The 288,358-nt window shown below is 44.9% G+C and overlaps 1 protein-coding gene across 1 annotated transcript; it reads right to left on the minus strand.

Moving 5' to 3' along the window:
• Positions 1 to 80,914: 80,914 nt before the first annotated feature.
• Positions 80,915 to 234,481, minus strand: HSPB8 (heat shock protein family B (small) member 8). Its single transcript, XM_069619177.1, has 3 exons — positions 233,466 to 234,481; positions 163,093 to 163,156; positions 80,915 to 81,588 (listed from the first exon to the last, which is right to left on the minus strand). Exons 1-3 carry the CDS (start codon positions 233,854 to 233,856, stop codon positions 81,429 to 81,431), a joined length of 615 nt encoding a protein of 204 aa, XP_069475278.1. The 5' UTR covers positions 233,857 to 234,481; the 3' UTR covers positions 80,915 to 81,428.
• Between the last annotated feature and the right edge of the window lie 53,877 nt (positions 234,482 to 288,358).

Consider the following 288,358-nt stretch of genomic DNA (forward strand, 5'->3'; position numbering starts at 1 on the left):
GTTTGCACAGTATTAGCACTAGGGCAAAGGTTGCCCTATTTTTGAAAAACACTGGAACACATTAAAAAACCATTGCACCTCGGCAAGTGCAGTTTGGCATATTAAAAGCACCAGGGCAAAAATTGCTCTGTGAAAAAAAGATACGTGTTCACCACATTTGTGCACCAGGGCAAAGTTTGCACTACTGCTAATACGGAATGATATTAGCACTAGGGCAAACTTTGCCCTGATGCAAAAATGCATCAAACATGTATCTTTTTAGCACTAGGGCAATTTTTGCCCTGGTGCTTTTGATATGCCAAACTGCACTTGTCGAGGTGCAATGGTTTTTTAATGTGTTCCAGTGTTTTAAAAAAAATAGGGCAAACCTTGCTCTAGTACTAATACTGTGCAAACTTTGCACATGCACCGTGCAAAGTTTCTGTAATCTGGCCCCAGGTGTGGTGATCGCACAAAGGGAAACATGGCCACCCACGCACTGCCTCACCAGGCATCATAGAGAGAACAGCAGGCAGCCTGATGGCATGCATTGATTGCAGGAGCAGCAGGTAGCCCATCAGCCTGCCCATCGGTATGCAGTGAGGGTGGACACTGCCAGGGTACACTGGCTCAGAATGCCACCCCTAGATTTAAAGGACCAGCCGCTACTGGATATGCTTACAGTTTATTCAATCTAGGAGCCCAGCCCACCCAACTGTTAAGAACAGCAATGCCCCACTGCAGAAGCTGGTCGCTACATTGCCTTGTTGTGCAATTGGCCCTTTCCTGGACACTGTCCACTCGTTCAGGGCATCACACCTTCATATCATCATGCCAATTGATCCAGCTTCCCCACATACGATGAATGCTAAGTTATTTGGCGTTGCTGGATTCCCCATCCTGCTGTGTGGAAAACGACATCACTTAAAGGGATAGCAGTGAGGACCATCATTGGTGCAGGAAATCATTTGAGGAAAATCAGTATTCAAATGTTACATTGTATGCACAATCTCCATTACTGCCAGCCCTTCCACCCCCTTTGTGATGAGGACCTAAGCACTGTGGCTGATGACACTGGTAGCATAAGATTTGACGCCACGGCACTGCCACTACAACCAGTCACACACCACTGCCAGCAACATGACTGAGCAGGATTTTGGAGCCCTCAAATACAGCTTCCGGCTTCTGCTCAAGACTGCGGTGGGGAATGCTTTAGAGTACATGCCCAGTCAGCCTTATCAGATTGCAGCACGTTGCTGCATGCTGCAAAAGATAGTCCTCAGGTGCAATGTCTCCATTTATGAGCAAGAGGATGAGGAGGCCGAGTCTGATGAAGGGGCAGGCGCACAGGTTTCATCTGAACAGCAATGTGTGGTGAGGTATGGCAGACCTTTAACAGCGACCGGGAGGCTGAGAATGCAGAGACAACTGGGCTGCATACAGGCCGCCTGCGGCTTCCACGTACAGGGCAGACCACTTCCAATTAAGGGAAGGGCGTTTCAGGAAAGGGATGCCTCACTGGAAATATACCAGACAGGTAAATTCACCATTGTGACTGATGATTATTTCATTTCTGGCCTGCCAACCAGTGCCTTTTTTTCTTAAAAAGACAATACCAGAATGGAGTGGAGAGGCCATGGAGTAGAAAAACACCTATTCCCTCCACGGGATGGACTGGAAGAGGGATTTATCTCTATATAAGGCAACTCCACTTCCAGGGAAATAGTCTTTTGCCAGAGTTGGTGGAGGAAGGAGCAAGCTGCATGCAGAGAGACAATGGAACTGAGCTATAAACCCAGAAAATCATAGCTGAGAACCCTTAAGCACCTACCACCAGAGAGGCACTGAGGACCTAAATCACTTGAAAGAAGAGAGCTGGTAAGAAACATAAAGCACCTGCAACCAGATAGGCACCGAGAACTTTAAAAGTCATGGAACCTGAGAGTTGCTTAGAACCCTAAAGTGTCTAGGAGCGGGGAGGTGCTCATAGTTCTGAAGCACTATAACTGAGAGGTGTCTAGGACCGTAGATCAGCTGGAAGAAAAGAGGAGTTGAAAGCACCTAGAACAAGAGAGATTTCGAGATATGACCTGAAATCTGGTTAGAATCATAATGTATTTAGAACCACAGACGTGTTTAGAACCCTAAAGTACCTATATCCAGACATTTGCAGAGAACAGGGAGGTGTTTGTAACCCGAGAAGTGCTCAAAACCCCAAAGCACATAGAACCAGAGAGGCGCTGATAACCCTCCATCACCTAGAGCCAGAGAGGTTTTGGGAACTACAATGCACAGACGACCAGAGATGTGTTGAGAACCTTGAAGTGGCCAGGGGTGCTGAGAATTCAGAAGCACATAGAATTAAGGAGGTGCAGAGGTCTACGAAGCACCAAAGAATTAAAGGCATTGATAGCCCTGAAATATGACCCTGGTGGAGCACTAATTAAGTTAATGTAAACAGCAGTTAAATTATGCCAATTCTTTAGGTTCCTTTTAGAATTGGGAACGTTCTAATCCTATTATATCTGCTCTCTAGTTCTTTTCACATTTAGGGGTGCCAGACTTTTAACATGTGCTGGAATTTGTCAGTCCGACCATGGCACCACTCCATTCACCTTCCTACACAGTCTCTTGATTGCTAGGCCACAAATAACTCTCTGGGGTTGGCGGTCCCAGAATCGGAAAATACTTCGAACCCCAAAGTAACTATTTCCAGAGAGCAGCAGAGAACCGCAATGAGCTCAGTTCCTCTCTCGTTGTAGATGTTTGGGGGACTTAGCACCTCTCGAATTTTACGTGATTGAGCGTTTCCAGCATCTCTCTGGGTGCAGTTTTTTAGGGCTCTCAACACCTCAATGGTTCTAGACTTTCAGGGTTCCCAGCACGTTCTAGATGCTTCAGGGTTCTCAGCACCTTCTGATTCCTGGCCTATTAGGGCTCCCAGCACTTGTATAGGCCCAGGCCCTGCAGGATTCTCAGCTCATCTCTAGTTCTAGGTTCTTTGGGGTTCTGAACGCATCTCTCCAGTCGGTTCGGGTGGATGGCACCCAAGAGAAGAGTGATGGAGCCTTCAATCACAGGGCACTTCATGCCAGGACTCTCAGTTTGTTCTCCTCTCTAGCAAATCCAGAATGACAGAGGATCAGACACCACCACTCAGGGGCATCACTGCGGATCATTCATTTTCTCACAGGCAACAACTCCAGCAATGGTTCTGCCGTACAAGATCAAATGGGAAAGGGGCACAGCAAATGCAGGGAACTCGGGCTTTCAGGCAGCCATCGATGGCTGCACTCTACAGTCTGCCTCTATAAGACTTCTTAGATTTCTTTCTGAGATGTGTGATGAATGCAAAGTAGCCAAGAACCCTCAGTGGTGCTCTTTGTCCCCTTCCCCTTTCACATAGATGTGTTTCAAAAGTGCAATAGCAGTGTACCAGACTGTTGATGGAGTTGATTTGAATTTTGAATTTAAAATGTGCCAATCCTTGAGGAACCAGGCAGAAACTGCCTCTAGGCTCAGGTGTTAATTAAGGCACAACATTAGGAATCAATAGGTGGATAAAAAAAAAAAAAAAAAAAAAAAATAGGTGGATATTCAGAAGGGAATTCATTGAAATAGATAGATTTTCATCTTTTTCCAAAATAATGGCAGAGAATCTATTTTCCGGCTGATCGAAAGGCAAAAAATTACAAGCACAGGGCCACTGATGGAAAAACCTCTATCTCCACAGTTCACAAAGCAGTAAAAGGGAGTAGTGAAATTTGGACCTCTAGAAGGAAGAGAGCGAGTTGAACAATGAAGAGTTATGTTAGATGCAAGGTAACTCGGGGCGGTGCCATGAATGCATTTAAAGATCAGACAGAAGATTTTGAAAATGACCTCTGCTTAACTGGCAACCAATGAAGGTCAGACTGGTGAACCTGAAGCAGATCTGGGGAGGCTATGAAGAAGTCTACGTGCAGCATTCTGAGCAATTTGAGGGCATTGAATCTGAGCTGCTGGAATACCCAGTAGAAGGGCATAACAATAATCCAGTGTGGAAATAACCAGGGTGCTGACAACCATGGGACGGCCTGGGTCTGCTATAAGGGGTAAGATTGGGTTCAACAATTTAAGTTGATAATAAATCGATTTAACAACTTCACTGAGATGTGAGATGCAACTTAAATGCACCTGCCAAATGCAGCCTACATTGTTTATGTTGGTGGAAAAGGGGATTTGAGCATGATGAAGGGGAGGGCAAAGGACCCTGAATTAGCATCAGACAATCAGATCTTTGGGACAAATATAAAAACTTCCGTTTTAGCGGGATTAAGTTAGACCTTATTTTCAGGCATCCAGTTCTTTATTTTTTTAGCACCTACATGTATCTGATTAATAGCTTCCGGTGGATTCTTGAGTCTAACATAGATGTGCGTAACATCGGCCTAAGAATGATAATTCAGATCCACTTCAGAAAACAAGTTTAGCAAGGGCCAAATGTAAATGTTAAACAGTAACAGGGAAAGAGACGTACCCTGTGTTATGCCTCTGCTACTGTTCAGTTTGGGATGATAACCGTGTGTAAGAAAATAATGTATATGGGTGTTCTATGGATTGATAATGTGTTTTGCTCAGTAAGACGTGTAACTTTTTCATTATGACGAGAATATGCAATGGAAATGCCCATCAGAAATAAACATTGTAACATTTAAAAAGAGACAGTTTACGATGTTAGTACAATTAAATAATAACTTTTTCTGTATTTTTGTAGCTGATTTTACATAAAATGATAGACCCGCCGACCACATCCAGCATATCTGTGTTATTTTCTCTGATGGCATTGCTGTCAGCTGTCAACAATGGCTGGAGGGGCTTTTGCAAACACAGAGCTGGCAATGTAACTCTCCCCCACCTAGAAAGATACAGAGCTATAGAGTGAGACTGAGAGAGAGACAGAGAGGGATAGAGATAGAAAGAACTCTAGACTGGCATATGATGCATAGTGTAAGCTAGTACTCTGAAGTTGCTGTTAACATCAGTCATACTAATTAGGAGTTGGGCATTTTCAGCATATGGGCTTTCGTCAAGGGCTGCTGAAAAGTACTTAATGAACTCACCTTCCATTTTCATTTGGCTGTAATATCAGTCATCACAAAATAGCGGAGTGCTTGGTACTCAGCTCTAACCCACCAGGATTCATAATAGTTTCAAAAGATCAAAAAAGTTTAGGGCTGAACAGTTTCTTCATGTGCCTTCGTGCATTTAATCCAAGACACTTATTTAGGCATAAATACCAGAGGAGGGCGGCCATTACGGGGCAGGTAAGGCCCCATTAGCCATAGTTAGAGCCCTAAGTGAAGCGAGGGCTTTAACAGAACCTCGGGGGCATTACCCGACCAGTAATAGCCCCCCTCTGAGGGTCATATTTCCATTAGTACCCCGGCATGTTGTACCGGGGTACTAATCGCCATATTTCTCTGGTTGCGAAACGGCGGTGCAAACGTTTCTGGACTCGAGAAAAAGAAATTGATTGCCAGGGTTCAGGGAGAAGGGCATTCTTGTAGTCCCTTCTCCCTTTCCCTAGCAGTCTTTGAAATGAATGGACCATTTCCTTCTCCCTTTCCATGGAAACAATGGTCGGGACCGGCACGAGATGCACGCTGCAATGTCAGAGGCAGTACCTTCTGGTAAGGCTTGGATTCGCACCAATCAGTGCGTAGATGTTTGTCTCATTGCGGCACTCCGGGTACTAATCTTCATTAACATCTCTTTCAACACGCATTTATCAACCCATCCTCGGGTTTTTACAAAGGTATTTTTATTTCATTATTTAAAATCAGCATTCTCCATATATAATATCCTTAGTAAATACCTTGTAAAGTGGGGTTAATATGTGCAAATCAACAATATTCTTTTACAGATACAAAAACAGAAGAGCATGGACATAATTGTAAACTGAGTGGCAACATTACACGAGTTGATTTATATTGATTCTCATAACTGGTCTCCCCTATTCCGTGAGAACCATGATTATAATGTGAACCCCAGTGAATACATCATGCTAAAGTTTAATTTTGTGACCACATCTGTTAAAATGACCATGTTGACACAATGCACTTTGGCATTCACGTAGTGCCGCTGACGATTCTGCCCCAAAGAACATTTCAATAATGGCCTTCATCAGGACGAAATCACTTCTGATCTGATACAATAAATGACATCCCACTGGAATGCCCCATAAACTGAACCTGCGATTGAAAGAGATTAAAAAACAAAGCTCAGGGTATCTTCACATTTGTGCCTGATAGCAAATAACAGCATTTGACAGGATGTCGATGTCCTGTATCTGGCCCTGCTTCGAAACCTCCCATGTGCATATTACATATTTCTATTATTCATGTGTATATTCAGTGAAATCGATCGCGGTTCTCGCATCACCTGCATATGGTCTAAATTTAGGCAGTCGTTTACGAAATCCCCATCTGAAAAAGGCTCTGCTGATCTGACGATACATTGTGCAACCATATATCTTGCTAGGGGGTCACATTCAGATTTGTTTTTCTGTTCAAGCACACCTTGCTGCTTAATTAGTTGTGTTTGCAGCTCCTCTGCTTTGTTTGATATTTATTTATTTGTATGGCGCTCCCGACCCGGGGGTATCTGTGCGCCTTTGCACAGTGAATTACAAGAAGGCTTTTGGATTATTTACAGTAAAAGTTAGTTACAGGAGCTTTTTCTGCTCCTCCTTCTTCCTGCAAGTCTCTGTGCTGAAAATGTTTGGTTTCACATTTATATTCGTAGGTACTTCAATACGATCAAGACAAACAAGACAAGGGTACACCTTTGTGTCTGACGCAATGTAAACAAGGTTTGTGTCCACTGAGCCTAAAGCTGATGGTCGCCTTTTCAATTATTTTTTTTAACAACCCTTTGCCTTGCCAGGGACACGATATTGTAGCAAAAAAGGATGCAATGCAACGCACACGGTTGACTGTGCACAGAGATACCAAGTCCAAGTGCCAGCAGTAAGTGGGCAGTAGATTCAATGAGAAACTCAACTCCGGTCATATGCTCGTGCAATGACTATGGTGATCTAAGTCTATGGTAGAGAAAAATCTATATTTTTTTTCACACATGCCTACAAGTGACAAAATAACAAGATCAGGTCAAGAACAGACTCTCTCTGGACTATCCTTTGACCTACATATAAGTGAATTTGTGTTATAAGAATTGTGGCTTGCATTTCATATCAAACTGCTAACAATATTGCTATAAGAATGGCAATGCAGGGATTGACTAATCCTGCCACAGCTGATGTTTGTAATGGCCACAAAGTCACATAAATGACGAGGTGCACCATACAAATCACACAACACAAACCAGCATTGACCGAGGCTACTTAGAATGCATCATTTTAAGGTGCAGTTTTCTCAATACTCCCTTTTGGTTTTGGTGAATTGACAGCTACCATATGACGAAAGTAACCTAGAAAATGCACATTGAATACATGCCCTCTCACTATCTCCCACCCCTTCTTCTATCTCCCATCCCTTCCCTCTGATGATAATTGGTGGCACAGTAGTGGTGACATAGCACAAAATCACTAGCGGCCCCATTCATATTAATGCTACAAAACAATACTGTACCTTGGCAGCAGGGTTCTGAATGCCACTTAAAGGTCGCAGGCTGGAGATTCTCAGGAGTGCATCTCGATGGTGATAATATGGAGTACTACCACACATCCATGCAACCTCCCATTCTGGTCAATCAGAATTAGCTGCAAGAGTTTTTCCACCAGAGGTGCAATGTTGCATGTATCATGCTGATACACTCACAATGTATGTCAATATGTGCCAGCATTGCCAATATACAACACTTTCATGATCCTGCACCCACAATATAAGTCAGCAGGGTCCTCTAGTATGTCCCTTGAGCCTCCCCTACTGCCAAGCACTTGCATGATGATGGTCTACAATATTTACGAGCAGGCCACTGCAAAGCCCTCCCTCATTTTGTCTTGTGCCCATAATATATGCCAGCATGGCCCTGTAAACTCCAGCCCTACCATAAAACACTTGTATGATGATAGCTGCATATATTGTAGAGGAGCAGTTACATGCCTCTGCAAGAAATCCTTCCCCCCTACTTTCTATATGTTGGAAGCCTGAGATTGTGCAATGTTTAACACCAGCTGTTGAGACCATACCACAGCAAGTATTCGAAAGAAGGTACCCATTGAGACAGACCTATGGAAAGTATTCCCGAAGAGACGATAATCTCAGGGAGGAACTCCCTGAAGGAATATGAAAAGGAGCATAAAGAGGAGCTGGTGATGTCACGAAAGATGAGCGTGACGCCGTAAGGATACTGGCTGAAGAGAATGCATGGATCTTATAGAAACTGATGACAAAGTTAAGAATCTAGTAAACCTTCATATGCGAAAAGAAGATTGCACGTGTACGAAGCACTGCAGAAAATGCACGCAGTTCAATAACTGTACAGATGCTGTAATGCACGTAGATTGAGCAATCTTAGAAGTTGGCTATATGTAGTGAATAGACTGCAGGCAAAGCCACCATTGCATAGAAACTGGACATCGGTGTCATAAATTTAGTAAGCCAGGGCCCCTGGAGATAAAAGGCAAGAACTGTGTCACAGCAAAAATAAGCTTAGATCGTGGAAACGAATGGTGAGGCTGTCTGGCCTGGTAACAAAGCTGAAGCAACCAAGGTCGGTTATCTATTCTTGAAGGCAGTGAACGTGCAAGGCTGAATCATCCTTTGTTAAGGTCCAAAGAAAGAACACCAAGTGTGTCAAGTTTTATTCATTTAAGACATGTAAATGCTGCAAAATGGACCAAATCGTGGTCTCCTGTCACGTGAGCCAAGAATGGAAAAAGAGTTGAGCGTGGAATCCAAGAACTACGATAGTGAAGGCCTGTGCTCCCATATATTCCAAAAGACATGTGTAGAGGAGGAGCCAAGTACCCCCACTCCATCTGCCCCGCCTACATTACCTGAAACATATGAACCAAAATATGCAACGTATACTGAACAGGTGAACCAGCAAAGAGAAGAGCGCAGGCTCTGTGCAGTATTCATAAGAATACCTATACCTAAGAGAATATGGGTGGTAAGGTACCCATTGAGGAAACCATACTTGCATCCAAGACAATATGATGGCCATTTGAACGAGATTCCTGAAGAAGCAAAGAAACTGAATGATCAGGATGAATGGTGACGTCATACAAAGTTGAATCGACACACATATAGAAAGATAACCAGACTAGAGAGGCAGACGATTATAAAGAACAAAGAAGTACCAAGAATAAGTGACATCTTGGCATCAAGATGAAGAAACGTATGCCACAGACATGATGAAGATACTTAGTTTAAACGTGTACAGATGCAATGAAACACAAGCAGAAAAGCAATCATGAAGCTAGCCACATGCTTTTAAATAGATTAGATAGCGGCAAGCGACAAACATATATATATACCTCAATCGATACATATGGACAAGTAAAGGATGAATGTTTCCACTACGTATAAAGCAGTACTGAACAAACCAAAGAAGGACTCATTCTAGTGTGGCAGTTAAGAAAAGCAATTGAATTAAACAGAATAAAAGTTCAGCAAAAGAGTTCACTGAGCCAAGAAAGCCAAGGTCTTATCAAACTGGAGTTGGCTGGCATTGGATACAATTAACGTGAAAGAACAGAAGCTCCTGTTGAGAAAGGTCAAGCAAAAACTAAAGACGTCAGAGGACTTTTGAAAATAAAATCAAATACACAAAAAGACTCAATTTCATGGTGTCCAGTCACATGATGGAAGAAAGTTGAACGAATTAGAAGATAACACCTACGCATGGAAGCCGAGTAGTACCCATACTCCTTAAAAATTCTCAGAGAACAGTACAAACTCAAGGCCAACTTCAAAGCACTAATTGACACTGGACCATTGATGTGAATATGGATGATATTTTAATTGGTGGGAAGCTGGTGCTAAGACGAGCTCACCCGCACCTGGTTGTTCAGTCTGCATGCTGCTAGACGTAGGTGGAAAGTGCTGACGGGGGTTAGAAGCCAACCAATTGTAGGGCACAACATAGTTGGGGGCTGTATAGTTTGTGTAACCAATGGGACATCGTACATTTAGTGACGTTCATAGTGGCCATTTTGAAGGGAGGACTTAGTTGCCCCACCTGATATTAACTATCCTATTACCTCTCTCCGTTACTCCATACAGATATAGAACCTATGCTTATTTATTCACATAGAACCAATCCCACTTCCCGATAGGTTTTTGTAGTTTGCCACGTAGGATGACATTGGTAATGACGCAGGTCGGCACGTCAATTATAACCAGTCATGGGTATAAGAACCCAACCTTTTAGTAGTTAGAGTCAGAGTATCGAGCGATTGCTGATGTTCTTTCTACTCCCTGTTTTAGATACTTAACATTAAAATGGATGAATTTTTGCCAAACTATTTGTGTCGTCTTGATTATTGATGTATGAATAAAATCTGCATCCCCATCTATCTCACGGGCATTGCTACTCATCTTAAAGGGCTGGAATCCTCCAGTTCACTTTGTAGCGGAGATTAGATGGTTAGATAAGATAAGCCATCAGCTGTCGACATAAGTAACTTTAGAATCCCGGCAATATCGCACAACCTTTGCCATTCGGCTGATACGACGTGAAGCTCCCCGTAGAATTGGTTAGAATAGGTAACTCCTTGCAAGGGAAGGTTTGATGGGACCCCTATTTTAAGATAGAAACCCCTCCCATATCTACACGAAGTGGATCGGAAAGTGGCTCGAAGTGGCAGTAACGAAAGCGGTGATCCCGATGGTCCGAAGAGGAAAAACATGCGAACGGTGAGTGATTAGACCAAAGAGTGTGCAAAGGAATGCATGCATAGTAAATAACGGAGAGTAACGGAGGGAAGTGGGACAGAATATAACACAAGAGCAGGAGTGTAATATATATGTACATGGGAAAGAAGATATTGACTTGAGTGTGGCCAAGCAATATATGAGGAAAAATAGTCGTGAGTGTAGCCACGCTATAAGCATATGCCCTGTTCCTAGACTTTAAAGAGTGCTAGCAGAAGCTTTGATTCAGAGCCCCTTACGCGGGACATATAGAAGACGAAACTGGTTAAAGATAGTCTTAAAGAAATTAGCTTATGTTTCAAATTGGAGCAGATGTAGAGGGTAAAGTGAGTCTTAAGAAAAGATCACAAGTAGTACATGTGGCCGGTCAAGTTTGTCTGTTTGTTTAATGTGATTGAAAGAGGTGTGATGACGTCAGAGTTGAAAGAAGAAAATGTTATGTAAAGGAGAAATGTGAAGTTGAGACGTGAAAACAGATTGTTTTATAAGTGAACTTTGATGGTTGTTTTTAGCAAGATTAAAGTAAACAATTGTGTTGTGACAGGATTCGAGCTTGCGACGATTGGTGCTCGCTCATAAGTGTATTTTGATTAAGACGTAACAAAGAGAAAAGTGAAGGTTAGAAATGGAAGAAGTTACGCCATTAGTGCATCTCTGCAAACAGCTACCGAAACACGTGCTTGAACTTAAACAATACAGTGCAGAGTGGGTCAAGGGGACTACAGACAAAATGTTTATGCCATGGCCACAAGGCGGGTCATTATCGAGAGCAGTTCTGCAGCATATTATGACATATTTGCATGCTGCGTACACAGGAAAAAAGTTAGAAAAGCGCTTAGCGAGTCTAGTGCTTTGGAAAATGTATGAACACGAGAAGGAGGAGGAGCCTCCTTTAGATTGGATACTCAATATATGCAAAGAGGTGGGTGAAGAGCCTTCTGGTCCGCCCGCCCCATCTGAATTGAAAGACAAAACTAAAAATAATGAAAGGTTATACCCATTAAGGGAACTTAAAGCAGCGACAGGATATAGGAATCCGTCATATGAGTCACCTACGCAAAATAGTGACGAGGGCCCAGAGAACGATACGGAGAAAGATATAACCTCCAAAGTCCCGAGGGACAAGGAGAGACGTGACAAGGAGAGAAATGATCAAGCAAGTATATCTCTAGATACAAGGAGAGAAATAAAGAGATGGAAAGGAGATGAGGATAAAACTGATGAGATAGCGCTCTTAAAGAACGAATGGTTGGGAGGTCAGATTTTACTTAAACTCGATGGCAAAAGTATTGAAGATGTAAGAAAAAGGGGAGATCACGACGAACAAGATAGAAAAGAAAAAGAGAGGGAGGAACGATTGAAAGATAGAGGAGCAAAAGGAAAAGATAGACAAAGACGAGAACAGTCATATCAAGATGAGCAGGCTAAAAAACAAGAGAGAGCAGAAGAGCAAAGAAAACGTGACAATAGAAAGAGAATAGCCGATGAACAGGAAAGGTTAGAAAGAAAAAGAATAGAAGTGGATGAACAGGAGAGAATAAGAGAGAAAAGAATACAAAGACGAATGGATGAGGCGATTCGAAGGGCATATGAACGAAGGGATATGACAAAGAAAGGGTAAGACAGAGCAAAAGAAGAAGCGAGAAAGCGGTGAGAAGTCGACAATGACATGGAACGTAAAAGAAGACAGAGAGCACGCAATCTTGATTATCTGGAAAGGGAAGTAAGAAATCCCAATCCACGGGTAGCATGGGAAGACATAGAGGATTTTTTTCCGGAGTCTGAGTCATTATCAGGCAGAGTAAATCTCGGAGACGAGTTTGACTCGCAGAGTATTGGGGAAACAAATGATAAAGTTTACCACGAAATGCAAGCCCAGAAAGAATCACAAGGGAAGGGAAAAAATTATCATCTCAGAATCACTCAGTTTTATGACACGGAGGAAGCATCTTGTAGTGCGAGACATAAGGAGATGTCTTTAGACAGACTAACATTAAATAGAGATGATGACAAGAGAAGTTGCATGAGTTGGGTACAAGAAGTATCAGACAAAGAAAGGGAAACCTTCCAGAGAGAAGACAGAACTGTTATATGTGATCCAGAGGAATATTCGCCTTTGGATAAAGAAGTAAGATGGTCAGATTTAAAAATACCTATGTCTAAGGCATCAGAGCCGCTGACACAGTCAGACCAACATAAGGGGCAACTCCATGGTCAGAGGAGGGAGTCCCCGCCCTGTGTAAGCAGGCTAAGATCATTGTCAGGTAGACGGCGATGTGGGAATATTACTCCGGCTGTAGATAGACAAATGATGAGAGATGGGAATGAGCTTGGAGCGTCACAGTTCCCCTTGTTAGAAAAGAGAGTGGCCAGGCCGCAATATATACCATGGCCCCAGATGGACAGAGAAAATTTAAAATGTAATCTCCCGAATTTAACTTCTGGTGCTGGAAAATGGATACATGAGTTAGAAAAAATGACGGGAGGGAATACATTAGCTAAAGGGGATATTAAAGGTCTTCTAATCACCATACTTGGTGAGAGAGCTGATGATGTATGGACACGGGCAGGTTACCCTGGTATGACTACAGTCAACACCGTGCACAATGGGGCGCTGCTTAACAATTGTAGGCCAGCGATTTGAAAAGCGCTTCGAGTCTTATATCCGGACACGTTTGATATGGAAACTATAATGACAAGAAAGATGAAAGAAGGAGAGGATCCGTTGATTTATATTAAAAGTTTTCAAGACGCTTGGATGCTTGAAACTTGTGAGGTTTGGGGAAGTCTACACCTGTATATTATCATATATTATGCAATGGGCTGCCAGAGCAAGTACAGAAGCAGCTCAAGAAATGAGTGGTGAAGCCAAACCGTGGATGGAAATCCAGTTATCCATTGCACATTATTGCAGACTCCTACAGGAAAAGAATCGCAAAAAGGACGATACGCAAAAAGGTGAGGAAGCAAAATTAGTTCCGAAAAAACTGTCCAAGTATGCCATTGAAGGGGCAATGTTAACTAGTGTAGGTGGACCAACTTCACAGCAGGCAGTGAACATGCCACAAATAAATAACCAAAGACAGTTTGATCAGACAAATAATGGATATGCTCCACGAGGAAGGGGATATCGAGGAAGAGATTGGAAAGGTAATCAAGGGAATTGGCAGAATAATCAGGGAGGTTTTTAGAATATGCAAAACGGTAATCAGAAATGCACTATGGGCAGATGGGGAGACCATTGCTTGTATGTTGGATATGTGGATTGGCAGGACAAATAGCTTGTATGTGTAGAAGCCAAGGGATGGTACAGAATGATCAGTTTTCAAGACAGGGAATGCCAAATCCACCTGCATATTCACAGCAGGGCAGAAATGGATTAGCGCAAGATCAAACAGTGCAGCAGCAAGCGCTGAGAGTGCAGCAAGGCTTGCAATCACAGCAAGTGACAGGTAATCAACCGCAAGGACAATCTCAGCAATTTCCCACGCAACTTCAGCAGAACACGAACATAGAACCGCCTATGACACGTAGAATAGGAGGTGTCACTGTGATGGAGGAAATCCATTCACAAGTGATGGAGTGAGACTGTACTCGAAACAGGACACTGGGACTGAGCTCACTGGGAGACCTGATGTGTTCAGTTCTATCTGCAACGCCATATAGATGGAAATATAGTCAGCAAAGCTTTTTCCTTCTTAGTGGACACAGGTGCAACACGATTGTGTATACATGAGGGCAAATTTTCAATGTCTGGCAATGTGATGAAAACTCAGGGCTTTACAGGAGCAAAGAGTCGAGTTCCTTTCACAGAAGAATTACCAGTCTCCATAGGAAAATATGATATGAAGCTGCCACTGCTCTAGTCAAGGCAAACAGCTGTCAACATATTAGGACGAGATTTAATGACAAAAATTAATATGACCATTTAGTTTACAGATGAAGCCATAATATGCTCAACACCGCGAATGCATTATTTAAACGTATGCGAAATGATCATGGCATTCGCAGGGCTTGTACCGCCTAAAGCGATACTGCTTGAACCCGAGGTGTTCCATTATGGGAAAAGTATTCTGTTAACATGGCTACCAGGTCTAGTAGGCAGAACCATGAGGACACCAGATGAGTTTCTATTTAGGCCTCAGATACCCATGGACGAAGAGGAGGGGAGAATTTTTCACTTAGACATAGAAGCAGCTATAGTCCAAGGAAATATTGCTTTGCTTGATGCAACTGATGATAAAGGTAGACGATGGAGCACAATAATTTCCATTGAGGAAGGCTGCAGAGTGACTGACGTCACTGATGAGGAATTGTTTGGAGATGACATATCTGATGATTTTGTGATATTTGAAATGTCCATTACGTATTGGGTAAAAGCGATCAAGACAGAAGTTCCGCAGGGAATGATGCTAGCAAAAAAACATCCTGATTATTTTCATGAGGATATGGCTAAAGTGCTAATTTCATTATCGACCACTGGCCCCAATGACGTAGGCTTACTGAAAGGGGTTGGGGAAGTGAAGATTAAATTGAAACTAGGAGCAATTTTACTTTGAGCACGGCAATATCCCATGTCTCGAGAGGCAGATGAAGTCATTTTCAAGACGATTTCCGCCATGATGGAGCAAGGTATCTTAGTGACGTCAGACTCACCATGTAATACGTCAGTTTATCCAGTGAAAAAAAGTAAGGGGGTGTCATGGCGTTTAATCCAGGACCTTCGCCCAATAGACCAAATTGTAGAGGCTGAGTTCCTTTTAGTCCCAAACCGATTCTCAATCCCATTGCACAAAGACTCCCAAGATTTTACATCTTTCACCTTTAGACAAGTGCGATTAAAAAGCACAGGGCTGCCCCAGGGGTACTGTAGTCCCCATCAATTTTCAACAGAGTCCTCCAGATGGACTTGAGCAATATTGCTTTAGAAAGCGTTGAGCTGCAATACGTGGATGACATTTTAGTTTGCAGCACCACAGAAGAAGAGTGCAGACGTGATTCTATTCAGTTGATGATTGTACTTGCTGACAAAGGATATAAGGTTGACAAGGAAAAGTTGCAATATTGTCAGCACGAAGTATTGTACATAGGCCAATTGATGTCACATGAGGGAAAGAAAGTTACCCCTGAAAAACAGCTAAGCAACAAACGATAAAACAAATGCAGAGTTTTCTAGGATTATGCAATTATGTCAGAGCATGGGTCTTTGACTACAGCTCATATACACACCTCTCCTACAGGCCTTAAAGAAAGCACAGGCAACGAAAGAAAACACTGTGTGGACTGAGGAAATGAAAGAAGGGTTTGATGAATTGAAAAAAGTTATATGCACAGCCCCAGTTCTAGGTATCCCCAATTATGCAGAAAAATTATTTTTATTCTTGCATACAGCTGGTACTTTTATGACAGCAGTACTCACACAGAGAACCACTTTGGGGTACAAGCTCCTTGCATATTACAGTGGAATTTTTGACCCAGTAATGAGAGGCCACTTTCATGCAAACAAAGTTTGGCAGCCGCTGTGTTCGCCATAGAGAAGGATGCAAATATAGTGATGTTTGCTGTTTTGGAAAAATCGAAAGGCACTTTGACTTCATAAAGGGCCTCTGCCTATGAGGTAGTCATATCAAGTCCAGCAATTAAAATAGTTTGATGTAAAATAGTGAACCCAGCTATGTTTATAGCTGAGCCAATCATAGAAGGAGAGGCTATACACGATTGCGCGAACTATGAAGAGTTCTGTGATGAGCTCCCTAGAGCAGTGCTCTTCAAACTTTTTTGGCCGGGGACCCCGGAGCAAAATCTGGGCATGCTGGGTTCCCCCAAAAATGCGAAATGGACAGTATGTATGATATGATAGGTTATTTATAACACGCTTAATAGCCAGAGGTTTCTAAGCGCGGACCCGGCAATCAAACCTGTGTTGCTTTGTGTTGTCTTGCTTCCAAGGCAAGCACGCTGCAGCTGAGCTATCCTCCCGGGCTCTCACCACTATTGCGTACTGTCACCACACCCTACTCTGAGTATGGTCCCTGGGCTCCCCCACCTGCTCCCATCACAGTCACTGGGCTCCCTTATCCCACTCCTACCCATTCCCTGGGCTATCCCCACCCCATCACACACCATGGGCTTTCCCCACCCTGCTCCCACCACTATCCCATGGTTCCCGACATTTTGTACTGGACATCTATTATAGATGTCCAGTAGAAATATCCCATGCCAGTCCCCTGGGCCCCACTGGGCCTAACACAATCAACATGATTATGTGTGTGTGCAAGGCATTGGGGTGCCAAGGGGGAAAACATGTTATTTTTGACTGGACATCTATGATAGAAAGCCAGTATAAAAATACCATCCCTGTTCCCTGGGCTCCACAGCGCCTCAGAAGGAGAGGTGATTTTGGCAGGTGTGTAGGGGGATTGTGCAACAAAGGCATTTAGGTATTTTTAAAATGCCTTTGTTATACAAACCTCCTTCCCCCTCTATCCACCACTTGCCAAAATCAGCTCAACGGACCAAAACAAACTAACACACACACACATTCATACAGCAATCACTCTATCATTCACACAAGCATCCATTGCCCTACACACATTCATAACACAAGCAAACATGCATCCATACACATGTTTAAATTAAAAAAAAATAACATAAATGTCTCTTCTGCAGGGGCCTGCATGTGGGTGCCGAAACGCCCCGCTCCAGGCTGCTCTGTCTGTATATGCGAGGAGGCGCAGGAGCTCCCCCTCGCACAAACAGCCATGCAGTGCCCCAGCCAGCATTTCCAATGAGCTATGCAATGCTGCCGAAGCAAAACGGCCCAGCCTTGCATGGCTCAGTGAGCATGTGCGGTTTGGCCACTAAACAGAACTGTCAAAGGGAAATCGTGTTTCCATTTGACAGTTCAGCCAGGCCAGTAGCACTCCCTCAGCTGAAAAATGCAGATGTGGGAGTGCTCATTGTTTCACTGGGCTGGCTCCTTAGCTCCTCCATATTGTGTGAGGGGGCCACTTTGTGGGTGCCCCCTCGCCATTATGGACGAGCCGCCAGGCTCGGACTGGCCTATAGGGCAATATGGCAATGCATGTATCCAAAAATGCAAAATGCAAGTGTGGGCCATTTAAAATGGGCCACCTTTTTGGACAATGTGGGCCAGTTTGATAAGTTACTTCACTATGCAGTTAGATTTTGACCATTGAACAGTTAGTAATTTTGACCATTATTGCTGAATAAATATTCTTTAAATATCATAATTTACTTACATTTTAACACAAAGCACCCCCTTGGATACTATTGAAACAGGCTGGAACTAAAGGAATGAATATCCATTTACAACTGTGGGCCACTTTTTCATTGGTGTCTGAGACAGATTCATGCTTCTGCTCGACCATGTGAGCCGCGCCTGCCATTTCTTCCAATCTATAAAAAAAATATGTATATTTTTTTTAGATTCATGCTGGCCTCTCACGGCCCCTCCAGGGATGGGGCCGTGCCCAAAAGATTGAATACAGCTGCCCTAGAGTAAAGGAGAATGCGCTCGCAGGGGGAGAGATTGTCTTCATTGACGGGTCCTCAAAAACCGATCAAACTGATAGGCAAAGATATACAGGCGCCGTGGTAGTGAAACATCTGACAAATGGAGAATTTCGAGTGCTCGTGAGTACTTGATTGCGGTCTCATTATTCAGCACAAGCTGCAGAATCATTGGCATTGATACTTGCAATCGTGAATCACGCAGACCATGAAGTAACAGTGTACAGAGACTCCGTCTATGTGACGTCAAAGGTGCACATAACATTGGCGCGCTGGAAAAGGAGGGGCTACCCCCGAGTGGACGGCGCGCCAGTACAGCACGCAGCCTTATTGGACAGGCTCATTAAGGCACTACAACTCCCAGTGGGCATAGCAGTCATTAAATGGGAAGCTCACACAAAATGGACAGATTTGATCTCACGCGGAAATCAAGCAGCAAACGTTGAAGCCAAGCGCATAGCAAATACAGATACAGGCATAATAAATATTGAAACCATTGATTTGAATGAAAGGATGAATGTGATGATGATTGAGGGTGAGGGATATAATTATGAGGGATAGGATTATCGCTGGTAAGATAGCTCAGCGGGTTGAGTGCTCGCTGCTGCGATCTGAGCATGATCTACAGGTCGCAGGTTTGAATCCCAGCAAGGACAATTCAGCCTTTCATCCTTCCAAGGTCGATAAATGAGTACCAATTTCAGTTGGGTGCTATTGTATGTAAATGTGTGCTCTGTAAAGCGCTTTGGATTAAGGCACTATGTAAATAACACATCTTTATCATATCATTATAATCATATGCCTAAAACACAGATAGTGGAGCTCCAAGTGGAGGCACCATAAGAGGAAAAGAATTTGTGGAAGCGTAGAGGGTGTTCTTTAAACCCCTGAAGCATTATGGCAACAAGACAGCACTGGTAAACCAGTGATGCCTATAGCCTTATTGAGAGTGGGCTAGAACAATTACATTACCCAGCACATACAACTAGGGAGAATCTTGCTGTAACCATTGCTGAGGATTAGTTTGTACCAAACCTAATGGAGCAGGTTGCATTTTTATGTTAAATTGTATTGTTTGCCAACAATTCACGGCTGGACATACACTACGCATAGTGAGGGGAGTCATTCCAAGACCTAATGGCCCCTGTAAGCACTTGCCCATCGACTATGTCGATATGATACAAGTATGAAATGGATATAGGTACCTACTTGTTGTAGTGTGTCCTTTTTCAAGATGGATAGAGGTGGGTCCATGCACACAGACACTACCTGTGAGGCTATGTTCTTGGTGCGGGAAGTATTTCCTAGATGGGGATTCTGCGAGGTAATGAGATCGGATAATGGACCTCATGTTGTTAATACAGTTTTCGAGCAGATCACCTCGTTGCTTGTTATAAAACATACGTTTTATTTGACTTATCTTCCGCAAGGAAACGGGATCTGTGAAAAGCTCAATAGCCTGTTAAAAGAAAGAATAGCCAAGTTGAAGCTTACTTTAAATAAAGGGTGGTTGCACTGCCTACCACTGACATTTTATGCATTGAGGAGCCAACCAGGTTCTGACCACCATCTTACGTCACACAAAATCATGACAGGAAAGTGAATGAGAACACCCTTAATGCCTCCATCCCGAGTTAGAAGTGATGCTCAGCCAACGTCAGAAATTTTAGGACTTGAAATGCAAAACTATTTGAACTGTATGTCTTCCAGTTTTTCTGTAATTTCAGGACAGTTGCAGAGATGAGGGTGTAACGCACTACAGAACAGGAGATGCTTCAACAACCCAAACTCCCGAATTTCAACTTCCGAGAATTTACCCAGGAGATCTTAGTTCATAACCACACAAGGAAAAGGTGGGACCAGCCCAGATTCAACGGTCTTTTGTCGTTGAGGACGTAACGCCATCTGCTGTCAAATTGCAGGGAGGGCGCGCTTGGATCTTCCTGGGTGACATCAAAATCTACTCTGGAGAAACCCCTCTGCCTACACCCCTATACGAAGAAGCTACAATCATCGGGGAAGAACCGCAGCAGGTGCAGACGAGATCTATGACGAGGAAGAAGGATGCATAACCTGACAAGTGAAAAGCGTGAAGAACCTATTAGTGGACTGTGGCTTGATTTTGGACACTCACTTTTGAGCTATAAATAAAAGGGTAAAAGGACACATTCGAACACTCTGTGCATCTTAGTATCTTAGTTGCAGGGTTAAGGGAAGATATGTATTCTTAAAGCCACAGTAGCCCATTGACTTTGAACTAAGGCATGTTTAAGCCTTGATAAGAATAAGGATATGCCAGATTCTGATCGAGGACACAGCAATTGGAAGAGGGTACAGTACCCCGATTCCTTCTACACAGAGTTCTTGTTTGGTTCTACTCATGGTGTTGCCCAGTGATGACCTTTCTAGGCTCATACTTACTTATTTCAAGTTGGTGTTACGCTCTTCTCCTATATTGGTGGGAGAACTTGCCGCATTCCAGCCTATATTAAAAACCTTGACAATGAAAACCTCATAAGAAGATTGCTCATTATCATCACTGAAGAATATTTGAAATTGCCTGAGTACAGTGAAGAAAACACAAATGCCCTTATCAACTGACACAGCACATAAACTGGTCAGTGTGGTGTTCTTATATCTAATTGAAGAAGATCCACATCTCATTGGAAGACACACGGATGTGGAAACTTTTCTGAGAGATCCAAGAAACACTACAAACTTGAATGTGATCCTGGTAGGAATTATAATCCAGGTGGCAATCTATTTCTGAAAGAAATCAGAGAGCTGTGTAGAAACTTTCCTCCGAGGAACAGATCGAGGAAGTGAATGAAGGTCAAAACTCTTTGTTCATGCTGACAGGGAAGCAACATGTCATCTGGACTGAAGCAGATTTGAGGATCAATTGGGAACTAATAAATGAAGCAGATTTTTATAGAGGCTAGCAGAGGACATTTTTCTTCACAATAAAGTTATTTCTTAAAGCATCCAGAAAGCAGATAGTTGATCGAGGACAAATGCTCAATGGAGGTAACAGCTTCCAGAAACAATCTAAAAATGCAGAGCTATTAAAGTTTGTTTTTCCTTACTTAGCAGCAAATGATCGAGATGGGGAACCTAAATAGTAACATTGTGTTGCTCCATGAGGACAAAAGTAAAAATTGTCCCAGAAGTAGATGCTGCAAGCTCACTTATCACTGTATCATTTACACATGCATTATATTCATACTCATAATGCTTTCACTCAGAGTAAGAACTGCATCTTATATAGGGCACATGATGCTAAGACTCCTGTATATGTTTCTGAGCAGAAGGAAAACGTGAGCATGTCAACTACAAGGTAGCCTAGACCCTACATAGTTATTCCTGTCCCAAGAAAAGGAGCTTGAAATGGATTTTGTTAGTGATCAATCACACACAGCACTTGTTTTAGAAACTGCTTTTAAACGCCGGAGACAGGGTCGGCGGATCAGGGAAAATAAGGGGTTGATTAAGGTTGAGACGACACAGATAATGCATGCAGACACACCTGGTCCAGTAACAAATGGCTCAAGTCCAAGTCCCAAGGAAAGCTTACACGTAGAGATTATAGCAGAATCTTTATGCCGTTTTTAGCTGTTGCCAGAAAAAGACAGATGGATAAAGAAAGACTTGCTGAACTTTCATCTACACAAGGAACCCGAATGGACGTTCCTGCAAACCGACCAACCAGAAGAAGCTATATTGATGCATTTAGAGACGTAGTCATAGGGAACTACATGAAGAGTTTGATAACCAAAAGAAGCACCCAAGAGGATAATTGGGAACCAAATGATTATCTGGACAGCACAGAACATTTGGGAAACATCATATGGTACCAACACATGAAAGAAGTTGGAAGAAGGACGTCAGATGAAGAATGCTTCGTATGTGCACTCCTGCCATACAGCATGGGGAAGTCGAAAATATTCTTAGCAATTGATGCCCAAACAGCACATTGTCTTTCACACATAGCACTTTTCAAAACAAGAGGTCAATTTATGGGAAGTGATCCTTCTCTCAAATAGGCAACTGAAAAAACTGATCCAGATGAAGATGACTATGTTCAAGATATAAAGACAAGTAACAATGCCAAAACAAAGATTCAGGTGACCACAAAACTGGAGACCACAGGAAAAACTGTAGAAGAAGCTTGTAGATGGAAGAACAGAGGTCAAATGCAGATCTGGGGAACAGTGTTATCACCAGACAGATGGGAAAAAGGAGTAATGATCTGCAGAGCATGGGTGATCATTGGATTCTACAAGGAAACTGTTGAAATAGTGCAGAATGGCTGCAAGCCATTATGACCAAAGCTTGCTAAAATACTGGCATGGGTCGAAGCCAGAGGAGGACCCTTACAGATAGTACCATTGGAGAGTTCTGAACTATGCTTCAGAAACAATGGTACAAGAAAAATGGGAGGGAATCAGAACTGTGGTCGAATCTTCGATGTGCCAGGAATGGAGCATGGTATTGCAGTAAATTTGGATCATTATTGGGCCTGTGGATCCAAGGCCTACATCAGACTGCCTAAAGATTGGGAGGAATCTGTACATTGGTGAATGTCCATGTTTATGCATTGATGATTACTAAAGGTGACCTGAACATTGATAGTTTCCTGAATGCAGATGCTCATCTAAAGAAGAAGAGATCTGTGGAGCTGATAAATAGAATGAAGAGAGAGAACTACTTTTCAGCCAAATCAAGAGAAGTCTTTGACTCTATTCCGTATTCCATAGACTGTTCAGCCAGACTTCTTCAGTGTTAATGTTGATCATTATGCCAAGGATCCAGGTTGGAGCAAATACCAAGTGGCTTCAAATCACCAGATGGGAATTGCTAAAAACGATTAATACTACCATAAAGAGATTCAATGCAATCAGAGAAGAACTGAGAGTTGTAAGATTGATGACCCTCCAGAACAGATACGTTTTGGACATGATCACAGCTATGGATGGAGGTGTTTGTGCCAAAATTGGAGAATCATGTTGCAAATATATATACCTTCTCATGATGACAAGAATGGAACCTTGACAGAGGCCATAAACATGCTGACGAAACTCCATGGCCAGATGATAGAAGTCAAAGACTTTGCTGATGACAGCTGGTTTGGATCACTCTTCTCGTGTGTTCCACAATGGATGGCAAAGATGTTCAAGTTTCTAAGATCTTTGTTATTATTAGTGATGCTTGGATTCTGTGTGATCAAGATAATAATTTCAGAGTGCAAGAAGACAGAAAATAAAGCCATAGGGATGAAGATCATGATTGATGTTGAACCAGGATGGAAGCCTAAAGACCTGATTGATGAAGAAATCGGAGACCTTGTGAAGGCCAGTATTCATGCACCTGAGGGAACAAAGTTCTTGTATCCAAAGGACCATAAGAAGTATGTGGGAAGATGGATCTATTGCAGTCCAAGTGGACAGTGCATGCTCATGACATGGAACAAGGATGAGCATGTAACAACCGCTGGATGCTTGAAGGGAGTCATACATCTGGATCTGTAAGAAGCATTTCTGAAAAACAGAATGCCTAGATATTGAAGATGATGAGAGAGTGGTTGATAAATCGCCCAGAGGGGGGAGTGTAGAGGAGGAGCCAAATACTCCGCCTGCCCTGCCTACATTACCTGAAACATATGAACCAAAATATGTGACGCATACTAAACAGGTGAACCAGCAAAAGAGAAGAGCACGGGCTCTGTGCAGTACGCATAAGAATACCTATACCTAAGAGAATATGGGAGGTAAAGTACCCATTTAGGAAACCATACTTGCATCCAAGACAAAATGATGGCCATTTGAACGAGATTCCTGAAGAAGTAAAGAAACTGAATCACCAGGATGAATGGTAACGTCATACGAAGTTGAATCTACACACATATAGAAAGATAATCAGACCAGAGAGGCAGACGATTATAAAGAACAAAGAAGTACCAAGGATAAGTGACATCTTGGGATCAAGATGAAGAAACATATGCCACAGACCTGATGAAGATACTTAGTTAGTTTAAACGTGTACAGATGCAATGAAACAAAAGCAGCAAAGCAATCATGAAGCTAGCCACATGCTTTTAAATAGATTATGCCACGGCAAGCGCCAACATATACATATATACCTCAATAGATACATATGGAAACATGAAGGATGAATGTTTCCACTACGTATAAAGCAGTACTGAACAAACGAAAGAAGGTCTCAGTCCAATGTCGCAGTTAAGAAAAGCAATTGAATTAAACAGAATAAAAGTTCAGCAAAGGAGTTCACTAAGCCAAGAAAGCCAAAGTCTTATCAAACTGGAGTTGGCTGACATTGCATACAATTAATTTGAAAGAACAGAAGCTCCTGTTCAGAAAGGTCAAGCAAAAACAAAAGACGTCAGAGGACTATTGAAAATAAAATCAAATACACGAAAAGACTCAATTTCATGGTGTCCAGTCACATGATGGAAGAAAGTTGGTCAGATAAGAAGATCACACCTATGCACGGAAGCCGGCTAGTGCCCATACGCCTTAAAAATTCTCAGAGAACAGTACAAACTTAAGGCCAACTTCAAAGCATTAATTGACACTGGACCATTGAAGTGAAGATGGATGATATTTTAATTGGTGGGAAGCTGATGCTAAGACGAGTTCACCCGCACCTGGTTGTTCAGTCTGCGTGCTGCTAGAAGTAGGTGGAAAAGTACTGACGGGGTTTAGAAGCCAACCAATTGTAGGGGACCACGTGGTTTGGGATCCTATAGTTTGTATAGCCAATGTGACGTTGTACATTTAGTGACATTCATAGTGACCATTTTGAAGGGAGGGCTTAGTTGCCCCATCTGATATTAACTATCCTATTACCTCTCTCCGTTACTCCATAGAGATATAGAACCTATGCTTAGTTATTCACTTAGAACCAATCCCACTTCCTGAAAGGTTTTTGTAGTTTGCCACGTAGGATGACGTTGGTAATGACGCAGGTCGACACGTCAATTATGACGAGTTATGGGTATAAGAACCCAACATTTTATGAAGTAGTTAGAGTCAGAGTATCGAGCGAATGCTGATGTTGGTTTTACTCCCTGTTTTAGATACTTAACATTAAAACAGACGACCTTTGCCAAACTATTTGTGTTGTCTTGATTATTGATGTATGAATAAAATCTGCATCCCCATCTATCTCACGGGCATTGCTGCTCATCTTAAAGGGTTGGAAGCCTCCAGTTCACAAGGATACTTTGCAAGGCCAAGTTCAAAGACAATCTTCATGGCAGAAGGCATTCGTGATGAGAGATGTTGGGCTAATTGGGTGGGAATGTAAAGTCAAGTCCACCTCCTGGCACCTGGGTCTGAGCTTAGTGAACCGAATGTTCCAGACATGGCACGAGCGTCCCAACCAATTATAGAGGGCCATATAACTAAGGTCATTATAGTTTGAAGACCAATGATAAACTGTGTATCTTAATAGTGTAGAAGAGGGTGGACTCAGTCCCCCCCCAACTAAAATGAGAAACATCGAAAGTCTTCCTTGAATTTATGAACTAATGCCGACCTCGGCTATCAAATCGCAGTCGTCAGGTTTGCAGGTCAGACACTTCACCGCTGCACTATATAATCTGATGAAAAATAACAAACAACTAAAGGTGAAATGTCCCATTTCGGTACTGCATTTTCCAGGGAAAACATTTGTATTGGTTCTTGGAGTAACATGCACACCTTTTAACATTTTGAAAAACACTATTAGAAGAAAATATCCTCTCTTGATTTTGTGTGTTGATTTTTATGTAAGGCAAATGCCATTTGTCCTGTGCGATGGGGGTGGTTATGCAAAGCCAATTCAATTAAATGTTCAAATTTCACATTGATATGCTAATTCATGGTACGTCACATCCCATTGCATTTGTTGATGAGTCCCCACCACTTTTATTTTTAGGACTTGACCCCTGCATACACGGCTGTAGTAGTTGTAGTGGGTGTGGCAGAGTAGTTGTCGAACAAGACTCTGGAAGTGCTGTGAGCAAGGAAGAATGCAACCCATTTGGTGGCAGCAGTAGACAGGTCAAGGACAATGAGAAGGGAGAGGTTACCACTCTCTGGCGAAGAGTTTATCACATTTCTGGACTCATCGAGCTGATTCTTGAGGTCAAGTAGTGCAGTTTCCGTACCGTGTCTAGGGCAAAAGACAGATTGGCAAGGGCAAAGGATGTGGTTTTGTTTGAGGTGTTACTGGATTTGAATGTAGGCAGCTTGTTCAATGATTTTTAGCAGAAATGGAACTGTGTTGAAGGGGCAGTAGTTGGATGGGGCTTTTCAAGTACCCCAAGAAAGTTGAATTTCATTACAGAAGTCATCAGCCTTAAGAGGCCAAAGGCGATACTGTGGAGGGGCCGCATCATATGGCATGTGGGCCATATGTTGTGACCCTTTGGTCTGTGGTGAGGAATCACTTGAGTTGTGTAAGTAACCCATGGTGGCAACAGTAAGGATAGACACAAGTGATCATAGTTCATGGGTGTTTATTGAACTTCATAATGTGTAGGATAAACACCTAATCTAAACCTAAATCTAAGATGGGAGCAAGCTATGACCATCAAATAATAATGAGGCAGTCCTAGTGGCGTCTTGTCAAATAAAAAGGGCCTATGCTAAAGAAACACTATTGCCAATCCTTACTACTAGTTGCAAAAAGAGTGTGGGATAATGTTCACCAGAAAAGAAAGAAGTGTTCCTGTAATAATACGATACTGCACATATGTCCAAAAGGCGTGGACCAATAGCACCAGTGACCACACCTGACACCAGAGGAGAGGTCCCAATACATACTATACACACACTCAGCGCAGTGTCGCCACAAATCAGAAATCCCCATCCCCTTTTCAAACAGGGGAAGTCTCATACTATACCGCACATCCCTCACCCGGAAATCTTTAAAGTACTCTACAATACCGACACAATGACATTTTAACTTTTGACATCGCCCTAAAAGTCCCCAACTGAAAACATCTTTTGTCCTGGAATTTGCTAAACAGGCCCTCGAACCAAACTTTTTACTCCAAATCCTTATTTTACAGAGGTTTACGTCATTTTTTAAAGGCAATCTAAAAGTCCATAGCTGAACACACCTCAAAACCTCAAAGCTCTCAGAAATGCGTTAGTCCCTGGCATTTTCTCATAACATCAAACATTTCCCTAAACCCCCTTCCTTTCATTCGGGTTACCACATTTGACACTGTAGGACTTAATCCTAAAAGTCCAGGTTGCAGCCACCAACATAAAAGTTGAGGATCCTCACAAATTGGACTGTAACCCAAACATATTATCACATATTGCTGAGAGACTAACTTCCACACCCAACTGCATCATTCCCGCAAGCTGTGCCAACCAATAACAGACATAAAACTTCTGGGCTCACCTAAAAGTCTGTAGCTGGTAAGGCATCTCTACACCTATAAATCACGTAACAAAGTATATAACGACTCTGTGCTGCGTTTTATCTTCTCCATAACGACTAAAACGCAGTTAAACAACACTTTGTCCAGAATACTGGTAGCATAGGTGAGCTTGTCCTCCAAATGTTCCGGACAGATTCAGTTATACTCATTTTGCAAAGTATATTGGTAGCATGTTATGAGCTTGTCCTCCAAATGTCACAGCTTGTCCTCCTTCTGTAACCCAACAGCATTAACTTGCTAAGATATCACTCACAAACGAAACACAAAGCAGTTCCAAACTGCTGCTCCAAAATGCCATATTTCAAGCAGACGTTCTGAAACCCCCACAGTTACCTCCAATAAACGTTCAGTGTCTGTGGACTGCACCCAACACCTTTAATGTCCAAAATCAGCCCTGAACCTGCGCGCCGCTGTTCGTTCGGATACAGCATCACTGGGGATCCCATATGGATGATCTTCATCATCAGGCAGCTTGATGCACCCGCTGCCTTTAAGTCCTTTATTCGAAAGCACTGATCAATGGAACGCTGCGTTGGTCACGTTCCTTGCCCCGTTACCATAGTGCTCCACTCTCAAATAGGGAAACTACACAACTCCTAGTGTATTTCCTGCTCTGGTGCATTCATCTTAGTGTCCTGTTATCTCTGGGATTATTAGTCAGCGTTATTCCATGTTACACAAAGTCCCTTTAAGATGACAAGTAATGAACCACTGGGTCCCATCATCCAGGCTGGGGCTCTCCAACTGATGTACAGTGGAACCTTCACTACAGGCATTCCTACACTCACAGCTAAACATTCTCTCAGGCACACCAACATTCTCTCATGCATTCCCAAGCACCTGCATTCACACCAAGCACATTACAAAAGTTCCCAAAATGATAAGTCAGGATGGTATGGCTGGGTCTCCCTTCCCCACCGTCGAAGCACGGGACAAGGCGGGTTTCTCAAGTACAGCACACTCATGGGCCTCGACAGCACGAGGTTCACAATTCAGTTCAACAATATCAAAACCCCTTCAGAGGCTAAGTCTCTTTCCTGCAAACAACTCTTGACTGTGAAGGTTTGCTGATTAGAAGTAACAAACAAACAAACATTCTCTCATTGTTCTTGCACCTTGGGTGATTGTTCTTTGCCTCGATTTCACAATGACAAACAAAAGTTCTCTTTGTGATTTTGCATCTTGGGCAATTGCTCTTCGCTCCTAGGATCTCCCTCTGCCGGGCTATCTTTCAGAGGCTTAATGTCCGTTTAGAAAAACAACAAGGTGACACTTTCGTTGATACACTGTTCTCGGTTGTATTATTCTTCATCTCTTTTCGTAAAAATGGCAAACAAGCAAACAAAAGTTCTTTGGGCGATTGCTCTTTGCCCCTGAGATCTCCTTCTGCCAGGATTGGGTGCTTCTTGTAAAAACGGGCCTCCCTCCGTCGGTTTCACAACGACCTTTCTTCAACACAGTTCATGTATTCCTCATCCCGTTCATGTATTGGTCAGTTTTATCAGAAAGTGGGGTTTCTTTCTCTTTAGCTTTCTTTCGGAATCTTTGTTTCGGGTACATATTTGCCAATTATCACAGTTTACAGTAGTGGAAAGCAGGGTTCCCTTTTGCTAGCTTTCCTCTGGCAATGGGTCAGATACTTTCAATTGTACAAGGGATTTGACGTGACCATTGTAGGACCACTCTGACACCCCATGCCACCCTTTCCCAGGGCCTTCTGGTTGTTGTAGTTTAAAAAAAAAACAGGTTCCAGTCAGAGCCTTTCAAATGAGCGCCCATGTGGCCCCGGACCCTCCTTCTTTAAAGTTCAAACATACACACAAGTCCTTTCTTCTTGCGTTCAAAATGTTGGTACTCGCAACTTTCGGCTTAACACAGTTTGGTTTGATATCAGCTTCCTCCGACTCACCGACTGTGCTGAATCCATTAATTTGTTTGTTCTCTGGAGTCAGGATAGTACCACGGTAGCCCGGTTGCCTCTCTTCTTGCCTTATTAATGCATGAGGCCCCCGTGTACCTTTAACATCTGTTGCTCTGCATGCCTGCTGTAACTCCCGGTTTTACGATTTCCCTTCTGGAGGCTTTGCAGGTCTGAGTTGAAAAGGATAAGGGCAATTCCCCCTTCATCGTCTTTCCAGGTCACACTGCTTTTCTTCTCCCTTTGTACTGCCGGTTTAGTGAAATTGTCTCTTTGTGCATTCAGCCTTGCTCGAAGTGTGCTCTCGTGCTCTGCCTTTTATCCTTATGGGGAATGTAAAGGGCCGTAAAGGTGTGCATGGTTATTGTCACTTGCCTGACGTTGCCTGATCCTTGTGTCAGGACATGTCAGGAAAACGGCTTTGGTTTTAGTCTTCTGTCTGTCACGGTGGGAGAAAGTGTTTGTTTCAAAAGAAGGAGGTGGTGAACTTTCCAGACATTCTACGGGATAGGGTTTATTGAACAAGCGGGCATGACCGGGATTAAATGCCTTGAAATGAACAACGGGGATTGTGGGAAAGATAATGTTTGGTTAAAGCAGACTTAGAGTCTGGGAAATAATAATCAGAGGGACGACGAGAAGAATGACTGGGTGTGCTCGAGTAGACAACAGGATGACAGGGATTCTGGGCGATGTAGTTTCCCACGGCTGCAGGGTTTGGATACCTAATAGGTTTACCAGATGTGGAGGGGTTGTTGGATTTAGGAAGGGGAGATTCATTGGGTGTAAGGGAGGTTGATCGGGAGTTACCTATAAACATCTCAGAGATTTGGTCCTCCTTGTCGTCTTCGACGGTGTCATAACGCCTCTCAACTGGGGTGTTTTCCCGAGCACAACCCCGGGTTACCCTACCCAGATGATCCCACTCCACGGTCCCAGGAACTGGATCCAACAGCAATGGCTGTGTTCTGGCCAACTTGATAAGGGATTCCTGGGTCCTTCTCAGAAGAGCACCCTCAGGTTTCTCACAGTTGTACTCTACAATATCTAGAGAACTGCAGCTTGCACACCTCTGCTTTAATCCTTCCTTAATAATTTCCAATTGCAGTGTATTTAGTTTCATCCCTTGCTCGATAACAATGCTTTCCCCAATTGCAAACAATTGGGTCAAAAGCCACTGGAAACATGTTTGAGAGCGTTACAAATACATTCACTCCTCTCGCTATTGAATGCATTTTGATCCTCAGCCTTCAGTCAAATAATCTCTTTCATCTGTTTGCCTCAAAGTTACTTATTTGGAAGTCAGGCGCGTCTCTAATATGTTGGTTTAATAATGAGCACAAACTGAGCCTGAAGCCAAGTTATGCTGCTCGACACTCGCTTCAGATGGAAAGCTTGGCTCGGGTCTGTGATCTATTTCGGGTGTCTGAACTTGAAAAGTAAACTTTCATGTCTTCGAGAGATTGTCCTTTCTAACCTCTGTAAAATCACTGGCATGGAGATCATTGGTGCAGACAGGAACAGAAGGATGTAATATGCATAAAGGGCTATTTTATGGCTACTCCCCTGCACCACTATCCCCTTTATGTCTGTTGATTCTCGCATTAAACGGGCCAGTAGGTTTCATTACTATGGCAAACAAATCAGAGGACAATGAGGAGTTTGAAACTGCTGGGCTCTTTTTGGCTCCTGCTTTTAGTTTTGAAGAACCTGGTAAGCTGAACAAAGAATATTAACTTGGAACTGCTTTTGTCTCTAAGAAAGCCAGAGCCATATAAATATATGGAGGCAACGCAACATCACACCTGCGATTGCCATTCTGGAATCACATAAATGTGCACTTTAATCACATTTCCCTTTTTTTAACTGTATGTAGTTAAGTAATATGATGATAACAAGTCACCTTGTGTGCTTTTTGTAATTTACAATAACTCAATGTCAGGGGTTGGTTCTACATCAGGTGTTCCTCGAGGGCCGGAAACATGTCAGATGGTTAGGATTCCCCTCATTAATATTCGTAAGACACATTTGCATACAATGGGCCTCATTACATTTTTGGCGGTGCAGGAAAAGTATTGGGAAAAGTGCCGGTAATTCTGTTAACAGCACTTTTCCTGCCCGCCAAACCACAAGTTTGCTGGTGGGGGCATGTCATGGAGGCTTCCACACATGCAGCCCGGATCACCCCGCATCACGATACCTGTGTCAGGCATTCCTCACGGCAGTACCCCTCCGGCAAGTCTTGCTACACCCGAAGCCCCGTGCTTTGATGGCGACGCACAGGAACTTGGCGGTTGTGGCCGCAATGGCGCTGGGGGGCACCTGGATTCGCCGGCACTTCCTCCTGGTTACGTGATGCCCGACACCGCTCACGTGACCCCATGAGGCCGCATCGCCCCACCGATCCCGTCATTACTTCCTGGTCCCATGACAGATCACGTGACGCACAATGCCGCTCACATGACTCAATGAGGATGCATTCACATGACCAAACGCCCAGCATAAAGGAACGCTAACTCCACACGACCACGCTTCTCAGCTGTTTATCAGTGCTACGAGTGGCGTTTGGATTGCTTGGACCCTGATTCCTCGGCTTTTTTACCTTGTTTTCGTGTTATTGGAACTGTCATTGCCCTTGCCTTGGATTTGGTGCTTTGGACTCTGCCTTCCTGGATTTTTGGACTTCTTGGTTACTGGATTTTGGGACTGCCCTTTGGACTCCTCTTTGGCTCAAGGTGACTTTGGACTCTAGCTGTGCTCACTGTGAATCTGTTGCTTCTCCTCCTGCATCAGGTGCTTCAACATCAAAGGGGACAAGGGTTCGACTACTCTCCTGGTTTTTCCATCATCATCCTGCCACCAGTGGATCTCTTTTGGTATAGAAACTCACCCTTTCTGCAACAAAAAAAAAAAACGTTCACCAAAATGGCACGTTTTATTCCATGCACTGGCATCCCTTCAGCCCAACAATATTGGTAGGTGCCTTCCAACCCCCCTATTTACGATTTCATTAGTAATACAGATCTTGTACTCACGTCTGCCTAACCTTTCCCTTGCAGCTACCTGGTACCCGTGTTCCTGCCCTTTGCACCTGTGGCCTCAATAACTGGTCAGGGAGTATACTTGTCCCTCCTTGACCGGTGCTTGGGAATGGAGGTATTCATAGCCATCGGGGAGCGTCATCGTGATAGGGCACTAATTTACCTCCAACTAAGAGCTGGAGGTAAATCAGTCTCCCACCGGCAAATGCTGGTATTACCAGCTCCTGCACTACTGGTGCAGGTAATACCGACAATCCCCTCCATGGATCTCTCTGGGTCTACATGGAATGGGGATTTACCACACTTTCAATCACCTGCGTCAGGTGGCAGAAACCATAGGTCTGTTTTCTGGTGTTTGCTGGAACTACTGGCGGTATAGCGGCAAACTTGTAATGACCGCCAATGATTACAAATGTACGCAATGTTTTTCCCATTAATATTAATGAGGGATATCCTTAAAACCTGTCAGGATTCAGGCCCTTGCGGACTAGAGTTCGACAACCCGGTTCTACATTGTTACACTGATAGTCTGCAATTTGGTTGTGCATATTTGGTCCACCTAAATTCAACCTTGGCCATGACAATCTATGGGAATTTCTCTGTCCCAGTCACTCATAGGAACAAACTTAAATGTAGCTCTGTTATTAAGGTGAAGGGTATTATCACATTCTCCCTCTATAAAACCCCCAAAGTGCATCAAGCTGTTCCCCACTAGAATGTCAATAAGGTACAATCTATCTTCAACATTTGTAGCTGTCACAGCTACGTTGTTATTGTTATTGTTATTTTGCATTTATATAGCGCCTTATATACCATTGGTATGGTCTGAAGGCGCTGGTAGGTTGAACGCCCTTGGGAACCGAGGTTCGGGTCAGTGGAGAGATTAGAGAGGGTCAAGGGTGCGTGTGCGCACCAGGTATGTGTGCAGCTGGTGCGGAATTTCTGTGGTAGCTGCTTCCTAGCGATAGGTGTGGGGGTTGAGGAATCAGGAGTATGTGTTCGGTCTGGCAGGATTATCCAGTCCAAGTGCGGCAGCGTTAGGCCTGACGAGAACGCTTAGCTGGGGGTGAGAAACCAGCAGTGTTTACTTAGAGTGATGGGGAGTGAGCGGCGGATGTTGATATGAGAACAGATATACCGAATGGTGTCATAGTATCTCTGTGTTCTACTTGAGTGGTGGTGTAAGGAGAGAGTAAGCGTGGGGTGTGAAATGAAGTATGCTCTTACAACGGTTCCTTGCGTTCCACATCAAAGTCTGCACATTACGCAGACCGGTCCGGTCGGTGCGATGTGTTTTGTTTCTCATCTGCTCTTATGCACTATTCATCGGGTCGGCAAATTCTTCCGTATAGCGTACTCCTCCATCTAGCATGGAGGAGTACGCTAATCATGCGCTCTGGTCCATTCATTCATTTGTTTCGTGCGTTCACCCGCTCCCCAGGCTCATCTGTTACGCACTCAATCGCATCAGATGCTCATACGCCACTTGTCAGTTCTGCATTCATCAGCTCCGTTCACTCTTCCGTACAATGTACTTAACTGTTTTGTGTACACTCGTTTTCTCGCTCTTATTTCTCGTTCGATCGACGCATACCCGTTCTCTCGCCATACTCAGCCGCTTACTACACTCGGTCGCCCGACATACTCAGCTGCTTGCGATACTCAGCCGCTCGCTACATTCCGTCGCTCATCAGATTCAGCCGATAGCTGTACTCAGCCGTTCCCTAAACTCCTCCGCGGTCCATGTTCTTCCCCTCATTACACTCAACCGTTTTCTACATTCATGTGCTCTCCATATTCATTCAGCCCCATTCTACACTCGTGTGTTCTCCACATTCATCTGTCCACCACATTTATTGGCTCTTCATATTCGTTCGCTCTGTACGCTCACCGCCCTTCACAGTCATCCGCCTTCCGCAGTCATCCGCCCTCCGCAGTCATGCGCCCTCCGCAGTCATCCGCCCTCCGCAGTCATCCGCTCTCCGCAGTCATCCGCCCTCAGCAGTCATCCACCCTCAGCAGTCATCCGCCCTCCGCAGTCATCCGCCCCTTCTAGCCTTCATCGCCGTCGTTCTCCGAGGAACAGAGGACCCACGCTCCCGCTCCGGCGTTCTTGGCGTTAGCCATGACGCCTCTTGGAGAAGCACAGCCTTGGGTGGCACCACCCCCCTGGCCATCCGTTCTCCATTTCTGCTGCGGTGTCAGCGCGGCAGACAATGACTATGTGTGTACACCCACGTATGCGCCCATCTCAGCACCCACACGGCATGTCAGCGCGCCTAGCCCGGAACTATAAGAAGACTTGCATTTCTGTACGCGAGTGCTTCTGATTGAAGTTGTTACGACTTCTTTGTTTCCTTGCTCACGTTCCTGGTTACACTTCCTGGTTACTGACTCCTGCAATCCCATGGACCTTCTTACTCCTGCTTCAACCACATCCCTGGTAATTGGATTTTGCATCTTGGATAACGAATTGGTGTTTCATGCATACCTGTTTTTTTGACATGTGTGCCTTGAACTTTGGACTCCTTGCTGTTTTACATAGCACTTCTGTTTCCTCTAGAGCACTTTCATTCCGTACGGGAAACAGGTCCCTTACCAGCCATATTAACTACCCTTCCTTTACTCTGCCTCATCCTAACCTCCTGATTCAGGTGCTACCACTCATATCCCGGAGTCCCACCAGAAAACGTTGTTTAAAATACCAGAATTAAGAGTTTTTGCCCCATCTTCGAAAACCTTCCATTCTAAGCAAACTCCCAGTCCATTCAGGTTAGTTGTAATTCTTTTAGAATTGTTATTTATACAGTCATCTCTATTCCGGTATTACATTTAAAATGTCCTTCCTTTGTTTACAGGCTGGTGAATACCTGGTGGTATTATGCTCTTCCAGCTGAATTTCTATCCAATCCGTATCTAGTTACCTGGACGGGGTGGTATTTCATAGGCAGGGGCGTTGCTAGGGGGGGGCTAAGGGGGATATAGCCCCTGGTCTTTTGGTTGTAGCCCCGGATAGAATCTCAGGAGCTACAGCCAAAAGGCTATCTAGCCCCCAGTCCCAACAGTTCCGACATCAGCTTAGCCCCGGGTCTTTTCCAGACCTAGCAACTCCCCTGTTGATAGGGAAGGTTACTCTCTTGGAGAAGGCTCTTACTGGGCTAATCAATTGCAGTTCAGCAGTGCATCCTCTGTTCCGCTGAGGTTTACTAGGCGCCCACTACCCACTGTAAGTATAACAGAACCAGAAGCCCTCTTACCATGGATGTGGCTGATACTTGGTTACCAGTCAAATGGTCGAAAACATTTGGTCGACAGACAATTTGGTCGACACCATTTGGTCGAATGCCAAATGGTCGAATTTTTTTTTTTTTTTTTTTTTACCCATTTTTTTTTTTTTTTTGGGGGGGTCCCCCCCCCAACCCCCTTTTTTTTCTTTTTTATTTTTTTTCCCCACACGAAAACCCACAAAACACATATATATATAAAAAAAAAAAAAATTCGACCATTTGGCATTCGACCAAATTGCGTCGACCAAATTGCAGTCGACCAAATTGCAGTCGACCAGTTGACTGGACACCGCTGATACCTTGTCCAGCCTGTTACAGTTAGTCACGGATTTGCACACCGACATGACCACTGGTCAGTCGGACATCCATCATAGAATGGATGCCATGCAAGAGCTGGCGCGTACCACTTCTAGTGAGTCGGACTACTCAGGTGCTGTGGCTTCAGCCCCGGTCTATCCCATACCGCAGCAAAATACAGTCCCTGTGTTAATGTCTACCCAGTTGCCATTAGCCCCTGCGGGAAGGTTTCAGGGTGACCAAAAAACATATTGCACTTTCATCAATCAGTGCAAACCTCATTTTCTCTGCTGCCCTGCTTCGTTCTCCACTACTAAAGCAGCCTTTGTGCTTTTCTATTTGGGTGGTGTGATGCTGGAAATGCATTGTAGGGACAGGGCCTCCCTGTCCTTGTCCTGTAGTCCTTTTTTTCATTTATGTTCTGTATTATTTGCTGCCCAGGAGTCCATGTGGGACTCCTGGCAGTGCAGCTCTTCCTGTTTTTGGTTTGGTGTACAGACCCATGGGATACCCTTATGGCACCCATGGGTGGGGGTGCAACCCTGTGCCCCTAATGTATGTTTTTGGGCACCTGTGGGTGGCCCACAGAGCAGGGTATGGGCTGGTGGTAGCTCCATGCTGAATTTGACAGGCGCTCTGGGTGTCCTCCATTTTGGGATACCCAGGAACTGCCATTGGAATCAGTTGATTCCTGATAGGAAACAAGATGGCCCCTGTGGCCTCTTGCTTTCTATTGCCTGTTACCTTGTTTTCTCAAAGTCCTAGGAAGTCCTGACTCTGTCCCTTCCCCCTGACTGGCTGTTGAGTGGAAGTGCCATATATGGTGTTGTTGTGAAGGCCCGGCCAGACTAGCTGGAGCCTTCCCAGTGACTGTATGTTGTGGGTACCTCCTGTGGGTGGGACCTGGGTGAATGGAGTGTGTGACCAATATGCACTTCTTGTTCTGGTTGTCTGGTTGCTGGTATGAGAGACAAAGACTGAGACAGCCCTGCCCGAAACTGGCCTGAATGCAGTGTGTAGTGTTGAATGGCTGGGTACTTGTCCCAATCTACATTCCTTGTTGTGAGTGTCTGAGAGGGAGGAGGATGGCCTGAATGCACTGTGTGCCTGATTGGCTGACTGACTGCATGAATGCCCTTCTGTATGATTGGCTGCTGAGTGTGACCCATCAGTGTGAATGAGAGAAAGAACAGTATATCTGGGGACCTCTCACCACTGGAAATTGTTCAGAAGCGTTCAGAAGCTGTGTCTACACTTTAAGAGTAACTGGAACTGCTGATCCTCGACGCCCAGCTGGAAGAAGAAGACTTGCTGTTGCATTTGCTTCGACCGATCTGAAAGCTGCCGAATCCGTCGAAGACTGATCCGAGAGAGGACCTGGTAAGGGGCCCTCTTCCCGTGCTCCGAGGGACCATCGAGCACCGCTAAACCTTTGCTGAAGCTCCCTGGACGCCAGACCCTCGAAAGGCTGCCGACCGTAGACGGGGACCGCTGAGGAGATCGAAGTGAAGCACCCGGACTTCGCCGCCGTCGAAGTTCATTGCCGTCGAACAGGGTTTGCAGGTTTGTGTAACCGCTGGAGGCCCGTCGAAGTTGTGTTGCCCAGACGCGGGGGCCGCTTGACGACGTGCCCCCAACGACCGGAGCCACCCGCTCCTTTGCCTAAGAACATTCGAATCGAAGGACTCCCTTGTCCGCGCCGTCGACCACTTTATCCCGCTGGAGAAAGTCAAGGACGACCAACGCACAGAGGAGAATCCGCCGGTGGGTTTCCCGCCACCTCACGACCACAAAGACTTCGATGACTCGACGCCCTTGCTGGGCCACAGTTCTTTACACTCTTTGCGGTCCAGAACTATTGTCACCGAGGTGCACCACGCGCCTCTTCCTTGCAGGACACCAACGCTCCGTCGTCAACGAGCACCGCTCGGATCGAAGCCTCCGCCTCATCAACGCCGTTCTACCCTGTTCACCATCGGACGTTCGACGACCCATGACTCCTGCTTTAAAGGGAGGGCACTCAAGAACGGTCGTCGATTCCCCGACGCCGAACGCAAAGTTCACCTTCCTCGACGCCTCTCGATGATCTGTGACTCCCGCTTTAAAGGGGGTCACTCAAGAAGGATCTGTCGACGCCTCTTTTGAAGAACTCTGCTCCACCAGGTACATTGGGGGGTAAAAACATTATAGGTGGGAATAAGACTATTGAACAATATATGGACTGGGCTTGTGCTATATATCTTATTTTACAGGTTGCCCAGGTGGGGGGATCTCCACACAGAACTGTGTCTAGGTAACGGGGCCAGTATTCTGCCAATTGTGTCAACCATCTTGCTTTCCCTCCTCTCTCTATTGGATGGTTTCCTCTTTATTGATCTGTGTGATATTTTTACATGATAGTTGATGCACTTTAATGAGATCTAATATTGGTGGTACCACCTTAGAATTGTAGATATTTACCATTGTTGATTTTCCTGAGCACAAAGTGAGTTATTGGGATAGTGTACATAACCTTTGAATATTGATTCTATAAAGACTGTGTTTTCAGTAATACAGTGTGTCGACATTCAATTGTGGGGGCTTGGGGACTACACTGTACTTAAGAACCAGCCTGCATCACCTCCCAAGAAGCTAGGCCTTGATTGCTCGTCCATTGCTACCATAATAGAAAATCTTGGCTGGGGTCTTCTGTGCCTCTCCTATACCATATAGAGAGCAGAAGTACAGACACGCCACTCCAATCTTTACAGGTGGTACTGCAGCTGCCTGGGCCAGCCCACTACTGGAATCCAATAATTACATGCTATATGAATGCTATGCCCTTATTAATGCCATGAACCGGGTGTTTCATACCCGTTATAAATCGCAAGCCACCGAGCTGGAATTTTCGGAACTCAAACAGGGAGGCACTCCGTTACTTACCTATTTGGCTTGATTTAATCAGTTGGCTGCAGAGACGGGATGACCGGAGGAGAAGAAGGTGGCAGTCTTTTTATAAAGGGCTTCATGGTGAATTGAAAGATATAATTGCTACAGTACTTGTGGTACCTGTGGATTACCCTGAACTCCTCGATTTGGTCCTCCAACTAGATGCTCGAAGGGCTGAATGCAAAGGTAAAAAGAAAACACCCTGTGTTCCTCCTCTTAGATCAGAGTCCTTTGCCACCTCGCCCTCGGATGGGCAACCCATTCAAATTGGAGTGGTACATGGTCCTTTGTTCTCAGCAGCGAGAGAGCATAAGCGGTCCTCAAACATGTGCATATACTGTGGCTCGGATGAACATTTCTTGCGAAACTGCCCAAAAAAGCCTGTATGAAAGTCGGCAAACTCCAAAGCCTGGCCGTAGTATGTCGGGTGCTGATGCTTTGGGCTCCTTGCCTTCAACGGCCTTGTTACCTGTTTGTCTGTTACCCTCGAGTTGCCTGATGGCCTAGATATCCGGGCTCCAGCAGCCCTGGATTCTGGGGCCACAGGCAATTATATCGATATTGCCTACGCTCAGCAAATCGGTATTGCTGCAGTCGAGAAGGCCCAACCTAAAATGGTCAACGCCGTTGATGGTACTGCCCTGATTTCTGGGCCAGTGGTTGAGCAAACTCTTGTTATTAGGTCGACCACTCCTGGACATTAGGAGCAACTTTAGTTTGATCTCATTGCTGCTTCTCAGTATAAGGTTATTCAAGAAAGTCCCCTGGTTACAGCGGCATAACCCTCACTTTGACTGGGTTACTCATGATATCTCCTTCTCGCCCATGCATTGTCAAGGTTTTTGTTTCAGTGCTGAGGATGTGTCTCCTGCTTCAGCTTGTGTGGCTTTTCTTGAGGCGGTTTCCTTTATTGGTGTTGTATCCAGGCATCCTGACACTGTTCCTGCCTCTTATAAGGAGTACCTTGACGGCTTGGCTAAACGCAAGGGAGAGCATTTGCCCCCTCACATGCCTTATGACTCTCCGATAGATCTGATTCCTGATTCGAAGATCATTTCGGGCTGTGTCTATTCTTTTACTCTAAAGGAGGATAGGATCCTTAAGGATTATCTCGACTCAGTCCTGGTTAATGGTTTTATTCATCCTTCTAGGTCCCCTGCTGCCTCTCCCTTGTTTTTTGTGCCTAAAAAGGAAGGAGACCTCAGGCCCTGTATCGATTACAGAGCCCCCAGCACCATAACTGTAAAAAAACCATATCTGCTCCCTCTTATCTCTGTCTTGTTAGATTAGCTGGGTTCTTCTGTCATCTTCACCAAGTTGTATCTGAGGGGTGCCTATATTATAGTATACATTAGACAAGGGGTTGAGTGGAAAACAGCGTTTAAAACATGCTATGGTCTTTTCGAATACATAGTGATGCCGTTTGGGCTATGCAATGCACCTGCCAGCTTCCAGTTATTCATGAATGAAATTTTTTGTGATATGGCAGAGCAGTTTCTGGATGCTATCTGGATGATATCCTTATCTTCTCGGATTCTCTTGAAAAACACGTCAACCATGTCTCTTCAGTCTTTCAACATCTAAGGGAATATCGCCTTTATTTCAAGGCAGAAAAATGTGTTTTTCATGCCACCAAAGTGGACTTCTTGGGCTACAATATCACAAACAAATGTAACAAGATGTGCCATTCTAAAGTCAAGGCAGTCTTAGACTGGTCAGTTCCTTCCTCACTAAAAGCTTTACAATCTTTTCTTGGGTTTGCTAACTTTTACAGAAGGTTTATTCACTCATTTTCCTCCATTGTAGCACACTTAACCAGTCTGACAATCCCTAAATCGCCTTTTAGGTGGAATCCGGACGCTCAAGAATCTTTTGCATGTCTTAAGTCAGCCTTTACCTCTGCTCCTGTATTACAGTATCCCGATCCTATGTTACCTTTCACAGTGGAAGCTGATGTTTCCAGTGTGGACATTGGAGCTGTCCTTTCTCAGACGTGTCCTGGTACTGGTGCTATCCATCATGTGGCCTTCTATTCACATAAGCTTACAGACTCGGAACCAAACTATATTTTCACTGAGGGTCAACTTTTGGCCATCAAGGATGCTTTCAAGGAATCAAGGGTTACAGTCTTCACAGACCACCGTAGCCTGCTGGCAGCGCTCTTCTAGACAAGCACAGTGACATTTTTTCTTTTCCCTTTTTGATTTTGTTATCTCTCATAGGCCTGCGGCTCTCCATACTAAGGCAGATTCCCTATCTCGCCTGGGGGTTGATGGTGTCTCACCGGAAGTGATGCAACCCCTCTTGTTGCCTCACCAGGTGGATTGCGGCTGTTCTCGACATGGGTCTCTCAGGGACACAATACATACCTGGGTGCTTTCTCCTCCTGACGAGGTGACTGATATCAACAGGTATGTCATCAGCGGTTTGCTGGTACAGCCAGGACAAGATAAATATCCCTGATTCTGAAACCCGACTCTGTGCCATGCGTTGGTGCCACAACTCTTTGATGGCAGTACACCCTGGGAAGACTAAGACCCTGGGATTGTTGCGTAGGAGATCGTGGTGGCCCACCATGTCTAGAGACCTTGTTGATTACATTGTGACGTGTTCCATTTGTGCCCAGTGCAAGACACAAAGACAAAAACTAGTTGGTCTCTTGCGCCCGCTTCCCACCCCTCAGAAACCCTGGTTTGTGGTGTCTATGGACTTCATAGTTGAACTTCTGCCCATTCTTGGTTACAATACCATTTGGGTGGTCATTGATTACTTCAATAAATTGGCTGTGTTTGTGCTCTGTAAAGGAATTCACACTGCTCCTGTTCTGGTGGATCTCTTTCGAAAACAGGTGTTCCATTTTTTTGGGCTGCCATCTGTGATTGTTTCCGACAACGGCTCTCAATTTACTTTGTGTTTTTGGTGTGCCCTGCTTCCTCTTTGGGTATTGAGGATCGGCATTCTAGCGCCTATCATCCCCAAACAGATGAGCAGACAGAGAGGCTGAATGCCATGCTAGAGCAGCACTTGCACTGTTTGTGTCTTCAATACCAGGAAACATGGTTGGTGGTTCTTTTCTCGGCTGAGTTTGCCTACAATTCTGTTCATTCTTCTACTGGTTCCTCTCCTTTGTATGTCCTTGTATGTCCTCTATGGGCAACATTCTTGTTCGATACCTCTTGATTCGCCTCTTCCTTCTGAGAACCCTGCTGCTGCCACCTCAGTTCGTGATTTGGTGGCGGTACAGGCGACTGTCAGGGACCAGCTTGTCAAGCAAAGAGCTGTGCCAAGAAATACGTGGATCTTCATCGCACCCCTGCTCCTGTCTATCGTCTGAGAATGAAGGTTTGGTTGTCTACCGTGAATCTGAAATTGCGCAGAACATGCAAGCTCTTGTGGCATTTTGTTGGTTCTTATGAGGTTCTCTAGGATATCAACCCTGTGACCTTGCGTTTGTGCCTGCCTAAGAGCTGGCAGGTTCACCCTGTGTTCCATTTTTCCCTACTGAAACCATGCCTGCATGCTACCCAGCTCTCTCCTCGCCCGCGGCCGGTATTGGTGGATGGTGATGAAGAATTTGAAGTTAATGCAATTCTGGACATGAAGACACGAGGTGCTGCATGCTTTTATCTGGTAGACTGGAAGGCTTACGGTCCGGGGGTGGGGGGTTGGAAACCCTCTGCTAATATCCATGCCCCTGTGCTATTGGCCCGCTTTCATTCTGCTAGAGGGGTGCGCTTTCCTTCAGGGGAGATTACTGTCCTGGCTCCGGCATCTAACCTTCCTCGCCGTCAATGTCCAATGCACCGAGGACCCTGCTCCTGCTCCAGCGTTCTTGGGGGGGGTGCAAAGGTGCCTCTTGGAGCAGCAAGCCTTGGGCGGCCCCTCCCCCATGGCTCTCCGCTCTCCGTTTCTGCTGCAGTGTCAGCACGACGCACACTGACTCCATGTGTAAGCTCATGTACACACCCATCTCTGCGCCAACACGCCACATTAGCGCGCCTAGCCCGGATCTATGAGAAGACTTGCATTTCCTTCAGGAAGAGCTTCAGGGAGAGCTTCTGATTGAAGTTGTTACAAATCTTTGTTTCCTTGCTCGCGTTCCTGGTTACCAACTCCTGAAATCCCACAGACTTTCTTCCTCCTGCTTCGTCCTCTGCCCTGGAAATTGGATTTTGCATCTTGGATTTTGCATCTGGGATTGGTGTTTCATGCTTACCTGGTTTTTGACATTTTTACTCATTAACAGATGTCATATGGATTACCCTTCATTTGAACTGTTTATGCTAAACCAGGGGGCTTTGAAGTGTGGACTCCTTGCTGTTTTACATAGCACTTCTGTTTCCACTAGAGCACCCTTGTTCCGTACGGGAAACAGGTCCCATACTAACCATATTAACTACCCTCCCCTTTTACCCTGCCTCATCCTAACCTCCTGATTCAGGTGCTACCACTCATATCCAGGAGTCCCATCAGAAAACATTGTTTAAATTACCAGAATTAAGAGTTTTTTCCACCATCTTCGAACACCTTCCATTCTAAGCAAACTCACAGACCATTCAGGTTAGTTCTAATTCTCTTAGAATTGTTACTGATACATTCATCTCTATTCCGGTACTAAATTGTCCTTCTCTTCTTTTCAGGCAGGTGAATACCTGGTGGTATTTTGCTCTTCAGTTCAACATCTATCCCATCCGGATCTAGTTACCTGGACGGGGTGGTATTTCATAGCGAAGGTCACCCTCTTGTGAGAAGGCTCAAGCTGGGCTAATCAATTGCGAATCAGCAACACATCCTCTGTTCCTCCAAGGTTTTCTAGGCGCCCACTACCCACTGTAAGTCTGACAGTAGCTCACACATCTAATCGCTGGAAGTTCCTCAACAGTGTAACAGGGAAAACAGTGTCTTTTGCAGCGCCTCCCACTGAAGGGATCAGAGCCTCTCAGGGAGTCATGTCACTGAAGAGGCCAGGGATTTTTATTCATGAGCAAAAAAGGCTGGTAAAGCACGGCTTCTGCCTGCCTCGGTTGGATGAGGGCTATAGAGCAAGGCACATAATAATTGAAACCTATTTTCTGGATTGCTGCGAGGAGTCCACATCTAGAGTCAAGGAAACACCCTTGTGATTGGAATCTTAATATGCACTCAGCTCCCGGTTATACTTAACTGTGGGCTTGGGCGGAGCCTACAATGATTCCGTATCGGAATTCAGGATGAACATACACTTAAGGGCTTCCTGGGAGTCTGCATCCTTGCCTTGTCGAAGTTGAACTGCAGAAGCGGAGAAGGACTTTCTTCCAGTCAGTTCCAGAACGGAGAGGAAACTAAACCAAAGAAGAGCATGGGACAGCTCTGCTGCTCTGCACCTTGCCAAGACCTGTCTGAAAGTAAAACCGTGCCAGTGCATGAGGACACCAGAGTTTTCAGAAACAAAGGAAAGGATGGCCCCCCCTACCCTGACTCCACAGTAAGCGCCAGGTTTCAAGCCTAAAGGATCTCCTGCATACAGAGAAAGCTGGGGTGCTTGTCCCCGTGTGTGCCAAATCTGACACTAGGAGCTCTGCATAGCATGAGCACCAATAACGGACAGCAATGAAGATCCCTCATTACAAAAAACAAGCAACACTAAGCAACAACCAAGAACCATGGAAGAATCATTATGTTCGAGCCTTATCTGAGCTGCAACAGCTGGACACCCTCTGCAACTCCCCGCTACAGGAACCGTACTGGCAGCGAACAGTACAGCTGCACCATATCCAGGCTTCAGCAGTTTTGCGTCCCTTGGGATCCATATCTTCTGTGGTGGGTCTTAAGTCATCCTGCTTGCCTTCAGAACCGCTTCATTTCCACCATCTCTGCGACACCATAGGCTGGAACCAAACACGTACTGACTGCGGCCACACATCCCTATGGAATTGCACCCTGGGTAACAAAGCATCACCTGTCCATCTGTCGCATTTGTTCGTATTGGATGTCTAACACCCGTTATGGGGAGATAGATCCCGAGGTGCCTTTGGGTATCAAAAGCAAAACTCTAACCCTGAAGTACCTCTTTGACTTTGGACATTGCTGCTGGCTCTAACTGAAAGGACCACAACTTTTAATTACTAAACAGGTTGTTTCTTAAATAGTGTGCTTACCTGTAACCTGCACAACATTTCATTTACTTTCTCAGAATATAAAATACTGTTTTTTCTTAATATCTTTGTGTGGCCATTTCCTTAATGAATGTTATATGTATTATATTATATCTTGAACTTACCTCCAAAGAGTTGTCGTGGCTGCTCAGCCATCGCTACCTTTAGGTGAGTCATGGACATCTCAAGGGAAACACTGTTGCCTCGCTGTGGGTCGGTGCCCCTGACCCTTGAACACATAGCTGAGAGAATATGTTAGAACTAGGATGTGGAAAACTTTGGGAAAGTTCTAGAAATTATGTTATGAGCTGAGAGTTTGCAGCACACGCTTTTTGCTCACTGTACCTTTCACAGATGGGAAATATCCATTTGCATATCAGTCTTTGTCCCGCCCACAATGGGCAGTCCAGCACCGAAATGCTATGTCAATTCCTCTCTGAACAAGAGTACCGACAGCCTGATGAGGCCCAACAAGGCTGAAACACGTGCATGGGGTTGCTTATCAAGTCACCCCTCGCGCCACCTGATGTGCAAGATGCCGCCCGCCCCTCTCTTCCCGCCACGCGGTACAGCTCTATCCCTCCTCTGTGCCCCTCTGTATCCTACCCCCCGTGTAGAGCTGTACTGTTGTATACCTCTATAAAGCGCTCTGTTGCGTCTTGAAGCTAGGTCCACGCTCAATAATAATAATAATAATAATAATAATAATAATAATAATAATAATGCTATGTTTCTTCTTGGGGTGTCAGCTTCCCCACAGGACCCCAGCTAACACAAATGTTACTCAGCTGGTATACTCGTGTATCGGGAGGATAGCTCAGGGGCAACGTGCCCACCTTGGAAGCAAGACGACACAGAGCAACACAGGTTGGATCCCTGGGTCCGCGCTTAGAAACCTCTGGGTATTAAGCATGTTAAAAATAACCTATCATATCATATATATTCATCCTCAGATTTGATTTTTGTGTCCAGCTCTGCCAGAGTACCCAATAAGTGACATCCATTTGCTGACTTTTCATGACACACTGTCCAAGTAGGGCCCAAGGCCTCATTATGGCCAAAACCTGTAGCCTGTGTTGACTTTAAAGCACATTGGCCAGAAACATTGTTCAAAAATGCCAATTGTGCGGGCATTAAATAAGCAAATGGGCTGGCATTGGACCACGAACAGATCAACACTGGTCTATCGGTTGTGTCCTAAGGGCCAGCCTGAGCCCGGCAAACAGATTCCTCCATCTAACGTCCCCATGGCACAGTTCCTTGCCCAATTCTGCGACGCCTGACTCACAACATTTTGTTCTGTTTCTATTAAAATATAAATACCAAATGTATTCCCATCTAAGCTCGGGCGCTCACTTATTTAACCGCACCTGTGCCTACTCGCCACTCGCCATCCACCACCATGGGACAAAGGGTCATGGCCCCCCACTTGGCCAGTTAGGCCCTTCATGGAATAAGATGTTCCTAGTGGTACTGCCTGACATCAGCTTCCGCTCCTTTTCTTTATCTTCCTGTTTATTTCCTCATTTGGGGGAACTATATTTTAGGGGGTGGGGGCAGGAGGCTGTTAAAACGCAGCGAAGCGGGACAGGCTGCGCTTTAAAACATCGCCCAGCTCCAGCTCTCCCCGGTAATTGCATTGCAGAAAGCGCATTGCTCGCCGCCCGTGGCGAGCTCCCCCTTCTTAATATTCTGTGCATAGACGGCTCTGTATTAACAGAGATATAAGGCCATAAAATGGAATATGTTATGACACCATAAAATGCAGTGTAATTGCCATAAAGCTGTAAAGCGTTAATGTAATTGACAATACCACTCATTATCTCTTTTTGCAAAGATTCAAACAGTCACATACTGTTATGTTAATGGTAGGGTTTTGGAACAAACAGCGCTTCTGTCGTCTGCCACCATAATGCAGCTTTGTGGAGTGTGTTCGGTGCAATGATTTTCATAGCCGGTGTTGGAATTACTAATCTCAGCCGGATGCCTTTGATTCCAAGCTATGTTTTATACTTTGGTTTTATATCCAGGGAACACCTGCCAGGACTGCAAATGTAAAGTGAGGCGCCCAGGGCATCTTCTGATCCCTGCTCATATCGGGAAGACGTTCTGGCAGATTTTGCGGGAGCCATGGCGCGACCACTTACCCCTGGAGTGAGGGCATGTGAGCACGGCTTCACCAGGGGAGGCTAACGTTGGCCTCCAGGCAGGGGAGTGTGGGGGTGGGCGGCAAGCAGTGTGTCCTCTGCAGTCAAAGAAGGCAGCAAGACCTAACTAGCCACCATCACGGGCTTCCATGACCCAAACCGACGAGTCCACTAGAGTTTAGTGTATTTGCATTAAAACGAGGGGTGTGAAGGTTTTCCCTAAATTGAACCAAGCATTCACACATAAGCTTAGCACAATAAGGGTTTGGCCAGTGTTTCCCATTCGAAATTTAATAAAATAATGGGTTGCAACAGAGCATTTCACAGCAAAACAATTGGAACTATTGAAAAACAATGTAGAATTCAGACTCATACTCAACACAGGAAACACAGTACACAGGAATATTTTGTGACAGGTGCTGATGTTGGCTGCCCCTAAAGAAAAACCAGGAGGCCAGCACTTCCCCACTTTCAAGGAGCTTCTGACCTAACCATATCATTATGTACGACCCCCTTTATTATTTCTGTGTCCAAAGAAAGTAATTTGGCGGTCTTGAATAAAATACATGCCGGCATTGCCTCTGTGAAACACATTCTCAGACTGCTGGTGCCAAAAAAAAAACATTCTCACCAATATATGCCCGCACAGCCCACCTATCATGCATACACACCCAAATGCATATATACATGCACACAAACACATTCACGCAAGCACACATGCAAACTCAAGTTTTCTTTTTTATGCGCATAAAAGCCAAAAAGGGTTAATTATTTCACAACTGGCATTGGAAAACTTGAGAACCCCTTAAGTCAGGGGTCTGCAAACTGTGGCTCTCCAGATATGTTGTTTATGACTCCCAGGAGTCCTCACCATTGTTTATGCTAGCAAGGACTGATGGTATTTGTAGTCCAAAACATCTGGAGAGCCAAAGCTTGCAGATCCCACCTTAAACTGTCCTACACATCTTAATAAGTCAGATGTATACACCCTGTGGCGAATCAGAACAAAGACGCGGACACTTTGAGGACATGTTTTCCAAGATTTTATTAAAGTAAAATTATAAGGCCTAACTTTCCCTATCACTATGGGCGGTTGCTGCCTATGTTATTAACTAAGATGCTTGTCAGACATTCGTGAATGTCCAAAGGAATAAGTCTGATGTCGAAAACAAACCTAACTGACCCTACCACTATGAAAACTAACTTAGGTCAGGAGAATGACTCCCTTCTCCTGAGAGTACTTCTGGCACCAGTATGTAGAATTATTTATTAATACATAATCATCAAATAGTATTTCGTGAATTCTTGGATCAGTCTATGTAACTCTTCAAAAGGACTATTAGTTTTTCCCTCCTCCTTTTGAACCCCTTTCAGGGATCTTTTATAAGATCTGTATTCTTTCTTGCTGGTTTCAGCATATCCTTGCAAAATACTATTTCTCTGGTAGGCTTTCCCTCTGGGGCAATTATAGTTTAGCTTGTTTAGGGCTACTTTATTTAGTACATTGTCCAACTGAATAGTTCCACTGAACTATGCCTCATAACATTCTCTCTCCTTTATGTTGTGTTCTTCTTGCACAGAAAATCAAGTTTCTTTCCCCTTTTCCAAGTATATGGTTATCCACTGTTCTTTTCTCTCAGTATTCAGATTTTCAGTAATTCTTTCTCTTATATCACAACACTTCAAGTTAATCAGTTTCAGATTTATCTTTGCCTCATAACTTCCACTGAAATGGTGAAATGATTCCCTCTGTGTCTCCCATTATTCCTGTTACTTTCGACTGTGAAGGAGAACGTCTTCGGGATCCTCGTTCCTTGGGGAGATTCTCTCTTGCTCCATGCCGCTGTTGGTTTATATTTGTCAGTGTTTTTGTCCTCGGGTATTCTCTTCTCCTCGTGGCATCTTTGTGTTCCGTTGAGTAGTTGTTCACCTTGCTGCTGTATGTTTGCAGTGGTATCAGCAATGGTTTGTGGACTGGCTGTCAACCAGGGACCCTGTGTGGTCTCGCAACCACCTTCCTCTGGGCTCCTGCTCTCTCGGCTTCTCACACTGGGGATTCGCCATGGCTCTGGCGTCTACATGCTCAGTACAGTTCGAGTTTGAAACTCGTGTGTTTCCTGGCTCATGACTACTCAACTTCTCCAGTTGTTACGCAACTCGGGGTCTTCACTGCGCATGCGTTCCTCTCTCTCTCTGTTGCTCGTCGAGTTCACATTATTCAACATAATCCTCCCAGTGGATTGGATACTTCGATTTGAAGGGACATGTTCTTTTTCTAAGTGATAGTGACATCTATTAAGTGTTTCCTCCTCCCAGTCTTGTTGTTTGAAAGTCTGTGGTATTTTAGAGCATCCCATCTAGGCCACAGTCTGCACATCTTTAGGGAGTTTCTCACAGCAATGGAAGTCCTGGTCTCCAAAGGGGGAGTCTCTGCCGGTGAGATCCCACTTGCCTCTAACCTTAGGGAGGGTTTTGGCAGTGTGATCTTTCCTCCCTAGCCTCACCGGGGTCTCCCCCTTGGGGAGAAGGGACAAATTCCCTCAATTCGTCAAAACCCCCAGAGGAATCTTTGTAAACCCATCTTCTTACAGTCATCATTTGACAAAGGTATGTATCATGTGCAAAACCTTTGCACACCAATTATTTGTAATACATCAGGAGAGCTCAGAATGTTTAGAGTAATGCTCTACCTGTGTATTGTTTGCCATCCCTGCTTCCAGGGGCATAACTATGCAAACATGTCTGGGGGCCGGAGGATACACTAATGCTTCAAATAGTGGCTTTGACAATTGCAAGTTCATGCTGCATGTCCATCTGCAGCTTACTGTAACCCCATGTAAAGCAAAGTAACATTGCTGTTGGAGTATCTTTGAGATGTCAATGGGCAGTCAGAAGGAAGGTCCTGGACAACTGAATAGAAACTATGGGCTCTGAATTTGTGCCATAGCACAGTGTCACCTAACGTAGCATCGCTTAGCCTGAAATCATATAAAATGGCAAAATGAGGCAAGCAAACTGGAGAAAGATTGTTTTGCAAGGATATAAACAAAAATGCAACAAACTGTGATGATTTCACAGTGAAAGAGGTTTCTCTAGAAATTGGATGGTTTGTTAGGCAAGATATGATAACAAGAACCATCTCAAAATCATCTTACCTCCTACCCCAACAAACAACACATCTCAACACAACTCCAGCACCAAAACACAACACAAATTGCACTTATCAGCTGCGAGAGTAGCACTGTAAAAGGAGAGGGAGCTCTTTCTGATATCTATGAAATAAAATCCTTAATACAACTAATCCTTAAATACAGGGGCACAGGTTAAGTATAATCAAACTTAGTGGTAGAACAAAACGCAGTAAATCTAATGGGGCATTTCAAAGCACTATGGTCAATGGGTTTGGAAATTAGAGCCCCCTGAATTAAGTAGAAGTCCTCATCGGGTTGGATAGATGAAAGAAACCATCAAAAGACCTTTAGAGTATTCTGGTTTTCAAGAGTACTTTTTGATTTTGGTGCCTGTGGTGACGCTTTAGTGCAATGTTGTGGCCAAAACAATGCTATGAAGAGAGGACACAAGAGAATGGATGTTGAGAAGTAGAATTTGTGATGGGATGGCAAATGCTATTGGCATGCGTTGGGTGCATCACATATTGTTATTTTTCTTTCCTTCCACTCACCACACTTTCATCTAATCATACCATAGCCCTGTTCCCTCATCATAGTCCATTGTCAGTCCTTTTCCTTTTTCCTGGTCTTCTCCTTCATCTAGGTCCTTATCATAGTCCTTTTCCTTCATCATAGTTCTTTATCAGTGTCCTGACTCCGAGTCCTTCTGGTAGTTCTTTGCCTTCATCATAGTTGTTTGTCATAGCCCATCTCCTTCAACATAGTCCATCATCATAGTCCTTCTTATTTGTCATAATCCTCTTCCTTTATTATAGTTCTTCATCATGGTCCTGTATTCTAGTCCTTCACCTTCACCAAAATACTTCACCAATGTTGCAGTTCTTCATCCTAGTACTCCCCTTCATCATAGTCCTTCATTGAGTCCTTCTCCCTAGTCATACTCTTTCATCATAGTCCTCCTTCATCAACGTCTTAACACCATATCCATCTTCTTTTTAGTACTTCCCCACCACCCTTCTCATTTATCATAGTCCGTCTCCTCCAGCATATTTTTTTGTTATAGTCCATCATCATAGTCATTCCCCTTTGTGCTGGTCATTCTCCTGTGTTATAGCCATTCATCAAAGTCCTTCTTCTTCACCCTAGAGCGTCTCCTTCATCACAGTCCTTCATCCTAGTCCTTCTCTTTCATCACAGTCCTGCATGATCGTCCTTCATCATAGTCCCTTATCCCAATCATTATCATTCATTATGGTCCTTCATAGTGCTTATCCTTCATCATGGTCCTTTCTTATAGTTCTTCTCCTTCATCAAAGTCTGAATAAGTTGTCCCGGTCCTCCTCCTTTGTCATAGTGCTTCGATAGTCCTTGATCCTATTCCTTCTTTTTTAACATAGTTCTTTGTCATGGTTCTTCTACTTCATCATAGCCTTTCATAGTCAATGTCTTTCTTGACAGGCCTTCTCCATTATCATGGTCCTTCATAATAGTCCTTTTCCTTTGTGCTGCTCCTTCTACTTTATACTTGTCTTACATCCTAGCCCTCCTACATCCTAGCCCTTCATACGTGCGTTACTCCTTCATGTTAATCTTCGGTAATACTCCTCCAATAGTGTCCTTCCTACTAATCATTCACCTTGTTATAGTCCCTCTCATCAGAACCCTTCCTACTCATCATTATCCTTAGTCAGTCATTTTTATTCATCATAATAATTTTGTTAACTCTTCTACTTTGTCCTTCTTTCTAGTCCTTTGTCATAGTCCTTCTCCTTCTTCGTAGCTCCTTCATCAAAGTTCTCTTCTTTGTCATAGTCATATATCATAGTCCCTCATCATAGCTGCTCATCATAGTCTTTCTCCTTCATTGTGGCCCTTCGTCAAAGTTCTTCTCCTACATTATAGGTCTTTGCAAGAATCCTTCTCCTTTGTCCTGGTCCTTTGCCATCATCATAGCTATTTTCCTTTATAATGGTCCTTCATCACAGCCCTTCATCATAGTCCTTTTCATTCAAAATATTCCTACTGCTTCACCATAGTCCTTCTCCTTTGTCATGGTACTTCAGGATATACATTCTCCTTCATCAAAGTCCTTAATCATAGCGCCTCTCATTTGTACAGATCCTTCTCCTTCATCCTTGCCTTTCATAATAGATCTTCTCCATCATATCCATCATCAAAGTCCTTTTTTCACATCATAGTCTTTTGTCATACTCCTTCTCCATCATGGTCCTTCATGCTAGTATTTCTCTTTTGTCATGGTGTTTCTAATCCTAGATCATCTTCTTCACCATTGTCCTTTCTTCATAGTCTTTTACCTGCATCATAACCCTTGATCAGCGTCCTTCTACTTAGTCTTTCCTACTAAAACCTCCCCTTCTTACAACCATAACACCCTAGTTTATCGGCTTCCTTTAAGGCCTTCTCCATCGCTCTTCACATTCATCATAGACTGTATCCTTCATCATACTCTTTTGTTATACTTGTTCATCATAGTCTTTCTCTTTTGTCCTGGTTCTCTTGCTGTGACATAGTCCTTCATCATATTCCTTCATTGTAACCCTTCTCCTTAATCCTAGAGCTTCTCCTTCATTACAGTCCTTCAACCGAGTACTTCTCCTTCATCATAGCATTCTCTTTCATCAGAGTTCCCTTATCCTACTCATTGTAGGTCATACTTGTCCTTCATCACACTCCTTCATCCTAGTCTTTCTCCTTCAGCATAGTCATTTTCCTTCATTGTCCATTGTCATAGCACTCCTTTATCATAGTCATTTTTCTCTTTTCCAGACCTCCTTCTTCTTCATAGTCCTTCATCCTAATCCTTCTCATTCTCAATAGTCATTCATCATAGTCTTTCATCCTAGCTTTTCATCTTCATCATCGTTTTTCAGCATTTTGCTTCTCCTTTACCCATAGCCTTCCATCCTAGTCATTCATAATTGTCCTACATCATAGTCACTCTCCTTTGTCATAGTCCTCTACCACAGTGCTTTGTAATAAGCACTTCTACTGCATCATATCCCGACATTCTAGTCCTTCTCTTGTCTCATAAGTTTTCATCCTGGTCCTTCATCCTAGACCTTCTTCTTATTTATAGTCCATCGTGGTCCTGCTCCTTCATCATTTTCATCATCAGAGTCCTTCATCATAACCCCTTTCCTTCATCGTTGTCCTGGTCCTTCTCCATCATCATAGTTATTCTGTCATATGCCTTCTCCATCATAGTCCTTCGTCTTAGTCTTCTACTTCATCATAGTCCTTATTAATAGTGATTCCCCTTTATCACAGTCCTTCATCTTAGTCCTTCTACTTTAACACACCCCTTCGACATAGCCCTTCTCATTCAACATAGTTCTTCTCCTTCGTAATGGTGCATCATTATAGCTCTTTGTCATAGTCCTAGATTTTCTCCTTCATCATAGTCCTTCATAATATTTCTTCTCCTTCATTATAGCCCTTTTCCTGCATCATGGTCCTCATCATAGCCCTTTGTTATAGTTCATTGTCCTTCTCATTCATCATAGTCATTTGTCTTAGTCTCTCCCATTTGTTATAGTCCTTCATCATAGTCCTTGGTCACAGCCCTTCTCCTTTATCAAAGTCCTTCTCCTTTGTCATAATACTCTATTATGGTCCTCCAACATAGTCCTTCTCAATTAACAAAGTCCTTCTCCTTCATCATAGCCCTTCATCATAGTTCTCAATCATTGGTCTTAATTTTAGCCCTTCTCCTTCACCATAGTTCTTTATCAAAGTCTGTATCCTTTGTCATAGTCCTCCATTATAGTACTTAATCACACTCATACGTTCTAGTCTTTCATCATAATCCTTCATTCTAGTCCTTCTCCTTCATGGAAATGTCTTTCATAGTTGTTCATCATATTCCATCAAGTTTTGTCCTTCTGCTTTGTCACAATCTATTTCCATAGGCCTTTATCACGATCATTTTAATTTGTAACAGTACTTCATCCTACTCTTCATCCCTGACTCTAGTTCTATCCCCTCATCCTAGTCCTGCATTTGCACCTGCTTACGGTATGTCTACATTTTGTAAGTAGGGGCTTTGCTTAGTTGCATGGTTTGAGGTATGAATGGAACATAAACTTGGTTATTAAGCGTAAAAGATGCACACAGGGACTAGGCGGAGCAGCTGCCTCGGTTGTCCGCAAGTCAACAGTAAGACAAATGTTTCTCAGACAATAATGGGAATTTGATCATCACTCTATCTGATCTTCCCTAAATCCTGTATAGTGAGTTATTTGACTATATATGCCCTCTTCGCATGAGAAGTATGTGATCTTCCTTACATCCATTACAGCAAACATTTCTTACATGACTATGTATGCCTTCTTTGCATGAGCACAGCTGGTAAACTGGTACTGGGTCTTTGAACAGTACAATATTCTCATTTTACTGTAAATGAGTTTATCAATCCATACATGGTCCCATGTGTCATGTATGTCTGTATTCTTTTTCAGAGTGGTGTAGTCCTAGTTTTTTAACCTCAGGGTTAAGCTGCACATTTACAGCCCATGGTAACTGGGTGTGGCATGATTGAACATTATTGATGATGCCATGCCCGGTACTGCTGAGAGCAAACACATTCTATGGGTTGTGGTGTACCAAAAGATGGACTCGGACTACATTGGGTCATAGTTAAAGAGGTTTATTTAAATAAAAAGTAAAATGTGTAACTTGCGCTATATCTTTGAGGGAAATTCCCCACCTAGCAAAACTAAACCTACGGGTGCACGTCAAGTCCAAAGTAAAAAGTCTTCTGACCGAATCCTAAACAACTTACCGGCCCTTCCACTTTAGCAAACACCTAACTAAAAGTAAAAGGGGAGGCTTGCACAAAAGCCTTGGTATGGGATTCTGCCTGGCCCGACTTTCAATGGATTTGTTCTCAGTCTTAAAGTTCCTTTAGAACACCATTATCTTCAGTATGAGTTTCACTCTTCCCCTTTTCAAAGACAAAACTGTTGCTTTCTTTTCTCCTGTTTTATTTCAAATGTCCATATCCCTCCAGGATTACTCGACAAAACACTTTGCGTTCTCCCACTTTCATGGCCCTGGGACACGCCCAAAGTCCTTTGGTTCTCTGGTATATATCTTGTGTCACAGTTATAGTATTTAACTTTGGCTGTGGGCTTGTTCGGGTATTGCAGGTTACTGTGGCCCTTTGCACTTGGCTAGCCTTGCTGCCGAACATGCACCTTCCTTTCACTTTGCTCCCCAGTAGCCTTGACAACTATTCCAGTCTTGATATTTAAGGTTCGTCTTTCTTTCACACTTTGTGAGCGGGTCCGTGAGCCTGCTAGCTTCTTTTAAGTTCTCATGCTTTTGGCGGCTATTCCAACCATAACTCTGTCACTCTGTTGTTCGTACCTGCGTGGGTATTGGTATCCTGTGAAACCAACCATTATGGGCCTTCTTGGCATCTACAAATCGATAGCATCTGTGTTCCCACCAGTACCTCCCTTGGTGTAAAAGGTGCTTGCTGGATGGAGCTTGGGGACCCAGGCTCCTCTTCTGTCTCTCTGTAATTGTTTGCTGGGCATCCGGCACACCACTGCTCTTCAGTGGTCGCACCACCAGAGAAAATGGTTGTCTTCCCATCGCGTTTCTTGCCCTCACCGGATCCTTGTTTGGTCAAGGCACCCACCTTCCGGATAGCTGGTCTCCCTTAGTTCACACCACCGCTGGTTCTGTGGTTTGACATGGCTCCTCCACTCCAGTACATTGTACAACCCTACCCGTCCGATAATCACTACCTGGTATCATATTTGAATAGAGTTGTGGGAATGTTAGCAGTTGCCACACTTGAACTAAGTTCTGGACATCAGCATGGACCGAGCCTGGATGTAGTTGTGATTGATGACAGGTGCTGCGCCTGGACGTGAATGCTAGCTCTGGCATGTGCCACGCTTCGAAGGGGCTGTGAGCGGTAGCCTGAATGAGCAGCTGGATAAGATGATGAATGCCGACCACTGATACATATGGATGGAGTAGCGTTGGCTGACTGATGCCGCGTACCGACTAGATTACGAATGATATCCAGGCCATATTTGGATGGACTCACAAACGACTGCTTGCCCCGCATACAGACAGGTAGGACGGAGATGGCCTGGGCCGAACTCGGACAAGGTTATGAATGTGAGTGGACGTCATGTGTGGAAGGGACTGTGGGTGTCGGCCGGTCCCAGATCTGGATGGAGATGTGGAGATGCACACGCTCCCCACCTGGAGAGAATATGAACGTTTGGTGCCTCGCTTCCAGACAGCAATGACAATTAACCAACCTACTAACTATTTCACCCCTCTGCATACACTTCTCAAACTCTAACCAAACACAACCACAAGCCTGTAACACCACAAGCCGCACAAACTTCACTAAACTGCAACAACTAAACAAACCACACATAGACAGGAAAAACACCCCAAGCCCAGCCAACAGAGTTAACCAGGTTGAGGCCGCAAACAACACATCACTGCTCTCTTGCACTTTTCCAGTTTATTCCCCACTAACATACCCCCCTTCCCTTTTTTCAGAGTCGCCAAAGCATCAGGAGACCACTCCGGTGGTGATAGTGTGATGGTTCGTGGAATACACGAACATTGGGACAACGGACGAGAGGTACGGCATCCATTTTACTCATCCAACATGGAGAATCCCATTGCGGCAAGTCACGGTATAGCCGATGGGCCACATGAGGAAGAGGCTGTAGCCACGCCCCCAGACTGGCGAGCAGTACTTCCGTATCCAGAACCTGCACATCGGCGCGTTGCTTCTCTCTTTCCAGAGTCAAGCCGCGCTTCGCAGACGTAAGTACGCACTCGTAGCTGCAGCCTTTCCACTTCTTTCCTCGTACAGCTAAGTGGTTATCCTGTGTCTGTTTTCCTGTTCCTACCTATTATTGAAACTCCCTTACCATTCGCTTTAGGCAATCATCTGATAGTGGCTTAGATCCTCCGCCTTCTTCTCTGCTTCATGTGGAATCCGAGGAGTCCCTGTCTTTACAAGACGATACTTGTTCCAAGGATTCTAGGACGCAGGTCGTGGTACGATCTTTGATATAGAAGTCAGATTTCCTTCAGTGGCATTTCCTTTGCTTTACCCAGGATTTTTCCATTCTTCACAATCTCCTTTCTTTAGGATTCCTTCATCTCTTTACACGGGCCATTATGCTGCCTACTTCTTCCCAGTACTAGCAGAGGGTCAGTCTCTCCTTCAGGAGGTAAGCTAAGTTACTTTCCTTCTCAGTTGACAAGATCAGGATTGGGAGGGGAAAGACTAAGTCTAATTTTCTTTACACTTTGTTAGGCTTTGCAACTATTCCCCCTGTTTTCTCCAAAACTGCCACCCAGGAACTTAACCCTCCGGTCTTCCAGGCCTGATTTAGGTGTTCCTAGGGTAAGCCTTTTATCCTCTCTTTAGGTCTGTAACATCTATCCTTCATGTCATTAATTCCTCTCTGTGTCTACTTGCGCCTAGCACTTATAGAGCTAGGAGGATATTGGGAAGTTCAACCGAAGGAGCGGATTATTCTCCACCAGAAACACCTGCAGGGAGCAGTCTTCAGGAAACTACGCTCTCTAGCAGCCCTTCACAGGGTTTTTTCCCCGTAAGGGGTTTTTCCCTGGAGGCTCCACGACTGTCAGACTCTCCGAAGTCGGATGGTGGAGGGGCTTCTAGGTATCTTCCCACTACTCCAGAAGGTTACCGAACTATCGATCGTAAAGAAGAGAGAGGTAGGAGTTTTGTTTACCTGTATTTGAGTCTGAGTACATGTAATGATTTTGAAATATCACAGATAGTGCACGGTACAAATATCCTTTAACATTAACATTAACATTGTTGCTACAGAGGCTTGCCTCTGCATAGCGGTTGCTCTCTTCCCTCTGTAGGAATCTCTCCTCCATTCACAGTGCGTTCTCTCCTTATACACGTCATTGGAATTAATGGAATTGTGTTTGTCTTCCATGAGCGTGGCATTCAGGCGATGTTCAGCATTACCTGAAGCCAATAGAGTCAAAGAAGGATCTTTGTTAATTATGCTTGAAACAGGAAATGCCGAAGTCTTTCCAACATCCATATATGCAGGAGGGCGGTTTGGACTGGGAGTTCCTAAATGCAATCGGAGTCCTTGTCCCCAAGAGGGGAGACCAACAGCTCCTTTAATACTAGTCATGCAATGACTGTCTATTCGGCTTCATGTTTTTTAAGCTAGGCCTGTTCTTATGGGGCCAACACAAACTCATGCCTATAGATCTAAAATACAATGAACACCTGCAAATGCCATATTTATATGGATTTTGCCAATTTTGATTATCTGAACTGCAGCTAAGGCCAATAAATAATTCCTAAAAGAATTGTATGACAGTTTCTAAAAGAGATAAACAAAAGAATATTATCATCGTAAGAAGGGCTGATGTTCTTCTGTAAGGCCCAATGGAAATATCTAAGCCACCGGATTTTGTATTGTTTACTGGCAGAGTATTACATGGCTTTGTGGATAATACTGAGGTTTTCTTCAGAAAAGTGTATGTGAGAATAATTTAAGTTTCATGTACTGCGCTTTCAGGCTCAATGGTGGAGTGGAGAGTGGACAACTGCGCCATCTTGCTGAGAGGGAGTCAATGACTTTGGGGAGGGAAGATTCATCATGAAACATAATTAGGATGAGATGACCTGAGAGTCAGACTGCTGAGGCCCGTCTGGAACAACAGAATAAAGGTTATGGGTGAACTTTCCCTGAATGTTTGAATTATTCTGTGATTTTTATTGATTGGAGGAAGATAGAAAATCTCTGCATTGGACCAACTATCAAGAAGACACCTCCCTGTTCATTCAAAAGCAACATTAAGGATGCTCAACCTTTTAACTAGTTGTGAAGAGATATTTTGGCCAAACCCTCTACTCAGCTCTTGAAAATGGCATAAGGGTCTAAGTATTTGGGAAAATGTTGTTCACCCTCTAGCTCTAAAGCTGTAAAGCAAATGAATGTGTGCTAAGACTGATATCTAGTGTTGAGGAGCAGCTGAATACCTGGGCAGGAAGTCCCGCCTCCCTACTGCCTGTATGTTGGAAGCCTGAACTGCACCATGCTTAACACCAGTGGTTGTGACCATACCGCGACAAGTATTCGAGAAAAGGTATCCACTAAGAAAACCCTATCCGATGTATCCCCATAGAGATGAAAATCTCTTGAAGAGGTCCCCAAAGGAATATGAAAAAAAGAAAGAGAAGCTGGTGATGTCACAAGAAGTGTTAGTGACGCACTAAGAAGATAAGAAGAATAAAATGTATGGACCTTATAGAAACTGATGACGAAATAAGGAATCGAGTGAACATCCTTATGCAGAAAAGAAGATTGCACCTGTGAAGAGCACTGCAGAAATAGTGCAAGCCATTTAATAACTGTCAAGATGCAGTAACGCAAGTAGACTAAGTAATCCTAGAAGCTAGCTATACGTAGTCAAAAGACAGCAGGCAAAGCCGCCATTGTAAAGTGTCTGGATATCGGTGTCACAATTTTAGTAAGTCAAACCCACAGAGAAAGAAGGATCGAGAGCTGTGTGTGTTGCAGCAACGAATTAGCTGGAGATCGCGTCCTTGAGAGGTGAAGCTGTTTGGCCTGGGATCAAAGCTGAAGCAGCCAAGAACTTGTTATCTATCCATGAAGAACAGAAACCGTGAGACTCTGAATCATCTTGTGTTAAGGTGCAAAGAAGGAACACCATGAGTGCCAAATATATTAATTGAAGACAATTAATTGCTGCAGAACAGGCCAACATGCGGTCTCCTGTCATGTGAGCCAAGGATGGAAATAGGAGTTGGGCATGCAGACCAGAACTGTGATAAGTGTGTGCCTGTACTCCGTTTTATTCCTAAGAGAAGAGAATCTACTGCAAGGCCAAGTTCAAAGACAGTCTTCATGGTAGAAGGCATGGCCGATGAGAGATGAGGAGGTAATTGGGTGGGAAGCAAAAGTCAGGTCCACTTCCCGGCACCTGAGTATGAGCTTAGGTGCTGTCAAGGAGTCAAATGTTCCAGACATGGCACAAGCATGCCAACCAATTATAGAAGGACATATAACGAAGAGCCTTGTAATTTGATAGCCACTGAGGAGCTGTGTATCAAATAACTGTTGAAGATGACTTGCACTAGGGGAGGGCATAAGTTGTCCAACTGACTGTAGAGACCCAATCACAACCCAGTCCCTATAGAAGGTATACTTAGATATTACCCTTGAGCCAACCACAATCCCCCATAGGTTTTTCTTATTTGCCACGTAGTATGACTTCACTTATGATGAATGTATAGTACTTAAGAATATTTTTATGTGAGTTGCTCTGAGAGCAAGATGAAACGTCCGTTGATTTCCGTTGTAACTCCCTGTTTTAGACAGTTGATATTAAAACCGTCGGATGAGATTTTGCCAACTTCGGTCTGATTATTTGGTGTAAGAGATACTCTTCATCCCATCCATGCATGACAGGTTACTGATTAAGCACTATATGTTCACTAGATTTATATTTCTAGTGTGACAGGGTCAGGCATCTGACCCTGTCAAGAGGGGATTGAGACCCCTCTCAACCTGGGGCAGGAGGCCTACTGGGGCACCTGCCAGAGCCAGTACTGCCCCAGGGGCTGAGTGTGGGGGTTGGGAGGGCCCAAGTCCCTGTCCCTTTAACCTGCGCTCAGTTAAATGATCAATGTGCCACTTCTGCTTGCCGCATACCTGTTGAGCACAATACTGGTCAGCATGCTTTCTCTTTCTCCATAGGACGACACATTCCAGGATTCCCTACAGTGGAAACCCGAGCTGGCAGCTCACTGGGGAGAGAGGCTGCGGCACGCAGAAAAGAAAGGTTGCGCACATCAAACAGGCAATTCAGACACTCTGTTTCAGTCAGACACAAACTTTGAAATTAGCTATACTGTTATAGGGTGGCCATTACCAAAGGCCGTTGGACTTGTGCACCAAAAGGGGAAGGAGCTTAATATCTGTTATCTTGTGATGCCTGCTGCTTTTCCCCTGAGGAAAAGGAAGAAATCAATTGGCCCGAGAACCAGCTGAGGTGGGTTAGCAATAGCAGGAAAAGGGGGACGTTAAAAAGGAGTAGAAGGTTCAAAGCAGTGTGGGTTGTTTGGGAGGGGGCAGGCAGACCCAGAGAGAAGGCTATCCAGTGAAAATGTTGCAAGCAAAAATGTAGTGAAATGGGAAAAAAGTAGTCAAGAGATGCAGCTGAAAAGTAGCCAATAATGTAGTGCTGCTAGGGAATTGTTAGGGTTAAGGAGGCTTTTGAGGGCTTGTGATTGCCTGGTTTAGGACAAGGATTGGGTACGGATTGGGGTTAGAGTAAAGATGTTGGTTAAAATTAGGGTAACAGTTAGGGTCAGGGTGGTTGGTGATGTTGGGGTTTTGGTAGTTGTTGCGTGCCTGGTAAGTGTTAGGATATGGGTAATGGTAAGGCTAGGGCAGATAGAGTAATTGTTTGGGCAAGTTTTAAAGAAAGAGATAGGGAAGTTCGGGAGGGCTGGTGACGTTGACGTAGGATAGGGGATAGGATAAACCTAGTGGCTAGAGAAAAGTAAGCATCAGAGTTGCATTTAGGGTAGGGCTATGGTAAGGATTAGAGCAAGTGTTTGGGTTAGAGCAATGGCTTTAGTGCGCTGAAGTGTTTGTGTTTTAAAAGAGTTCAGGTTAGCAATTACAGTTAGCAGAAGGTTTAGTGACAGAGGTAGGGTGATTGTGGATTTTTTATCAAAGGTTTGGGTCATTATTAGGATTACAGCCTTGTACATTTGTGTATTTAAAAATAGCTTTTTTGGTGACCTTATTATTGGCAACATATTTACACTTTGCATTCATTATATTGAGTCCTTGGCGTCCTTGTTACTCTGTCACTTTCACCCTTCAGTTTGTATCCAGTGGCGCTGAAAGGGTTACCAGCAGGAGGAGGAGGAGTCAGCTCGTTGAAGAGGTTCAGGAAGAGCGGAACGAGCAGGGTCCCGCAGAGTCCTTGGGCGTTATTGGCAATCCGTGGCACCGTGTGGGCTCTGTGACTCGCTGCTGCTATCTTCACCCAGGTTTTGGATAAAAGCTCCATGACGTATTAGGCGACTTATGAACTGTGACCTGTTGAGTAGTTTGCATAAGCCCGCCGTGCAGACCACGAGGGCAGGGCGGGATAGTCGGACTCGGGCAGCTCCTCAAGCTGTTGGGCGTGCCCCACCCTCAAGCGGTCATTGCCCAGTCTGTGATTCTATTGGTAAAACAGGGCAAGGCTGGCTGATTTGAGGCCCGCTGTGTGAACATTTGGAGCCATTATTTCTGCTGGAAACTCTGCGTAGGATTTCCCGAAGGCTGTGGAAGTCTTTTCTGTCCTTTATAAAAAACTGACTTCACAGAGTGCATGGTCACCGGTCTTTTGAGCTGCAGCTGTCGAACCTAATACTGTGGTGGTTGGGCCTGCAAGATTTATCTCTCCCCCGCTGGGGGACATTCTATTTTATTTATTGGTGAACTCTGTCTCACCAATTGGGTCAGGGTTTGAAACTTTTCGGGCAGTTGCCTGTGGCGAATTTCTTCTGTGGGGGCTGCAAAGGTTTTCTCTCCCTTGTGGCTCCTATTGCCAGTTGTGGTATAGATTCTGTTGTAGCGTAGTCTGCTACCATACTTGCAATGTGGTGGCTGTGAGGAGTTCCTCTCGCCTCTGTCAGTATTTCGGTGGGGACCCTTGTCGTGAGCTAAAGGCTGGGTCACCTTGGAGCCTGATCACAGCCGCATGTTTTACTGGATGTTTACTGTACTGAGAGGCTAATAGTCCAGACATCCGGGCTACAATTTTTATTCATTTAAAAACCTCCCTTGACTTTTTGCTATGTGCTAGCTATTAATTTAAGATGTTGATTGTATTTTTCTTTTTTACGATTTTTGACTTTTAGGACTTTTTAGGATTTTCCCTTTTTTCATACACACTTTTACACATTTCTACATTGTGCTGTTTTAATCAGTTGTAATTGGACTACTGGTTTTTAGTGTTCCTTCTTGCTACCTTGTTATTTTGCACACTTGTACTATTACTATCATTTAATAGTATGGGGAAAAGGAAAGCTGAGGATGAGGGGAGATTGGGGGAGGGTGGGGGTGCCAAGAAATCCAAACTTGGAAAAACTGTAAACTCAGGTCGAGATCTCCCGAAACCTAAACCCAATTCTTCCCAAAGGTCCCTGGATTCCTATGTGGATGCAATGGCCTCTAGAATTGTGAGCTGCATGGATGCAGCTGAAAAGGTTGCAAGGGAGGCTGTAACTGACCCTGGAGGGAGTAGAAGGCCGGTCAGCAGGGACAAGTTGGGTGGTTTGGTGGGAACCATGTCTCGGGAAGAGAGCACCACCTCCGATTTATGTGTAGGTCAGGAAGTGGCCAGGGAGGGGGTAATGGTGTTGGAGGATTCAGACCAAGGGGTGGAAAAATACACACCGGGTTGGTCGCAGGTGGCAGTCCCATAGATGGATGCCCGGTAAGAGAATGTGGCCCTGATCTGGATACCTCATTAAACAGAGATGATGATAAGCTCTGGATAGAAACACTGCTAGATGCAAAACCTAAACCTCTCCAGTTGGTTCTCCAATCTCTACAGGCACTTAAGGCAGGGGTACTGAGCACGTTGGAAATTATGGACGACTCTATCAGAGCTTTGACAATCAAGGTAGCAGATTTGGCTATGAATAGGGTTGCAGAGGAGGCAGGAGTCGGGTCTTGTAGGATGGGGGCAAGGGATGGTCCCAACATGAGTGGTGGTGTGGTTAGGGAAGAGGTTCGGGAGCCTGTGTCTGTTGATGGTACGATAGAGTGTGCTCCGAATTTAAAATAGGTTCCTGTAATCCCCATCACATGGGGGAAGTTTGAATGAGCAAAGGTCAAAGTGTGGGATGGGAGCTTCAGGGACCAATTCTGTTCCTGGGGTGTGGGACCAAACCACCCTAAATTTGCCTCCTGCAGCAGTCCCTTTTGTAGGGATAATAACGGGTTTACCCGGGCTTCCGAAGGGTGGCTTTGAGTCAACCGTCTCCCTAATAAATAAAGCCATGCACTGGATCAACACCAACCTGACAGGCCCCAAAGTTGACCCAGGTATCATTCTTATGGCAAGAAGGGTAGGTTGGGTTGGTACTAAGCCCAGCATCTGGAAGGGGACTGTGTAGTAGTGTAATTCTCAGACCCAACAGTGGTTAGCAACCTGATCAGTTCTAATCTCTCAAGAGGTCCAAGAGGCCAAAGAGGCTCTTGTGAAGATCTGGATTGACAGCCAGGCTTTTTACCCAGCGGGCTGATCAGGTGGATCTAGCGGAAGGTGGGATGGAGCGGGGGGGCTGCATGATGTGCGGGAGGTAGGATCCCTAATTTGGTGCCCTCAGAGTTCAGTCTGTTATCATGGAACATAGCCGGGTCAAGGGGAAAAATTGAAAGGGCAGACATAGTCAAGCTCCCGAAAACACACAAAGCTATCCTCTTGCAGGAAAACTGGGCAGTGGAGACCCCACTGTTGGATGGTTAGCTATCTTTTGGGATCCCAACCAAGAAATACCCAAGAGGAAGATGCTATGGGCGTCTTACAATGCTAATTAGGATTTCTCTTGATTGAAGGGTTAGGGTGTTGAAGGCCAAAATGGACTTCCTACAGGCGATTCGCATTTCCCCTGCAAAAGGCAATTCACTTTGTATTCTAAATCTGTATACTAGTCCACATAAATCAGAGGCGGACAGGCTTTCAAGAGTGAAGACGTTTATGGATGATATTTTAGCCAATAGAAGGAATAGGTATGAGAACTACATTTGGGGAGGGGATTGTCACCTCAAAATGGGTATGGGTCTGCCCAAAGAGCTATTAGACCCACTAGAGGACCAGCTTTGAGTATCCCACAACCGCAGATGAGGGATGCTAGGGGGTGTGCAAAGGGTCTTCAAATGTGCCTGTGTCTTACAGAATGGGGGCTCCGCTCAGTCAATGGTCACTTAGTACCAGATATCCCTGGCCATTCAACATTTAATAATCATTGAGGCTCGTCACAAATAGACTATTTCTGTATCTCCCTGGATCTTTGGGATAGGGCTGTGAGCTTTGAAGTATTGCCGGATCTTAACAGTGATCACCTCCCTATCTGTTTGACAATGAAGGGTGCATTGGGGGAGGGGTATCAATGTGATACTGTAGTGTTCCCGGTAAAGGTGTTGGCTCCCGGCACGAGAAGAATTAAATGGGAAAAGAATAGGGAGGCCAACCTGCATCTATCTACGATAGTGGAGAATGCAGCCTTATTTCTTGGTATTTTGGATGGGACCTTGATTCCTGGGGAGATTGTGGAGCAATTAGTGGAACGTTTGGGGGCTTTCTCCAAAGGTTTAGTGGTTCTTAGTAAGAGGAAAGGGAAGGCCCCAATTACAGGGTGGTTTGATGAGGCTTGGAAAAATGGCAAGAGAGATCTGCTGAAGACTCTCAAGGCTCAGGTCTACCAGAAGCGAGATTGCCCAGTTAAATATTGCGGTGAGCTCAAGAGAAGAAAAATGGAGGTGGAAAGTCAAACCTGGGAGGGTTTTTTGGATGCAACCAAACATAATGATCAGAAGGCCTTCTCGGAATATGTGAAGGGGGGTATCCCGGGGACTACTAGGGAAAGGTCCAGTGGTACCCTTGTGGAGGAGGCAGAGTGGTTAGTGCATTTTGGGAATGTGTTTAGGCGAGGGAATGAAGTGGAAAGACCAGGACTGAGTCATTTCTCTTTGAAGTTTAGGTCAGAAGACGTGGCCAGAGCAGTTAGCCTACATGCCCGTGCACCGGGCCCAGATGTAATTCCCTCTGACCTTTTACAGGATCCCCTTGACCTGTGGGCACCGCTTCTTATTGTAGTGTTTAACGCCTATATGGAGATGGGTAGCTACCCCTTGTCTTGGATAAAAGCCATTATTTACCCCATATATAAAAAGGGGGATGTAGCGTGTCTGATTTCATACAGACCAACTTCACTTTTGGACACATCCTTCAAGATCTTCGGGAAAGTTCTGTTGGGGCTAATAGAATCCTGGAACTCTGAGGAGTCGGTTCTGTCTGATGTACAGTTAGGGTTTTCACCCAGGGGTTGGCACCATGGAGCAGAGTCTCAACCTGTACCAGTTGGTGGAAAATTCAGTTTTCTGTAAAGGTGAGGAGGTTTACCTTGTGTTCATGGTCCTGAGCACGGCCTTCAAAAAGGTAGATAGATCAAAACTTTAGACCGTGCTCGGGTGAATAGGATGTCCGGGCGATATCCTGAAGGTAGAAATCCACAGAGAAAATGAGCCCTGTGTACGTAGTGACCCGGGGCGACACTGTACAGTGTGTTTTAAGGTTGGGTGTGGTGTCCAGCAGGGTTGCATCTTGGCACCCATCTTCTTTTGTCTGTACATCAGTGGGCTATCAAAGGATCTGATGGATACAAAGGCTGACCTTTTAGTGTTGGGGGGTCGGGCTTTGCCAGTGCTGGCATATGCGGATAACACTGTGTTGCTAGCCAGGACCCCAAGGGCCCTTCAGATCCTTATTGAGGTATATGAATCCTTTATGGGAAACTTGAGGCTTAAGATAAATACCAAGAAGTCAGCCCTAATGGCTTGTGTAGGCACTAAGGATGTTGATTACCTTGAGATTAGGTCCTTTGAATCTCTTACGGGGAAGGCACTTCTTCAAAAACAATCAGCTAAACTGACCCAACAGGTAGGTGGAATATCCCGTTTTCCTTCGCCTTGTGAGGGTAAACCGCTGGATGTCGTGATGAAAATCTACTTGGCACAATCAAAGGCTGTCACTCTGTATGGCGCCCCATTATGGGGCTTACAAAAGGCTCATGACCTACAAGCAAAGGACAATGGGCCTCATTACGAGTTTGGAGATAGCCATGCCGTTATTACCGGCATGGCTACCTCCAAACTCATGTCTGGGTCTTGAAAAATGGGAATTACCGGGCCATTCTGACTTTTGAGGGTCCGGTAATTCCTGTTTTCGGGACCCGGACCGGTACGTCCCCATTCCCATTTGAGCCCGCATAGGGCTGAATGGGAATGGGGAGGATGCTAACAAAGGACCCATTAATGACGGGTCCGTTGTTAGCATCCTGGTCTGCTTGCGGGTGCCGATATGCATGTCTGGCCAGACCAGATATGCATACTGCCACCCGCGAGCAAACTCGTAATGTGGTGGCCCGGTATGAACGGTGCTGGCACCGTCACCGTTCATACCGCGGCTGCCAGGGTCGTAATGAGGCTCAATGTGTTTTTTAGGAGATTACTGGGGCTCCCAAACTCCTCTGCCTGTATCTCTATTCATAGAGAGCTGGGCATGGAATTTTGGGGGGACCAGTGGGCCTTAGCTCCGATTATAATTTCGGTCAGGATTTTGGCAAAAAAACATGCCACTATGCCACTTTATAATCAGGTTCGTAACGGCCAGGGCAGGCTGGAAAGGAATTCCGTGGCATGATTATATTGATAAAGCCATGGTGGATAGCAATATAAGCTCTCTTTCCCCTCCAGTTGCATTATTGACCAAAACCGAGTTGAGAAAATACACATGTTTATTGGGGGAAGTGTTCTCAATCAAAAGATCTTTTCAGGAGCATGTGACAAACTCTGATAAAGAGCATGCAGTGATAAAACGGGCTACTGAAATAAAACCCTACTTAATCTGGGGCACTACCGGGAAAGACCGCTGGCTAATCACTCATGCAAGGTTTGATTGTCTTCCCTTGCGGAGCAATACAGTCAATTGGAATGGTTATCTGGACTCTGCAGGATGCCCAGTATGTGGCTATATAAAAGAAGATTTGGCCCATTTGTTATTGTTCTGTCCGGGTTAAAGTAGGATTCGCAGAGCAACTCTGCTGCCAGTTCTAAGGGAGGCTAATATTCGTTTTTTAGGCCTGCTATTTTGCTCCTCCTCAGTGCTGACACTGTTTTAACTGCATGGGCACTGCTTTCTTTCTTGAAAAGAGCTATGTACCTGAGGAAGAGGCTCTTAGGCGAATAATACTATCTGGTTGCTCCCACTGTTTTATTATCTTATTGAGGATTGGGACTTATGTTTACAGGACCATGCCATCCTGGTGGTTCCCGGTGTCACAGTCATTTGCATTCATTGCATGTTTTAACATTGGTTTTATCTATTTTTGTACTGTGTATGTTTTTGTAAAATGTGTGGTTATGAATTGTGTGGAACGTCAAGGGATGGGGACTTTACTGACTGTAATGAATTGTGATCATTTTTTTTTTTGTGTTTGATGGATTTCAATCCGAATAAACATGTTGACTGACTGATTATATTGAATGCCTCCATTTTTGTAAACAACTTTTTGCTGGCTACATTGTGACATGACTACATTTTCCTGGGGGACATTTTCACACAGAACTGAGAGCCGGTGGAGGAAATACAGCACAGAGGAGTGTGGAGGAGGAATACAGACAACATGTGCAAGGTGAGGTATTGGTTGGTAAAAGAAAGTGGTACTTGGTTGTGGGAGTGTGTGCAAGGTGAGGGGGACTAAGGGAGAGTGTAGGGTTGTGAGTTCCAGTGAGTGGGATAGTGACTAAGCGAGTGGAATGAGGGAGACTGTGAGAGGAGGTGAGAGTATGGGAGAGTGTAGTGGAGAGGTGAGAGTAGTGGTGTGGAGAGGGGTGAGTGGTAGTTTGGAGAGGGAAGAGTTGTAGTGTGAAAAGTGGGAGTGTGGAGAGTAGTAGTTTGGAGAGCAGAGAGTAGTTGTGTGGAGAGGGGAGAGTAGTAGAATGGAGAGGGGGTAGTATTGTGGAGAGGGAAGAGCGGTAGAGTGGCGAGGGGACAGTAGTAGAGTGGAGCTGGGGCAGTAGTAAAATGGTGGTAGAACTAAGGTGTGGAGAGGAGAGTGACAGAGAAGAGGAAGACGTTAGGAGGAGGAACAGGGAGGATAGCGGGAGGTAGGGAAGGATCCAGGCAAAATATCAGGTCAATGAGTATGAGGACATGAGAGGGATAAACAGGTGGACCCTGCGGCAGTTGGATGGGAATCTGTTTCAATTGTGAAGACCATTGTTATTTTTGGGGGACCCCAGTACAGGATTCACCTTGAAATTCCCAATGGAAGACTGCTAGATGAGGTGTTTGCCTTTAGGCCATCACAACAAGCCAGTCAGGTGTCAGAAAGGAGGGGTTACTGATGTCTAGTGACTATCATGGGGTTTAGGGCCTTCCGGGCTATGGAGGGAAATGACCACTGGAGACGAGGGAGAGGAATGTCCCTTAGAGAAGGCATTCTCCAAGTTCATTAGAAACCCTTCCAACGTCTTTCAGTGGGTGTGTTCTTGAAGCCATCTGTGACACCAGCCAGTAAAGAGACTGCAGCTTAGTCAAGGGTTCTTTGTCTCTCCAGTTATTTCAGACTACATCTCTGATCAGCATAGTCAACATAGTCAATACTGATGGATCATTGGAGTAATAGCACAAAACATCTTGAGAGTCCCAGGTTGCAGACCCCTGGTTCTGGGGAAACAGTCATGTTGAGATATCTGTGGAGGTTAGTTGCAGACCCCTGGTTCAGGTGAAACAGTCATGTTGAGATATCTGTGGAGGTGTGAGCCCCTTTGACGTGGTGAATCAGGAGATATTACCGGAGCACCAGAGTATGTAGTTGTTCGTCATTTCTTGTCCTCCCGATACTGCAGCTTTTGGGTCTATAAGTGATGGCAATGGTCTCATAGACGTAAACAACGCGTTTGTTGATAGACATAATTAAGGAGAAGAACCTGGGAAAGCCACTAGTGGATACTGATCCCAGGGTTCCCAGAAAAAGGCTAAGAGAACATGAGCAGCAACAGGGCTGGAATAAATGCCAGGCTTCATAGTAGAGTAGATTAAGCAGGACCACCCTCATTTTTGGTATGCACTAATAGGTTAGGCCATCTTACCCAATTCAGTATTTTTCCTCCTGAAAAGAAAGTCATCAGTTACTTGTGGTACCCAAACTGTTCCCTCGCTGAGAATGCGGAGAGGACAATAAAAGAGAAACTTTGAATGCACTTGTAAACCGGAAGGGAACATGAGTGAAGGTTTTCAAGGCTCAATGCACACAATTGGTGCAGGCTAGAGGCGGGAAAGCATCTCTCGCAAATTGAGGAAAATCATGATCCCTATGATGGGCTCCTCAGGAGGGACCCCAGCAGAAGGAGGCATGATGTAAATGCCCAATGTGTCATAAAGGTAAACACGTGAAGAGGGAATCCTACAAGTAAGTCTAACAGAAAGTACCACAGACAAGAACGATGGCCTGAACAAAGGATACTTGCTACAAGAGAAGAACTTGAAAAGACCTGTTCCCAACCGACCACTAAGGAGAGAAAATGAGCTGACGTGGTGGTTGGCAAGGTGCTGGTCATAGAGGCAGTCACCGTCTGGCATGCGGACATGTCAGCATTCAGGCCGCCAAGTCCTTAAGGGCACTGGGTGTATTTAAGGGTGGTATTTGGGATCCCAGCAAGGTTAGGCTTGATAGAGAGCGGAATGAATGGTCGTACCTAAGTTAACATTTATATAGCTGGCATTTTCCCAAACACTTTTATTCAATGTTACTGAACTCATTGGCTTTATTTGAGTCCTAAAGCATGTCTTGAAACATCTGCCACGCCTCCACGTGTTGCAAAAGGCGTCCTTGAATCAGCTGCCACGCACTGCAGTAAAGAACAGTTTCCTGATAGAGCTGGTCCTCTGAAAGTCCGCTAAGGCTGTGACAGTTAGCCAGAACACAGGATTTGTCAATAGACTGGACCCTCTCAAAAGGTTCTTAGGTCTGGGGCTGAGTCAGTCAGATATCAGGTCAGACCGACGTGATCAACTGCCACGTCTCTAACAGACTTTAAGATCCATTGACCTGAGGTGTGATTTGTCATTCCCCACTCGGACAGGCATTGCCGAGTCACCGACTTCACATGTGACTTTCTCTGCTCCAGCCCTTTTCTAGAACGGAATGGCCAGTCCGCTTTTCTGCCTTCCCAAAGAGTCACCACCCTGTCAAGCCAAATGAACGCCAATATTCTGTGAGAAAACGTTCTTATTTCTCCAATGGACTGCTCACCTGTGCGACCAGTGGTTGACCTCGGAACAACTTTCTTCAATGAGGGGAACCATAACTTATTTTGATCAAATGTAGTTATGTGGTCAAGGCAGTGACCTTTAAACTCCCTAGTCACATTTTTATATTCCAGGTTAGAGGTCTTGCCATGTAGATATACGTCTCAACATTGTTTACAGTATGTTTTCCGCTCCATATGGACTCTGCGCTCCATTTTCTGAAAGGTGCTGCTCAGAAAGACGTATGCTAGGAAGGGTAACGTTGCTGTATGTCAGAAGGGTGCTGTGTCTTTGCTGGTCTACAAATGCAGTGCACGCTTTTACGACGCTGCACTTGCATAGCAGGAATCAAATCTGCAGCGAGGAGAGGTGCGGGAGGGTGTGTTGTTCTGGGTGATTTTTACTTTACGTCAGAAGGCGGCCAGGAAGTGGGCGGTTAGGGGGCATTTGAGGGAGCGAGGCAATGAAGACAGCACAGAAGCAGAGCAACATTGGAGGAAGCAGAGCCAGAGGTAGGAGGGGTGGTGATTGGGATGGGGAGCTGAACAAGCTGTGAAATCCACCTTTCATGGGAGCTTGAGGCAAGGGATGACGAAGAGGGCCAGGGTGGGACTGGGAAGCGAGGGTATGAGCTCCGATGTAATTAATGTACGGGAAAGGAGCGCAACAAAACCTACATTTCGGGGCGTGGGTGAACTGGTGATGGGGCAGAGGCCACTTCAGAAACTGGGTGGGCTGGAGGATCCGCCACCTCTGTTCTCCCCCAAGGGTTGTCTGACGTAGGGCCCAATATCAAATGGTACATTTTAAAGCGCAATTTGCCAGTGAGAATGACAAAGTGATTGGATGTAAAGATAACATATACATTTAGTTGCTTTGATAATTTTTATATCTAAAGCCCAGGTATCAGATCAGGCATCGCCCTTTAGGCAAAAGTGACCACCAGGGGACCAGGCGGAAGTACAGTGTGCCACTAATCCAACTTCAACATGAGATACAAACCATATATTTCTGTTCATTATGCCAATATATGTCAGTGTAAAACCAATTTTGTGCCGGCTATCCACATACATTTCCATTCTGGCTGCACCAAAATATGCCATTATTCCCATATATGAACATACTCATGTTTGCTTCGCATATAATGGCAGTAATGATACTATAAGAAAACACGTCCATCCCAGTAAAGAATTTCAAGCCACAGTAATACATGACTAGACTGGCTGCGCTAAAATGCCATTCTAGCCTCATAACACATAATGCTTACCTTATAAGGGATGTTCACTAAATATTATGTTTAGTGAAATCCCACTTCCCAAACACACCTCGGCCCCACCTCCCACCCTCTAGCCACCAGAATCAGTTCCTCATCCCTGCATTCCACCGAAGCGGACAGACACCCACACAATTGCACATTCACTCACTCATTTAAACAACCCATTCACCATACACTCTGAGTTACTCGTTCATTTACATGCACACCCAGCCCCCATACATCATACACTCCTTCACACACACACTCACTCATTCACAAATACACACTCCTTGCGCACATGCAAAAATACATAATGTGCTAATATGGGGGCATGGCCTAGAGCGCCATCGATGTGGCTGCTCTTTTAACGGCCTCTGTGGGGAGTCCGCTGTTGGGAAAGAATCATGCTGTTCCTGCAACCCGAATGGTTCGAAACCACCAGCTAGTGCAATCGGAATATTCCGAGCACAGCTGACACCAAAATGAATGGGCGTTCTACACCCTAGGTGCCCGAAACTAGCAGTGGAAATAACTGCCCGCCGGCATCCGAAAATCCAAGATGACAGACGGGCGTTGCGGCGGGGAGAGGAGGAGCAGAGAGGACCCGAACCCAGAGGACGAGTGAACACTGTTGGCTCCAGGTCTCAGCGACATCATTGAGTGCTGAGCGCCGCTCGACAGGAGAAGACCTGGTGTCCTTTGGGCGGCGGGTGCAGAGTCTCTGAGAAGCACCATCCCCATCCGCAGCACCAACGGTGAGCGATGCCGCGCAACAGCCCAACGCAGCGCATGCTGAAAGTGTGCTGCCCTGCTCCCCGAACGCCCGCCCACCCCGCCTAGCGTCCCTTAGACCCCGTACCTGGGGCTCTACAACTGCCGGACCACATGGCACACCAGATCACACAGAGTCAGCCTGCCTCCGCCGTGTGATTACACTGATCGGGAGAGGCGGCGGCTTGCAAGTTTCAAGACAGAAGCCCGGCATCAACACTTCACGCCGTCACAGGCCTCTACAAAGGGCCTGAACCATGCCTGCAACATGGGGAGCGTGTGACTCCGGGCGGGATGTCCTAACCTCATCCTGAGGGCAGCGTGAGGCAGGCATCTGGGGGAGCCCCTGCCTGGAACCCAGCAGGGGGGTGATTGTCCTTGGGCCCCCCCACTGACGAGTGGGGACTGCTGTAAAAGACTGACCCAGCCTGGGTCCCACGAACTCCACCAGGCCTCCAGGTGCCCACATCACCAATTCCTGGGGCGCCCCGGCCCACCCAGCAACCCATTGCGCCCCCATTAAGGTGCCATCTATCCACTCGACGATGCTGGACAGGGGAGGCTTCCTCCTCTCACCCTCATCGCCTCTGGGAGAGAGCATAACCTCCAGGAGCCCCAGCGCTTATGAGTGGAGGGTCCTGGGGCTTCCTGTTTGCCCACAGTTTATGAGGTTCCTCTTCTCTGCCCTCAAGGACCTGTCGGGCCCCCCCCATCTGCTCATATATCCTACTCCGGACCACAGACTTATGCAGCCTAAGGCAACAAGGAGTGCACCAACGCCAACCAGTGTCATTGATCTGTCCAGGACCCCCCCCCACTCTGTGACCGAACTCTCCCATTAGGCTGAATGCAGTCATCGCATACGGATAGCCTCTATGAAGCCCGACAACCTCACTCCCCGCAGCAAATACAGACTACATCCTCTTCTGTGACTGACCGGCTCCTGGGGTGCCCCGGCCCACCCCCTGATTCCCCTTTCTCCCCAGCTGCTCTACACTTCCATCTTATGAGTGGTGACACTATGGCCAAGCAACCTAAATCTACCAAGAACACAGATATTGCCACACTGCTGCTATCGGTGGACAAAGGGAAGAAACAGGACCCCCCAACTCTGCGCCACAGATGGGCATGGAAGACAAAGGGACCCTCGCAACCAGAAGCGACCTACTCGTCTTCATGGCCGATATCAAATCTGAGTTCCGGTCCTGCGTGGCTGAGGGCTCTACAAAACTAGAGCATACCGATCAGAGGGTGACGGAAGCAGAACAAAGATTGGGGGAAGTTGAGGACCAAGCCCAAGACCATACCACGGCTATAGATGAACTCCAAACTCCATTAGAGCTCTACAAGGTAGATGCAAAATTTTGGAACCCAAGCAAGAAGACTTGGAAAATCGAGCCCGGTGCAATAACCTACGAATTCGAGGCAACCCTACCTCGATTCCTGACCAAAACCTAACAGAATATGTGGGGGACCACGTTCAGTCCCTCCTTCCACACCTAGTCAAGTCCCAACTCTTGCTAGACTGTACCAACAGGCTGCACCCATGCCGAGGAGTGGAGACAGACTCCCCCCCCATGTTATCACCAGGGTACACTTTCTCACTACAAAGGAGGCCATCTCGTCGATCTGTCACACCCGGGACAAGCTTACTTTTCAGGGTTCCCCTCTTCAAATCTACCAGGACCTCTCCCTTCTCATGCTGCAAAAGAGAAGATCCCTCTGGCCCCTGACCCTCTTCCTTCAGAGCCAGCAAGTCCGCTATCGATGACTTTTTCCAATGGCGTTACTATTTACCTATAAAGGCACTTTAAGGACGATTAGCCACCTCGAGGACGCTGCACAAATCATGCATCCAACTTCGCCTAAGACCGCCTCCCCCAGGGCTTCCGAGGCCACCACAGGCAGAGACCCTACGCCCCCTCCAAAAGAGAAGCAAACTACATGGACAAGGGTCCTGAGGGATAGGAAGAAGAAATGAGTAATGTTAAAAGAGGGTACACAGGCAAGAGGACGGGAAGCTGACACCCTACATAAAGGGATCTTGCAGCTCCCGCTCAACTGTAATCCTAGTCCGCACAACCCTATTCCCCGTCTAGACCTGGGCTTCCTTTGATCTGACGGAACGCCATTCAAAGAGAATCTAAAAAGGAACCGTTCCATGCTCACGTCAGAGCCCCCACCCCACTGCTCCTGCCCACTTCCGAGGTACAATCCATCCACAAGTCCTTGGAATGCTAGACTCTGTCTGGCCTCAAGTTTCAGCCATGTTGGCTGACTACAGTTACCTTGCCCAGTTGGCCTGGGGTGGTGCCAGTCCCACAAAGCTGGCCCCCCGTTAGTTAACACTCGACCTCCCCGTTGGAGCAAGAGCAAAAATCCCAAGAGCAGGATAATAAACAGTCTCATTCGCCCAAGCCATGTAGTTCTTTGGTTGCCTCATACCCAACCCCCTCCTCCCGCTTGAACCCAACAGCAACCCCCCTCCCCCACCCAGGAAGATCGCACCTTGAGGTTCATTTCCCTTAATGGCAGGGGGTTCAACTCCCCCCCCAAACACAAATCCATCTTACAAAAGCTCCAAGACGAAAATGCAGCGGTGGCCCTACTCCAAGAAACACACTTGCTGCCAGCGGACTTTGGGCGCCTGCGCTCACAACAATTCCCAAAGCAATTCATTGCCTCAGGTGGCAACAAGAGGGGGGTACAGCGGTTCTCTTCAGGAAGGGGTTGAACACCCACATCTTGGAAACTAAACTTTGCCTAGAGTGCAGATTTGTGGCAGTGCAATGCCCCCTGCTGGGCCAGCTATATACCCTCATCTCAGTGTACGTCCCGAATACAGGACAAGTCGCATTCTATGAAGCTTTGAGCGCCACACTGATTTCCTTTACAGAGAACCAAATCATGATAGGAGGCGATTTCAACCGAGTGCCAGACCTCACAAGGGACAAATCACACCCGGACTCTTCTGGAGACATCGCGCTAGCCCTCGGATTGCTACGTCTATTCAGGACCCTGGAGGTGGTAGATTCAAGGCAGATCCTTCACCCCTCAGAGACAGACTTTTCCTTCTACTCTTATGTCCACAGAACATTCTCAAGGATTGATCTCCTCCTGACATCTGCGCAGGTGCTTGCTTTCACCAACGAGGTATTCATTGGATCAAGGATACTATCCGATCATGCCCCTGTGACCCTGGAAATCCGCATTCATGACCCAACCCCCACAGCCCAACGCAGATGGTCATTATACGACCCAATACTAAATGAGATGCCAATAAGAGACGCCATCGCAACATCAATCACAAACTTCTTCCAGGAGAACCCTAACGAGGATACCTCCCTGGCCAACACCTGGGACGCCATGAAGGCTGTCATAGGACCCTGGAGGTGGTAGATTCAAGGCAGATCCTTCACCCCTCAGAGACGGACTTTTCCTTCTACTCTTATGTCCACAGAACATTCTCAAGGATTGATCTCCTCCTGACATCTGCGCAGGTGCTTGCTTTCACCAACGAGGTATTCATTGGATCAAGGATACTATCCGATCATGCCCCTGTGACCCTGGAAATCCACATTCATGACCCAACCCCCACAGCCCAACGCAGATGGTCATTATACGACCCAATACTAAATGAGATGCCAATAAGAGACGCCATCGCAACATCAATCACAAACTTCTTCCAGGAGAACCCTAACGAGAATACCTCCCTGGCCAACACCTGGGTCGCCATGAAGGCTGTCATTCGGCGAGAACTAATAGCTCAAGGAGTGGCATACCATAGGAGCAGGAGACAAACTCGCCTGTCCCTCGAGGAAGAACTCCAGGAAGCAGAAGACATTCATAAGAAAAAGGGATGGTTCCCCAAAACTCAATGAGCCCTCCGGACTGCATGGAAGAAAATCGAGGCGCACTATGCTGAACACACGGCACAACTATTAGCAAACGCTAAACAATTTTATTATGTGAGGAACAATAAAGCAAACAAGCTACTGGTAGCAAAACTTGCCAAAATCAAGAAGAACAACACCATTATTGGACTACGAAACCCACAGGGCAAAATTCAATACATGGAACTAGAGAAATTACAGCTAGCAACAAATCACCTCACGCAAGTAATGTCTGCACCACCACGAAACTTGCAGGAACAGACAGAATACCTGCAGAAAGCCGCCCTCGCCCAGCTGAAGACCTCAGCCCGAGACATCCTGGATGCGCCAATCTCAGGTGAAGAGGTAGAAGAGGCCATAAAGGCCCTCAAACCCCGAGCCCCCGGACATGATGGATATACCACCAAATTCTACAAAATCTTCAGGCATCAACTTTTGTCACCATTGGTGAATCTTTTTAACTCCTTTTGGGGAACGGGCACAATAGCCCCCTCCATGCAAGAATCCATCACTGTCTTCCTACCTAATCCTGGGGGGGGACCCAACGAACCCAGCCTCTTACAGACCAATTGCATTGCTGAACATTGATGCCAATATCTATTCTAAGGTCCTGGCAAAACGCCTCTCCTGCATCCTACTCGACATAATCCACCCAGACCAGACCGGATTCATCAGGAATAGAGCAACAAGCGACAACATTCGCAGAACACTGGACCTAGTGGACCTGTCTACCCGGGACTCACAAGGCCTGGAACTCCTGGCCCTCGACGCCACCAAAGCGTTCGACCAGGTGGACTTGACCTTCATGAACCTCACCCTAGAAGCCTTTGGGTTTGGGCCAGAGTTCTAAGCCATGGTCCTAGCAAAAAATAAAAATCACCAAAGACTCTACTGAGAATCAATGGTACCCTCTCCGCTCCAATCCCCCTAATCAGCGGGACCAGGCAAGGATGCCCGCTATCACCACTTCTGTTTGCCTTGATCATGGAACCCTTCGCCCAAAGAATCAGACTAAACAAGTCTATTAAGGGACTCCAGGTCGGGCCCTCCCAACACAAACTTGCCCTATATGTCAGAGAAACAAGCCCTGGTCCCTTTATGCTCCATCCAGTAGAAGACCATGGCAACTTCCTACCTGGGGGTCCAAATCCCGGCGAACCCAAAAGACGTATACCGTGTAAACTTTTCCCCGCTCTTCAAGGAGCTGGAAGACGATCTGAAGCACTGGAAATTACAGGAAATCTCACTAATGGACTGCATAACCGCCTGCAAGATGAATCTCTTCCCCAGATTTGTGTATGCCTGCTCATCACTCCCAGTGCTTATTCCACCGCTGGCCCTTCGGGACCTCCAGAGGAACATGTTACAGTTTATTTGGAGGGGGAAAAAAAACAGGATCCCCCAAAGAACAATGCTAGGCAATGCAAGATTAGGCGGCTTGGGGGTACCCGACCTACAAGGATATCAGATGGTAGCACAATTAGCAAACACCCATGCGTGGAGGATGGCCTCTGATCGCCCGAGTTGGGTGGAACTTGAACAATCTTGCCTATCCCTCCCCCTACGCTTTCTCCCGCAGATTTCACCACCAATGCGGCAGACAGGAAGATTATTGCTAGCTACCAAACACACTATAGGCATTTGGGACAGAGCTCTAAAGAAAAACGGGGTTCCCAGAGGGCCGAGCCCCTCATCACCGGTATTCCATAATGTGCTAACATGCAACACCCTTTAACGCTCCTAGTTTCAGAAAAGGCTTCCCTTGCCTCTCTGCCTAACAGAAAGCAAGTGTGCAAAAGAGCCCCCTTCCCTCGGAAGTGAAAGAACACTTAACATTGTTAAATGTTGGATCGCATGTGTGGGGAGGAGGCTGATGTGCACATTTCAATTTTCGGAGGCAGAGAGGCGATAGAAGCCTTTCTTAAATCTAGCAGCTTTAAAGCTGTTCTGTGTTTTCTTAATGAACACAGTACAACGTTAACTGCCACTTTCAGGAAAGACTTTCCTCGCTTCTCTGTTTAACAAAAAACAGGTGCGCACATCAGCCTCCTCCCCTCAGATGTGAAAGAACACATAGGGCCTCATTATAAGTTTGCTGGTCCGGAAACAAGGGTGCCGGTAAGCTCACTGGCACCCTTGTTTCTGGATTGGCAAACTTAGAGTCTGTCTGCCATCGCTGCTGTGCCCGATAGCTCTGACTCTGCCAGGCGCAGCGGCCACAGTAGGCAGACCGGTCGCGGATGTACCGGCATCATTAGCAACGGTGCCGGTGCTTCAGTGTCCCTATTCCCATAGAGTCCTGAAAGGGACCAGACTTGCCACCGGAAAGTCAGGTGCCGGTAAAATGTTTGCACCAGCCAGTTGCACCGGCAGGGTTACCACCGGATTGGTAATGAGGCCCATTTTGTTGTTAAAAAAAACAAAAAAACAAAGTAATATATATATTTTGTTGTTATATGTTCCCTCGCATCTTTGGGGAGGGGGCTGATGTGTGCATTTTATTTTTGTTAGGTATATAGGTGAGGAAATCCTTTTCTTGAAACTAGCAACTTTAAAGTTTTGCTGCGTTTGTGCAAATACATTTTTCTGCACGAACACAGTAACACATTAAAGTAGTCAGTTTCAGGAAAGGCTACTCTCACCTCTCTAACAAAATCGACGTGGAGAAGCCCCGCCCCTGAGCTCACATTTCAGTGGGGAGGGCTGAAGCCTGTTTAGCTCAATGGCGTTGAGCGGCTGCTGCACAGTAAATACAGCTGGAGCAGAGGCATGGAACCCTCAGCATTGCTTTGCAAATCCACACTTGTGGAGGCTCCTTTCGTGAAATGTCAGTGGTATGACATCTCCAGACCTCTGCATAGGGATATGGAATATGCAGAGACCATGACAACGGTCGGAGGTGGGGCACCACCAAGTATAATGGAGGTTGTGACTTGACATTTCAGACTGGTGTGACATTAAACAATTCAATTTAACAGAGGCTCCAAACATTAAAACGAATTCCACATTTAACAGTGTCTTCCAGACTAGAAACACATTTCTCACACTTGTCGTTATTTTTCATGGCGTTGTAAAACAAGTCTTTTCAAACACATGCCAAACAATAATAATTACTCATAACATACCAGATAAGACCACAGTTTTATTCATACAGCAGATCCCCAAAGATGGAGGTGAAATGCTAGCTACAGTATTGTGCAGCTGTTTGAGCAAATGTAATGTCAATATTCTGTTACAACAGCTTCCAAACTTCTGACAATTTGGGAGAAAATCAAGGAAAATATATATGTTTTCACTAAAAGCAAGTGAGCTGTTGCTGCATAACAATGAGGAAACAAAAACAGATGAACTATGTTGCGTGGACACGTGTACCGCTTTAAGTGGGGCTTGACTTCTCCTTGTCTTGCATCATGACCTCCAACCAGTGGGGGATGAGCACGTACCTGCCCCACTCCACTGGCCAACAGCCCAGAAAGACTACGACTGGCCCTTAGTGCGACAGTGGTACTTTGTGTGTAGACTAAGATGGAAGTTACCCCCAAGAAGAGACATTCACAACATGAAATGTACAAAATGGCTGAGTGAACGCCATGGCACATGGAGTCCAGGACGAGTCAGGAACGCGGATGCGGCCATCTAGGAGGCAATGGATTCTTGGCTGTCCATGGGCAGCTCGAAGCTGTAGCCGTCATTACTGTGCTGGTAGTAGGGAGGGACCAGCGGGGCCTCGATGATCAGCAAGCCTTCTGGAGACAAGGAAGCGAAGACTGTCAGGGGGTCCACCTCTGAAGGGAGTCTAAAAAGGTTGAAGAGAGGAAAGTATTGCAGAGATTACTACGGTCTGCCTCATTGATGCATTTTCATTCTTTACTCCTCACTTCACTTTCTTAACAACTGGTTCAGATTTCACTTTAATGGCTATACCACCACCTTACTCTTACCTCTCCTCGCTTCACTTTTACAGCCCATTTGATGAGTAACAAACCCCCAACCCTCCACCACCATTTGCTGAAACACTAATTCTTTCCTAGACTCTGCTAGGATTCCTCTATAATACTCTTCAATCGAGTCCACTCCAAGACTTTTGGGAGGGAGTCTGGGGAAGGACGTCAATGGAGAATTTGTTTATTCATAGGACAGGCTGGGGAGCCCAGCCAAGCAGACTGACTCCAAACCCTGACTAAGTGTAACAGACGGAGGCTACTAACACAACACTTGGATATTTGCTGTACACCTGTACCGCTCCAAATGTATCTGCCATGTTGAGACTTGCCTTTGATGCCAGCGACCTAGGGAAAGGGTGCCAAAACCTTTGAACACCATAATGTTTCAATTAGCCTTCTGTCTTTTGTGTGTGAAAATTAGGCACTATTATGCAGGGCCCTGGTTGATGTTGAAGGACAATTCAATCTGTTCTGTCCTATACTGTGACCAGTGTTTCATTTCAGGGAATAAGTCAGAACATCTGCAGCCATGAGTGGTTCAAAACCAAATAATTGGTGGGAATATGCAACTCAGTGTCAGTAGTGTGGGGATCAGCAACCTTTGGCGCTCCAGATCCTTTGGATTTCGCCATCCATGATTGGACAATCTGGACACACCAGAGAATTGAATATTCCAAAGCCTCCCTCTCTCCCCAGGCATTCTGAGCGTCTTTTTAGGGCCCATCCTAATTGGAGGGGGCTGATGGGGAAGGATTAAAGGAGAATATCAGTCACAGTGAGCTAAACATGAACACCAGGAGATGGCTCATTTTACTGACGCATTCTACTCACTGTTAACCTCAATGCAGTGCTTTTTATAAAAGGGGTGGGGGTCCATGGGGATTTTCTCTGTGAAGAACAGGGTAACACGTGCTTGGGGGGAATAGCCGGCACGTGGGGAGCCTGAACAAGGAATAATGTGCTATGGTGGCCCTGATCCGTATACGATTCACACATCAAGTGATTAGATTGCCTCTTTAAAAGCATCCTTCCTTCGTTTATTACTAGACTTTTAAGAGACACCACATCAGCATTATCTTTACCCTTTTAAAGTAGTACCACAAAGAGTGCCTATTATTGGAGATGAAGAGTAATCTGCAATGTTAGTGATAACTGACTGATGAAAGTAATCATTTAGTTTACTATAGCTGTATTTAGAAAACAATGGGCCTCATTACGAGTCACCCGGTCTGGAAATAATGGTGGCGGTAAACCCGCCGCCATCGTTGTTTCAGGACCGGGTGATCTCGAGTTCTGCAGGCGGGAGGTGTCATTCCTCCAGGTCTGACCTGGTGGGTTTAACACCACCCGCCTGCAGGCGGACGTGGAAACACCGGCACCATCACGAGATGGTGCCGGCGTTTCCACTTCCCCATTCCCATTGAGTCCTGTGGGACTCAATGGGAATGGAGATTTACCGAATTCCACCTATGGAATTCCCAGGTCACTGGGGTCGTAATACCCTGGTAATTCCAGGAATCACGGAGGCGGAATGGTAATATGAGTCCGGCGGTAACCTGCGGGAATTTCAGGCACGGTTACCGCCGGACTCGTAATGAGGCCCAATGTGTCTGTAACCTCCACCACAGTCTTTTATCTTTAATATTGCTTTGGGTGGTAGGTGATCAGAAAATAATCTGGTAATGGTGGTTAGAAAATAAATGTGACCCTCATGTCATCTTTTATTTACAAAAGATGTAGGTACATCTTCTGAATAGTGACCCAGGATCTGACTTGTTCCAATAATCTATTACTAATGATAGACGGTATCATATCATAGGGAGGATGCAAAATAGTTGGGTTGATGTTTAGATATTCGGTACTGCTATGCAGCTATTAGAATTTAGTGGCTGCTGAAAGGTCTTTATTTGTAACTCTTTTAGACCTATGTCAAATGTGTAAAATGTGGCAAGTCTTAACTCCTTCCCTATAACACCTCCCATTTGCCACTGGATTCTGATATCTCCTTTGCCATTAAGGTAACTGTTATACCCTTTGCAAAACAAAAAGATGAGGTTCGCAGTGATGTTCACTGAAGAGCTTGCAGGTACAAAGTAATATGTCAATCACATGCCTGAAGCATAGTCCCAAAATGGTTGATCTTTCACGCGAAAAGATTTGGAGGCTTCCATGACTCCAAATGACTGAAACTATTTTCAGAGTCAAAACAATGGGTGGGTTGGATGTTGTCAGTGCTGTTGAAATCCAAATACTGGATTACCAAGCAGGGGTATAACCTGACCAGATAGATAAATTAGGTTAATCCCACAAGCCCCTGTATCTGTGGAAATCAGCTCTACCTGCCTTTCTCCGCCTTCTGTATGCCTCCACATCCAGTCTTACTCTTTGTCTCTGCCTACCCATCACTGTGTCTCTACATGGATACTCCCAATCCTTATGTCTTTTTAAGCCAGCTCCCCACACATGTGCCCCATGAGTCCCACTCCCAATCCCTGCACCTTTGTGTACCAGGTCAAATCTTTGTGCTCCTTCTAGCCACTCCAACCTTTGTGTCCGTTCCAGCTGGCTCCTAATTTCTGTGCCCCTTCTGTTCCACTCCCAATATGTGTTCTACTTTCAGGCCTCTCCCATTTGCGGTGACCCTTTTGGCCCACTCTCACTTCCGGTGCAAATTCTGGGTCACTCTGAATTGCTACATCACTTCTGTCACACTTCCAATCCTTTTGAACCTTCTGGCTCACTTCTAATTTCTGTGCTGCAACTAGCCCACTTCAACCTTTGTTCCCCTTCCAGTTGACTCCCAAAGTAGGTACCCCTTCTTGTCCACTGCCAATGTCTGTGCCCTTTAAGGCCCACTACCAATGTTCCCTCTCCCCCTTCCCTCTTCCCTCTCCCCTCTCCCCTGCTAATGCCCCTATCTGTTGCTTGAATGGCTGCCTGGTTCCTTCAGATTCCTACAGGGCACCAGGCCCTCCTTGTCCAGTCTACCCTTGCACTTGGTCTCCCCTGATCACCCCCCCAACTTGCACTTGCCCGTCCGGCCCCCTTCCCCTGCACATGCCTGGTTTTGCCTGCAGTATGTGAGCCTTTTCAGCCCCCTACCTCGCACGTTGCATGTGGACCTTCCCTCCCCTGCACTCTCTGCATTCTCCTGGGTCTGTCCACCTAGCCTCCCCTGGCACTCGCTTAGCCCACTGGCCCTGCCGCCCTGACCTGCACTTCCCCCGCCCCTGCACCTTTTGCTACTGCACTTGTACGATCCGAATGTCACAAGGTCTAGTAGGACCATTTTTGTTTTTGTCATCCGTGTTCCCCTACCCATTTGTCGTGTAGCTCCTTGAAACACATTCAGGCTGATTCATGGAAGTTGTGCACCGGAAAACAGGGATTTGTGCGCCAATTCTGCCCGCAAATCCCCATTTGTTAAACAGGGATTTGCCTGCAGAATGGCGCACAAATCCCCGTTTTTTGGCGCAAAACTTCCATGAATCAGCCCCATTGTGTATAGGCGCATTATATAAACCAAATAAATAAAACAAACAATGTCCTTTTCCCTTCCTGCCCACCCTCAGTGACTTGACCACTACAACGCATTTGCTCACTCCCAATCTATGTGTCACTTCGGGCACAATTCAAATATCCAGTTCCCTTTTCCACAATCACTGTGCACACAGGGGTGGACTGGGATCCAAAAGAGGCCATGGAAATAATGTTCAAAGTGGCCACGTATTACACATGTTATGCCCAACTCTTTTCCTATAAGAACATTTGGAAATAAAATAGGTTACCACAAAAAGAGGCCTAGGGTGCAGAGGCCTAATGGGAAATCTCCCGAGTTCCCTATATTCCAGTCCACCCCTATGTGCACGTCCTGGTATAGCTACCTAGTACTGAGGTGTCCCAATGGTATTACCCAAATTGACCATTTACAATTGACCTTTTGCACAATTGACCTCATTATAGTGGTCTTAATTGACCTTCTGCCCAATTGACCTTTATATTATTTTAGTTATTTTATATATGTATTGGGTTGGTTTTGGATTATAAATAAGGATTGGGTGGGGGGTTGCTGGGGGTTTTGGATTGGGTGGCGGGTTGCGGGTGGTTTTCCACCCCATATATGTCCTAATTGACCTTCTAAATTAGGTAAATTCTCCCGAGGTCAATTGTGAAAAAGTCAATTAGTATACAACCGTCCCAATGGGGCGTAGAAGCTGAGATAAGTGGCAGGGCAGTTGGTGATGCAGTTCACGTTAAAATTATGACGATGGAGACCAGGAAGAAATCCTGATGCGCGTTGGATTAGGAAGAGGTATTCAGATTATTAGGAAAATAGATTGGCGCCTAAGAGCAGTAACGTGAATGGAAGGCGTAAATGCGTTGAGTAAGGCTTTAACACCTTCCATTCACGGCACTGCTCATTTTCAAGCATTTATATGGCGTAGAGGAGGGGTGGAACGCCACTTGTGTTTTGGCTGCTACCTTCCTCTCTGCCATACAAATGCACCTGAACCTGCGCCGGCATGGATTTTCATGCTGGCGCAAATGCTGGAAATCTCTATGCTCTGCATAAAGCAGACGCACCCCATAGGAATCCATTGTACACGCTTTGTGCCATGCAAGAATGGCAGGGAGCATGTACTCTTGAAATTAAATGTGAAGGGGAACAGGTGTACATGCTTGTATGTGGCCTTTTGCCCTTTACATTTGCACCCCGCAGTGCAAATGACGGAAATTTGGTGGCAGGGACCTGCTTACGTTCAAGTGTAAATGTAACGGCTGCCCACCGTCAAATTACTCATTTCAAAAAAGTGAGCACCTCTGTGTGTGGGTGTGTGTTTGAGAAAGAGGTAAATGGGGGTGGGGGAGAATATTTGATGAGTTTCTTTTGGTTAACAAGGAGGCATAGTGGGAAAACACAAGGTATGTGAACATAGGAAAGAGAGTCAGGGGGAAAAGGATGTATGTGTTCAGGAAAGAAAGAGAAGGGGCGATGGAGAAGTATATATACAATGTGTGTCTTAAGGATAAAGATTACAGGAAAAGTGGGAAAGGATACACAATGTTTGCGTTCGGGAAATGGGGGAGGAGCATTGCGGAAGAATATGTAACGGGTGTGGGAAAGAACACATGATACGTGTGTTTAGGAAAGAGTGGCAAGGGGGATGGGCTGCGATATATGATCAGTGAGTTTACATTACATTACATAAGCGAGTTTAGGGAAGAGAGCGAGACAAGGGGATGGGAAAAAAACATTAGGAAAGAGGGACCAGGGTGAGAAAGAAAACAAAACGTATACTGTGCATAGAAGTGGGGAACATAGCTCCAGCCCCCATGTGCCTTTGGATTACCTCGTATTTCCACCGTCTCCCGTCTCCATTCATTGCTGCACTCTTGAAGACTCTTCCTGGCTTCAAGATCGTGCTGCACAGGTCTGGCAGTAACTTGTTTTTACCATGTCTCTTTGTTCTGAACCGTGCACTGATAACGTTCAATTAACATCCGTGATTGGTTAACGGAAATGGGAGTGTTTCGATTCTACGAGAAATCCGAGTGTTCATGTGTGTGGGTTTAAGGCTTGGATGGACACGTAGGCATCTCAAAATCAAAATGTCACACATTCCTCAATTTTGCTGCCCAATCCGTGCCTTTTTCCAAGAGAACAAAAGGCATGTGGAATAACGAAGGCAGGCCCTTTTCCGTGTAATGTCTGCTGGTTTGACATACTAGATTATATGAACTGCAGAATTTGTAATCTTTTGCAGTTTTTGGGTGTCTGCCTTATTTGCACCTCCTAGCAGAGCGTAGCAGTAGTCTACACGGGGAAGTACCACAGCTCTAACCAGTTTTACACAATTTTCTATGGAAACTCGTGGGGCGATTTGCCGTAGCACCTTGAGATGGTAATTGGTGCTTTTTGTGATTGCTTACACAGGCTTCTAGGTAAGTGCCTAAGGTCTTTACCCTGTGCACTACCATAATCTGGCTTCTATCGATTTCAAAACTAGCATATAGGTGACCCAGACTGTCTCTGGCTTGCCGAGGACCGTACAACATAAGTTCAGTCTTTGTTGCATTCAGACAGAGTCAGTTTGTTGTCATCCAGCTCTTAATGGTCTGGTACACTGAATACAGCGTCTGTTGGTCCCTTTCATATTCCCCGCTGATCTCCAGTGTTAACTGCAAATCATCTGCATAGTTGCAGAAAAATAAGTCCAGGGTCTTCAAATCCAAACACAGAGGAAAGATATAAATGTTAATCAACAGGGGGGAAAGACAAGCCCCCCCCCCGAGGTACACCGCAGGTGATAGTTTCAGCTTCAGACGCACTTTCACCCCGGTGAACTCACGAACGGCGTCCCTCAAGAAATGATTTGAACCAACTTAAAGCCTCCACAGAGAGCCCCCCTCCACAGTGGCCATCCGATCCAAAAGGATACCAGGGTCTAGCAAGTCAAAGGCTGCCGATAAATCCAGCAACATCAGCAGCCCTGACTTGCTTTGTTCCAACCTAGAGAGCATGTGAGTCTGAAAATCTAGCAGTGCACTTTCGGTACCATGGAAGCTCCGAAAACCAGATCATTTCTTATGTAAGATGCCGGCGGCCAAAACATAGGTGTGGGGTTGTAATCTAGCAACCTTATCAATTAGTTTGAGAAAAAAGAGCATGTATGTGAAGGGCCTAAGATTGGCCGCAGCATTTGGTTCCAAACCAGCCTTTTTTAATAGTTGGGTGACCGCAACATTTTTTATGGACTGTGGAATAAGTCTAGTTCGAAACGAGGAGTTTACGAACCTGTGAAGGAACGGAGCAAATATATCCTTATGTTCTAATATGTTTTTAGATGGGAGAAGTTCTCCCGGGCAATTTGTGGGGTGCATGGTTTTAAGGACGTTATGTATCTCTGTATCTCTACAGTGGTTAACTCCTTGAACCTGAAACCAGTGTGAGGTTTCTGCTGAGATTGAATTCCATGATCTGGGTTTGGGGGACCTGTTTTGATATTAACAGTACCCTCTTCCTTCACAATGTGCCTCATTATGAGTCAGCCGGTCCGGAAACAACGGTGGCGGTAAATCCACTGTCACCGTTGTTTCCGGACTGGCTGATTCTGAGTTTTGCACGTGGGAGGTGTCACTCCCACCAGGTCTGACCTAGTGGGAGTAACGCCACCCGCCTGCAGGCAGAAATGGAAACACCGGCTCCGTCATAGACGGAACCAGTGTTTCCATTGTCCCCATCCCCATGGAGTCCTATGGGAATGGGGATTTACGGAATTCTGCCACTGGAATTACCGGGTCACATGGGTTGTAATGCCCCCGGTGATTCCGGCAATCACAGAGGCGGAATGGAATGGCCTGTTTTTACGGCACAGCTACCGCCGGACTCGGAATGAGGCCCAATCTTATTGCAATTCACCGTGGTGGCTGAAGGGGGGGGGGGACCTTCCTAGATAATTCTTCCATGATCTTTTTTTGGGCATTTTTCAGTTTGTTGGAGAAAGCTCCGTGATTGCACATATACTGCTGCAGTATATACTTGCTCAGGAGGTACATTGGCAACATTGGAATCCAGCAGTGTGAGCTCCTTTCAACAGTGGTCGAAGTGTACAAAGAGAAGTAGTGGAACTATGTTCTCTGCTGGCCTGCCCCCGCTCCCCACAAACCCGAACGCTGTGCCCCTCCTACACACTATCCAAGCGCCCAAACAAACGTTCCTTGCTGTTTAAGGGCATGTTCAGTGCAGTGCACTATACACTTTTATTTTTAAACTAAGCCCATTCATAACGGTTTCCTTTTAAAATAAAAGTATAGGAACAGCAAAACTGAATAAAAAAAAGGTAGAGGAGCACCGCTCCGAACCGCTCTCGCCTACTTCGACCACTGCCTTTCAGAAGGAAGCTGCCAGTTCTATACGACTCTAGCGGGGTGAGCTTCCCTGCAAAATGCCTGTTGGGGGTTGGTCGGGACCCCCAGCGCCTTCCGTAAGGCCCCAAACCCCGAAGGACTAAGTAGGAGACGTCCTCTCGGTTCGGGCTTCCCGGTCGCTCTGCCGTGGCCGGGAATGCCCCGTTTATTTATGTTGCACGCAGCGGCGTGCAATGTCACGCCGCCGCGTGCCCACCCAGTCATCGGGCAGCACCACACTCCTCCTTTTACCAGGAGAACAGTAACAATACTAGTACTAGACACTGCAAACCAAACCAAAATCAATACTTAACATTTCACGAAACCCCATGTTCAAAACACCCCTTTATTGACATCCACCCGGGTCCCCTTACTTAACAGTTCTCATCATTACGACAAACAGCCAGGTGACCCAACACGTAATCGCTGAGGTGAGCAGGTTTCCCTCGCCCAGCCCTCTGGGGGTACCTCCTGCTCACCTCCGGCACGGGTAGTCTGTCCATGGGCATGTCCCGGGCCGGAGACTCAGGCAGACAGGGTGTTTCCCCCTCGTCCTCAGGGATCTCTCCTGGGTCTGGATCAGGAGGTGGATCAGTTCTTGGATCCTGCAGTTTCTTGAAGAAACTCACCTTGCGAGTTACCGCAGACCGTCCGTCCGATGCAGTCACCATGGATCCCCGGACTGCGACGACATCCTGCGGTTCCGGCTCATATGGTAGGGAGAGCTTTCCACGGAGATGCCTATTTCGAATGAGGACCTCATCGCCAGGCTCCAGCCGCTGTGGGTGAAGCCCTCTCCGAACGTTCTCTTGCTCGATCCTCAGCCACCGGTCCATCTCGACCTGTTGGTCATTGATCACCCGCGGTTCTTTCTCTCCTACCTCCGGTATCAAACCCCGAGGACACTGCTTGAAAAATGGGCCACTCCAGTGGATGCATGTGGCGTGGTGCGGTACACCCTCAGAAACTGGTACAGGTCTCTCTGGAGCGACTGCCCCTGAGCAATTCTAAAGGTCTTATTTAGAGTCCTCATGAGCCGTTCTGCTTCACCATTGGCCCGGGACCAGAGGGGCATGATCTTCCTGTGCACCACCCCATAGGTCTCCATCAGCTCCGAGAAGCATTCTCTCTGAAAGGGTGCCCCATTGTCCGAGCACAGGGTGCGTGGGAAACCATGGGCCGCAAACACCTTTTCCACGGCCACCACAACGTGCTCAAATGCCACAGAGTCCACAAACTCCACCTCGGGGTACCTAGAGTACTCGTCGACCAGAACCAGGAAGTGGGTGCCCATGGTGGTGGACCCAAAGTCCGCATGAACAATCTCCCAAGGGCGCGTTCCCCTAGGCATTGTCTCTATGGCAGGTTCCCGCTGCAGGGGAGATGCCGCCTGGCACCAAACACAGGCCACCACAAAGTCATCCACCTTGCGTTCCAGCTCGGGGAACCACACCTTCAGCCGTAGGCATGCCTTGGTCTTGGCGGCGCCCTGATGACCACGGTGAGCCAAGGCGATCACCTCATCCACCTTCGATTAGGGCACCACAATCCGATCTCCGCGGAGCAGAAGGCCAGATGTTGGGAACGATAACTCCTCCCGGACTTTCCATAGTTGCTCAAGTCCGGTCCTGGCCTCATGGGTGCACCCCGCCAGAGCCACCAGCACCGACTTCCAGGAGCCCTGTTGCATCGAGTGTCTTAGGATTTGGAAGCACTCATCTTGCGCTGCAGCTGCCTCCAGCTCCTGGAGAGGTATGGCATTCGGCGTGGCTGCCTCCACCACCACCCGGACGTGCTCTTCTGCTTCTTCTGCACAGGCGTCCTGGACTTCACCTGCGGACGCCCCACGGTGTCTGGAGAGATAGTCTGCAGCGTTGTTCGCCCCTGGCCGGTATACCAAGGTGACTCCATACTCCAGAAGGGTGAGCATCCACCTCTCGATGCCTGCCGGTGGCTTGGACGATGACCCTGCTAGGATGGGAAGCAGCGGCTTGTGGTCTGTCACCACCGTCACCGGGCGTCCAAGGATGTAAAGCTGGAAGTGCCGGTATCCCCACAATACTGCCAGCGCTTCACGCTCGATCTGCGAGTATCGCTGCTCCGCATCGGACAAGGCCTTGCTAGCATATGCCACCGGGCGGACGACCCCACCATTGTCAATCTGTGTTAGCACAGCGCCCAGGCCGAATGGGCTGGCATCGACGATGATCTCTGATGGTAACGCCGGATCGAAAAACGACATGGTGTCTTCAGCTGCTAGGGCACCCTTAATGTCATCAAAAGCCACCTGTTCTAGCGGGCCCCAGATCCAGATGACATCCTTCCTGGTCAGTGCCCTGAGCGGTTCCGATCTGGAGGCCAGATTTTTAATGAATCGTCCACAGTATGTAACCATGCCTAGGAAACTTCGCACATCAGACATGGACTCCGGAGACTGCGCCTTCTTTATGTCCTGCACCTTCCGGGGATCAGGAGACACCCCCCCTCTTTGAATACAAAACCAAAGAATTCTATCGATGGTTGGAGAAATTCACACTTCTCTTTGTGGAGGGTGAGTCCCAAGGATTGTAGTCTTCCGAACGTCTTCGCCAACCGCCTCAGATGGTCTACCTCCGTTCTTGCAAACACCAGGATGTCGTCGCTTATGTTCAAAACGCCCTGATCAGCCAGGGCGCCCCGAATAATGTTCTGGAACACCTCTGCCGCCGAGGACACACCAAACTCAGTCTCTTATAGCGGTATAGCCCTTGGTGCGTCGTGAAGGTGGTAATGTACCTCGACTCGGGGTGGAGGACAACCTGGTGATAGCCCACTCGGAGGTCCAGTTTCGAAAAGAAACGAGTGCCCTGCACCTCCGCAATGATGTCATCAATCGTCGGGGTGAGGTGTCTCTCTCTCTTAATGGCCTTGTTCGGGAGCCTCATGTCGACGCAGATTCTAACAGCTTCAGGTTGTTTGGGCTTCCGTGCCACCACTATCGGGGACACCCAGGGCGTCGGGCCCTCAACCTTTTCTATAATGTCAAGATTGACCAAATTGTCCAGCTCCTTGTCGACCAGTTCACGGAGGTGGAACAGTACCCTTCGATGTTTCAGGGCAATGGGCTGCACCGACCCATCAATGTGTAACCTCACTGGGTCACCGGCCATCTGCCCAATCCCCTTGAACAGTGCGCCATACTTCTCGAGCAAGTCATTAATGTCCTCTAAATAGACAGAGTATGCAAAGCTGACGATGCCGAGGGCCTCTGCTGCAGCACAACTTAACAACGTATTGGTGCTCACCAGTGTCACGTAGAATCGTGCTGTGATTTGGGAGCCCTCATGTTCTACTTTTTCCACGAACACACCGTCCCGAGGGATGGGGTCAACACCACCGAAGGCAAAGATGCAGGCCTTGGGAGCAGCCAGCTTGGGGGGCTGGTCCATGGCATCATAATGTCCACAGGCCATTACATTCACCGACGCCCCAGTGTCCACGAGGACGGGGACTGGAGATCGGTTCACCTTGACCACGCACCTTGGCTGTCTCCTGTTCTTACTTTTCAGGATCCCCACACTCGAGACAAAGAAGATGTTCTCTTCCTCCTCTTCTTCCGCTTCCTCCACATGGGCATCCTCCTCAGTCTGATCCACCTGAGCGACGTTGGATGGTCGACCCTGGTGATTGAGACTGGACCGCCCCGGGCCCCTCGGTACCAATACCGGCATTGCTGCTTTGCATACCCTCGAGAAGTGATCCGGTAGCCCACACTGTCCACAGATCTTTCTAGCCACAGGGCATTCAGCAGGGTGGGGCAGGTCATACCCACATTTTTGGCAGATTTCTCCTGCCCTCCCGGCTGGATCCCGGGGACTGCTGCCAGGTCTTCAGGTGCCCCTGCCACCTCGCCACATCGCACATACCTCTTCGGTCTTGATGGGGCACGACCCGGCCTCCATTCTAGCTGCCCTCCCCTCCGACACCTCATGGCACCTCCCCAGTTCAAGGATGCGCTGAAGCATAATTCCAGGCTCCCTTAACACCTGGCGCCTTAATTTGCCTGATGAACAAGCCTGGATCAGCATCGTCCTGATCATGTCCTCAGCATCACCCCAAGCACAGGCCAGCGAGAGACGTCTTAGGCACCCATAGAAAGTGTCCAGAGTCTCATTGTCTTTCTGTTTGGCAGAGAGCATGACAAAGCGTTCATAATCCGCATTGGTGAGAGGCAGAAAGTAGGCCTGCAGAGCGGCCTTCGCCTGATCATAGGATCCATCCCCTGGCGGAAGCAATTAGAAGTCTCTGGACAGATGGACCTGGCGAATACAGCATAGTTGCTAACCGGGTATCATCATCTACCACCAGGGCAGCCCGAAAGTACATGTCCAGGTGGTCCACCCACCTCCTCCATCTGGGCCCCAAACTGGAAGGTGGGCCCGATACATCAAACTCCGGGATGGGCTGCAGTGCCGCCTGTGCACGTACCTGAGCCATAACGGGGGGGAATCTGCTGAACAACAGGTGCTGCCACAGGCTGTACTGGAAGAAGAGGACCCTGAAGGCCTGCCTGACCACCTGGAGGTTGCTGTGCCAGCTGCACTGGAGGCAGCAAACCTTGAGGTGCTGCTGGTGCACGTGGAAGCTGCTGCACCGCCGCTCCGTCCTGGTCCTCAGTATCACTCATCAGTTCGAGTGCACAGGCACCCCCAGTGTGGAAGACAGGGGCCACAACTCAACATCAAGTCCAAATTCCTCCAGCCTGCACCATTGGAGAAACAGCTGCTGCACCACACCTCTATGATGATGAAGATCAGTGGGGCCACTAGTCTGATGATGAAGGAGATGAAGGTAAGCCTCAGCTTCCAGCTGCTCCAAAAATTAGGACAAGAAAGAAATATGGGCTATGCAGGCCCAGCCATTGTAGCCCTCGTTCTTGCTTGCACTCGACGTAGGAGACCCAGGAAAATGCAAAATCACCAACTGGGCATAGTTGCATGCAGGTATCACTGCCTGCTGACAGAATTGCCAAAAATTAGGCCTGGATGCACTTCTCAGCTCAAACCGGAGCTCGGAGAAGTTTCACGGCCTGATTCACAAAATGGCCGCCAGCCGCGTGGGTAACGCACGGCCTGCGGGCCAGAGCGAAGTCTCAAGGCGACCTCGCTGCAATAATAAAAAAATTGTCCGTCAAGTCACCGCCGGGCCCAGGCATTGTTTCCCCCACTCATCGCCACTGTTGGGGGTTGGTCGGTACCCCTGCTCCTTCCGTAAGCCCCCAAACCACAAAGGACTCAGTCAGAGACGTCCTCTCGGTTCGGGCTTCCTGGTCGCTTTGCCGCGGCCAGGAATGCGCCGTTTATTTATGTGCACGCGGCGGCATGCAACGTCACGCCGCCGCATGCACGCCCAGTCATCGGGCAGCGCCACAATGCCTAGTCAGTGACATTGACTATGGTAGAAAGAGCTTCATGCAACACCACCCTGTCAGAGCTACAGCGTTGCAGCAATGTAGGCTTTCTCAAAAGTTTAGTTTCCTCTGACAGTTCGGCGTGGAGACCTGCAGGGCTCCAGCATCGTGAGCCCCTCTCCAGAGGACAACCGGTGCTACAGGATCCTAGCTGCTACATTTATTATGGTCTGTCACTGGAAAGGTTCACATAAGTGTGTGTGGTTTTATTACTGCATGATCCATGATGCCGTTCCAAACAAAAAGATTGCGTTTATGTTCAATTAACAATGCAAACCCTTGGGATTGACCAATTTGTGATTTATAAAATTGTTTTTAAGGTGAATTTTTAATATGTCGTTTTTTAGGAAATGTATGTAAAAAAAACGTATGTTTTAATTCAAACTGCTAGTTGTTAAATATATATTGTAAAGGTTTTGTATAAACCATATGCAAAAAAAAATAATAATAACTAAACAAAAACGATGGCTTCCGTAATTGTCATCGTTTTTACCCCATCCTGTTACCGGAAATGCACTTCGAGGTGGTGTGAATGGTGTATGTTTTGAGAGAGCTAGAGGGGTGGCAAAGAAAACATGGGGCCCGACTCTCAAAAATGTGGGCTTCTGAATGAGATGCGCAATGATGCAAAGATGTGGCTTTTTCCTTTGCGCCTCTCATTGCGTTGCACGTTTCAGAAGAAAAATCACCCAAACAAGTGTTCAAGGCAGCAATCCACGAAAGGTAGCACAGAAGTGGAGCAAATATAGGCGCATCTAACACAAAGTGCATATTACTGGTGCATCTGATAGATGAACTCAAAAGAAGTGCAAATGATGTCCAAAAAGTGCACATCACTTGTGGTGCATCAGAAATGTGCGTAACTAACCATAACACAGCCTCCTTACAAAATCCACCAGAGGAGCATTGTTAAAGGCTTGCACACACATCCAGAACCATCCAGGGCCTGGAGCTGGCATCCAACAAGAACAATGGAGGAAAAGATAGCGAGAAGGACAGGGTCGTGCCAAGACCTTCACCCAAGACGATCTGGACGTGAAAGTGAAATTCATGGCGGACCATGAAGAGACACTGGACAATTGGCATGGGTTTCGCTAAGTAGTCACTAGGTGTATTCTCAGGGGACAGCCACTGTAATCTCAAGATGGGAAAAGCTTCTTGTGTTATTTTAAGGCATGGTGTGAATGGACGTGCATCAAATGTGGTGTGTCCGGCCTTACCCAATAACCAGGTATCTCTGTATTGCTCGAATAACCATGCGATGGAAGAGTGCTGGTAGATAAAGCTGTTGTGTTGGTCATCGACCGTTTGCATTCCCATTCAGGATGTTTGGTCCATCACACACCATCTCTACGTTAATGAAATTATTGTTTTTCCTATTCCTGTACTGGTTTTTTTGTCTGGCGGGTGTGTGAGGGCCACATGAGTACCACCAATAGTACCACCCTCCCCTTGGAGACCCGCCAGATCATAATACACCCTCACTAAGCCTACCCTTGTGTGCGCCTCATGGGTCAATGTGATATGTTGTCCAGTAGATAATGGATCGCTTGGAGTACTTGATGTATTGCCTTTGCAGGATTCGAAATTGAGGGAAGCTGGGAGCTACTTAGCTCCCGCTTGCAGCCTAGAATAGCCGTGTTAGCTTGACCAGGAGCCTCCCTAGGCCAATTGATGCAGAACAAATACACCCATGTGAATTTAACTCTGTGCATTTGAGACAATCTATAAATACTCATTTGGAAACATCTATATGACATTTACAGCTTAGGGGGTCATAAATAATGGATAAATGATATTTGTGTGTCTTATGTGGAAGTTAGATTTGCAAAACGCTATGTACTAGTTCCTCATCTCACTGTTGTAGCTCCTGGTTAATAGTTCATTGTGGATGCCCCGGAGCTGCTTTCATCTCCTGCTTATCCAAATTTCATTTTGATCCATGCCCTTGTTTGTGAGGACTCTGATATCCTGAGGTGATGCCACTGGCCTTCTGAATGGAGCCTGTGGCAAAGAAATGCAAAGCTCGTTGCACCTTGACTAGTGGTTGTAAGGCATGGGCTTGCATTGTCGGTGTGGTAAAGGTCACCTCCCACTGATTGACTATCTCCAGAATTAAATGGGGTGGGAAGCAATGCCTCTGGGTGACTACTTCATCAGCCAATTGAAAATAGTCTTACCTCATTCTTTATATTCTTTCTCCCCTCATCCTGTCCCTCTTCATTAGTTGGAGCAGTGGGCAGTGTGCTTTTCTACTGTGTTGTTATTTGTGATTGGCGTACCATACGTGCTTCTTTGTTTGGACAAATCAGTTGGACTCTTTTCCGGGCCACTTGCTCCACTTTGTGATAGAAACTAATGCTGAAGGGCATTTTTTGGAGTCAATCCAGTGGTCTGGTTTTCAGAATCTGGATGTTGGTGCATTTTGCTCCCCTTTTTGTGGTCACCCCCGCTTAGCATGATTACTTTGGTGTATTTGCATGCTTTCTATCCACTTTGCACATCTTTTGCACACATTTTGTGCTTTTTTTGTGCTGGCGCATCTCTGAGTTGTACACTTCTGTGAATGATTTGCATCTATTTCTGGCCTACTTCTAGCATATTTGTTGAGCGTCTCAGATGTGCGCACATTTTTATGTGTGCGCTCTGCAAAGAGGGAGACACAGGACTGTAAAAGAATATTTGATGTGTGAGTTTAGGAAAGAAAAAAAGTGCAGTGTAAAAATAAATGATGGGTACATTTAGGAAATTGGGGTTCACGGGTGGGAAAGAATTTAAGATTTGAGAGTTCAGGTTAGAGGCAGACATGGGGTTGGAAAAGTACATGCAGACAGATTCTCAAAGATGAACACAAATATAAAAAAAGGCAATGGATGTGCTTTTTTCATTTGCGTTCATTTTAGAAATGCGCAGATAACCTGATCAACAATGGTAATCTGCACATTTCCATGAGCATGAGCTGCAGCACAAATGATGTGCTGGGCAATCCCTTGAAGGTATTAGTGTCGGGGGCATGCCCCCTGCATTGATCTATAAACGGTAAACAGCACCCTCATAGGTGCTGAGAGCACACTTCGCAGTGACGTTTCCTTGCATTGCCTGCCTCTCTGAAATGCTAAAAAAGGGAACAAAACACTTCAATCTTTACTTGAGGAATAGAAATACAAGTGGGACAGCAGAAGTTTCTTAAAATAAAATGCATTGTAGGGACGAACCTGTCAGCCACTGCATAATCATAACAAAGAGGTGATGGCTGAAAGGTTTAGAATTAATCTTAACCTCTGGCATTGCTCTGGGCAACCCTCCAGACCACCGTTCCTTGCCTGCCAAGTCATTACAGAAAGGGGAAAGACCATATGCAAATCAGGCTAGATCCCACCCCCAAAAGGGGCAGTCCAGCCGAACTACTAACTCACGTCCCTTCTGCACGAGAGCACAAGCATCTCCAAACATGTTTCAGCCTTGTTGGGTGTCATCAGTGAGGAGTAGCTTGGGTCTCTAGGCCCAGCAGGCACGGAACCCACGCCTGGGCATACCCCTCCCACTCAGGGTTACTTAAGCAAAACAAAAGAGGTGATGGCTGGAAGGTTTAGAATGAATCTTAACCTCTGGTATTGCTCCGGGAGACCCTCCAGACCATCATTGTTTGTGGCTTCCAGTCATCACCTCTTTGTTTATACACTGCATATTCCCCAGCACCTTTTACAAATAGGCATAGGGGAATGTGTTTCATTTCTGCACATTTTAAAGCACATCTCATCACCAATTTCGGAGTTCAAATTGAAATGCCCAGAAATGACCTCTTACTTGCACAAAGTGGGTGAGAGAAGGAATCTGGATGTGCACATTCAATAGCCGTCACGATAGGCCACATTTGATCTGTTGCACCAAAAAATATTTGGAGCATCTACCCCAATTAATTCTTTCCCACCACTTTCTCCCTCTTCCCTATTCACCTTTGTGGCTATGGTGACCTACGAATTTCTAAAATGAATGCACACAAAAACAGCATTGGCAAGGCCAAACTTTTCGGCTTTTGTGTAGTGTGATGAATCTGATGATGTCATCACTCCTTTCCCAGAGGTAGCCTCCCTTAATGTGGCCAGGGGACAGCAGTCGATATCTGATCCTTTCCCTGGGAGTGGACATGCGAGGGAGGATCACATGTGGGGAGGCGGCCCCTAAGAGGGATGGACAGGCATCATCAGATGAGAAATGGTATCCCCTTTTCCTTTTTGAGATATCCCGATGGCATATTGTGACAACCCCCTTTAACAACAACATGTACTGAGACGAGGAAGAGGACTGCATGAGAAAGAGCCTGAACCATAATGTGAAGTCTAGTGTTATGAAGAATATGATTGGTTCAAGACCTATGCCAGTCTTGCGGCAGAAGTTTAAATTAGCTGCTGCAAGAAAATGGAGAGAACTGGAAGCGTACCCCAAAGGCAGGCGAATGGTGGCGGCGAGAGAGGAAACTGACCGAAGCACTACTTGACGGTCGGTTAGTCCTGGAAGCAGACAGGGCCGAGAGCCGTGGCAACAGAATGTGGGATATAGTGACCCACTCAATGCATTGCCCCACATTACTGAGCTGCATTTGCGCTAGAAACAGCAACCTGGCTGCGCTGGCTCCTGTGCGCACCAGGACCTCAAAACTGCGTTTTGTCAGTAACAGAAAAATGGTTGCACCATCTTACCACCCATATTTCAGGCAGGTGGAACCGGGGACACACTGTAGGAACATGCCAGTGTGTTCTGAGACATATATATGGAATCAAGTGAACTGGCAGCACTGCAATGCTGCAAAAGCCAAAAATTCCCCTTCAGAATGAAACATTTTCACCCTTTCAAAATGCTGCTTGGTGCCAATTCCACCTGTCATTCTGAAACCACTGTGAGTAAAAAGGCCCAGTCAAACCAACTCTCAGAGAAATCAAAAGCAACTTCATTTTTCCCTCGCACAGGAACACACGTTTATTTCTTGACAAAATGTATCCAGGCGCAGCAGTTCAGAGAGACTTTTTACTCTCTGAGCCAACAGTTTAAAACACATAGGCTGGAGTTGCAAGATCGCAGAAAACCCTGTGATTCCAGTTGCTAGCCATGTAACTTCCCAAAGGAAGGGAGATACACCCTAAATCCCGGATAAGTAGGTGCAAAGTGCCAGCTTGAAATACTTTGTATGGGACAGGACAATGAGAGTTCACAAGCTCGTCAGACATTCGTCTGTGCTCCAGGCTGGGACAATAGCAGTCCTGGGACACTCACCTGTCAACTGTGAAGGGGCAATACAACCTTCAATTAAGACTGGAAACCCCCTTGCCTGGAAGGAAATGACAACTGCTTGCAGTTGAAGGAAGAAAAAAACCAAGCTCAAGTAACAAAGGGACTGCCTTTAGGTGCCAGAGTCTATGTTATAAAGAAAATTTAAAGACTTTTATTTCTGTAACAAGAATTAGCAAGACTTTTATAAGTGCACAGTTTTAAATCTAATTTTGTGGGCCATCATTCAAAACTTGGTGGAACTCATTGCCGCATGGGGAACAGAAGTTACGAAATATGGCAGATTCCCAGGAAAGTATTAATGAGGCAAACATAAGATTGTGTACATACATCCCTGGGGACAATTCACATTTGTGTATAAATTGTGGAATTTTAGGCCAAATCTTTAATGTGTAAAATTAACAAAATGTGTCAGAAAGGCGAAACAAGGTCACACAGACTGGAGGTTTGGACTAATCTGTGCTGCACCTCATATGTAACCTGTGTGTATAATTTGCTAAGAGATTGCAAGTAAGGATATGGAGGTTTGTTTTTGGCAAAATTGGATTTTATGTAAAGTAAATTTGGGAGTGTTGGGACATTGTAAGCTTCACTTCATAAACCTGACATCATTCACTTAGAAATCCAACTAGCAGAGAGCAAGGCAGAGATTACTACCCTTGCCCAATCCTATTGTTAGGGGTGTGTGTAGTAAAGCCTGCTCCTGTCACATACTGTGATGATGTCACTTGACATTATAAATAAGAGCCTCTGACAACACACAGATACATTGACTGATTCCTGATTTCCTACGCCGGCATCCTGTTCCTGTCCCTTCCTGTCTTTATCTTACATTTATTCATCTAGACTCCAGATCCCAACCACAAGGCCAAACCTTGCTGATCTTGCTTCAGCTAGGCCTCAATTATTCTAAATTAATCCCAATAACCAAGGGAAACGCTGTGGTGTTTTGGGAAGCATCCTGAATTAAACTGGCTTGCCGCTCACTGCATGCTTCTGCCATCCTGCTCTTCTGATGCCCTATCCTATCCAGTAACCAGAATTGCCAGTCCAGAAGAACTATCCAGCCCCTGCCCAGATGACCCTGTTCCACTGATGTTGTCCGGCTTTCCTGTGTTAGATCAGAGCCGTGTGGTGACCGGAGTGCTGACTTTTCAAAATCCCAAATTCCTGACTAAAGTGGACTGTGAGTATAAATAGGAACCATAGAAACCATAGTATACCTTGCCTTGCTTTGTTACATCCCAATCTCTATGTCCTCCTATCCTTATCCTGATTATTGTAATATTGTCAAAATGATTCTTGAAACCCTGCCTTTGATTCCTTGTGCTAGCACCAACATCTTTAATAATTTTGCCTTGTAAAATCCTGAGCTATTAATCCTGTTTGGAGTGATCGGACTGGGTCCGCCAGGGCGAACGCGGAGGTGCTAGAGTTGAACTCATGAGTCAACCCCGGGGCTTACTGTGTCTCAATCTGGCAGCCTAGCCTGAATGCCCTAGTGTAGAGTAAAACTGTCCTTGTCCAACTTGATTTCTGTTTCTTTTTCGCACCTTCATTTTCTCTAAAATGCACCTCATTGGATCTTGCATAACTCACTCAGTTTACTAGCTAGAGACCTCATTTCACTTTCATATTGTACCTATAATCCATAGCTACACCTGAACCCAAAAACATCCGGATTTACAATATTTCACCCGTTTTTATTAAAAACCGTTTTGGTAAATTTAGGCGGGATTTGCAAAAGTGTTTTAATTTTACAACGTGTCATTATGATTATAAACTGTTTTCAATCTTCCATTCAATTTCGAATTGTATGTTTTTGCTCAATCCATTGCTTGTGTTTGCTTGTATCTTTCCAGTGTTGCTCCAATAAAGAATTGTTTTTGTTTCAAGAGTTTTATACACATTCATTATTTTATTCATCCATTTCCGAGTGTCATTTTTAGTATTGCCAGGGTTTAAAATCTGTTTTTCTCTCTTGTTTGGGGAGGGAAAGTTGGATTTAATATCTGTTTCTTGTATGTCATTCCTGATTACCAGCTGCTTCTGTTTCTCCACTTATTTGTAGGTTGAGGGAACATTGCATGGTGGAAATTCTAACTCAAGTGCTATCTTACCTGAAATCAAAAAGTGCTCCTGTTCCCTGGTGTTTTGTAGTTCTGTCAATAAAAGATTAAACTAAGTGCATTGTTTAAATTCATATTGTTCTTATCACCCCATTGGTGATTGCTGCCCCATATTAAAATGTGTATGATTTCTTTTAATTTTCAAATAAATAAATAAATATTATATTTTATCAACCAGCCTGGTTCATGGTCCATTGTGACCTGGGGTATTTGAAAATGGGGTGTCATATGAGTGGAATATCATCTCAATATTGAATCTGATCTATACCATAAGCATTAAAATTGCGCGCTATATTCTGGGCAGAAACTAAGGTGTGCGTCGCCTGATTGAAATCCTTAACAAGAACACTGCTGGCGAGAGGAGAGGTGCAGAGGCGAGTTCCAGACTGGCCACGTAGTGAAGCAGTGCTGGTTGAGCGTGGAATTGCCAGATGACGAAGAAGGGAGTTGCAGTGGGAATTGGAACCCAGACAGGCTTTATTACGAGTCTGGCAGAAACCATCCCGGAAAAACCGGCAGGTAGCTGCCAGATCCGTAATGATTTACCGCACCTGACTTGCCGGAATATCCGGGGCATTACAGCCCGGGCGGTCCGGTAAGTCAGGCACCAGTAAAATGTCGATCCCCCTTCCGGTGGAGTCCCATAGGAATGGGGACCACAGAAGCACCGGCACCATTATTAATGGTGCCGGTACTTCCGTGAAAGTCTGCTGGCGAGTGCCATTCCGCCTGCCAGGGTCCGACGGCACCCGCCAGTAGACACGTTGTTTGCCGGTCCGGAAACTACAGTGCCGGTAAGCTTACCGGCACCGTTGGCTCTGGACCGGCAAACTTTTAATGAGGGCCTATGTGTTTCTGGAAGGACAGGCTGGTATCCATGGTGAAGCCTATTGATTTTGCTAGGTCTGAGAGTTGTGGATCAAATCATGCTAGGCGCATATCATTACACCAGTGTTGCACAAGCTGTTTTTTAGAAGGCGGAACAATGAGGATTAATTCAGTCTTGCATGGGTTTAATTTGAGGTAGGCAGTCGACATCCAGGACTGGATGATGGCTAGGTAATCACAGAGATGAGTGATGTCCTGCACGCTATTTACTCTCATGTACACCTAAGTATTGTCCACGTATTGGTGGATGGCTACATTGGGATCTTTGAGGAGAGTGCCCAGAGGCCCCATGTAAAAGTTAAAAAGGATTGGTGAGAGGATGGAGCCTTGGGGCACTCTGCAGGAGCTTTGGAGTCAGATAGAATGCAACGCGTATATCTGGATGGCATGGTGTCAGCCTGCAGGGTAGGAAGTAAACCAATTCAGGACAGTGCCAGAGAATCCCATCCTGTCAGCAAGGAAGGAGAGAAGGATGTGGTGGTCAACTGTGGCAAATGCAGCTGTGAGGTCAAGGAGGTGGAGGCCTGAGTCGCCCTTACCCGTGATTTGGAGAGTATACATTGTGTAAGTTTAGGGAATGGAGTGGGAAAGCATACGAGATGGGTCATTTACATAAAGAAGGAGCTGGGGGAAGGAAGCATGAGTAAGTGTTTAGGGAACTAGGGTTCAAAGTGGGTCAGAACCCACGTGTATTTCTGCAGAGGAAGATGTAGATGGGAAAGAAATACAGGTTCAGTTTCAGACAGGAAAGGGCAGAAGGAAGAACAGCACATGTCTGCGGTGTAAAAAAGCTAAGGAGAAGGGAAGTTTGATAAAAGGGTGGCAGAGGAAAAACATGTCTGTGGTCTGTATGAGAGGAAACGATAAAGAGGTTCTGTGAAGGGATGGGGCTGATGACACTACACCAAAGGTATGAGGCTACTCGGTGAGAGCCCAGACTCGTTTGCGTCATCTCACAGAAACGTAAACACCGACGCCACAGTATGTAGACTATAATTCACAATGGTGTTTATATTATGGGTTTAACTGCTCACACCCCGTCAGTCTCTGACATGGCTCTTGGCGGATGGGCCAAATTGAGCCGGGGCATGTGACACTGAGGGAACAGGTGCCGGCACCGCGCCCCTAGCTTGACAGGAGCATTGGGATCCTGCTCAGAGACTGTAGCTCTGAAATGGCCGCACTGACTGCATTAAAGAGGCGCTGGGTTCAGTTACTTATGCATCTAAGCAGCTGCATTGTGTTCCCTTTAGGAGCGTAAACAACAGCTGCCAAACCCGCCTGTCCACTTCAGAATAATGCGCCCTGCACTAAAGATGAGAGGAAAGGGAAGCCCAGTGAGGGTTTGAATGTGTATGTTGCACCAACTCACGAGGTCCTAAGGGCTTCACCTGAAAACAGGTTTTAAATATCACCCATTGAATCAATAAGGTACATTAACAAGAATCAAACGGACAAAAGAACAAACGTGAGTTTAGCAGGCCTGTGGTGCTCCATACTGTTAGGGTAGGGCCTACACGTCGCACATCGTGACCCAAACATAGCTGGTAGATTGATGGAGGGCCTCAGACACAGGGCGCATATCCTGGCAGGGATTACACTGGCTGCCAGGTACAGTTTTGATATGAATCACCCACCAAGGCCTTCACATACAGGAACACCTCAAAGTAGGAGACAAGTGAACCCCCAAAGTTAAAACCTATGCCCCACTCCAAACGAAGACGTGGACCGTCACATATTGCCTCCCTCAAAGCAACCCCTGAAAGACACTGCACCCTCACATCACAAACAGCGGCAACTTGACATTAGTCAGAAAACAAGCCAAAAACAAATGTGGTCATTTTTTCTGCACCACATGTACTTCCCACAATAGGCAACTCCAACACTACTGTTTAAAACCCTGATTTCACCATGGCTATTGTTCATCACGACGCTGCCTGTACGGCTTTGAAGAGTGGCTAACCCACTGATGTGGTATGAAGCTGTATAAAAAAGATATATAAATAAACAGTAGTAAATGCAGTGCCTCCTTTTCACGCTTTTAAGACTTCAAGGTGTCGCATGTCTGCCTGTGCCGGTTTTGCTTGGAAGACATTCACCGAGAATGTACAGAATACCCAATGCCAATACTGGAAGAACCTGCCAAATAGTCATTGTTCCAGAGTCCCAGTCAGGCCTTGTCTCTAAGGCTGTCACAGGGTTTAGTGAGACCTGGAACCAAACATTTGCTGAGTCCCTGCTACTATTTTTTGCACTGGCCACAGCAGCAATGAACATAGCTCGGGGGTAACGCGCTCTCGGGAGGATAGCTCAGGGGCAACGCGCTAGCCTTGGAAGCAAGGCCTTGCGGAGCAACACAGGTTCGATCCCCGGGTCCTGGCTTAGAAACCTCTGGGTATTAAGCGCGTTATAAATAACCAGTCATAATAATGTACTATCAAGAGGAGACGTGAGAACTCTCCTTTGAGTTCATTGAGGGAGTAACCTGTACTTGGTTTGTTATCACTGACAACACTGTAAAAGAAAAGCAAGCCATGTTCAAGCAAATAATCAAGGAGAGATCCTAGTGGCATAAACGTGTCAATCAATGAACACCACCAGACACAATTAAACAACAATAACCAGTTTGTATGAGGATTTGGAAGCGACCCTTTGTGACTCCTGCAACGAATTTGGACTATTCGTCCCTTTCCCCAGAGGGGAGCCACTCCCTTTGAGGCTAGGGAGGTGAACCTGCTCAGCAATACCCTCACTAGGGGTTTGGGAAAGTGGAACCCCACTGGGAGTGACTCCCCTCTAGGGGACAAGGATACTCATTCCTAGGAGGAACTCCCTATCAAGAATAGATTGTCTGCAGATGTAAAAATCAAAATGACTGATGTTACTGCTGTTTTGGATTCAAATAGTTGTGACATTACTTCAATCCCTTTGGCTTCTGGTATTGCTGGATTCCTCCTTATCCCAACAGTCAAAGAGGAATGACACACTGCCTCTCGTTATTGGTAACAAACATACAAGATGAAGAACCTTGAATGGAGGAGAGAAAATCCTATGCAGAGGTGAGCCTCTGACGGGGTGATATCCTGGAGGGGCGGAACTACAGTAGACCACGGAGCTGGCGGCTAGCGAGTATAGTGAACAGATCGCTAGCAAGATGCCAGAAGGCTGGCATCCTTAGCGACAATGAAGCCGTACAAGATGGAGGCATAAAGTAATCATCCCAACTGGTGGTGTGACCACACCAGAACTGTGGTGGGTCTGGGGCCCGTTAACCAACACCAAGACCAGACTGCCATGGAGGGATCGGATCTCCAACCTCCGCATTGGAAGTGTGTGGACAGCAGAGCTGGGCAGGATCATGGAAGCGGCTGCTCTCAAGAAGGTAACACTGGACTGAGGGGCGAGCGACAGTGTACCAGAGTGTTGGAAAAGCCAAAAGGGTTACAGGAGCCCGAGAAACCTGAACGATGAACACAGGCAGATGCCCAACAGAAGTCTTGCTGCATTAACTAGATCAGAGGGCTTGGGGAGTCCTATAGAGATTATATGATAGGTTATTAATAACACGCTTAATACCCAGAGTTTTCTAAGCGCGGACCTGGGGATCAAACCTGTATTGCTCCATGCCATCTTGCTTCCAAGGCAAGCATGTTGCCGCTGAGCTGTCCTCCTGGGGTCCTAAACTAAGTGACATTGACATACGAGGCTGGGGCTGCCGAAGGCGTTATAGGAGCCCGATAAACCCGAATGCTGAACATGGATAAACGCCTGACCGAGGTCTTGCTGCGTTGAATATAATATCATAAGATCAGAGGGCTTGGCAAGACCTAGAGAACTAAGTGACATTTATATATGGGGCTGGAGAGGCCAAAAGGTTACGGGAGCCTGAGAAAGACAAATATTGGACACATGCCTGTACTCAAGAGAAACCCGGATGAAATAAGCACATCAAAGGGCAACAGTGCTTCGGGGAGCCCTAGAAATACAAACAATAGGGCAAATAACTGGGAGAGAACCTGGAGGGTTCAATTGCCCAAACCCTAAAACAAGAACACTATCAAATAGAAGAGCAAGAGTAATGGAATCACACTAAAAAAATATTTTTTTCTCTTTAAACAATGGAAAGTGTTGGATGTATGTGAAGACTTAAGACTTGCCCTGAAAAACCTACAAATAGGTTGAAGAACTTAATTTTGAACTTTTAACATTTGAAAAACCCATCTTTGGGAGAAAACCCAAGTAGCTTGGCCAAGCAAAGCCGGAGTGGAGAGGCGATTGCTCTGGCCTAGTTTTGTTACTTTCTTTCTTAGTGGTAGGGCCAGACAGCAAGTAGGTTTGGACAGAGGACTATATCAATTTGAACATTTGACAAGCACTTTTAGTTTAGATTGTTAGGTAGGGAAGTGCCATCGAAGCAAAAGTGCTAGATAAGAATTTTAATTTTTATTTAAATAAAACCTTTTGAACATGCTAAGTCCTAGTCCATCTCATTCTTCTGGTTCACCACACTCCATAATATTGCAGATGTCCAAAAATCCATAGTAAAAAGTGATTGCAACTGGCTGGCTGGAATTTTCATCCAATAACACCAATATCTCCAACAGACGTTTACTTGAAATCCATAAGAAAATCCATAAGAAGTTGGTATTGAGTGCCATGCTTATCACTGATGCCCTAGTCCCAACACACAGCGTCAGGAACCCTTGTCAGGCCCACAAAGCACCTTTCTTTAGAGAGGACAAATTCACCTTTGCCACATAAGTGGCAATTTCCAAGGTGTCCTGCTTAACGTGTGCATCACAATTATCGCCTGCACCTCCAACTTGACTAAGAAGAGATATGGCTCTTTTTTGGACCCGAATATCCCCTATGCTAACTCAAAAAATCCCAACTTTAGACTTGTAAGTACATCAATTCTGCTCTCTTTGGACAGAATATTTTGGTGCTCTAAAAAAACAAAATGTAATACTGTTAAATAATACTGCAATGCAACTTGTCTCTGGAAGAAGTTACCAGTTATCTTCATCATAGAAACTTGGCTCTCAGATGATCAATCCCCGGTTATCTACGAGAGTATCCATTCAGGTTTCAAGATAACTTCTGCTAATCGCAACAATAGGAGAGGAGGTTGCATAGTTCTGGTGCACAGAGACTCCTTCATAGTCTTAACATCCTCCATTGACATCATCCCAGATTGTGAACCGCTTGCTCTGACCTAATCCACCTCTCCCAAAGTTACACTGAGCTTCCTCTTAATATACAGACCTCCTTCCTACAGCCCACATTTTGTTGACAAACTCGTTGTCTCCACCAACCTGTGCATAGATTGCCAACTACTAACTATACTCAACATCTGGATCGAGAAAGAAGATGATGCAATTACAAAGTCACTTGGAGCGACATTCAAACAGATGGTTGAGTGTCCCACCCACATAGCTGGACACACCCTGGGTGACATTTTATGTCATGAAAACATAACCACCACGTACCTCCCCTGTGGTGATCACTTATCTATCCTGTTTAAAATATTCACAGAGACACCTTGGCTCGCCGGCCCATCAAAAGAAATATACACTATGACCAGACCATGGAAAGAAATACACATTACCTCCCTACTAGAAAGAGTAGAAGCAAAAACATCTAAAAGTCACTGCAGATGGACCAACAACTGCACAGTATGCAAACCTCTAACACATACACAACTGGCTTATTTCCGCATTGGACTGCATTGCCCCTAAAACACCTTTCAAAAACTCTCAAAAGAAAGAAACAAGCCAAATGGTTCAACACAAGACTAAATTACTTAAAAATTAAAAATCACAACCTGGAGAAATTCTGGAGGAAAAACAATCTCAAACAAATTCACCTACCATCAACAGTTAAACCTTTACAGGGCTGAAGCACTCAAAGCATAGAAAGAAAACTACTCCAAACACATTGATTCGGGACATTACAGCAAAAGGGAAATGTATAAGATCCTCAAAGAATACAAAAACCGACAGCTTGCAACTCAACCCCTACCCTTACACAAGAGCTCTGGGACTAGATTACTGCACATTTGAACCAAAAGATTGCCAGGATCACCTTGACATTAAAGGATTCTCCCTTCCACACGCTACCAACAAGATCCCACAACACCGCCCACTACCTCCTCTCTATTGTCTTTCCAACTTCTGTCTGCAGAGGACCTACAAACTACCATAGACTCATGCAATCCACTACGATATCCTGAGGATCCACATCCCCACAATCTTTACAAATCAATCATGAAATCTACAGAATTGGCACCCATTTTCCATCCCTACTGGAAGAGTGCCAGCTCATCTGAAATCTGCATGGATCAGACTATTGCTTAAAAGGCCCAGAGCTGACCCATCTGACCCAGCTAACTATCGCCCCATCTCAAACACGACTTTTAATCGCAAACCTTCTGGAGAAATTCAGATATCGTTAACTCTGGGATTTCATTTGGGATACACTTAAAAACAATTCATATGAAAACTGAGAGAGTGTAATCATCCTGCTAGACATCTCAGTTACAACTACGCGGATTAAAAATAATCTTAACATTTGTGAACAACCCATCACCAAACTCTCCAACATTAAAAACTGCCTTGCACAGGTGGACACTGGATGACAGAAAGCAGATGAAAACTCAACCCTAACTAAACAGAACTAATGCTCTATAATTTTACAGGTTATCCACAATCCCCTGGCCTTAAGGAATCTTGGACCAGAAATGTACAACAGCCTCACTCTTGATCCACAGGTCATGGCCATCATCAGAATCTGTTTCCCCAGCTGTGCATGCTACGCCACATCTTAATTTACCAAACATTCACAAGGCCATGGCCTTAATTTCTCTACATGTTAGAAAAGCTAGACCATGCAAACAGCTTCTATCTCGGACTCCCAGATCACCTAATGAGGAAAATTCAAAGAGTTCAAAATCCAACGGCAAGACTACTTGTTTGATTGTTTGTTTGTTTGTTTGTTTTATTTCTAATGCGCACCAACCCCAGAGGTAACAGGGCGCAGCAATAAGAAGGTGCAAGGCTTACAAAGTTTCAAAGTGGTTGACAAAATAACATCATGAATGTACAGGTAAAATTGCATATAAAACTGAGTGTAGGTATAAGCAAAAAGATAAAATACAATACAAATATATACAGTTCAGTTTCAAATATAATTTACAATAATGTGCAGCATGGTGTAGACAATTGTGACAGTTCAAACTAGCCTTCAGTCAAGTTGAGATAAGTGATATACTCTTTCTAAAGTATAGATAGGGTTGGTCAGCTCTCAACTCGTGGGGCAAGGAGTCCCAAAGTTTGGCAACCTTCACAGGAAAACTGTTAACACCAATCTTGGTGAGTCTAAATCTCGGTACCACAAGGCAATTTGTATTGCTAACTCTTGTAGGCCTGTTGGAGGTTCTTCTCATCAGTTTGTCGGTTAAGTAACTAGGGGCAGCATTGTTTAAAGCTTTATGTGTCAGGGAGGCGATTTTTAGCTGTATTTTATTATGTGTAGAGAGCCACTTGTATTGATGTCTATTCGAGGCCAAGTTTGCTCTTTTGTTAATGCCTAGTGCGGCTCTTCGAGCGTTATTTTGCCGGATTTGTAATCTCTGGATAATGGCTTTGTTAGCGCTACTGTAGAGAGTATTACAATAGTCTAACCTGGAGAGAATTAATGCTCTAGCCAGGATAATGCAACTGTCATTTGAAAGGAAAGGCTTACCAGCTCTGATAAGCTTGCACGTCTAGGCTGTGGTAGAGGCCAGGGATTTCACTTTATCGAAGGACATAGTAGAGTCCAGGTAAAAACCTAGGGTTTTTACCTAATTAGATACTATGATGTTATTTCCATCAATAGTGAATGATGCGTATTAATGACCAACTTTAGTGATGTTAGAAGGGGTCCCTAGAATTATCAACTCTGTTTTATCATCATTCAGGCAGAGGCCATGGGTGGCATCCATGCCTGAATGATGAGATAGATCCTATTCACCAACGCCGGGTCCTTGCCATGATCCCCAGAAAGCAGGAGGAGAATCTGTGTATCATCTGCATAGTTAGTGTAGGTGATACCCAGAAGGTCCAGATCATCGAACAAAGGTTTGGTGAATATATTGTATAGAGTAGGAGAAACACATGAGCCCTGGGGTACACCACACAGGATCGGGGTGGGGTCCGCCGCTGCCGATGGAGAGAACACTCTCATGGTTCTATCACTCAGGAATGATTCTATCCATTTGATAGCATCTGTGGAAAAGTGGGCTGCTGAATCCAGGTGGCTGCAGAGGACCTTGTGATCCACCAGGCCAAATGCAGCTGAGAGATCAAGTAATAAGAGCAGTGCTGTCTTCCCTTTGTCTCCCAACTCATCAATCAAAGTTTTCAGATCAATCAAGAAGTTTCTGTCCCATGTAGCTGGCGGAAACCTGATTGTCTGACCCCTAAGAGCTTGTGGAGCTCAAGGTGTTTTTGAATCTGAGTATAAGCGACTTTGTCCAATATTTTAAGCAGAAATGGTACCGTTGTGATGGGTCGGTAATTGGTGGCAATAAGTGGATCTAAAGTTTGCTTCTTTAGGAGTGGGAGAACCCAGGATTGTTTTAGGTTGGCCGGGATGGTGCCGGAGGAGAATGAAGCATTGATTAGTTTAGAGATAAATGGAGAAAAGTCTCTGGCAGCATCTTTTATAATATGTGCTGAGCAGATGTCTCCTTTGCAGTTGGTTGGTTTGAGGAATAAAATGATTTTGTCTACCTCTAAGACAGATGTTTTGGAGAAGCGGAATCTATTATTCTGATCAGTAGTCAAATCGTTGGGTGGGAGAGAGTTAGCAGGCTGTGGTAAGTTCAGAGAGTCTTTCTTTAGTTTTATTTTGTTTTGGAGAGTGTTTATGTTATTGGTTAGTGATTGTTGAATGTCTGAGCACCAGATCTTATTTTTGTTCCATAAGTCCGGAATAGGGATTGTGGACTCTTGTTCTTTTAGTATGGTAAATAGTTCTTTCATACTTGAGTTAGATCTGGCAATGCGTTCATTGTAAGAATTTCGTTTTGCCAGACAGACTTTTTTTATAGTGTGCTGAGGTAGTGCTTAACTTCTTTTTATTCTCCCTGGAGGGGCATAGTCTCCAGGCAGTTTCACACTTTCTTTTCAATAGAGGTAGGTCCTTCAATTCTGGAGTGAACCACTTGTTGATGTGGGCTTTGGCTTTACTTGATCTTAGTTTGAGAGGGGCAATTTTATCCAATGTGGAGAGCATGATTTTGTTATATTCATGCACCAAGGTGCTTGGGTCAAGATTATCAGGCAGAGAGTTTATGGTAGGAATAGCAGGGATCACGTTGTCCACTGTGATATTCTTTTTATTTCTAGTTAGACAAGGTGGCGCCTTTTGTAAGGCCATATGTTGAGGTCTGGTAGTTGATAATGGTAAGGACACAAGAGAGTGGTCAGTCCATGATTGTGGTGTGACAGAGGTGATAGTACCTGTACAATTGTAATCGGCTACCCAGTCTAAGGTTCTGCCCTTAATATGAGTAGGTTTGTTTACTTTTTGCGACTAGCCGAGTGCATTGAGGGAGTTGGCTATTTCTAGGGCATGCTTATCTGCTGGATCATTAAATCCTAGGTTAAAGTCACAGAGTAACAGTAGTTGGGAGGTGGGTTTGAGGTTGTTGGCAAGTATACTATGCAGGTCCTCCTCAAATGTCCCGAGGGGACCAGGAGGTCTGTAGATTAGGTGCATAGTAAGTGATTGGGAATTGTTTAGCGGGAGTTTGGCAGAGAGGATTTCACATGATTGCATGGTTTGGTGAGGGACTAGTCTCAATAATAGACTCTCTCTAGATATGAAGGCTAATCCGCCACCTCAGGTTTCATCTCTATCTTGTCTGGACAGAGTGTAGCCATCTGGGATAGCTAGCATAAGCGAGGGTCCTGCGGCATTATGTAGCCAAGACTCTGTTATAGCAAGGAAGTCCAGACTACCTTCTGTAATTAGGTCAGCTATATCTATAGCATGGACCACGAGGGATCTCGCGTTGAGAAGAGGTCCTTTGAGGGGGAGATCCTCTATTTTGGCTGAGGTCTGGAGGGGAGTATAGGTGTTGGCAACCATAGGCTTGGTATCGGATGTCATGGTCTGATTCACAGTAGCACAGAGATCAGATGGGGAAGTAAGCAGGTTAGTACTATTAACGGTCATACTATGGTGTCAGTTTGTTTTCTTATTTGTTGGTGGTAGAGATCTGGTAAGCGGTTCTTGCAGTTTGGAGAGTCTAGCATTCAGTTTAAGATTTCAATTGATCGTGGTGCATGGGACAGTGGTATAATCTCCTGAGCACATACCCAGGATATATTTAAGAGGGGAAGGGCTAGGGTTATTTGAGCCCATATTATGCAGGCTGTTTGGGACTGATCGTTAAGTTGGTCTGAGATACTGGTGACAAGGAGTATAGTGGCAGCAACAGTGAGATAGGTAGTACTTTGTCCTAACATGTTTATCAGAGAGGCAAAGTATAGCAGAGAATGTGGAGGGTGTACCAAGACCAGAGGCAGATGTCCTAGGCCCAGAAGTAGTTTAGGTATACTATCAAATGCAGTCAGGTGGGTAGCTGAGAGCTAGTTCATAGTAGGCAGCTCAGGGCAGGCAAAATAGGCTAGTTCACAGTAGGCAGCTCAGCACAGGCAGGGTAGGCTAGTTCACAGTAGGCAGCTCCAGGCAGGCTGGTCACAATATGCAAAATAGGCTAGTTCACAGTAGGCAGCTCAGGGTAGGCAAAATAGGCTAGTTCACAATAGGTAGCTCAGGGCAGGCAAAATAAGCTAGTTCACAATAGGCAGCTTAGGGCAGGCAAACATAGGCTAGTTCATAGTAGGCAGCTCAGGGCAGGCAAAATAGGCTAGTTCACAATATGCAGCTCAGGGCAAGTAAAATAGGCTAGTTCATAGTAGGCAGCTCCGGACAGGCACAATAGCTAGTTCACAATAGGCAGCTCAGGGCAGGCAAAATAGGCTAGTTCACAACAGGCAGCTTAGGACAGGCACAAATAGGCTAGTTCACAATAGGCATCTCAGGGCAGACAAAATAGGCTAGTTCACAATAGGCAGCTCAAGGCAGGCAAAATAGGCTAGTTCACAGTAGGCAGGTGGGCTAGTCCCGCATAGGGCAGTTCTCAGTAGGGAGGGCAGATATGTGGCTCATAAAAGGCTAGTTTAGCCTGGTGCAGCATATAGGTTTTGCAGGCACAGTACAAGAGAATCAGTTCAGTAGGGAGAGCAGATTATAGCTCTAGAGTGCAAGCATTTAGCTCTCTGGTAGCCGGTGATAGTGGCACAGTTAACAAATCTGCATGGCAATGCTGTGGTGCATGGTGTCAGGCAGTAAGTACAGTGTGGGCAAAACAATGGAATGCGTAATACATGAGAGTGCTAGTATGAGCGTTAAGCTATAGTTAAATCAGAGGTAGCATCAAAGTCATTTCATGGGACTGTAGTGAGTCTTGGGGGCATCTTACCAGGTTACACGGCAGCACGTGAGGGCTGGAGGAGAATGGGCAGGGTTTCTGGCCCTGTCCTCTGAAGCCTCTAGACAGGCTCGAGACAGGCAATGATCCTTGTTGTGAAGATCCTTCGTGGGAGGGCTGGCGCTCACCTGCTGGCACGTGATTGGCCCTTAAGAGGGGTGGCTGACCAATCGGAGTGCATGTGCACAGGTTTGTGTACAAACAAAGTAAGGCAGCTTCGGTGAGGAGGCCGGCGCCCATTTTAGACAGGGAACACCTTGTGTGTTCCAATGGAGGCACGGCTAATAAACTTCTCAGTTGAAGTGATTTGAACATACCACGCTAGCATTAGGTATTCTTCACTGGCTACCCACCAAAAAAGGGTACATTGCCCATACTACAACGGGGCCCCTTGGCCCTTCAGAAGTACGTTTCAACACTGCACTCCTTCCAGAACACTTGGGTCCAGCAGTGCTGCACTAGTGCTAGTCCCCTGATCCAACAAAGAACGGCGAGGAGGATACTCTTTTAAGTTTGGGCACAAAACTGTTGAACGCCCTACCCAAACCTCTCTACCTCGAAATGAACCACCTAAGTTTCAGGAACCAGCTCAGGACTTGGCTTTTCAACCAACCACTTTGAAAGAAATTTAAAAAATAGCAAATGACTAAAAACTCTGCACTAGGATCTTGGGATATTTTACGATGAGCAATTTTCAAAATTCTTGGCACTACCATCTGTGGGAAACCAATTTGATTAATAGGTCCACTTCTGTGTGACAATGGCCACACTTTAAGCTCAGTGAAATCTACAAAAGCCAAGCAGCAACAACACTCTCACTCCCCCGAACCCTCATCCCTCTCTGCACCCCTCATTCCCCAACTAACTCCTCACTACTTGCATTGTTACACCTCCCATACTCCTTCTGACAACCTCCGTGGTTAGTGTACTTAACAAATTCATACCCTACCTATCTTCTATCAAGAACCATGATGTCAAATGTTTGCACTCCACAATGTGAGGGATTCCCATATGGCTAACCTGCCCGATCAGTACAAAACACAAACAACATAGAGATGTTCACATTGGCACACAAGTAACAGGCACTTCCGACCTGCACCCATCAACGACAAAGGTTTCTACATTTGCACTCCTGCTATCCGACTAACACACCCTGCCCTAATTTCTTAAAGAGCCATGTGCAGCGATGGCAACATTGTTATATAAGACCACTTTACATTACAATCCATTACAGAAGACTGGCAGAGTGCGGCAGGAGTGTTACTGTGGCTTACCAATGTGAATTATATTTGCGAATTACAGCATTGGAGATACTGCAGCAGTCTGTTTTTCATGTTTACTAGCAGGAAGCAGGATCAACGTGCTTAAAGACACCTTCCCCCTGCAGAGCGCAGCAGGAGTGTTACTCTGTTCCTGTGGCTCCTATGGCTGTCACGGTTACGTCGTGTTGAGGAAGCGGAGTAAGTTCTGTCTTCGCTGCTGTATCTCTGCCAGCTCAGTCTAATGCGTAAGTCCTTTTGTTTGTTATTTGTACAGTAAACCCGGGCATATGGTGATTCAAGGCCAACTGTTAATGGAGAAGTGAATTAAGGCTGGAGGTTGGTGGCTGGAAAAGCTTTTAATTGTTGTAAATACTCGCTGTTAAGGTGCAAATGCCTGGAAGTATTTTTATTTTGCAGTTTTTTGGCTGTCTTAAATGGTGAGGATGCCTAAAACGTACTTACTGATGGACTCTTATTAAAAGAGAAATATTCATTTGGGAGCGTCTGAGGGCGACCCAAATACTAGCCCAGTAAATCAAGAGTAGCACGCACCTGGAAAAGAGTGGAAAACTTTGGGCTGAGATCGGCTTTTAGTCTGCTGACCGTAACAAACTGGCAGAGCACAGCAGATGGTCCCAGTCACCAGAGGTAGGCTTTTGGACCCTAACCACTAAAGGGACTGTTTTGTCAGTGAGCGGGGCGTGGCAGATTTTGGCAGATTTTGGCGGACTGCAGTGATCGTCCTTTACGCCTGTTTTATTGAAGTATATCCTGCCTGATTGATCGTGTTTTTATTGTAATTGGATATTATTGGGTAGTGTTGTTTGACAATTGTGTTAACTTTGACAATTTAGGTAGACCCCAGCATTTTTTGGAACATACGTTCATATGGTATATGGTCTCAGAAGTGGTGCCAAATTAGTGGAGCCTACATCATCCATAAACCAAATGATACAATAAAAGTCTGGATACATCGCTCATTATCGGCAAGCTCTGTGCAACTGACTTCACCTGTTCAACAACAGTCTGATATACAGTTTAAAAGTTATATTGCACGGACCATGGCAGAAAGGGTAGTAAAAGCTGATGTTCAGCAGGAATTAGGAACATTAGTTCTGCATGATGCAGATGGTTTGGCAATATTCCTAATAGGGTCCATGTGTCAATTAGGAAATGCTCAGGGTGGTATGCCTAGTTTGGGAAATGTCCAGGGTGACGTAGTAAACATCAATTGCCAATTAGAGGCCGATGCCTCCAATGGTTCATTTTCCCTGGAGTAAATTGATGCACAGGACCTATTAAACTGTCAGAAAATAGATTTAATTTGTGATGTATCCATTCTTGCTCTGGTTGTTTCACAAGAGTTTGTGAAACGTGTTTGACTGCCTACTGGTCCTGGTGTTACCTGCAGTCCCATATGGGACAAAAGGGAGGAAGTGGACCTATTTAGAACAACTCCAAATACAGTGACACAGTCATCTCCAATATAACCAGAGAAATTATTGAGGTCACCAATAGTACTGCGGCGATGGCGAGCAGATAAAATGGTTCTTGGATCGAGATCAGGGTCTTACCACCTGTCCATCGGACACTGCTCGGACCGGCACACTTCCCAGGATAACGAGCACTGGTCTGAACAAGGCCCACGGACTGCCTTCCATCCCGCTCCGGCTTCTTGGAGACACGGCTCCCTCATCACGCTGCAGCCCCTTACACACACCAGGCCAGCGTCTTGGCGTCCCACACTCCACTGGTCCTTCTGGGCTTCTCTTTCAGCAGCCTTCTTCTCCTTGGCTCCTCTGGTTCAGTCAGCTTCCCCAGCTCCTCTCTGACTCTGGCAGAACCACCCTTTTTATATCTTATGTGATGGTCAGTTGGAGTCAGATGTGCACAATTGGGGAAATGTGCCTGACCCTTCCTGACTCTATTAATGGGACAATTCAAAGGTGTTAGTTGGTAGGCCTCCCTTTGTATGCCAATGTTGTTTCTATGGGTAATCTTCATTGCTCCTGATCACTTTTTCCTTGTCCCAGTATGTGTTGGAATTAGGGAGGGGGACACGGAACAGGACCAATGAGGGTACTTATAGGGTGAAGGGTAATACGGTGGTTGAAATTGGGGAGAACGGAACACCCAGCTGGATTTCTATAAAACTGGGACAATCCCCCTTTTCCCATATTATCCTTCTTGACTGGCAATTTGAAATGGTTGGACGGATATGGATAAGAGGTCCCTTGACTTGAGTTGGGGAAGGATCTGTTCCTGTTATAGTCATACTGACTTTTTTCCCTCTGGTTCCCGTACTTCCTCATCCTTGTCATTCTACTCTGATTACACTTATCTTGTTTATTCAAGAGAGATAGACCCAAATATCCTATAAAGGTCTCAGGGAGATCTTCCTTACCCCCTGTTGCCCCTATGGGATACTGTGTCTCACCTGAGTTCTCCCAGATTCATTACCCTAGACTCCCCTACTCAGGTGATCGTCCCTCACCTGTCCACCGCCAGGGCTGGGATGCAAAAGCGATGGGCAAACACCCTGAGATTGTGAACATTCACGATTGATTATCTCCTTTAAATGGATGATTTGTTATTAGTTGATTTTTTCACAGATATGGACCTTGAAGTTAATATTCCCAAGTCCAAAGTGTTGGTAATGAACCCCTTGAAAAAGAATTTAAGGAGAACATCTTAAAACTAGTTAGTTGAAAATCAGAAACTGGGTGGTGTGAAACATTTCAAATACCTGGGTGTCTGATTTTGTAACAAGGAGTCTCAACAAGAATGTGATGCCCACAATAAGGTTAGTACAGCAAGCGCTGCAGCACAGCTGCGACTACTTGATCAGCGGTATGGGCATTTCTCGTTGGCTGCAGTGGTTACTATGTATAACCAGAAGATTATACCAAGGTTGATTCATGGTACACAGATATCTGAGGAAGGTTGGGACTGCGTAAACACAGGATCAAGAATTTGGTAGAGGGTCTTGGGCCTCCCTTTGAGTGTACCATTGGCAACGATTCGCCATGAGATGGGGTTAATTTCTAGATAAGCAGGTATTGACTGGCAACGTTTACAGTTAGCAAGATCAATATTGCTACCACCAGAGAATACTTTATTTGTCATTGTGATGCTGGAAATGCATTGGAGGGACAGGGCCTCCATGTCCTTGTCCTGTACTCCTTTTATCATGTGTGTTCTATGTTATTTTCTGCACAGGAGTTGATGTGGGACTCCTGGCAGTGCCGCTCTTCCTCTTTTTGGTTTGGTGAACAGACCCTCGGGATACCCTTATGGCACCCATGGGTGGGGGTACAACCCTGTACCCCTAGTGTATATTTTTGGGCACTTGTGTGTGGTCCACAGAGCAGGGTATGGGCTGGTGGCAGCTCCATGCTGAATTTGACAGGTGCTCTGTGTAGCTTCCATTTCGGGATACCCAGGCCCGCCATTGCAATCAGTTGATTCCTGATAGGAGACAAGATGGCCCCTGTGGCCTTTTGCTTTCTATTGCCTCTTACCTTGTTTTCCCAAAGTCCTGGGAAGCCCTGACTCTGTCCCTTCCAATGACTGGCTGTTGGGTGGAAGTTCCATACATGGTATTGTGGGGAAGTCCAGGCCAGACTGGCTGGAGCCTTCCCAGAGACCGTGTGTTGTGGGTACGCCCTTGTGGTGGGACCTCTGTGAATGGAGTGTGTGACCAATACGCAGTTTATGTTATGGGTGTCTAGTATCTGGTGTGTGACACAATGACTGAGACATCCCTGCCTGAAACTTGTATGAATGCAGTGTTGATTGCTGAATGGCTGGGTGCTTGTCCGAATCCACATTCCATGTTGTGAGTGTCTGGATGGAGAAGAATGTCCTGAATGCACTGTGAGCCTGATTGGCTACATGCCTGCCTGAATGCCCTTCTGAATGATTGGTTGCCTGAGTGTGACCCAGCAGAGTGAATGGGAGACCAACAGTATATCTGGGGACCTCTCACTGATGGAATTCATTCAGAAGCTGAAGTCGATACTTGGTGCTTACTCTCGAAGCCAAGCCAAGCCAGAAGAAGAAGGTGAACCGCTGTTCCCTTCGACGCAATCTGAAAGTTTCTGTGTCTTCAAGAACTGATCCAAGAGAGGACCTGGCTAGGAGACCTCTTCCCAAGATACGAGGGACCATCGCAGTGCTCCTTTGCCTAAGACATTTGATCCAAGGCTCCCTTTGCTCATCACCGTTGACTGCTTTCGTCCTACCGGAGAAAGACAAGTTCATCGACGACTGAGGAGAATCCACCGGTGGGTTTCCCACCACCCGAAGATGAAGATCAGACAGCCAGCCATGGTCGAGTGCCGATCGCCAACGCCAGACGCTGACGACCCGACGCCTTTGCTGGGCCAAAGTTCTTCATAGAGTCTTTGCAGCAATGAACTATCATCGTCGAGGTATACCGCACGCCTCTTCCTCATAGGGCGTTCACAAGCTTTCATCAAGGAGCACCGCAAGGATCGAAGCTGCTTCCCCGACAACAGCATTCACCTTTTTCTTCATCATGGAATCTGGACGACCCATGGCCCCTGCCTTAAAGGGAGTACACTCAGGAAGGGCCCGTCGACGACTCTTCGAAGAACTCAACAAATCCAGGTACATTGGGGCTGTGGAATCTTTAGAAGGAACCAAGACTATATTGAGCATAACTGGACTGGGCTTGTCAATACGCTTTATTTGCAGGTTGCCCAAGTGGGGGGATCCTCACACAGAACTGTCTCTAGGTAGATGGGAGTCAGTATTCTGCCATTGCTTGATTTACCTTGCATTCTTCCTGTTATCCATCGTTGATTCATCTTACAATCTGATTCGTATGCCATTTGAACTGTTAGCAGTTGATGCATTTCAAAGGAGTCGATATATAAGAGTGGTACCATGTATATATTTGCCATTATAGTATTGCCAGAGTACAAAGTGTGTTATTGTGATTGTGTACATAACATTAACCTTATTAATATAAAGACTGTGTTTTCACTAACATAGTGTGTGGACATTCCTTTGTGGGTGCTTGGGGACTACACTGTACTTAAGAACCAGCCTGCATCACCTCCTGGGAGCTAAGCCTTGATTGCTTGTCCATTGCTACCAACAATAGATAATCTTGGCTGGGGTGCTCTGTGCTTCTACTCTGCCATATAGAGGGCAGGAGAACAGATAACCCCCTCCAGTCTTTACAGTAATGCGTAAAGATGTATGGAGTAATAGCTCACGTAATGTTTTGAGTAAATGGGTGGGCGTGAGTTTACGCATACATATCAATATTGATTCCAATGAGGCTGAACTTTTAAGTAACCTTTATGGGGTAAAGAAGAAACGTTTAGTACATGATTGGATCGCTAATACAAATCAGTTGGCGGAATACAAATTGTATGATCATTTCTATGGCAATGTAAAATCTTTTAAGGTTCTACAACCATATTTACAAAAACACAGCTCTAAATCATGTAGAAATGCTGTGCTGGGAATAAGATTGAATCTTCACCCCACTACGGACGTTATGGTAGTGAGACTGAAAATTGCTATAAAGGAGATAATATATCGCTTCTGCCCGACTGACATTGAGACACTGAAACATCTGATGAGCCAATGTAGTATTTTGAAGAAAGTGCACAAAGAAGTATTTTGTAGGTAGATTACAAAATTTGGAATTCAAACATGGCACTGTATGGGATATTTTTTGTTGATGAACCCAATAGGCATGTTTTCTCTAGCTGTAATTAGATACATTAATTTAATCTTTGAGGCTGATTAATTCGAATATTATCATCTGTTTAAGTCCATTATAAACCTAGCTTTACAGAGAAAATTAAATAGCTGTTAAAATGCACTTAGCACTTTCTTAGTTATCCTTTGGACTTGCTACTTTGCACTTTCTGATCATGTTGTGCTGATTCATGATATGAAATGTTGTAACTTGTTTTTATGCATGAAATGTAATGGCTGCTAATAGGCACTTGGCACTACACATCTCTCTTATAGCATGTTAAGAACATCTTTGCAAATCTGATCAGGCAGGCTGCTGTCTGCTTAAGTCGGTTATAAATCATGTTTTATGCTTTATAGATGAGATGAAATGGTTGCTTAAAGACACTTAGCACTTTTGCACTTTTTGATTATGCTGATGTAGCGGTTTATGATACGAAATGGTGCAAACTGCCCCTATCAATGAAACAAAATAGCTTTTAATAAGGCTGGTAACACGTCAAGAAAGACCACATATTGAATTATTTATTTTATCTCGCACTCCTTATTTTAAGATAATGCTGATAGATTTGACTGACTTGAAAATGTAGAGATCTGGCATATTAAGAAGAACTTTAGTATGAATTGTGTCTTATTGGTTTATAACAGGTGTCGGATATTATGAAATAGCCTTTTATATACGTATGATATTAGAAAATGCAATTATGTGAATTTCCTTTTTGTTGTTTTTCTCTCTTCTTTTAATTATTTGAATTACGTTTCTTATGTGTTTTTTATTAAAATGTGAACGGTGTGTTGATAAACCATGACACAATAAATACATTTAAAACATAAAATGAGACTGGCACCATCCATTCCACAGTTCAGAAAGACCTGAAGACCATCTTGCAGATCACTCCGTTCAACCTCTTTTCCCCCTCTGGGGCCCCCTATCTCCCCTGCTCAACCTTCCTATTCCAGGTCCTCTGTCACCTCGGCACCCTGCCTGTAACCCTCTGGGTGCACCCCCTATGTACTTGCAAGCTAGGTTTACACTTTTTAAATTCCATACATACATACTGACCTTGGGCAGTGAGCTCCTTCAGCACAGGCATGGATTGGTTGCACACTGTTACTGGCAGACCCTTACCAGCGGCATCCTTAAACCTGCCCGAGTAGCTCATTGACATGGAATGAATGTGTGGATATGACTGTGTGTGTGTGTTTTCTGTTAGTGCCCTGAAAAGGATGCACAACATATAACAAAATGTGCAATGTACTATGTACATGTCGTCCAAGCCTCCCATAATTCAAAGAGGTCTCTGTGATTCTTTAGCAATCTCTGTGATGCTATAGGTTTAGTCAATTGACTCCAGCCACTCTGGAAATGTTCACTTAACCCCACTAGCCCCTCTGAATTTGATGCAACCTTGGTATACATTCCATTTGCAAATGGTTTACACCGGTTCTGCAGTGAATGGGGGTGAATGCAGTGAATGGGGTTTTGACATTGAGTAAAACACATCATAGGGTAATTCTAGGGTAATTGTACTTCTTAAATACTACAAACTGAAACTCTAGTACACATCCATATGCAATTCTTCATATCAATCCGACGAACCATGATATGTCTGCCTTTGTCTACCTATGCTTAATTACATACAAACAAGTGTGCAACACTCAACTTAATTGAAGATAGCAAGCAAGAATAATATATCAAAACTAGAACAAAACAGAAAAGATGTTCGCGAAACATACATAGCTAAAATGTTATGCATTTCATAAATTGCATTTTTATGGTGAAAAAAAGAGTACTTATTTGTGATACGTAGAGGCATGGCAACGCCTTTTATTTTAAGGATAAGACGATACGTGGGCCCTGTATTTAATGAAAGTGTGAATGTTACAGATTGACCTAAAAAAATTTGCTTTTCAAAATAAGGGTGCCTCGCTATTTATGAGCCCTCCTATAGGATGTTCAGGGCTGCGGCACAGACCAATTTGAGGCCACTCCCATAACAATGTAATCTGGTGCGCCAGGAATCACTGGTTGTGATTCTTCTCCCCTCCCCGTGCCACGTCACAATCAGGAACTATTGCTCGATATGCTGCTCTAGCGCAGATTCAAATAACCTTGGGAACACACTTGAAGTCCCCTTCCTACCATCAGCCTTGCTTGCATCAAAATATGGAACGGGTGCCATTTTATGGCAACATTAGAATTCCAAAATGAGGGGACTGTGTCCTAGAACGGTGCACAACACCTTTTGGACAACAGAAGACACAAGGAAGAAGGTGTACAAAATCTAAGCTGCATACAAGGGTTTTCCATTGAGTGACATATGCAGAGGTGTCTCTTGGGTGACACTTGAGACTTTCATCAACCACTACAAGCTGTATGTTTGTTTGCCCAGGACGACCTTCAGATCAGCCATACTGTCATACATTGAGGCATAAATAGCACAATAAAAGGGGGTGATGGTTGCACTGCATTCTGTTGTCTAGACTATGTTGTGCAAAAGAGGGATGAGGAAGTAATGCAGAGATTGCTTATGGTACTCTCATTACTCTAAGTCATTCTCTTCCCCCTCTCATTGGGGGATATCGCTAAGGGGCACATTTCTATGATGGTAGATAGGTGAAAAGGTGAGTAAGTATTGGTTCATGGGATGGATGAAAGGTCAACAAAAAATGTTTTCAAGGGGGTGCCTATCTAACGAGCCAGGCACCTCGTATGATTAGGACTGGGATGAGGAAAGGAGGGACTCTAAGTTGAATACCAGTAAGTAATAGTGGTGTGCCCCATTGAAAGTACGTTAACTAGTTGCGATTCTTGGGTCGTGCCCAATTCTTCCTAATACCCTCCCCATTTATTGATTTGTGATTCTGTAGACTGCTCAACCCCTGTCTTCTCCTCTCACTTATAGCACTGGTGTGGGATATGCTGGACTTAGAGTAAAAAGGATGAAGGATTTGGTCAGTCAGTCCTGAGCGAGGAGCCTGGTCTGTGGGCTGGCGGGGCAGGAAAGGACAGACCTAAGGGCTGAGAGAATTTAGCCTGGCTGAGAGCTCTTATGGAGATCATGTAGTCTGACAAAGAGGCCATGGGTTATATAGTACAGAAAGAAAGTTTGCAGTGAGTCAGAGGACGATGGGGCGATCATGAACGCATGAAACCAATGAGGATGGATTGATTTCATTATGGCGGAGAGGGAGATGTAGGAAAACATATACATTCGTTTGCTGTTCAGGGAACTTAACTGTGTGTGAGGAAAATGGGTGTGGAATCATGTTTTGCAATTTCAGTTTGTCTCTGAACAGGCAGTCTTTGTTAGTAGAGCAGTGGCTTCCCCCCCTTTTTGGCACAGTTTGCCTCAAATAAACACCGACAGTGCAAAATTGTCTGTCCGTCCCACTATTCCTGTTTCTTATTTTCAGAAATGAAAAGAGTTTACAAAAGTAATGGCAGCTGCAAAACCCTAAATCCAGATCTCTGCCCTTAGCATGGACGGCCTGCCAAGAGCCTCCCTGAAACGGTGCTGTTACATCATCTGCCCGTTTAGTGTGCTACACACAGTTTTCTGTTTAATAATCTGTTCTGCAGCGGTGGATAAAGGCATGCGGACGAGCCGCGTCGTACAGGAAGGCAGAAGTAAACGATCCAGAGCCACGGCGGAGCCCGAGCATGGACCAGGGGAGAACAATACATGCCCATACATGGCAGCGTTAGCCGGGCCGCGGAAGTGGTGCCAGCGTACCTCTGCCACCCTGTGCAAACCTGCGGTTAAAGTTGTTTTGGAGGGGCTGGTTTCTGCTGAAGTGAGAAGCGCGTCACATGCCTACTACGGAAGGCGTCAGTCTGGAATATTCCTTCTGCTGAAAGCTGAACCGGTTTAGGCCTCGATCTGCCACAGGCAGAGAACGCCTGCCATGAGGCTGCTCCAAATTGCGGCGCCCGTCACCTAGAGCTTCCTCTTTTTAAAATGTGATTCGTGATGTAAGCTATCACCGAACAACAAGACATGATGCCCCTTCGATTCGTCCAATGATAAAAATAATGCTGGCAATACCTTTAGCAATGCGGATATGACTTGGATTTCTGAATAGCAGCTATTAATATCACGGGACGAAATGCTACTGCATGAATCGGAATTCGGAGAATTGAAAACTGGGTTCATATCGCCCGGATTCCAACATGTAGGCAGCACAATCACATTTTAGAGGAACTTCACATACGACTGACTCTATCCCCGCCCTACCGGCTTGTTATAGAAATACTGTCCAGAAGTCTCCACCCGCATGTTCACTGCATGTTTACTGCACTTCTGTGGTTGGTCTCTGCCACGCATGCAACGTGTGTAATTGTGTCTGTGTGTGTGTGTATATATGTGCTCGCTTATGTGTAATGCTGGACCAGGAGCTGATTCTGGTGGGTGTAAGGTGGGAGGTGTGGTGGTTGGTAGGAGAGGGACGGGTGGGGAAAGGGGATAGGATATATGGCTGTTAGGAAAGATTTCATTCATGTGTAATTTTGCCTCCAGTTGTACACCCCCAAACTTTGTGCTGCTGTTTAAACACCACAGACTGACTTTGCCAGAGAAGCACAGCCTTCAGCTGCACTCCTCTGGGCTTTCGCTCACTTTTTATGGGAAAACTGACATGCCCTTAAGACAGTCAGTACTCGGACACTTTGTTTCCCTTTGTCCTTTTCCAATGTTGCAACTTTTGTGCATCAAGTAACAAATACACAATGGGCCTCATTACGAGTTTGGAGGTAGCCATGCCATTTTTAGTGGCATGGCTACCCCCAAACTTGGGTCTGGGTCCCGAAAAATGGGAATTACTGGGCCATTCTGACCTTTGCAGGCCCGGTAATTCCCATTTTCGTGACCCGGACCCGGTACATCCGTTAATGGAGAGACCGTTGTTAGCATCCTGTTCTGCTAGTGGGTGCCGTTCTGCACATCTGGTCTGATCAGGCGTACAGGGCAGCCCCGGAGCAGAACTCGTAATGAGGCAGTGAGGCAACAATGGCACTACTGGCACCATTGTTGCCTTAATGCCAGGGTTGTAATGAGGCCCAATGTACCGTCCAGTACAGTGTACTTGGGTCTCATAGTCTATTACAAGGACCATAGATACTCTCGTAGGACTTTTTTGGAGATGTGCAGATGTGTCATGGGCAGGGCTGGTGGCATCTTATCTTTTCATATAATTTTAACCCTTTCCTGCCATGTTAATGGCTTTAACCGCGTTTGGCCCGAATAGGTTGCCTGGCTCCAAAATGGCCATGCCATGAGGTTCTTGTCCTGTCCTTTGGCCATCTTGCCCCTTTGCCGTCCCCAGGTCGAGCCGACCCGGGTCAGTCCTTATTTGGACATGCAGTTTCCTGCGAAACACCAAGCTTTTGCTGGCTTCTGCATGCCTTGTGTGTGTGCCTCTGGGATATGGGCTAGGGTGTCTGTCCCCAATACACATCCTGAGTGCCAGAGAGTCTGGAGTGCTGTGAATGCCTGGGACCACTGTGGTCCGTGATTGGTCCACGTATGGAGTGTGTGTTTGTGAGCAGATCTCCCACAGGGTCCTCTTCGTTTTGACGCAAAAGGAACTTTGGATAAGAGGAGGCCAAAAACACCCATACCATGTTGATCTCTGGAGTTCTCACTGAACGAAGGATAGGATCCAAATATCCTAAAACTAAGAAGCTGAGTTCAGGAACCGCTGGTGAACTGGTGGAAGGTTTGGCACCCTAAACCCGCTGTCGTCCTGTGGAACCCCTCTGCTAGCCCTGTGTGCACGGCACCCTCACACTAAATTTCATACACTTGGCATTTCCAGGTCTGAAGTGAGACGAGTGCGCCAGGACCGGAGCATACGCAGTTACCGTGTTGCCCTGCCGCGGCAACAACCTTTACAGGTGTGCAGTATTAGTGACCCTCTTGCCCCTGAAGTCTGCTGCAGTGAAACTGGGTCAATTCATCCACCTGGAGCAGAGAAATCGTCACTGTCCCATTTGGGAATCCTCATTGTATCTTCGGAACTGAAAGCTGCAGAGCCGTCATATTGCCACAGTAGAACCCGGCACCGAAGTGGACTCGGCTGGCGAAGTTTGGTCTAGAGTGCACCTGGGGCCGATGAGTAACCCTAACCTTAACTGGTGGCCCCTAGCTCCTCCATCCATTATTACACATGAGTGGCCCCTGGGGGTCCCTCTCTTTTCCACTGCTAGGGCGAACTAGCGATCCATCACGCACTCTGGAACTGCCTCTGCGTTCAAGTGGACATCCTCCCTGAATAGTGGGAATGTATTCTTCATCGCCTCATCCACCTTCCTGCGTTGCTAGAGACCCCTGAAGAGACCCTGTTTTGCCCATTGGAAGAACCGCATGCACTTGCATTGCATGTACTATTGAGCACAAGACTCCGCTCTTCTTAGGACTTGAACTGCCTCTTAGTTAGGTGTGTTGTCGAAGTCAAAGGGGCCTAAAGACTATCTGCACTGCCTGTTTTCTCCCCATCAAGGTTGTGGACATATTTCGTGCAGTTAACCCTTTAGACCCCAATGGTCTTTTATGTATCTTGTATTGATTGTGTTGTGTTGGTTCACTTGGTTTTGCTGAGATTCTTTTGCTATGGTCTGAGTTACAAAGGCCTTGTAATAAATGTGTTTATATTTTTGATATAACACCATCTGGGAGTAATTTGTAAGTGTCCTTGCTCTGTGTGCTCATTGAAGTCTTTCAGTCTTGAACGCCTGCCATAGCTACCTTGATTGGTCAGGTTTGTCCAGAGGTTACCCTGTTCCAAGAAACAAGGCTGACCTTCTGAACATCTGCCCACCAGGTCAGAGTTCAGAAATCCGTCTTAACAATGGCCTCACACTCAGACAACCTTTGGGGTAGAACAGAGGGGGTGGAGCCTCTAAGTTTGCCCTGCCCCATTCCTGTTAGCCCCCCACTCCCGAAATGTAGGTTTCGTTTAACCCCTGGTCTCTGCCACCTCTGCAACTCAATACAAAAGTGGATCTCACTTGCCTGCTAGGTATTTTGCCGAGTCAACTTCCCAAAATAACTTGTGAGTGGAGATGCAGGGAAAAGGCAGCTGCTGCTTAATTTGTGCTGCCTTGTGGTCAGGCAAAGTCTGGCATTAAGCACATACGTTAAAGAAGGTGATCAGTGTTGGCCTCTGCGCGTGTTAACACTGATTTCATCTATAAGGGGGACACGATGTTCCAGGCCTGGTCCAACTTTAAAAATGCAAATTCATTCTAGAAAGGCTAGTGTCTCTTCATATTAAAAGAACCAAATGGAATGCAGTATCAGTTTTGAACAGCTTGTAAGAAAGAATATATTCAACACAGTGGCATGGTCCGGAGCCATTTGATGCCCTAGTGACTAAAGGCAAAGCAAAATGTGTGGTTTTGTCTCCACCTAGCCTGAGGGGAAATGCCAGTGAACACGTCATCCATAGGCGGCTTCAGTGAACACCGCTTTTAGCAGAAGAGCTGCACCCTGACCTGAAGATGGGTCCCAAAACCACCCCTCTGCCCTTGAAATGCAGGAAAGGCCTGAAATGCTTGCAGCCACCCATCTTATTTCGTACGGATCCCGAGTGCACTAATGATTGACAAGTACACCGAGAGGTATCCTCTCAGCCAGCCATACAGACCGAATACAATGCAAATCTTTACAAGTGTGGGAGAAGAACCGGAGATCGTGGACAGAGATGCCTATATGAACAGCCTCCACTGAAAACCCAGAAGCCACGGTGCTGACGTCACTAGTGACACCACGACGCAGCAGTGTTAGACATGAAGCACATTCACAGCCCTGCACCTCATCACACAGACACTCGTATACATGAAGAACATGCTTACACAGCTCTATAGCTAGAGGATAGATACATACACATACTGGCAGTGCTTTTATTATGTTTGCACTAGCTGAAAGCAGTAACGCAGAACTTCAAGGCACAAGAGATCCTGAGCAAGCTTGCATATGCTTAACATGAATAAACCCATGGGCCTATAGGGATATATATATGGACCCTGATAGGACCAAGTGTGATTAACATATAGAGAACCTGGCATAACATGTACAATGTAGAAACCACATTATAATATAGGAAAATGACAGCAGGCCTCGAGCCACTGAGTATGAGATGAGCAAAGCTGATTCAGGCTGCACAGAGAGCAAGACGTGCAAGACAGAATCTCACAGCCAAGGCCAGAGATACAAGGACACATTTCAATCTCCAGACGACAAAGGGACCAGCTGCAGAAAAAAAGAATAAATCCTCATAAAAAACTGAAATAAAAAAGGTGATATTAAATGATGTAAATAAAGTACTGTATCGAGAGGGATGGCTAGGGAGCTTTCGATCGGGGAAACCCCTTGCCAGGAATAAGGATGTATTCCTTACTGAAGGTGCAGGTAGGATCCAAGCTCAGTATGGAATACCTGAAGTGGTGACGTTAATGGACACAGATCACCTGTAACATAGCTTCTGTCTAATTAAGCACATGCAGCCTACATTTTGACTCACTCAAATACGTTGTGAGCCAGTTATTTCATGGTGGTGCAGAGCTGTAGGAATAAGCATAGTGGTGGGAGTGGTGACATATTTGCTTGCAGTTAAGTGTTGACCAAACTACCAGGGTTGTTGGTGTTACCAAAGGGGTGTGGGCAGTCGCTGCTAAGTGTGTGTGTGTGTGTGTGTGTGTGTGTGTGTGTATCAGTGTGAATGGGTGGATTTGAAGGGATCCAATATCGACCTGCAAGCAAAGAGCAATGCTCACAAACTGGCATGCTGGCTCAGAGAGTTAGTGGGAGGAGTGAGCGCTCGGTGGGATGCATAACCTGGACTGGAGCAGCCGGCGATGAAATGTTCAAATCCCCCTCTCATTGTATACCCCCAACACATGTATGAACTAGTGGGACCAGCGCAGGAACACCTGTGGGAAGCTGGCAAGAGTTCAGCACTTGGCACACGCTTTGTTGGCATCCAGTTCCTCGCCTACAATTCACTTTATTTATTTATTTTACAGATGAATTCCTGAATGGGTGGCTCCAGCCCACAGCAAACTGCTACGAAAACACGCCTTTACAATGTTAACAAAGACTCACAGTGATTAAGCAGGATGCATCAGAGTATGATGATAGCTTGAACATACAGAAGCTACAAGGAAGTTACATAATAGCACAGAACACAGGCAACCAATCATATTCCATTCTTCTTTTTCTTCAGAGAACTCTTGACCTCTCTGCAGTGCTTTAAGTGGGATGCAAAATCAAGGGGGGACACTGACAAGGGGGTATGGAATGACTGCTGGTGAGGCCTTAATAGTGATGGGCATGGCCTATAGGGGACGCCACCTGACCCAAACAATATTCCATGAAACCCTGCAACCATTGCTCACTCAGGATCCGGGTGGTAGTACTTGAACTGTTCTGTGGTATGCATCCTCATTCCTGAAAACGAGGAAAGGGTGCTTTTTGAAGTCTAAAACACAGCGGTTTCTCTCTGTGAAATCTTGATAAGGTGTTGTTTTTTGCATATTTCTTTTAAGTCTTGTCTTATTACCGGGCTGGGGCAGACACAAGAGTGAAATGTAGAGTGCTAATGGCCCCTTCCTCACAGCTCACTGGGAAGGGGCCATTTGCCTTCCAAAGCCCCCCATGCTGTGTATACGCCACAGTAAGTGCCTGCACCCCATACACCTGATTTTATTTTTCTAGTCTGCAATGTGTCTAAGTCGACATGAAAACAGTGAGGTAATAATGCATACACACTTGCACATTCTATTCAGAAGATGCTTCTGTGAATCAGTTCTGCGATTGAAGACAAGCAGGGCAATGCACAGAGATGCCTGGTTGTCTTGTGCAGGTAAGACATTGTCAAGCATCACAGTGTTGTAATTGTTTTATGGACTCCTTGATTTCGGGAATAAGGGATGTTTAAAATGAATGTTGAAAACAAGGAAAGGGGATGTTTTGGAAAAAGAGAGGCAAGCATGGGTCCAACTTCAGACTGTGAGTGCCACCACTGGGCTCAGGATGGTCTCAGTTGGTATTGTTTGCATCCAGTCTGCATATAGTAAATTCGTTTTTCTGGGGTTTGATGCTATGCTACTTTCATGACTAGCGCTTTTCTGCTGTGACATTGTGTTGTTGCATTGCAATTCTTACTGTCAACAGTAAATACGTACACACATATCAAGCGTACAGGGAGGAAAGGCTGAGTTGACCTTGCCAGGATTGGGTACTGTGATATGCCATATTAACAGCGATCTCTGCAACAAGTACTAAACTCATTGAACTCTCTTAACTATGGTGGCACTCAAACTTATATGAATTTCAACTTTGATTATTGCATTTGATTAATATATTCCCTAGAGAAAGATAAAAAATGCTCCTCAAGCTGTGCTATAGTGAATGATGTGTTTTTTGCATATCACTGCCAATATGGGATTGGCAGGGCGCAACCTCGCCCCAATTGGCCCAGGGCAGAAAGCCCCCTAGTGTCGGCCCTGCGAATTACCCCTAGCTCATCACAGCATAAGTGACAGGGAGCGCTAGTCTAAATCTGTGCACAGGGAACAAAATCACTGGGGCTGCTTACGGGCGACAGTGAGCCCTGTCAGCGCTTCGGCTTGTGAACAATTTTTGAAGACGGCTGGTGATCTGCGCCAGCTCGGCCTGGCCCACTGAAATCCCAGCCTCTCCCAGCTCTGTGCTGCCCCCGTGCACACCAAAGGAGCTCACTAGACTGTATGATTGCAGCACCCATGAAGTCTCATGTCAGTTAGGCCTGCTGCTCCACCGGTCTTTCCATCACACCATTCTATTGCCAATCCATCACAAATAACCACCCCGTCATACCAACACGTCACACACGTGCTGCTCATGAATTCCTACCAACACCTCTATGACCCATCTCAATGGCCATGTCTCTACTGCAGCGACTCAAACAGACGACCTAGAGAAACAGAGTGCAGCATATCTCAAAAGCTTCGACCACACGCCCATTGGGACTCTCAACTAAACATTGCACTGCAAAAAGAGATTTAATTAGAAAATAAAACTTCTATCTTCCAACCAGCACCAAAAGCAAATAACAAAAGTAAAGATGTATTTTCAGCCCTCTATCTCCACATCAACTCCCCAGGCCTTCCCTTGCCCATTTGGCATTGTATATTCTTCTGTTATCAAGATTCTCTCTGCCAGCTTCAGACTATGCACTACCTTGTATTGCTAGCTCCTTCCTAAGCCAAGACCTCCTGCCTTCCTTCGTCAAAACTGGGTACATTCCACCCTGCCCCCCCATACAAATAGGAATTAGGCATGCACTGAATTTACAGTACATCCCATCCTAAATTGAAATGCCAGCCAAACCACGATGCACCCTTTGCCTTGGTACAAGACCCAATGTCCCAGCGAGTGAGCTCTGGTTGATTTATTTCATTGTACGGGCATATCACCGCTCTCTCTCTCTCCACAGTGTGGGACTAAGCATAAGCTGCGCTGCCAATGCACAAGCTGTTCGCTGATGCCCGACTGTGTTGATCCTTATGGACACTTACAATGGCTTCAAGGTCACAGCGTCGGTTGCAAACTGGTTTGGACGCTTGCCTCTCAAAAAGAGTAGTAATAGGAGATGGGTTTGAGTCTCACCTCTGCCAATTACTTTTTCTTAACTGACCTTTGATTTTATCGAACTTATTTTATTTCTTTTGTTTACCTGTTGACAGGTACAGTAGTAACACGACATAGACACTGTGAGCTTGAAGGTTATGTATGCTTGGGGCAGCTGGAGATAGTACATACATGTATCAGAGGCAACAGGATCTTAACTACTTTAACACCAACACCATTATTGTTTTTTATAAACAAAATAGTAATAATAAACTGAATTGAAACCCAGAGCTGGATGGTCCCAATCACAGGACTTTCAACAATAAAGTTATATATAACGACGTCCATTAATCATCGGATCTCTTCACAAAATGTCTCCACCTGTCTCATGCCAGGCACAATGACTTGTGTGATGGATCAGTGCACAGATTTGCTGATGGTAATGTAAAATCTTGCACTTGAAATAGACCTGGTAATGACCTTCACGCTGGTTATCTCCTAAATGTAAATGCCCACACATTCAGAGCAGAGTACAATGTAGTCATGTGGTAACCACCTGCCAAACACTCAGCACATGAGGTCTAGGGCCTTCTGCCCTTTTTTCTCTTGCAAAGGTGTGGATTTGCATCTTATCAATGGGCAATTGCCACTGCCCTGATATGCAAGACCAGGTCGAGCCTCATTGTTACAGTGCATTAGAAGTTTGCTAGGACACATAGTAACTTTGTGGGGGCAGCTCCCAGATCCAGGGTGATACACATGTCCATGCTGTGGTTTCCCCTTGGCCAACCCAAGGCCACTGTTCAGCACTGTTATCGTGTTGTGGTCAAGGGCAGGTGTACATTAAACACATGCCATTGTTGTATTTTATATAGAACTACACACCTTCTCAAGACTCACTTATACTGTATCACTGAAGTCCACTCTGCTGTCTCCACTTCTTCGATCTGGTATAGTGCTCTTAAAACCCTACTCATTATTGCTTATGTGTACAGAAACCAGTGTTGAGGTGACATTTTTCTAACGTTTTATTTCACAATTCTTATGAAGATTAAATACTGTACACAACACACTTACAAAGGCTCTTCTCCCTTTCAACTGTAGACATGCATTGCATCTGCCTGTGTTCTGCAATTACAATGACCACCGATAGCACTTAGTGAACCGTCTTGCTAGTGCATCTGCCCATGCGAGATGTGTTAGTCCTGTTATCTTTAAAAGCGCAATCATTCATTTGCTCTAAGGCTATGTTCATTCTTATAAGTAATGCCCTTATTGTGCAACTCTGGCAGGAGATTACTGTAGGTGTGTGGACTTTCTCTTTAATATACAAAATATTGTGCACCCTGAGGCCTTCGGGCGATTTGGCGCGATACCAAAAATTCAAATAAATAAATAAAAATATTGGAGCTATTTTGGGTGAATGAGGGGGGGTGGGAGTTTTGTTCATTCAGGAATGCAGATTGTGTGTACCTGATGTTTTTTTTACAACTATTCCCACCAGCTATTATTCCTACTGCAGCTGCTCGCCAATTGCCTTTGACTAGTACTCCCATCAGTGCAACCCAAGATATAAAATAGGGAGGGCAGACAGGAGTCCTAATCTGAAGCATCTTTTGAGCCACAGGTTGAATTTACCATCCCTTGTTCCCTCGATTTGGAATGGTATGCTGGCATACACCAGTACATCAAATTGTTTAGTAACGTTAAATAATAACAACGTATGTGACCTTTCTTCATTTGCCATCTGCCCCAGAGCTGCACATATTCAGATGAGCACAGCTTGTAGTAAGGAGGTCCGGGAACTACGGTACCGGCATGTTTACTGGTACCGTAGTTCCCGGGCCGCCATGCTATTAATGAGGCCCATTATGTTTATGGCTGTCTGAGAGAGTTGTTACATGTTGGCCTTAATCACCTGTGAAGAGTCCATGCACAAGAGACAGTAGCGTGGCCCACAGATTAAGAAACACAGGTGCCATTTTGTCCGACCCATCAAAGTTGACTTTTTTTCTACTATTCTCGATAATATTCAAACAAGACCAGGTATTCGAACAGTAGGTGTAACTTTTCACCTAGGGAATGTTAGAAGTTTCTAACGATGACATGTTGATCTTCCAATTTGATGGCTCGCAATGGGTAGTCAGGAAAAGGAGCACCAGTGTTCTTCTTCCTTGGGGCCATCTGGTAGAGCAAGGCATCCATGCTACTATGAAAGGCAACCATGGGAACGGGTTGGGAAGAGGGGTCCTAGTTACTGGGGTGCTGATGCTAGACAGGTGTTGTGTGTTAACCTGCCATGGGAAATGCTGTCAATGCTACAGGTGTTAAGAAGTTTGTGGTTGTGGGTGCAGCAATCATGTCAAGTGGGCAGAATGTCATTAAGAGGATGAGGGCATTCAGGGGATTGGTAAATGAGCGGAGGAGGCCACAATCCCAAGATTGCTGGTAGTCCCATTGGAGGGTGCGTGACAGCTGAGTTGCAGGTCATAGGTTCTTCATTCTGGGTCTGTTCCATTATGATATAATGAAAGTCATTGTGGTCTACCCCATGCTCGTTTGCATGGGGTAGAGGCACATTTTTCATTAAGTGACATAAATGCCACTGAATGATGCACGGGTCTGAGTAAATCATCTGCATCCAGGATTGTAGGGTTCTTTGCAGGCCCCTGAAAGTCCTTCTTCATATGATTGCGATTACGGGATTTGCTGACCAGCTGTCTCATTATTAAATTCCACTTCTTGGGCCTCCAGACACCACGATCGTATGCAAAGAAGCTGCCGTTGACAGTAGGTCACTCGACAGTGGTGACCTATCCTACTAACCCTCTAAAACATCTATGCTGCTACAGCTGAAAACCTACAGGCTATATTCTGTCTCCCATGGTCTTCATCCTGTACATGAAGGCACTAAAAGTCCTCCCCGGTAACACAGAGGTATTCACGCACCATTACCAAAATGATACCCAACTGAAAGTGTCTTTATTAAAAGACATCCAACAGCTAATGCCTTGCCTCTCACTCATCAAACACAAGATAGCTATTGTCAACCTCAAACCCACCAAAATCTAACGTTCTTTTCTTGACCAACAAGACCTTCCACCACAAATGTAAAACTGCCTTAATACCCTAAACCTTCCAGGCTTCTCGGCACATACTGCAAAATCTGCTACCGATCATATTTTCAAAGTCAAATAAACACTAAGATCATGTCATCCACACAGTCTACTCTTTCCTATCTAGCCTTACTAATCCAACGCCAATTTAAAGTCCACAAGACAAGCCTTGGTCCTCTCTCACATTTCCACAGAGGTAGTGCTGCACTCATGTGACTCTTTGACACCTCGCTGCCCCCACAAAAGCATACCGGAACCCACAGCACTTCACATTTAAGGCAACCAAACACCACATTCCCAAGATAACAGCCAGTCTGTCCTTGGTCTGCCTACAAGTTCACATCCTTTTCAAGACGTGTTGCCTCATCTGCATAGCCATCACCACCCATAATGTATCTATGTAACCGACAATCGCCAAATCTTGTCAGTTGCCACTCAAACAACAGCTTGTATTTTACTGGGCTGAAGTTCCCAATATGCAATGACCAATTTTGATGGAACCAAGTAAATGCACACCCGTGGAGCTAGGACACACGGGTTCATTGCAACTGTTTGTTTTTGGTACTATTATAAAAATCATTTGCCACAAATTCAGTTAGCAAAGCTATTCTAAACACAGAACTATTAGGGTCTGATTTTGGTACATTGTGCTACTGGAAGGTTCTAATTTGCCAAGGTTCTAATTTGTCCATTTCTTTTCAGGGATATGACAACATTATAAACAGATTCAGCAGAGATTGAACGAGCAATACTGTGTGCTAGAGGCATACGAACACATTGGCTTAGTACACTTCGACACCCACGATTGTACACCATGAGAGCAATAGTTTTTTATATAGTTCTTGATGTTTATTGCTCATTATAGATTCCATGTATAATTCATTGAGGGCAGGCCGGTCTATTCATGATGCTATCCCTAATTCATACTCATTTCTTAATTATTACTATTTGACGTTCCATTCCTTGAGGGAGAGATTGTATCACACATCATGATTTGTCCATTGACCCGAAATGCCCTGGACATCTCATTCTGCACCACTACTGAAATGGAGAGACATTACAGAGAAGAATGAATTAGAATAATTGTGAATCTGTAAGTACTTCAGTGTAATTTGTTAGAGTGCAATGGTGTTGATACCGTTGAGGGGCACCCAGTGCCAGGGAGGCTTTCCTTGGCAGTAAGTGGATGCTGATTCACGCCCCACAGTGCAAGGGTTTTTCTGAGGTTTTGCCACATAATTTAAGGAACTATTCATAGCTTCGGTTTTGAATTGCGGTGATGCCCACTAATATTGGTGTTTGACAATTTCAGATGCCACAACATCCACAAAAGCTAAGGTTATGTTCTCTACCAGCTTTGCAGATTTTTAGAACTATCTCGGATAAAGATTGTAATGTTTTCTCCCAGTTAGCAAGGTGAAACAAAATGATAGGTGGCCCCACCAAAATGTGATCCTTGAGATTCCAGTCAACAAAAGACCTACACAGGCAGGCTTGGACGCCCAAAGGGGTGACCTGACAGCCTTATTTTCCCATGGAGCGTTTATGAATGGCGGTCTGACTAGCAGACCTCCCTTTCAGAAACAAACTTGCCATACTTGTATACTAATCAACATAAGGAAGCTAAGGCTTGCTCACTCTTGCAGATGGCAGTCTGTCAAAGCTGTGATATAGACTTACAGCTGGCAACCTTTTTAGAGATTGTCTACTTGTACCATGGGCAGGAGGGGTTGTGATGCTGTCATGTGACTGTCTTATACACATATTCCTAGCCCTGGGAATAACTTTCTTGTTCATCTTCCACATCATAGACCTTACACTATGATGTGATTACCCATGCTGGGAACGGGTAACTTACTTGCCAGCTGAAAATAAAAATAAAACGATTTTTTCCAAATGTCTTAATTGAAAATTCCTGCTTTTTATTTTTTTTAAAAGCAGGGCTCCTCTTATACTGAGGACCAGTGGAGCCTATCGGGGATCACTAGGGATACCTATGTTCTCTGTCCCACCAGGAGTCAGGCTCACGTGTGCCCCGCCTCGAACATGTCTCAACTTAAATAGCATTAAGCTATTTTGACATGGCTGCTGGTATCCTTTTCAATCAAAGTGTATTCTTGCCCATTACATGTTACCTTCCCTGCCCATTTGCAGGAAAGAATTATTGGGCCACATTAATATTGACTCCAGCATAAATGGTCCTTTACATTTAAGGGCCCTTTATATGCATGTCACAAAATGCATCATTTCAAGGATGCTACAGAACTCTACAGGCAATGCAGTTGAATGTTGGAGAGCCAGCATCCAGGGTAACTGTAGCATTGTTTTTGTGTGTACTCTGGGATAGCAATGATGTTTTGTTAAAAAAATAAATCTTTTAATATCTGTGCATGTTTATCGTGTGTATGGTTTTCAGAGAACATGTGTTCACAAATACATGTGATATTGGATTGTTCTACTGCTGTCTTGCATCATGTGCAGTAGGACAGGAGTGAATGAAAGAGGTGACGTTGACTCCACTGCGAATGGTTAACTTACAACAGCTTTGTTTGTACCCATACAATTATGTCGGGTAAACAGACTGAACAATTCCGGGCAATGCTGTGGCTCATTGGGTTCAGTGTTTGTTACTGAGAGCTGTCTTAAAAGTGTGGTTCAAACTCTGACCCAAACTCTCGTTCCATGTTTCCTTAACATGTTTAAAGTGCAGCATATTGTTACTTGCTATTTCACCGCTCGGCTGTACATCCCAAACTGCACCGCCGCAGGGACTGTTGAAGGTAACACAATCACGGCCCAAGTGGTATGTCATGTTATGCTATGTTAAAGGTTCTCATACTGTGCACTGTTGCCACCTGCGTGATCTCTTCAGTGCTTCCCAGCATCTGCTCGTGACAGTAAAACAGGCACTCCTGTAAACAATCCTTGCATCCAGTGCTGTAAGTGGGATGAGAAATTGGGGTGGGAGCTCTAATAAGGGAGCGTGGCCTACTTGCTGGTTATGGCGAAATGGGAAGAGGCAGCCGACTTTGGCGACGGGTGCCTGCCCCAAAACAATACATATCTTTCCATGAGGTGGGGCGACAGGTGGTTTATGTTGTGTCACTCTGCATGGCCTCAGGTGTTCCTGTTTACATCCAGTCTGGACAGGAGTATAAAGCAAGGACTCATTGTGCATGTCACATCAGACCACCTTGAGATGTTTGAAACAGCCATGCATGTATTGTTATGTGTTATTTGAATACAAGTTGCCTTCTCGTAAAAAAAAAAAATAAAGTAAATTACATTAATCAACTGGCGGTTTTCAGTTTAAGAAATTTGTTTTACTTTGTAACCGAGTGTATTGTAATGTTGGTTTTTAGCTAAAATTGGAGACCATGTTATCTATCAAGATGAAAGCGCAGATTACTATTTTTTTTTCAATCTGCACAAGATCTTCAAAAATAATGCTAATTCTGAAGAGCCAGTGTTTTTTGCTATTAAAAATCTTGTAGGCTTGTCTTGATAACACAGTAGTTCAACGTATCTAAAAATAGACTGTTACAGCACACTACATTACAAAGTAAAAGAAGTTTCTGAAACTTATAACCAGATTAACGGAAGCCTGTTGGAGATAAAGCAGGGAGCAAAGCTTGTAATGGGGGAGCCATTGGCACGCCAAAGAGAAATTCCTGTCTGCTCTCATACCTGCCTGAAGTGAACTTCATGCAGGTGTATGTGCAGTGAATGTTAGCTAACAGAGTCTACTGCAGGTGAAGATTTCACAATGGCCTCCCATTAAACCTCTGATGGTCCAGCTTTGTCTCCTAGGGCTGCAGTCCATCACTGCGGGCTGAGCAAACAAAGACAAATTGATGACCTCTGCTCCTGTTGGAACAGTGCAGACCTCCTTAGCGGATGATGCACGATCCACAAAACCAAGACACACTTCGTGTTTTCGCTACATGATTCTGATGGAAGACTGCACACAATGCTTTTAGGCTTAATCAGTAATGAGGGTGCACTGGCAAAGTCCCGGCTGAAAAGCAGTTTTTAGAGACTGCCAGGGTTCAGCCCTGGCTAGCCCCGGCCCACTTTAAGCCCTGCTTGCATCTTTTTTTATGTTCAAAGATAAAACACATCTACGTGCAGGGCATGCTTTATTTATATGTGGTGTATGGGATGTGTTTATCTCACCAGCGGTGGCTTCTGGACGCTGGCTTGCCTGCTTGGCTAGGGATCTGTAATCCAAAGCGTGTCTATTTCCCTGTGCCTCATTTTCTTTTTCTCCCTAATACTGTAAGCACTTAAGAAGGGCCCACGTGGCAGTATAATAAAGACAGCTAATTGCATATATCTAAAACTTCACACACAAACACGTAAGCCCTTGTTTTGAGTTTGCTTTTTAGACCGTGAACAATCTGTACTCTGCCATTCACAACTTTATAAGCGGTATGAGCACAAGGATGGCAGCTTGCATGTTTTTCTATTGCAAGTTCAACACGTGATCATCCAGACTAAATGGATGTCAATGCGGTAGAGATAACTATCCTCGGAGTGCAATGTTTGGGTAAGTAAGCAACATAGACACTGGCAATAGGATTTAATACCTGTCAGAATTTGAAATTCAGCGAATGATCCTGTCTTCCTAGATGGTTCAAATCTGTTGTTGCAGCGCTGCACCAAAATTGTTCATAAAAAAATGGGTTGGTGTATTAATTATCTTTTTAGTGCAGTCAATGGCTCATGTGGCTTTAGAACAACCGATACTGTTCTTATTAAAGTAGATAGGCCTAAGTCACTTTGGGTTGCTTTTAAAGAGAGAACTGCCTCTATAGCCAGGTCATCTAAGCTTTTTTTGGTAAAAATGAATACAATGTTTTTTAATCACTCCAGGTTTCTAAGCAGTCTTTTAAGTTTTTCATATCTGCAGTTCGCTCCGATTCATGGAATTTTAGCCGGTTTCAAAGTGAATTTGCACTGCAGAAAAGTGACTTTGCACTGCCGACACAACCCTGATTCGTGGAGCTGTGCAAAGTGTATTTTTGCCGGCCAATCGGGCGTCTGCTTACACATGGCCTCTGTCTTCATTTTGTCAAGCCTGGGCCAGTACTCCACAGATCATTTAGTTTCACTTGTATGGTTGGAGCAAGGATCATCCAGGGCTCTGGACATGATTCTGGAAAAAAGCAGGCGCTGTGGTCTGTGGGATTTATCTCCGGGGGAGTTATTGATCCCGGATGGATTAAACTCAGGATTCAGACTTTAGTGCCTCTGACAGTGATATGCAAGGCCGGCCCAAGGGCTGCTTAATGGGGTCCTTTCAAGTCCCCATTTTTCCTGCGTTTTCAGGGTTTATTTCAGACACCAGAATGTGTGAAGTTAAGGTGTGCTTTTTTTCCAAGCAGATAGGGCACTAGGAGACTAGGAGACATTCTTGAAGTTGTCATTCTCCGCCCCTATTCCAGAGACCTCTTGTTCAGAGTAGGAAATCAGCCCGAACAAGACTCAACGGCACTCCGGCAAAGTTTGTCTTGCCAGAGCACTGCTCTGTTTCCAGGCAACTCCTAGATCTGTTCTGAAGCCGAGTTCCCGCTTGCTAGAGCAGGCCGCACTTCCGAAGACCTGGCATGGCAAAGGGATGAATACAGAAAGAGCCCGAGCCTCACATACTGTGTTGCAGCTGTCCAAACTGGCGTATATGTCTTGCAATTTACTGAAATGTTTTGTTAGGGTGAGCATTGTGATCAATGAAAACAGCAGTGCAATTTCCATTGTTCACTCAAAAGGGTTTCTTGCTGAATCACTATAAGACATGCTTAAAATTTAAAATTGTGGGCATTCCTATGTTCCCATAATATACTTTTCTTTTATGCAAATCACCAGGATTGGTTTCTATGAAGAGCTACTGTGTTGCGTGATCTGGCCTGGGTCCACGCAACTCAGTCCCGCCCCTTCCCCCCCTGGCCCCTCCCCGCCCAGGAAGAGGGGGTTACATTTCCACCACTGCTCTTGTGTTACTGGCTATGGGGTGTTGGCAGCACTATACATTCAGGGATATTGGGTTCCTTCCAGAAAAGATGGACTAGGGCTGGCAGGGCCGACTAATCGTCTTGTAGTTTTCCTTGCCGAATAGATTGAGCTTTTCAGATTTTCCTAATGCCTCGGTCCTCTACCTCCCTCCCTCCCTCCTTTCTTTGAGAGCATGCACTGGGGCCAAACCATATTTCTTTCTTTCTATTTATTTAATTCACTGTGTCCTTATAAGAAGCTACCCACAGCAAGTTTTCTAGCACATCCCAGAGGAGGGGGAGAGGGGTTCGGAAATCTGATAATTCCCAGGCAAAAGGAATCTTCAGATCCCTGGTGTGACCAGCCCACCAAATGCAGGATGGTGCCATAGTAATGATTGTTACATCAATTCGGGACTGTTTGCCTCATTAGCAAGTTGTTCTTTTTGTTACTTTTACGACACCTGGAAAGTGTACATAGACCCTCCTGGTTATCTCGGGTGTCTGCTTCTGGCTAAGATAGCTATGATTTCAATATCTAGATTTCAGTTACATATTCCTGTCTTTTATGCCAACATTTGTAGCCTATTTCCCACTTTTATGTTTATCAGAAGGCTGCATTGAACGTCGTCGAGTTGTTGCTGTGCTGGAACAATGGTCTGAGGAAATGGCTGCTTGTGCTTAATATTCTATGCCTCAAATGGGAACTGGAGTTCGATTTAGAGGATATAGGAGATAAAATACAGAAAGCCAGCAAGTCTAGGGCCAAGGGCCCGAATGCGCTCTCGAAGAGGAATAAGGAGTGCTGGTCTGTTATTCTGTACTCCTTTTTTAAGAATATAGTTAAGACAGGTCTCCTGCCTATATTCGGGAAGACGTCTACTGTGGTTCTGCTGTATAAACGCGGACCAAGAATGGACCCAAGAAGCTCTAGACCTATCCAGGTGATGGACGCAGATAGTAAAATATTTGAGTCCATCACCCTGACTCCTCTCCATGCCTGTACGATGGAAGCGGGAAGGCTAAAAAGATTTCAAACTGGGCTCCGTAAGAAACAAAGTACTGTATGTATTCAATGGTTTTCTTCTAAGATCATTGCAGGACCTGGCCTGGGCTAATGTTTATCACTCTGTTTATATTGCTTCAATCGATCTCAGTTCAGCATTTGATTTCATTTCATAGGAATCCTCTTTGGGCAAAACTTCAGAGTTGGGGCATCCTTCTAGGGTTGCTTCAAGTTTTGAAGGGATTGCATAGTCATTCAAATATATGTGTGTCTTTGGAATTGGACGGATCCCTTTCAGAAAAAAATCCTACTAATTCGAACTGAGGCAAAGTTGTACACTTACTCCGAGTTTGTTCAATCTTTATGTGTCTGATATTGAATATTTTCTTAGACCTGCCTCTTTTGCTCCTCCAAAAAATGCTCGGAAAAGTTTCTTTTGTTTTTTATATGCGGATGATTTTCTTTTGATAGATTGTACCGCTATAAGTCTGCAACGGCTTATAAATCAGTTTCACGAATATGTGGATGGAAACTTTGTGTATATCAATCCGGTTAAAACAAAAATAATGCAATTTACTGCTTCCTGAAAGAAGCAAAAGAAATTCATCTAGAAATTTGCAAATAATAAATGTTGTAGTGTTATATATTTAGGATTTCTAATCGACCCAGGAAGAGTAATTCTATGGAATCTTTGAGGCATATAACAACTGCCTAGGCAGACAAATGCAAGCAATGTATTCCACTTACTGCAAGTTTTCTATTAAACCACTCATTCATTTTGAAGAGGGAAAAGTAATACACAAGATGTTGTATGGAATAGAGATCTTGCAATTTTGGTTACTGGATAAACTTCAGTTCTACGAATCATTAACTTGGCACAGAGTTCTGTGTGTACCCTGTTGTATAGCTATAGTTGGTATCAGGTAATATTATCCCCACCAAAAATGTCGCCGTACATATGGTCGTCGGGAACGGCCATAGGCGATATTTTTGGTGGGGATAATTTATGGGGTAAATGGATGGGTGTTAGCGGGGGTGGCCCCCGCTCCCTTTTAAAATATATGAGGGTTGCGGGGGTGTCCCCCGCAGGTTCCATGGGGTAAGATCGCCGTAAAAATATCGCAAAATTTTTGTATGGCGATATTTTTGCGGCAATATTATCACATGGAATCCTATAGTTGCTATAAGGTTTGAGCTGGGTCTTAAATCTCTAGTATGTCGAGCAGTTTGGAGATATCTGATGTGTTATGCGAGGATTCTTAACCCCCCCAGATGTCACGCATTATGAAGATATTTTGGGACATCTGTTATACAAGAGAAGGGGTTTAATTATTAATCTTTTGATTTTATGAATATTGTACTAAGACTTAAGCAAAATTGGGAATGAGTCTTTATATGATATGATATAATATGATAGGTTATTTATAACACGCTTAATACCTAGAGGTTTCTAAGCGCAGACCCAGGAATCAAACCTGTGTTGCTTTGTGTCATTTTGCTTCCAAGACAAGCACATTGCCGCTGAGATATCCTCCTTGGGGCCTCATTACAAGTATGGCAGAGTGGGAAGAAATTGGCGGTTGCGGAATCATTGCCAATGTTCCTGCTCCGCCATACTACGAGTATGTCCCACAAGTGGAGGATTTACCTCCAGCATTAGTGGGAAATGGAGGCAGCCATCGTATGTTCACCGGCTCCCCAGCTCCACATGATAAAGACACACAAACCTGGCGGATTAGAAAGTGTCAGAAACCTTACTTTCCACTAGTTTTTCTGGAACGCTTCACCCAGCAAATGTCCCGTTCTTTGCAGATGTGGTTTGAAAGGCTGCCTAAAAAGGGAGCACATTCTGTTCAACTTTAACACCAGGTGCATCTACTCTTGAAAGGAAAAGCACTTTTGTACTTACTAACCTTAACTACTCCTTGCATTGGTAGTTCCATGCCAAAGGTGCACCTTTTCTTTATGGAGCCATCTTTGCCAGTCACCTGGAAACAATACCGGCTATGAAAAATGATGAAACTGTCTGTTTCCATTTTGGAAGTTACGGATTGGGTTTTGCATTGGTGCGTACGCGAGATTGGTCACCCTCACGGGCTCTATTGCAGAGATTTACTTTACATACTGGTATGACTCAATGTCACCCTTGGAACCATGCTCCAATCTCATCTTGAGTCATGCAGCATCTGTAACAAGGGTCACCCAACACTCTATGAAATGGTTGAAATCCTTCCGTGCTAGAGAGTAATGCGTGTTGCATTTAGGAGCCTTCCTCTGATCTCTTGCCAGTTTGGACCAAAGAGTTCCTCGAAGGTGGTAATTATCCCAGGTGCTCTATTAGTCTCATGAACCCACCCCTGGCACTGATCACGGCCTTTGGGTTGGCATTTGGACACTGCACTGATATTCCCCAACATTCCCTGCACAGTGCCTACTACTCTTTCAAAGTCTTTGGGAGATCACTGACCGGAAAGCTACTGTTTGGTTAGAAGTAAACTCAACCAAAACATGGACATTGGGCCTCATTACAAGTATGGTGGTAAGGCAACAACGGTGCCAGTATCGCTACCAGCACCGTTGCTACCGTACCGCCATACTCAGAGTTCTGCTTGAGGGTGCCCTTACAGCCACCAGGTCTGACCTGGTGGCCGTACCAGCACACGCGAGCAGAACAGGATGGTAGCACCAGTACCGTTATTAAGGGTCCCGGTGCTACCACCCTCCCCATTCCCATTCGGCCCTATGGGGCCAAATGGGGATGGGGAGTCCCTTATTACCGGCACCCGCGAATGGGCAATTACCGGGTGAACGAAACTCGGCATGACCCGATAATTCCCCATTCACAGGTGCTGGAAAAAAATTGATACCGGCAGGCTCGTAATGAGGCCCCATGTCCTAATTGTTTCTGAGAAACAAGAATAGAACCACATACACTTGGCTGCCCCCTTACCTGCATTCTTCCATTCAAGGATCATTCCTAATTAATCAGATGGGCATTTGGGTCAGTTATAACCAGTGACATTGACCCTGTTTCCTCAGTCAACCCACTGCCAAACACTTCTTCTACTGAACCTGCAGACGTAAGAAAAGTCTTGTCCACCTTCCAGCTTCTTTTAGGGGAATAATAACATAATTGTCCGACAGCTCAATGCTGGAGGACCTTAGTTCCATAGACCCACGTTTGTTTGCCCAAGAAATGGATAACCCAACTGCAGAAGCTCCAAAATTCAGGCACCTCCCTCTTCTTGAAATTTATAAAGAGTGACTATGTCTTAAAAAGCTTTTTGGGATTACAAGATTGGAATCCAAAGCCTGGTGGTGTCTAGTAAAAAAAGAAACTGGTTTGTCAGGTCTATCCAAGCCTATAGCAATCTGGGCCAACATGTGTGCATAAGTGTTCTAGGTTTAGCTTCAATGAAACTCCTTTCATAAACAGAATTCTTACCTTTGAGCAACACAATGCCTTCCCAGTTGCCAAATGCCAGATACCCCACTGTCTGAATGACATTGGGCCTCATTCAGAGTTTAGCGGTCCGGAAACAAGGGTGCCGCTAAGCTCACCGGCACCCTTGTTTCCGGATCATCAAACTCTGAGAGTGCCTGCCGTGACCGCTCTGCCTGACAGGTCTGACCCTGCCGGGCACATCGGCCGTAGTAGGCAGACTGTTCACGGAAGCACCGGCACCATTAGAAATGGTGCCGGGGCTTCTGTGTCCCCACTCCCATAGAGTCATATCAGACTCTATGGGAATGGGTACTAACATTTTACTGGCCCCTGACTTCCCGGGCAGCCGGAGTTGTCATCTCCCGGTGGCACCGGGAAGTCAGGCACCAGTAAAATATTACGGGTCAGGGTGCAACCCGCCGGTAGCACTTGCAGAGTTAGTGCCGGATCCGTAATGAGGCTCATTATATCTTTCCACCTTCTCTCTCTTCTGATACCACATTCCAGACAAGGACCAACCCTACAGACAGTTCCTTCCACTGAGTGCACACTTCATTACAATCTTGGCTTCCTGCAGTCACAGGACTGCAGGAACAATCATTCAAACAACTTGATTAGAGACAAACCCCTTCCCCATCCAAGATGGAGTGCTTTAGATAACCTTGACTTGACATAACCTTACACCACGAGACATTGCAGAAAGACTCGGAAGACCTATTTCTTTAAGCGACGTTTTAAAAGTTAATGTTAATGTAATATTTTTAAAAGTTAGTGTCGTATACTACTGCTGTGCCTTTAATAATGCGAGTATTCCTTTGCACACTTGAACTATCTCTTGCCCCTTCTCCCCACTCCCCCCGCTCCTCCGCAGCAGCGCTTTGCACAGACCCCTTAGAAGTGACATGAGAACATAGCCCGTGCCTTTTATAATGTTTAGCACTTTTTGAAAACACTGATAAAAGTCTTCTTGCTGGTTGGGGCAATGTTTTTTCTACTTAAAAAAATGTATCATGTGTACTATGTGAATTATGCCGATTTAATAACTGTTCGGTAGATTGCCAATTTGAAAACAACAGATTGAGGTCCTTTCTAATATTTTGAATAGGCAGAGCGAAGTATGAATTTAGAGGGAAAGGGGGTTGCTTGGCTAGTTATCTCTGTCTATATATAAAGCAGAACATCTGTTAGTTTGTTCCTTATACAATTCCACACAGTTCCACCAATCTGCACCAAACCCGTTAGGACCCTCTGGACATTACAGGCTACGTGATATTTGGACACCCCACCCCATTCCCCGCATTTCAGCCTCTTCACACATGAGACAGTTGCCTGAAATCAGTGAAACATCATTGGGGTCAGAGAAGGACCGGATAAAGCTAATTTTAAGCATCTCCACACGAGGAACAAACGCAAACACCCCCCTCAAAGAACATGTTTCAAGACCCTAGCACACACCGTTTCCCAGATATTTGCACCACAAGGCAACACACTGCACCACTCCGGATACATTTGAATTTTGTGTCATTTCTATGCTTTTCTCGTTCCAGGTGCACCCCAAAAAGCAAACATCTATTGGACAAAACGAATCCAAAATCAAAGAAAGTGAGATTATTAAGGGCCTGTCTACAGAGCATGTTAGGAGCATGGGTACTTTTTTGCTACTCTATTATGCACTTGGAACAAAGCTACATGACAAAGGTAGCGCAGCAGGGATCTGCAGGCTTTGGTTCCCCGGATGTGGTGGATTACAAAATCCATGATCCCTCACCATTGACTATGTTGGCAAGGGCTTATAGGATTTGTTATCCAAACATCTGGAGAGCCACATGTTGCAGACCCCTGCAGTAGGGTGTTGAGGTGAAAAAGAATAAATACCGGCCACCTAGATTAATACATTTGTTTAGTAGGAACCAATGGTAAAGGACTGTGCATAAGGTGTCAGTGGGGCGATAGAAATGCTATTGTATTTATTGATATGTGAAAGGCCTGGGAAACAATATCATCGTTTCATACGAATTCCAGCCACTTCAGAGTACAACCTGCCTTTCAAGTTCTCACTTTCCAGATGACTCTCAGGCCAATGCAAATGGATTGTGGAGAGTTGATTGATTACAAGCGGGCCGTACTCTTCCTGGTACAAATCTGTATCTGGCAGTATTATCTAATTTGTTCAACCAGTAGTTCAATACGCTGAATGCAGTAGGTCGTTAAAGGAAATCTCAGGACTGGAAACAATGTGTCCCCGTTGACCATCACCCGGTGGTGCTAGTGGTCATGATTCTTCTCTGATTGCACCAAAATACTGTCCTGCTATGTATTCTATTGTATATGCTACTGCCAACCTGCCCGCTAGGTATGAACACAATTGCCTCCCATTGTACCATTGTACCGGAGAAGTGGCGAGCAGAATTAGCATGAAGTCCAACATCTAAATTGGGCCAGGACGTGCAGGCCCAGGTGGATTTATTTCTCTTGGATGGGTGAGATTTCCATGAAGAAGTAGCAGAATTAAAATAGGCACAATTTGACTATTCCACATCTACACAGATATGTTGCCAATCTCGACAACGTGACTAGGCATCCACCCCGGAAACAACCTATGTCAGAAGGTAGAACCTACTACAGGGGACTGCAACCTGCGGCTCTCCAGATGTTTTTAAATACAACTGTAGGGATCTCTCACCCTTGGCTATGCTGACTAGGGATGATTGAGGCTGTAGCTCAATACATATGGAGGGTCAGAGATTGCAGACCACAGAGCTACTTCATTAATAGTGGCCAAACAGACTATATGACTACGTGTCTGCCCTTATAATCGTGGCTGCCAGGAAGCATATGTGTCTAGATAAATGCCCTTTCGTGTATTGCAGCCACACAGCCAAAATGACTAGGTATAGACCATTCAATTTATTGTTGAAAAACAACCACTCTGATAAGGTGTAAACACATCCATGGATGGTGGCCAAACAGGCTTTGCGAGCAGGCATAGCTTTGCTATTGGTGGTTGCCAGGGTGATTGTCAGGATGCTGTATGGTCAGCGCCACGAGGATAACCATCCGCACACCTCTCCACCCCATCTGAGAGAGAGTAAATATGCTACGCGCCTGAGGGAGGAGAAGAGGTCTGCCTCCAGTCCCAGGCTCTAAAGAAGATACAAACAGAGGTGAACTCAAACAGATCAATTCAAAGAAGGCACAGAAGTAGTGAGTACAGAGAACAAGGAATATCTGATGGAAGCACTGGGAGAAATCAGAGACCTACAGAGATAGGGCAAAACCTCCTGCTGTCCAGCTCTGGCACTGGTAGATTCCATGGCTTCTTGATCGGGGTGGGGTAAAACCTTGTAACTGGCGGGCCCCACTGCTTCTTGATGGTGGCAATGTGGTGGAGGTCCTTGGACTGCCTAACAGCACGAGGATGGTGGTTTCTTGGCCTGATGAAGCGCTGTCAGAACAAGCGGACAGTACTAAAAAAAACACAAACGACAAAGTCTACGGTGCCCGAAAATGTCACGGTGTTGTGCACTCTCCTGGCGCTCACCATCTGGGACAACAGACAGCAGCCCCATCTTACCTGGTTCTTGCTGCCGGTGTCTTCAATGGTGCCCGTGGGTGGCTCCGTTTTCTCCACCGATGAGCCCCCCCCGGACACTGCCAGCTTGCCAACACGGCACAGGGGATCACTGGCCAGTCATGTTGCATGTGTGATCCATGGCATCCTTGCGTTGCTGGGGCAATGCTCACTGGAGCCTTATTCCAGGGCATTCCCATAAGAGACTAGTGATGCCTGGGGTGCTTACGTTTCAATGCTCCCTTTGCACGTGTGCTGTTCATCTTCTGCTCTACGTAGTTCTGCCCTTCCTCACGCCCTGCTTGCCTTTTATTCCTCCCTTTTCTCCGTCTTCTACCTTTTTGTCTTTGGTAATTCTCTTAATTGACATTGGTCCCACACCTGCCTTACCTGTGTCCTTGCTCTGGTCTCTCCCTGGTAAACAAGCCCCATAATTACTGTTTTGTACCTGTTCCATCTCAGCTGACTTTGGAGTACGTGCATCAGCTCACTGTGCGGCACCCTGAGTCCCTATTCCGTGTAAAACCTGGGGTGCTGTTCCATGGTGCAGGGAGACAGAACAAGTCTCGCTCTGCATGCAATACTCGGTAGTAAAGGTGATGGATTGACTTTCTGCATCACCAGAGGTCAGGTAGGGCCCCATCTGACAACATTGTGGACTTTCCAGGACCATCTTCTACCAACATCAAAGGAACATGTGCCAGTGCTCTGCGAAGATTGGCACAAAGACGCCAGGGTCCACGACATCCGGAGAAACATGGAGGGAGGGAGGGAAGGAAGGAAGGAAGGAAGGAAGGAAGGAAGGAAGGAAGGAAGGAAGGAAGGAAGGAAGGAAGGAAGGAAGGAAGGAAGGAAGGAAGGAAGGAAGGAAGGAAGGAAGGAAGGAAGGAAGGAAGGAAGGAAGGAAGGAAGGAAGGAAGGAAGGAAGGAAGGAAGGAAGGAAGGAAGGAAGGAAGGAAGGAAGGAAGGAAGGAAGGAAGGAAGGAAGGAAGGAAGGAAGGAAGGAAGGAAGGAAGGAAGGAAGGAAAGACCGACCGGACTGAGCAGGAGAGAGTTGTACTACACATACAGGAAATGTATTTCAAAATGAGCACTGCATGTCAGGAGCTCCAACCCCTGAAGAATCAAACAATAAGGTTTCCTAGAAAACAGGTAGAGGATCAACAATACCTGAAGGACTGAAAAGTGATGATGTCACTGTGGAGGCTGATGGTCTCAGCACTAGGTGGGCAGGAGAGAAGACATGTCCGAGAGGCCGTCAAAAGTTCCAAAAGTAGAAGTCCAACAAATCACAGCAGACAGAGGTGCCAATATGCGGGAACGAAACGAGGAGCAGTTACATCGCCCTGCTTCTGAGCAATTGTAGGCAGTCGAAGGCTTGTGTAGATCAGCCCCAAAAGCACAAGAGGAACCTAGGAGTGCTTGCTGGGGAAAGGCACATGCCCATGGCCTCTCATAGTCCCTAATGTGCCAGCCCAGGTCTCCTCCATGTATGGGTGGCAGGATGAAGTAGATAGGCGAAGCAATGCATATGTGTAGAGCGGGTCTGAGATTTCCTCACCTTCACAAAGAACCCTGTAGCGGTTATACTGCACAAGAGATTTTGGGCCATTCCTTAATTCTCTGGGAGGGCACAATGCATGCTGTAGGTTCACTCATCAGATCTAGGACTCAAACAAGAGTAACCTTGTGGTAAAAATTGATTGGGTGTTGGGCAAGGTCGTTTGAAGATACAAAGGTCCCCACCTAAAAACATCATTGCTCCAGGTGTGGAAATGATGTACCATTTTATGAAGTAGGTTTCACACCAAGAGTTAGGTTCCCCTGCAATCTGAACACAGAAGCACCTTGCAGAATTGTCTTATTTATTAGCAGGGCAAACAATAAGGAGGCTAGGAACGCAGGCTGATACTGCCAATCTACCCCACCTTCCAAGCCGTCTGATGGCCGGTTCGATTGCTCACCATCTTACTCAAGGCTCCGTTCCCTTTTTTTTCAAACCCCACCACTTAACTCATTGCGGTGGCCTTATCTGCTGCTGCTTCTTCCGATCTACCCCATTTGGCCATGATGGAAATGGAAGAGGGGTTCCCTACGGAGGCCCACCTTCTTTTTTCCATGTCGGCCATGTTTGTATAGTATTTTCTTTCTGTGAATGGGATGACGCGAGGTGACCCATTCACAGAAAGAAAATACTTTAAATGACCCCCATCGCAGCCCATACAACGGTTGCTAATAACATTAACTACCCGTTCCAAGGGTGGGAATTGGGTGACAACGTCCTGGGGTCCTCGTTAAACTTGGGCCCCAGGCCGTTTCCAGCCACTCCAGCCTTTGGAATAGGTAGTGAACGCTTAAATATGGGTTGAAGAGCGTCTAGCACAAGATATTAAAATACCATTAGATATGGTGCCTTTTGAGCTAAGGTATACTTTTCTAAAGTCAAAGTTAACAGGACTTATTTTAACTTAGCTAGAATAATGTTAAGGCCCGGAAGCTTAGCAAGTAGTGAGATATACTTGAATAGGAACTTCAGTGTGGCTTGTGGGGCCAGCACCTTCTGCGCGAATGCACAGTGCTGGGCACAATGGACGGTGCTCTTTCGTTTAATAGAGTGAAGAACGAGTTCCTTTTAGGCGCACAATGAGAGGAAATGAGTAGATGTGCTACAAAGGCTCCTGGCCTTATTGTGGGAAAGGCGATGGATTTAATAAAAATGCAGCCCTCCCCATCCCGACGGCCTTGATAATCAGACTTCATTCTGCAGGAGGACACCCATAGGAGCCATTAGCAGCACAGCCATTCACGGAACCCGAGAGCGGTTAATAAAGCGATGGGATTCATCAAAGCAGGATTAGCATTGGAATGGTTGGGCGCCGAGCCAGCCGACCTGGCCATTGCATGTGTGACAAATGGCCACGAGGCCAGGAGCCTATCCATACCGTGAGCCATTTAACATGTCAGCGCATAGTTTATAAATAGTCACGTGGCCTACTGCCTGGCCCTGCCGCGCCTGCTCAGGCGCCCCACCACAGTCTGCACGGTTAGAAACATTGACTCTACAGCTTCATGTTCCCAGAATACATGAGGTCCTGCCTGGCTTCCTTCAGATTCGCGGCTCCTGGGCAGCCAGCTCCCGGCCATCTTCCTGCAGCAGTGCGTACGTCATTTGTAGAAAATGCGCAGACAAAAACACTTGCCATGCCGGGACACACTTGAGGGGATGCTGGCTGGTCTCCAGCATGTCACTATTATTACGTTTCATTATAAAGTAAATGCAAAGGTAATTGGCGCCAGTGTCCTTGAGCCGGAAAAATATTTCAAGACGGATAAAAACGCAATGGAAAGAACACACCAAACAAGTTGCTCTTACATGGTGACCAAACTCGAGGGGTGCATGATTGTGGTGGCAAAACCACTGCACTTTTGCGGCAGTATTTTGTATTCACTGTCATTTTTGCAGCGATGTTAAGACATGGAACCTTCATTCCCACATTCAAACACATGTATCAGTATTTATACAGTATTCATTCTTCATTCACTCAGATTCAAACATGCATCCGCATTGGAAATGTATGCAGCATTCATTCTTTATTTACTCAGATTCAAGCACATCCACCAGCAATCCTCATATTTTTTAAACGAAAGAGAACCATAAAAAATCGCCAAACACATTTAGACGAATCAAGAAAAATAACCAATACACAGTGTAGCTAAAATCAATCATCTAAAACTCTCCCTTCTAATCATGGCACTGTTAAAACAAAATGGCACATATTCTACCATTGAGATAATTATACAACGCTCACAAGCCCATACACTAAATTCATTTACTTAACGCTAAAAGTCTCAGATTCTTTTTTCATCAAAATGTTATTCACATCCACCAGGACCTTGCTTAATTTGAGCAGAAATGATGTTTGGTATAACTTTAAAATACAATTCTGCATACATTCTAAACCCAATATAGAGTTAACAACATGTATCATACCCTCACAGTGTAGCAATGAGTGCTTAGTTGATTCTGCAGCCCTGGACGTGCAGAACCTGCAATTCCTCTCAGCTCTCATGAGGCCAGTATGGGGGGTGACTATGCTAAAGGTCGGAAGGAAGTTCAGCTGGAAGCGCAACAGACGTGTTCTAATGGAGGCTGAAGGGAATTTAATTATAAACTCAGGCATGTATCAGTGCCACCGGGATATTACAAGTCGCGGCAGCCCGGGATGTCAGACGGTGGGAACTGTAAGTCCCCATTCCCAGAGGACTCCACGGGAATGGGGACAGGGAAGCACTGGCACTGTGCTAATGGTGCCAGTGCTTCCGTGGGAAACATGCCTGCGGGTGCCGGTACTCCTGGCATTCTCGTAGTCTGGCGGTCCAGAAAGGATGACGGTACATTACTACCGGCACCCTTATTTCCAGACCATCAGACTAAGAATGAGGCCCATTCTTTTGAGCTATGGACTGGGGAAGAGACCTTAAAGGAAGCATATGATTTTGTCTCCTGCTTATCCATGGCCAATCAAAAATAAATAATTTCTTCTTAGAGTCAGGATTTGCCCGCAACTTCATTTCACTACACTCCATCAGTTCCAACTGTGCAACACCTCCTGAAAAAAGCAGATCACCTCCGAAAAAGAGTTAACGAGATAAGCCTCATGAAAGTCAATGAACATAGAATTCTCTATTGGGGACAGCACTTTGCGTAGTAGCTGAAATTCTTTCCCCGAGCCATAGGCCTTTGAAGAGGAGAGGCCATTAACTGTCCTGTGAACTAAATGGGCACTGAAGTGAAAAGTCCCAAAACAAGTTTTTAGATGTTATCTTCGAGCCTCTTAAGATCTGCCCATCGTTTTACTGGAGCCAACTCCAGACCATACACCATGGTGGGTACCACCTTCACGTTATACAATGGTATAAGGGTCCCATAGGAGAATCTGCAATACCTTTATTAATGAGCTTCATATGTGCTCTTCTGGCTTTTAAGCTGTTTTGCAATTTATCCGAAAGGAGATATTTGAGCGATGGCACATGCTCGAGGGGAACACCCCCCAATCGCCAGGCAAAGTTGGCTTTCCTTATTTTGTTTTCAAATATTAGATTTAGATGTGTTTGTATATATTTTTAAGTTATCACTTTGTGCCTATTGTTGGGAAGCGTCCAATTTGCTTTGCAGACAGATCTGTGTGGAGTCTACAGCATAAGGTAATTTCTATAGGATAGCCAGGAAATGTGGGAATTCCACAATTTTGTGGGGAATGTGCTACTACTTGCCAGCCAGCCACCCAGGTCAGAGATGTATACCTTGAAGAGCATGGGGGCTAACATGCAGCCTTGTCGCAAACCAAGCCTTTTTTTCAATCCCTCTGGAGACATGCCCAGACCTACCACTTAACCGTACCACTATCATGGTGCCGGTTTGCAACATTATTAGAATCTTTCATAGGTTGTTTGCAATACTCCGTCTTTGTAGCGTATCCCACAGTAGTGTCTCGAAAGCTGTGCTGAGGTCTAAGCATGCCAAATATACTGGACTGCTCCCTTTTCCCAAAGTCCTTGAATGAAGGAGTGAGAGTACGAGGGTTGCTGTGCCAAATCTGAACCCAGAATGTTCCTTTTTTTTAGCCGACTTGATGTCAGTGCCCATTCTTCGTGATATAGAAGTGAAGCTAAGATTTTGCTTGGCACATCCAGCCAGCAACGCGATTGGGTGGTAGCTCAATAGGTATATCTTATCTCCTTTCTTATCTAGTAGATTAATGAAGGGCTTATCATCAAATCTGATTTCTTATCTATTGTACGTGCTTTTGTGATCAAAAGAGCCTTGTTCCTTCCTGTATATTAATAAATAAAAGTGAAGCCGTAAATAAACATGTGCCATGACTGTGGGATATTAATCTTTCTGATTATGTCACTAAATAAACAATATAATATGCTACCACACAGCTCTGGATTACCCTTTAGTAGGAGGTTTGTTGGGCCATCTGGGCCATCTGGACGGGCCGCTCTAGATTTTGTAAGTTTGTTTATTAGAAGTACTCGGTCAGATCTCGAGAAGCCCACTTCCCAGTTCATAGAAGAAGCAGCTGCAGTGGCGTCATTACATGTTTTTCTATACATATGAAATCCAGGTTTCCTCAGAGATTGGGTCGTGCATTAGTGATCTGGTTGTTGGACAAAAGCCCCGAATCAGGGCCCAGAAAGCACTGCATTTTTTTGTTGCCACAGTTGTCAGCATAACTATACCGTCTCTGCAAACCAGAGTGCCTTTATAGGGCCTGGCCAAGCTCTTGTATCTCCTTTACTCAATGTTGAGGCCCGTATAAGCCTCCTTGTGGCCACTCCTCTCATTTCACAATTATTTTGCACTATTTCTGTGTCATTAATACATTTTTCTTTCAAACACACGAATCAGATTTTATCATTTATACAGCTTTCATTCTTCGTTCACTCTCACATTCAGACACATGCAGCACTCATTCATTCTTCATTCACCCTCACTCAAACACGTGCTTCAGACTTCATACTGCATCATTCATTCTTCATTCACCCTCACTCAAACACGTGCTTCAGACTTCATATCGCATCATTCATTCTTCATTCACCCTCACTCAAACACGTGCTTCAGACTTCATACCGCATCATTCATTCTTCATTCACCCTCACTCAAACACGTGCTTCAGACTTCATACCGCCTCATTAATTCTTCATTCATCCTCACTCAAACACATGCATCAGAGTTCATATTGCATCATTCATCCTTCATTCATCCTCACTCAAACCATCATTCATTCTTCATTCATCCTCACTCAAACACGTGCTTCAGACTTCATACCGCATCATTCATTCTTCATTCACCCTCACTCAAACACATGCATCAGAGTTCATTTTACATTCACACACGCATCAGCATTCACCTAGACACTCGCATTCACTCTTGCACCCATACTGCATGCATTTGCTGTCAAATAGACATGCACACCCACACATCATGCCCTCTCTCATTCAGACACCCACCCACTCTCTTGCAAACACGCACACAAAATATATATTTTTTAAATGGTCCTACCTGAAGTCCTTTCTGGATTCTGGCCCTCTCGGTCTTGCATTGCTTTTGAAAGACTTCCCTACGTTGGTGGGCCATGCTGGATTTATTTTGTATTGTGCCACAGTAAAACATATATCCAGACTGTTCCAACAACGTAGGCCAGTCTTGCCATATTTTTCTTTACTCTTGATGGCCATAAAAACATGCCATGTCATGTCCTGACATTCCTCTTCACCCTCACTGTGGGGGTGGGCATGCGCCAGGACATGACATTGCTGCCTCACCACAGACACCACACCCTTCCTTGTGCAGACACACACGCATTCATATACATTCATTCATCAATGTCTCTCATTTTAGTACGCATTCAAACATCAATTCATTTCTTCAGTCACTTGTGCACACATACAACAGACACTCTCATTCACTGGTGCCCACTTACATGCACAAGCACTCGCATGCACACATACATACATATATACATGCATTAATTACTTCACCACTGGAGTCTTCCCCTCCCTCCTGAAGCACTCCCTTGTGCACACTCTTCTTAAAAAACCCTTCCTGCCCGGCTAACTTTCATCCAATCTCCATCACTCCTTTCCTGGGCAAACTCCTGGAAAAGCTGCCCATCTCCCAGCTTAATCCTCACACTGAATTGGTTGGTTGTCTCCATGACCATCAGTCTGGCTTCAGAGCTGCCAGAAGCATGGAAACTGCTCTGCTGAACAACTGCAAGTCCTGCTCTCTAACCTCGATTCCAGCAGTCCCTGTGTCCTCATCGTATTTGATCTCTCTTCTGCCTTTGACACGGTCAACCATGCCATCCTGCTCAACCGCCTCCGTGATAATCTGGGTATCACCGATCCGGCCCTGGCTTGGCTGACCTCCTTCCTCTCTGATCCACCCTCCCATGTCCAACTTGGGTCCTTCCTCTCCACTATCTCTATCTCTAACTGTGGTGTTCGCCAGGGGTCTAACCTCTCTCCCTGGCTGTTTAACCAAAACCTGGCACTTCTTGCCCACCTCATTGCTGCTCTCTGCCCCAACTTTCAGTGCTATGCGGATGACACTCAACTCATCTTCAGGCTCCCTTCTGCCACCCCTTCTCCTTCTCTCATCTCTGATTGTCCGCCATCCAGGAGTGGTGCGCCGCCAATGATCTCTGCCTTAATGCCTCTAAGACCAAGATTCTCCTCATCAACACACCTGCTCCCTCCTTTCCTGTTACTCTCTGGCCGGCCTCTCTTGGTCTTCTTCCTGCTCCCACCTGTGAGGCTAAATACCTCAGGGTCATCTTTACTCCACACTTTTGTTCTCTCCTCACATCTCTGACATCTCTAAGAAGTCACACTACCAACTACGCCTCCTCCTCAGAGGTATTCTCCCTTTCCTCACCTTCCCCCAGAAGCTCACTGTCTCCAGATCTATGGTTCTCTCTAGGCTGCACTACTGCAACAGGCTCTTTCAAATCTGCCTGCCTCTGCAACTCATCCAAAACAGGACTGCGAGACTTGTCCTTGGCCTCAAACCCAGAGATTGTATCTCTCCAGGACTCAAATCTCTGCTCTGGCTCCCAGTAGCAGCAATGATTAAGTTCAAAATCCTCTGCATTGTCCACAAGGTCTTCTGGGGCCTCAATACCTTCAACTCTCTCTTCCTAAATATATTCCCTCTCGAGCTCTTCGCTCATCCACCTCCAACTCTCTCAGGGTCAGGCGCTTTTCCAAACAGCGAGTTGGTGGTAGATCTCTTTCTTCTGCTGGAGACTCCCTCTGGAACAGCCTCCCTGCCTCTGTGAAACATGAGGAGACCAATCTCCAGTTCCGGAAGCACCTCAAGACCTTCCTCTTTGCTTCTGCTTTCTCTCCACATCTCCCCTGCTGATCTCCTGGCTGAATCTGAAATTGCACTGGTTACCTGGCCACCATCTGATTTCGGGCCCAGGTCCCCTCGCCGCCAGTTGCACACCTGCACTGCCCCCCTAGCAATCCCTGCACTAAGGGACTGTTCTGTATCCCTACAGCCCCTACGAGCACTTGTCACCTGATGTCTACACTTACCCATGAACTTGCCACCAGCTGGCCGCATTTTATTTATTGTCTTTATTTATCTTACTGTTTTCCTATGCGCTGCACTGTCCCCTACCCTTTCCTCCTGCACTTTTCCCCTTCCCCTTCTCCTGCACTTGAGCGGTCTCAATGTCACCTGGCCTAGTAAGATCGCTGTCTCTGTCCTCCCTCTGTTTTCCCTCCCTTGCCTCGTCGCGCCATGAAACACTTGTGTATAGGCGCGTTATAAATGCCATATCATATCATATTATTTACAAACAGTGATGTCTTATCCGCAAATAGCCAAGAAAAAAATGGAGAACTTGGAATTGGATATCTAACAATGAACAACGTGACAAATGGGTAACTTCACTCTATTTGGGTGTGGCAGCAAACACGTTGGATCTTCTACCAAAATATCTAAAAAGATTTCCCTCGAGATTCCATCGAAATCAGTTTTTGAGACTGAGGTTGAATACCTATAAAACAAAAGAAATGCTGTGGACCAAACATGATAAAAATACAAAAGACAATCTGTGCAGATATTGTAAAAAGTCAGACGAGTCTTCTAAACATTTGAATATAGAATGCTCCAACTTGATAACTCAAAGATCGTACTATCTGGGAAAATGTGCGCCCCTAAATGATAACATGGAATACTGGTGGTTTATGATTCTCTCCAGCAATAATGTATTGCAAACACGTGCAGTTGTGGATTTATTAGATAACATCTTGACAGACAAATAAATAACAATTGGAAATGTAGCCAAGAGGAAAATTGTATGTATTTAGGGGTCCTTGAACACTCAACAGTCTTTAAATTGACAGTCAAGATATGAATGAATGAACTAAGATGTAGATTTTATGAAATTGAAATTATGATTGTGGATATCTAACGGTTGAGTTTGTAATAAATGTTTGTATAAACTAAATGTTACAATAAAAAATAAACAAATAAATGCCATATCATATCATATTATTAAAAAAAAACATTCTCCTTACCAGCTGCACGAATCCTGACAACGTCTTCCACAGAGGCCTTCTGGCTCCTGTACAGCATTCACAGAAACCTGGAAGCAGAGAGAGCTTCCTGGTTCCAGTGGGTTGCTCATGGGAGCTAGAGCATCTCCCAAACAATGCCAAGGGAGCCCTCGATGTGCAGGGAGGCACAGGAGCGCATCCTAGGCACATTTGGGCTTGCAGTTCCCCAGTCTGCATCTCCAATGGGCCATGCAAGAATGGGGAAGCAAAGCGCCCCGGCCTTGCATGACCCATTGTGCATGTGCGCTGGGGAACCTAAACTGTCAAAGGGAAGCCAAGTTGACAGTTAAAGACAGCCCAGGAGAGCTTGGGCGTGCTTTCCCTGGGCTGGATTTGGCTTGTCCATAATGAGCGACGGGCAGGTTGCCGCCCCGTCATCCATTATGGAGGAGGCGCCCCTGCTTAAGGCACCCTTCAATGAGTGAATAGTGGCAGTTTCAGCGCTCTTTTATATGGGAGCTGGTTACATGTATTGTGAATACGACCCAATAGTGAATACCATAGTATGACATAGGAACTGTAAAAGGGTACAGTTCTGAAAGCAGGGGGGCGACATCTGGAGGACGTGGAAGGAGGGTAGATGGTGGAGTAAGACTTAAGCTTGCAGTTTAGAACAGTGGTCCAGCTCTATAAGCGTTCATAGGTGGCCTGCATAGTGCTTGAAACATACTTTCTGCATACCAGCACTGGCCTGAAAGCATCCGGAGGACGTGGGACGAGGCTAAATAGTGGAGTAAACAGTGGTCCAGCTCTGTAGGAGGACCTAGGTGGCCTTGATAGCACTTGAAACACAATGTCAGCAGATAATCTAAAAAGGGAAAGAGGCTCCTGAGTCCTCCCTCCACTTCTAGATCTACCAGCATTTGGCTACGAGCATTTCTCCATGAACTGCACTCCAGTTCTTAGATGTCACATCGGCCACTGGTGCTAAATAAATGACAAGCAAATAAAGCAAACACATGAACTGTTTCCGAAGGAAAGACTCTATTGGTTATGCCAGGCTTTCTGCTAGGAAGGCATCAGGGATGCAGCTAGACCGGGGCATTAGCTTGTGTGATGCAGTCCATTAGGTGATAAGGATGCAGACGCATATCCTGGTGGATACACTCGGCTGCCCTGTTTCCAGAAGCCATCACACAGATACAGACCTAAAAAGGACAGCAGGGGAATGGGTGCTAGGTGGACACGTTGTCAGCTATCTCTGTGGCCTGGGGTGCATGCCCTATAAGGCATGTGGGGGGACTGAAAGAAACTGGGCCATAGGTCTGCAACCTGAGGGTCTCCATATGTTTCAGACTAAAACTCCTATCAGCATTAGCCAATGGCATGGTGAGTGATCATGGGAGCTGTAGTGCAAAACATCTTTAGAGCCTCAGGTTGCAGACACCCTACTCCAGGGTATTCAGGGCTATATTGGTTAAGGAACTTTGCCAATGGTGATCGTTTTTGCTCTTTTGGAAAGAGGGTGTACTAAAACCTTTGGGCTTTTTCTTTCCAACATAAGAGAATCTTTGCAAGTTACCTGATTTGAAGGCTAAATGAAAGGAGGCCAATGGTGGGAGGGGGGTAGAGACCCAGAGCCCAGTGAAAGTGATCAGCTGGTGAGGCTCATGAGCAATCGTCTAATGTCTATCCTGCGCAAGGGCAGGGGGGTTAGGGTAAAGTCAGGAAAAGCCCAGCCAGTCGGTTGCCTATGAAATCCAGTAGGACTGGTAACGAGATTCTTACATGTCAATAACTCTGCTCCAATACTACCTGACTTTCAAATCTACCTGCCTGGGGAGCAATCTCCAGACTGCCCTACAGGCCAGGCGGCATCGCCTTGTGTGTGATAACCAACAGGGCCCCCTTTCCTACGGAAACATGGTGCTTAAATCATAGGCCACACAGCTCAATAATTCTTTGCATGCTTCGAAGAGGCTTTATTCATTCATAGGGATTTCCATTTGCCAGGCTGTGTGTCTCACAGCAGTGCCCATCCATCGAACAACATAAGCAAGCAGGTTGCTTTCATTTACCTGTTAAATGAACTAGCGGCTGGATGCATAGCAGTGACGTAACATATAGCCTGTACTTTGAGTAGCGTTTAGTGCTCCCATTCCACCAAATGGTTGGTCCCTCAGTTTACTAAGACCCTCACCTCGGCTAGTATATACACCACACGGGGTTTTCCTTGCTCTTTGCCATCCACAGACAGAGACACCCTTGAACACGAGTGGGAAAAATACACAAAGGAGAGGACTCACAGAGAAATCCTGAGGGATACTTACTGAATTTTCTTGGTGAAATTCTTAGAAACAATGCCTCCTTCTTCCTGCTGTTCTTCGTGTTTTCCTTAAAAGGCAAACAAGACAAGCAGACAAAACGATTAGTATTCAGGAGTGTTTTAACCTATTGCATCTACTCAGCCTCATGTACAACTGTCGTTGCAATTACACTATGCATGAACAATGGCTGTTCCGTCAATGCACCACCTCCGTTTTATATTGGTCTGATGATGTGGGAATGCACAGCAAGCCCTTGGGTACCTGGTCCTGTACCAGCCTTGTGCCCCAAACATACGACTGTCCAAACAATGCACCACCTCTGGCTCAGCATTTTATCTTTCTGATGATATGTGAACTTATAGCAAGCCATTGGGTACCTGGCCCAGTACCAGCATTGGGCACCCAACGTACGACTACTCCAACAATGCATATACCTCTGGCTCAGCATTTTATCTTTCTGATGATATGTGAACGTATAGCAAGCCATCGGGTACCTGGCCCAGTACCAGCATTGGGCCCCCAACCCCCTACTACTTCAACAATGCACCACCTCTGGCTCAGCATTTTATCTTTCTGATGATATGTGAATTTATAGCAAGCCATCGGGTACCTGGCCCAGTACCAGCATTGGGCACCCAACTTACGACTACTCCAACAATGCATATACCTCTGGCTCAGCATTTTATCTTTCTGATGATATGTGAACTTATAGCAAGCCATTGGGTACCTGGCCCAGTACCAGCATTGGGCACCCAACTTACGACTACTCCAACAATGCACCACCTCTGGCACAGCATTTTATCTTTCTGATGATATGTGAATTTATAGCAAGCCATTGGGTACCTGGCCCAGTACCAGCATTGGGCACCCAACGTACGACTACTCCAACAATGCATATACCTCTGGCTCAGCATTTTATCTTTCTGATGATATGTGAATTTATAGCAAGCCATCGGGTACCTGGCCCAGTACCAGCATTGGGCCCCCAACCCCCTACTACTTCAACAATGCACTATCTCTGACTCAGCATTTAACTTTCAGAAGATACCTGCTACACTATTGTTGACCTTTCCAAATAGAGTACTCTAGGTACTGAAATGGGCATGTTGTGGTGTTTTAAAAAGCCATGAAAGTAAATACAAATATATACTCACATCAATGAGCATATATAGACACCAGGCAGCACTATCCCAGTTCATATCAATCCTCTAGTGGGCCAAAACACGTGTCTGGAGTTTCTGATGGTACTATTGTTCAAAGGGGAATTGCCGAACCTTTCATTGCTGGACTGCCCTTGTGGGTGGGGTTAGAATGATATGCAAATGGATATGTTTCCTCTGTTAAGGGTGCATTGAGCTAAACTGTGGTTGGCGACCTTCCTGAGTGGAGGAAATTCCAAAGAACAGGTTATTTTCAACCATCTTCGTGCTCAGTAGAGGGGCTCCCACACTCTTGTTTTATCTGTAAAATATGGGGTTTCACCCTTAGTTACAAAAGGTAATCCAGTCGTGACCCCTTGCTCACTGTGCCTTAGAGAGGCTTAGCTTCACCTCACGGAGGATGCCCAAAAAGTTCAAATAATGTGTCTGTGGTTGCTGATGGTACTTTTCTTCAGGGGAAAATTGCCTAGCATTTCTGTGCTGGACTGTACTTGTGGATGGGATCAGACTGATATGCAAATGGTTATTTCTCCTCTGTGAAGGTTGCAATGAGCTCAAACGTGGTTGTAGACCCTCTTGAGGGGAAGGCATGTCATAGAATAGGTTATTTGAATCATGTTCTTCTTCAGTAGAGGGGCTCCCACACTCTTGTTTAAGTTATAAAAAAGTGCCCTAGGCATACTTCATTACATTTCAGGGAGGCACAATACATTCTCAAAGTGTATGATATAAATACAACAAAAAACCTAATGGGAATAGGAACATGTTTCATATAAAGAGCTCAGAGCGCTCAGAGGCCTCCGGGCATGTGGCGCGGCTTATAAACATTTTAAATAAGTAAATAAATCCATCTTCCACACGTGGCTATCCAAAAAGGCTTTGTGATTGGGTAACTTGTGTTCCTTTCATGGCTGTGAAGGGAGTTGTTTCCAGTCACCTGCCAGCAAAATCAAGTGCGAAAAATACAAGTACCAGAATCCTCAGAGCAAATTAATTTGTTGCACCTGAAACAGAAATGCAGACCCGCCTGAAAAAACACAGAAACTCAGCCTCCCTGAAGATTGATGAAGTCATGAAAACGTGCGTTAGGAGGAGAAGCTAAAGACTGGTAACCGAGCGCCTGCCTTCACATCTTTAAACATGGCTGTGAAACTGCCCATTTAACTAAGCATACCGTCTTCCATTCTTGAATGCCAAACTATCTCTGTCTTTCTGATGAAGTACATTAGTGTATAACAAACTACCAGACTGAGTCTTTGTGGTGACCACTTTTGTTATGCTGATAATTCAATGTCATCCATGCACTGTAATAACATTGTACCTGTTGCACCAACTCGTTGGTAACCTAACGATGGTCTTCATATTTAGGATCACACTGTGTGCAGAATGCTCCATAGTTTGGGGGGAGGGGGCGGTAGCGGTGATGGTGAACCTCCTCCCAATTCCAACAAGTAACTCTTACTAGCAACATCCAAGTGACAAAAGCAGGGTTACCCTGATGTGATGGATTTCGATCTGATAGGGGGGTCTCACACACATTTTGAAATTGTAGGGGGCTCTAGTAAACGGATTTTGCCATGAAAGTCAGATCTGCTAAAGCATTTCACTTTCAGACAGCGCTCTGTGTTGTACAACCTGATGTTGATGGGTTTTCACCCAGATAGCCATTGGGTGTACACCTGGAGTTACCAAGGGCCATTTATAATGCACACCCTGTAAACCTGCCGATGGGCATCAGTGTTTGGCATGCTAGCAGTTTGTAAGCAGCAATGCAGGAACACTTTAAAAAGCAATCCTGAAGATTAGTTCACTTAAAAGTCTAAACCCAGTTTTGGTTACCACATTTACTACAAAAACAGAACACTCATGACTACTTGAGGAAGAGGCCCTCAACAGATTTCTCCCTCGCATTTATGGAACTAACGTTATCCTAAATGATCTAATAGCTTTTTTGTGTGTGTTATTTGTACACATTTGTACATTTACACAAATGGTATACAAACTTTAAACATTACACAAAATGCATAAAACATGTGAAGTCATTACACTTGTTATCACACTATACATAAATAACTTACAAACCAATTTCGCAAAATCACGGAAGAACCTTTCTATTAAAATACTATGTTAATAGTTAGTGGTGCTGTCCCACGATTGTTATTCATGTTCACCCGTTAAAATCACCATACTTTGATTAGATCTAGGATTCCTTGCTCTGTAACTTTATTAATTTCTTGAAAGATGTCAAACAACATTTTTACCAAAGCTCTCAACAATGACAGTTGGGAGGTCGTCATAAACCTATGACATACGTTGTTGGTCAAAACTGCAGACGTTGAGTGAATGAACCGTTCAAAGTAGCGTACCCTATGATTGAGAAATGCAGGGCACAGCATCACCAGGTGAAATAAAAACTCAATAGAGTTTGATTCGCACATTCTACAAGTTTGCAGTTCACGTGGGACTCCCAGCTTGGGACTCAAAACCTCTAATGTGGGAAGACAATTTAGCTGGAATTTTAAATACCAATCTCGATATTTGGAGCTTGGAAATTTCACCTAAAAGGATCTTAAGTTAGTCGGGGGTAAAAAGACAAGTTCCTTACTCAGGGGGGCGTGGCTTGATGGCTACGTGAGAGGACGTTCCTTGGAGGAGCTCCTGATGATCCGATCCTGATCCTGGGAAAAAAGTGATGGTTTTTGGCAGACTTTCGAGCCCGCGGTGCATCTAAAGGCGTATGAAAGTGGGGGGCATATGGCGCGTGCCCTCCCCAACGGCGAGACTGCATATTCACGGAACTAGACCCCGAAGAAGGTGGCGGTCGCGCAAAAGAAGGGGAGCACCCAAGAAGGCCGCCTGTGGACAAAGGGCCATAAAAGGTCCAACGAGCTGAGAAAGACAAGGTTGGTCGGAACATGGGCAAGCCCAACCAGATAGACGGGTCGCATGCGCTTCGGGCTGAAAGCAAGAACATAAGGGCGAGCCCCCGCTGCAGAAGCCATGGGTCGTGGCAGACTAGCAGAGTGAACCCAGGTTCAGCGAAACCTCGCTGAGAAGGGGCCGGCGAGCGAACCCCGCAAGGATACAGCTGGGCGCGTGGGCCTAATCGACGCAACAGGATGTCTTCCAAGGTGGTGCGACCCCGGATCAAGCAGCCTACGATGGAGACCTATGCAAGGTCGCCCTCGGGCGCGGAAGGGGGCAAGAGCAAAGAAACCCCTGCGGCGGCGACGGACCCACTGGGTACCATCCAGGAGGTGCTGGCAGCAATTGCTGACCTGAAGCTGGCCTGGGAGACGAAGCTGGGCCTGGCCATGAAAGAGTTGCAAGAGGGCCTAAACCTCAAGATAGGAGCGGTCTGAGAAGAAGTGAACCTGTTGCGCCAGGATGTGCGAACGATCGCGGAGCCCACTGGGGAACTGGAGAAGGAGTTGGCCCCGACTGTGGATTCGTGCAATACACACGCCAAGGAACGTCATGCCCTCGTGCAGCGAGTGGGCAATTTGGAGGACAGAGCAGAGCAGGCGGAGGGACGCGCCAGGCGCAATAAAATTTGCATAGAGGGGGTACCGGAGGGAATGGAAGGATCGAACCCCACGGATTTCGTTGAAACCATGCTTTTGCAGAAGATTACAGGCGGAGAGCTGACCCAGGGGTTCACGGTCGAAAGGGCGCACAGGGCCCTGACCAGGAGACCGGCCCCAGGAACCCCCCCGCGGCTGTTGATTGCAAAGATCTTGAATTATCGTGACCGCGAGAAGATTCTCGAATTTTTCCGGAAAGGGGGCACGATAGAAAGGGGGTCAGCGAATATAACAGCGTATCCGGATTACACGCTGCTTGTACAACGGAGTCGAATGAACCTTGGAACGGTGAAGAGGAGGCTCAGAGAGCTACATGTTGCTTTACCCCGCTAGGTTAAAGGTGATTCATGAGAACAGATCCCTCTTCTTTGAGACGCCGATGGAATGGCTGGATATGCAAGGTCGACCACAGGAATCGGATGCTCAGACAGAAGCGGATGGAGATAAGTAGCACGCTGCAGAGGCACCCGTGAGGCCATAGCTATGACATTGGGACTAGAATATAGTTTGATATTGCGCTTGTTTGGGAGAAGTCATGGCCTCTGCCGGCGGGTCCCGTTGAATTCACTTCTCCTAAATAGATGACTGTGAGCTCCTGGGGAGCAACCTCTGCACCCGATAGTAGTACACTTAGTTAGGTCACTGTTAGATTGGTGACACCCCGCAGGGTCCTTGTTCTTGGTCACGAGATGGGTCCAGACGTGGGTAGGCCTGAGATCCAGGGATGGAGCTGGGCTATTGTTGGGGGTTGGTGGGGAGGGGGGGGAGTTGTGTGCAGTGGTGTGAGGTTGGGGAAGGGGGGAGGGGGGCATGGTTCGTTAACAGAAGGGAAAGAGCCAGGAAACGAGCCTACATGGGGAGCATTATGGGAAGGGATGGGACGTAGACAGACCGACTAGATGGCATCGGGTAATCTCAGAATTGTGACCTGGAATGTACGGGGCCTCAACAGCTACCTTAAACGCAACAAAGTGATGATGTATTTAAAGAGGATGCGCGTAGACATAGCCCTGCTGCAAGAGACCCACCTCACTAGGGAAAGGCTGGAGGTGGTCGGGAGGAAATGGAAGGGCACCGTTGTGGGGGCGGCGTACTCAGCGTATGCCAGAGGGGTTGTCACTTGGGTGGCGCCCCACGTGCCGTTTCGAGTGCTTGATTCTACGGTGGACCCGGAGGGTAGAATGGTGGTGGAAACGGGTCTCTTGGAAAACAGAGAAATACACATCATAAATTTGTACGCCCCCAATAACGATACAGCGGCTTACTTTAGGACCCTCTACGGTAAACTTGGCCCCCTGGCGGGGGGTACGGTAGTGTGGGGGGGGGACTTTAACTGTACCGAAGACCCCAGTATGGATAGGTCCAAGGACAGGGCAGGAAAAACGGCACCGGCGGCTAAAGCGCTGAGTACCCTACTGAAACACCTAGGCCTAGAGGATGCGTGGAGAAGGCTGCATCCCACGGATAGACAGTACTCACACTACACAGCGCCACATGATTTGTACACAAGGTTAGATTACATGTTTGTAACAGCCGGGATAGTGAGAGAAATAGAAGTAGCAGAATACAAAGCCCGAGTGCTGTCGGACCACTCGCCCTTGGAGATAGACTGGAGACACCAGCCCCCACGCCCGCAGATCCCTACATGGAGACTTAGGACCGAGGCTCTGCAGGATGAGGGGTTTCGGGAGGGCCTGAGGGACGCCATTGAAGAATATTTTGATACAAACACAGGAAGCGTAAGCTCTGTGGGCACACTGTGGGAAGCGTTTAAGGTGGTGGTGCGTGGGGTAGCTATTTCCCAAGTTAAGGGGTGGTTGAAAGGGAGCTCCGGGAAGTGGAAAGGGAGCTAGAGGAGCTCACGCGTTGCGTGAGCACCGCTCATGATAACAGAACCAGAGTAGAGGAGCTACAGTTGTCCTGCAGTGCACTCTGGGATAGACTGTGCAGACTCAGCTACAGGAAATATACAGAGAGGATACATGCAGGGGGCGATAAGCCAGGCAGATTGCTGGCTTGGCTGTACAAGAGTGAGACCCCCCGCTCGGTGATTAGTGAGATTCAGGGCGAAGGAGGTAGCATATGCAACACCCAGAAAGAGGTAAATGAAGAATTCCTTAAGTTTTACAGACACTTGTATGAGGACACGGGGGAGGATATGGGCCAAGACATACTAGACACATTGGGGGACATTGAGCTGCCCACCTTAGATGATCTAGAACGTTCTGAGTTGGACGCACCCGTCACCTCGGATGAGTTGGAGGTAGTGATTCGGAACTTGCCCACTTGCAAGGCGCCGGGTTCGGATGGGCTGCCCAGCGAGTTCTACAAAACATACCAGCAAGAGTTGCTCCAGCCACTGCTTGCCACTTTCAACGAGGCCTATGAGAAGGGAGAACTCCCGTTGTCCCTCTGTGAGGCTGTAATCATCCTACTCCTGAAACCAGGCAAGCCGGCTGTGGACCGCGGGTCTTACAGACCGTTGTCCATGCTCAACCAGGACAGCAAAATACTCACGGCGGTGCTAGCTAATAGACTAAAGAGGGTGATTAAGAAACTGATACACCCAGATCAGACGGGATATGTTCCGGGCAGGAACATCACCGATAACCACCGGAGGCTACACCATGTCATAGACCAAACTGAGGAGGACACGGGCGAGCTGGCTATAGTATCGTTAGACGCGGTCAAGGCCTTCGACTCGGTACGATGGCCCTGGTTGAAAGCGGTCCTGAAGGGGTATGGAGTGGGACCTGGATACCTCAGATGGGTACAGTTGTTTTACAGCACCCCGATGGCGAGGGTCAAGACAGGGTCCACGGTCTCAGATTCTTGGCAACTGGGCAGGGGGACCAGACAGGGATGTCCCTGGTCACCTATGCTATATATACTGGCATTGGAGCCGTTGGCAATATGCCTGCGTTAACAATATGGGGAGGTGGGCATAAACACAGCCAGTGGAGAGCATCTGATATCATTATATGCGGATGATATGCTCCTTTATTTACGCTACCCAGAAGAAAACCTACAGTACGTCCTAGAGGTGATAGAACGGTACGCCATCCTCTTCGGTATATCGGTGAACCCTGGAAAGTCCAGCCTGTTCCCTTTGGGTAGATATAGGAATGTCCCGGTGCAGAGGCTGCCTGTTCTGCCAATACCATGGCAGCCCGTAAGATTTAGGTATTTGGGAATAAACATTTACCACAGGATCGAGACAGAACACAAGCACAACACGGAAAAGGCGATAGAGGGGATTAAGAACAGTATGGTATTTTGGTCCAGACTGCCCCTGACCATGATGGGGAGGGCGGCCTTGCTCAAAATGGTGGTCCTGCCTAGACTCTTGCACTTTTTTATAAACGTCCCGTTTCTGATACCCAGGAGCCTATTCGCGAAACTTCACAGCGTGTGCAGGGGTTTTGTGTGGGGCAGCTCTAGGAATAGGGTGGCTCTGTGGAAGCTCCAGAACCCGTGCGACAGGGGGGGGATAGGCCTGCCTAACTTCGAACTCTATTACCTGGCGGGGCAGCTGCAGTACGTGGCCAGGTGGCTCTCGACTGAAGATTCGGCGGAAGCCAGGCTCCTGCGCGAAGATACAGCCCCATACTTTCTGATGGAAGTGGTGTGGTTGGGCAGAGATAAACTGGTGGCCAAGGGGCGGTTACTGAGGTTGGGCTGGGAGATCTGGCACAGGACATGGAAGATTGGGGGGGACTTGGAACCATACTCCCAGCAGGCCCCTTTGGCGGCTCTGTGTGGGAGCGACTCTCAACTACTTGAATCGGTCCGCAGATACTGGGAACAGGTAGGCCTAGCCACCCTCGGGGACATATGGCAGGACGGGGGGGCGGTGGACTTTCAGCGGCTGCAGGAAGAGACGGGAGTACATGGTGGCCAATATATAACCTACACTAGGCTGGTGAAAAAGACTAGACAAAGATGGCCGGAGACAGTGCTTGCGGAGGATCCAGATGCCTCCCTGGAAACCATGTATGATGTATCGGAGGGCGGGCACGAAATATCGAGGATATATGAGCTCCTGCGAGCAAGGGCAGGGAAGGAGTTGCTCCAATTGAGACAAGATTGGGAGGAGGAGGTGGGAGGACCCATGACGGATGGGCAGTGGGAACGGGCCCAGAGGTACCATAAAAAGGTGTCCCGTAACGCGAGATTCCAACAGCTTCAATTGTATGTTACCCACAGGGCTTATTTAACCCCCGGGAAGATTGAAAAGTTTGGGGGATCAGCTATACAGCAATGCCCCAGGTGTGGGGAGGTGAACGCGGGACTGCTACACATGTTTTGGGCTTGCCCGGAGGTGCATAGATTTTGGAACGAGGTCAAGACGAAACTGGCTGGCGGGGGGTGGTGTTGGATGTGGAATCGGCCTGGTTATGCTTGCTTGGACTATTCCCTAGACCCCGGCATTTGAAACACATAAGCAAGATGAAGGACCTGGCCTATGTCTTGGCCAAACGTAGGATCACCATGGCCTGGAAGGCGGCCCACAGACCTAGGGTGGAGTTATGGTGGACAGACCTCTTGAGGTTGGCGGAAGCTGAATCCGTAGTCTGGTTTGAAGCGGTCACCAGGGGGGGCGAAGAAGAAGTAGGGCCCTTGCTGGCCTGGCTGCAATTGGTGGCCTCGTTGGCAAACCCTCACCAGGGTGACAACGAAACAGAGGACCCGGCTGATGGCTGTCTGGGTAGTGTGCCACCCAATGATGTTCCCGTAAACGATATGCGAGAAACAGCTCTAGTTTAAAGGAGGACGGGGGGAGTTGGGGAGTTTGAAAATGTGTTGAAATATGATGCTTTCTATGTTTTGAAACAGTTGTAGTGTGTTTGTTTGACCTTAAAATATAAAATAAAAATATATTTTAAAAAAAAAAAGTTTCTTACTCAGATCTGACAAGTCAGTTAACCTGTCCCACCATTTAATTTTATTCTTGAAAACTATCAGATTCTGAACCATCTAAATCAAGCATGGTGTTAAAGTTGTAGCATCTTTTTAAAAAAAACTTTCAGGAATGGATTTGTGTTTTGCAATATTATAGCCTTTTTCAAATAAAAATGGGAATTGTTTTGAAAGTAAAGGATCTGTTTTCAATATAATTGTACATCCCCTCAGCAAGGTGGTAGTTTGATTAATAAATAAATATAAACCATATCTGGTTTTATATGGTGGTATACAATTACACTGGCCAAAACCATTTGAGTATCATTTGATTGCCAACCTAGTTTCTAGTGACTAATTCAACGGTTTGGGGCTTTTGTGTATCAGCTGTCTGGGGCTAGGTTTCATCCAAAACAAACCACTTGGGTATAGCCCTTAAAGCTCCCCTGTTCTCTATGGGAAGGCTTATCACTTTTACAGGAGAACCGAATATACCCCCAGAGGGTATCTGTGCCTCAAAGGTAAGATTTTCCTGGACAATGAAGAGGTCACACCAGGGTGGGATTTACTGGAGACTCTTTATTGCAAGGCAGGGAGGCACTGAGACAGAATTTAGAGGAGCTCAGGGGAGTGGTTGAAACCAAGTGAGGGATTTCACCATCTTAGAATCTCTTATGCCACTCACACTTACTGGGCCCTTCCCCACTTCCTGCAGACAAAGCACTCTGGGACTGGCATAGCCAAGAAATGACTCGAGGTGCAGCAACCAGGATTGGACCCCTAGAGAAGGCCTGAAATGAACCAATCTACTGCGGCAAATTGACCATATAAGGCGGTGAAACTCTCCCTTAGATGAATCATCTTTGGACACCAGAAGAAGACTGTTTACCTGTAGCTTTATTGGGGTACAGTCTGCCTAAAGTCCTCTGCCATAGAGGTGAAGATAATGACTCAACAGAGGGAGCAAGACCCTCCGCTCATCCACCCAAGAGGGTCATTTGCGATAACCTGCTGGTGTAACAGGGCCTGCCAGTCTGTTGAGAGACTGGTACCCAGGACTCTGCCTACTGGAAGAGATAGCTCTGCAACTATTCTCTGGCAACCTTATAGTCCTGGCTGGGAAGGGAGGAATAAGGACTCACTTTATCCTTTGAGACCCTGGACTTGGATCTCACAGCCACACAGGGATAAAGGCATAGTGCTGGGCTCTGGTTTCCACCCCAAACTGCTTGTGAACTACAATGACGTGGATAGTTGTCATTTGTTGATCTGCTCTGTGTATTGGACCCAGTTGACCCACTCAGCAACATGAGGCTGAATATCTGCCCAAAAAGCTCACAGATTCTATTCTGTTGAGCCTAAAGAACAAGACTGACTCATATCTGTAGTAGTTCTGCCCCCCCCTTCCCGGCATGGTATTATGAGCCATAGTGGCATTTAAAACCCAAGCCTTTACCTTTCAAAAACACATATACTTTGACCTTGAACATTGCTGTAGAAAGTATTGCCTGGCTTTCTTGTCACCAGACCCAGAGTGCCCACATTCATTGACAAGTCTCATATTCAGTGTCTTCCTTTACAGGGTTGGATCTTTAGTGTTTTATTAGGGTGTTTGTATTTTTACCCATGTCTTAGGGTAAATGGTCACCCTGTACTGTTTTTCTTTTCATCTGGGGCTTGCATTCGTGCTATCCATTTTAAATGTAGGACTGCAAGACATAGAATGCAATGGAAGAACAAGAGTGGCATAAGGCATGTTTCCATGTCTATTTGTATAGTTGGGTATTGCATCTGGCGTTAATTTCTATTTAAATTCACCAATTCCTGGCTCCTACCAGACATGCTGTCTGTTCCAGGGCACATGATGGTTCCTGTTAAATGCCAGTAATGTCATCCTCTTTCCTGGTTGCCCCCCCCTCTTTGTTGACAGGCTTTGCCACGGTGACAGCAATTCTGTGTCTGTTCCGTGTTAATGGTTCTTCACGAATATCTGGCTGACACCATGTTTGATCTTGGCCACCTGGCCCTACAGCAGCCACAGTGACTTTGTATCTGCGTAACCTTGGAAACATTTTCTTCCTTGTTGCTGGCAGACACCACGTGTGGTGTTGGTGGCATGCTGATCAGTAATCCATCACTGTGCCCCATCACAGTAACTTTCACAGGTTCACTGTGGTGGTGTCAAGCCTGCACTGCATTTCAGGTTGCACGTGGCATTGGATTTACGTGAAGTTGTACTTTGGACATGGTGACTATGCCAGCTTGGTCATAACACACACACGTTAGATGGTATTCCTGAGGTATTTGAGGTTTCACTTGGCATATGATAGCAGCAGCTGCTCACCGGAGTGTGTGCCTAACCTATGGCGACTATAAACATTAAGTGGTCTAAATGGCTTTACTGGGACATTTTAGGCTGCATTTGATTTCAACACTTGAACATGTGATGCTGTACCTCACATATCGTGCCTTTAGCAAGCATGCATTACATTAACATCTTAAAATGACCATTCTAAGGCTTGAGAGGATGCACTTGACAAGCAACATGTGGAAATGTGATGCTTATATACCATGACTATACCTGCTATATAAAGCTTTAAATGGTATTATATTGAGTTGCACCAATATAAGATACAGTAGTTTGCATATTTTGCAGCGCCTCAGAATCTTGTGCTGTTTTTAGCATATATTGCCTACACCTGATATGTGAGGCCATAACTGACACTTCTTGGCAATAACTGGTCACACAATGCTTTATTTGGTTAGACAGGGAGTATGTCTGGCTTATGCTGGTGGTTCCAGGTGTACCTCTGAGATATCATGATCCCACCAATAGCATATTAAGACAAAACCTTGGTATAAATATGGTTGATAATTAAAAACGTTGTGTGCCTGCTTTTGTTGCTAATTCTTATGTTATTAATCTGAAGCGTGAGTGTATTTATCATCTGAAATGTATGTTCCTGTTATTCCATTATCATCACAGGAAATCTGACAGAACTGGGATGTCGCTTCGTGTGATGCCATCAGCAATGGTATCTTGTTTTGGTTAATTGATGAGGCATAAACTTTGTCCATAAATGCGCTCTAGTGACTAAGCATAGCGGGGGTGCCTCAACCAACCAGGTGGGGTTATGGTGGATTCTTTTACAGCACACCTTCTGAGACAAATTGGGTAGAAAGCCACACAGTTTACATTATTTTTTTTAGGATAACAACATTAAATCTCTGTTGCTCTGTAAGGCCCGCCTGCCGCGCCCTGCAGGGGAAGGTGACAACTCAACACCTCTTCCTGACTTCTAACCCATTTTCATGATGTCTTTGCCCACAATATATGCTAGTATTCTGCCAGTTTAAAACATATTTCATTTTCATGCTTGCTGTGCCCAAACAAGTGCATGCTGGCAGTGCCAATATATGCCAGTATTTCCAAATAAGGAAAATTCACGTATGCTTTGCACACAATGCCAGTAATGATACTAAAAGAAAACATGTGAATGCTTGTTGCAGGAATATAAAGCAGAATACCCATGTAAGAGAGCACTCATCTGGTTTCCTTTACCCATATTGCCAGTAACAATGGTGTACCATTGTAAGAAAACATGTCCATAATGACTACACCAATGTGCGCTAGTATCATCATTTAAGAACACTCTTCAGGCTGCCTTTTCCCATAATTCCACTAAAAATGCGATTTCCATTGTAAGAAAACATTTTCTTACTGGCTGCACCAATGTAGGCCCAGATCGCCAAATGAGAACACTCATGTTGACTTTGTCCATAATGTCAGTAAATATGTTATAGACTCAGAAAGAAAACATGTCCATACTGGCTGCACCAATGTAGATCATTATTCACACATAAGAACAATCATCATGTTGGATTTGCCTGTAATGCCAGCAAAAGGCCATCCCATTGTATGAAAATATATCATTATGGGTGTGTCGATGTAGGTCAGTATTTTGGCAACATAAGAAAATGTATTATGATGGATTTGCCTATAATGGCAGTAAAAATGTTCGTTGTGCCAGGATAGCACAGTATGTGCCATGATTTTGCCCCTCAATGTCTCCACCAGCACCACACATCAGGCACTGTCTATCCCACATTAATTCACTCACGCAGTCACCATTTGCTAGTATTCATTCAGTCACTTTTACATTCACCTGCATTCATTCACTCATGCATTCACCGGCCCCCATAATCCACAGCCCACATACACCCACAAGCACTTACACAATACACTCACAGGTACACATTCACAAACGCATAAACACCTCCTGCTACATTTATATATACACAAACATTTAAAAAAAATGATATTTGCTTAGCTACTTGTCACCTGAGTTCTGTAATACAGCTAACATCTCTGTTGCTCTGTAAGGCCCGCCTGCCGCACCCTGCAGGGGAAGGTGACAACTCAACACCTCTTCCTGACTCCTAGTTTCTGGCGTGGGGATGAGCGCCAACAACTCACTGCCTCTGGTCCTCCTAATCCGTGGGCATGCTGCAGCTGAGGGAGTGTTTAGGTTTTCACAGGGCTGGCTTTGGGTGGTGGGTCAGCACTCTGTCACCTATTATAAACAAGCCACTACTGGTCATCAGTCATGCAATGCTACCTCTGCTACTACTGGTATTTTGGTGAATTGATTTCCCTGTACCGGCGGCTGTTGTATTAGCTTATGGCCAGGAATGTTTTGTTCAGCAGCAAACCAACTGAAAGCAACGTATTGCAAAACAATAATTATTCACACAAACAAATGTAGTAAGTCACGTAGACAACATAATTCTGCACTCCTCCATAAGTGCACACAGAGCATTCCTTATTCTGTAGCAAACACCTCATTGTTGTGAAGGATTGCATAGAAACAGCAAACGCGCTTATCATTGGTCAGAAGTGACAACACAAAAAAAGGCAAACATGTTGTTCTGATATTACCAAAGGCACTATATCCTCTGCAAACCTAAGGACTCACTTGGAAGTGAACTTTACACGAATTGTCAACACCTCCTTGAATAACAAATACCATCAAATACCATCATATACCATCAATTTGAGAAGCTAATGTAAACAGGAATCTGTGATTGGTCAACTGTGCTAGTCTGTACACAAAAGCGAAATAAGTTTGCGTTCTATACAACAGTACAGGCTCTTATGCAAGAAGGGCACAGTCCCACGCACACAGAGCCGCCCAGGCTTACTGGAAGGTCATGAGATTTCCAGAACAGCTCTCCCACCTCCACAGGGAAAGGTTGGTAGTAGCCTGCTAGGAACACACATTGGGGCCTGTTATTGTCAGCCCCATGGCTATCTAGCTACTTATGCAGTCAAACGTTTACTTTCCATGGTACATGCAGTGGACAGTGGGTGGGGCGGATGCGATGTACACATCATCTGGATGTCCAGATGTATGATGATGAATTTCTACGACAGAAATTCACAGCGTCAGAAGATCTTCAATTTGAGAAGGTTTGAGGAGGGAGAAGGTAAGAAAAGGGATTGCTGTGTAGGAGATCGAGGTTGATAACACGTTAGGCAACCTGCTCTAAAATGATTAGTTGACAGATTTTGATAGAGAATTCCCATGGGGGCAGTGGTTGTGGAATGCCATTTTTACTTCTGGACAGATTGCATAGTTATTTATTTTATTAGTTGGTTGATTTTTATGGCACCCACTGCATTGCACAGAATGCTTCGTGGTACCCCAAGAGGAAAGAGAGGAGGTGCAGGCGAGGGCGCAGTGGAGGAGAGGAACATGTACAGGTCGATCACAGTTCTTGGGCATTCAGACTGCGAAAGGGCCAGGGGTACAGCTATTCGGAGAAGCTCAGAGGAGGACATTTTGCATTGTCTTTACGAAGCCACCTGATATGTGCAGGAAGCCCCGTGCCAATTCGTGGGGGGAATGCTCAAAGACAGGGAGGAAAGTGTAGTTTAGAGCCTAGAATGAAAGTGTATAATCCAGACATCAGAGGAAAGGGCTTAGCTGACACCTCCCCCCTCCAACAGGATGAACAGACAGTTTTGGCGACCAGGTAAACTTGTTTAAAGAGGTGGGTGTTTGCTTCAGTTATATGTTCCAGGGCAGAGAATTCCAAAGGATTGAAATACCTTCACTGATAGATCACAGACCAAGTTTCTTTTTTCCAAACGGAGGTAGAGGATAATGTGTTCGTTGTTGTGGATCTAAGTTAATGGGGTGGAGTGTATTTCTTGGTAAGGCCTGTGATATGCAGGTCACCATCACCAATTTCCTTGCTAATAAAACACAGGATACTGAAGTCGATCTTTTCCTTTAAAGGGAGCCAGTACAGAGCTTTTAAAGTGGGGAGATGTCATCGTAGGGTTTTAGCCGCAATCTGAGCCATACTGACTTGCTCTGGATTTATTGCAGAGCTTGGACAAGGTACCTTGGGAGGCCCAAGTACAGACTGCTGCATTAAGATTTCAATATCTCCCTGATGTGCCTATTAAGGGAGATGGTTTATAGTGATAATATCGAAAACAAAAATGTCGAAAGTCATAATCTCGAGAAAAAAAATGTCGAAAACAAAAAAGTCGATTTTTTTTATTACGTTTTTTATTCAAAATGGGGGGGTTCCCTCCAACCGCCCCCCCTTTTTTTAACTGTTTTTTTTATTCCTGGACCCCAAAAAAAATATATAAATAAAAAAATAAAAAATGCGACATTATTGTTTTCGAGATTATGACTTTCGACATTATTGATTCGATATTTTGACTGCACACCAACGGGGTTTATAGTGGCATTTGTGTAGCACCTACTGCCATTCGTAGGGCATCAAAGCGCTGTGGGGATGAACACCCTTTAGAGGACCATAGTCCGAGATGAGAGATGTGAAGGAGGGATTTTAAAATGTGTGTGTGCATTTTTAGCCAACACGAAGCTAGGCAGGAGTGCCTAGGACCCTAGTAGCAGCCCATAGATATCAGATGAGAGGATGGGTGCTGTGACAGATTGCCACAGGTGTAAGAGGGTCAAGGTGACTGATTATGTGAAAATCTGGACGAAATATTTTTATGGGGCTCCGCTGTATTCTATTGGAGATGGTGATGTGTGTTTTTGGTGAGTGAAGTCGAGCAGTGTTTGTTGCAGATGTATGGAGGTGGGTGGGCAGTGCCCTGGTGGGATAAAGCTATGTGACGCTGGGATTGAGTGCTTGATGTTCCAGTGAAGTAAGGCTGTCCTTGCAGAGCTTATCATTAGGCCTGAGTGAGATGCATTCCATGGGGGGCTATGCATCACCTTTTCAACTCCTCCGTTGCCCCTGCATTCCTGTCAGTGGTGAGTAGTAGTTAACTCAGGAGAAGGACTAAGTCTGTGATGATGCTGAAGGGAGGTGCCCAACCACAATGGTAGTGAAAATCACAGCAGGAAACGCACACCTGAAATTGCTTCAAAAATCAAAATTCATTGTAAAATTTGTCTTACTAAGAGGCTGTCGGAGAGGGTCCATTGTGGTACGCTAGTTGCAAAGGAGAGTGGTAGGGTCATTAAGAATGGTGATGAAAATGTCCGTCTTAAAAGGCATTCATACTATGGTAGTTGTCAATCATCCAGTCCTGCAAAAAATCAAGATAGGAAGGCATCTTTTGGGAATTGTCAGTGGGGATAGTGATTCTGGAGATGATTTGAGTATCATTGGGGTACATCGGGAAATGAGTAGAGAAGGATCCCAGGATCTCAGCTAGCTGTTTCACATAATAGTTAAACAGCTAAAAGAATATTGCTGAGCCTTGTGGGCCCCGATATATGAAGGTGCCAGATCAGATTCTAGTAGGTTTGTCTTGAAGAAGGGAGGAGATCCATTGTACGTCCACATGTTTAATGCTAAAACAGTGCTGCAGCCTGAAGTATTGTGTGGTGGTGAACAGTGTCAAATGAGGCTGAGACGTTGAATAAGAACAGAACTGCTGGAGAGTTTTTATCAATGAAGGATAAGAATAACTTGTTCATGTCAAGCCCGGTTTCTTCTGTGCGCACAATGGTCTAAATCCAGAGCGGTTTTAATGCAGGAGGTTGTTTGTTGTGCATTCTAGGAGGAGTTGTTTTATTTTTTTCTCCCGTTGTATGGTCATTGGGCAGAATTTCATAGACACATTAGCATCTGCCAACAGTTTTTTTCTGCAGCAGCGTGGATATCTTGAGGGTGGCAAGCCTTCCTCCATGGGCTAGTGAGCTGTTAACCAGTGCAGTGAGTACAGAGGTCCGCATAGAGATGTTTTCTCTGACTATACTAGGGTCAGCCTCAGTATGTCTATTCCGAGGATTGTTGGAGTAATTAGTGCTTGAATTTCAACCGTGCACTAATTTCAGTGGCGCAACTGACTTCAATAGAGATAGTGTGCACCATTTTAAAATGATGCTAATGTTGCAGCATATTTTAGGGGGCTTAGTGCTGATGTGTGACATTGAGGGTAAACTAAAGAGGGGGGTTGATCTGGAGCATAGTAACATAGCATAGTGTAGTGTAGAATAGGGTGCTAACGATCTTAATATTACTAAATACTAACACCACTGATAATAATGAATTATAACTCTACTGACATTAGTAATTGGACTGGGGGCTGTATGTGCATGAATTCACACTGCAGTATGAGCCTACGAAACTGCACAGCAGTGTGTTTTGCGGGTGTCAGATTCAGAGCACAACGAGGCAGCAGAATGTGTTTTGCAAAGACAGCTCCTTTGTTCAAACAGGAAAGTTGGAAAGGATGTTAGGGTGCCATGTTGCACATTTGATCCAGGCTGGATAAAAGCGCTGTAAGAAGGTCATAGAGAAAGACAGAAAAGTTTTGAAAGTTACTGGGGGTGTGGGCTAAAAGGGGAGGTGATGATGGACTGATTACACCAAGAATAGTAGGAGAAAAGAGGTAACAAATCCAAACGAAAATGTAGGCAGAGGGGAGTTAAGCAAAGAGAGCCTAAAAGCTAGAGGAGGAGGAGAGAAAGGGCTGCCCAGAAAAGGATTGGGTAGAGGAAGAAGAGAGAAAGGAGAAAAAAGAAAAATTAATGAGGTGAGCAGGGCTGGAGATTGAGGATGGAGACAGGTGCCAGGAGACTTTGCTGTGCTCCTGCAGGTGGCTGAGTGTGGGCGAGTGAGGGAGTGTGTCCCCGTGAGACGAAGGACATCCAGCTGTGCAGACAAAATTGTCATTGCACCACTGGTGAGTACTAGTGACAAAATAATAGAGAAATATTTAATTATAAATAACTCATATTCTTATTAGTGAAACTTTAAATTAGGCATGAAAGGGGGAAACCCACTTGTTCTTTATGCATCCAAGATCAAATGTGTTTTCCTGTACGCAAATAATAACTTGTTGAAAAGTGGGTGTCCTGTAGGAGTGCTAAAGGGTTTTCAGTTTTACTCCCAAGATTATAGATAAAGAATGTACGTCTTCTGCCAAGTTTGCTAATGTGAAAATAGTTTTGCATGAAGAAAAGAGAGATTTCTGTTGGGAGTGGGGGTTTATCTAGGGAGTTTAAACATGTGCTAATACAAGCGCAACTATATATGTTCTGGTGAATTACAAATGGTGTGGGTTTACGAGTTGCATAGTCTGACTCTCTCCTGTTGATAACATGCATGGTTGGATCTGTTGATTTATTGTGAGCTTAGCTGAGGGTAAAAGGGGCTGATAGCAAGTGGGGCTATTTCTAAAGTGCACTTGCCTCAATGAACTGTATGTGAAGGTGTATTCCAATTTTACCATCAGTCCACTATAAGTATATGAGGGAGGGATGGTAACTGGCAAATGAGGTTGCGCTGATCCACACAGTGTAGAATTATTTTTTTCCCAATGATTGTAAAATGTGAAGTTGCATGTTATATTTCTTCTCCTTATTACAAAAGGCACATCCAGATTGATGCTTTGCTAACGTTTGCCTCGTGCCCTGTGCATGTAAATGTCTCATTGTGTTGCTGGAATTGTACATCTGCCAGACTCCATAAGGAAGGTGTAGAAGAACCACAGACTCTAGGTGTTTAAAGTTCTTTAGAGATCTTGAATATTTCAGTCAATTAGTTGTGGCCCGGGCTACACAGTTTTGATGAAAATGACTTTTTCTTCTGATTGTAGGCTAAGAGAATCCTCTGTGGTGGCATAGACAAACAATCTTGTACATAATATCTTTTGTTTTATTTACAATTTTCTTTCAGGTTTCCATTTTTCTTTCTTCCTGACAGAAAGCTCACCATCAAACCATCTACTATTTGATTTAACAGGTGATTCTGGAGAGACTCAGTGGCTAGAAATGAGATATGACCATCTCTAATGCTAGTCAGCATGATTAGTTTCATAGGTCAAACAGCAATGAAGGTTCAGCTGTGTTGTGGACTGGCTTTCCCCTTGATTCTGGGCTTCTTTGCAGTGATTAGGGAGTGGTCAGATCAAGGAAGAAGGGTAATACTCATGCCAGAGAGTGTGGGGATGATGAGGTGGAGGGTATTGAGGCTGAGTTCACCAGTGTGGGTGGCCACAGAAGGCATAGGTGACAGGTTTAGCTTTAGGTTCACATACTCCAGGAAGGATGCAGGGATGTTATTTGAGGGACATTCAACCCAGATGTTCAGACCTCCCTTAATGAGTAGGGTAACATAGATGGACTGGATGCCAATGACAAACTCTGGCCAAACATTCAAAAAGGTAGTAGCATCCCCTGGATAGTTTGCAGATCCCTGATGTACATTTCATAGTCTTTGTAAGAAGACATTTTGAATGCTCTTTCTTTTTCTTGTGTCTTTTTTTTCTTGTGTCTAGTCCCTGAAAACTTTGATCAGGAAAACCAAGTGGTTACAGTTATTGTTAACTGCTCTTGGCACCTGGCTGCTCCGGCAGCATTTTCTTTACTATCCTACTAACCCAGTAAATTCTGAACCTCCACCATTGGCCGCACTGGAGCAATAATCTTATTGTGTTGAAGAAACTGAACAAGGCAAATCTCTAAAAAATGTGCAAAAATAATATTCTTCCATTGGTGCCGACCGAGAGCATCTTATGGAACTTGAAAGCAGGGACTGCACAGCATTGGTGGACAGCCACTGCACCAGTCAGTACTCCAACATTTTTAGAAAACCCTAAAATAACTGGCAGAAAGCAACCACAGCGTCATTTTGATGACAGTAAGTAGCCCCACAATATCAGTGGAATATTCCAGTGATGAAGGACACCTTGGGCCTCATTACGACCCAGGCGGTAAGTTACCGCCTGGGCCGTGACTTTACCACCATGGCGTAAACTACGTTTACGCCATGGTGGTAGGCGGACTTACCGCCCCATTCCGAGTTTGGCGGGGCGGTAAGTCCCCAATCCCCATTTACCCTTCCCCATTCCCATTTTTGCCCCATAGGGCATAATGGGAGTGGGGAAGGCGTTAATTACGCCACCGTAAATTACGGTGGCGTAATTAACTCCATGGTCCCTTAGCGCCATGGATTTTAACACCTGCTAAAAGCAGGTGTTAAATCCGCCATGGCGCTAAGGGACCTCGTACTCAGGCGGTAAGGGTCGGCGCTGTTTACGCCACCGTAAACCCCTTACCGCCTGAGTCGTAATGAGGCCCCTTAACACTGGAACCCAGTGAAGTTCAAAATGTGCATTAAAAGCTGAGTAATGCAACACAACACAACACAACATTAACATTGTATAAAACTCAATATGATTACATTTTAGAGGTCCAAATGTAGCCCCTCATCATCAGCAGTGTATACCAATGATGAAAGATGCTTTGAAGATGTGATTTGGTGAATGAAGTGTAACATTTTAATAATTAGTGAGGTGTCAGCGTTACATATCTGATAGACTATATTCTTCCAGCGGAACTGATACTTAATCAGAAAAAGCAAACCATTTTCACATCACTTGTCAGGGGAGATATAAGTCCCATAACTTCATAGAATCACATAGATTTCCTTATTACTTACCACATGTTTAAATGCACCCTCTGTTGTGGACCTATCATATTTACTTTGCACAGTCTTTAATGTCCTGATGCCTATTATTCTGGGGGAGAACTGGTAACTTAATTGGGATGCACCAAGTCTCGAACGATCGAGTCTCAGGCCAGCTCTTGTGTTTACGTACCGGCCACAGGTGTTATCTTTATATTGCACAACCTTTTTATACTGATCATGTGTTTCATGACTCATTTGTACTCTGGGCTCTGTTGCACGACTTTAGCCTGGGATGTCGATTAGTAATTAATTATTTACATGTGGCATACCCGCTTACATCAGGCGTTCGGCTTGGTAAAGTAGCTGATTTTGCCCGGCAGTTAAACTATGCCAATTCATCAGCTCAACATCTCTCACAGCTTGCCTCTGTGAATTTGCCATCAGGGAGAGGCCTTGCACGTATGGCTCTTGTAGGGTGGCCTCCACTTACTTCTTCCCTATTCATTCTTCCATTGCGGTAGCCAGCATTCACCATTTTACACAGCCTGTCCTTGGCCCTGTTACTTTGGACAGTTGGCTTGGCATTCTAAAATGATATACCTGGGATTTTCTGCCGGATCCTAAAAAATGAGACCTGACAATTCTGGCCTCCACACTTCAAGGGCTTCCCGAGCACATCTCAAGACCCTTGCACAACCATGCGTCCACTAATTCTAGAACATCTTCCACGGTACCAGAATCGCCCTCACTGGATATTGATTGTTACCACAGATACTCTTATTTACCCTCTTTACAGATTAGCATTCTCTCTGATCAACTTTCTACCACATGCAATCCTATTTATTCGATCATATTCCCTCTACCACAACCCCATCGTATCTTCCCACTTTGTGACTCTTTGCATCAGTGTAACATTCCTGCTTCTCTTAGAGCCCATGATTTGCCCTATTTCCCTTTCTTCTTCCTCGACAGACTATGGTTTTGTTGCCATGGGTGGCAGCACATTACAGGTGTAGCCTGTTCTGCCGATTGCGTGTCTAAAACCCACTTTGAAAATGGGTGCTATTCATAACCTGTGATTGGTTAGAAGTGCTGTATCACACGCTATACAAGTATGCTGAATTACCACCAAAGCCTATTTTAAGAGCTATGTGTAATGCCTTTTAAGCTCACGTGTGTCCTTTTGTTCTCATGTTGTAACAGTTAGTGAGCACCCTGCAGCAGAGTATGGCACATTAATCTGTATTGAGATATCTTTCTTAAACTACGCTCAGACTTCTGCAAACTACATTTCGAATTCAGGTTTGACAGCAAGCAGTGGAATATCTTCTAAACGGGACATGTCACCACTTTGTCTCTCTCTCTCTCTCGCTCTGTCTTTCTCTCTCTCTCTCTCTCTCTCCCTTCCCCCCTGTCATCTTCCATACACTCAAGCTACTTTTATGATCCTTTTCGTTGGCTGCTGGTCCTCCCATGTGCAAGAGTCCCCACCCCAGACTTGGAGACGCCCCAGCCTGGCGCAGGGCTCTAATCATCTGTGCAGCTTTGATCTATTTATGGAGAGACTCACCAATCGCACGCCCATGTCTCAGTGCCTTGTGGTGCTTGCATGCGTGTGCAGCATTTATAAATGCAAACCTACTTGGGAATCAATGATGCGCTCTACATAGGGCACACCCCTAAGGTTTCACATAATGGTGCAGCGATGGAGAGGAGACGATGGGGCCAATGAATCAGTGATGAATATTTGCATTTATCTGAAAAGGGTTCACTACCTGACAGCCACAAAACAAAAAAAAAAAACCTTGAAAAGATCTGTCCAATCTTCCCATGGAATGGGTGGCTCACCTGGTACGGCTAGAATTTCAGGGGTGGCAACAAGATGTGCATGGTAAGCTGTGCTCACTCAGTAGTGGGCCAGCAGTTAGTGTTGGGACTTGCTCCCACATCATGTGTGGCGGCAGGCAGCCAGTCAAATGCTGGGCATAAGGAGACAGTACAAGCAAGTACCACACTGTCTGCACGGCTGCAGGTTATTCAAAGAAAGCGTATCTCTTGTTTCTCAAGTTATACCTGGCTATGCGTGAAAAGGCCACCCAGGCCTCTTTTTTGTCCTTTGAAATCTGTGACTTGCGTTTTTTGCTTTCACGTGTAAAATTTGGAAAAACCACAATTCCCACAATTCCAAGAAATCAAAGACACAATACCACTAGCAGGCAACAAGTAATTTAATTCATAAATATTTTTCTTTTTTAATTGTTCATTGTTTTTTATTACTGGTCATTGATATGACACAATGGGCCTCATTATGAGTCCGGAGGGTAACCCTACCGGTGCTACTGGCAGGTTACTGCCAGACTCGTGACATTTTACCAGCACCTAGCTTGCCGTTGCCACTAGGACATTACAAGTTCCATCAGACCGGCAAGCTAGGTGCCGGTAAATGTTGTTCCCCATTCCCGTGGAGTCCCATAGGACTGCACGAGAATGGGTTCACAGAAGTACTGGCACCATTGCTAACGGTGCCAGCTCTTCCGTGAAGAGTCTGCCTACCGTGGCCGCTGTGCCCAGCAGGGTCAGACCTGTCGGGCATAGTGGCTCCGGCAGGTAAACTTGTAATTTACCGTTCTGGAAACAAGGGTGCTGGTGAGTTTACTGGCGCCTTTGTTTCCAGACCGCCAACGTCGCAACAAGGCCCAATTTCTTACATCAGGGGTAGGTCAGAGCAAAAAAGGAGGGCAAACAGAAATAGGTAACTCCACTTGGGAATGAATAAGCAAATAGATGCCGGGTGTTGGTTGGAACGTTTTGTAAATATACTGTATAGACCAACAAAACAAAAATGTTGCCAGTATTGACTCTGTAAGAACACACATGATGGATTTGCCCAACTTTTGCCAGTATTTGCTCCCACTAAAACCACACCTGTGACGGCTTTGCCCAAATAATATCAGCATTTGCTCCTGTATGGACACACCAGTGATGGCGTTGCCTCAGAATGCCAGCATTTGTGCCTGTAAGACAAATACATGATCTGTGAAGGGTTTGCTCTATTGCACTTCATAAATAATGGGCAAACTGATAAATGTACATTCTATGTGGAAATTAGATTTGTAGAATGCTATGTACTAGCTCCTCATTCCGCAGTGGTAGCTCCTGGTTAATGCTGGCCATCCAGGAGCTGCCTTTAGATCCTGATTATCCGATTTTAATTTTGATTCTCTGCTCCTTCATCAAGTCCCTCCTTAAAAGGTCCTCCCTTGACTCGAGCAATTACAGAACCATCTTGAATAACCGCTATATAGCCAAACTAGCTGATGGAGTGGCAGACTTACAACTATGCCTCTTTTCAGGCTTTAGACTACTATGTGGAACAGATTCTTGCTTAGTTTCCACTTGGGGCAATCTTAAAAGACAAACCGACTAGATGGATGCACTCCCCTAATCCTGCTTGACCTCTCTGCGGTAATCGATACCATAGACCACTCCATTCTAACTGATAGACTACTCACCCTGGTCATGTGGGCTCCTTTTGGCTGTATGATAATTTTCTGCCTTCTTGTGACACTCAAGCCATTCAGGGTCTCCAGAATGTGTGATTTAGGGGCTTGGTCTGCTGCATAAACCCTGACAATCCAATGTACAGTATATGACAATTGGGGGATAGCTCTGCTGTCAAAGCCCCTACCCTATAGGGTGCAGTATATGCAAGTTATGGGGATAGCTCTGCTGTCTAAAGCCTGATCCTGTAAGTTTCATTGTTTGTGACTAGGGGGGGTTGAGTGGAGGAAGAAAGGCCATAGTCTCCTGGATGCAAGTGCAGGGAGAGGGTTGAGGCTGAGTTGAGTGGAGGCCATAAGGTCAGAGGGGCTGGTATGCGAGACGAGAAGGGGAAAAGTTGGGCCAAGTTAAGTGGAGGGAGAAAGGTTCGGGAAGAGCCTGGGAACACTACAGGAGTGAAAGGGAAGCTGTAAAATAGTTGGAGTCGGGTTTGTTGAGGGGCTCTCAAATCCCCCCAGCCTACCCCCATGATGACGGATGCCACCCATTGAAGCAGCCCCACAGACCATACCCGGATGACATCAATCATGAGAAGGCGACATGGCTGAACACACCTGCAGAAACATTAGCCAGGTGCAAAAACAATACACATGAACTGAAAGCAAAATGGAAACCACAGCTGCATTGAAAAGAATTGGGAAAGCTCAAAACACAGGGCTGTGGCCTGATACGTTGACTTTTCTGAGAGATGCAAAACAGGCCTGGCAGCATGTCCAGCACAAAAATATAAGAGACCTAGGGCCTCATTACGACCCAGGCGGTAGGGGGTTAATGGCACCGGTACAGCTGCCGGCGCCGTTAACCCCCTACCGCCTAATTACGAGGTCTGCTTGCGGGTACCGCTAAGGACGCCTGGTAAAACCAGGCGTCCTTAGCGGGCCGCGCGAGCAGACCAGGATGCTAACAACGGGCCTGTCATTAACGGGCCCGTTCTTAGCATCCTCCCCATTCCCATTGAGCCCTATGTACCGAGTCCGGGTTCCTTGAATGGGGAAGTACCAGGCCCTCCAAGGTCGGAATGGCCCAGTATTTCCCCATTCAAGGAACCCGGACCCGGACCCGGTACCCGGTACCCGGTATGGGGGTAGCCATGCCGCTAAAAGCAGCATGGCTACCTCCATACTTGTAATGAGGCCCCTAGTCTAACAAGCCATCGTTGTAGGCTGCACACCCTATTTACCACCCTTTTGGTTGATTTCATTCTTAAATCCTTCTTGAAATTACTCAAAAATAATGTATACGTTTAAATCTTTTATTAGTCTCATACCCAGACTTTCTTGAACGGCTCGGTGAAGACACAGACCTGTTCTGGCAGACCAACCTGACTCCAGACTACTCCCCACCACCTGTTGGGGGGACGCATACAAAACTTTCCTCAGAGGACAATGGATCTCGCCATGGGCCCACAAACTGAAGAGATGGAGGGATTGGGAAAATCGGATTGTTGCCAATATCACACTTGCAGAATTCCAACACAAACAGGCCCGGAATCTCAACACATACACATGGCTTAACAAGCTACGAGGGGAACTCAAACAAATTACAACCCAACAGGTGCAAAAATCATTCACTAGCTGGTCGCAGGCTTACTGTCAAGATGCCGACAGACCCCTCCACCTGATGGCGCTTTCCCTCCACACCAAATTTCCGAAACAAATAGCTAGCATCCGGGATAGGGCTGGGAACCTACTAACCAGCGAAAAGGACATAAACAGACGTTTTGCAGAATATTATAGCAAACTATAAGCCAGTCCGTGCCCAATGACTCCATAATACATGGATACGTTCCTAGCCACCCTTAAATTAAAATAGATTACCGACTCGCAAAAATGAGAACTCGCGACACTGATAACAGCGGACGAAATTACCCAAGCCATAGTTTGACTATCTGCGGGAAAGGCTGCAGGACTGAATGGCACACCTATAGACCGATTTAAAGCAATGGCAGACCGCATAGCCCCATTGCTTGAAGTGTTATTTGCTGAGGCACTGACTATGGGCCACTTACCAAAGTCAATGTTGATGGCCAATTTAATTGTCTTTCACAAGTAGGTCTGTGATCTTGGGGATTGCGGGTCGTACCTGCCGATCTCGCTTATTAATGCCGAGGCCAACATATTGGCTAAATGCCTAGCAAGCAGAATCGACAATACCCTCCCGCATTTTATCAATAAAGATCAGACCAGCTTCATCACAGGCCACCACTCATTGGACAATGTTAGACGATTCTTAGATGTACTCGCCGGACGGGATGATGCAGATGAAATAATTTTGAAGATGGATGCTGAAAAAGCATTCGACAAAGTCCAGTGGGACTTTATGTTTAGGGAACCAATCTGTATTGGTGATTTGAATTTATGCCTGGACAGTACGACTGACCCAGACTCAGTTGCTCTTGCAGAGATTCTTGATAATCATGGCCTGAACATACTGACCACCCTGACTTCCCACAATAAAGGACACTGTTTAGATCTGTTGGCCTCAAGGGGAAAGGCAGTCTGTTTTTAAGAGACACTCCCTATCATATGGTCTAATCACTGCGTCCAGTTTTTCGAACTAACGAGAAGTGAGTTACAGATGAGAAAAGTAAGAGAAATTCCCCAAATCTGGAGCCGCACAATGGCTGACCATTTAGGTGGAGAAATACAGGCCAAACTAGCAAATATTGACCCCTCTCTAAGTTGTGAAGAGTTTTTCAATACCGGGATGGATATTCTGGAGGATATATGCTCCAAATATGCCCCACCGAAATTGAAATAAAACTAGGAAATCCAAACTGTGGTTTGGCCCTGTCCTCGCCCTTCTACGGAAACAACTACGGTAAGCCAATAAGGCCTGGAGACTTTTTAAATCCGACAATAATGTGGCAAGAGCAAAAGCAGTCTTAAAAACAAACAAAGTGACCCTATTCGAAGCTAAAAGGGATTTTTTACATGAGGAGATCAAACAAGCAGGGAACCAAGCTAAGGCGGTATTTGAGGTTGTTTCGAGATTTGGTAAAGCGGCATGTATGGCCTCCAGAATCACCTCATCTAAGGAGCAAGCCAACAAATGTAATTATTTTTTTAAGGAAAAGATAGCTATAATTCAAAGGAATATAGCTATGGCTAAGGGTTTAAAGCAGGAGGTAGTGCTGCTTGAAGAAGAACAAATGGAGAAGAAAGGGGAGGAAGAAGATTTCCACTTTCTGAAGGTGAATGAGAAAACGGTTCTTTCTCTGGTCTCGCAACTGAAGCACACCAATGACATGTCACATGTCCAATGCCGGCATATACAGCTTAACGGCTGGCAACAAATATCACGCCCTTCATTATGAAATTTGTGAATAAATTCTTATAGGAGTGGCAGGTCCCAAATGCTTTGAAAAAGCACTGGTGAAACCTTTACTAAAGAAAACCAACCTGGATCCAGAAACGCTACCGGCCAGTGGCTAACCTCATGTGGCCTACTGAAATTTTGGAGAAGGTTGTCTGTAGCCCATTCCCGGCGTTTGTGGACAAAGCGAATTTGTTAGACAGGCTACAATCAGGATTCTGTCCAAAATATGGTACAGAGACAACCCTCCTAACAGTACACAACGATTTGCTGAAAGCTGCGGGGGGTCCACAGAGTTGTTGATGCTGGATCTCTCCACAGCCTTTGACACCTATTAGGCTGCAACGTGGGGAAAGATTGAGAATTGGTGGTAAAATGGTTTTAATCTTTCTTAAAAGGCAGGACGCAAAGGTTATACTGGAGGGCTCTACTTCAGAAAGCGTAGAGCTGGACTGTGGAGTGCCGCAGGGCTCATTCTTGTCCCCCCTCATTTTTAATTTATACTTCTGTTCAATATTTAATATATTTAAGAAGTATGGGTTGCAGTATCACTCATACGCAGATGACACACAGATTCATATCGAGATTCAGAACATCGTTGATGTTTTTGAAAAGATCAATCTGTTTATGGGTGAGATTAACAAGTGGATGATGTTTAATCATCTACAGTTGAATACAACTAAAACAGAGATCACACTGTTTGGCCCAAAGAATAAAAGACAGAGTCTCCCTCCCCTGATTTTAGGAGAACAACTTCATTATTCCAAAGAAATCAGGAATCTAGGATGTATCTGGCACGAGAACCTGGGTAGTGAAGCACAGTTTGGGGCAAAAGTGAGGACAGTTTTCCATTAATTACATCTTCTAAGGAATGTGCTTCCCTTTATTCCTACAGAGGATAAGGCAGTGGTGGGGGGCAATGAGGACTTAAGGACGGGACCCGCAAAGGGACTCTGGAGCTAATAACGGTACCGCAATTTGCGGTACCGTTATTAGCGCCTTCCCCATTCCCCTTGAGCCCTATGGGGGCTCAAATGGGAATGGGGAATGGCCTTGGTGAATGGGGAATTACCGGTCCCGCCAACCTTGGAATGGACCGGTAATTGCTCCATTCACCAGGGCGGAGTCGGAACGAGTTTGGAGGCAGCCATGTCGCTAATAGCACCATGGCTACCTCCAACCTCGTAATGAGGCCCATTGCATTATCTAATGTGTGTCCTTAGTTAACATTCCCAGAGTTTTTCCAAAACAACATAGTTCTTATTGTGTAATTGACTTGCCTTCATGGGTGTCATTTTAGGGGGGGGGCAAGGGTGTTTGTCCCCCGCCAGGTCCAACTTTCGTGTCACACCATTTTGTCCCCCTCATTTGACAGGGGCCACTTTCCTTTAAAGGTCATGTCCCCCCAACATTTTCAGCAAATTTCTCAACTGTTTGCCTCCTCGCTACACTGCACTTCCTGCCACCTCCTATCACTGTCAGATTAAAGAACATCCTTGATACTTGCCTCTCTCAAGCCTGGCACATTCATTGCAAGCATTTGTCTTTGAAGCGCACACAGTGGAGCCCCTCCCAGGGAAAAGAGTCCTCCCAAGGTTTGAAGTGTCTCAATACCCATCAGAGGCATGAAGGCTCTCAGAGGGGAAGCTGGCCCATATGTTGACAGGTCCCTTGAGAGGATGAAACTGTGCTCTTTGATCAGCTCCGCCAATCATTAAGTTGGTCAACAAACTTGAGTTTTGTATTAACTCCAGTCCCTAATATAATACTATATCCATAGACTGCATGAATGCAGTCCCCGGGTTTGAAGAGGCTGATGGGCTGCCACATGGTACACAGGTTAATGGACGTTACTGTCTAGTTGCCATGACAAACTATTTCGGTATTTCATTTCCAAAAATGGCAGTGGAAAAATGGGTATAAAGTAGTTTGTCTGCATACTACAGAAAAATCCTTTGGAGCTAAACTTCCTCGGGTGCCCATGAATATACACTACACTGCTGAGGGTGCTAGCACACCTCTAGGAGTAATGCCAAGCAACAACATGATGACACTTGTAATTGAACAGTTGCGATGATGCTGCACTTTTAAAAGTGTAGTCCACTTTCTGTGAAAATGAACTTACTTTTAACAGACTGTAAATCCATGCCACACTTTCCTTTATCTTTTACAACTTCAGTAATAAGGTAACGGCCATCAGTAGTCATCTGTGTGGTATGACGTTTGTTCCATGAGTTCCAAACTACCTTCAAAGGAAATTGTACTTGAGTAACTGACACACAGTTTCCGTGTGTGCCCATTTGGAGCACGTGCTACGTTTCAGTCTGAAATGGGATAATCAACAATTCAGCTGCTCAGCAGGGCAGCCAGTTACTACTTAAGGTGTTCATAAAGCCTGGAACTAGCTCTGGTGTAATCACAGGCATTACAGAGTGTACAGTACCTGTAAAGTGTGTCTGATCAGACCAGCTTCACTTGGCATATCAAAAATCAAAAAAAGCTTCCGGCAGTGCCTTTTTTCAGATGCATTCTATTATAGCACTTTGATGAATCTGGGAACCAGGGAAAATATTCCTGTCCAAGAGCGAGTTTGTAGCCTTTGTAACTCATCTGAATCCTTGGAGACAGCCAAACATCTATTAACAGAATACCAGATATTGACTAGTACAATTGTATTACATCTTGGCAAATTTGTACATAACCCCGAAACCATCGGCAACATTTCATTCTGGCTATATTGCACAAACACTTGTAACATGCACCTGTTCATAGCCCTTTATAATATATGGCTAAAAATTGAATCAAAGTTGGGCTCTCTGATTTGAGCAATTTGAGAACTGCAATGCTAAGAAAAACAAACTCCACAGCGGGGCTAATTATTGGTACATTGCGAATCATTTTTAACACATGATCCTGATGTGGGTAGCTTTGGACTCATGTATATTACTATCTCAAGTGTCTAAGCCTGTACAGAAATTTGGGAAAATACAGTATTGCTTACTTTTTTGGGCTATTTTTGAAATATTTTTACGGCCTAAGATTTTATGCATAGTATCATTTTGGTATATTATTATTAGTTTATTTCAAATATTCTCCTTCTTCCCTTAATAATATTTGCTCATTTGTTTCTTTTGACTTAAATGTACATATGTGTATTATGTGTAAAGCTTGAATTCTTTCAAACTAAATCACATTAAAGAATAAATAAATAAACAAATTATAGCCCATTTGCCGACTGTTGCTGCCTGCGCCGACAGGCCAAGGCTGCCACATAGAGATGTTCTGCCATTGTTTTATCTGATATGAAGAAGGCTTATTAGGATTAAAAAAATGTGTGTTTCATTTGTAGCCATTACTGGGCACAAAGGAGTATTTGCTACAACCAAAATACGTATGTTTTTTAAATTACATTTGATTTTTTCTAACATTAAAATACCCCGGTAAAAATGAGAGCTACTCCCTGAAAAAAAGGGAATTTTATTTGCCCTCCTTTAAGAAATGCGTGGGTCACCTTATTCCTAAAGGTGACCTGCACATTTCAAGCGGCTGGGCAGCAGCACAAAAGATGCTGGCCAGCCGCTCTGCATATACTAGTGTTGGGAGCGTGCAATCACGCCTTTATAGGGCCCGTTATTGTGAAACCTGTACAAATAGCAAATCCATCTGTGTTTGGCATACAGGAATGCAAGTGTGATGACAGCAGAGGTTCAAACTGATGCTGTTACACTTAAAACAAGCATTGGCAAAGCCAGTAGCTTTGGCATTTGCAGTTGTTAATTGCATTTTTTCTTGTTTTAGTTAAGAATGAATTAAATGCTTGCGGTCTACTTAGGCAGTAATTCCAAACATGTTTTCAAAATTAGTTCATGCAGGAAAATAACCTCAGTAAATTCAGAGTCGAAAGCATTCTCTTCTCTCCAGTGTACTGCATTGTTTTACTACGTCAATTACTAATGTTACTTGTCAGCAAACACTAACTTGCAGACATGTTTGGAACTTTTAAGGAAAGCATGCTTATTTTAAGGGTGAGCTAGGGTGGCGGATGTAGGAGTGAGATCATGCGGAAGGGAAAACTGATGAGATATGGTGGAATGCAGTAGGCAGGACTGAGCACGGTAGGAGGGGGTGAGCTAGGATTAATAGGGGCAGGCAGAGATAAGATAGGGTGGATGGGTAGGTAGGTATAGGCAGGGATGAGGCTGAGCAGTGAGTGTAAGTTGGGTATGGAAGGGCGGGTGTGCTGGGGTGAGGTAGTGAAGGTTGGGTAAAGTTGGGTGGGGTAGTGTGGGATGAGCTAGAATGAGTGGGGGCAGGCAGAGGTGGGCTAGGGTGAGGAAGTAGAGTGTAGTGTGAATAGAGAGGGATGAGGAAGGGTGAGTGGGAGTAGATAAGAGTAAGGAAGGATAGATGGAGAGGTTTGGGAGTCAGGGTAGTGAGCTGAGGAAGGGTGGATGAGGATAGAGAGGGTTCAGGAAGTGTGGATGTGGTAGCACGAGGTGGGTAAAGGGTGGGTGGTGGTGGTGAGAAATTTGGCAGCAAAGAGCTGAGGAATGGTGGGTGTGGTAGAGAGGGGAGAGGAAGGGTGGCAAGGGGTGAGGAAGAGTGCTTGTGTGGGACTGTGAGGTGTGAAGAAGGGTTAGTTGGGTTAGAAAGGGGAGAGGAGGGTGGGTGGTTTGTGGTAGAGAGGAATTATTAAGGGTTGGTGGGTTGGGTTAGAGAGGGGCTATGGAGGTAGAGTGGGGGAGGATGGGTGGGTTAGGGTAGGAAGGGGTGAGGAAGGGTGGGTAGGTGGGGATATAGGTGGTGAGAAAGGGTGGGTGGGCAGGGTAGAGAAGGATGAGGAAGGGCAGGTGGGTGGGTTTGAAAGGGTGAGTGGGTGGTGTACTGATGGGTGAGAAAGGATGGGTGGGCATCTCACACAGGGGTGAGAAAGGGTATGTGGGTGGGGTAGAGAAGGGCGAGGAAGGGTAGGTGTGGTAGAGAGGGTGAGGAAGGGTGGGTAGGGTAAACGAGTGAGGAAGGGTGGGTGGGATAGAAATGAGCGAGGAAGGGTTGGTCAGAGTAGAGGGGTGAAGGGTGGGTGTGCGTGGGAATGGTGTGTGTGGGTGGAGTGGGGTGGAGTAGGGGTAGGGATTGATAGTGCAGAGCTCTAGTGTGGTACTGTTGTGGGATTGTGTGTAGCTGTGGTGGTGTGGAGGGAATGCTTGTGGTGGTGTTGTGGAGTGTTAGTGTAGCGTGCCATGGTGGTGTGAGGTGTAGAGTGAGTGTGTTGAAGTGAACTGGTGGTGGAGTGTTGGTGGTGTGGAATGCAAGAGTGTGATGAGGTGGAGGGATGGAGTGGTGGTGTGGTAGTATGGAGCCCTGTGGTGGGTGTATGGAGATGGGTGTGGTGGTGTGGAGTGGTGATGTGGAGTATTTGTGCGATGGTCTGAAGTGGGGTGCATTCGTGTGGTTTGGTGGTGGTGTGGCATGGTGGTGTGGATTGGTGGCACAGAGTGGAGTGGTGGTGTGGGTTGTGTGCTGGTAAGGAGTGATGATGTGGAGTATTTGTGCGATGGTCTGAAGTGGGGTGCATTCGTGTGGTTTGGTGGTGGTGTGGCATGGTGGTGTGGATTGGTGGCACAGAGTGGAGTGGTGGTGTGGGTTGTGTGCTGGTAAGGAGTGGTGATGTGGAGTGGGCTTGTGTGGAGTGGTGGTGTGGTGTAAGTTTGTTTTGTGGACTGTGCTAGGGTGGTTTGGTGGGTGGTGTGGAGTGGTGGGTTGGGGTGGAGTGAGGTGAGATAGCTGACAGGGAGGCAACCAAGAAAGGCAGTCATCAGTCATCCATGTGCCTTTTCCAGGATAATACAATGCCTACAGCATGCCTAGAGTGAGGGGGGGAGGGGTTAGGGCTTCAGATGTTGTTGAGACTCAAAGGGCGATTTAAAAAAATTGAGGCTGCCTGCTTTTCCCCGTAATGCTCATTGTGGGATGTTTTTACCCATGCATCCAAGCCCTACAATAAAACTGTGCAGTACTGGCATGGAAAACATCATGATGGCCAGAACTCCCCAGAGAGTGCACAGGGAAAACATGAAGAATAGGCTGCCACCCATTTTTGCCTATGTTGTGAGCACAGGAGGGCACTGCCTAAAACCACCATTGGGCTACACACACAGTAGCCTGAAACCATTGGGAATGGCAATGCTGATTGCCAAAAGCAACCCAGAACTGTGGGGAATTCATTTTCTTAATCCCAAAAATGGTTGCATTACCAGTACTCACCACTATCAGAAAGCCGGCGTTTTAAAACCACCAGACTTTTGTGTAAAACTGAACAAATGAAACAAAACCAGACCAAGGAAAGACTTGCTAAGAGGTGGATACAATGTAAAACTATATTCTGAAATGACTTGAAGGGAGTATTTATTTAATGTATAGGTAAAAATTGTCAGTTTGATTTGAATGTAGAAAACTGGGAACAAAAAGTGACATTTAGCTGAAACCTGGCTTAATGAAACTGAATTCTGCCTGACAACTACCCCCGACAGGAGTTGAAACTGGATGCTCAGCCACTCTGCCCCTGGCCAAAAGGAGTTAACACCTCTCTGATTAGATTAGGGGTGGAGCAGCTGGGGACTACAGGGAGTTGAACAAAGGCCTGTCCTGGACTCAGGCAAATGTGGGGCGTCGTAAAATAGCTTCCTCTTGGGAGAAACTGGGGGGCAGCTGTGCCTCTGTGAACAAGCTGGCTTGGGGGAAGTGGATAAACCAGTTATTCCACCATGTTATGTGGGAAGCCACACCCCTTTTTGACCAGAGCATAATTTTAAAAAGATAGATAACTCATAGTGCGGACTTGTCAGAATTATATAAGTAATATCATTATTTTTGTGATTTTTCTGTGGACATTTTGAGAGGCGTTAGGACCCTGTGGTGTATTCTGGGAGGTTGCTAGCGGAAAATAGGGTCTCACTCCAAATGTCTGCATGTTAAAAATCTGACACTTCATCAATTAATGTCCATACTCCTTGCGCACATGTGTGTAATTTTGGGTAAATGTCCGATATTGCAAAACCAGTTAAAAAGCGCAAAATGTTGTCATTTTTGAATGGAAGCCTCCAGGAAGATCAGAGGCAGACAAGCATGGACCATAAGGAATATATAATGTGCACATGTAATTTCAACAAATTGTATATCTGGGAAAGATGTATTTGAATCAAATATAGATTTGTGGGCAAACTGACCAGGGGAGGATCCTCTGACCCATAAACAGACCTCATCATGATGACAATCCATTTCCTTCCCCCAATCATGGGAGAGGGAAGAATTGGGCCAATGACAAGTAGAGAGGGGCAGGCTTAGCTAGGCCCAGGCACACACCCATTTTCAAAACACATAAAAAAAAACTGCTGGGACAGGTAGAGAGATTCAATTCCATTTGCTGCGGAGCATGCTGACCGACGACTTCACATCCAGAGATCCAACACTTAGACTTCCAAGCTAAACAGAGGCAACAGAACTTTGAACCAAGAAGGCCCACTGCAAGCAAAAGTATTTGTCAGCAGGCCTCAAAATCATTTGCAAACTATTCCACAGCCGGGCGAGCTGTCTGAATTCTTTTGCCAAGAACTCTTGCCAGTACCCAGAAAGCAGTGTTACATCCAGAATCCACTTGATCCGGACCGGAAAGCAGAGCAGTATCCAGAACCAGAGGCCGCTGAATCCAGAGAGGCTAGACCAGCAGAGCAGAGCTGACCCAGATCGCTGTGAGCAGAACCATTGCCTGATTGACCCGCCGAGCAGACAGAACCGCAGCCGGACGTGTTGACCAGATTCGTGACGAGGCCTAGTTCAAATTTATATTGTGAGTACCTAGCAGATACTGTGCAGAACCAATCTCTTAGTTAACATAATCCAATCCAAACTATTTTAACCTAAGTAGAACAGCCTCCTAGAAATCGTGTCATCTGTCATTTGTAAAGCTGCACAACTGTCACCTGTCAATTCTGAAGCTGCAAGCTGTCACCTGTCATTTTGAGTTTTACTTTAAATCCGAAAAACTACCTTTATTTAATCGTCTGTATCTCTGGAACCGTTTGGTAACTTTCCTCTGAAAGCTTAGAATTTAAGCATTCCAACAAGCCTAGAACCGACTTTTTCCGCAATCATGATTTACGCACTCGCAAAATTTACCGCGATTTGCGATTTTGGCTCAATTTCTCCACTTGTCAAAATAGCAGCTGCATTCTTTCTTTTGTTAAAATCCGTTGAAACTTGGTAATAACTCATAGAGCATTGCTAAAGGGAGCCTGAACTAATACCAACACGCATCTCCCACTCACCCTGAATCTCTAGAGGGAATTAAAATCAGTTGGCACATTTTCCCATCCATTGCCATCACATTTAAAAGCATTTTGGGCCTGTGTTTCAAACTCCTACCTGTTTCCTCTAAGCTTGCTGGGGGGGAACTGAATTTCGTATTGTATTTGGTTGCATTCCTGAGAACTGTGTGCTCCTCTTTCCATCTCCTTCCATTTCTTACATTGCATAGGGGAGGGGGGTGAATTGCCAGAGAAAAAGTGATTATCTTATCTTTTGCTAAAATCATATCAAGTATTTCTGTACTGCATTTTATTCCTCATTGCTTTTCCCTTGAAATCATAAAAGTATTTTTGCTACTTTATCCATCCTATACTAATTCCTCATTGGTTGTAAAGAAGTGTGCTAGTGCCAGATTACCCATTGTTGATCAACATCATATGTCTAAGTGTACTGTCAGATATTAATTTATTATAAAGTGTGATATATATATATTGTTTAAATTCTCAAATAAACCTTTTAATTTGCAAAACAAACCTACTTCTTGGCTCAGTGGGGTCAGGGGGATTCTAAGCGGGGGGTGTTATACAAGGGTGGTCATCCAGAGTACTGACCTAGACATAAAAATACATTAATAAGGGTTTTCCTCAGCATCCCAGACTAGGCATTGACTTGGCTGCAGTGTTGATTGAATATCGCTTACATCATGAGGGGGAAGGCTGGGGAAAAGAGAAAACATATAGAGTGGTGTGGAGCTGTGGAGTGGTGTGGAGTTTGTGCTTGTGTGGAGTGTTGCTGTGGTGTTTCTGCTGTAGAGTGGGGGTGTGGTCATGTAGAGTGGATTGGTTCTGTGGTGTGCTTCTGTGGAGTAGTGTGGTGAGTAGACCTGTGGTGTAGAATTAGTGTGTGGGATGGGGTTGTGGCATAGACATGGTGTGGAATGGTGGAGTGGAATGGTGATGGGTGGAGTGGTGGCTTGCGGTGCTGTTGTATTGGGTAATGCGGGTGTGGAATAGTGGTGAGATGGGTTTTTTGGATGATTGTATGGAGTGTTGGTGTGGGGTTGTGGTGTGATGTGGAATGAAATGGTGGGGTGCGGGTGAGGTGATTTTTAGGTGTGGCATGGTGGTGTGGGGTGGGGGTGTGGGGGTGAAGTGGGGTTGAAGTGATCTGGTGAAGTGGTGATGTGTGATGGAGTGGGGTAGTGTGGGGAGTAGTGTGGGTGGCCGTGTGGAGTGTGCTGGGTGGTTTGGTGAGTGGGCAAGTGATGTGGAATGGTGGTGTGAAATAGGAATATGGAGTCGTGTGCAGTTGTGTTGTATGGTGGAGTGGTGGTGTGGGGTGAAGTCATGGTGTGAAGTGTTGGAACAGAGGGAAGATGGAAAAAATAAGCATCAAGAACCTGAGATAAAAGCAAGAAACTGCAGAGTGGTGGTGTTGTGGAGCTTTGGTGTGGAATGGTGTAGTGATGTGGAGTGGTGGTGTGATGGGTAGAGAGGGGGTGTGGAGTAGCTGTGTGGTGTGGAGGGATGTATGCAATGGGGGTGTAGGGTAGTGTGCAGTTGTGTTGTTGGGTGGAGTGGTGGTGTGTGGTGGAGTCATGGTGTGAAGGTGGGGGTGTGGAGGGGTGTGGAAGTGTAGATTGGTGGTGTTGAGTGGCAGTTTTAAGTGGGGGTGTGGAGTAGGGCAGTGCAGTGATATGATATGATATGATACAGCATTTATAACGTGCCTATACACAAGTGTTTCAAGGCACGACGAGGCAAGGGAGGGGAACAAAGGGAGGATGGACAACGATCCTACTAGGCCAGGTATCATTCAGATCGCGCGCAAGTGCGTGGGAAGGGGGCAGGGACAGTGCAGTACCTGGCAAAAGATGATAACACTAAGTAAGTAGCGGCCAGCATGTGGCAAGTGCATGGGTAAGTGCAGACATCAGGTGTCAAGGGCTGGGAGGGGGACTGTAGGGATGCAGAAACAGTCCCCAAGTGTGGGGGTTGCTAGTGGGGGTAGTGGTGATTATGTGGCATGGTGCAGTGATGGAGGGGAGTGGTCGTGTTGGGGTGTGGTGTGGCATAGTAGTCTGGAGTGGTATAGCTGTATAGAGTGGAGATCTCATGGAGTGGTGGGGTGGTGTGATGGTGCCTTTGTGATGTGGTGTGGGGTGGCATGGAAGTGTGGTGGTGTGGCATGGTGGTGTGTTTTGGTGTGGAGTTTGATGGGGTGAAGTGAGCTAACTAACAGGGGAGCAAACAGAAAAAAGCAGACTGAGCTATGCGTCTAGGGCACGGAGAGGAGGTGGGAATCAGGGTGGAAACAGCAAAAAACCTAACAGTGCTGCTAAGGAGAAGGTCCAGGACCTTTAGAAAATGGAACAGTCTGTGTTTTTGTTTGGGCTGCCACTATTGGGAGGATGATGGAAGGACCTGCCTGCACCAGGGAGGGTTGGAGGTGCAGCCAGTCCATCTCTGCAATGGCAGGCAAAGGAAGAAAATATAATCACTGCACATGCCCCTCCTCACATGAAATCCCAGGCATTGAGCTGCATGTTTCCGAGCTCTAGCTTGGGAGAAATCAAATTCCAGAAGACCTCATTGGATTACTCAGTACAATGTCCAAATAAATAGCATTAGGGAAGTAGCAATTTCATGACACAGAGTTGCCAGTTGTGTTATGTTATCTTGCATTTGTATAGCGCCTCCTGCCATACGTTATGGCCTTGAAGTGCCAGTTGCCATGCCAAGCAGATATTCTTTTTAAAACCCCAAAGCACTCTCTTCTGTGTAACAGTGGTTTCAGACATATTTTGTTAACTTGCTCCACAAAAATGCATCAAAACCAAATATACATTAAAAGGTCAGAATTGATCCTATCACACATTGCATTGCATACGCAGGGGATTGTGTTGTTTGGGCACCTTTCAATGTGCATCCAATTTTTTTTTTGGGGTATGCAATGAAATATACAGAAACACCCCCTTGTTTTCGCAATGTACAAAGGGGTGGAAAAGGGCGTGCCATTCAGATGCCCTTTGTGCAAGGGGTACATCCTTTTATTGGCACAAAGTGATCATCTTTAGTGCAGCTCACCACTTGCACCCAGATTTATTTGAGAATCTGGTCTCAACCTCAAAATCTTACACGTGGCCCTGACAAATCCTATCAATTTCAGAGAGATACGTTTTACAAAGAATCATAAACTAGCAGAAGCTAAATGGAAAAAGTCACCTACAATGCTATAAACAAGCTATCCTTCTTGCTAAGTCAACCACCTATAACATCAGAATGGCCAATGCCAAATCTGACACCCGGGAGAACTTGGTAACTTGAAACCCCAAATAACCTTCCTGCCACTATCATCAAAGATGAATCATGGTGCACGAATATCCAAACTGCCTTGCTTGCAAAAACTGACACCTTTCACAAAATAATCAACTTAAAGCAATCCATGCTCACACCCTCTTGCCAGTCTTCGACGACCGCCTCGCCCTCCTCCACTAACCTTCAAGACTTGCCCATGTTTCGCTTTGCAACGTCTCTGATGTCAAAACCATCTTAAAATTCCTAAACCCTCAAGATGCAAAGAAGACATATGCCCAGCAGCCCCTGTTGGGGACTGCTGTGAGGTCCTGGCACCCCTAATAACCTCCTTTATCCATACCTCCTTTTCCACCGGCATAGTCCCCTCTAACATCAAGGAAGCATGGGTACTCCCTCTCATTTAAAAACCAGCACTAGACCGCACAAACCCAACTAACTACTGCCCCAACACAACTGTCCTGTTCCTATGAACTATTTTGGCCAGGGCAGCCTATCCACAAATCAGCATTAATTGGAAGCCAACCGTATCCTGGGCATGCGCCAGTCAGTGTTCCGCCCAGGCAATGGAACAGGATCATCACTTCTTGACTTGAAGAATCAGCTTGATGAGATCAGGGACACGGGCAAACCTGACCTACTACTAATTCTTGATCTATCAGCTGCTTTTGACTTGGTATACCACAAGGTCCTCTGCTACTGTAGAGAAGGAGCCAAGTACCCCCACCTCAACTGTTTCACCCATATTGCCTATATGTTGGGAGCCAGAGTATGAAAACTGTGCAGTACCTTTAAGAATACCAATACCTAACAGAATCCTAGAAGCAAGATTCCCATTGAAGAAACCAAACCTGCATACGAGGAAGTATGATAGTCGTTTAAATGAGATTCCTAAAGAAGCAAAGCAAATAAACGGTAAAGACGAATGATGACGTCACACTGAGTCGAGTTGACGTGCATGGAGGATGCAGAGACATAAGAGAATGCAGATAATCTATAAGGCATCAAGAAAGTATTGAGGATAAGTGACATCTTGGGATCAAGGTGAAGAAGCTCATGCCACAGAAACAATGAAGACATCAAGGTTCATTAAAAAATAGTATTTTAAATGTCAAAGGCTCGATTTCATGGTCTCCTAGTACGTGAAAGGATGAAGATGGACGAATGAGATGGTCACACCTACGCATGAGGGCAGAGTGTGCCTTCACTCCCTGAATTTCTCAGAGATAAGAACATTCTCAAGGACAAGCTTCAAAGCCTAATTGACAGTGGACCACTGAGGTGATGAAGAATTGAAATGCTAATTGGTGGGAAGCTATGGTTAAGACGAGCTCACCAGCACCTGGATGGCCAGCCTGCATGCTGCTAGAAGTAAGTGGAAAAGTACTGACGGAGGTTAGAAGCCAACCAATTGTAGAGGACCGCACAATTAAGGGTGCTATAGTTTGTATAACCAATGGGATGTCGTACATTTAGTGACGTTCATAGTGGTCATTTTTAGGGAAGGGCTTAGTTGCCCCACCTGATGTTAAGTAGCCAATTACATTCAATCATTATCCCATACTAGCATGAATCATATACTTAGATGTTTAATGAGAGCCTATGACCCATACTCATAGGTTTTTGTAGTTTGCCACGTAGGATGACATTAGTAACACGTAGGTTAACATCATTTATGACGATTTTTGAGTATATAACTTCAGTTTTTACTTAAATGCATTGAATAAAAGGATCGAGCAATTTCGTTGATGTTCGTTGTACTCCTTGTTTTAGACAATTTATATTAAAACAGTTATCATTTTGCCAAATTACTTGAGTCGTTTTCATTATTGACGTATGAATAAAATCTGCCTCCCCATCCATCTCCATGGTATTGCTACTCATCATAAAGGGCTGGGATATCCAGTTCACCACCACCTGACCTCTCACCGAAAGCCACAATCTGGATCGCCCCCTACCTGGGTGAAAGATCCATTAGAGAATTTGACGAGAACGCTAGTGCCCCCCTTGCACCCAACACCTGCAGTGTACAAGGGTCTTGTGTCTCTCCAACCCTTTATAATATCTTTACAATACCTTTGTTCGTCCTTCTGGACTCTATCGGCATATACACAACACAAATTCTACTCCCCCTCTGCGGCAACTACCTAGAACACTCTACCTCCCTTAATACTGTCTACATGACCATCCAGACCTGGATGGCTACACACCGACTCTGCCTGAATGACGAAAAGAGAGAGATCCACCTGGTGGGCCCCTCATCAGTGATCAAGAAGCTTGAAGCCCAATACACCTCCTTTAACATTGTTGGCATCCCAATCCCTGTCTCACCGCCAGTAAAGACAATTGGAGTTTATCTGGATGCCACACTTTCACTCACATGACAAGTGAATACCATCGCCCCATGTGCCGCCTACATTACTAAACTAATCAATGCAGCCAGACCCTTCCTATCCCGGGACAGCTGCCTTACATTTGCCCGAGCCACCATTGGGTCAAGATTAAGATTATTGTATTGCATTCTCTGCTGGCACCTCGGAGCACAACATACGGAAGATGCAGGTTATTCAGAATAACGCACTTCGAGCAGCTCTGAACATCCCCAAACTTGAGCATAGTATGGAGAAAGGCCCACTGGACTAGCCCCCCATCCGCGAGCGGATTATATTCAAAACTCTAACAATCAGACACAGATGCCTTTACAACAAGCCCCCCCCACAAAACCCCCCAACTCTCACAGAAAATAACTAAAGCAAACTCATCCAGACCCATCAGATCAGTCTGTGCCCATCATCTCATTCAGCCCAAATTTAAACAAGCAAAAGCCGGAGGCTCAAGTTTCCCAAACATCGCAGCCAAACAATGGAGCTTACTCCTGCCAACCATGCGAGCTGAGCACTCCTACTGGGCCTTCTGGAAATCGCAAAAAATATTACTATTTGCACAAATCTGGACCTTGTAACTGCCTGTCTTTCTTAAATGTTGATCCTGAATTTGTTTGATACACTGTCTGGCTGTTCATTCTTTGTCTTGCAAGTTACTGGTCATGTAACAGCGCCTCAGGGCTTAGTGCGCTATATAAAAGTAAAAATAAATAAATAGGTAGGGTCTGATTAGTTCAGGACATTGTTTCAAGTTCAGGTAGACTCTGGTTTGTACAATTGATAAGAATGAGGGAGTTGGAAAGAAACATTTACTTTGAGTGGAACAGAGAACGGATTAAACAATACACTATATGAAATTAAAATGACACAAGTTGATAACATAGCCTTTCTTCTATGAATATTTGCCAACAATTGACCAAAATCACTTTCAGAGGAGATCAATTGCATCCACCGATTAGCCCAAACTAGATGAACAAGCTCTTTGATTGTTGGACATCTCTGTGACTCCATGGCAAACAGAATCATGCCAGAGAAATCTGCCATTATACTAGCATATACATTGACATTTTTTTTTTGTGATTATGGAAGATACAAAACTGGCATTGCAGTGCCAAAATACACATATTTGTCATTGGTTCCAATCGTGCTTTACACCTATTAACATTATCTTATGCTTGGCAAATCACTTCGTCTCTCGGTGCCTCATTGCACCACTTATCCAGCTAAATTATGAGTGTATTAAACTGTGAACACTTTGAGAAGTGTCACATAAAATCCAGAAATAGTGCTATTCTGGAAGAACCCAGTTGTGGTTGAGCTTGCAGGGGTGAGCTGTGCTGAAGCCTCCTCACTTTCTCGCTGGTTAATTAGAACAGATCCAGACGTGTAATCGAAAGGTTGGGAATACAGAATGTCCATGGACGAGGGCTCCACAGGTTCTACGTGAAAATGTCGAAAGTAGAAAAATAGAATGTGTACATCGTTACTGGAAAAAATCAAAATCATAAATGATAGAATTACTCTCAATTACACTGCACCAGGGGCACTGAGTGCGCAGTTGCTCCGGGGCCCAGGCACCCGCTGGCAGACTGAAGTCAGGGCTGAGCACCCCCACGCCTCGGGCCGTAGAGAAGAGACACAGTATGGATGGTCCTTTGTTCCATCCATACTGTGTCTCTCTCTCGCCCGGGTACAAGCCGGGTAAAAAAATGTTTGTAGAAATTGGGGGACAGATGTAAAGCTCTTGTTTGCATCTGTCCCTCAATTTCTAAAAATCGTTTTGGGTTGGGTATACTTCTACTTCTGTGCACACCGGTGCACAGATGTAGGGGTACATCCAACCCAAAACGATTTTTAGACATGGAGGCACAGATTCAAAGCAAGATGTATTTGTACATCTGTGCACCCCTCTTGCATTGCATCTGTGCCTCCATCCGTTTTGGGTTGGGTGTACTTCTACATCTGTGCACCCTACAGATGTAGAGGTACACTCAACCCAAAACTATTTTTAGAAATGGAGGCACAGAGAGGCTCTTGCTTTGCATCTGTCCCTCAATTTCTAAAAATCGTGTTCAAATAAATATTTCTTAACCAAGTGTGCCTTCAATTGGTATGTCCTTTCATCTGCTTCTTGGACTGAATTCCTGTTAAAAGCAAACATTTGTACTTCCTCCTAGGAACAGATAGCATGCATATATTTTGGTGAATAGAGTTTCATTTTAGGATGTAAAAGAGCTAATGATGGCACATGTGATGACACAAAAAATTAGGACTTTTTTAAAATCTTATTATTCAAATGAGGGGAATGTGGGAGTGCAAAAGGAAGTGGGTGTTGGGTTGCACATGTGGGCATAGTAAATAACACAAATGCGGAGCATGTTCGACTGAAAATATTGGGCATAGATGTCAAATCCTGGACATATGATATGCAAGTGAGGGATATGGTGCGAAATAGAGGGGTATTGGGATGTACACGATAGAGGGGCCAGTGATGGTGAACACGAGTATTATATTTGCAAAACTCCTTTCACTTAGGGTTTTGGCAATAATGTATTATTGAAAAAGGTGTATTCTGTTATATCAAGTGTGGAATATGATGTCTGATTATTGATACACTTTTATGATCCCGAATATATAGAGTGCAATTGTAGCTGGCTTTATGCATGAGTATTAAGCATGTGCGGGTTGACTGCAGGAGAAGCAAACCTTGACAAAGCCAACAGTTTTTTTCTTTTGTGTAGGCACTGGAGAGGCATTTTCCAGGCCCTCTGGTACTTGCTCTATTTGCCAGCTGTCTCCAAATTATGGCCAAGTAGCAGTTACATCATTGGCTGTGTTGTCAGGAAATGCTCAGGTACTCTAATATTGCAGGCATTTCTATTCTATTCCATTACATCTCACTGATAGTCCAGCTACCATTATCATCACTCTATGATACTATGAAGTAGTCCCATGCGGCGCACTCCTTGTGATGCGGAGGGGATCCTGCCTACACTGCTCCAGGAACCTCCATCATGAAGTGGGTGGTGGGAGCCAACCCCTTGAGGTAGCCTCACAAATGTTCCAGGGTCCTGACAGGGGACTTCAGTACAGGCCATACCAGTTTTTGGAGACACCTTAAGAAATTGGTGTTTCCCGAGTGAACAACCCTCTTAATAGCTTTATTAGAGTCTACAGATGCCCACACTACCATTAGAAGTAGTCCTTTTAGAGTAGGGTACAGTGTTTTAAATCTCCATCAGTGTGACTGTAGTGGACAGCACTAGGTGACCTCTTTGGCATAGCCAAGCACTGTATAAATATTAGATCAACCAAGAAGCACCCTTTAACTATGAGTCCCACTAGCTAATGGTAATTTGCTAGTGCTGAGTAAGAAATGGTGTGTGGGTATGTGTGGGGGTGAGTGGCTTTTTATGCCTGGCTAGTGACTTGCAACAAGAAGGTCTTTCCCCTGGTTTATTAATACAATAATCTGCATCCGAGTGAGGGAAAGCGTTTTTTCCCCTATGCAAAAATGCAGATGGTAAATATAGATTAGTTTTCAGGTCCACTCCTTCACATAGAAAAACCTTTATGCACACAACTAGCTGTAGGTGGTGATTTGTTCCGTTTAGCTATCTTGCTTATTTTCCTCTAGAACCAATATCCTTACCTAACTTCATTAGAGAGCTTTGAGATGATATTGTATTGTATTGTATTTTGCTTTATAAACCTGAAACCAAGGCTCGAAGACATCGGGGCGCGCTGAGGAGCAGGACTGCCGAAGATCCCCTAATCGAGAGATGTAAACATTTAGTAATGTCTTTAAGGCCTTAAGAAAATGGAGGTGGTCAGACAGCTCTCGAAGTTGAGATGGGAGAGCATACCACATCTTCACAGTCAAAACAGGATGGCATGGTTGGTCGTATCGAATCTAATATTGAAACCAGCGGACAAGGGAGGAGCATTAGTGGTAATGAATTCAGAGCAATACAAAATGGAAATAGAGAGACAATTATCGGATGACAACACATACCTGGAAATATTCGAAAATCCAACGGAGAAAGTGCAGAAACTCATCAAGGAAACATTGGATGAGGCAGAAAATGATGAGTTAATAAGTTATCGCACAAAACAATTTCTCACTAACCTTCATCCAGTGATGCCGATCATATACATTTTGCCAAAAGTCCATAAAAACCTGACTCAGCCACCAGGAAGACCAATTATTGCTGCAAACAACAGCATACTTGAACCACTGGCACAATACATAGACAAAGCAATACAACCTTCAGTCCATAAATTCAAAACATACATAAAAGACACAAATGACTTTCTGAACAAACTAAGATCAGTTGAAATTGATGAGGAGCATGATATCCTGTTTACAATGGATGTAGTAAGTCTCTACACCAACATCACGCATGAGGGAGGTTTGGAAGCCATGGAGTGGCTATTGTTGAAACAGACACTGATTGTCAAGCTGACAAGTTATTCATTCTAAAACTATTAAAAATCGTGTTACAAAACAATTTCTTCATGTTTGAGGATAAGTACTATATACAAATATCTGGAACATCAATGGGGGCGGCAATGGCCCCCAGTTATTCCAACACATATATGGCTTATCTAGAGGAAACCCACATATTTAACGAAGAGAGATGGACGAACAAATTGAAATGTATGTTCCGCTTCATAGACGATATATTTGGAATATGGAATGGTTTGAATGAGGAATTATTTACTTTTTTTATCATCTTAACTGCATGGCACCTAGAATCAAATTAACCACAAAAACAAGCAGAGAAGCTATTGAATTTCTAGATGTGCAAATATACAAGAAAAGAGGTCGATTGGAAACCACAATATTTACCAAAGCAACAGACAGAAACAGTATTCTACACGCAAATAGTTTTCATCCACGCAGAACAATAGAAAGCATACCTTTCAACCAATTTCTTAGATATAGATGGATAATCTCAGAAGAAGAAGAATATGTCAGAAAAAGAAAATAATTGAAAAGCAAGTTCGAGAAAAGAGGCTATCCACCATCTACCATCACAACATGTGCTGAAAAAGCAGGGAGAATTAGCAGAGAAGAAGCATTGTTATCCAAAGAAAAGAAGGAACAGGAGAAATTAGTGTATGTGACCACTTTCTCCCAACAGAGCCCGAAAATCAAAAAAAAGCATTAAAAAGAATTGATCAACATTGACCCTGGATCCAACAATGAAAAGACTTTTCCCAGAACCACCACTCAATGCATCCTCCAAGAGCAAATCAATGAGAGAACACCTAATAAAAGCAGATTTTTCAGCGGAAAAACGTACACTGGACACCTATAAGGGAACAATTCCGTGTCATAACTGTAATAATTGTAACAATTTGATCACAGGCAACACGATAACTCATCCACACAAAGGTCATAAAATAAACCTCTATCACTCTTCAACTTGTGATTCGAAAAATGGTATATATGGCATAAGATGCCCATGTGGTTTATATTACGTGGGGATGACAATGAGGAAGCCAAAATAAGATGGTCCGAACATAAATCAAATTTATCAAATTTATCAAAGATTTATCATTCTGGAACAAATAAAAACACAGAGAAGAGGAGGTAATTTAAACAAAATACTTCTGCAAAGAGAAACGTACTGGATTGACAAACTGAATTCAATGCTGCCAAATGGTATGAATGCCGATTGGGATTTGAGTTGCTTTCTGTAACAATGTACAGAATATATAGACTGTGCACGATATCTGCACATTAAGAAGTCAATGAGAATGTATCATGGAAAACAATGTAGCCATTCTCAAGTACACAATGGAGAGACATGGATAACCCACGAACAATCCAAACCACGACAAGATGGCGCCCAGGGAAGCACACCGGTTTCCCCATCTGTACATCGAATAGCAAGCAAGAAAGGACTAGATGCACAAAGGCCTAGTAAACAAAAACACGAAGTCAGAATTACAATCGTAACATGATTTGCAGACTGTGGAGTGAACCGGAGAGAGGAGACGTGTGAGCGGACCAGTGGAGAAAAACGAGCGAAGCGAAAGAGGAAACGAACCGGCTCGCTGCGGAACCAAAGTGCAAACAACGCGGTCGCGCACACGGCGTGTTGAGGATTCGTTGCACGTAGCAGTCCAGTCGACAAAGGTGAGAAGTCTAGAAGCAGAACATTAGAAAAGCATATAAGTGATTGAATCAGGGCTTCGTGTCTGGGGCACAGCGCTATCACGTAGCGACTGTTCCCAGCACAAAACCCACATATGCATATTCACAAATTCAGATTAAAAGCAGATGAACTATTTGTCTTGCAGATTGGGCAGAACACGCATGGAGGATATAAAAATTTGATGAGGATACAACAGTGAGGCTAAACTGACGAGGATCAGATATTGGAAGATGGGAGTTATCCACAGTATTTCAGGTACAATGACCCATTTTATTGAATAGGGGAATCTTTTAAATTAACAATGCACGAAAAATAAGGATACATGAACTAAACAGAAATATATATCTATTTACAGATACAACATTTTTGAAGAACAGAATTTTGTCGCACCTGATGAAGGGCTCAGATAGCCCGAAACGCGTTGTGCTTTAAAGAGAAAAAAGATCATCTATAAAATTTGAACTATAAAGACCCAACGGCAAATCAATTATCAAAGAAATATATCAAGTGACCTTGGTTTAAAAACAACTTGATAAAAGATGTTTATGTGTTGAAAAACTGTATACAATCTGAAAATACAAGATTGCACGAATGAAATGGTTATTAAAATGTTTATTTTGAAAAATTAATGAAATCAAACAGACATATTGATTTAGAGTATTGAGAAACTTTTTATTTACTTTTGGATTAAAAAACATGTATGTACCAGACGAGATTCAGTAATTTGTTTTGCATGTTTTATGCTCAAAAGTGTGCACAGAGTACGATCATTTTAGCTAGAGTGATCACACAAACCGTTGTACTTTGGATTCTGTAGCCCAGAATCAGACTCTGTATAGCACCTAAGTACTGTTGAAATTATACAAAAAATCACTTGAATCCACATTGAGTCCCAGAGTGCTTCTCTACATCCGTATTCACCTTTGTGGTCGTATCAAAAGCCATGGAGAGGTCAAGTAAAATGAGAACTCTGACGTCACTGCAGTACTGGAGCATGGCCATGACAACTAGAACAGAAATCATCACAGATTCCATTCATCTAAGAAGTCTAAAGCCTGCCTAGAGAGTTTAACTCAAGGTAACATGAAAGTTGTGGGGTAACAATGGATTCCATAAGCTTAATCAAGTATTAAACAATCACTCAGTTAGAAATAGGGTACTGTTACAAAGAAATCAGCTAATATTCGGAGTCCCAAAAGCATTATACTTACATGCAGGGTACCCCAACTAGCAATGCCAGAGCTGCCTGTCGAGGGATGTTGAAACTTCTTTACTTGTTTTCCCTTGAATTGGGGACTTCCTTTTGGTGTTGGTGGTGGTACTCCACATTGCAGCTGTAGCTTCTGTTTAGCAAACATCTCGTTCTCCCATCCTAGTTGTGTTGTTCTGCCTTTTCAGGGCTACTACAACCTGGATGATTATAGAGGGTGGAGTAGGGGCAGTGATGGCTTACTGGTATGCAACTGGAAGGCTTAAACCTCCTTCTTACTTGACTTTAGTATATGCGGTACATGCTGTCCAATGTTTCCACCCACCCCCCCTTGCACCAAGTTGGCGACTACATGCAAATCAAGTCATAACTACCAGTGATGTCACTTCCTATATTTGGGCACCCCGCGGGAAATTCATAAGTCGGCTCCCCTGCATTGCATGCACATTACAATCAATTATTTAAACATTGGATGCTTTGGGAATCGAAAATTAACTGGTCACTAATTGTTTTCTTGTATGCAGTAAAGATTCACCTGTCCCAGTCTTGCCAACCCCTACTCTTTCGGAGCTCTTTTAGACATACTTGTTCTCAGAGCAGGAGAGCGTGTAACACTCGCCGTGCTCCACACACCCTCACCTAACTTCTACCCAACAATACTTTTGACGGCTTTATTACTCTTCCCCCTACATCCAGCTTCTGTCTGTCCATTTGAAAATTCAATGTTTTTTTGTGTTGTATTTTTAAATTTGATATTAGGGATGTCTAGATTTGTCTTTCGACCGCCTAAACGTTGTTTTATTGTATAGCGTGTGTATTTACTAATTGATTGTCTGAGCAGATTGCAAGGTTGGAGCCAGGGAAGCAATGGTTTCGAAATTGCTTCATAGGCCACACCTCTTTCATGGTGCTCCAGAGATCCACCACTTTCTGATCCCATCTAAAACACTGCATAGAATGTGTTGACTATAAAAGTCGGCCTGCATCCTGAATAGGTGGCATTAGCAGTATATTATTATCATTCTCATCATTATTATTAAGGTATTTATTTACTGTGGACCTTTTTTCCAGAAGCAAAGGATTGCTTTACAATCATAAGGGGAAGAACACAGTGAGAGAAGCAGATAAAAAAGGAGCGGTGAGTAAACACCGGAGGGTGGGCAATTGGCAGCATGGGGGAAGACAGTGGGGAGCAGATACCTCAGTCTCAGGTAAGGTGGGGTGTGCAGCATTTGTGGACTTAGGTATTAAGGAGGAGCCATTCCTTGAAGAGGAGGGTCTTGAGCTATTTCCTGAACTGTAGAAGTGATGCAGAAAGTCCGATGTTGACGGGGGGGAGGTTCTGGAGCCTTGGGGCATCGACAGAGAAGGCCTGTCTTCTGGTTCTTTCCTTCCGGCACTGTCGTAATTCAAGTCTGCAAATTACCTTACTTCTGGTGGATCGCAGGCTCTATGGATTTGCCGAGCTTCTCTGTGAGCTAGCTTGGGAATGACAGCCTTGTAGATGACGCAACAGGATTTGAAGATGATACAGCTTTCAGTGGGAGCCATTGCAGTTCGATGAGGGTCGGGGTGAAGTGGTCGAATTTGCAGAGTCCTACTAAAGGCCATTGTCTTTTTGAAAATGTGGCTGTGGGGTGAAATGTTCAGCTCTCATTTTTCCACTGTGGAGTGCATATATCTTTTTCAAGGGGCGCTGCACTGCATGATGCTGATTGCACTGCTCGTTCATGTATCGCTCAGAAGGAGTTTAGGCCATGACTCTCACACTCTCTAAATATAGGACATTTGTATACTGTCACTCATCACCATGAAATCAGCCGGGTGGGTCATATCTATTTAGCGCGAAGGCAATTGTTTAGGCTGTTGCATTGTCAAAGGGTTCTCTGTGTGCACTGACGCGTGCAGGTATCAGGGACAATGATTGGCTGCTGTTACCTGTGCCACAGTTTAGAGGACAGGTGAGGCTCTATGTGGGGACATACATGAGAGAGGAGTAGCTTAATGCAACTGCCAAAACAAGGGTGCAGAGAGGAGATAAAGTGAGAGGTATGACGAAATTACATATGAAAGGAATACCGCGGGCAACGATGAGCATGGAGGAGGAAGTAGTGAAGAATGCAGAGATTGAGCATGAGGGAAATGAGGAAGCAGGAATGAAGGCAGGGGTGGACTGGGAACTAAAAGATGCCCTGGAAATAATTACTGGGGACCAAAATAGGCCTGGAAATAAGGTTCAAAGTGGACCCATACGACACATTTTCAGCAAGCCCAATGCTTTTCCTCTGAGAAAATGTGGAGATAACACACAAAAGAGGCCCATGGTGCAGAGGCCCACCGAATAATCTCCAGAGTTCCCTATAGGCCAGCCCACCCTTGAATGAAAGGAGGAAGGAATGGTCGGAGGAAGGGAACAAAGGAGGATATAAGTCAAGTCATTTTCAGTGTAACAGCATGTTTGTGCCACTTCCGCTCTGGCATCTTGTGGAGTATTGGAAGTCGGGGCAGTAATTTACTGCCAGTAAAGGACATGGTGTGGGAAGAAATAGTACAGCTAAGCATGGCATTGTTAATGGAGAATTCACACTATGCCTTGCACCTGTGAAAAGATAAACGGTGACTTTCAGCAGGGGACGAAGCCATCCAAATAGAGCCGAATAAGTGTCTCTTGGGCTTTGGAAGAGTCAGTCACCTATCGGGCAGCACTTTGTCTGACACGGGACTAGCCACTTCCCCAGCCCGCTGACATTTCTGAAGCATTAACCTGGTCTCTTGCCCCGTCAGGACACAGCCAGAGCAAACTCATCTGCCAGAGGACCAGAGTTGGCATGTGTCAGATAGTGGCATCACATGCCCAGGGAAGCAGTGGCGTCTTTAGGGGGGTTGGGGAGTGGCACATGTGGCCCTGGCCTTTTATCATAATGTCTGGCGCCACCTGTGAGAAGCGATGGCAGTGCTGAGCAGCCCATACCTGAGGTATGCAGAGGGTACCCAGTGCGCATATTTTTGCCAGACTTCAATATTGCCAGTCATCACACCAGTGCAACATTCTATTAGTTTGGGCTGATTTAACTATCCCCAGTTGGCATAGTCCATAGGTCCAGTTAGCACGATAAAGCCAATTTTAATTACACCCACCTAGCACACTATGGCCACATACCAAAGGTTCAGTTAGCATAGCCGCAGAGGTTCCTGTGGGCACAGTTAGTGCATAAAGGCCACATTTCACAGGTCAACATACACAATGTGCACAAGAGGACACATTCCATCACGCCAAGTTAGCACAGGCAGGTCAGAAGTCAGCCCAGTAAGGATACATTCCAACTTGCCCTGTTAGCACAGTATGTTAATGTTAATGCTAATGCTAATGTTAAAGGACATTTGTACCGTGCACTATCACCACCGGAGTGGTCCCCTGGCGCTCTAGCGGCTCTGAAAAAGGAAGGGAGGATGAGTTAGTGGGAGGAAGCTGTAAAAAATGCAAGAAAGCAGTGATGTGCTGTTGGCGGCCTCAGCCCGGTGGGTCTGTTGGCTGGGCCTGGGGTGTTTGCCGCTGGTAGTCGTTGTGTTCTGTTGTGCGAGCCTATGTGTGTTTTTTGTTTTGTTGCAGTGTAGTGAAGTTTGTGCGGTTTGTTGTGCTGTAGGTTTGTGGTTGTGTTTGGTTTGGAGTTTGAGAGGTGTATGCAGAGGGGGAAATTGTTAGTGGAATAGGTTAGTTGGCATCTCAATCCTGAATTGACGTGTTGGGTTTGCGTAATCTCTCCAGATGAGGTGCGGGGGCACCCTGCACCTCTGTCCTTCTCTGGGCCCATCCTGCATTCAAGGTCCCTTTCGCATCTCGCTCCCACATCCACCAACCTCCCTCACAACCCCACCTGTCCTCCCTTCCCACTTATATGTCCAGTGCACCTGCCAGTGTTCACAAATCAGTTAATGTGGTGATTGCCAATATCCTGACAATTCCACAATGCTGTGGTACCTAGTAGCAACCAAGGGGTGAGCAAAGATGTTGGATGGGATTGGCTGGGATTGTTGACTCTGCGTCTCCATGGGTGTCGCCTGTGTTCCACTCTACCCGGCGTCACTCGTCCAAGTGCCGTGGGTGCTTCTCAGTCGGTTATAGGGGCTTGTCATTGTCCTTTCCGGTTTAGTCATTCTTTTTTCCTTTCCGTTGTTTCGGAGATGTACGGGTCTGGTGCACGCAGTAAGGGCATATTCCATTTAGTTTCTTATTCCTACCGAGCACAGCAATAACAGATCTGATAATACCCAGTTGCCACATTAAAGTCATATTCCAAAATGCTGACTTTGGGGGTCATTTCAGTTGCCCATTTGACGGGCAGAGTTCAGTGTGGTAGGCTCAGATAGCAGAGAAAAGCCAATTTATAGTATTACCAGTTGGCACAGTAAGGCCAGATACCAGTAGTCTAAGTAAGCAGATTATAGTATGTCCAGTTAGCAGCCTACTGCTGGATTCCATGAATCCGGGTAAGGCAGTAAGGGCAGAGTCCACTGTGCCCATTTAGCACATTAAAGACTAGATTACAGTATGCCTAGTCTGCACAAGCAGGGCAGATTTAGTATGGCAATTTTCACAGTAAATCCAACTTGCAGTATGCCCACTTAGAACAGTAAGGTTGAATTCCAAAGGTCCAGTTAGCGCAATACGACCTGACTCCAGTAGGTCCAGTGAACACTGTTAGGGCAGGTGCCAGCTGGCCCAGTTAACGCAGTAGGCGCAGATTCCGGTATTCCCAGTTAGTAGAGAATTACCAAATTCCACATGTACAAGCAACAGGCAAAGGGCAAATTAAAACATGAGCCGCCGTTTGCACAGTTATTACACAGAACAGTATGGTGTTTTTTTGCAAAAGTAAGGACATATTCACGTGTGCCCAGCTGGCACATAAGGCCAGATTCCATAGGCTCAGATTGCCGATTTAGGTAACATTCCACTATGCCCAATTACAATAGAAATCACAGATTTCACGATCCTGCGTTAGCATAGTTAAGCCAGAGGGGCCAGCCTTGCGGGAGAAGTGTCTTGCTGTCGCAGGCAATGCAGGGTCCTGTCTGGCTTCTCGCCTTCACTCTGCTCTGCTTGAAGGGAATGCTGGGCTGGGCTGGGTCCTATAACCCAGCCCTGTTAGCTCTTCAGTCAAACCAAGACTCAGGCCGAAGCGAAAACCTTCAGTGCTGCTGCTCTCCAGTCAAACCGTGCTCTCCCTTGGACTGACACTTGCGTGAAATCCACCCCGGGTTATACAGACGTGGAGCAACAATTCTGTTTGCGAGGTGGAACGGGTGTGTAGTAAAATTCTTATAATGAAGACAGGAGTCTCTGGGCTTGTAACGTTGCATTTATTCTCCCATAGGTTTCATGCAGAATGCACGCAACACGTGTGCCGCGATAACAAGGCCAACGAGCCTAGGATGGCTGAGAGGATGTGGCCTTAAAGTCCGTGTCCAAGATTAATGAGGAGCGGGCCCCGTAACAGGAGGGCTCGGCAGGACGCACCTTATCGCGTCCTCCGCTCGTCCCGTAGTGCGCGCGAAGCGTGCGGGGGTGGAGCTTGGGTCCGCCGCGAGATCTCGCGAGAGCGCGGGCTCTCGCGATATCTCTACACATCTCCCTTTTTCAATGCACAGCAAAATCACTGTAAAACATAGTCATTGTATCTCACCGGTCTTCTGTGTACTCTTCTGGGCCGATCATCAGTTCTGGTGCAGTTCTCCTGTGGCTCCTGATCGGGATCTGCACCCAGTGCTTCCGGTTCGACCTCGGTTTCCACCCTCTCTCTGTCGTCTCCTTCTGGTTCTCTTTCTTCACCTGCTCCGTAGTCTCTTTCGGTTTCCGTTCGTGATCTCTCCGGGGTCTTCGCTCTACCTCGAGTCTTCTGGTATAGTGCCACTCTTTCAAGATTCCACGCTCGCCCGTCTTCCGTGCGAACATGATTTGCTCCTTTGTGAATCACTTTGATGGGTCGGCTAAACCGAGACCCTGTGACCTGATCTTTCTTCGGTAACTGGATTTTAACCAAGTCTCCTTTTCCTATGTCGGACGTTTGCTTGGTTCTTCTTCTCCGATCACTCCATGATTTCATGCGTGTCTTATTGCTTTCGATTCTCCAGACTACTTCTGCCATGTCCACCGCTTCATCCTCTCGTATTTTCGACAACCATGGTGGAATCAGCGTAGATGCCGCACTCCTCCCTCTCAACATTTTGAACGGGGATATTTGGGTGATCCCATTTGGTGTGAGTCTGTGGGCCGCTATGGCCTCCTTGGTGGTTTTGAGCGGGTCCATGCCCGAAGCCGTTGCCAATTGGATGGCGCCTTTTATGAACCTGTTGGCCCTCTCTACAAGCCCATTGGCTTGGGGTGATATAGGGCCGCTTTCTTTTGTTTTATGTGATTCCTTTTTAAGAATTCCTCCATGTCTTTTGAGACTAGTTGCACCCCGTTGTCGGTGACTACTTCCTTGGGGAGGCCTTCCCTCTGAAAAATTTCTGTAAGTACTTCTATAACGGTTGCCGTGGTTATGTTCGGGACGAACGCGGCCTCCACCCACTTGGATAGGTAATCAACCAGTACTATACCGTACCGGTGTTCAGGTGCCATTGCTTCCAAAGGCCCTATGAAGTCAATGCCAACCTTTGACCACACGGCTTCTGGAATTTCCGTGGGTATTAGGGGTGCTTGGCAGACCTTAAGTCTCTTGTCGCTGTTGAGACATTCATGGCAACGTTCTATCATGGATCGAATTTCCTGGTCCATGGATGGCCACCAGTAGGCCTCTCTCACTCTGCGACGGGTCATGGTGTTTCCCAAGTGGCCTGGGTGGGCTCTACATAGGATGATACTTCTCATTCCTGTGGGAGGAATAATCTGATCTGACTTCATAATTATCCCCTCCGTTTCAGATAGTTCGTCCGACACCTTCCAGTAGGGTCTCATGCCCTCGGGCAACGCCTTTTCACTTGGCCAACCTTCCTTGGTCCATTTGCGAATCATGGCCATGGTGGGGTCTTTCCCATCTTCCTCTTCCCAGTGTCTCTCACTGAGTTCCAGGTAATCTGGCGCTCTCAAGTCCATGATGGATGCAACTATGCATTCTCCCTGAAGGAACGTGGTGGCTTTATCCTTACCCTCCGGCAGTCTCGACATGCAGTCAGCTTGTGAATTTTTCCAGCCTGAGATATGCTGGATCTCAAACGTGTACTCTTGCAGCTTGGCTGCAATGCGTGCCAATCTGGGTGTGGATACTTTTGTGCCTCCCGGGCTGAGCATATGGATAAGGGGCTTATGATCAGTCACCAACTTGAATTTGGTGCCCCATACATACGTCCTGAAATGTTCGACCGCCCATGCGCAGGCCAACATTTCTTTTTCAATGGTGGAATAGTTCTGTTCCGCCTCCGATAATGCCTTCGATGCAAAGGCCACAACATGTTCAGTGTCACCTTTCTTTTGTGTTAGCACTGCTCCCAGTCCATAAGCACTGGCGTCGGTGGTGACGACTGTTACCCACGCCGGATTAAAAGGTTGCAGGCATGGTGCATCTATGATATGCTGTTTTATATTCACCATCGCCGTCTTTTGGGGTTCTTGCCATACAAATTCTGAGCCCTTCTTGAGTACATCGCGAAGGGGTGCCGTGGTCTCGGAAAACTTCGGTATGAACTTCGCATAGTACTCAGCCAGCCCCAGAAATGACCTTACTTCCTCTTTGCTGTTTGGTTCCGGTGCTTTAATGATTGCTTGCATGAGATTCTGTTTGGGACTGATACCTTTTTCTGAAATCTTATACCCTAAGTATTCAACTTCTTTCACTCTGAACAGGCATTTTTCATATCGTAACCGCACCCCTGCTTCTGGTAGCTTGTTTAGGACAATTCTTAACGTGGCGTCGTGCGTTTGTTCATCCTCCGCATACACGAGGATGTCATCCTGGAAGTACACCACGTTTTTAACTTTCTTTAGCAAGACATCCATCATGCGTTGGAAAGCCGACGCTGCTGATGACAACCCGAATGGCATTTTAGTGAATTGGTATGTGCCAAATGGAGTGATGAATGCCGTGAGGGGTTTCGACTCTTCATGTAGCTGTATTTGGTGGTATGCATTCCTCATGTCCAGTTTTGAAAATATTCTGGCTTCTTTCATTAACAGAATGAGTTCATTTATGCTTGGAAGAGGGTAGTTATCTGTGATGACTTCCAAGTTTAAACTGCGTAGATCTATGCATACTGTGAGTTCCTGTGATTGGGGTTTCTTTATAAGCACGACGGGGCTCAGCCATTCAGATGCTTCGATTTCTTCTATGACACCCTCCATTTTCATCTTTTCCAACTGACTTCTAAGGATGTCCCTTGCCGTGGCTGGTACTGGCCTCACTCGGTGCTTTACAGGGACCGCATTCCTTTTGAGCACTATTTTGTGCAGAAAACCCTTGACGTGCCCCGGCTCCTCCGAGAAAAGTGTTGGGTAGTCGCTTTTAACGACAGGTCCGCTCGTCACCCTGACCGACAGGACTTGATCTTGGGTGCTGGGATCCAGTCTGATTTTCAGCTTGTCTTGGTCGCCCCACCCTAGCACTGCTGGGCCTTCGTGACTGAAATAGACCTTGGTTGTGGTTTCCCTTCCTTTGAATTCTACTTTGGCTTTGATGTATCCTAACAGTTCGACTGACGCCCCTCCAAACACCGTGGTTTTGTGCTTCGTCATAAGCACTTGCACCTTTTCTTTTCCCACCATGTCCTTATACGTGCAAAGGGGAATGATCGTTAGATCCGAACCTGAATCTGCCATGACCCTTGTTTCCATGCCATCGATCTTGATCATGCAGTGAGGTTTCTCTCTCCTTGCTCTTGTGCTGTTCACCATGACGACTGTGGGTCTTCCTTCATCTTCTGAGGATGATTCTTTCTCCATATTGCGATCTGCATTAAGGCTGGAGACTTTCTTGTTCCTCCACCGACACACAATAGAGAAATGGCCAATGCATTTACAAATGGAGCACTCCTTGTCTCTGGCTGGGCACTCCCTGTCAAACGCCAGGTGTTTCGTGCTGGTGCACCTGTGACACTTTAGGGGTTCTTTCCTGTTCCCTCTCCCTTCTCTCGTGTCGGTTGCCGGCCTTTCTTTTTTTGCATGGAAACCCACTGCTTGTATTTCTGCAGAACTCTGGGCCCCAGTAAGCTCCTTTTGTCTTCCCGCCGTTTCCTCGACTGCTCTGGCGATCTCAATCGCTTTCTCCAACTGCAGTTCTTTTTCAACAATAAACTTATCTTGGACTTTCCGACTGTTAGTGTGGACGACCAACATGTCGCATATGAGGCTCTCCGCATTGTTGCCAAAATTACACAGCGCTGCTAACTCCCTCAGCTTGGTGACGTAATCGTCAACTGGTTCCGACATTTCTTGTCTTCACGTGTAAAACTGTATCCTGTGGAGCACTGTGTTCTCTTTACTGGCAAACCTTCTTATTATTCTCCTGACCGCCTCCTTGAAAACATCGTCATTGTCGCCAGCCACCGGTATCGGGGTGAGACTCTCGAATATTCTTTGTCCTTCCACTCCCAGGGCATTTAGTAGCATGGCCCTGCGCCTTGCCGCTGAGAACCCTGCCCCACCTAGGGCCTTCACATATGTCGTGAATAGGGGCTGCCATTGTGGCCATGGGATGGCAGGCCTTCCTGGAGTTTGGAGAAAGGGTGGCGGTGGCGTTGCTCCTTGCATGCTCCTCTGTGAGTTCTGGTGGTGATCCTCGTCGCCAATTTATGTAGTAAAATGCTTATAATGAAGACATGAGTCTCTGGGCTTGTAACGTTGCATTTATTCTCCCATAGGTTTTATGCAGAATGCACGCAACACGCGTGCCGCGATAACAGGGCCAACGGGCCTAGGATGGCTGAGAGGATGTGGCCTTAAAGTCCGTGTCCAAGATTAATGAGGAGCGGGCCCCGTAACAGGAGGGCTCGGCAGGACGCACCTTATCGCATCCTCCGCTCGTCCCGTAGTGAGCGCGAAGCGCACGGGGGCGGAGCTTGGGTCCACCGCGAGATCTCGCGCGAGCGCGGGCTCTCGCAATATCTCTACAGGGTGGCATTGAGAGTGCCCACCCCACCCTTCCAGTCAAGGAGAGCACTGCCAAAGGGGTGAGCTCGGGGCATGCTGGCAAAGTGCCTGTGCTGTCAGGTCACACAGACGGAGCACGGCTAGGGCGGAATTTGCGTTTTCAGAAGTAGGTCAAAGTCATGCTGCATTGAGGTCAGGGTGAATGAAACCAGATTAGGAGGATTTTTTTTTATATATGGAGGAGAGCGGTCGAAGATTGGGGGCGTCAGGTATGGCAGGACAAAGTCCCTTTCTTAGAATGGTCTGTGATGGGAGGTTGGGGGAACTGACTGCATGGACATTCACTTTTCTTTCTAGTATTTTACACGGGCTGTAGGGCAGGCTGTGATGCTGACAGGGGTGCAATGCCAAGGATGTGATAGGCAGGTGGAGAGTGTTGCATGTCACCGCCTCCTGGGAGCTTGGTAGCTCCCAGGATTTGTGTAATGGTCACATGGTGACATGGTGGTTACCATGTGACTAACCCAATAAAAGGGACAAGCTTCCGCCTCGTCAGTCGAACAAAGAACTGACTCCAGCGTATTATTGCAAGCACCATGCTGGTGCCATGCTGCATGCAGCAGGCCCACTGGTGTGGCCCTGCCTGAGGAGAGTGTTCCTGCTGGGCACCACCATCCCACTGTCTTGGGGATGCCGTGTGATCACGGCTGTGGTTGCAGCCCCGACCTGGGTGCCCCCAGAGCCGAGACTGCGGTGTGCTAGGTGCTCCCCAGCCCTGTTGTTCTGTGTCGGTGATCCGGAACACAGTAGGGTGCTCCCTGCTGTGTCTATGCTGCGTGAACGCAGCTCTATGGTCCAATGTCGGGTGATTCCGACATCTGCGGAGGCCCACTCCGGTGGTCCGGGAGCAGGCCACAACAGAGAGCATAGACCAAGTGCCCCTCACTACTTTCAGTAAGGGAGGCCTGAAACTTTGAAACTTCCCAAAACCATAGCATGTCTTGGACTCTGATTTCTTTCAAAGCCTGATGTTACCCATTCATCCTCTTCAGTGACCGCCACTCCACCTGGGGCTCTAGAGAGTGGAAGAGTGCATCTGGTAGGTGTGCCCCTTCTGGGGCCTGAAAATGTGTAGTACTTCCTGTTTGACAAGACATGTTGTACTGGGGTACACGTCTGTACATAGGCATGCCCAGACCGGATGGACATTCAGGCAATACGCATTTCCTCCTCTGACCTTTCAAGGAGACTACCAGGGAATCTCTGCAAAGGGCTGAATCTGCTTGGAGAGACACCTATGGTGACTGCCATTTTAACCTATGAAGGTCGGGATGGGGCAAGCATCAAAAGCCCTGCCTCTGCAGCAACGCCCTCACCAAATGTCACTGATCAGGCCATCTAGGCCATCGTATAACCACCAGTTATGCAACACACTGCAACCACATTGATATTAACAGAATGAAGCCCCTTGCCTCACATGGCAACTTCAGACCCGTGGTTCGATTCAAACCCTTGCCCCACTGCCCAAAAAACATGTAAGTAATCCAAGATCTGCTTCTTTGCCAATGTATGAGTCTCGGGAGCTTAGCTCACGGGCAACATGCTCGGCTTGGAAGCAATACGACATTGAGCAACACAGGTTTGATCCCTGGGTCCGTGCTTAGAAACCTCTGTGTATTAAGCACATTATAAATAACCTATCATATATCATATCATATGAGGAGTAATAATTATTGCAGGATAAGACCCTTTCCCAAGTTATGCCCCAAGGAGAAGCTGATGGCCATAAATTGGGGATGGGTCATTATTCAAGCGATAATGACCCGCACCACAGCCTATAAGGCTATTAGCACTTTGTGGAATTTTGAAATTATGGTTCTGGAGTAAAAAAACAATATTTAACAGTGAATACACCATATAAAAAAAGGTGTTAGGTTGCTTGGTATGCAATAAATACTATTAGTTATTGACTGCACTCTGAACATTCTGAGTGGCTGAAAATAGGCAATAACATCCTCCATGTGCTACTGCTAGTTAATGCCTCCAACTGCTTCAAACTCCTTATCTACTACTGCACCCCATATCCTCCCAGCAGATGTATCATAGACTTGACAGACCATTAATCACATTCAAGTAGCAGGGGATTTCAAACTGAGAATTCAGCTCTATTCCTTTCGCCACACGTTTCTGCAACCTATGAGACTGACACTCCAAAAGCCTTTTCTAGGAATCCAATTTATAATAGGGAGTACTGACCCAACATCATCCTAAAATGCAGTGCCAGCATGAAAACCCAATAAACTCTCCCTGACGCCTGGTCAGACCATGTTATGATCCTTTTCTCCTTTGCAGGCTGCCTACATCTAAAGAAGATGAGAGGGACATTACTGTGACCATATTCCTGTTAAATCAGAAGATGCACTCGTTGACCATCCAAAACATAACAGGCTGGAGCTGTGTACACCTACTCATCCAAGTCTCACCAACACCCATTCCCCGGACATCTATCAGGATGGTGATACCTGCATCCCGCTACATATAGTGAAAAACAGAGCTCGGAAAATAATTGGTTCCACAAAAACTCTCATCCACTAAAACATCGCAGTCCAATAAGCCTAAATTCACCTAGCGCTAATTTGGGAACCCTGAGATCAAACAGAAACTCGAATGTGCCTGCGCTACCCATCACATGGCCCCCACTCCCACCCCCAACAGAGCAACTATTCAAAAATGCCTTTTAGCAAAATATACATGGGAGACCTTGTCTGCTGATCTGCTTGACCTCCTTGGCACTTGCAACGGAGTCAGATGCAAAGCACTGTTGCAAACCCTACCCTCCCCACCCATATGGGCTTTGATGTTGCAGTCCTTCAATGGCTTGAATCCTACATCACTAATCAACAAGAAACCGCCCAGGTGGGCTTCTGAAGATCCCAACAATGTTCAATACCCTGCCGAAGTCTCAATAATCAATCATTTCACCCATTATCATTAATATCTCAATGGAGCTATTGGGGACACCCTACTCTCACAATCAGAATTTAACTGTATTTGGAAGATACTCAGCTCACCCTATAGGTCAGTTGTGTTATTCTTCTCGCTCTAATTAAAGCCTGTATGTCATCTGCCTACAGAGATGCTCATTGTTGGGAGTTGCGATCGAAGCACACTTAAATCTAGAACTGGCTAACAGAGTGCTTCTCATTCGCAAACTCACCGCAGTACACTCTTTGGCTCACCATAGTCTGTGATCTATCACTCAAATCACACATGGCTAAAAAGATGCATCCTGCCTGACACCAACTCTCTTTCCTCCACAGAATGCCCCCCACCCTTTCTGCATCAGACTTTCGAACCACCATCCAGGTCATAGTGCTCTCCCGTCTGGATGCGGACAGCACCCTCCTTGAAGCTATCCCAGCCTCCACCCTGGCTCCTCTGAAAGCAGTCCAGCATGCCACAGCCTGCATCATTGTGCAACAAAAGAAGCATAATGCCCATCCCAACTGAAAATTGTGCCACTGCTTTCTAGGTTGGTTTGCACCATGTAAGCCGCCTAACTGTAGAAAATACATGTATAGTGTAGTCAGGCAAAATAGCAGAATCTATCAACAGTGCCCGGGCACTGTTCAACGTAGCAGACTGTTTCATATCCCCCAAATGCACGACCACACACATTCCCCAAAGGATTTGTGGGATAGCCTGTCCATTTTTGTTCCTGAGACATTTCTATAGAATAGTACACCTATCTTCCAATCTAAGAAAGAGGCTGACAGAGACTCTATCCCACAGGGGACCAGCCCTCTACCAACCCACATCTTAGAGAGGAATGCTGGAGGCCAAAACGATTTTCCTTCTCTGTCAAAGAGGCTACAGTGCTGAATGTGGCTGATTAAAAGCCTTAGGAATTGTATGGAGCCACGTGATCCCTTCCCAGCATCTCTGGCTGCAGGACAGGCATAATCACTCAGCTACTAACAGTGCTGATCAAGAGATCTCTGCAAGATGGGGTGTACCCTGAAACCCAATCAAGATCGCAAACAACCCTGTTTCTAAGGAAACCCAACTTAGACTGAGTAGAACTAAGTATTGCCTGCTGGCATATGCTGGCCATTTCAGAAAATAACGCGACACTGCCAAACAAGGACAGTAACATGATTCAGGGTTGACCTCAACTTCTACCCTTTTGCTTAGAATTCATACATCTACTTCCATGTCATAGGCAAAAAAAAAATCTATTAGCCACTTTATATGAGTGCCTGAAAGCCATTAAAACTAGTCCTGCACACAGCAGCCTCTGGTTTACCACTATCGAGGTCTCAAAGCGTGTAACCATGTCCAAGTTAAGGGGCCTCCTATCCTGTCCAGGGACCGCAAAGACCTTGGTGTGCTGGAAGGCATTGGCCAGAAAACAGTGTGCTGAGAAGAGAAGATACCGTGTATATGGTTATGGGAAAGATACAGAATTTGCTTATGAGTGAGTGTAACTGAGTAATAAAAGAACATAGATGGATGTATTGAAAGTGAATGAGTTTTGATTTTGATTTAATTTTGATTTATTTGTACGACGCACCAGACAAACCTAATTGTATGTTTAGGTGCAGATGGATCAGAAATTGACCATAGAGAAACAGGAATACAAACATAAAGAGCAGGCAACAAGATGAGTCTTAAACATTTAAAAAAACTCCCCAAACTCAAAGATGGATTCATTTTAATAAATGGGTTTTTAACGCTTTTCGGAATTGAAATAACAATTTTGCTGCCCGGATTTCCAAAGGTAGTCTATTCCATGATTTGGATCCGTAGTCTGCAAATATCTGCTTGTTCCTAGAAACACAGGAAGATGGTGGAAATCACAGTGACAGCTTATCCTCAGACCTGAGCGTGTGGGGACGGACGGAACCTGTAGATTTTTTCTGCCAGATAAGCTGGGGCCAAGTTATTTAAACATTTAACTATGAGGCAGAGAACTTTAAAGTCAATTCTGTCCTTCACTCATGCGTGATGTTTGTGTGAGTGTGGGGGCTCGAAGTGTGATTGGGAAATAATTTGTTTGGTGTGGACAAGGATTTTTAAAGAAAGTAAAGCTAAGCCCAAATGCTTAAAACACCAGAGTTCCACAGGTATGTGCTGATTAAGTAGTGATAGTTAAAGCACAGTGGATTTTAGAGAAGTAAGTAAAACAGGTAATCAGAGCAGCTTTAAAAATACAGGAGGTGGAGATTGATCAAGATGCAAAGAAAGGTCAGGGCTTGTGGAGATATGTTTGCAGGTCAATATGTAGAACAGGAGAACATGAGGAACGGTTCTGTCTTCCAGGACGCAGTCATTGAAGCGTATACTAACATGTTCAAAGCATGGCAATCACTGCTCCCACAAAAGGTAAGTTAATGCAACCAGTTGAACGCTACAGTTTTTTAATAAGCAAATTAGGCCAATGAAAAACTTTGTTAAAGGGATGTTATGGTTAAGTTGCACTAATTAAAAACCTATGAAATTCAATGAAAAAACTTTGTTGAAGGGACGTATGGTTACAAGTAAAACCGAAAAACCTCAGAAATTCGCGAGTTATGGTGAGCTAAGCAACCATAACTTGTGCCACCACCATGCACTGCTAAGACTAACACCCAGGACATCAAAGATGACATCACAAATTAATTGTATAGGTTTTTATTGGTGCAACTTAACCATAACATCTCTTTAACAAAGTTTTTTGAGAGAATTCCATGGACTTTTACCAGTGCATGCTATTTTTCTACAACTTACTAATATCATACTTACCCCAATATAGCAATGTTTTGTCCAATTTACGTTTCACCTTAAATCTCTGCCATTTCCCACCTTCCATACTTTTCCCACGGTTTTTGCTTCTGTCAACGTCATCGAACGTCTGACATCATTGTGGACCTTCCAGACAGTGCCACGTGACCATATGCTTGCGCGCGGCATGATGAGGTGTCCATGAACGCGTTTGCACTTCGTGTTTGGGTCCTTGCTTCAAGGACAGTTCGGAACTGCATTTTCTACTGATCTAGGAACTTTCAAGCTCAAAATGTACCCTTGCACAGCTCCTAAACCTTTTCTTACTCATTATCCATTAACAATCTAGTACAAAGCAGATACTTGGAATAATAGTAGCAAAACTGCTATTTATCTTAAAAATTGCATCAGCTATTGCCATCCCTCCTCCCAAGAGCCACCACCACCAGCTGGAGGACCACACAACAATAACAGTGCAAGATTTTCAAAGACAATGAAGAGGACCAAGGAAATAAGGTTGAGGAAGTGCCTACCTCTAGCACCCAGAGAGAATAATGGGTGTGGCAGTTCTTTACCACTGTTGAGAATGTACCAAAGGCTAATGCTCCAAAAGTGAAATGCACTGAGTGCTCAGTCATGGACTAGCTGAACATTACTCCTACGGGACCACCTCCATGCGCCGCCACACCAAATCCAACCACTGCAATGCTCTCACAAAGATTGTTCCTTTCTTAGCAAGTAGTAGGCTGTCTTCCTCCACATCATCTTCCTCAGCCAATACTGTAACCACACAGACTACTTCTGTGGGACACAAAATCGCAGCAGCTACCTTGCAAGCAATAAAAGAGGCTGTTGATCGATATCTTTGGAAGATAACAGTCCTCTGTATATACTGCAACACACCACTCTGCAGGGGGAAGCAATTTTGATGTGTGCGTAAAGCTATAATCAAGGCGCATGAGAAACACTACCCACTACCTTAGAAGTAACACACAAGCAACATCTTCCCCTGTCCACCTGGCTCTGCATATTAGTGCTTAGTGCCTCTTCCCTCATTTCCCTCCTAACCTCATGTTCTAACCTCTCCTGGAAACATTTTGTTTTAAAAACAACAAAAGAAAGGTTCTTTTCGGAACCACCTTTCACAGTTAATAAATAGAACTAAAATAAATCTTATAGACTCCATCTACTTTACATTTCTCAGTAAAGTACATGGACTCAATATGTTTTTCCAACATTCCCATTAGCATTTTGTGTTATGCTAATGGAAATAATGTGACGTTCATCCCCCGTGCCAGGGACCGGTACGGGCACATTTGCAAAACCATGCTTTAAGGTCCTTTGCCATCTGCATACTCAGATCGTAATACCCAGCTTGGGGGGCAACAAGGGGATGCAAAATAACTCAGGGGCAACGCGTTTTTTCTTGGAAGCAAAACAACGTAGCGCAACACAGGTTCAAATCCCGATCCCGTGCTTTGAAACCACTCGCTGGTATTGAGCATCTTATAAATGAACAATCAAATAATAAATAAAAAATACACCACAGGGCTAGGTGCTCCTCTGAGACTATTATGATGGTGAATTGGCACAGTATAAAAGCCTTATAGCAGAACATGTTGGAGATTTAGTTAAAATCCCTTAACGCCACATAGGAAGGTGACCCTCTTTTGAAGCGTCCAAAAAACTCATTTCATTCTTAATTTCAGGAAAAAATGGATGCTGTTTCATGATGGGCCTGATTCACAGAAGCGTTTTATAATGGCACAATACCATCGGAAAACGCTCTGTGAATATGGCCCCAGGTCACGAGGACATGTTGCAAAACGTGTTCAGTGTTCTGTGCCAAAGCATGCCTTCGCCTTATTGCCACATCACTCAACGACAACCGGAGAGGACAGCAGTGTACAGTCAAAAGGATTACGCAAGTGTTCAGTTTTATCTGGTGTGCACTGTGATTTCTACATATCCTATCACCGACCTTTAGGGGGATAGCCCCCAAGAGATTAAAGCAGAAGCTCAGAACATATGGAGTGAAAGTAGTGTGAAGAACCACCGAGGCTGTTCCCACAAAGCAATTAATACAGGATAATTCCAACTTCTCCCATCACCAAACAAATTAACTGACCCCCTGATTTATAAACTCGTGATAATTAGGACTCTCGGCCACCTTTTCCCATGAGGACACCCCTGATGTCTGCTTTTTGAGATCTCACAGTCCTCGGACCCTGCGTTCTCTATTTTCTATAACCTTGAGTTCTTTATTCTCCTCGGCCTATCAGGTGCCCAGTCATCCTGCCTGTTCTAAGACACTACTGCCAGATCTCTAAGACATTACTGCCTAATCCTACAACCCTCTTAACCCTCTCTACATTTTCATTACAAACGTGTCTCCCAATCTATAGATACACTGATCTGAACCCGTCTATAAGTGACATTAAAAGCCCTAACTACAAAAAGCTTTAAATTCTAAATATGGAGAGCTATCCAAACTCGATATTTGCCTGATTGTACCTTCAAATGCGAATTCCCTCTCCCGTACCCCACAACCCTTAAAATCAAGCGTGCCTAAAACACTGTGGCTCAGGCTAGACTGACCCATAACCTCATCTCAGACACTGAACGTCTCCATGTGTTAGTGCAGAGCAAATGAGACATCCAAGTGGATGCCGTACCCACTTCCAATGGCTCTACGGAATGGGGGAAGAAGGGCCTGTCCCAAGGCCCGTTTGATTGCACATACGCAAAGTCAGAAATACATTTTTACCTCAGATATAACTGTTTTGAAGCTTGTAAACTGCAGTGGCAGCAGGTGATTTTTTTTATTTTTACAAGAGTCCTTGAAATATTTGAATAATGGGTTAAAATGGGGCCTTTTACAGCACATCTCAATTGAAAAATTGGATAAAAAGCCAGTTTGAAATTGGTGTTGTGGGGTAACTCATGAAAAACCCAATAGATGCAAGTCACCACAGTGCACAAGAGCATTTCCCCATGTATTTATATGATGCCTTTTCCCACAATATATTCCAGTATAAAAAGATTTTTCACACTGGGTGTGCCCGCACATTTCCATTTTGGCTGCACCAATATATACCACTACTCATATACAATAACATACCCATGTTTGCTTTGTGCATAATGCCAGTAATGGTACTATAAGAAAATGTGTCCATTCTCACTTTTGCCAACATATGGCAATATCCCCAAGGAAGAACCGACTCCTGTTGGCTTTGCCATTAAAAATGCTTTGGCAGAATATGAAAGCATGTCCAAATTGGCTGCACCAAAATGCCAGTCATGCCACGTAATAACAAAAAATGCTTGCTCTACCATAGATGCCCAGTAAAAAAGGCCATGCCAAAGAAATAGCTAGACTGGCAGAACCAAAATGATAGTCTAGCCAGGAAGGTAATATTTTTTTTATTTTTTAATTCATATACAGCAGGAACAATGCTCTTTTGATCACAAAAGAATGTTCAATAGATAAGAAATCAGATTTGATGGGAAGTGGTGAGCTTTTTACAATGGGGTGAGTTTGAGGGACATTCTGACCAGGTTGTGGAGGGGAGTAAATGTAACAGTCACCGGGATACATAAGTAGACATACATAGATTAAGGACAATACATATTGGACATTTTTATGTGCAGGTAGGCAGTACGGCCAGCTGTGCTCGGGATGTGACCATGATGGGTGAAGGGCTAGAGTGGAGGCATAGGAAGTGAGGGACAGAAGCAGGATAGAAGTGAGGGAAAACATTTAGCTAGCAGGCAGATTAGAGGTAGGTTAAGAGGGTAACTCAAAGGCGAGGAGGTGGGCTTTTAGTTTGGTTTTGAACTAATCCATGTGGACTGTTTCCCGGATATCTGGGGGAAGAACACTGCATGCAATTGGAGCAAGAAGAGAGAAGGAGCAGAGGCGAAAGGAAGCATAGGGAGGTTGAGGAGTCACGGGGGTAGTCGAGGAGGCAGAGCAGAGATTACGAGAAGGCTTGTAGAGTTGGATAGAGGAGGATAGATACAGAGGTGCATTACGGTGGATAGATTTGTGAACCAGCAGAAGAAATGGAAGTCTGGCCCTGTTTTGCATCATCAGCACATGACACATCATGCTTGCTTTATCATAGATGTACTGTAACAAATGCTATAGTAAGAAATAACTAGACTGGCTGCACCAAAATGGCAGTCTAGCCACTTAATAAATAACATATGTTTGCTTTATCACAGATGCGCAGTAAGCAAATGTCATACCAAAGTAAGAAATAGATAGACTGGCTGCAACAAAATGCCAATCTAGCCATGTAATAACACTTTTCATGCATGCTTTATTATAGATGCCCAGTAAAAAATGGCATGCCAAATAAATAGGTAGACGAGATGCACCCAAAGGTCAGTCTAGCAACGTAGTGACACACATAATTCTTGGCTGCACCACAATGCCAATTAGGCCATGTAATAACACTTATCATACTTGCTTCATCAAAGATGGGCAGTAAAAAATGATGCCATTGTATCTCGCCCCCAAAGACCTTGTCTGAATTGCAGGAGACTCTTTTGGCTGAAGACTCCAGAATATTGTGGGATACTTGGCAGCTAACATTCACCTTTCATTCACACGCTCAACTGATACATTCATTATTTTCCACAATGCTCAGTTGGCACGTCCACTCTCCCTTGCACACTCAACTGACACGCCTGTCCCGCCCTTGCACACTCACCTGACACTTCCACAAAGCCGTCCTTGGTTTTCACTGTCAGCTCCTCAGCACTAAAGCTCTGCACATTGACGCACACCTTCCAAGGATCCCCCCGGTCCATGGCAGGGCTCATTGGCTCCACGTGGCCCATGTACCGGGAACTGTACCCAGGAGGCGATACCCCAGATGGACGAGCTATTCCTGCCCGCAGCTGGCCCGCCGGCCACGTGGAAGTGAGTCGAGGCCGGGCCCAGTCCGGCCAATCCATGGTCAAGTCATCAGAAAATGGGGACATGCCGAAGTCTTCGTCCAGCAGCCGTGAGGCCAGTGCATTATCGCGGAAGGGGTCTCGGGCACTCCGCTGCCGAAGGCCTGGGTAATGGCATGAAAAGGGAAGCTGGCTGTCGGCCATTGTCAACTGCGAAGAAAAGGGCAAGCCAAAACTTCAAAAGCGTAAGAAAAAAACTTCCGAAGAATATCAGGCTGCGAACCTAAAAATCAAAAAACAAAAGTTGAACAAGTTCCAAATCTCTGCGTTAAAGTTCTGTAGGTGGCCTTTGTCCTTGTCTCTAATAGGCAGTTCAGACTTTTCCTCAGTTCCAAGGGTATGCAGGAAGAGTAAGTGTAGAAGCCGAGAGACCGGGTGGCCTGGACCTTGGTGGATGACTTCGCTTGTAGGCCTCACTATACGGATATTTTCTGTAGATTCTGCCTTCGTGAAAGGGAAATAATTAACGCCCGAGAAAGAGGCTGCCTTTTTTTAAATAGGGCTGAAGAGTTTCAGAATCGTCGGTGAACTGAGAGAGAAAAAGTTCAAGACGTCTTCTGGCCAAAGCAGCATCCGAGGCTCCCACCGAGCTCTCCTTATGTCCCCCACGGCGCCGCTGAAGTAAGCACGGGCCCTCTGAGCGCAGAAAGTTCTCCAAACTTCTCCAGGACTCGGGAAGGCTTCTATTTATAAACTGTCGGTGCTCAAGCCTGTGTGCGCCGAGCCCGCCTGTCAGCTGAGTATTTCAGAGCCATGAAACACGCCTGCGGAATCTGCTCTACTGACAGCTGGGCCTTCCCAGAGGGGGCAGGGACGGCTGACACTGGGCAGCCAGATTTAGGTTGCCTTCATCACAGGGCCTGCCCTACCCCCTCCTCCTCCCTGTGCCCAACTCTTCACACAGGAGCGGCAGGGTGTGCCAATCTAACTAAAACCACACATTCGCTGCTCTTGGCAGACTCAGTATTGAAGCAAGCAGAACAGTTCTTTGAACCCCTAAGGCTATATCTCAGTTTGCCAAGTCTACAATGCCTCTGAAAGGCCTGCTGGACTGGAGCAGAGTCAGTCACATGTCAAGCCTTAGTCGTGGCACGTGTAATTCTATTTTATTTCATGTTTCAAGCTTTACTACCTCTAAAAGGCTGGAAAGGTTTGAACGGACTGAGAAGGATGGTAGGGCTGGGCAAGAGCCAATCACGTTCCAGTCCTGTCATGCATTACCGATTACATGCATTGGGAGCTTGTTTTTCCCACATTTGTATCTACATTTTGCAGAAATAACCTCACAGACCAAAATCCTATATATACCATATTACACAGCCACACTACTGGCTGTGTAGTTATGGTTAAGTTGCTGTTTCCATAGGAAGAGCACTTTTTGGGCGGCTTATAACTTCGCTCCCCCTGGACGAATCAGCACCAAACTTTGCAAAAAAATGTATATGGGCCACTCTGAATTGTTTTGCAAAGTTTGGTGATGTTTGGTCCAGGGAGGGAAAAGTTATAGGGGAGGGGGTCCCAAAACGTTGTTTTTTTCCCATAGACTGAATGGGGGAAAAACTTTGCACATGCCTACAGGTCGAAACCGCTGGACGGATTTTCACCAAATTTGCAGCAGGGGCAGGGGCTTGGTCCTAAAAGCGTGCTTTTGTAAATTTGGTGAAAATCAGTCTAGTAGTTTTCTTTTAAACGACCAAAAAGTAGGTCTAAAAAAAATTAGTGATATCTATGTCCGCTCCACGGTCACACTTCCCTGTTCGCCCCACGGATAACATATCGATTGGCCAAGGGGCTGGCGTCATGACTGCAGACACGCGACGTTTCTGCCGATTGGCTGCAGTGAGCCGTGTTCTGCGTCAGATTGTTTGGATGCGCCCGACATCTTGGACCTGCCGACAGCGCGACGGCGACCAGCAGTGAAATGCTATTTCGCAAACTGTTTTGGTGTGTCAGAGTCAGTGGTTGGGGAGGTTCAGAGAGTAAAAGATGGGTGAAATACTGTATTTGTTTAGGCGGTAGGTGGTAATGATGTATTCCCTGAGCCCGCCTTGTTCGGGATGTTTGTAAGTACAGAAAATGAGGGGTTTCATAAGGATAGTACTTTAGTCCGTGCTGTGCGCAGGAAACTTGAAACTGTTCTAAGGACACGCGTGGTGTTAGCGAACATTGACATTGAGTACATGCCGTAGTTACATTTTTTGTTTCTATGGGTGTGCTATTGATTTAAACGCTGCCATGGGTGTGACATGCTGCAATGGATGTGGCCAGGGCCTAGAGTCTTGGGTGCATGGCCGTAGGCCGTAGGCCATAGGCCATACTCCTAAGATGCTAGGCCCTGGCCACAACCACCGCAGCATGTCACAGCTATATATACACCCGTAGTAATGCATATCGATTAGGTGGTTGTGGGGGAGGGTCTAGAGTTTTGGTTAGATGGCCAAAGGCCATATACCCAAGAACAAAGTTATAAGCTCTGGAGTTATAAGACACTGCACACCCATACATTCAATTATCTATGGCCTTACACCCAAGACTCTAGCCTCTGGCCACAACTACTGCAGCATATTACAGCTATAGGTATACCCGTAGTATCAAACATCAATCAGGTGGTTGTGGGGAGGGCCTAGAGTCTTGGGTGCATGGCCAAAGGCCATGCACCCAAAATCAAATTTATACGTAGTGAAGTTACAAGCCACAATAGTGCGATGCAGTGTGGTGGGTCTGGGCAGGAGCTAGAGTCTTGGGTGCCGAAGGCCATGCACCCAAGAACAAAGTTGTAAGCACTGGAGTTATAAGCCACTATGGGTTTTATATACTGCACACCCATACATTCAAATATCTATGGCCTTACACCCAAGACTCTAGCCTCTGGCCACAACTACTGCAGCATATTACAGCTATAGGCACACCCGTAGTATCAAACATCATTCAGGTGGTTGTGGGGAGGGCCTAGCATCTTGGAAACCAACTTTATACGTAGTGAAGTTAGAAGCCACAATGGGTGCGATATGCTGTGGTGGTTCTGGCCAGTACCCAGAGTCTTGGGTGCATGGCCGAAGGCCATGCACCCAAGACTGAAGTCATAAGCAGTGAGGTTATAAGTGAACATGGGTGTGCTGTGGTGCGGTGGTTGTGTGCACGACCTAGTGTCTTAGGTGCATGGCTGCAGACCATGCACCTAAGAGTAAACTTACAAGTAGTGAAATTATAAGCACCATGGTTTTGATCTGCTGCGATGGTTGTGGGTAGGACCTATATATAGTCTTTGTTGCTTGGCTGCAGGGTGTAGGTGGTAGGTTATACATCCAAGACGCTAGGCCCCGCATAGAGCCACTGCACTATATTACTGCCATAGATTAGACGTGTAGATTCTAATATGTATGACATGTGTGAAATTATACTTACTGTTTACTTTGTTGAGATTCCATATATTTCTTACATGACTTTAGTACTTGGTGGAACTATCTTTCTTTAATGTCTGTGATAAAAGAAAAGAGCATGTTAGTGTTTGTATTTTATATAGACTTATTACATTGTATAATAGACATTTTTCCTTTTTTTTTTTTAACCCTCATATTTCATTTACAAACCAGTGTACTGGGCATTTTGCTCAGTTTCTGTGTTTGTTTTTCAAATCCTTGGGTCTGGGGGAAAAAAAATCCTTGTCGGATTAAAAAACCCCATTTCTTTGCTATGCTACAAACTATTTCTTTGTTTTCTTTGAGTGTTTACTTGTTTCTGCAGATTTTTAAAAACAGTTAGATACCTGTTGGCGTATTCTAACTGTGCATTTTTTGTTATGGATCTGTGGTATTCATTTATCTGTGTGGTTGTGACTCCCAGATACTCATCCCTATCACTGGTGACTATGTAACTGACATCAAAGCTCTCAATGCAGTCTACTCCGTCATCCAGGCGTGGATGGCCCACCGCGGTCTCTGCCTAAACGATGAGAAAACTGAGCTACTCATCCTAGGTTCTCAATCCAAACTTGCAAAACTTGACAGCAAATATGATGCCTTCTTCATTGATGGTAACATTATCAAGGTCACCAAGGTTACTAAAACACTCGGTATTTATCTAGACTCGACCCTCTCTCTCACTAGACAAACCAACTCAGTAGTAGTAGTAGTAGATTAGTGCAAACTAATCACTGCTTGCCGCCCCTTCTTATCTATGGACAATTGCTTGATCCTTGCCAGAACTCTCATCTTATCCAAAATGGATTACTGCAATGCACTTTACCAGGGAACTAGTCAAAAAAACATCGGCAAACTTCAGGTAACCCAGAATAACGCCATCAGGGCTGCTCTTAGCATACCTAGGCGCACCCACATCTCCTCCACTAGACGCAATTTACGATGGCTCCCCACCTCACGGCGCATTGCCCTCAAAACACTGGTTCTTAGTTACAAAGCACAGAACAACGCTGCACCGGCCTACCTGTCAGAGCGCTTCACACAACACACAGCCCACAGACCTCTAAGATCTGCACAAGCTAATACACTCATCATTCCTAGCTTCAAGCTCCAGACTGCCAGAGGCTCGAGCTTCCCAGTCCTGGCAGCTAAGCTCTGGAACTCACTACCCAATGATCTCAGGAATGTCCCCTCCCTTCAATCCTTCAAAAATAGAGCAAAACAATGGCTTTATGAGCAAGACGAAGCTTCAGCCTCCTTTTTGTAAACACTCACTGCATGCTGTACCAATCCTATCACTTCTGTATATATTGGGACGACTAACTACCTTGTAAATATATGTATATTTCTTTGCCCTATGCATATTTATACTTTGTAATATGTAACTGCCTTCCTGTAACTGCCTTTCTGTAACTTCTCATTGTAACCCTTCCAAACATGCGCCCTGATGCCCGTGGCAGGCTGCACAATATAAATAAATAAATACAAATACAAATACACTCTTAGGCACTTAGATACCTGTTGGCGTATTCTAATTGTTTATAGTCTTTTACTTCAATTTTTGTTAATGTTGAAGTACACATTAGTTATTACATTTTGGCTTTAGGAAGATTAAATACGCATTTGTAAGATTAGCTGGCAATCTCTGCTTTAGAGTAATGGTGCTATCATTACATTCGAACCATCCACATTTCTTTTTAATGTATGCAGTGTAGTGACCTACATTGGTTGTAGCTCCTGCGTGGTAAATTATACCTATTGTTGTAAAGGTTTTCTTCCCAAGTGACACTTGACCGTGTGTGAATCCAGTCAGTTTACAGTTGTTTTTGGTACCATCTGCATTGTAACATAGAAGCATAAGTATTATGTAGTTACTATGTGTTTGTATCAGTAAGGTTGAGCGATTATCTGAATTGCACATAGTACATAATCTGCCATGGTTTGCATCTGTACAAGTTGCTGAAACGGAATGGATTCACAATTAGGTATAGATACATACACAAATCGCTCATTTGGGATTTGTTCCTGTATCACATTGTTACAGAGAGTGCATGTATGTTTCCACATGTAAGAAATCTGGAAGATTTCATTTACAGGTATGCTTTTGTTTTCCAGTACTTGTAGTAAGTACATTAGAAATTCTTGTGGATCCTCTTGTGAGTTTATAGTGAATATCACCATTCCAGCACAGTAGTCCAATTCTTGTCTTATTTCGTGAACACTGTACGTGTTGTCAGGATTGTTTGTTGCGTTTCTATGAAGGACTAACATTTGCAAACACAATTGGTCTGTACTGTGTAAGTAAACATTGTTAACAATTAATGGCAATTGAAATAGAATATTCATTGCTACATTTGCATAGCAATTTACACCAGTTTCATTTGAAAATTTGAATGGACCAGCTAGTTTTGTGTCTGAGTCCTTTTTTCGGAGTTTCTGTTCCTTCTTTGAAGAAGTATCTGATTTACTTTCCCTAATAGGTTTTTCTCTGCTTGTGGTAATTGATGAAGTTTTACCTTCTTTTGTTTTCTTTGAAGGATTTGCTGTCAGATTCTGTTGCATTTCTGTTTTAATTAGTTTTCTTTTACCACGTTTTACTTTTTCTGGAACATGAAATGATTTCAGATGGGGGTGTACAGTGAACGCACTCTATTGTACTCTAAAATGCAAGGAATATTAGCGTTCACTTTGCTTGCATCAAAGTTGATTAGAAATAGACCGTCAAGTGTACGTAAGAGTGATAGTGCTACGTAGCTCATGCCTTCTTTAAAGACTGTGTTTCCTATATCTATCAATGCTTTATCTACGGTAAGACCTTGGGATTTATGAATGGTGACTGCATATGCAAGAGTTAGAGAAAATTGTTCTCTACGTACATACATGTCTTTGAAGTGAAGGAATCGAGCAGTTGAGCGCCCTATCCTTCTCACTTCTGAAAGTTTGTCAAAGCGAATATTTACAAACTGAATGTTGTTGTCACGTGGGTATGTTTGAAAGCCAACAACTGTACCCAGTGCCCCATTAACTAGCCCTTACTCCATGTCAAGGTTACGTTTAAGCATTACTCTACAATTTAAAGATTATTTTAATACTTTTTCCAACCCAGCTGTGTTGGAGATTACATTTTCTAAGGTATTTAGTTTTGTTGTGGCTTGCTCACACATGGTTAGTGTCATTCCATGTATGTCTAGTTTGTCTGTGGGCAAATTTCCATTATTGGTTGCATTTCTTTTTTTAACATTGTTTCATTGAATTTGAAATAGCTTGCAAGAGTTGGCATTAAGGCCAAACAATTGACATTTTTGTTCGCTAATTGCTCCATAACATCAGTAGCACATGCGTTATCGCCATAAAGTGCATGATGGTGCCGGTTTTTCAATATTGCTTGTGCTTCTTGAGATAGTACACTAACTCTAATACTTTTTAAAATGTTGGTGTAAGTGAGATCTGCAGATTGCCGCATGTTTTCTGTTAATTCTCTGATTTGGAAATGTTTCCAAAGATTGACATTTCCTATGCTGCCAACAGTTTCACGGAAGAGTTTGTGGCCTAAGGTTTTAAAAATAGGTCCACCTTTCACTGCTGTTAATTGTAGAAGATCTCCAAAAATGTTAATGTGTTTCCCTGCGAAGAGTTCTTCATAGTTTGTTTTAAGTACTTCTTGCAATCTGAGGTGAATCAAAGCCAACATTAGGTTGGAGACCATGCTCACTTCATCTATTAGTAGCATTTTCATTTGTTTTAATACTCTGCGTAGTTCCATTGCAGCTTCTGCAGAAAGTTTGTAATAGTGTAATTAGTTTTGGTGTTTTACTAGCAGGAGTAGTAATCAGTGTAAAGTGACACCGTCTATGTTGTAGGCAGCTAAACCTGTGGGGGCAGTTACAACAGCTGACAGTTTGTTGTTTGTCAATTGTTGAAGAAACTTGCTGATGATTTTGATTAAGAATGTTTTTCCTGACCCAGCTTCACCACTGACGTACAGCAGTATAGGTTTGTAATTTTGACAGGTACATTCTTCATTTTCGTGTTGTACACCATGTGCATTTTGTTTTGTTACTTCTTCAAAAATGGTGCGCTGATCTTTGTTAAGTTTTGCTTGTAGTACAATTAAGTCTTCTATATCTTCTTCATAGTGACACATAGTGTTTTCCACTTCTGTCATTGCTAATTCTGCCTCATTTGCTATTAGTGGCTGTTATAGTGGTTCTTGGCTTCCTGTTACAGAAGGTTGACTACTGCCGGAAGTGTCCTTATCTAGCTGGGCCTGAAGTTCTTTTTTGTGTTGCTGTTCATTGTGCAACATGGCTTTGTACTGCGTAAAGTTCACATCGGTGATAGCGCTTTCATTTGCTTTGAAAGCATCTTCATAGCAGTCATAGTTATCTAGTATCTCTTCCACTTTTCTCCATGGTTTAAAAAGTTGTAGCAGAGACATGTAATATAGTTCTTTCTGTTGAGGAGTTTTTAATGACAATTTGACATGATTAATTAAGCTTTGTTTGGTAAATTTCACTAAGCTGCCTTCACAATCTGTCACTCTACATCTACCTTTGCTTTCATTGGGTTTTATATTATTTTTATATGCAAAGTTTTGAGCTATGTGGTATAGACACATGCTTTCCAAAGTACAACTCCTGTTCGGATAGTATGTGTCGATTAAATTGTTTTTTAAAATGTCTTGGCTCTTGGGATCATTTCTGGCAATTGTTTCTATGTCCTCATATGATTTCAGAACTCTTTTTCTAGATTTAGCAGGACAAAGACTTAGCCATACAATGTTGTCTGATTTTCCAAACGATCTGCCACTTCGTAGGCTCCACATTCTCTATGAGAGAGCATTTTTATGCCTAGGCTGTACAATTTCTGAGATAGTGTTTTGTCTGATGATAGGTCATTCCAGAGGTCTTGAAGCTCTGTTTTTTCAGGTTTTGTTAAGTAGGCTGTAACATATCATGCAACTGCAGTGGAATTGTCTGCAATGTACTGCACATCTATGTTTGCATTCCATAAGAGGGCAATGATTGCATTGTAATCATTGATATATTTTGATTCTACTGTTCTTTTTATGTAATACGTGTTCTTAGGTGATTTACCTTTAACACTATGTCAAACTGAAGACATGAAGTTGTTCACTTCACCTGTTTGTGTAACTGGTCTAGGGAAACCAAAGCGGCATTTGGTGTAGTATTTCCCTTTGCTTTTGTATTTGCAACGACAATATTTGCCACATTTGTGTCTTTGAAATTGTAAAATCTGTCCATGCAGGTCACTATGTGTACGTTGTGTAGGGATTTCACAAGTGACATATTTTTGGATGAACTGCAAAACAGTGGCATCACTGTCGTAACCAAATTTAGGTGCACCTTTGATCTATAAAAGCATGTGAATATGTGGTGCTCCTCTCGCTTGGTATTGTTTTCTCCAAAAGAAGTGTTGCACTTCTCCGAGGGGAGGAACAGTTTTATTACAAATAAAGTGTAGCATAGCAATAAAACGATGATGGAAATATCTTGACACATTGGGCCTCATTACACGGTAGGCGGTAACCATGGCGCTGGTATTTTACCGTGTCCGCCTTGGTGGATGGCGGAATTACCGCCCTACTCCAAGGTGAGCGGGGGCGGTAATTCCCCATTCACCAAGGCCCTTCTCCATTCCCATTTCTGCCCCCATACGGCATAATGGGAATGGGGAAGGCGCTAATTACGGTACCGCAAATTGCGGTACCGTAATTAGCACCAAGGTCCCTTTGCGGGTTCGTTTTTTAACGCCTGCTAAAAGCAGGAGTTAAAGTACCAACCCGCAAAGGGACCTCCTAATAAGGCGGTAAGGGTTAACGGTCACCGGTGATCGTTAACCCTTACCGCCTACCGTGTAATGAGGCCCATTGACTGGATCTAGAGAGCAAAGTTCTTCAGGTGTTAATATATCTATTTTGGTTTTGTTGTTGTTTGATATGCGTAGGAACTCATGTAAATCTTCCCATGCATATTCTGCACAACTTAGTGTAACAAACCAAGTCGGTGGTCCAAGGTTTCTGATCATACAACGTACGTCTCCGTGCCATCGAACCAGTATTCTTTTGTACCACGCATGTTTGCAAACAGATTTGTTGTACTTGATTGTAAAACCTCATCTTTTTCTTGTACTTTTTGTATTAATTCTGTAGCTGACATATTTTATTATAAGCTTTCATTGGAATGCAATGGATGAATTGTGTAATGGTCCAAAAGAGTGGATACTGCAGCAGGATCCAGAAGTTCAAACTGACCAGTTTCTGATGACTCTTGAATTATTCCAGTTGTTTCCCTTAAGGTTTCTTCAATATTTATTTCTCTGTAGTATTCGTTATTGTCTTTCAGATATTGCAAGGCTTGTCTAACTTTATGTAAGTCCACCAGTTGTTGCCAAATTATTTTGTCTTTTGTTAGTATACCATTTACCAAGACAATTAAAGAATGCTCTATTCGACGCTGCACTCCTAGAGTGTGTACATTTTCTGTCAGATCTAATGGCAAATAAACTACTTTGCCACGAATGCCTTCACCAATTCAGAGGGAGGTAATTTTGCTGTTTTTGGTTGAAGGCGTATTATTGCTTGAAATGGGTGAACTGTTTGAATTATGATCCTCCCATACAAATTGCATTGTTGCAGGGGTTTTGGTGGTGGGAACAATTCCAAATTATTTGTGATAGCTCGTGAAGGAGTTTGGTTGTTGTCAAGTTTTGTAGTGCAGTAACTGCAACATATTAGGTGTTCACTTATTTGGTATTTGTTTTCAGCTAAAAGGTAGAGAGCTAATTCAAACCATTTGGAATCTTCATTGTCTTCTATTTTGTATGTTACGTCTATAGTTTTTGTGTTCCTTTTGTAAAACGTTCTGCGGCAACACACACACACACATGGTTTGGTACTTCAGCTGATGCACTTTTAAATTTTAGTATTTTTTTTTTGTATGTGTGTAATAGAAGGTTGCTATGTGCAGAATTGTTACTAGTCTGCTCTAAAACTATTGCATTTGTAAGTGGCTTTCCCTTCCAAAATATTTTCTCTGGATTCGGTCGATTTCTTCTTGTAGGTATTAGGGTGTACCATGTAGAAGAGTGTTATTTAAATTGGCTAATTCTAAAGCTGGACTTTTAGCATAGTACAGTTTATACACTAGATGTCTTACATTTGAATGATGTATTGATATCCTTTTGATATCATGGAAGGTGCTTTTGCAAATAGGTCCTGAAGTGCAGGCTAATGAATGTCCTTGTAGTCCTGTGTATTTGCGCACTGGACAGATATCCATATTTTGCAGTACTTTCATTTTTATTTTGTCTTTACCTTTCACATACTGATTGAGGAACTGACTTAAAGATTTGAAAGATTTGTTAGGAATGTAACACATTGACGTGCACGGCCATTTGTATGCTTGATGGTCTGGTTCAGTCGAATGGAGAGGTAATTCTGAGTTTTCAGGGGATACTTTTGTAAGCAGTGTTTCTTGTTCCATGATGGTAATATTGATTTTTTAATACCCTCGTCCACTGCTATGGATGGCAATTGTGTTTGTTTGATTTTGTTTGTATGCTTCTTCATTAAAATATGGTTCTGTGGTTGTTGTGTGACTCCATTCACCTTCATAAATATTTAAGAAGTTACTTTTGTTGACATTCCGTTAACTGATAAGTTTCTTTTGTAGTTTAGTACTTAGTTTTGTTAGTGATTTCATCCTATTTAACACTAAAATGAATAACTTCCTTTTGAGAAGGATTGCACTGTCTATGAGAGCTTGTAGGATTAATTTTCTACGGTAGGTTTTAAGGGTTGAGGATGATTTTGACATCTTCTTATTAGATTCTGAAGGACTCTGTGGCGAAACATTTTTGCTAAAATACTTTTTTTACTGTGGGTTCTTGTTACTATATCAGGATCAATAGGAGCATTGTTAGCAGTACTAGTAGCCGATTTTTTGTAAAGCGTTTTCTGTTTCGTGCCACATTTTCATAGAGGAGACAACGTTTCGGTGGTTGAAGCTTCCCTTGTTTTGCTAAATGACTTTATTAGCTGTTTTGTTCCAACTTTCTCTACAAACTCTGCTACAGATGGATGCTTACTTTGGACACTTTTATTTTCATTTTCTCTATTTCTGCGTTGTTTTCTACGGACTTGCTTTTTGGTAGGCATTCTTTGGGGTCTGTTGACAAAAAAAGAAGGCATGGTTTGGTCTGTTGTACAATGTATGTGTGCTGTGTGCATGCGTGCATGAGTTTCATTGGGAAGCTGTTTGTGATGGTGTGTGAATGTGCATTGTGGAGTTACAATGAGTTGGGAAGGCTATTTTTCTGTTTGTATAGTACTACACTGTGCTTCAGATGAGAGTAGAAAGTGAGCTAGTGGTGAGGAGAAGCATTAATAGTAAATGTAATGGTTTAAAATTCAAACAGCTATTTCTTTTTTACTAGTAACATTCTAAGGCTTCTTTATGTTATTTGTGTTCCTAAAACACAGGGATTTGTGAGCCATTCTGCCTGTTATTCTTTCTTTAATAAATGGGGATTTGTGGATAGATTGGTTCAGAAATCAATGTTTGTTTTGGTGCGCAAATTACATAAATAACCCACACGGACTCTTTGAGGAACAGTAAGCATATAAAGGTAGTACTGTACTTACTTTTATTTGCGGAATGACCAGGTTTCTTTGGATATGTCGTTTGCAGTGTAGATGCTGTTGATTTTCAGGAGAGTAGTCTTCACTGCAATTGTAAAAAGAAGAAGTTAGTAACTTTGTGCGTTTAAAGCAGTGATGGTACTGTACACGTTAATTTTGCATCTTTCGTCAGAGTATTCTCCTTTGATATCTCAACACAGTGCATGTGTGCATTTCACTTCACTATGTGTTGCCTTTGTATGTTATTTGCAGTATGTTAGTTGAACCTGATTCGCAATTGAGTACAATTTCTAGTTTATGAAAATGCCTTGTTTTTTTAAGTTATGTTGTCGATAGCAGAGAGGTGTGTCAGTGATAGGTCAGTATAGTAGATGGGAAAAATGTCACTACTTTTATATTATAAGTACGAATCTGAAAAATCAGGAGACCCTCAGAGGGAGATGACAGCACAGCATTTTCTAATGGGAAATCGAGTTTCACGCTAAATAGGGAGGGTTGTTACGTATGTATAGGTCATGCGGGAGACAGTAAGAAGTAGTGCGGTTTGTCAATTAAAAATCAGAAGTCTTGCAGTTAAAGGGGGAGCGTTGGTATGTATTGGCTATGCAGATTTAGTGGCATTAATTTGTTTAAATTAAATCATAAGGGTTGCACATGTTTTCTGATTAAAATATGCATACCTGTACTTTGTACTCATGCATGTGCACATGCATGGAGCTGTACGTAGAAATCGCGACACTTGCACAGTAGTTTTTGAAGTAGGTGCTTTGCAATGATATGCGACTTGCATTCAATGGGATCAATAGTACATTTGAAGTGCAAAATTTTGATGACGGAGTTAGATGTACAAATGTTGAATGTGATTGGTGGATGGTTGTGTGACTACTTAGCTGTGCCCAATGAGGGAATGGATTCGCGAGTGATGTGGAAAGGGTAGAAGGACTGGCTAAGAGTTACGTGCCGCATGTAGACAGAGCTTGTCCGTGGGTAGGGCGTGCCACATACGGGGTTCTACAGCAAATGCAGCATGGAAAGGGGACTGTAGGCATCAGCCAATCAGATGTTCACATTGTTCTTTCGTGTCGAAAGACGGTGCGTGTACTGAAGATGACAGAGGTGGAGACAGTCAGGTTTTTGGTGCTTGGTGATATTTCTGTCAATGGTTTACAGCACTACTCTGAAAGTAGGCATGTGGCTCACAATTTCGATGTGAGAGGAGTGGAGGTGGTGTGGAGCGCTGAGACTGATCGCAATGTTGCGGCAATTCTCTAAGTTTGCAGAGGCATGCGTAGGATGACCAGTCCCCATGTGGTACTTTTGCACTACGGCGCTTGCCATTTGGGCTACGTGAGTTTACCTACTTTGTTGGAAGATTTGGAACAGTTGGTGCAAGCAGTCATTAACATATTTCCAACTGCAAAAGTAATTTTTTCTTGCTTACTCCCTAGTGGAAAATGGGACAACAGTTCTCTTTTCTGTCATAATCAAAGTATTGGGAGGTGTAACATCAATCGCGGCATGCGTGCTTTCATGTTACGAGCTGGTATGTTTTTCTGCAGCCACGAAAACATTGTTCCCAGTAATGCAGCTTATTTTGAAGCAGATGGTGTTGCGTTATCTTCTTTGAGAAATGCCATGTGCTTTTGGAATGTAAGGCTTGCTTTGGGGAAGGTTCTTTAATGATTGTAGGAGTAAAGTAAGAAGAAAAAATATTTAAAAAATAAATAAAATAACAGGTGTCTGTAAGGCATCTGCCCCAAAAAAAAATGGCTCTTTTCAAATGTACAGTCGTCATGCTCTGATCATATACGTGTCCGTGCACATGGCAGTAGTCTGCAGGTAGCACGTATTACAAACAGGGTTTCTGGGGTGGAAACGCATGACAATGGGAAGGTGCGAAGGTAGGGATTAGTCAGTAAAGTTCAGTGGGTGTGTTTTGAATGGAGAAATTTAATGAGAACGTCTTTTCCCTGACAGGAGACTAAACAGCCATGGCTCTGTGTGCACAAAAACAGATTATCTGGATTTTGGGAGACTCATGGATACATTGGTTAAAGGTGCATGCAGAAAGTTGCGGTCTATCTGCAGATCTTGGTTTTCCATATGTGGAAGTGCACTGGCATGGAGTGCGTGGAATGAAGTGGCTGGACTTGGTACCTCTCTGTGCTACTTTACAGACAGAGCGTCATCCTGATATAATTATCATTCATTGCGGAGGAAACACTTTACGCCATGTCTCTGGAATTTCTTTGCAATTTGCAATGAAGGAAGGACTTGCGAAGGTCATGGACATGTTTCCAAATTGCCAAATAGTTTTTTCCCATATTCCACGAAGACAAATATGGCTGTGTTCTTCTGCATTTGGTCCACAAATGGAGAAAGCGAGGTGCAATGTTAATAAGGCTGTTTGTGCCTTTCTAAGAGATGTTGGCATGTCCTCATTCCACAATTAAAACATTTTGTTTCGCAGCACTTTCATTTTTCACAGAGATGGAGTCCATCTCGCATTTGCTGGCAATCAGATTTTTCTTCGTAGTGTACAAAATGCATTGCAACCTTTTTTGGATTCATAGTCACCTATTTGGCAATCAGTTTTTTCGAATCCACAAATTTTGAAACACACAAAACACCACCGAAAGGCTCTTTTCAGAGCCACCACTTACTCCCAGCAAAAAGTACATTGGTTTTGCTCCGGTTGCACCCTCCATTTTTGTGCGTCGTACGACTGTCCGCTGACTTTTTGCAAAATGCGTGGGGGCCTACACCGGTCACTTGATAGTTCTATTGTTAAACTGAAAAAGGTGGCTCCGAAAAGAGCCCTTTTTTAAATTTTTGTTGTTTTCCAGTTTTTTGCTTTTCAGCACACGACACACTAGGAGAGGAGGCTAAAGGAGGGTATGGAAGGGACACCAACCATGGGGATAAGAAAGGGCAGGTGGAGAGAGAAAGATGTAGGGTATGCTTTACTTAGGTAGGTAGCAGTTCTTCTGGTGCTCCGTGACCGTAGTCTCAAAAGCACTTCGAAGAGTCTCCGCCCTGCAGAGTACTGCGTCACAGTACATACACAATATTGTGACCCTGGCAAGGCAAGGGTCAACAGCATGGCGAATGGCCTGTGAGGCAGCTGGAGGGATGCGCTCTCCCACAGGAGTGTCACTTGTGATGAGAGGATCGGACACAGAGGATGTTGTGGAGGAACTCAATCTTCTACATTCTTCACATGGTCCCACCTTGCGAATGTCCGCACTATGGAACGAAGTTAGGTGTCACTTCATGGTTGTCGTACCAAAGGTGTATGCATCAGGTCTCCCGCGACTCAGCACCAAGTTGCACTTCTTACACATGACCTGGTTCGCACATGCTTTTGGTACTTTTCCAAAAACGGTAAACAACCGCCACACCCACAACTACTTGCGAGTGCGTGTAGTGCAGAGTTCCTCCACCTAATTCTCTTCTTCCTCTTCTTCCTCACTCTCTACATCCTCACCCGTATTTCCCTCTGCAGGCCCTTGGGGAGGTGGTGGCAGTGGAGGGTTTGGGGGTGGTGCTGAGCCTAATGAAGCAACAGCAGCCATGGATGCCATAAGGATTAGTCGGCTAATGTTCACTACAGCAGTAAAGGCAGCACAACTCAATCTGCTATAGTCAGAAGCGCAATGACGATGAGCTTGGGGGTGTGGCCATTTATAGGGGTGGAGGGGTGTGGCTCGTGACCATATCGATCACTCAAAAGCATTGCAAAAATTCTACACAATAAGTTGAAAGGAAGGGCCATTGTATGGGACATGTGAAATGGTGATTTTACACTGTAAAATAATTGCCAATGTTTGTATAAGTTCTTTTGAAATGTTGTGGAAGCAGACAAACTGCGCAAAATAGTCCACACACTCAGCGTGGGTGCGGTCACATGATGACGTTGTGAATACATCCGCGAAGGAAATGGGTGCCCGCTGGACAGCAAATGTAGAGTAACGGAGGTGCGCATGTGCGCGGGTGTTCTACGGACAGTGTTCGGGTCCTGAAACTAATTAAAAGTGCGACACAAGTGACATGGACAGTTACGGACAGGTGCGATGTTCGCAATACTTATGGGTGTGAGGCGCATGTGCGTACATGATCTGCTGACTGTACGGACAGGTACAGTGTCCTTAGAACACTCCCATTTTCTTCATTTACAAACATCCCAGACACCCGGTGTGTTGTAAGAACATTTCTTATCTTGTTTGTGAGCAGTACAGAGAGGCATAATGTCCTTAGGATGCCCCATTCTGTTCATTTACAGACAACTTGAAAAGCTTGTGCGTTCTAAGATCACTTCCATCTTGGTTGCGATTGGTACGGGTAGGTGTATTGGCATTAGAACATCCATATTCTATTGCTTACGGCCAGCCCGAAGAGGCGCGCTCTCCGCGGACATTTTAACTCTTTTTAAAAAAATATTTTGCCTCAAACCATTCCACTACAACTATCATAAAAAAAAAATTCTATACACTCACACACATCAATCAAGAGAAATACAGGGGGAAGCAGATACTGAAACAAATATAGGGGAATTAGGGTTTAACACGGGCTGGTTGTGAGGGGATGAATTGTGAGGGGATGAAGGGATGGATGTTTCATCAAAACGTTTATTTTCTTCCTGAAGGTTTGGGGATGGTTCACTAGGAAATGGAGAGGGGGGCAGGTACAGGTGGAACAGTGATATTGTATTTTCCCTATCACATATTCCTCCACAAATTGCCTTAAACTGTTAAAATTGTCATTTAGTATGTCCATTTTCACAGCCTGTCTTGCTCTGTGTGCTTTGTTGGAGTTTCTTCTTTTTTTACCTGGTCTGTTAAAAATAAATATATATATGTTAAATGCCCATTACATACTGACCATTAATTTGCTTATGCAGAGTAGTGTGTACCATTACTATCGCTATCTTCCGACATTTCCCCAATCAGAAAATTCTCCTCCAGCCACTCCAAAGTACTGCACATTTCTGTGTCAAAACAACAGAAATACATTATTTTTTCTGACCCTCATACAAAAAAAGTACACACACACATATAAGAAAAATGAAGTTCACTTACTATTTTGTTGTAATTTGTCTTCGTTGTACTCTGTGCGTCTACTGTCGCTCCTGGCTGCACAGTTTCTGTGATGTAATTACGTTGGAGCCATACCTTTTTTTTGTTATGGTATAATCGATTTCATTCTACATGTTCATTAAATGCATGGAAAATGTTTCAGACGTTTAGGTTCAATTGGTTATTTATTAGTACTTATAATGTCTTTAGGTGTTTTTTTCCCCAAATTTGTGCATTTTATATAACACAATACTACCATTTCAGATACCCCCTGACTGTTTGGGTAGTGTTGATCTCGTCCGCACCCATCTGCAGACAGGTGTTCAGTCCGTGCCTTTCAAATATCATTAGCGAGGGGGTTCAGTATGTTCTATGTTACATGTATATAAAGTAAGGAAATTATAGTACATATCTCCTAAAATCACATGATGAAAGTGTATATTCAGTTAAAAAAACTTTGTCAACAAGATGTTATGATTAAGTTCCCCTACTAAAAACCTGCAAAATTCACAAAAAAAAAACCTTTATTAAGGGGACATTATGGTTAAGTTGCGCTACTAAAAACCTGTGAAATTCACTAAAATAACTTTATAAACGTGACATTATGGTTCACAGTAAAACCGAAAAACCCCTGCAATTCGCCAATTTTGGTAGACTAAGCAACCATAACTGCCCGCACCACTGTGCACTGCTAACACTACCACCCAGGACATGAAAGATGGCATCACAAATGTCATTGATGACATCACTGATGACATGACATGTGCATTTACTTTTCAAACGAGGGGTTGTGAATGTAATTTTAGCAAAACAATATCAGGGATTATCGGGACATGTGTATTAAAGTACATACTTCATCACGCAATGTAGTGTTGTAAAGAAAATTCCATTGCAGTGTTCTTTCCACTACAGGAACCTACTCATACAGAAATGTAGGTATTGGCTGCAGCAGACACCACAGAGGTGCTAAGTTTGTACTTTCCAAAGGTCTAGAATAAAAAGGCGAATGTTTCTGTATCACACTTTTCTGGTCTGTGAAACATGTATTAAGTTGCTAATAATGCATCACTTACTACATATTTCTAGTAATACACACAAAACATAAATAGACTACAATGCATACAAAGATGGTGCTTATATATGGAGAATAAAGTAAGCATACAAGATGCAGTATCATTACCAACTGTGTATAATCTACATGATTATATGCACGCACAAAAATGATTGCTGTGTTTCAGGCCTGCTTCTTCCCCTATATATGCACATCATTAGATGCAATTAAATTGTAAGGAAAGTATTGTATGTACACATGTGTAAAGCAATATCTATAAATGTAATACCTTTTGAAAGTTTGCTTTCTGACTGTCAGTGAATACACCCACCTGGCCTAGATATGGCAGTGAACAAAAACCAAGGGGCTACACATGTGATGTCATCAGTGATGTCATCGATGACATTTGTGATGCCATCTGTCATGTCCTGGGTGGTAGTGTTAGCAGTGCACAGTGGTGCGGGCAGTTATGGTTGCTTAGCCTACCATAACTGGTGAATTGCAGGGGTTTTTCGGTTTTACTGTGAACCATAATGTCACGTTTATAGAGTTATTTTAGTGAATTTCACAGGTTTTTAGTAGCGCAACTTAACCATAACGTCCCCTTAACAAAGTTTTTATTTAGTGAATTTTGCAGGTTTTTAGTAGGGCAACTTAACCATAATGTCCCTTTAACAAAGTTTTTTTTTTACTGAATATATATATATATATATATATATATATATATATATATATGTATATATATATATATATATATATATATATTACACGGCCACAGTAGTGGCCGTGTAGTTATGGTTAAATTGCTAATCCCTTAGGAAGAGCACTTTTTGGGCAGCTTATAACTTCGCTCCCGCTGGACTAATCCTCACCAAACTTTGCAAAAAAACGTATATGGCCCACTCTGAATTCATTTGCAAAGTTTGGTGAGGTTTGGTCCAGGGGTGGCAAAGTTATAGGGGGGTGCCAATTTTTTTCCCCATAAACTGAATGGGGAAAAACTTTGCTCATGACTACAGCCCAAACCGCTGGATGGATTTTCACCAAATTTGCGGCAGGAGCAGCGGCTTGGTCCTGAAAGCGTGCTTTTGTAAATTTAGTGAAAAGCCATCCAGTCGTTTTTAAAAAAATGACCAAAAAGTAGGTCACAAAAAATTAGTGATATCTATGTCTGGTCCGCGGACACACTTCCCTGTTTGCTCCGTTGACAGTGTCCTGATTGGCTAATCAGCTTGCGTCATGTTCGCGGACATGCGACTTGTTCGCTGATTAAATGGTGAGGAACGTGAAGTGCATCAGATTTTTGAAAGCGCCCGCCATCTTGGATTAGCGGACAACGGCCGATGTCCGCGGACATCGTGGTAAAAACATATGAAAAAACACACCAGTCCACTTGTCAAACTAATCAAATTATCTCTGGGGAGTTGAGGTGTGATGAGGATGGGATCGGATATGGCTGCAAGAAGCAAAAAAAACGGGTGTTTTTTGCCACGAAAGTCTGCAAACAGTTTGGATGTTCGCGAACAGTTCTGTGAAAATTCGCGAACACCTTAGCATTACAGGGTTGGTGAAATGCAGTTCTTGGATGGCTTATAACTTTGGCGCCACTTAATGGAACTGCATGAAATTTTGCATGTATATTCCTGGGCTGATTCCGAGTGAGTATGCAAAGATTGGTGGGATTCTGTCATGAGGGGCAAGGTTAGAGTGGGGTACCCAAAATAATGTAAAGGCTTATAAATGAGGTGCCATTTGATGAATCCTCACTTAATTTGGGAAACTGATAATACATTTAGGTTTGAATGTTTTTCCAAAGTTTGGTAGGATCTTGTGAAGAGGGGGCAAAATTAGAGGGGGTCCCAAAATAATGTTAAGGCGTATAAATGAGGTGCCATTTGATGAATCTACACTTCATTTGGCAAACTGATAATAGATCAAGATGTACATGTTTTCGCAAAGTTTGATGGAATTCTGTCGAGAGGGAGCAAAATTAGAGTGGGGGTCCCAAAATATTGTAAAGGCTTATAAATGTGGTGCCATTTGACAAATCTACACAAAGGTTTGCAAAAAGATTATAGATCTAGATTTAGATGTTTTCGTAAAGTCTGAATGGATTTTGTCAAGTGGGGGCTAGGTTATATGACGATTGTATGTGGATACATTTGACACTTTTGAAAAAATAAAACATGGGTGGATTTCGAGCAAACTTGCGTAAGGAGCATTGGCAAGGACATACAAGCATGGTTTTGCAAACGTGCCAGTGTTTTATTATTTGACAAATGTCATAAGGTAGCTACAAAAAATAGCAGTATACCTTTAGTGACTGAGAGGTAGCCAGTGGCTATGGGCAGTGGCCAGATTGTCTGGGTCATGGAATACGGTCATGATCCGGACAATCTGGCTACTGGCCATGACCACAAGGGACAAAACATAGGATTAAAGTGGCAATGTCCACCTGGGACTGGCTTTGTGGTAAAGTTATTCGAAATTGGGATAGATTGGAAAGGGAAGAAAAATGTGCTTGGTAATATGATCATACAGTTCTTTTTTTGCCTTCTGTAGGCTGCTATGGAAAGCGAAGAGGGGCCCTGTATGGAACCCTCACCTTCCCTTTCCATGGTGGCCATCCTGGAAAAGGATTGTCCTTCCTACACCGGGACGCCGGAGGCGTCCCGGTGTTGGAAGAAAAATCTTATTTTTTAGCACCTCGGGTTCCCGCTTTGGGAACCTAGGGTGCTAATGACCTTCATTCCCCATTTCAGGGGCTGGAATAGGGGGATAATGGTCCAGAGACCTCATTATCCACCCTCGCTTCGCTTGGGCTGATAACTTGGGCTGCTGGGCCGGTATCCACCGTTCCAGTCCCTAGAACAGAGGATGAACGCCACAATATTCCCATTAGCATAACACAAAATGCAAATGGAAATGTTGGAAAATCTTATTTAAATCTTATTTAAATCTTATTTAGTCTATGTATTATGTATCTATGTAGATACATAGTATGTATGTATCTATGTACTATGTATCTATGTAGATGGAGTCTATAAATTTTTTTTTTAGTTCTATTTTTTAACTACGAAAGGTGGTACCTAAAGGAATATGTCGTTTGTTGTTTTTGGATATATTTTTTTTGGCAGGAGAGCTGAGAACGAAAGGTGGGGAGGGAAATGAGGAAAGAGCAATCAAACATTAATATGGAGGGGTAGGTGGACAAGGGAAAATTGTGCGCGTGTGTTATTTCTAAGTTAGGGGGCACTGTTTCTCATGCTCCTTGATTACAGCAGTGATGGTGGCTCTTTGGGAGGAGGGATGGCATTAGCTGATGCCATTTTAAGATAAATAGCAGTTTTGCTAAAAGTATGTACTGTGTACTAGATTGTTAATGGATAATGAATAGGTGTTGGAGCTGTGCAAGGGAAATTTTGAAGTTGGAAGTTCCTAGATAAGTAGAAAATGCAGTTCCGAACTGTCCGTCAAGCAGAGATCTTATCGTGAAGTGCGGACGGGTTCTCAGACACGTCATCATACCGCGCGCCAGCGGATGGTCATGTGGCACTGTCCGGAAGGTCTGCTATGAAGTCAGATGTTCGTAGACGTTTACGGATGCAAAACTAGGTGAAAAAGTGCAAGATGTGTATAGAAGTGTTAAAAATTATTCCAGATGGTGGGAAATGGCAGAGTTTTAAGGTGAAACTTTGGAAATTGGACACAAATATTGCTATATTGGGTAAGTATGATATTAGTAAGTTGTAGAAAAATAGCATGCACTGGTAAAAACCTATGAAATTCAATAAAAAAAACTTTGTTAAAGGGATGTTATGATTAAGTTGCACTAATAAAAACCTATGAAATTCAATGAAAAAATGTTGTTAAATGGACGTTATGGTTAAGTTGCACTAATAAAAACCTTTGAAATTCACTGAAAAAACTTTGTTAAAGGGACTGTAGTATGATTTATAGTGTTTTGAAGTATAGCGCTTCACTGAATGTGATAGCATTCCATTGCCAGCAATAATGTGGCACACACATATAGTCATTTTATGTTGCCAACAGAACAGATGAATATATGGCTGGAGGAGGCATGCAAGGTATGGAATTCATGTTGCAGCCAAAAAGCTCATTATAGAGCGTAAATGTGCACCCATTTGTTTTATTTTTCTCTTACTTGAAATGCCTCATTCACAGGAGACTACATTAGCTATCTAATTGACTGACTTAATTAACAAATACTAATCACTAGTACTAACTCAGTAACATTATAATGTAATCTCTATGTGGAAATGAGGTGGAAATACATGTTTTGAAATTCGATTTTAAACGTGCATTTTTCTCTGATTTTCTCTGGCTGCACTGAATGTGAAGGATATGAAGGCAACAGGAAATCAAACAGAAACAGTTATTACAGTATGAAGATTCCATTGTTTCTGACACAGGGGTGTCAACCTAATACACTTTCTGCTAATATGATTGGAGGGAAGTATATCTGCAGATAGGCTGCGTAAGCAGCAGAGTTCTTCTGGGCAAAGTCTGACAGAAAAAAGTTCAGATTGCTTTTGCTGAGCTGCCGAGACGGAGGATCTGAGACTCGGCTGTGAGGCAGGCGTGCCCAGTCTCACTTAGCACCGGCTTGAAAATTCCATGTTCTCGCTGTGCATTTCAAGCTTTCACGATTACAAAGACAACCCTGGGCCCATTCTTCGGAGGCGAGCGAAGGGAGGTCGCGTGGGGGACAGATAATTGGTAAATATCCAAAGTGAATTGAGGTTACTGCATGCTGCCTTATGAATGACCTTCTAAAAATATCAGGCAGGCAGATTAGAAAAAGGGAATCCCCTGTGTTTAATTGTAAGAGCTTTACTTTGAAATGCAACTGTTATAATACAAATAATATACGCAGATCGTGTACAGTGTTTTTATTTTTGTCTTTTCTTGGTGAATTTAGAATAATATCTCGGAAAAGGGGGAAGATTTTTAGGTAATACATGTGTCATGTTTCCCACGTAGATGGAATAGATAGAACTAGCAGTGATAAATAGCTGTGTGCGTGTGTTCACTCAGTGCATGCTTTCTGAGTGGAATTTAATACAAAATATAGATTACTGGGGGTCCATGAACCAGTAATAAATTTGTAATGAGGCCTATGAAAGCATTTTTCACTGATGTATATAAATCAGTGATAATACCACAGGTTATTGAGAATGCTATATGTGAAATTGTGGTGTTTCTGAATGTAGGCCCAATGCCCTCTATAGATCACAAGAACATTATAAGAATAAGTAAGGTTTTGTGTATGCTGGGGCCATAAATAAAACAGAAAAATCATGCTCACCACTAAATCACCAACAATAATCTATACCACTAAATTATCCCATATAATGTAATAAGGAATGGTCACTGAAAGGAAATAAGGCCAAACCCAATCTAAATGCAAGGAGTAGTCATCACCAAATTACCATTATTTTTGGTGTTAAGAAAATACTGCCAGACCCCAAATCTACACAAAATATCCTACATATTTATGGTGCGTTGCAGGCCGGGAAAGTGATTATAGAACACCTACTGGGCATGGCAAGTGTGTCTCACACTACCATCTGTACATTAGAGGGAACCCATTTCATAATAGCAGTGTGTCACTAAAAACAAATTTCAGAATGTCTCAAATAGAAGCCACATTCTCAGAACTAGTACAATATTTGGAGGCAAAGTTATATGCACATGGGACATGGTCATCGAATAATGCCACAGAATGGCACGACCGCATTTATGGTGAATTGCAGAAAGAACCACTAGACAACATTTTTGCACGAGGCAGCATAATTCAGGTCTGCCTTCTGAGATTATTAAATGCAGCTGATAAACATGCAGAGAAAGATTGTCTGATACGGCTATGTGACAAGACCTGGTTTATTTTGAATAGGTCCCTGCGAATGCAAGAAAATGATACTAAGCTGATTAACAGGTTAAAAGCCGACCTAGATGGGGCAAGTAAAAAGGAGGAAATGTTAAGAGCAGAATTAGAAGGATATCAAAAAGACATGCAGTTAAAATGTAGAGATCTTGATATTCAATTGTCCAAAAGCAAGAAACAGTTTGAGGACAGTGAACAAGAATTGAAACATTTAAAAGCGTTGGTAGACCACATTAGACAAGATAAAGATGAGATTGTTTCAGAAATGCAGATTTTACAAAAAGAACATTAATAAAAAGAAAGTGATCTCCAAAATGCAGAACAGGAAATGGTTAAAATGTTTCAAGAAAGAGACTAGAGAAACAAAGAATTCAATGAATGCCAAATGCAAATGTGCGACATGCAGGAGGTAATTAATAAAATGGGTGATGAAAACAACTATTTGCAAAACGAAGCAGACAGGCTCCTTAAAAAGTGTAAGGAATTGGAACAGCAAATGTGCATTCCAAGGTCCCAGGAGAGGCGGCAGGGCACCACATTCAATGGAGTTGAGGTGAATCCTATTTCTATTCAAAGAGCTAGTGCCCCAGTGATTGGGCCGGTGACTGAACTTGGTTGCAGCGCCTTTGGGGGATTTGATACTCCCATTGGGGCCGCCACCAATCCCATACACCTGGAACCAGGGTTGAATCCCCAAGTAGTGCAATTCCATGCATAGCAATGAGTAGCCCCATAAAGATAATGAAATCCATCAAAGCCCTGATCAAACCATTTAAACAGGGAGGGGAATGCTGCATAGAGGATCACATAGATATTTAAAGCCCTCCAGATACCTAAGGAACAAGAAAGAAGACAGTTTTTTCATTTAACTCTAGATGCTCCCACAGCTAGTATCATAAGGGGATTAAATGAACAACAGAATAAGCCATGGGCAGAGTTTGAAAAAGAAATTAGGCGTCATTTTTCTGCTTTCCAGTCATTGCAGGAGGCAAAGAAAGTTGCTTACACATTCACTGCCGGGCCTAATATATCCCCTCACAGTTTTTACAAGACTTAAAAAGAGCATTTTCTCGCTTTGATGTATCTTTTGACCCCATTTCTAATGAATTTAAAACTGCCAACTTCTATGGGCTAAAGAAAGACATCATATCACAGTTGGTTCGTGAATTTGATCGTGACAAGTCCCTTGAGTGGATTGTACACCAAAGCACAAAACTATATGAAGTACTCTATTGTCACGGTGGAGAATGTGATAAAATGAAAGACACTACACCAAAAGCTGAAGAACCCTCAGCCACAGTAATGGAAATCAGGTCAGCCAAAATGTCCATTGAGTCTGCTCAAAGTCCAAGTAAAAATAATTTGACACCTGAACAAAGGGGTAATCAACAAAGGTCGACACTTCCTGCACCAATGATTCAATCACATGATCCTAGTACTAGGGAGAGCTACATCAGCCCTAGGTACTTAGGAGATAGGCCCCGGGCAGGCTATCAGCCTAATATGTCAGGTATGAACAATAACGAGAGACACAATCAGGATCAAAGAAATAATGATCCCTACCAGACATTGGGGACGCAGAGCAGATTTGATCCCAACACCATGATATATGGTAATCAGGATAGACCCCGATATGTGGATCGGTTTACTGATAATGGGAATCAACATAGGGGTCAGTACCCACAACATGAGAGACAGGACATGAGGCAGAATATGAATTATGCTCCACGTCAGTACAATGATTCCCCTCCAGGGGACTACAACCAAAGGATGGGTGCAGCACGCTCCCCTCCACATATGAATCAAGAGTTCAGGAACAATCCCAATAGAAATCATTCCCCCGAGAGGTATCAGAATAGATCCAATCAGGAGAAAAACAACCAATATCGATCTAGGCCACAGAGAGAGGATTCTGGAGAGATGGAAAGATTCCAGTTTCTCGAGGCCCAAGTGAAAATGTTAGCTGAGCAAATAGGAAAGCTCGGTACAGCACAAAAACAGTCATCAAAGGAGGGGGCAAAAGGCCATAGCAATGACCGGACGGTTTCTGAAAAGTGACTAAGTACTTATAATACCTGCAGTGCCAAGAAAACATATTGCTCTGATGTGATTTTCCATAATGACTCTGAGATGTATAAAGATTCAAAAATAAAGATACCGGTAAATGAACATGTGACAGAAAGTGCAAATACCCTTATGAAAGAAGTTCGGTTTAACCTAGAGCTAAATCAAACATTGGAGATTTGTACAAATAAAAAAGGAAAACCTGAAATTCCAAAGGAACAAAGAGACAGATTTAAGAAAAATGACTCATGCATGGGGAATACCAGTGAACAGGGAGTAAGTGGGGATGCTATAACTCCTTGCCTAGGCAATGAGAACAATAACCAAACACAGGCAGAAAAAAGAAATACTCAAAAGGAGGGTACAGGTCAATCACCTGAAGAATTCTTTGAGCCACATATTTTTGAAGAAGTTAATCAGACTGGTACCATACTAAGTAACTACAAATGCACAGAATTAGACAATGACAAATTGCCAAGTGATGTTGTTACACATGTTCAGTTGAAGGATTGTAATGTGACCTCCTATGATACCTGGATGGATGGGCGAACGGTGGCCACACTCCAAAAAACCTCTGAACATGGAGAAATTAATAAAGTCTCTCACACAGAAATGGGCAAAAAGGAGGGAAAAATATCTTTCCATTTACCAATGTGCTTAGCCAAAAGTGAAAAAGGCCTGAGAAAGGTGAGCTCTGAAATCAGTAAGAATTTTTCTTATGTGTGTTAGAGGAAGCTGAAGACAGGTATTATGCTCCCATCACTGTAGAAGAGAAATGCAATACATTTGCAATGATTGACACTGGCGCACAGGCCACAATTATGTCTAAAGAATTGGTAAAAATTATCAATGAAGGGAGATCCCCACAGAGTCAGATCACAGTGAAGCAAAATGAAGGTCCAGTGCATAATTTTAACGGGGAGGAGGTACCCATTATAGGTGTTACCGAGGTTGACATAAAGATAGGAAAACACAGAATGAAACAGGAGGTATTGATCACATCTATTTGTGAAATTCCATTTCTGATGGGAACAAATTGCCTGAAAGGATTGTCTCCTCTCATAGATGGGGTGAATGGAGTACTGTGTTCCTTAACCAAAAAACCATTGAGACCTAAGAAACTAAAATCACAAAACACCAATATAAATGAATGTCACACCGTTGCCAAAACAAATGATGCAGTAGAGGTATATCTCCAGAATAGCTGTATACCTAGTGTCACTGTTATCTTGATGTGTCAAGATAAAATGCAGAGTGAAAATGAGAAACAATCTGTACAAATATATTTAGACCCAAGGAAAAAATGGCAAACTGCCATAGATGAGCACACATTACGTTTTTATTTAAAAGAGAAGACATGCAAACAGAATACTGCTCCTAAAACAGATACAGAAAAACACATCACCACTCTTGCTGAAATACACATGGAAGATGAGCAACCATGGGCTCACATTGGTATAAATGAATATTCTAAAATAATAAAAGCCACTTTAGCGCTTGAACAGGAAAAAAGCTTTATTAATGAGAAATTGCTGCAAAAAATAATGGAGAGGGAGGAGATCCCGAAATTTAGAATTAAGAACCAATATGCTTCTGGTTTGCACAGTCCAGACTTTGAAAATCAAATTGCAGGCAGATGCATGCTGAAGATTAGTATTGGACAAAAAACAATTCACCATAATGTTTGGATAGTGAGTTGGACACAAAATGACTTTTACATGGGCAATGATATCATGCACAGAATGTGTATGGTGTTAGATGTCCTTAATCAAAAAATATGGTCACGCCTAGGTGGGCCGGCACCTGAATTTGAAGACAAAAGAAGGGCTTATCATTGCGCACAGCTGGTCCCATATGCAATTGAATTACAGCTGAGGAAGGATACTATTATCCCTGCATTCACTAAGCAGTTTGCAATAACGCTGAAGTGGAAAAATGGACAGCAGATGAAGGATTCTGATGCATTTGTGTGCTTGAATTAGTCCATAAAACAGCAAGGCCTGGATTATGAATACATTCCATTGATAGATGTTGGTGAAGGGTCTGTAAAAATTATGGTGAATAATAAAGGGTGTCAAGATATTCATTTAGAGGAAAATTCTTCATTAAGAATGGCCATATAAAAATCAAATTATACTGCAGATCTAAATAACATAGTGATTGGAAATATCCCTGAAAAGTATGTGGATGCCAGGGGTGAGTTGCCAGAATACCTGAATTCTCAGCCCAAGGAATCTTTCAAATTCATTCTGTGTACCTTATGATTCAAATTAGACAGTGTGCTGTCATCAAGAGGATTGTATAACATTTGACTTACATGAAAATGAAACAGAAAATCAGCCCATTGAAGTGGAAGCTGATATACCAAAATATTTAAAAGTGGCAGCATTACAGAGAGACACAGCCACACAGTTAGAAGAAAGCACAGAGATTCCTCCACTAGAAGATTTCCCAGAATTTTCAAAAATGGTAGAGGAGCAGATTTTATCAGCAGATGCATGCGACAGCGATGAGGATAGAAATTAATTGAGGAAAATATGAATGGAGTTTAAAGATGTCTTTGCAAAAGATGCTTATGATTGCGACCTAACTAATTTACATGTGGCCACGCTACCGTAAGGATGTAGTAGAAGCCCAGTATTTGTGCGCCAGTATAGGTTACCACTGGCATGTTAGAGTCATTGGCAGAGATAATTAAAAATGTGGAGTCTCTGGGAATCATCAGGCCTATTCATAGCACATCCAACACACCTATTTTAGGTGTGTTAAAGCCAAATGGGCAATGGGGGCTATGTGCAAATTTGAGGGAATTAAATAAAAGAGTGACAGTATCCAGATGGCCACTGCCATTCATTGATCAAGGCCTGGCTCAGGTGCATGGCTCAAAAGTGTTTACCACATTAGATCTCACCTCTGGATATTGGTGTGTGCCATTGGCAGAGGAGATTCAGAATTTATTTTCATTTTCATTTGATAAGACCCAATACACATGGGTTAGAGTTCCATCAGGTATGTCAATAGTGGGAGTGAATTTGGAATATTTTTGAGAAAGGCCATGCCTGATGCAGTGGAAAGAGGAACCATAGTTTATGTGGATGATGTCCTGATAAAAAAAAAGAAAGCTTGAAAAGCCATTTTGATGAAATAAGACATGTTCTTGGCCAATTGCAAAAAGCTGGCGCCAAAGTATATTTACAAAAGGCACAATGGTGCAAGAAAAAAGTGAATTTTCTAGGCCATGAAGTGACTGAACATGGACTAAACCCACAAAAGAAGAAAGTAGAGGCCATACAAAAACTAAAAGACCCTAAAATTGTGAAAGGGTTAAAAAGTGTATTAGGAATGACGGGCTATAACTGAAAGTTCATTGAAAATTATGCTGAAATTACTAAACCATTGACTAGATTGTTAAAGCTGAATACACCCTGGAAGGGGGAAAAAGAGCAGTCTGAGGCAGTGGCTAAATTAAAGGAAGGTCTTGTAAAGGCGCCATGTTTAGTATACCCCACAAAGGATAGGGATTTCTTTATTGAAATAGGTTTCTCTGAATGTTGTATGTCAGCAGTATTATCACAAAAACATGATTTGAATCACAAAACCATTACTTATGCAAGTAAGGCATTTTCCCAAGTTGAAATTAAATTCAGTGAATGTGAAAAGGCCCTTTTGACCACTGTGTGGGCGCTACAGCATTTTCGCCCCATTGTACAGGGAGAAAAGGTGATTATTGAGACAAATCATCAACCTTTGCTGTTTTTAGAGAGTAAAATAATTAGGTCAGGTAACCTAGCACAGTCCAGAATCACTTCATGGACACTGGCATTACAGGGTTTTCCTGTAGAAGTGAGATATGGCCAAAATAAAAAGAGCCCAGTTGCTCAAGGTTTGGCAGATCTACATGACTGTGCAGCTGAACATGTATCAAACGAAGTAGAAGTGGAATCTAGTTTTACAAAGGTAGCGGGCGCCCCTCTCTCGCAAGAACAGACATGATAACCTGTTCAGTGGTTATTAACCACTTGAGAGTTCGCAGCCACTGCTTTTACTCACTGTGCCTTTCACAGATGGGAAATATCCATTTGCATATCAGTCTTTGTCCTGCCCTGGGGCAGTCCAGCACCGAAATACAATGGCAATTCCAATCTGAACGAGAGTACCACCAGCAACCCCATACACGTGTTTCACCCTTGTTGGGGATCATCAGTGAGGTGAAGCTGATGCCTCTCTAAGCACAGTGAGAGGGAGACCACGTCTGGTTGCCCCCAGGAGACCTAGGGTTACCAATCCCAGGTTCCTTAAAAAATAGTTTTACAAAGGTAGCGGGCGCCCCTCTCTCGCAAGTACAGACATGATAACCTGTTCAGTGGTTATTAACCACTTGAGAGTTCGCAGCCACTGCTTTTACTCACTGTGCCTTTCACAGATGGGAAATATCCATTTGCATATCAGTCTTTGTCCTGCCCTGGGGCAGTGCAGCACCGAAATACAATGGCAATTCCAATCTGAACGAGAGTACCACCAGCAACCCCATACACGTGTTTCACCCTTGTTGGGGATCATCAGTGAGGTGAAGCTGATGCCTCTCTAAGCACAGTGAGAGGGAGACCACGTCTGGTTGCCCCCAGGAGACCTAGGGTTACCAATCCCAGGTTCCTTAAAAAATAGTTTTACAAAGGTAGCGGGCGCCCCTCTCTCGCAAGAACAGACATGATACCTGTTCAGTGGTTATTAACCACTTGAGAGTTCGCAGCCACTGCTTTTACTCACTGTGCCTTTCACAGATGGGAAATATCCATTTGCATATCAGTCTTTGTCCTGCCCTGGGGCAGTCCAGCACCGAAATACAATGGCAATTCCAATCTGAACGAGAGTACCACCAGCAACCCCAAACACGTGTTTCACCCTTGTTGGGGATCATCAGTGAGGTGAAGCTGATGCCTCTCTAAGCACAATGAGAGGGAGACCACGTCTGGTTGCCCCCAGGAGACCTAGGGTTACCAATCCCAGGTTCCTTAAAAAATAGTTTTACAAAGGTAGCGGGCGCCCCTCTCTCGCAAGAACAGACATGATAACCTGTTCAGTGTTTATTAACCACTTGAGAGTTCGCAGCCACTGCTTTTACTCACTGTGCCTTTCACAGATGGGAAATATCCATTTGCATATCAGTCTTTGTCCTGCCCTGGGGCAGTCCAGCACCGAAATACAATGGCAGGCATCAGCTTCACCTCACTGATGATCCCCAACAAGGGTGAAACACGTGTATGGGGTTGCTGGTGGTACTCTCGTTCAGATTGGAATTGCCATTGTATTTCGGTGCTGGACTGCCCCTGGGCAGGACAAAGACTGATATGCAAATGGATATTTCCCATCTGTGAAAGGCACAGTGAGTAAAAGCAGTAGCTGCGAACTCTCAAGTGGTTAATAACCACTGAACAGGTTATCATGTCTGTTCTTGCGAGAGAGGGGCGCCCGCTACCTTTGTAAAACTATTTTTTAAGGAACCTGGGATTGGTAACCCTAGGTCTCCTGGGGGCAACCAGACGTGGTCTCCCTCTCACTGTGCTTAGAGAGGCATCAGCTTCACCTCACTGATGATCCCCAACAAGGGTGAAACACGTGTATGGGGTTGCTGGTGGTACTCTCGTTCAGATTGGAATTGCCATTGTATTTTGGTGCTGGACTGCCCCTGGGCAGGACAAAGACTGATATGCAAATGGATATTTCCCATCTGTGAAAGGCACAGTGAGTAAAAGCAGTGGCTGCGAACTCTCAAGTGGTTAATAACCACTGAACAGGTTATCATGTCTGTTCTTGCGAGAGAGGGGCGCCCGCTACCTTTGTAAAACTATTTTTTAAGGAACCTGGGATTGGTAACCCTAGGTCTCCTGGGGGCAACCAGACGTGGTCTCCCTCTCACTGTGCTTAGAGAGGCATCAGCTTCACCTCACTGATGATCCCCAACAAGGGTGAAACACGTGTATGGGGTTGCTGGTGGTACTCTCGTTCAGATTGGAATTGCCATTGTATTTCGGTGCTGGACTGCCCCTGGGCAGGACAAAGACTGATATGCAAATGGATATTTCCCATCTGTGAAAGGCACAGTGAGTAAAAGCAGTGGCTGCGAACTCTCAAGTGGTTAATAACCACTGAACAGGTTATCATGTCTGTTCTTGCGAGAGAGGGGGCACCCGCTACCTTTGTAAAACTATTTTTTAAGGAACCTGGGATTGGTAACCCTAGGTCTCCTGGGGGCAACCAGACGTGGTCTCCCTCTCACTGTGCTTAGAGAGGCATCAGCTTCACCTCACTGATGATCCCCAACAAGGGTGAAACACGTGTATGGGGTTGCTGGTGGTACTCTCGTTCAGATTGGAATTGCCATTGTATTTCGGTGCTGGACTGCCCCTGGGCAGGACAAAGACTGATATGCAAATGGATATTTCCCATCTGTGAAAGGCAAAGTGAGTAAAAGCAGTGGCTGCGAACTCTCAAGTGGTTAATAACCACTGAACAGGTTATCATGTCTGTTCTTGCGAGAGAGGGGCGCCCGCTACCTTTGTAAAAGAAGTGGAATCTAGTTCACAGGAATTTGGGCAATCACCACACAAAGCTTTTGATGAAAAGACAAGCAAGGATTTGCCGACTGTATATGTTGACGGTTGTGCTTTTCACATTGAAAATGACAGTAATAAACAATTGGTGTCAGGAATAGGAAATGTCTGGTTGAAATGTGAAGACATCCCCAGTATAGGGATGAGAATTGGGGCTAGGAGCAGTCAAGTAGCGGAATTGGCAGCCATTTATAAAGCAATTACTACGGCATTTGATAATAAATTTAGTGAAATTGTCCTGGTGACTGATTCTGATTATGCACAAAATAGTTTTGTGGAATATCTACCTGGCTGGAAAGCGAGAGGCATGATTACATACAATAAAAGCCCCTTAAACATGGAAAAATGATACAAGCCATAGACAAATTGGTGTCGGAGAATGATTTGACAATATACTGGAGAAAAATGTGTGGACATTTAAAAACTCCAGGAGAGGATAAGGAAGGAAATGATAAGGCAGATCATTTAGCAAAAATTGGGGCTGTGATGGGAGAATTGCTACCTATTGAACATTTACTTGGTGAAATACAAATTGATGCAGTTACACGCTCGAAAGCTCCAAAGAAGGTAGAACAACCAGTGGTACAGTGGAGTTATGATACACCAGATCAAGATCTGATTAAGGCACAAAAGGATGATCCAATTCTGGGAATCTATTATAATCATTTGAAAGACCCTGAACAAAACCCTTTAACAGAACATGATTGTGTGGGAAAAGAAGATTTGAGGGTGCTATTAAAGAATAAGAAACGAATTAGATTACAGGATGGGCTCATGATTAGAGAGTCCATAACAGGACAAATACAGTGGGTGGTACCCCTTTCATTCAGAGGGCTAATGCTACACCATGCAAATGATGCAATAACTGCAGGCCACAGAGGTTCACAAAAGACATTGGAGATACTGAAAGATTGTGCTTACTGGCCACATATGTCCCAAGATGCAGACCTATACACTAGAGGATGTCTAGCATGTGCCCAATTTAAACCTGCTTCACCGATGCATAGAGCCCCATTAATGAAAAGAGGCTTAACTCTTCCATGGTCAGATTTGCAAATAGACTATGTAGGACCTGTAAAGAGGTCGAGCAGGGGGAACCGGTATATTTTGAGTGTGGTCTGTTTAATGTCAAAATGGATAGAGTGTATTCCTGCACCAGATTGTAGCGCGCCAACAGCAGCTACATTACTGGTGAATCATATATTTTCAAGATTTGGGTTACCACAAAGAATAGAATCAGACAGCGCAAGTCATTTCACAAGCGCTCTAATGAGTAAGGTATGGCAAATACTGGGAGTGAAAAGAAAATTACAAATTGCATATAGACCTGCTTCTTCTGGTGAAGCTGAACGCTGTAATAGGTCTGTTGTGGATATATTAAAGAAGTTTGTAGCAGAGGTAGGTTCCAGCTGGGATTTACATTTACCTTTGGTTTTGATGGCAATGAGATCAACTCCTGCCAAAGCAACAGGTATTACCCCTCATGAAGTATTGACAGGTAAGAAAATGGTGTTGCCGCAACACCTGCTATACAGAACACATGAGCAGACACTTGTAAGCGCATCTACAGTTCATGAATACATGGATGAGCTGAGGAAGCATTTACAACATGCATTTGCTTTTGGTGCAGCGGAATCTAGAAAGGGCTGCTGACAGTGCAAATTCATATTATGATAAAAAGACATTGGTGAAAGGGTATTGTGTGGGGGATCAGGTGTATACATTTCATTTTGGAAAAGGTAAACAGAAAAATTCTAAATTTCTGGCAGCCTGGCAGGGGCCATTTCGAATTATAGATAAGATATCTCCAGTGGTGTACAAAATTTTGAAAACTGAAGGTGAAACAGTAACAGAACAGTTTGTTCACGTAAATCAAATTAAACCCTGGCACCCCAAACACAAGGTAAAGAGGCTTGAGCGTGTAGAAACAGATAAAGTCCCTTAAATACATGAAAGAAGACACATGGGCAATAACAGAGAAATCAAAATAGAAGTGATTGTTGTAATAGGATAGATGTGAATAAAAAGACTATATGTGATGATCATTAAAAGAGGGTTGAAACTAGTGCTATTATTTTTACAAAGTTGAAATATGTTAAATGATCAATGATGCTTAATGTATGTTTGTTTTTCTCTAACATGTGCTTAATTTTAGAAGGCGAAAGAAAAAGGGTGAAATGTTTTGCAATTTACATGGATATATATTTTTTTTTGGCAAACGGGTGAAATTAGTATTGTGCTATATACTTAATTTGTTTCTTTTCTATTTGATTTAGAATACTAACAAATCTTTGGTCGGAGGTCACGGGACCGGAGGACACGGGAGACGATGGAGTCCTGGAGTCCCCTGGATGAAGATCAAGTGATGCCTGCCTCCGGGTGGAGGTGAAGACAATGTAACCGGGATGCCAAAAGAGATGACTCCTATGGAAAAAGCATCCAAGAGTGCAAGGATGAAAGAGTGCCCCAAATGAACCAGATGATGTTGCTGGTCGGGACGTCTCAGAGGCAGATAACAGTAGAAGAACAATGAACTTGAAGCGTTGTTGGTGCATGAATTCCGATGTATCCTGGAGTATGGAGTTCCACCTCTTTATTGTTTTAATTAATTATTTTAATTTGTTATGTTAATTCTTTGTTTTAATTATTTATTGTTTTATGATTGACTTCAAGTATAAGAACAAGACACTGGACTATAAACACGTCAATTGGGAAGACATATGTAAAATATTTTATAAGGACTGATGGACTCAGAGTTGACTTTTGATATTACGGTGGTTGAACAGTGATTTATTGTGAAATGTGTGAATATTCATTTTGTTGAATTGCTATGATGAAAAAGGAAAAAGGAGCACAATTTGAATTTCTTCCAATTGTGGCTTGGACCACTGCCAAATTCTCAGAAAAGGAGGGATAATGTAGTATAATTTATAGTGTTTTGAAGTATAGCGCTTCACTGAATGTGATAGCATTCTATTGCCAGCAATAATGTGGCACACACATTGGCAGGGTAATTCATGGATTATTTGCACCGAAAAAAAAGGGATTTGTGCGCCATTCTGCCCATAAATCCCCATATGTTAAACAGGGATTTGCGGGCAGAATGGCGCACAAATCCCGTTTTTTTCGGCGAAAATAATCCATGAATTACCCCCATAGTCATTTTATGTTGCCAACAGAAAAGATGAATATATGGCTGCAGGAGGCGTGTAAGGTATGGAATTCATGTTGCAGCCAAAAAGCTCATTATAATGTGCACCAATTTTTATTTTTTATTTTTCTCTTAATTGAAATGCCTCATTCACAGGAGACTACATTAGCTATCTAATTGACTGACTTAATTAACAAATACTTTTTTTGGCAGGAGAGCTGAGAACGAAAGGTGGGGAGGGAAATGAGGGAAGAGCAACCAAACACTAATATGGAGGGGTAGGTGGACAAGGGAAAATGTTGCGCGTGTGTTATTTCTAAGTTAGGGGGCACTGTTTCTCATGCTCCTTGATTACAGCAGTGGTGGTGGCTCTTGGGGAGGAGGGATGGCATTAGCTGATGCCATTTTAAGATAAATAGCAGTTTTGCTAAAAGTATGTACTGTGTACTAGATTGTAAATGGATAATGAGTAAGAATAAGTGTTGCAGTTGTGTATTCATTCCGAACAGTCTTTTGCCCCAGATAGGCTAGCTTTTGTCTCCCATATAAGGACATACTTCCAAATGTTGCTCTGGAGTGGCCTTTGAAGCCCCCCAGTTTAGGCTGAGGGGAGGTGTTACTAACAAAGTCACACCTATGTGTCCCAAAATCTATTGTATCTGGCAGGAGCACTGCCACAGAGTCTGATGAGCGTGTTACATTCTCCCCCTTGGCCCATTTAGAGTTTCCAGATGCTGGTCCCCTTGGGGGAAGGCAGATTATGTTCCCAGAAAGCAAATGTCCTTTGAAGCCAGGCCAGGAAAAACCTGTTCTGTGGCTTCAGCACAGTAAATTCATTTATTTTTTCTGAACCAGAAAGCAAATCTGTTGGAATTAAATATCCCATATGTGTTTTCAAACAAAACCCCCATCACCCTCTGTGCAAAGACAGGGTCTTAACTGAACATTTCACTTTTAAACAGCATTTTCTTGTTTGTCAAAAGCACATTTTACACGCGGGTTAATTCTGCTGGGATGTCACTTTCAAATGTGGCCTTCTCACATTAATTTTCTGAATCATTCCAAAGCACTAGTCATGTTTCTAATGCACGGGCATCTGTCCAAATAAAGATCCCTTGAAACTGACATGAGCTAGGAGAGGGAAAGGGCTTTTTTTTATAATGAATTTAGTTGTGATATGTTTTTTTGAAAGTAAAGCATTATTTTTTTCTTCGTACGGCTTGGAGTGGAGTTCTTTGTTATTTCACAGATCTTGCCTAACACAGCCTGTCATTCAGTGAGAAATGCTTTCTTTTGCTGGAGCACAACCTGAATATGGCTGGGCACAGCTGGGTCTCAATGGATCAGAACTGTGTACTGATCCAGATGAAAAAGGGCATTAGGGCGCAGTCATTTTAAAAGGCAGAATCATTTCTTTTTCAGTGAAATTTTTTTGGGCTGGCAGCCTAGCAGTGAATTATTTTCTTTTTGATGCAAATGAACTTTTCTCTGGTGCCACTGAAGAGAATACTGGCAGTGATTCTCTGAATATTTGGGGTTTCATCTTGCCCCATGTGTGGCTGGTCAGACAGCGCAGCCAATATTTTGGTGACTGCTGAATTGCAGCTTGGTGATGGAGGGGAATTCTGCTGGGTTGGTAAATGTACTCCACAAATTCCCCCCCGACTCTCCCGAGACGTCTTTTTGAGGGAGAGTTGGGCAAAGTGTGGTTCATCAGGTGTTCTTCTTCCGTCAGGGAGCGGTACACCACGATCCTCCTGTTGTCTTTCATTGGAGTGTGGAGCGACACCCCAGATTTTCCTTCGGTCTTTCCTTGGAGTGTGGAGCGACACCTCCCAATTTTCCTTCAGTCTTCAATTTCCAGGTCCCCAGAGAAGTCCTTGTTCTATGAAGTAGTGAAATCAGTACTAATCTAGTGAATAAATAAAGACAGGTTACAGCATTTTTACATTTTTTCAGTGACTGTCTTCCAGGAAGGTTGACAGCAGTAGGATGCACATACATTTATTCATGAAAGTGCTCGAACAATCACAGAAAATAATTCCTTACAAGACAAAGATAACTATTTATATTTTGAATAGGATTATTGTAATGGCTTTTTTCACCGACAATGAAGAAAAGTACTCCCTGTTACATAGATATATCTATGGACGTACCGGTTCCTTTCTGGTTCTTCTTTTCTGGTTCTCATTCTCCAGATATCTGCTCTATTTGACTCTCCCTTGGCTCATCAATCAGCTGCAAAGTGCGTCTGGGGTGACAACTCTTTAACTGATTAATGTGGACCCATTTCTCTTCTGCCAACTCTCCTTTGGGGATGCGGATTCTATAGGCGACAGGTGAAATTGTATCTACAATTTCAAAAGGATCGCGCCACCTAAGGAGAAATTTCCGCTCCTTGGTCTGGTTCCTTTGAAAATTCTGTAAGTAGACTCTGTCTCCTACTTGGTATTCCTTTTTGGTTGTTTTTAAGTCATGTTGAGTCTTCATCCGCTCTGCTGATCTTGCCAGATTCCGCTGAGCGTATGCAATAGCATGCTGAAGGTGTTTTCTTAGATTCTCAACATACTCATGTGTAGTGCAGGCGTTTATCAGTATCTGCTCTTGTGTTCTATAGAGCAGATGCTGAGGTAGCACCATCCTTCCTCCAGTCATTAGATCAAATGTAGACATTTTGGTCGCAGAAGATGGTTAGATCTGATGGCCATCAGGACAAGCTGCAAGCGGATGTCCCAATTTGTCCCAGAATCTGCCACAAACCTTTTTGAATGCTCACAATTGTTTTGTTGTACCTCTCAACTCCCCCACTAGCGGGAGGCAGTATGCAATGCGAAGTTTCCTTTTTACCCCAAGTATCTCCCACATCTTTGTCATTACTTCGCTGTTGAAGTGACTTCCTCGGTCTGACTCAATACTTTGGGGTATCGCAAAATGCAAGAAGATGTGATTGATCATCAGGTCAGCTGCTGTTTCTGCCTTGCAATTTGGGGCCAGGAGACATTCCACCCATTTGGTAAACAAGCATGTTACTGTTAACATGTACCTCCTCCCACTAGAGGAGCGAATCACGGGCCCAATGAAATCTACTTGTAAATCTGACCAAGGCAGTGTCATCCCCCTCTTCTGGAAAGGAGCTCGGTGTGTGAGTGAAATTGGCTGCAATTGTGCACACACAAGACACCCCTTCAAATATTGGTCAAGGTCCTGCCCCATTTGTGGCCAGTATGCAACCTGCTGCAGGTTTTCTATAGTAGTATGAAACCCCTGTGGCAGCGTCTTGGGCGTGATTTAGCATCAAGCTTCGGAATGAGGCAGGTACCACCCACTGGTCACATCCAGAGATGGATCTCCTTACCAACAAACCGTCTTGGATTCAGAATATTTTGGGACACTTCATCAAGAACGTGAGGTCCTCTTTCCCAGTGTAACCAGTATCTGTCAGACAAAAGTTCCCAGGGTCCTCAATTTGTTGATAACATTTCCCAATAATCGGATCCCCTTTTTGTGCCGTGATTAAATCAGCATCTGGGGTCTCTTTACTCCACTGGTCAGTTGAGAGTTCATTGTGAGCATTTGTCTGGGACCTAGTGACAGCAGTGACCTGGATTTCCCCCAACAGGGACTCAATCACAAGGAGATCCCCCTAGATGGCTCTGGTTTTGGCCAGCTCATCAGCTAGGTTGTTTCCAGTTTTGTCTGGCCCCTCTATTCTGGAATGACCCTTATTCTTCTTCCAATAGCTGGTCATCTCATTAGAGGTGACCAGATCATTGATATTTTGTATTAGCTTGCCATGTTTAAGTGGTTTGTTATTAGCACACAGCATGCCTCTGGTTTTCCAATTAACCAGCAGCTCCACGAACCAGTTCTGAACATAATCTAAATCAGTGATTATGACCAGTTCCTGGTGTTGGTGTTGGACGGCAGTGAGGATGGCCTGATGAACTGCCATCAACTCTGCCACCTGACTACTACGGGGACCGATTTTGTACTCAGTTGAGGCTTCTGGGGCATCATTCACCCAGGCATTCCCAACACCGGCCACCAGTTCCTTTTCCCCATTGTTGTCAACATGGTAGGAGCATCCGTCCACATTAATGGTGGGCATTCCCTGGCACTAGTCTTCTTCATAGACTTTGTGTGGGGAATTCAGGTGCGCCTCCATGTTGTCTTGGGTTTTAAGACTTTCATCCTCAAGACAGTTTTCTCTGGGACAATCATGCAAGTCAGCCAGACCTTGCATGGACAGGATCTAGGAAGTAATTCTGGAATTACATTTCTGGGCCGGATTCTGTCTCTTTGGAGGTATTGCAAAGGCTGGTGTGGAGTCTCCACTATGATGTTTTCCCCCTGAATGAACGGGTGGTCATTTTTCAATGCCCACACCATTACCAGGAGTGCCTTCTCACAATCATTGAATTTTTCCTCCACAGAGGATAAAGTCTTGCTTGCATAGCAGATGACTTTATTGAACTTGTCATGCTTTTGCTAAAATACTGCTGTCAAGCATGTATTTGAGAAACCTGTCTCCAAGAAGAACTCCTTATTTTTGACAGGGTAAGCTAGACAAGGCACTTGTGAGAGACTTCTTTTGAGTTGCTTTACTGCCTCGGCTTGTTCTGGACCCCACTCCCACTTGACCCCCCTCAACAGATGGATCATAGGTCTTGTGACCTCTACGTAATCCTCAATGAACTTCCTACTGTAACTAGTCAATCCAAGGAGGCTACTTAGCTCACGCAGAGTTGTGGGGTCTTTTAGTTTTAATAGTGCTTCCACTTTCTCCTCCTGGGGACAGAGACCCTCAGGAGTTTTTTCATGTCCCAAGAAGTTGACACGGGTCCTCCACCACTGTGCCTTCTGGACGGACAGTTTTGTTCCGACAACCCTCAACTGGGTCAGAACATAACGGATTTCTGTTATGTGTTCCTCTACTGTTGAGCTTTTAATCAAGACATCATCCACATAGGCCAAGTTACCCCTTTCATCCAAGTCTGGCATGGCCTTGTTTAAGAAGATGTTGAATTCGTTGCCAGAGTTTATGTATCCGAAGGGAATCTGGGTCCACGTGTACTGCTGCCCCCGAAGGTAAATGCCAGCTTGTATTGGTCCTCCCTACTGACGGGCACTGTCCAGTATCCATTTGTCAGGTCAATAGCGGTGTATACCTTTGACCACTGGATCTGGGTCAGCCCTTGGTCAATGCAGGAGAGAGGCCATCGGGTTATGGTGACCCGTTTGTTCAGCTCCCTAAGGTCTGCGCAAAGTCTCCATTGGCCATTTGGTTTTAAAATCGCATTATTAAAGCTGCTGTGGACTGGACAAGTTATGCCACAGGACTCAAGGATTTTGATTATTTCTGTCAGGAACTCCATGGATGCGAGAGGCAAGCGATATTGCTTCACAAACACAGGAGTCATTCCAGGGTCCGTGGGAATTGTTGTAGTGTGGATCTCGGTGCGACCACAGTCGCATGAGTCCACAGCAAATATATCTTGGCAATCTAAGAACACCTGTTTTAACTTTTGCTCCTCAGTCTCACAGGCATCAGCTAGGTTGACTCGCTCTTCAACCATTTGCCTGAAGCCTGGAAAGACTTCAGGATTTGCTATCTCAGTGGCCTCCTCCAATTGTGTGGAGAGGCCTCTGGTTAAAGTGTTGACATGGACAGAGGGTTTCGGGCGGGTAGGAGAGGCAGTTGTTGTGGACCTGGAATATCACCTCATCCTGCCTGATGTCACAGGTCACCTCTTCCTCCCCGTAAGGGCAGGAAGAGTACACTAGGAAATTCCCCCCTTGCTGGGTGAAGATCCTGTCTGTTGGTATGTCATTGTCATTGTCATTGTCATTGTCAAAGCAGTCATTGGGGATCGGTCCTATCAGTTTGTTTCCTAGATCCATGGAAAAATGTTGGTCATCAACCGCCATTCCAGTAATGGTGCCTGAGCCCAGAGTGATACTCCTAGGGTCGCTGTTATCCATCAAGATTGGAATGGTGTTGTGTTCTACACTGACTAATGCCCCAACCCCTGATGATTGGCATTGAGGTGTACATAGGCATCAGGATTTTGTAGTTTCTGTCCTCTTTTAATATTTAATTCAAGTGGGAATTGTCGGGTTCGTCCTGGGATGGTGACCTCTTCTCCAATTTGAACTTCAACTGCATACGTCAGCAAGTGGGCTGACCGAAATGCTTTTTGCAGAATTATCAAAGCCCATGGGATTGCCCACTCGTCGGGACCAGGCCGGGACCAGGCCTTGTAATTTATAAGGTCCATATTAATTGCAAACCGATTGAGAATGTCACTGCCTAAATAGAATGCAGCAGGGACATCTCACACAACCCAACAATTATGCTCTGTGCTTTTGTCACCTATAGAAATTTCGAACATACACCTGCTAGACAGGAGATTTTTGGAATTGGGAGTTTCCAGTCCCATTTCCCACTTATCAATCAATTTAAATGTGGGAATGGTTGGATCTTTTCAGAGTTTTCTGAACATAGCTTTGCTGATTAATCTCTTTCTGTTGTTCACGCACACTTGGGTGAGAACAGACTCCCTCCCCTCATTTAACTGAAGAGGGAGGAACAACAGTTCTCTAATTTTCTGAATGCCAGCTAAACTTGGAGCTGGTTTCTCATCACTTTTGACTGTAGAGTTGGGATTTTCAGATTGTGAATTGGTATAGTAAAGTATTTCCTTGCAGCGTGGAATGCCACTTGAAGCTGGAAGGAAGGTTGATTTTCAGGAATGGAAAGGAGTTCCCATCACCAGTTTGTTGACCTACAGCAATTACTGTCAAGTCAGGTATTTGATTATTTTGAAAATTAAACTCAATATGATCAGATTTTTGTTTAACCATGTGGCATGTGTCATTTAAACTAACTTTGTTGACACTCTGTTTTAACTTTATTGGCCGGTTAGCCTGAGTTCAGAGGACCTTGTTCACACAGTCTATTAGGCGAGACAACCTGCAAAGGATGTCATTCCCTAATAGACAGGGGGTTCCCTCTGGAGTCACGACTATGACCGGGTGTTTCACCTTATGTTGCTCAATTTTTATTTCCAGATCTGCAGTCCCGTCAAAGTTCTGGAGTTGTCCAGGAAGAGGGGTGAGAGGGATCTGGTGTCTCTCCCGGGTTGCCAGTCAAAGGATCGAATCTAAAGGGTCGACAGGTCAAAGGATCGACACCAAAGGGTCGACAGGTCAAAGGATCAATTTTTTAAAATTTTTTTTATTTTTATTTTCACATTTTTTTTTGGGGGGGGCTCCCCCCTCAACCCTCTTTTTTTTGCTAAAAAACACTTTTTTTCCCTAAACGAAAACCTAAAAAAATATATATAAAGAATTCGATCCTTTGACCTGTTGACCCTTTGGTGTCGATCCTTTGACCTGTCAACCCTTTAGATTCGATCCTTTGACTAGACACCGTCTCTCCCCCTTCCTGAATTTAGCTGCTCAAAGGCCCTTTTTGACAGAAGAGTGGATTCGGATCCAGTGTCCACTGGTGCTAAAAATGCACATTGCCCTTGCACTTGAACGGGGGCATAAAATCTCCCCTCCTTCTCCTCAAGCGGGCAAAGGTAATGGGCATTTTGGGCAAGCTGGGTGGTCAATTTCTTTATTTTGGACTCTGACACGGTGGAGTTTTGAACAATTTTCTGGGCCGGAGTCTGGGAATCTGTAATAAAAATGTGACATCCTGAAATAGATGGTATTTTGGAATCCCCTCTTCCCTTAGCTCTGTGCTACCCCTCTTACCTGGTGGCAGTCACTAGAACCAGTTTGTGGGGAGATCCCTCCATTAATATTTTTTTCTCAGGATGACAATTCTGGGGTTCAGGGATGGGTGACTCTGAATCAGTCCCCACACCCACCAGGTCTTCGTTTAGAACTCTTGGGACCCATTTTTCTTTGGTGGTAATTCCCCCGTCACTGAAGGAGAAGATTCTCTTCCCAGAATCCTCTAAGGATTCTTCCCCTTCAAACTGGAGGACACTATCTTCCTCCAAAAAATGTGCCTTTTTGATGTCTTTATTTCTCCTGCCCACCCTCTCTTCCCTGGGTTGCAGAGTTTCGGGGGCAGGAGATTTTAGTTCCGGTTCTGTGGGGGCCGGGGGCTTTTCACGGGTGAGGAAAGAAGCTTCCTCTAGGGCTTGACACCCCCCCTTGCTCCTGTGCCTCCTCCTCTGGAACCAATGAGTTGTCAGGGTTCTCTCCCTGTCATTGTTCTGGGGTGCCAGACCCTTGGTTTGGTGGGTTCTGAGCCATCATGTTCATCTGAGGGTTCTGCTGAGCCCTCAACATGCAACTGAGATCCTGTGTGAGGCTCTGGACCTGGCGCTCCAGTTGGGACAACCGTTCCGGCTGGTACGGGAGTCTCTGTTCATACCTAGGTTGTTCAAGTGAAGGGTAACTATCCCTTCTCCTGGAGTACCCTGGGTATTGGGGATTTTGGTAACCCTTGACCATTGGCCTCCCCTCCCTTGGATTGGGTGGTCTAGACTCCTGAAAGTGGGATAAGAAAGGAGGGTTGTCCTGCAGGTTGGGATTTCGTAGGTACCGGGGAAAGAAACTTAACCATGGATTTGGGGATTACTGCTCTCCTGAGGGAAGTTAGGAGGGACGTTTCCTGGGGCAGTACTTACCTGGTTAGATCCCCCCTTGGGCTGGGGGAGTCCATACATACCCCAAGATATGCCGATTGCCCTTGTATCTGGTACTTATGTATTAAGGAGAGTTGGGGGTCCCATTTATGGGGTTACCTCCCTGACTGCCACCTGTTGCTGATTGATTAGAAGGCCTTCTTTGCCTCTGATTTTGCTGGTTTGGGTAGGTGCATTTTAGCCCCCCCCCATTTCTAGGTCCAAAATGGGTGCAGTCTTCACCTCCGCCACCTTAGCAGCAGTGGGGGTGTTGGTTGGTTTGGGTTTTTTATTCTGGTTTTTATTTTCTGCAGGTTTTTGGACCTCATGGATCTGGGTAGGCTGCTCTATTACCCAGTCCAGGGATCTTTTGTCATGAAAATCCCTCACCAGCTGGGTCATTAAGTATTTTGGGAGCACATGAATATAAGTGGTTATGAATTCTCTGCAATTAGTGCGCAACCACCTGGTAGTCTGTGCAAAGACACGTTTTAGCTCCTGCAGAAACTCTCTCGCGACATTATCTTCTCTGCATTGCAAATTGTAGGCCGCTTTGCAAGCCACCTGGCAGTTTCTGTGGGCGGAAAAGTGCTTCAAGATGGTCGCCTTGTAGGTGGACCACCTTGAAAGGTTTTGATCTTCCAGTCCAGCAAAGAAGCTGGAGTACTCTGGTGCGAATGTCCATTTGGCATACTCTATGCAGTTCTGGCTAACTTTGATGTGAAAAGTGTCTATCATTTGTTCATAGAGTTCCAGATGCTCCCAGACAGAATATTTTGCATGGTACAGTGTTATGAAATACCTAATAGCCTTGATCTGCCTAATGGGGTCTTTCACAAGAACTCTCTTTAATTTATTTGTCTTCTTTTGCCACGTCACCTGAGTCCACTCGCCCTCAGTATCAGAGCCGCTACTGTTTGAGGTCCCCTCATGATTTTCTAGACGCTCCCTAATTCTGTGATCTGGTGATGGGCTCGTAGAATGGTGGGGCCTAGTTTCTTCTCCCCTGTGACGCACAGGAGAGTAGTCTTCTGACTCCTCCCTGCTTCCAGGTTTGGCAGAGGATCCCCCCACTGCCCTGATTGGGTGGATGTCTTCAAAATGCTCTTTTGGGGCCTCATTTCATGCAGATTTTCTGCAATTTGAACCAAATGGTTCCTTTGGAGATAGTGCTTCTGTAGGTCTAATTCCCTGACTTTCTCCTCATAGGAGACTTCCTGGTCAGTGACATCAGCCATGATAATTTTGAATCTATACATGTCATGGTCATGAAGTCAGGGGCACAGGCATGCAGGGGTCACATGCACAGGAGATCTGGGTGGACACTGTCCGGGCGCCAGGCTCATGAACAAAAGTAAACAAGAACATCCATTTAACACCAAAAAGCTTTTATTATGGACATAGCACTTCAGATGCATTAACCTTGAACATTCCATCCATTAAGCAGGATGCATTAACCTTGAACATTCCATCCATTAAGCAGCCCCAAGTGTATTCTTGGGTGTGGCTGCTAATGGATTGCCTTCGCACGTGCGCACTCTCTAGGAGTGGCGGGGTGTGGCTGGTAAGCCGGCCCTAATTGGCGTACCCACGATCTCAGCTATATAAGCTTCCCGATACTTAAGACGGATGCTTTGCGCTATTCTGCACTTGCAAGCGGCGTAACGCTCACCGTTGCCTGAGATCAGACTTATCTTTGAAGATCCTGCTTCCTGGACATCCTGCTTCCTGCCAGCATATTTACCAACTGGGAGAAGCTGCTATATAAGCTCCTGTACATTTCTTTGACGAACAAAGTATTCATCTTTACACTTTCTGGAACGCCGAAATCTTCATCTTGGCACTGCAGCACGACACGCTGCATCGTTGACAGCAGCGCCAGCAAGGAAAAACAGAAGACAAGGTTAGACATTGAAAAAACAGTCCGTTTAAGGTTGCGCTTCGCCATACTTCATGCTTTTCCTTAAACCATCACTTACCTGCTGTCGAACATTGCGGTAGCATCCATCTTCCATCCTGCCGTGTCTCGCGTCTCACATCTGCATTGAGCCGCATTTCCATTGAAGGGAAGAAAACAGAAGAGAGACATTATTGCAATCATGAATAGGAGCAACATATAAAGACATTAAACAGAACGAACAGCATCACAAGAGATCAAGAAAGACTTACCAATCATAAGGAGAAGCATTGTTGAGGCTGGACTGGACCAATGGATGTAGCAGGATGGAGAGCTTATCTTCCATAATTCACAGGTGAGCTTTATGGGCTGGCATATGCTCACAGAAACCATACTTTTGGGTGAAGGGTTCGAGAGGTACAATAATCACAGATTGGCACACTCACACACTGTTATCTCCATGCAGGAGCAGTATCACCATGTACCACCACTCACAGCTTTTCTACTGAGGGAGAGGCCGGAAGGGGGTGATTCAAGTTCAGGGAGGGCTGCAACCTTGCCCCAATGCCTCTGCAGAGACCAGGTGAGCGTAAAAAAACAGGCACGCCCGCCCATCAATTTCTGAGGGGCACTTACCTGTCAGCTCCATCATGCTAGGCCTATTTAATTCTGACTGCCTCATGGTTTCTGGCTCATGTGAACCGGTGGACATGAAGTCTGCAGTGCCTCGGGGATACCAATCAGTGAGTGGGTATGAGGCCCGTAGTACAGAGGCATCACACTGTGATTAGGGATTGCCCTGTCCCTCTCTATTTGTTTGCGGACCTTCCAGTTTGGATTTACTCTCGCACACTCTGTTTTCTAACTTCCCTCGGTTCTCCTTCTCAGCCCCTATCATTTGACAGTAGGCAAAGGTCTGAGCTTTTTGCTCCGCTATCAGAGCTTAACTGGCCTCTATTACCTGCTCTTGAGCTGCCACCTGCTTATGGAGTTGTCATGACCCGGCGAAATTGCCCCTTCTGGACCTCATGGTCATTATCACGAAGGGCTAGTACTCCTTGTTCCTCCCAACATGGCTGAACCAAGCTCCGTGCTACGCACTAGCCTTCACGTCGTGGCACGTACTATAAATTGGCCATGCCCCGGCGGGTCAGCGCGTCTCAACGCTATCTTCGGAAGTGACCCGACGTGTGCTTACTCTCTGCTTTGATTCCCCATTGATCCTCTTACTTCCTTCCTTCCCCTTTATCCTGTTCCTGGAATTTCCCCCGCTGCTTACTCGTTCATCGATAATCCTGGATACCCTGGAACCACGAACTTCCCGGAACTCTGAACGCGTCCTGCAACCTGACGATGCTCGGGCGAGCCTGTTCAAGACCCGAACCATCCACAGGAAGAGTCCTGCGGCTGAACAAGGGAGATCCCGATCACAGGTGAGACGGGGGGAGATTTACGACAGTTTGAGACGCCAAACGATCAATACGGATTCTACCATGGAGAATGCTATTCAGGACTTGATGCGCGGAATGCAAGAACTTTCCACAGAGATGCATAATTTAAAAACCGAGAATGCGGCGCTAAGACAGCTTGTCTTGTCATGTGACTTCGCGAACAAGGACAGCGTATTATTGGGAGGAGTGGTCGATAAATATGACGGTTCCACAAAGACCTTACGCGGATTCCTGGATTCTTGTTTGGTACATTTTACCTTCAAACCCTACTATTTCTCAACTCCTAGGGCTAAGGTGGGCTTCATAATATCGCATCTTACCGGCAATGCCCTTACATGGGCCACTCCTTTACTCAATTCAGGGGATGCTCTCCTGGATGATTAAGAAGTCTTCATCGTGGAACTCAAGACCATGTTCGAACGTCCAGAGCTGGTCCACGGTGCTCAAGAGAAGTTACTTGACTTCCAACAGGGATCTCAAGACATGTTGACCTACGTTACCAGATTCAAACAGCTAGCCAAAGAGGCGGACTGGCCCCTGGAAGCCAGTTTTACATTGTTTCGCAGAGGTCTAAATGAAGAGATTAAGGACGAATTAGCCAGAGTGGCACGTCCTAGTTCATTCCAGGCCCTCCTGGACTTATCTATGCAAATATACTTCAGAATTCAAGAAAGAAAGGCCGAAAAGAAAAAGAATAATGAAATCTCAATTCAAAGGAATTCCCCAGAGAATACTACCAGGTCTGAATCTGCCAAGAATCCAAGCACTTATTCTGAACCCATGCAACTTGGAGCCTTTCGTGGACCAATTTCCCCACAGGAAAGGTTAAGAAGGATACACACAGGCTTGTGCATGTATTGTGCCTCAGATAAACATCTCGTTAAAGAGTGCCCTCTGGCTCCTCCCCGACGCTCGGGAAACGCCAGCTCCCGATCCTAAATGGAGCAAGGTTTCGGGAGAGCGATGTTGGCTCCACATCAATTCCATCCTTGAACTCTCCTGGACAAAACAAATTGGTGATATTACAGGCCTTTTTATCACCATCTAAGGACAAGGTCTACCCCATACTGGCCTTTGTGGATTGCGGAGCAATGGGAGTCTTCATTGATCAAGATTGGGTCAGAAGTCATGACATTCCATATGAAGCAAGAAGTTTTTCACAGCCAGTAGAAGCAATTGACGGAAGACCTCTTTCATCAGGTCCCATAAGTCTGCAAACAAGGGAGATCCACCTTTCCATAAATCATCATCAAGAAAGGATTGTGTTTGACATTATAAAATCAGCCCATTACCCCTTGGTTCTGGGCATGCCCTGGTTACAAAGGCACAATCCATATATTAACTGGACGGCCGGATCCTTATTCCTGGGCTCGGAGTTCTGTTTGAACCATTGTTTAAACCTGGATACCTCAGTCACAGCTCCTATAAGTCTACCAAGGTGTCCAGAGACACCACTCATGGTTTCCAATATTGTACAAGTTCCAGAGATCTATCAAGGGTATGCTGATGTATTTTCTACTGCCATTGTTCAAGCCTTACCTCCACATAGACCCGAGGACTGTGCCATAGATACTGAACCCTCAGCTGTGATTCCCTTTGGTAGGATGTTTATCCTTTGAGAACCCGAAAAGAGAGCCCTCCGGGAATACCTAGACACTAATCTTGAGAACGGCACCATAAGACCTTCAAAATCACCAGCTGGTGCTTCATTGTTCTTCGTTCCTAAAAAGGATACCAAAGAGCTCAGACCTTGCCTGGACTATCGGGGCCTAAATCAATACACCCTGAAAGACAGATACCCACTACCCTTGATTTTGGATATCCTCGCAGCTGTTAGAGGTGCAGTGATATTCACAAAACTGGATCTCCGAGGTGCTTACCATTTGATCCGTATCCGGGAAGGAGACGAGTGGAAAACAGCTTTAGAACACCCTTTGGTCACTTTGAATACCTCGTCATGCCCTTTGGTCTGACTATTGCTCCCACAGTCTTCCAGCGCTTTATGGATAGGGTGTTCTCTGACATGTTATTTCTTAACGTTATCGTTTACTTGGATGACATATTGATCTTCTCCAAGGACTCCTTGAAACATGAAGAACATGTAAAAGCAGTACTTCAACGTCTCCATGAAAATCAACTCCTAGCCAAACCAGAAAAATGTTTGTTTCATGTTTCATCAGTTCACTATCTGGGATTTGTCCTCAGTTCAGAAGGAATTAGTATGGACCCTTCAAAGGTGAAGGCCATACTGAGTTGGCCCGCCCCAACCTCTGTCAACCAAATACAATCTTTCCTGGGACTAGCCAACTTCTACCGAAAATTTATTCCCACCTTTTCCGAGATTGTTCAACCCATTGTTAACCTCCTGAAGAAAGACGTTCCGTTCAACTGGTCTATACCACAAGATAAGGCATTCCAACGCTTGAAAGAAGAATTCACTCAGGCCCCCATCCTGGCCCAACCTGACATAAATCGTCCTTTTCTAGTGGAAACTGATGCCTCCAATTACGCCATAGGAGCAGTTTAAAAACAAGAATCCGATGATAAATTGGAACATCCCATTGCTTATCTTTCACGGACACTGACCACCAGCGAAACTCACTAATCAGTTCTGGAGAAGGAGTTATTGGCTATTCGTCATGCCTTCACTGAATGGAGACATTTACTCCTGGGTGCTAAATATCCAGTTCAAGTCCGTACTGATCACCGAAATCTTCAGGTCCTACAATCCAAGGAGTGCAGGAACAGTAGACAAGTTCGATGGGCCTACTTCTTTGCTCAATATCAATTTCAAATTTCACATGTTCCTGGATCGCAAAACTTGATTGCCGATGCCCTTTCTCGGCGTCCCGACTACGTTCCCCTGGAGGATAAGATCTATCCTAAAATGTTTCCACCCACAATCTTTGTAGCTCAAGCGATCAATCTCCTGGAAGAAATCAGAGCACAGACTCAATTATCTGATCTCTGGAAGGACATATCGAAGAAAAATCCCTGGCGTCTGACAATCAAGGAAGGATATTTATTCAAGAACAATTCTGTGGTCATTCCGACAAAAGAACTTCAACAGAAGGTAATGAATCTATGTCATGATACTCTTCACTCCGGCCATCGAGGAGTAACCAAAACCTTCCGCCTTATACAAAGACTGTTCTGGTGGCCAGGGATGAAGGCCAGTGTAGTTCAATACATCAAGACCTGTGCTATTTGTAGTCAGAACAAATATGACAATCAGAGACCGGCGGGTCTGCTTCTACAACCTACGTTGCCAACCAGACCCTGGGAAGTTATTGCCACGGACTTCATTGTTGAATTACCACCTTCCCGAGGATATACAACCATCATGGTAACTATTGACTTGTTCACTCATCTAGCTCATTTTACACCATTGTATAAACTACCGTCTTCCTCAGAACTTGCTGGAATTTTCCTGGAACATATTTTTCGTCTTCATGGTCTTCCTTCCAAGATTATTTCGGATCGGGGACCTCAGTATATTTCACAATTCTGGAAACATCTCTGTCGTGTTCTAGGAATCCAACGTGCCCTTTCTTCAGGCTATCATCCACAAACCAATGGGGAAACGGAACGAGTGAATCAAACCCTGGAACAGTATCTTCGTTGTTTTGCCACCAAGGTTCAAGACGACTGGTCTCTCCTTATACCTTTAGCTGAATTCTCCTACAATAACTCAGATCATTCAGCTCTCAAGATCAGTCCTTTCTATTGCAGTCAAGGTTATCACCCGTCAGTTTTACCATCAGTTCTTCCAGAATCTACTCCGGTACCAACCCTTGACTCTTGGATTCAGACGCTGATCGACTTACAAAGAGAGACAAAGGATCAATTAGAACAAGCCCAGACTCGAACCAAAAGATATGCGGACTCTAAGAGAAGACCATCACCTTCCTATTCAGTTGGCGATCAAGTCTGGTTAGCCTCGAAAATGTTACCTCGACATCTACGACCAAACAAATTAGCTCCTCGCTATTATGGTCCATTTTCTATAAAGGAGATTATCAATCCTGTCTCCTTCCGACTTAAGCTCCCGGATTCCTGGAAGAAGATACATCCAGTCTTCCATACTTCCCTGTTGAAACCCTACGTTAGTTCTACTCGAAAACCCTTCAAACCCACACCTGTTGTTGTGGACGACCAGTTGGAATATGAGGTGTCCAGGATATGTGATTCCAGGTATAGGAGGGGTCGACTACAATATCTGGTCGAGTGGAAAGGCTACCCCCCTAGCGAGAGAACATGGGAACCAGTTTCTAATTTAAAGACCCCTCGTTTGCCCAGAAGATTCCATCTTATTCACCCAGGCAAGCCTGGAGGAACCAGTCTTCGGAGGGGGCAAGCTGTCATGACCCAGAGAAATTGCCCCTTCTGAACCTCATGGTCATTATCACGAAGGGCTAGTACTCCTTGCTCCTCCCAACATGGCCGAACAAAGCTCCGTGCTACGCACTAGCTTTCACATCGTGGCACGTACTATAAATTGGTCACGTCCCTGCGGGTCCGCGCGTCTCAACGCTATCTTCGGAAGTGACCCGACGTGTGCTTACTCTCTGTTTTGATTCCCCTTTGATCCTCTTACTTCCTTCCTTCCCCTTTATCCTGTTCCTGGAATTTCCCCCGCTGCTTACTCGTTCATCGATAATCCTGGATACCCTGGAACCACGAACTTCCCGGAACTCTGAACGCTTCCTGCAACCTGATGAGGCTCGGGCGAGCCTGTTGAAGACCCGAACCATCCACAGGAAGAGTCCTGCGGCTGAACAAGGGAGATCCCGATCACAGGTGAGACGGAGGAGATTTACGACAGGAGTCCATTGTTATCCTCACACAGGTCCTCATTGTCTTTTTAAGCTGCCTGTATGGTTTGGGAACACTGAGACCATTTTTGTTGCAGGAGATTGATCTCCTGTGTTTGCGTATTTTTAGTGTGGGTGTTCTCTTCCAGAGCACCTTCTACTTATCTGGGGTGCTTCAATAACTTTTTGTATTCTACTTTTAGTTCATTTAGTTTCTGGAGGCCTAACTCTCTAAAGTTCTGTGTTTAGGTTGCACACTTCCTGACATAGGGCATCTTTCTCCTGATTTAGGTTGCCCCTCTGTTCAGCCAGGTCATCCCTTTGTTGCTTGATAGCATTTAATTTCTGGTGTTCTTGATCAAATTCTGTTTGCGAGTGGAGTTCTTTAATAATTAATTTATGATTTTCCTCTTCCACTTTCTCAATCTGTTTTTGTAACACGGTTATTTGTTCTGAGAAAACTTTATTACATTTTAGTTGTCAATTTAGTCAACCTTTTTGTGACACTCCTCTTTTAGTGCATCTAATTGAGTCTCTTGTTCTGAATTATTTGGTTGTTGTAGAGCCAAGTCCTGTTTTAGCTGTTTGTTTTAATTTCCAGATTCTACCTCAGAATCTTGGCTCTTTTTCAATTTTTCTTCTTTACTAATTTTAATTAAGTCTGGATTTGGTTTAAGAGCCCGGAATGGTTTTGCGCAAGTGTTCTGTTTTCTTCATGTTTTGCCTGCATCACTCCCATATGGAGATACATGTAGGCTGTTATTCTGACAATTTTAATCTGCCCCTCTCTAATTTTCGGAGTCATGTACAACTCGCTCAAAGCTTGATGTAATATGCCACCGTCCTGCCAGATATCCATGCCCATGGCGGTGACCTGGTGCATCATTTCTTCTAGCCAGACTGCCTCATCTTGCTGTGCCCATTCCCCCCTGACAAATAACTTGTGCAGAATGTGCTGCCTAGCCATGTTGATCTCTACTGTGGTCATTTTGGAAAGTGTTTGTTCTTTATTAATTTATTTATATATGGGTAACGTGTATTCTGTTGCTTTTTGTCTAATTTGGGGTGGATTTTGCTTTAGTTTTACACACAGGCCTGGTACTTAGGGTCTATGTTATGGGGAGGCGCCTTCGACAGCTTAACACAGCTTTTTTTTCACACAAATGATCACTACCTTGAAGGTTAGCCCGCTGTGTTAAGCTGCCACGGGCGGCAACACTTTCTTTATCCCCGGCAGGAGCCCCAAATCTGTAAAAGATTCCAATTGGGCGCCACACACCAGACCAGGACTCTTGCCACCAGCCTAAGATGCAGGGCACAATTAGAATACTTTTGCTTTATTACCTAGAGTTCGGATTGAGCTGGCACCCAACTTGTCTCACACCATCTTTTACAAATACCCCGGGTCACAATGGACCATGAACCAGGGTGGTGGGTGGTAATATAATATTTAATTATTTCAATTCAAAGAAAATTACACACATTTAATTTTGGGCAGCAATCACCAATGGGGTGATAATTACAAGGTAAATAGATGAAATACACTTAGTTTCACCTTCTACTCTTACATATCCAAAGCAGGAATGAATGGGAGTAATTTTACTGCTCGGGTTGATAGCACCGGAGTTAAGGTTTCCCCCTGCAATGCTCCCTCAAACCCCTGTTAATCGAATTTTGAGTGGATAGAAAGTAGCAGCAAGGAGACAGGTATACTAGGCAGCAAACAGAATTAAAATTCAACCTTCCCCCACAAAATGGATTTTAAAACGTTTGCAATTGCATAAAATTGCATAAAATAGCACTCAGAGTTAAAATGTGTGGTTAAATGAATGAGGTAAATATGAGTTCTAACAGTATCAGGGATGTAAGAACACTGCAACTACAAGGCACGGTAC

This window comes from Ambystoma mexicanum, chromosome 10, assembly GCF_040938575.1.
Source record: "Ambystoma mexicanum isolate Mex_15411 chromosome 10, UKY_AmexF1_1, whole genome shotgun sequence".
Lineage (NCBI taxonomy): Eukaryota > Metazoa > Chordata > Amphibia > Caudata > Ambystomatidae > Ambystoma > Ambystoma mexicanum.

Coding starts and splice junctions, on each gene's coding strand:
- HSPB8 (XM_069619177.1), bottom strand. CDS start 233,856: ATGGCCGACAGCCAGCTTCCCTTTTCATGCCATTACCCAGGCCTTCGG. Junction 163,157..233,465: donor CGGCTTTGTGGAAGTGTCAG/GTGAGTGTGCAA, acceptor TTGCCTTTTAAG/GAAAACACGAAGAACAGCAG. Junction 81,589..163,092: donor AATTTCACCAAGAAAATTCA/GTAAGTATCCCT, acceptor CAACCTTTTTAG/ACTCCCTTCAGAGGTGGACC.